At 42.6% G+C, this 251,534-nt stretch overlaps 4 protein-coding genes across 10 annotated transcripts; 2 read left to right on the plus strand and 2 right to left on the minus strand.

Moving 5' to 3' along the window:
- Positions 1-19,093: 19,093 nt before the first annotated feature.
- On the plus strand, positions 19,094-36,676 carry PPM1K (protein phosphatase, Mg2+/Mn2+ dependent 1K). Its single transcript, XM_072336823.1, has 7 exons — positions 19,094-19,242; positions 21,849-22,342; positions 22,908-23,008; positions 29,899-30,064; positions 30,563-30,707; positions 31,623-31,757; positions 32,077-36,676. The coding sequence occupies exons 2-7, from the start codon at positions 21,903-21,905 to the stop codon at positions 32,206-32,208; spliced, it is 1,119 nt and encodes a 372-aa protein (XP_072192924.1). The 5' UTR covers positions 19,094-19,242; positions 21,849-21,902; the 3' UTR covers positions 32,209-36,676.
- A 4,685-nt stretch (positions 36,677-41,361) lies between these two features.
- WDFY3 (WD repeat and FYVE domain containing 3) lies at positions 41,362-176,701 on the minus strand. Of its 7 annotated transcripts, none has more exons than XM_072336741.1 (67): positions 176,339-176,701; positions 146,721-146,815; positions 144,526-144,735; positions 138,745-138,868; positions 131,360-131,469; positions 130,170-130,331; positions 128,682-128,874; positions 125,941-126,127; positions 123,096-123,262; positions 120,198-120,665; positions 118,764-118,862; positions 114,406-114,599; positions 112,105-112,562; positions 110,463-110,546; positions 107,550-107,727; positions 106,943-107,157; positions 104,197-104,309; positions 101,432-101,663; positions 98,887-98,987; positions 97,622-97,840; positions 94,845-95,026; positions 93,519-93,750; positions 92,488-92,648; positions 91,771-91,882; positions 91,153-91,343; positions 90,025-90,177; positions 88,423-88,496; positions 88,159-88,320; positions 86,716-86,810; positions 85,131-85,251; positions 84,189-84,406; positions 81,294-81,484; positions 79,975-80,109; positions 78,569-78,760; positions 77,128-77,361; positions 74,732-74,831; positions 72,792-72,952; positions 71,930-72,159; positions 71,073-71,182; positions 70,068-70,250; positions 69,151-69,308; positions 67,857-67,934; positions 66,702-66,929; positions 65,889-65,942; positions 63,591-63,759; positions 63,230-63,393; positions 61,987-62,135; positions 61,600-61,720; positions 61,225-61,310; positions 60,758-60,838; positions 60,168-60,222; positions 59,701-59,820; positions 59,128-59,245; positions 58,156-58,262; positions 57,601-57,754; positions 55,732-55,823; positions 55,192-55,404; positions 53,999-54,146; positions 52,892-53,046; positions 52,276-52,434; positions 50,667-50,846; positions 49,096-49,278; positions 48,376-48,472; positions 47,008-47,337; positions 45,950-46,061; positions 45,542-45,739; positions 41,362-45,087 (listed from the first exon to the last, which is right to left on the minus strand). In XM_072336741.1, exons 3-67 carry the CDS (start codon positions 144,703-144,705, stop codon positions 44,967-44,969), a joined length of 10,551 nt encoding a protein of 3,516 aa, XP_072192842.1. In that variant the 5' UTR covers positions 144,706-144,735; positions 146,721-146,815; positions 176,339-176,701; the 3' UTR covers positions 41,362-44,966. The 7 variants fall into 7 exon arrangements, with proteins under 7 accessions (XP_072192842.1, XP_072192840.1, XP_072192838.1 ...); XM_072336739.1 differs by having other exon boundaries at positions 78,581-78,760; positions 81,249-81,484; XM_072336737.1 differs by having other exon boundaries at positions 81,249-81,484.
- A 10,902-nt stretch (positions 176,702-187,603) lies between these two features.
- Positions 187,604-213,181, minus strand: CDS1 (CDP-diacylglycerol synthase 1). Its single transcript, XM_072336417.1, has 13 exons — positions 212,978-213,181; positions 206,866-206,993; positions 205,476-205,572; positions 203,216-203,313; positions 201,428-201,567; positions 200,432-200,490; positions 198,395-198,477; positions 196,563-196,650; positions 196,042-196,110; positions 195,072-195,224; positions 192,501-192,620; positions 190,880-190,983; positions 187,604-190,152 (listed from the first exon to the last, which is right to left on the minus strand). Exons 1-13 carry the CDS (start codon positions 213,077-213,079, stop codon positions 190,023-190,025), a joined length of 1,371 nt encoding a protein of 456 aa, XP_072192518.1. The 5' UTR covers positions 213,080-213,181; the 3' UTR covers positions 187,604-190,022.
- Positions 213,182-220,750: 7,569 nt separating this feature from the next.
- NKX6-1 (NK6 homeobox 1) lies at positions 220,751-222,559 on the plus strand. The gene is made up of 3 exons (XM_072335570.1): positions 220,751-221,306; positions 221,392-221,564; positions 221,639-222,559. The coding sequence occupies exons 1-3, from the start codon at positions 220,775-220,777 to the stop codon at positions 221,888-221,890; spliced, it is 957 nt and encodes a 318-aa protein (XP_072191671.1). The 5' UTR covers positions 220,751-220,774; the 3' UTR covers positions 221,891-222,559.
- Positions 222,560-251,534: the final 28,975 nt, after the last annotated feature.

The raw sequence follows: 251,534 nt of genomic DNA on the forward strand, positions 1-251,534 counted from the left end.
AAGCACACTCAGCCCCAACCCCATGCCATTGGCTGGTTGTCCCCACCAGATCAGGCTGCCCCGTTCCACATCCAACCTGGTCTTGAGTGCCTCCAAGGATGGGGCATCTACAGCTTCCTTGGGCATCAGTTTCAGAGTGTCATCATTCTCAGTAAAGAATTTCCTCCTAATGTCTAACCTAAATCTCCCTTCTTTTAGTTTAAAGCCATTCCTCTTTGTCCTATCACTATCAGACTTTGTAAAAAGTTGGTCTGCATGTTTTCTATGAGCCCCCTTTAAGTACTGGAAGCCCACAGTGAGATTTCCCTGGAGGTTCTCTGTTCAAAAAAGCCTGTAGGCCTCAATTGCAGTTTTCCTGTTGTTTGATGTGCTCCAACACATTTCCATGATAAGTCAAAGTTTTCTGATTGCATCATGGTTTCCAACTCATCCTACTTATCACCCATGCTGTGTGTATTGGTGTAGAGGCACCTCAGCTGGGCTATCAGTCATGTTACCCTTCTGGAGGATACTCCCTAACTCCTCTAGGACAAATCAGAGGTTTTTCTCTGCTGCTTCCTAAAACGTCAGCACTCACTGGCTCCTTTTCTGTCACTCAGAAGTACATTCCCTTCCCCTGTCTAATTTAGTTCAAAGCCCTGCCAGTCAGTCCAGACAGCTTGCTGTTCAGCACACTCTTGCCACGCTGTCAATTGTGTCCCATCTGACATCAACATTCCCTGCAGATTCTGCAGCTTCCTGCAACCAAAGGTCTGTCTGTCCTAGTATATCACTGCATTCTTGTCTTCAAGCAACAACAAGGAATTCATGACTTTGTTGTCACCAAAAATCTTTATGTGGGAAGCACAGATGCATGACATAGGCAAAATGCAAGGGAGTAATAGCAAAACAATGAAGTCTGTAGATTCTTTCATAACATACTTTCCAGAGAAGTCATCCTTTGAGTGTGTATTAGCCACTAGTCATTAATTTTCTTATTCTAAAATGTTATTATCAAACCAGGCAGTAGATAAAACGAGTTAGGAAACACCCTATGAATAGCCCATAATCAAAGCAAACAGCTCATGAACAACCAGCTTAGTTGTAAAATCACCTCTTAATGTCTTTGAAAATAGCTAGGTGTTTTGCTGCAAAGTCTCACACAGATATTCAGCTTCCCCTGGTGAATCTCCTAGGTTTAGGATGAATTCAGGGGCAGCTCACTGGGACAGTACCTGGGCAAGGGTAGGGCTGCCAGACAATCTCTGGATGAGACAACACATCTTTCCTAATACCTGCATGAGCACAAAAGCCCCACTTTGATGGCATGTTGATGTCCCTGAAAACCATACTGATCCAATCGCTTCTATTTCCTGATAGGCAACCTTGCTGCCTAAATTCTGGGGTCTTGAACCCCAGAATTTTTGGGGTTCACTTTTGTGCTGTGTCTCAGCACAAAAGCACTATTTCAGAGCTGTTCCAGATGTGGCAGTGGATCCTATACATCAAGCTTCTCATTTCCCAAAGAACAGCCATCCTTCTCCCTCTTTGTCCCGCTGTTCCATTTGTCTCACTTTTTCTACCACAAATGTTACTGCGATTCCACTTCTGTGTTTGTTTTGCATGGCTCTTCCTATATCTTCTCTCATTTAGGCAGTGTTCTCCATCCAGCTGAGGCAGGGACAAGGACCGCTCACTGCTCTGTACACAACTGGCCTAGAAGGCCTTCCTATCTATTAGGATAGAAAGCTCACCCAGCACTGGTGGTGGAAAAAGAACTGTGGGAGACATAGCCTAGTTTCAGGGACATCAGAATGGAAGGTAATGCTCTCAAGGAGAAGGTAATGGAAGGTAATGCTCTCAAGCCCTTAAGTGTCCCCTTGACCACCCACATGCCCCCTGACACCTCTGTCTGCTCCTCCCAGCCTTTTGGCAAGTTTATTACAGTGAGTTTGTTAAGTGAGCACCTGGGGCCCATGGACTAGGGACAGCATTCTGTGACTACCCATGTAGAAAAACGACAGTCCCTGCTCCAGAGTGTCCCTTATTCCTCCTCCAGGAAAGCCATTTTTTCCCACCGTGCCACAGGGCTTGGAGGAAAGGAACAGCTGCACAACATCAGGGTGAGGAGGAAACAAGGAACGCGCTTGTCAGGCACTTTCCTGCTAGAGCAGGTGTGTGGACAGTCAAGTCCATAACATGCCCTTTCTCCCATGCTTGTTCATTCTTCCCAAAGTCAAGAGCTGACAGTAGGAATTTGCCAGGTCTTTTGCTATTGCCTTAGAGATAAAAACCCTTACAATTCTCCCAGTGGGAAACAGGTTTAGTTAGACTTCCTATGAGAGCAAAAATGGTTTGGATGCACCTTGTGCTTCAGGGTACATCCTCCCCTGATACAGACCCAACCACTGCACTCCGTCAGCAACATTTATCCTCACTGACTCCTGAATGATCAGTGAGATGGCCTTCCTGTGCATGCACACACACCTACACATCACAGACAAAAAAGCAAAGCCCTGACAGGATAAAGAATTTATTTGTGGGCTTACACATAGTCCAGGAGCTGAATGCAGGCTTGTGTGTCACAGCCACATGATCCGTTTTTATGTTCAACACATACATTTAGAAAACACACTGTGTTTTAGTGCCATCCTATGGACACTCATCTCTCCTATCTCAGAAACTGAACACTGCTATATCCCAAGGTACCTTTAGAACAGACAAAAAAGCTCATTGCATCAGGCAACTTATCTGTGGCTTGTCCTCCCTTCCTGGCATTACCTATTAATAGGACAGAGCTGGATGCAGCCAGAATGAAGGCTGGCTTAAGCACTCAGACCTGAATGGTAGGGAAACAAATAAGCAATAAAACCTCTCTATGACATACACTATCACAATTCTCCAGCTACAATACAACCTAATTCTTTCTCTGAAATATTTTGTCTACAGCACTCTCAATCTTCCAACCAACCTTACTAAACATAATAAACGTCTGGCTCCTTCTGCAGCATATGTTGAAAAGAAGGAATACTGGAATATATTGTTTCTTAGAAAGGCCAGAGAGGGTTTTGTGACCAGTGAAGTGATAAAATGACATTTGCACTTCAGTGGAAAACAGACTTTAAGTCTGCATTACTAAAGCTCCGTGCTTTTCTTGAGCAGTAAGTGAATTTAAGGTAAAGAGTGCCCTCTGGAGCAGCTCTGGAGAAAGACAGGTATGCCTGTGCAGCAAAATCAACATAATTCCTACTCGTATTACAGTCGAGGAGGCAGGCTGCTATTCTTATCGTCATTTTTACATCTGCTTTTGCCTCAGATTGATTAAATAGGCAAAGCCAAATTACCCTCTGGTGGTGACGTTGAGTACTTAGCAGTCTTCTGGCTCCCCTCTAGCCATATTTTCAGTGTAGATTTCACCCAGACCTTTCAACTGTCAAACTACAATTTCTCAGTCCTCTTCCCACTCCAGGAAGGAAAAAGTCCAGAGCCAGTAAAATAAATAAACAAATAGAATAACATTATCGGTTTGGTTAAGTTTGAAAATTCAAGTCTCAAAGACACTTAATGTCTTTATACTCTAGGAAGACTGTACTGCCATTATTCTGCTTCCAAAAGAGTGTGTACATTTCAACATAGAAGCTTTAGTGTCAGGCCTTGTAAAGTTTCACTTACAGAATTCATGAGCAATATGTATTGAGGTGTGACTGTACATTTCTGCATTATATAGTTTATTCTCAGGGCTACAGCACTTCAGCTGTCGTAAAGGGCATCAGATCAGGGAATTCATTCTACTTTAAAGAAAATATAAACTTTGCAACATTTTTAAAGACATATTGATTTCCTCACTCACATTTGAGGTTTTGGCTGTGTTAACTTATTGCATGGGTCCAAGAAAGGACAAGCAGAGAAGGGGAAGGCTACTAGTGAAGACTGCTAGCAAATCCCTATTTGGTTCACTTCTGGATACTGCCTTTATTCTGGTGCTAAACACCAACATATGTAGTCAGGTATCTCAGACATCAGAAAGGCACAGCTGCAATTGCAAAGAGGTGATGGCAGCAGGAGCCCTAATGGGCAATCTGATGTCAGGACCTGGGAGGGGGACACTGAAGGCCTTGATCAGCCTCCTGGACCACCATCCACCTCCTGCCCAAAATCCTATGAGTCTCACAGGCCTGAACTTTCACTCCTTCTTTGAGCAGTGCTGTAGGAGAGCACATTTCCAGACATGTTGCAGCTGAGCCCAGAGGAGACATGGACACCACTGATATGGCCTCTGAACAACAGGTACACTTCTGGACTTGACCCATCACTGCAGGCTTGCCTAAAGTTCACTGGACCTCTCTGACCTGAGTTACTACCACTGGCCCCAGTTCTAACTCACAAACTTGCATTTCAACCTGCTTATTATCTCAGAGTTGTATGACAGTCTAGGTGCCCAGATGATAATAGCAGGGTAGATAACAGCAGGACAAGGGGAAATGGTTGTAAGTTGAAGGAGGGAAGATGTAGGTTGGATATCAGGGGGAAGTATTTACCACAAGTGTTGAGGTCCTGGAAAAGGCTGCCCACAGAGGTCATGGATGTCCTGTTCCCGGAGGTGTTCAAGGCCAGGTTGGATGGGGCCCTGGGCAGCCTGGTCTAGTACTAAATGTGGAGGTTGGTGGCCCTGCCTGTGGCATGGGGGTTGGAGCTTTGTGATCTATGAGGTCCCTCCCAACCCAAGCCATTCTACAGTTCTATGATTCTATGATGTAGGCCTGCTCACTTTGCTTGGTCGCTGTAGGCTGATCCCTGGCTGGTGAGGTGCCTGCCCTGCCAGACATCACCTATGGCTCCTTGCTCTTTTTCCTTTACAGTGCATCAAGCATCCTCAACAGCTGAGAAGAGTTTACAACATGTTTTGTGCACCAAGATCTGGTATTTTCTTAAATGATGATAGGAAATCAGACTATGACAGCGGAGTCTGAAATTAAGTACAGTAGGCAGGAAGATCTGACATGACTGCTTTTTTAAATAAAATATCACATTTACACAGTGCTTCTGATGGTGAGTGAGGAAGACATACAGCATAGGCCACCTCATGAGGATCTAATGAAGAGAAAGGTGATGTTTCCCATCTGCTGTGCTATGTACATACAACGCTAGCAGCACTGCATCTGGCCATTTCAGTCCTGTTTCTTCACATCTTAGCACAATTCCTTGTCAGGCCAGGCTTTATTCTTTCTAGTGCACTGCTGGATTGAGGATGGTAGGCACAATGCAGGTGCTGCTTAACACTTAAAGTTTTGCAAATATCTTCAATCACTTGTCTTGTTAAATGAGTGCCTCACACACTACCAGTGTAACAGGAATGCCAAATCAGCACACCGAGTCTCTTTTGAAGTTTTCTGACTACTGTAATAGCATAAGCACGTTTACAGGAATAAGCTTCAGCCCAGCCTGCAAATGTGTCAACAATTAAAAGTATATAGACACTGGGATGAAATCTGTCTACAGATTAATAAAAGGTCCCCAGGCTTTGCAGGGCTGGTTTATATATGATGGCTGATGTTACAGGTCAGGCAAATGGGATAGGCATGCAGCAATCATCCCCTCTTTGCTAGTGTGCTCCATGAGTGTGACAAAAGAGCAAGTTAGGATAAAACATTGAGGTGCTGCCAGTAAGACATCCAGAGAGTGCCATAAAGAATCCGAGTGTTAATAGGCAAACCGCAGAGCCAAAAGTCCCTTTCAGGTGTATGTTGTGCTACAATAATAAAAATTCTGAAATTTTTGGTGCAGATTGAGAGAGACAATTAAAAATCTAGAGAGGGACGGGTGTCAATGAAGGGTGAAACTCCCAGAGATGAAAGAGAGAGATAAATTCATCCTGCCGTGTCTCTGGTATATCATGAACATTCCACCTGAAGGACAGAGCAGTAGGACTTGAGGGAAAAGTGTGGCAATCAGATATAGGACCAATTGAAATACCTAGGGGAGTTATAACAGGATATGGGACAGATTGTCTTGCAGTACCCACAGCATGTATAACTTCAGAACACTACATAATGTCTGGGAAGTCACAGGCACATAAAGCAGAACAGGAAATCCCAGACAGGTTACATTTTTCCTGCAACAGGACAGTTTAGATAAGGTCTATGCTTTGGGCTAGTGGTAGAGTCAATTTCTTCCTCCTGTTCTCTCAAGTAATCCAGAAGATACAGGGATCAACAAGAAAAAATTACCTAAACGTGTAAGGTCATTCACAATATCCAGCTCTACTAGATCAGCAGTACGTGTAACAGAAAGACATAAACACTGGGGTGGATTAGCTTGTTGATAAGTTAATTTCTCCTTCAAAACTTTTAACTTCTTTATTTTTTTCTGGGTGTCTGTTAGGCCCCAAGTTTACAAGTCAATGCATTGTTTAGAAGCCTCATTTCACCAACACAAAAAGGGTCCTGCAACTGAGTCTTTAGTACCTAGGTTTGTTTAGTTCTCTTTTTTTCATTTTTTAAATCAAAATTGGAAGCGTTAATCAATTTATTTTATTTTTATTTTATTTTTGTAGTGGGCTCATAGTGGGTTTCATAATTTTGGTTTCCCAAAAGCTTGCAAGTTTTATGGGAGTAATTTTTTTTGTAAATAATCTGGGCCAGGCTTCCCTTAAGGAGAGCCTTATTTACTTTTGGACTGTCCAGTCCCCAACTATATTCAGTTTCACAAACACAGACAAACACATACACCACAGGGTTAAGTTTCAGGGAATACTAATTTTGAGGATATGCATACCTACCAGGGTATCAGACACATCATTTACTCACACCAAGACGGTGACCTACCTGGTGGCACCAGAATCGTGTTTCAGTCAGATCCAGGTTTTACTCAGACCAAAACAGTGACCCACCCAGAGTTGCCACGCCTGCTTTTCAATAATGCCAAGGTGGCATATACCATGAGTATGGGGCAAGGAAGGAGACAGCGCACAACAGAAGTCTGCTAACAACACAATAGCCTCTACCTGACCTGGCTGTTCTGGGCAAGCTCAAACTCTTCTGGCTAGTGTGACTCATGCAAGAACTGGAGGTAAGAAGGGTAAAGAGAACCCTCCCAATTCTCTTGCTTTCTAAACTCTTTTTAGAGCCTAAGTACAGCTAGATTCAGACTTAGCCTTAGACTTGGTCAATGATTCATGCCTAATAGCATTCTCGTATTTGCACATGTACAACTAACCAGACATTTGCCAACAATTTCAGACCAAATGATATAAGCACCTCAAGTAAATTAAGACCTTATGTTACCAAAAAAGTCGTGATTTTCCACTAAATTTATCAATTAAAATTAATTTTAGCCAGCCTAAAGTTTGTGGACTGATTTGTATTTTAAGTCCAAATGTCAGCATTCAAGTACAGTAAAGAGCTTACAAACAATCCTCATTGAAGCCCCACCATAACAACAACAAGAGAAAAGGCCTCTTCCTGTTTCATTTGGCTCCTGGAGTTTAGAAGAAAGAGATAGCTTACAGTTTCTCCTGGTTGTAGCACAAAATGAATGAGCTGAGTCTCAGCGCCATAACTGTTAGGGAACATCATGGCACCAAGTGCAAAACAGTGCCAGTGCAGTTGGAGACAGAAGCTTTATGAACTACGTTTCTCATAGGGAACACTTGGGCAGCGTCTCCCCTCTGTCCCCACATTCTCTCCTCAGCGGTTGCAGGGACCCAAACCATACACAGTTTCAAAGAAAGAAAAGAAGCAGATCAGCAGCTTAAAATACAGCTCTGGAGCAGGTCTACAAATGTAAAATTAACATAGCACAGTTTTTCGTACTTAACATAATCTCTTCTGTATGCAGCATGTAACCTTACCTTTTACTATGTAAGAGATAAAACTTCTGAGTTACATTTTCCAATTATTACCTGTCTAGTATAGCTGCAGCAGGACTGTATTGAGTATTTGAGTTTCACTGGGGAAACATAATTACAGTTTGAAAAAGTGTTGAATGCATTCCTATCACATCCTGACTAGTAGTTTATATGCTAAAAAGAAAAATGCTTAGGGCTCAATTCATAAGAGCTTTATGCTTCATTTACATTTTTCCATGCAGTTTACTTGGAAAAGTGGATAAATAATGTGAGCCTTTGAAGCAAAATATGAATTTTGGTGAGCCATTCAACTTCTGGCTCCATATACAGAGAGAAGCATACCTTGATCACCTTAGTTACCAAGGTAAGTATAAAAAGGCTGTCTTCAAAGTAAAATTCACTAAGCAGAAGCAAGACTCACACCACATAAAAGTCCTACTTCCAAGCTACCTTGTTCATAGCTACCTTGATTTCAACATCTAAAGGCGGAAAGTTTCCAGCAGCTAAAAGAATTAGGAACCTAGGGATTTGAGATGTTTTCTCTACTAGGTGCCACTAAATATTTGTGAGTATCTCCTTACGAAGTGAGCCTCAGTACCATTCAAAAACAAAGTACCTCTTTAAAGACCTCAGTACCTCTTTAAAGACAAATCCGCTTTGAATGTATGCCTGCATTGTTAATAACAGAAATTAAAAAGAAATGTACCGTTCTCCTCCAAAGTAATGACCATCACTTTGCAAATCATACCTTCTGCAGTCCTAATGGTTACAGGTGTCTATATGAAAAAAGTAACTAACTCAAATCAGTAACCAAGACTTTAAGAAAAGTAGCCACCACCTCAAAGTTTCCAATCAAATTCCAAAGGTAACGATCAAAATACAAGAGCTGGCAATATGTCATTATTCTAATTGGTGGTCAACATTGTTTATCTGATGGTTGGGGTTTTTTTAGTAACTTTTATGTCTTCATCCAGCCCTCTCTCTGCACAATAACTATACTAAACAAAGTCAGTAGCACGCAGAATGGCATTCCTCAGCTTTAACAGAAGAAATCTCTAGGAAAAGAACATCTAATCTATGTTTTTAAAATGCATTCTCTAAAAAGCTGCTTTCTTTGATAAATCAGCCTGGCTAATCAAAGCTACAATGAATTAAAAAGATTTCAATGTGTGGATATTGGTTAGAGGGCTGTAGGCAAGGCACAAACAGCCTTGGTCTTCTGAAGTTAAATCACAGACTGGAAACTCACACCAAAATGCCCACAAAATTGGGAAGAAAAACAAATGTTCAGATCTGCTACTTTCCCATCTGCCAGCATTTCTTCTGCTCCTTTTGGTGTGCGAACCTTGGCTTTTCCTGATCCTGATCTCTTCTTCTCACTCCATCCAACAGGCACCATTTTTTAATCCAAGTAGGAAATGCGTTGGATGGTTAAAGAAAATCAGCCTGGCAGATGAAGTCGTGGTTCATAAAACTATGCCCCACATCTTGAGGAAAGACACTGTGCTTCATGTTCCACCAAAAGCAGTTACTGTACTCAAGCAAGATGAGACATTCCTCGTGAACAGAAAGGTAATGCATCCCTCCAAGCATCAATGCAGTCTCCTCTGTAAGGATTTGTGTGATGCTACTATTGTAAATACAGCACTTATTACAGAACAACACGTCTGAAAATTCCCACTACAAACCCATCTTAAAGTACTTACATCTTTACCAAATCTGAAGTATTTGGCAGGATATTTTTCAGGGTCTTTCTGAGACTGCTGATTCGGGGGAGGAAGGTGACTCATTTAGGCTGATGTCACTCAGCTATTTCCAAATACAAAGCCAAGAAAAACAACAGTGTTTTCTCCACATCCTTTCCTCCAAGAGGCCTTTGTGTCTCTGATGGAAAGTGCAGAGGACTTAGAACAACAGAGAAAGGGTGGCAAGTGAAGGAGCGTGTCACCCTGGGAGGGTAAATGCTGACAACTACAAGGTCATTTTCAGCACAAAACAGCTGTTCTTGTACGGACTTGTCAAAAATCCATTTTTTGCTAAGAACAGAAAGAGTTCAAGATGCCCCACAAAGACAGACTCATGATGAAGCCCCAAGCTACGCAGAACATATTGCCCTGCATTCAGCAACCACATTTTTAGAGCAGCTGAGCCAATAGCACTGAGTGGCCACTGAAACCTGTGTCAATTCAGTAAGAAATGGCAGTGCAGAGTGCTCTGCTTGCAGCTTAGTTAAACTAGGTGACTGTTCATAAATAACCATTTCTAAATAACAACTGGGAGGTGACTAGCTAATTCTCTGAATGCCAAACACCCATGCTTTTCTCATTCAGATACAAATAATCCCTCATTTCAGTACAAGCCATTGCTGAATTACGGGATTACCAAAGCAACTTTTCCCATTTTTCAGGATCCCTTTTCCACTACCTGAAAACAGTTGTGCACAAATATGCTTGCAAAACAAAATGTGCTCATTTTGCAATCTTTGCTGCTAAACTTCTCTACAGCAGTAGGAGGCAGGTGTGGGTTTATAACCAAGTCTGGCAGAATCCTAACAACATCAGTGTGAATGTCAATACTAAAATTAATAGGCTGTTTTATGCGTGCATGAGCAGTTGTGAATAGGTGGGGAGGCGGGGTGTGGAAATAGAAACCCACAATAAGCAAAGCGCCCTGTGAAGTCACAAGAAGATGCCAATCACTGTGTTGAAAAAACAAAAACTAATCCATTTTAAAATGTACTTTCCACATGTCTCACTGAAATACATGACGCTTAGCAGACTGAAGATTTTTGACTGAACAGGTGATTAGCAAAAAACACATCCTTTCTCTCCTTATTTCTCAGTGTTTCTTCAGCCAACTGCCTCATGAAAGTCAAAGAAAGGCAGCATCAGAGAGCTGATTTGTTTGAAGAGAAATAACTAGAAAGCCAGAAGGAGAGATCATTCAGAGAGCAATTTCGGCTGGGGTAGCAAAGGGCAGAGAGGTGTTAACAATAAGTACTACACAGGGTAATTGTCTCCACAGCCAAATGAAGGAAAGCTCTGCTTCATTCACTGGAGTGTCTGAAACAAAGATTTCCAACAATACTTTTAGCTACTGTGGCCTAACTTGCCCACTGAAATACAAAGGCAGGGGAAGATCTCAGAGCACTGGTGTTCCTCGTGATAGAGTCAGTGATCTGTTAGAACTGCTCACTGCCATAGGAAGTGAGTGAGACTTTGGAGAGACCCCTGACAAGTGCAGGGAAGGTGGATAACGTTCAGTGCAAAAGAAACCTGCGGAGCTACCACAGAGAACTATCAAAGCTAAAGGAGTCTGGGAACACCAGTGCCTGCCAAACAACTTACATCAGACCATTGGGAAGTCAGCCCACTGCTCCCACACAGCAGAGATCTGCTGCTGATGAGCATGAGAGAGAAGGAGAGAGAAGGGAGGGGAAGACAGAAGAATCAAAATATCAAGCCTGATTAAGTTTCCTGTCTGGAGGCTCTGAAAGTTGATAAGTATCCTTAGGAGTTGGCAAAGGGGAGGAGTGGGTTGGAGCTAAACAAAGACAACTTGTGCTTAAGAAATTAAGCCTTATGCACTCTTTATTTCAACCCACAAGCCCATTTCTATAATATTTTCTCCCCCTCTTCCTTTGAGGAGGGAGAGTGGTGGAGTTAAGATCCCCATCAGGGTGAACACACCAGCTTCTTAGCTAAAACTATTAGCTTGGTTTTGGGGATTGGAAGAGAGCAAATTGAATGGCTTCAACCAAAAAAAAAAAAAAAAAAAAAAAAAAAAAAAAAAAAAAAAAAGATTTATTTTTCCAATAGGATTTGATGTTCTCCTTGAACATTCCTTGGTTACAAACGATGAAGTTGTACTTTGCCTTCTCAGTTCCAGCTAAGACCTGCTCTAGGTGTAGGTAAGTGCCTTTTATGATCTAGCTTTTTGGCTCTTCAGCCCAGCCTTCAAGGGACACAAACTCCACCTTTACAAAGGTAACACATGAAAACCCACCAACAACATTCTGTCTGTTTGAGCAATAATGTACCTTATAATAAGGCAACACAACTGCCTCTATACCTTTAGAAGACTCCACATCAGTTCTCCTCATTTTTATTTCAAGGTAGAACATTTAAATAACTTTCTCTTGCATTGCTCTGCTAACATCAGAAGCTGAATGAGGGACTACTAATATTGAAAGCACAAACCATTCAGAAAAGCCTCTTCTACACAGACCTGGGCTTCTGATTATTCCTTTATCAGTTCTTCTAAACTCCCTACTGCCCTTGTGGACAGACATCTTATTTAGCAGATATTCTCTCTATGAAGTACAGAGCTTTTGTCCACACACTTGTGAAAACATAGCCAGGAGAAATTCTGAGAACAGACAGGGAATAACTCAAATCTTGGTGTGGCAATAAATAGTACATTATCTAGCTAGCATAATCTGTTCTCCAGATAAATAAGCATGAGCTTCACATCACCACAGAATAAGAGAGGTTTGCTTTTGGATACAGGTACACACATAGAGATTTGCTGTGTTATTGCTCTAGGTGGAAAGCAGGCATTTTTTAAAGCAGCTTCCCAGTTTCTGAGGGTATACAGCTTGCATATTGTACAAACAGGCTGATACCCGGCAGTAAAACCAAGAGCAGCAAGCCAAGCTGCCACCTAGTGGCGTTCTGGGAATGAACGGCATCCTTTACAGCTGCGTTCAACCCTCATTCCCTTGGCAATTCTGACCCGTCCTGCTCTGAATTTGATAGCGTCCCTCATTTTACTGGAGGAAGGCACCCTTGGCAGAAGAGCTCACATCACAAAGCAAAGAGAACATATGATGTTGATGGCAGCAGAGCTATGGCTCTCTATCCCTTTGCAAAGTTAAACAACTTCAAAAACCTCATTCTGTTGTGTGATATAGGGTATTGAGAAGGCATTTCCAGATCACCATATTCCACACAGGCAGAAGAGGAAGAGGAGCAAAGAAACAGAAGAGACAGAAGGATATCTATGTTGACATTGCTAAACTATGTCTTCCCTTATCTGCTTTTGGTGTACCAGATGAAAAAGCTGTCTAGAGATCAACAAACAAGGAAAGTGTGATGGATGGTGTTTCAGGGAGAAGCTTTAAGAAGGTTTAATTCATTAGGGCAATATAAAATGTAACCTATTCCCTTGAAAATGGGACAAAAGATATATCCTACAGAATTATCACCTGGCAGAAGGTTTTGCACCACCTTGTAGAATTTTATGATCTGTCGAAATCCATGAGATGAATTCAAGCCACTGAGACAGGTTACTGCATACCCTTTCATAGAGGCCCTGTACATTGATGCAGGACCAAGTGAGTCGAAAGTAGCGACAGTAATTGAAAGACATGGAACAAATATGAATTAGCTACTAATAGCTACAAAGTATCAATGAAGCTACTACAACATCAGTGTTTCCTCTCAGAGTTGAACACAACTGCATGGGGGAGGAATGGAGAAAAATGGTTGGATTGTGACATGAAGTCCAAGCATGTCTACGATGAACACTTTTTGATCTGGGAGCTTGAGAATGAGAAGTGAGCAGCAGGCATACTGCCAAGGCAATGGGAAGGCAATGATGGATTAAAGGGAGCAACTGATTGAATGTGGCCTCTCAACTTCTCCCAAAATATTTCCTGTACATAGATATATTCTCTGCTGTTAATGATAGTGGTACTTAGTAACTGCTTTACGGGTAAGCCAAAGATTCCATACACACATATGGCAACAGAAATTATAATCAAGATCTTTCATTAATTTAATCATTTGTTAACGAGTCAAGGGAAATCGCAGAAAGACAAAATATAAGAGCAACTTGAGTGACTTTAAATGTCACTTTGGTCTTTTGGAGGATATTTTAATGCAGTAATTATTTCTTGTCTGACTTTGGTGTTCCCCTAGGAATAGCGCAAAAGCCTGCAAAGATTGCCTTAGTTTTCTGACTTATCGTCCCAAATTGATAAGCTCACAACTTTGCCGTGTTGTAATGCTGAATTTAGCCTGCTTTGTTGCCTACTTCCCTCTGATTTTTTATGGAAAAGTTTTCTCAGGAGGAGTTTAGCCATCTCTAAGAATGGTTTCTGTCATACTAAGAAGACTCAGTACCACAGCACTACAGAGTGGAAAAGCACTTAAAACATAGTCTCACTCTCTCCCCTAAGTCTCCATACACTGCCATCGTCCAAGCGCAAACTCCCTACAGCATGTTTGGTACTATATAGTAGTACTGTTACTCTACTTCAGAGTACTAAAGAATATGTATTCTGTAAAGAAAACACAGAAATTCTAGTAATAACAATAAAAACAACAATGATAGCAATGCACAAATGTTCAGGAGGACAAATAGCTTATTTTGGATCTAGCTAGAAGTACACAGCAATGTTACTGTCTGTGCTGCCAGCCACGTGCCACAGACCCCTTGCCACTGCAGCACCAGGAATGAGTGTGAGTGCCCCCAACCTGCACCAGCACCAAGTCCACATGCCTGCCTCATATCGCCTGACCACAGCCCTGTGCTAGGACAGTAGCAGCAGAGTCCCCTTCAAACCAGGGCTGCTGTGGGGACTATCATTATTTTATATAATATAAAAAGCTGCTGGAGAGCTTTAAACCTCAGCAGGTGTCAGCAATCTAAATGCATCCTGGCTGTAAAGTCTGAAGTCACTAATTTAATGAAGATAAAATTGGTGCAAAATCAGGCTCCCTGACTGAGACTGGATCTGCCATGCAAAATATCATGTCATCTTATTATAGAGAATTTTCATAATATAATTAATTAAGGGGATGGAAGCACCTGCTATTTGTTTCTGGATATTTGATTTGACCCAAGGAAAGTACTACATGGGAAAAAAAAAGAAATGCAAATGTGTTTAAAAGGTAACCATTTGATCAATTAATTTAAATAGCCTCCAGCTGTTGAAATGCTCGGTGTTTTGTCCAGTAGCATAATCTCATCCACACATGTTTACTTGATGGTACTTATAGCCAAATCCTTCCTTCTTTGACAATACCTCAAAACACCCGAAGTGCCTAGTAAACCAGATATCTTCCCAAAAGGACAATCTCTGGGCACATGCTCAAACCTCTCCTGGGGATATGATGGTCTAAATGACAGCATTTACACATTTCATATTGTTCTCTTGCTCAGCATCAACATATGTACAGCAATACACACTGTTAGTGAGGATAATAGCATCTTTGCAGATTTTACTTTAGTCTTTATACTTCCTTATTAACAGATCCAAATCTAATCTTCTTTAGCTATGAGGTTCATCATATGAATATTAATACATTACCCAAAGATCTCATGAATATGAATTAGAGGGAAGACTTTAAAAAATAGAAAGCCATTTTAGGAGAACTGTTTTTCAGAGTGACACGGGTTCTAAATTAATCAGCATCTAGTGAACACAAATAACACCAGCCCTGTAGGGCAAAAGCTTGTTTAATAAAGTTATTTCAGTTGTGCCAGAAATTGAGCCAGAAAATGTCAAGTTTATACTGCTTGAAATACACAGCTGGACCCAGTAGGTAAGAAAGTAAAACACCAGAAAAACTAAGACCCCGTCATTACTATTCCTACCAAAGAGAAGGTCTGAACAAGCAACTTTTATAGACACCCAGTGGGACATCTAGAAGAACGTAGTAATTCCAGGCAATACAGTTTGGTTCTCTGCCACATTTCAAGCTCATTCATAACTCCATAGTCAAGGGTGGCCCTGAAAACTGGCTCAAAAAAACTTCAAACTGCTGACTTTTGAAAATCATGTGAACAGAACTTACAGTGAAGTCACCACCTCTTAGCTATAACCTCTCAGTAAATCCCTTGACAAAGCTGTAAACAAGACCTGAACAGAACATCTGGGTCATTTAAAAAATAAAATAAAGTAAAATAAATGATAAAAGAATTAGAAATCAATTTTCTGTCAGAGTGGCTCAAGTGTATTTCCTGTGTGGATGGAGCAAAACCGAACATCTAGAAGCAAGAGAAAGAGCTGGGGAATAAGAGAGTTTGTTTTGCCCTCTGTAAGACTGATAGTACTGGGAGTGTCCTCGGTACAGTGTAGAAGAGAAATGCTGGACTGACACAGAGCTCAAGCCCTGAAGCTCTAGAAGGAGCTGGAGAACTCTGGGAACTTTGTGAGCTTTCCATGACCTCAGGATATAACTCATCTTTCATTTTGCCCTAACACTTCTCCTTGAAGCATCCCTTCTTGTTAGCACAAGTCATTGCGAAGTCTGCTAACTTGAGACTATCCAACCATATCTCATTGGGTTTACATCCACTTTGCGTTGGCTTTACTCTGCTTTACATGGTTCCTAAATCTTCCCATCGTACAAATGAGTTTCATGATCTTTTTAGCAAAATGATCTGGTAGGCATTTTTTTTTCCCCTATACAAAACACCCATAAATAAACTTACCCAACTATTATACATTTATAAATAGGTTTTGCAATATGATCTTGCATTACTCACATTTTTCATCTCCCTCTATAGTTCTCATTTACCTGCAGGCTTCTGCAGCAGCAAGATCCACAGCTATGATGTTATGTAGAATCTCACTTTGAGCAAAGATATCTCAAAGAGCACATCTCAAAGAGCCTGTCAGGAAGAGAAAGATCTGTTTAAGGTGCCTGGGACACAAATCTGAATAGCCCTCCGATGGTGGAAAGCCTACAGCCCTTCCATGCAATTTAGCCCCGTTTCTCTCGCCTGCTGTACTGACAAAATAAGCCTTTCCAGCTGGAGCTGGTTCTGCCATGGAGTGGAAATGAAGCTCCCCAGAACCCACAGGAGCAAGCTGGAGAGCCGGCAGCCCGAGGGCTGATGTGCAGCGCACCATGCCGACGCCTGGGGGCCCCACCAGGCGTGCCTACAGCAGCTGCAGTACCGCCCTTCAGTCAGCAGGCGGCGGGAGCGAGCCCTCAGGGCTCCGACCGAACGGCCTCTCGGAGAACCGCTAAAAATAGAGATAAATCCGCTCGTTCCGGCTCTGCCACAGTATCCGAGGCTGTAGGAAAGACTGCATTTCGCCGCCTGGCCCTAAAAGTGACAGCCGTACACCAAAAAATTACACTTTCCTGCGGGCCCTGCCGCCCAACATGGCCGACGGGCACTCGGGTTACTCGAGCACTACCACTCCCAGCATCCCGCGCGCCTGCCCTGTGCGCACAGATATGACTAGCTAGATGTGTATGTGCCTGTATGTTAAGGGAGCACTGGTACAGCGTTCACCAAGGCAGTCCTAAGAGCGGGGCCAATCAGCAGCAGACAAACTAATTCCTATTCGCTCTTAAGATGAAGCAGTAGCCTTCCCATAACACCAGGCTTTGTATTAATAACAGCCAAGCAAAGGTGAAAACAGCGTCAGTAGGAAATAAAATTTGCTATTAGGCACAATACTGCCTGGGTAACATACTGATATCTGCACAGGTCTACCTTAAAAACATGAATAGGGAGGGCAAACAGTAACTACTGTCAAAAAGCGCGCCCTTATTCCATGCAAGTACTAGACAAGCTTTTATCTTGGGATTTATGGAAAGCAAAGTATGGGCTAGCAAGAAGCTGTTCCTACCAGTCCTGATAGCAGGCTTACCTGTGGACACAAAGAATGCTTTAAATTCCATAAGGATGCTTAACACAGACTACCCCACTTCACTGCTCTGTTTTCTAAGCTACACAGGACCACTGCAGCCCAGCTCTACATAAGCCATTTCAGGATCAACAGCTGGGAGAAATGGGCACTAGCATTCCCTCTTCTCTATTAAATAGCTACTCCAGTTTTAGATCAGGCCCAGAGAAGCTGCCAGGCTCTCAAAGCAACACCTTGATTTCATTTTGTTTAGTCACTTGCTGGTAGGACCTGCATTGCGCACCACATGCAGAAAGCCAGACATCTGGTGAGCCAGGGCAGAGCAAAGGACAATTCTGTGCTGAGCCTTAAATCCCAGATATCCATAGCAAACAGGAAAAGGAACACAAGGCAGAATAAGTAAATAGCTGTAAAGCTTTGGAAGAATGCTGAAGTGCTGCTTCTTTACGTTAATGAATCTGCAAATGATTTTCCAGCAATAACACTGTTGATGGCACTATATTCCTGCTGACCCTAAGCATCCAATAGGAGGTGATACCCAAAGTTACATAGAAAAGAACAAGAGAGGAATAAGTGCTGTGCTCAGTTAAGAGCTGTGCTTGATAACTCTAAAAATCAATCCCAAGGCACAATCATTTCCTCCCCCTTTGGGCTGGAGCGTGTGGGTGTACATGAAAGGGGAAACCCTGCTCCTCACAGCTGTGGAGAGCACACAGCCAACAGTGAGCGGTGCCAACTCCTCCGCCCATCGGGGCTCCTATGCTCTGCCAGGAGCAAGAGGTGTGTCAGCAAAGAACGCGTGGCAGCAGCCTGCCTGCTCCTCACTCTTGCCTGTGGGACCGCAGGGCGCCGTGCTCAACCAGAGCCTTATTTCCACTCATGTGCCTCATGCTGCACAGCTGAGCCACGCGCAGCACGACACTGAATGTTTTCAAGCATTGCCGCTTGCAGTGTGCAGTGCTTCACAATGATTCCTGTTCAAGGGCAAACTCAGATTGCATCACTCACGTTCTATAAATGGAGAGTGCTAACAGCACAGCTTGAGCCGCTGGGAACGTTTTGTCCTAACTCACTTTGTTCTGTGTTTAAGATCCTTCACTAGAAGCACAAAAAGAACAGCAAAAATCTGTTTCTGAATAAACTGCTTAAATGATCAGAAGCCATTTAAAGTTTAAGGATGAGCGAAAGATGGGGCTCTGGGCAGCCTGACCTGGCGGGGCCAAGTAGCCCACAGTGGGGTTGGGGCTGGCTGTCTTTAAGGGCCTTTCCGCCCAGCCATCCTTTGATTCTATGATTCTATGACTAAATGTTAACTAAAAGATTAAGAAGCTCCACGAATGTGCTTAAGGGGCCTTTCAATGTTCAAGAACCTGACAGCCAAAGCTGAGCAGGTGGTGTTGCACATATACTGGCTCCGTAGTGAGACTGTCGGAGGGAAATGGAAACCACGCGGCGTTCCGTGCTCCTGGGAATACCGGGATTCGACACCCGAGACAACCACGGGGAAAACCCAGCGGGAACAGCACGGCGGCACGCCCCAGCCTCTCTCCTCCACGCCCCGCGCCCCGGTCGCTCCTCTCGGGGCGGGGTGAGGGCGGCGGGGGGGGCTCGGCCTCCATCTCCGCCGCCATTGGGGCCCTCGCGGGGCTGGGCCGCGCCGGGACGGCCCCCAGCGCCGCATTGGTCCGGCGGCCCCGCGGAGAAGAGGGGCGGGTCGGGCGGGAGCAGCGGCCGGAGAGATCTGGGGAGGTTCCGCCGCTCGCCGCCGGCTTCCCGGGTACGGCAGGAGGACACGGAGGAGAAGGTAGGGCCTCTCCGCGGCGCAGCTGGAGGAGGGAGTCGGGTTCGGCCGTTGCCTCCCCTCCCCTCTTCTGGGTGCGATCCTAACGGGTGCGGCGGGCGGGCGGGGCGGCCGCGGTCTCGTCCTGCGGCCATATCGCTGCGCTGGATGCTCAGCGTGCCTTGCGCGCTGCGGGGCGGCAGCCGCGAGTCCTCCGGGGCACGGGTGGGCTTTTGCGCTTTTCTCCTCTCGGTACGTTTCCATCTGCCGTGAGGCAGCCTCGCTGCAGGGAGGGTCACCCCACCGCTTGTTGTACGGCTTTGTCAGTAACGCCAAGCGCTGCGTTTCCTCGTCTATGTACACAAACCACTCCTTTAGGTTAAATACTCGGAGGCTGACAGGATCAGGCGGAGCCCCTCGCAGCAGATTTCCCCCCGCAGCCGGCTGCGGCACCCCCGGCCTGTTTTCCCCACATCGGCTTTTCTCAGTGTCTGCAGGCGTATTGCTTAGGAAAGAACAAGCTGTCCCCAGCCGAAAGCACAACTATTTACATCACAGCAGCCACAGCATGGTTTCGTGTTCCTTACTTGCAGAGGCAGCTGAAGAGCCCAATCATCATTGGGGTCCAAGAATCATAGAGTCTTTATGGTTGGAAAAGACCATTAAGACCATCTAGTCCAATCGTCAGCCCATCCCCACCATGAGCACCAAACCTTCCTGGTGGAAAAGGGCTTTTAGGAGGTGAAATTGATGGAAACAAACCCATTAATTAGCCCTGGATGTATCTTCCGATTCACGCTGTGGATTGTGGGAGCTCTAAATATAGCTACTGTCTCTTGCTCACCTCTCCAGCTGACAGAAGTGCAGGTTTTGCGAACTGGCAAGCTTTCAGTTTAGTTGAGCTGTGCTTGGCAGGAGGAAGTGAACGTGCTGTTGCTGCGACTCAAGGGCAACAGGAAACAAAAGAAAATATCAAGGAAGAAAATCAGTTATTAACTACCTGTGAGTATAGCGCAATAAGGGTGAGATGTTGCAGACGTCCAGGAGTAAAATGGAAAATCACTCATGGTGGAAACCATGGTTCATTCACATGGTGTTTGGGCCAAATTCATCCAGTGCAACAATATTGATTCCCAGCGTGTTTGGCATTGATTGAGTTGACCATTCCTCTGTAAATGCTAAATAAACACATCTTTCCTCACCTAAGATACTACATTAAAGATAAACAAGAGCAACCAAAGCAACGTGCTTTGAGCTGTGTAAGCTTACTGCGTGCCTCCAGAATGTTCATGTCACAGCCATTTTCTAATTGAGCAACTGCTCACCACGTTACCTTTACGATTGGTTTTGCAAGCACCCAGTTTTTGTCCGTGATTTAAAGAAATCGGTATAAAACCATGTGTCAAAATGCAAGATGCAATTATGATCTGAATCTGGAAAACACGATGGCAAGGCCATCATCAGTCCACAGTTATGTATCTCAAGGGTATAGATATTGCTCACTCTTTGCTGCTGGATTACATTAGACACTTCTGCCATCTTATGTATTTTTAATCTCTTTATTACGGTATGGAATACTTTTCACTCAATAGTTTTGCTCTTGGCGACTCTCCAGTACAAGCAAACATTTAGCAATAAGAGCGATCCCTCACTTAACTCTTATCAGGGTTAGTTACAGCGATCTGAAGGTCTAGGTCAAATCTATCTGGTGCAACAACATGGGCTTAATACCAAATGCACCGCAGCTCTTTTGAGTTTCATCATTTGGGCCTGTTACTCTGCAAATAACTAAGCAAATTGCTCTGCATTTTTCAGCTTGCTAGTTGGATCATTGTCAATGAATTTTATCTGTGCTGAGCCAACTGGTGTGTTTAATACATCCAAGCCAGAAGAGACATCTGAAAAGTCAGTGGAAAATCTTGCTTCCTGTGATAGCTTGGGGATTTCAGGGTTGGGTAGTGAAGAACACCAGGCAGAACAGCTAAAAGCTGCACAGACAGTGTTTTGTGAAGTTAAAGTGAGCAACTGTGCATATCTACAGACAGACTTAGCGGCGGCTCTTTGCCTTACGAAAAAAATAAATCATAATTCCCTTTCCAGTTCTGTTTTGAGAAGTACTACTCAAGTCCTAATGAAATGGGTCAGAACTGAATATTGTGCAGGAATTCAGCTCTTTAAAATCAAAAGCATGGATATTTTTTCCCACCCCCCGCAATTCACAGCATGTATGTTCTATCAATTACTTGAGCTGTACGCATGATAAACTCATTCAACAACCTTACCTCATATTTCCTACTTTTGATGAGATGGAACAAAGTCACTACCACCCTCATTAGCTCCATCGCAACCCCTGCCACCTCTGAAAATATGGGATATGACGGTGGAGGTGGCCAGTGGAGCTGCCTTGTCTCAATTTATCTGCAGCACTCCACATCAGAACTGTAACCGTGGGCTGGTCTGTGCAGGATTGTTTCTCGATGAGTCATGCAGAGGATCTGTAGCCTCTTCTAGGCAGTGCTGTGCTATGCACGATTAGCGGGCTCTGACTGGGAAATCGTTTCCTGAATGATGTAACTGATCGTCCCCCTTCCTGCGCTGATTCTTGATCAGTTTTCTCTTTGTTCTTGAAGACATTCCAGCTGCTGCATCTCTTTTATCCCTACGAATCTCTGCGAAGACGAGTTATGTCAACAGCTGCTTTAATCCATTTGGTAAGAAACGGAGGTTATCAAGTACGAAGGAGAGCCCTGCTGACATCCCGCCTCTTGCAAGACGAGAAGCGTACGACAGCCGAGTGCTGCATTTCCACCTACGAACGCCGGGCATCCCGCTTCGATTCAGACGGAAGTGGGCGGCCCGCCACGTGGGACACCTTTGGCATCTGGGACAATCGCATTGATGAGCCGATTCTCCTCCCACCTAGCATAAAGTATGGAAAGCCGATTCCAAAAGTCAACCTGAGCAAAGTGGGCTGTGCCAGCCATATTGGGAAGCGGAAGGAAAATGAAGACCGCTTTGATTATGCTCAGCTGACTGAGGATGTCCTGTACTTTGCAGTATACGATGGACATGGCGGGGCAGCAGCAGCAGACTTCTGCGCTAAGAACATGGAAAGATGTATCAAGTAAGTGTGTATCGAGTGAACGTGCGGCTTATGACTTGCAGTAGAGCCTCCCTCCTTACAACCAAAAGGGAATCTGTGTGCCATATGTTGCTGCTAATTGTCCCAGGTTGTATAGCCATCTATCCCTACAGGGACAGCAGGAACACGAAAAAGGAGTAATTCCAGTACTTCCCATTGCAACAGATGTGGTGTGATCTACTTCTCTGTGTGTTCCCTGCCCAGGAAGTGAGCCTGGAAAGACAAGAAAAGAAAATGTGATTGTACCTACCAGGAGAGAGCAGGGAATACAGAGCATGTGAATTACCTGTTGTCAGATGGGGGTTACGTGATCACAGTGGTGATCTCTCTCTGATGTGTGCCTGAGTGTTGGAAGAGGCACTTTACCTGTTTGCAAAATTAGAGGGTTGAGCTTTCAGTGCAAGTCATTAATAAAGCAGTATTACATTTTTACTGTAATCTAGCATTATTCAATACACACGGGGAGGAAATAAGTCTATGAAAGAGACTGATGAAGGTGAACACTTCTTGGTAAGAAGTCTAATTTTTTTCCACTGTTTGTTCCCAGGGAATTTGCTGCTCAGGAGGAGAACTTAGAAAAAGTTTTGAACGATGCTTTTCTAGAAATAAACAAAGCATACGAAAGGCATGCTCAGCTGTCTGCTGATGGTAGGTAAAAAAATATTCTACTCTTATGGGCGTGGGGAAAAAGAGGCTGGTTATTTGCTTGGTAGTTTTGTACTAAGACTCAGCAGCCTGAAAACTGTTTTACTTAAGATAGGTTGTTGCTTGAATCACTTACCGTGAACTAAACAGTTGTGCTTTACTTCCCTGAAAATGAAAAAGCTATTACAAAGTCTAGGTCAAATTGACTGGGGGAGTTATTAATCTGAGCTTTAGCATAATCCACACTGAATTTATCTTAACATCATTTTGTCAAGAGCGGTGTTTGTCAAGTTATCAAGGAGTGATTTAAATTGGTAAGGAGCATAATCTTCTTGTGTGAGAAACACTGCCTTCTTTGGGCGGCTTTGTTTGTTTGTTTTCTTTCTGAAAAGTTGCTATTTCTTTGAGTGGAAAGGGACACTATCCAAAGTTCCCCTTTCTCACTTGGCTGCTGCAGCTTAGGAGGAACATAAGCCAGAAGTAACACAAACAGTACTGCTTCTGCACAGAGAGAATCACCAGAGCAGCTGAGTATGAAAGGGGAAACAACAGTCAAGGGGAAAACAAGATTCTCTGTGGTAAAGCTGGCACCAGCCCCTTTAGATTTCCTTAGTTTTGGCTGTTTACCAAGTTCTCGTATATACATATAGAGACTATGCACATCTGAAATTCCACTCACAGCAGTTGGAGCTTATAGGGAGTAATTTGGGAAGCAGATAGAGGAGTTAGTTCACCTAGTGTTTAAATAAACAAAAAGAAAACCAAACCCAAACAACCTGTCTCAGTGCTGCTGCAGATACTGGCGGTGCAACAGGACCTTTAGGGAATGAAGTTACACTGTGTCCTTGGGGCTACTTCCACTTCTTTTAAGCACTTGGTGAAAACAGTCTAGTAACAGAGTGGTTTCCTGCTCTTAAAGTGCTAACCAAAACTACCTAGGCTTAAGTATTTCCTGGCTGGACAAGTTGCCTGACTGTTGCAGCACTGTGAGGGATGTACAGCTTTCCTCTTACCTGGTAAGAGCTAACATATCAGAAAAGATAGTGTTTCTCAGGTTCTGAAATGCAGCCCTTAAAAAGGAGGTATTTAATCCGTAAAGCTCATCTTTCCATTATAACCTATTTTATTTCCAAATACTGGAAACCAGCCCTGTTGCTTAACAAGAATAATAGTGGGGTAAAAAACCCAAAGTCATTTTTGACCTGTGAACTCAGTTTTAACTGAGCTAATGATAGGGATATCAGTAGAGCAGATGAGCTTTGGATCCAAGACTCTCCCTGCAAGCCCAGATTAAAAAACAAACAAACAAACAACACCTGCAGGCTCGTGTGCTTCTCTGGATCACGACCTTTTACTTTCTGTGATTTGTTCTATCTGCACCCTACCCAGTCCATTTGTTATTAAGGCAGTTCTTTATTTTGCTCATGCTCAAGTTTCAGAGCATTTCCTTGAGGAGGATGTTTGGGAACGATACTGGGTATACTGTTGTGCTAATCTGAACTCGGTTTCCGATTATAGCATTCTGTACTTGAGACATAATGAATTGAGTGAGAAAGATATTTAACAAACAAGCTGTACAGCAAGCTGGGCATTTTGGAATTCCTCATAGGATTTTATCATACCATTTAACTGACTAATCGGGGCTGCTCACTGAAACATAATGCAAATGCCAGCATATTTATGTAACAGTCATCGAGATACTGAACAAACCTTCTGCATTAAAAAAGCTTGATGACCAACAAAATAGAAGGGAAAAGCAATTGCTTAACATCCACAGGGGCCACATCCTACAAAGTACTCAGTGTTTCTTAGAGGGGCTGAATGCCTGCATACTCTTCTCACAGGAGCCAGTGGGATCTAAAAGTGCCCAGTGCTCTTGACTGGTTGCCCAGCTGAAAATAAAGCTAAAAGGCAAGGAGTGGAGAAATGGGGCACACAGACAAGTGCAGTTTTCTGAACAAAGCAAACTTTTTGCATATCTCTTGATTTAAAAAGTTTAATGCTTGTTTGACTGTTTGGTGTGGATATTTTTGTCATTGCTGCTCATTTGAAAGTTATGTAAAATTCAGTGTTTTGCATGTATCCTTGTTAGAAGACTAATTCCAAACTGATTCAGTTTGCCAGCAAAAGTTCTGAATAATTGTGGCTGTTCTAGATGCGATGGTCAAAGTTTCTCAGAGATAGTGGTCAGTGGTGTAACACAGGCCATCTGGCATATGCTGGATGCTCAGCCCCCTTTCAGATCCCTGCCAGAGCTGATGAAGTGCTGAAAAATAGCTTACTTAGTCTTGTTCCCATAGACAGCCCTGCCAGGGCTCCTTTCACTGTATTCTGTAAAAGGCAGGGTGGATGATCAGGGTGTTCAGATCTTTACTAACACACAACCAGCTTTGAAAATGAATGCCCAGGTGTTCGAAGAGATGGAATTGCCAGGACATGACTACGGGAAAACCCTGTAACCAAAATCTGTGAAATTCTGGCTAACACAATGCTTATGATGATATCTAGAGGGGAAAAAAAGAACATATTATGGCAAAAATTTAACAGGACTAGAATATTAATTGTTGGAAAACATTGCTTTGTCTTCCAGGATGCTGCCCTTTCTAGACCAGTTTACAGTTGAAAAATATTTGAAATTAGAGTTGAAAAACAAGTAGAATAATACCTTATTTGTGTTCTCAATAAAAATAAAGGCCTATGCATGTGTTCCAGTACTGCTACCATGCTTGGTGTGTGGGCTCGCTAGTGCTGTTGGACTGCTGTACTGACCTGCAGGCTGTTCCTGTATTCCCTCTGACAGTTTCATTCAAAGGCATAAGAAACCTTCTTTTGGAAGCCATCCACCATGTAAATAACTTATAATCATTAAGAGGTCAGAGATATGCCTGAGTCTTGAAGCATGGTGTTCAATATCTCTTCCGAAACTCATTTTCATTCACTTCCACACATTCAGGTATACCGTTAAATCACTGCTAAATTAACATACAGGACACAGTAAAGGAAGTTCACAATCAACCAACACATCACTATCCAGGGAACAAACACTAATAGAGATGGACAGTTTTCTGTTACATTGGACATGCTCAAGGAAATTAGGACACTGCTCTGGAGAAATGGAAAACAAACCCTGCCTTAGCCTGGTGTGGTCCTGCAAGGTAAATGCTGCTGCTTCTGTTCACTGCAGGCACCAACCACCACTCGGGGAAAATAACAGGCAGGCAGTGTTTCCATCAACCTCCCTGCTCACTGCATCTAGCTCTGATCACATTGACCACTCGCTTCTGGAATAGCCACCTTGTTAAAACATAGCCAAGTATTACCTGATGTGTCTACATTTGAAAGGACTTCCTGGAAAATTAATGTGCTGAGCAAACAGTAAAAGTATTTTTAAAATAATCATATTTACAAAGTAGTATTTAGATTTTTTTTAAGTTATTGTTTGAATATATGATTATTTTTTCTTTGAATATGTTAACCTGCAACACTGAGGAAAAGGGAGAGCTGCAGAAATGGTTGCTTACATATTTCATAATGCCATCAACATCATAAAGACCCCTTTTTTATCCAGAGGTTTCAATAATTACCAAATCAAGTTAGACAACAGTAACTACAGTATGATGGGGGCGTTTATTTTGCATGTTTGCCTGTGGATCAGGAGTCGTTCAGTGCCTTCATTAAAATGGCCCCACTTTAGTTGACACAGTTTTGAACTCTCAGTTTATATATATATACACATATATTTACATATGTAAACTACCTTGGGAAAATGGGCCATATTTTGAATATTTTCTGTAAGGTGGCTGCTCTCTTATGAGACAGTCATATCTGGCACTGTATGTTTGGTTGGTTGACTGTTTAATTGGACACTTACCATCAGCCCCACAAAAAAAAATCTATATCTGTGGCCAAAGATGCAGTCTCCATTATGGCCAGATAGAATGTTATACAGCTCATCCAGGCCCTTCCTCTGTAGAAGACACTGTGGGCGAACCCAAAATGACTATGTGCCCTGTTTTGCAGCCCTTGTCCTTTCATCTCCAGTGTTGCAGGTTTATTTTGTTTGAACAAAGTCCCTGGGTCAATTTCCTATTTGCCTCTGTGTACGTGTTATTTGTGGCAGACACTGTACCTGGTCAGCAGCTCTAGAACTGGAGGCCCTGGACACTATATGCTGGGCTTCAGTGGAAAGAGAGATCTGCTTAATTTTGTCCCAGGTGAAGGAGTCCGGCGGTTCCTAGCCTGGACTACTGGAAGGTTCCCACATCCTCTTTGTCACATTAGTTGAGATGACTTGCAGTAAAAAGTGTCCAGTGAGTGTTAAGAACCTATTGAAAGATCTTAGTTTTATAGTGATGTTGTTAGGTAAACGAGATAAACTCTTTTAATTTTAAAAATGAGTACACGTGCTGATGCAATATATTTTTGTGTTATTAAATAACCTAGCAGCGGTCATAGTAAAGCATTAGAAATGTTATCCCATCGTCACTGCTGTGTTTTGGAACTGTGTGAGGGGTCACACGATCCCTTCAGCCTGACCAGATCCACATTCTTCCACCCCTACCTGATGGTGGTTCAGTTTCAGAGAAGAAAGCATGAGCGGCATTTGTTTTCCTCAGAGTGCAATTTAGCAAGCAGACATTTATCAGACACAAGTTGGTACAGCCGTTACCACAGCTCTGTGTTTCTGTACCTTTGAGGGATCTTCCGTACCATCCTCTGCTTCCTTATAGTGGGTCTGTTGGCTTTAAGAATTGGCACTGTAAAGATGAGCGCTCAACTGAATGACCAGAGGTGTGCGGTCAGTCATGTATTACAGACTGCAGACCAACCTATTCTGAAACCACATGTGTTTGTCAGCATAGTTCCAAAACAAGTGATGAGATGGGAAGCTAGTAGCATTAAATTTAATGTCTAAATAAAATATATTTTCTGCAAAGTAAAAAGGGCAGTTTTAAGTAGGTTCTTCATTTTACTTCTTTTAGCTCTTGGCTAAAACAGGTATTTTACTGGCTTTACTAAAATTTCTAATCACACTGCTACTTGTTATTATCATATTTTATAATATACCTCAAAATGAGCCTGCACTCGTGTAGTCCTTGCTTCAAAGTAGAAACAAGATGTCAGTGCTTACCTGAATGCTCAAGAACCTACTGGCATCTATGTGGTTTTGAATCCTGCAGTCTGTATCACAGCTGGAACATAAGTCCAAGGTGCATTCTGTGTCACCATAGTGGATATTCACTGTGCACTTGTTGGTTAAGTCAGTTAACCAAGTCACCACAGCGGTAATAATACCTGTTTTAATTAATAACACAAGCTTAGTTTATATGGCTTTGTGGGGTTTTTTGTTTCGTTTCAACAACTCACTGCTTTCATCTGACAGCAAGGCTCCATGCACCCATCAGGGTGCTGTGCTGCCCACCCCAGGCCCTTCCACCATCCCAGGTCAGTGCCACAGAGCCAAAGGCAGGAGCACGTGTAGTGCAGAGCTCTGCAGAAGTGGTGGTGGGAAGATCTTCAATCATTACTTACATGAAAATAGGAATGTAGCTAGGGATTCTCATTGCTAAATGAGCCCCAAACCTCTATCTGGAAGCTAGCTTTTAAAACCTGTTACTGGAACACCTCAGTGTACAATAGGCCTCCAGAGGGCCTTTCAGAGGCCCTTGCATGGGGTGTGAGTTCTGGGCAATTGTTGTTCCCAGCTTGGCTTTTTACTGTAAGAGCTCAAGAAAGCAGGAGCCAGTGCTTTCCGGGCAGCTCTCCCTCACCAGTGCAGCATGATTTGCAGGAGAAGATGCTATCTACAAAAGTAGGTTCTTTCTTTAAAGAAAAAGCGAGTGGAAAAATGAGGGCTGGGCAGTTCTGGCATTTCCCTCACTTGGGATAAATCTTCACACCTTTTCTGAAGCAGGCAGACAAACTTGTTTTCCCCCTTTTAAAGCACAGGTTGCTTTTTTCCCCTGAGCAAGTTTGCTTGCAGTAGTCACTGCAGCCAGGTCCCTAAAACAGTCAGCTTAGATCACTCTTCCCCCCCACCCCGCCCTGTAAGAGGAGGAAGCCAGCAGCTAGGACTCCAGCTTGTCCTCTAGGCAGTAAATGTCAAATGATCCCACCAGCGTACAAGGGCAGATTGCCCAAAGGCATGTATGGCTGCTAGGTGACTTGCACTCATTTGCATTGTAATGCAAGGCGAGGAGGAATCCAGCTCTGCTTTACTGCTGCAACCTCCAACAAATCTGCAGGGCTGTTAGAGAACAGAGTCCCCTTCTAAAGAAACGCTGCACTGGCTGGCAGAGCCTTTTGTCTCTTGACAAGCCAAGGGGAATGAGAGGGAGATTATTAATAACAACAGCAACTAGAGAACCCCGCAGACTGTGGCCAGGAAGCGATCTGGAGGTTTTCTTCTGCTGAACTACATGCAGCTCCAATTGCAATTACTCAGCCATCCACTTTGCTGCCTCACAGGAGGAGAGAACCATCAGCCTTCTGGTGGGCTACCAGTGCTGACTGTGCATAGGGATAAAGACAAGAACCTCATACCTTGAGAGGAACTAGTAGGACGGAAAAGCTATTTGCTACAAAGTGAAAAGAAGCTACTGTATCTCATCCCGCTTTAATTCCACTCGCCCTCTTGCATGGAGCCCTGCTGTGGCACAGAAGCATTGACACTCTCCACTTTTCCTCCCTGTCACCCCATCCCAAGCCCTGTATGCATGTTTGTTTGCTATTTTTTTTTAACATATCTATAGCTCTAGTTTAAACTTACAGTTACTGGTAACGCAGAGCACAAGTTGTCCTTGTTTTAACTGGTTGACACTGTTGCTCTGTTATAAATGGTCCTGTGCTTTGAGGCAGTGATAAAATCTCTCTCTCTGATATGACATTTGTAGCAACTCTGATGAACTCTGGGACCACTGCAACGGTGGCCCTGCTGCGGGATGGTATTGAGCTGGTAGTGGCAAGCGTGGGTGACAGCCGTGCCCTGTTGTGTCGAAAAGGAAAGGCCATGAAACTCACCATTGACCACACACCAGAAAGGAAGGAGGAGAAGGAAAGGTACCTGTCGGTTTGTGTTGTGGCTTTCTGGGGAATGGCCTCTGGTGTGCTGTGCTGCTGTCAGGCTGTTCCTAGGAAAAAGGCTAGGGCTGAACACAGCAGTCCAAGATGGAAAAAGTGGCACAGCCCCAGTTAAGTCATCTATTTCCATTTCAAGAACTGGGGATTTATGAAGTCCAACATGAGCATAAACTGTCATTGTAGTAAGACTAGCAGAGCTAGGACTGGGTACTGAGCTGTGACCACGTGGTTCAGAGACTCATTCAAGAGTTCCAAGGGATATCCAAGATGTAAAGAAATATGCTATAGTTCCCAGGGCAGCACTCAGCCCTCTAAATCCTATCCCTTCTATGGAGCCCTTCAAACAGGGCCTCTCAGCTCAGGTCTTTGGTACCCCATCTCACATCAGCAGATAGTGGCAGAAACTGCAGCTACAGACAGGGGGAATGGTCTCAATCTGTAACTCACCTTCTCTTTCTCTCTTGTGCCTCTGGACAGGATTAGGAAGTGCGGTGGCTTCGTTGCCTGGAACAGTTTGGGACAACCTCATGTGAATGGTAGACTTGCAATGACGCGGAGCATAGGAGATTTGGAACTTAAAAACAGTGGTGTGATAGCCCAGCCAGAAACAAAAAGGGTTCAGGTAAAAGAAAGCCTGGTTCACAGGCACAGCAATTGGACTAAGGGGCAACAAAGCTATCTGAAGCAGGTGGTGGTACCCACACAGTTTGGTCAGGTGGAACCTGACCAGGCTTTGGTTTTTACTTGTGGTGAAATAACCCATAATCAGCTCTACGTAACTTATCTCAGATTAACACTAACAAGGTAGAAGAGAATCTGGTCCTGACAGTAAAGTCAAGAAGGTCAACTTTTGAATCCCTGTTATCACAGTATAACATAGGATAACAGAAGAAAGACTGTGTGTGATATCCATTACTGAAATACAAAGGTGTCATTCTGTTTGGGTCTCGTGGTATGACACCTACTTTCAAGGTTAATGCTGGTACAGAGCTGCCACTGAGAAGTAGGTGGGATTTGGAAGAGTTACGTCACTGAGGACAGCAGAATTTGTAATGGGTTACATATCTGGGAGGAAGGGAAAAGGAAAGGGCAGTTGCATGCATCTTACCGTAGCTTGCAATTGTCCAGGAAACAGATCAACCACCCATAAGGTATTCAGCACAACCACGTTCATTGTTTTGTAAAGAGAACAAAGTCCCTCCTCTCAACTCACACTGTTTGACATTTTCCCCCAATGGATTTACCAGTCCAACAGAAAACTCTGTCCATGAGGACTGAAGGGCTCAGGAGGTGACTGCAGTGCTAACATGTCTTCACTGAAATCCTCATGGGTAATGAATGGCTCTGGTCTTCTGGCCTCACTGTATCCAGAGGGATAGAACTATCCTAGAACTATTAGTCCTCATACAGAAAGCAGGGGAACAGGCAGCACTCACAGAAAAGAGTACTTTGCAACAAAAGGTAAAGAAATCAAAGCAGCAGTTTTGCCTCACAGCACTCTCCTCACTTTTGTGCACACTTCGTACCTTTATTGCAGTTGCATCATGCAGATGACGGCTTCCTGGTCCTTACTACAGATGGTATTAACTTCATGGTGAACAGTCAGGAGATCTGTGACTTCATCAACCAATGCCATGATCCTGCTGAAGCTGCCCATGTTGTTACTGAGCAGGTAATGCTAGGGTTTCTTGAAGCATCAAAGTGCCACATCCTTGCAGGGACACAGGGCCATCATTTCAATTAATGTGCTTAGTTCTTTGTCCACAGAACTGCTGAGAATGTCATCAACATAGGCAAAAAACAGCAGTTTCCTATTGGAGGTTTTGGACAGTGATATATTCCATGGAAAGCTCTGAAGCATGCATGAGCCTGCAGTGTTGGAGCTGGGAAGAAGCAAGGAAGTCTCAGAGCATGCTGTCCTATGTGGAGTCAGACAGTTGTTCCCTTTTCTGAGCAGGATTGTGATGCTGACAATTTATTTCTTCCTCCAGGCAATACAGTACGGCACTGAAGATAACAGCACAGTTGTCATTGTGCCATTTGGAGCGTGGGGAAAGTATAAAAACGGCGAGATCAACTTCTCCTTCAGCCGCAGTTTTGCCTCCAGTGGGAGGTGGGCGTGAAGACCTGACACAGCTATAATTTCCTGCAATAACCTGGATACAACGTGCTGTAAGAGAACACATCCATCTGTTCATAGGTTGACTTGGTGTCTTGTCCATCTCTTCTGTTGCCAGCTATGGAAGATGCAACTGCTCCTTTGGTGCGTAATTGCTGCTTAGAGCTGATCGCATTTTACTGTGTTTATTTATTCAGATCAGCACTGGGTTTCTAGTCCCAGCAGCTCCGCACACCATTTCATTAGCACAGACAAGTCTCTGGGCTTGAGCTATGACACATTGGTTTCATCCCAACTCTTGTTACCCAGTACTTAGTTACCCGGCAGCTGTGAAAGTCCGAGACTGAGCCATGCGGCATTTTCTTTGTACGTTAATACACAGGGGAACAAATGCAGTGTTCTTAGCAAGACAAAAAGGGAGTTTGTTGTTTTCCTGTACCGTGCAGCCACCCGAAGCTCCCCCACGTTTCAGGAGAGGGGGAAATGCCAGAAGCAATTAGCCTGTGGTTATGTTCTGGTGCCAGGGGCATTCCATGTAGCTGAATGGCATCCCAATAGAGCACTGCTTTGCTGGGCTTCAGGCTCTCTCTGCTATTACTTGTGATCCTTCAGTTCCAAGGAGCCACATGCTGTTGGACAGATGGGAACCCATTGGGCCCAAAGCCCCTACGGTCTCGGTGGACCATGCAGCAGCCTCTGGCACCACATTGCTTTCAGTGTATTGGTGCCCAACAAGAGCACGTAGAAGGGGTGAAAAAAGCAGCCCATTTTTGAATTTCAGAGACTATAATCAATTTGAATGTCTTTTTTTTCTTCTTTTTTTTTCTTCTTAAGAAAAGGGAATTGTTTGAAAGAGCTTTCAGTTCAAGATTCTTTGGAGGTGTGAAACAGGAGAGCTCATTTCTTCATATGTGAAGATTTTCCTGCCCTTTTTTCAGTTAGTTGTAGTCTCCTGGTAGCACAAAGACAGCTGTAAAATGCCCAAAGCAAGAAAGCTAGAGAAAGAAGAGAATATTTTAGCAACGTATGGCAATTTTGGTTAAGTTTTGGGCGTTGTTTTTACCAGGCATCAGATAGTTGGCCACCAAAACGTAGCTTTATACTTCAAAGAAAAGATTTCACTTCTCTTTCTGGTGACAGTCTTTGTCCAGTGAGGCACAAAAGGCCAGAGCCCTGAGCCAGTTCGGTGTTGCTGTGATACAAGCTGCTGGTGACAGGTCAACAGCAGATCAAGCTGTTCCACATACCTCCTTCAGCCTCAGTTCTCCCTCACCCAAAATCAGTCGTGCATCTCCTGTAGCCTCCAAATTGCCCCATTGTGAGAAAATACGAGCAGAGAAAAGTGAGGCTTTTCCCATGTAGACAACGTTAGATTTTGTTCTGTGAGTGTTTCCAACAGCACAACTGTAAAAAAGCAAGGAAACCAACTGACAAGAACAAAATGTGAAAGAAATTGTCTGATACGAGATCTCCTTACAGCAAGGAAAAATATTTCTGCGATGCCTGCTCCGATTCTCATTTTCCAGCATGAAATAAGTATCTGCATCTTTTTTTAGCCCCTTCCAGGCCCATGGTTACAGCACAGTCATTCCATGTGTTCTTCTGGTGGCAGGCTTGGGAACACCCTGCAGGTCACAACATTGTACTGACAGCATTAATACTCTCCATACAGACAGTACAGTGGTTGTGTCCCATCACTTGGTGTGTTTATGTGGTGTACATAATGTGTATATTCTCTTGATGAGTATAAAGAGCTTGTGACTCAATATTTGTAAGTCTCTATCGTGTTTGGTGCTGTTGCCCAGGCAGGAGTGTTTAATGAGCTCATCATTAGTTTACAGTTACAATACCTTCTCCCTTCCCCAAACATCCCCAATTCTGTCTTCATATGAGATCAGAATGTTTGGTCCTGGTCTCTGCCTTGCTTACTTGAGGCAAAAGGGCACTTTTAATTGAGAACCTGCAATTCTTACCCTGCACAACCTGTAGCAAAAGCAGCAGAACACATCTTCTCCTGAGCACTTGTAGAGAGGCAGCACCTGACAGATGCTCAGCAAGCTGCTCCAGCAATGCAGTTATGACCCATTTGCACTGCACAGCTGACTCCTGCTGAAATAGTACGTGGTCCTAGCTAAGGGTTAACCACTCCTCAGTCTTACTCTGGGCTATAGTCAGCTTTGGTTTCAAGTGTCAGACAGGCATGAGCAGCAGAGTAAGGATTTGGACATGCCTCATCAACGCTGCTTGGTGCCAAATGCTGCTCATTCCTGTTTGGCCATCCTTCCAGCTAGCCAGATGATATCAGGGCCCCCCCGGGTGCTTATAACAAATACACATTGATTTTTTGAGCTGTGCTGGGTACTTGCCAACCTGAATACATGGAATCAAATGCAGGGTGGTAATGAATAGCACTGCAGGTGTTTTGAGGAATGGCCTGGGCTGATGGAGTAGCTTCTGAGCTCTGACCAGTATGTAAAAAGAAGTAATTTTTATACTCAAGGGAGTACGGGAGCATTTTTTGTTTGATCCCTATCTGGTTCAAGGCTAGGTTGGATGGGACCCTGGGCAACTTGATCTCACACTTGGCAACCCTGACTGTGACAGGGAGGTTAGAACTTGCTAATCCTTGAGTTCCCTTCCAACCTGAGCCATTCTATGATTCTACCCTCATTAGGTAGCCTCATTTCAGAATAAAAGCAGTTGGGTGCTTCTGTTTTACAAAATAGAAGGCGGTTAGGTAAAGATACATCATCCCATCCAGCCGACTGCTCAAAGCAGCACTCATTTCAGAATTACGTGCTGCAGCAAAGCAGTGTCTACCGACATTGCTCTATAGAGACTGAAATGGGGTGGGAAGAGTTTGGCATGACAGCAGTCTGCCTGTGGAACCACCAGAACACACTGAAGTTGAAAGCTTACCAGTATGTGAAAACTTGCAGGTACTTTGTATGGCTACTAATGAATGTCACAAATAAATTAGAACATTTATCTAAAAGCTGGTTTATCTAAAAAGCAATAAGAGATGAGATCACAAAGACACATTTCTTATTCCCTGTCTGTTTCCTGCTGTTTTCTGCATCTCACTCTGAAGTCAATGAGCTACTAGTGAAGGCAGATTGCTTTGCCAAGTGGCCCAGTAATCCACCCATTCCTCTTTCCATTGCTAACAAAGTCGCTTTCACACTGGTTTGTGTGAATGCCTGCCTTCATGCTGTGCACTGCCAGACTTGGAGTATGTCAGAAACACCATTTGGTGCAGACCCTCCGTTACCAGGATCTTTCTCTTCCCAAACAACAGCCCTGCCTTTTCTTGCAAAGACAGTCATCTCCCTTTAGATTTATCTGCACCAAGCCTTGTTTTTCTTCAAGTCATCAGGAAGAACCTGCACGGTGCTGGGTGATGGGTTTTTCTGTCATTTGATACTTAATGAAGAAGCACTAGGACAAGTCACAGGAATTGCATTTTAGTCACAGGGCTGTTTTGGCACTGATGTTGGCAGAGTGAGCCATGAGGTGGGCATATGGCACTGGGATTCCCTTGGGTCAAGTATATAGTTGAAGGAATAAAGTCACGCCAACGCAAATGGAAACAGCTTAACAAAAGAAGTATTTCCTTGCCTGGACTCTCCTCGCGGACCAGTACTTTTTCTCACGGTAAAGGTGCTGCAGGAGGAAGGGGCTGAAACACCTTTAATACAGCATGCTCTGAACAGTCAATCACTTCTGGTTCGAAAAGCGCAGGGATGGTGAAGAATTGTGGAGCACAGTTTGTGGTTGAGAATAAGGATGGGGTGAGAAATTAGCAATGTTACCACCTGTTATCAACTTGGGGAAATGCAAATTCTGAAGATCTGGGGCTCACTGCAGGATTTCTGCTGGTGGAGGAATTAGGTCCTGAATCATCATTTCTGTCTCAACACGCAATGTGCTGTTTTCAAAGGCACAGCGGTTTCTACCTAAAGCAGTAGCACAAAACAGACACAAGTTTCATTGGTTTAACATTAATTTCTGTGGAATAGAATCATGTGGGCACTTCTAGGCCCATTGGTCACTTACCCAACAAGCTGAGCATATGGTATAGCACTCCCCTGCAGTTTCCTGGTTCTGAAGCTGCCGTTCCCCTGCTCTTAATGCAGAGCTATCAATGGGGATTCCCCTTTGCCTGGCATGTGAAGTGCTTGGGCAGCGGTGTGTGCCATAACTTTTACAGGCTGAAGTGCAATTGTGTACATTCATTGCATACTTTGCCTTAGGACAGTCCATAAATCCTGATGTTTAATGTTTATTTTTGGTGTAATCAGTGACCATAATTAATCTACTACTTCATTTTACTGAAGTGGGTTTTGTTTTTTTGTTTTGTTTTGTTTTTTCTTTTTAAACATTTGTTTGTCTTCAAATTTGTGACTTAAATCTACAGTGGAACAGACAAGGCTATACTGGAATGCTTAAATAAAGACCTCTAAAAGAATCAGCTTCTCACTGTGAATGTATTTTTCTTTGCCAACCACCAGAACTTTGTTTCTCAGGCTCTGCCATGGCTGTCCTGCGAGCCCCAGGCCCTTGCCTCTGCCATAAACACATTCACCAAGGCTCTGCCTTTCAATGAGAGGGTGCTGAGGCACAAGCTGCCCAGAGCAGCTTTGGATGCCCCATCCCCGGAGACACTCAAGTCCAGGTTGGATGGGGACCTGGGCAGCCTAACCTGGTGGGGGGCAACCAACCCATGGCAGGGGGTTGGGGCTGAGTGGGTTTTAAGGTCCCTTTCCAATACAACCATTCTATAGTTCTATGATATGATACGATACAAAGGCATTCAGCAGCAACAAGTGGTGCAAAGTAGCCATCTCTGTGCTCTGCCAACCTTCACTACGGCTTCGCTTTATCAGGGCTGTATGTTCCAACTTGATATTTCAGTCTCATATATTTTGATATACTCTGATTCCAAGAAATTAAAACGCCATCTCTCTAAATTCAAGTTTGCCTTAAAATATTTCATGAACCAGGAAAGCACCTGAAGTAGCTGTCAAAGAGAGCGATTTCACTCTGTGACACAGTGAAACAAGTTGGGCCCTCCTCAATACAAGGTGTTTTCACTTCTACATCAATTTGGTCATGGTGGGGATGAGTTGATGGTTGGACTTGATGATCTTAGTAATGTTTTCCAACCTTACTCATTCTGTTAATTCATGACTTTTCAGTTACTCTAAAGAAAAATAAATGGGGGTGGGAAGCAAAGACTGGCCAGGAGTTTTAGTTGTGCTGCAGAAGCAACATTGTGGCAAACATGACAACTTCTAATATTTACCATTCTTGAGCTGAACTCAAATCTACCTTCACTTTCTTTGAAGAAGACTTGAAGAAAGTCCTCACGCTTCCCTGTGGCTGAACTCCCTTCCACTCAGGACTACTGAAAGTTCTTTTTTGTTATCCTTTGTTGCCATTCCATTTCTCATCTCATTTAGGACCTTATCCACTTTAAGATACCTGTACGTATCAACCACACAGCATAGGGGTCCTGCAACTGCTGCTTCTTTAGGTGAATTTTTGGAGCTCAGCCAGCATATGAAGAAACCTGCTGGACAGCTTTAAGCTGCCCTTTCCTTACCATTTAGCAGCAGCTGGGAAGTAGCTACTGGGTTACTCTGTAAGGGTTACTCTGTAATCAGAACATTTGTCCCGTAATGAGTGTCCTGTGACCTGCTGGTTAATTCACACCGACAGGAGGGGAGAGGCTGCATGCGGGCAGCAGCACGGCTGTTCCCTGCCTTACAAGCAGAGGAGAGCAGCCAGGCATTATAGAAAGCAATGCTTGCCCTGACATGGGGCACTTGGAGAAGCTGTAAGCCACCTGCAGCCCTCCCCTAAACCGAACATCTGACAGAGACTCCCCAGTGCTGGATGTTGTTTCTTTTTTTTAAACACTTACACCCCACAGATTATCCATAAATGCTCTTTGCAATTCAGCACCAATACAAATTTCTACTAAGACCATTTCCTCTACAAAATTACTCTCTGCTCCTAATATTTCTGTGACTCTAACCCTTTCCTGCTTATTTGAACAAACAAATGCCAGTATGAGCTACTAGTGAAGATGCAGACCTGTACTGCTTGCAGATGTCAGCCAGTTCCAGTTAGGGAAGATCAAAGACATCTCTCTGCCTTGGACATTGTGAGTAAATCACTTTAACTTAGCAGACCCCATGACTGTATCATGCAGAGAATCTGCACTAAGCCTTTGGGCTTTTCTTCGGGAAAAAAAATCTGTCAAAGTCTCCAGTTCCCAGAATCTGTAAGGCAGCAGCTGATCTAGAAGTTATTAAAAGCTGACTACATGCAGTTTCTGACAGGTCTGTGTAGCCCTGGAAAGCTGGCTTCAGGAGCAGCTGCCTGGCCACAACCTGGCTCATGCTGAAACTGGGTTTGCTTTTTCCACGTGCAGCCTTTTCTGTGCCCGTTAGCTGAAAAGAGCAGCCCCAAGATGTAGTTAGCAAAGAATACATGGAAAGCCTACTGCGTTTGCAAACTAACCTGCTAGTGAACTTCACACTACAGGAGCCAAGCGCTTCAAGGTCCTGCCCTCCAGCTATGCATTTCTGAGGTGCTGCACACGGCCTGGCACCCGCTGGGTAAAAGAAAGGAGATGCTGCAATCAGAACAGAGGGACCCCACAGCAGACTGTGAAGCAGCAGCTCTACCAAAGCTGAGGGGGAGGTGAATTTAAATGCAATCTGCACATGCTTTCCCTCTCTTCAGACTGGGTCTCAACAGAACCCTTGGTGTTTTACCACAGGAAAAGCAAAGAGTTTTCAGCTCTCAGAACAGCAAGCGTTGCCCATGGCGAGCCTCAATCCCCTTTGAACATCTTTCACTTCCTCTTCCTTGAAAAAGCTGAGAAGCATCATACAGAGCCACATGCTTTCCTTCCATTAATGCCACATCCTACGTGAAGCTGGGCAGCAATGAAGAACTCCTGCTGATGGACCAGACCAACAGTCTTCCTCTTAAAGAGGTCTACAGGCTGCCCAGCAATGCACAGCCACACACTACTATGCCTCTGCCCCTAGCAGTAACACCCATCTGCATCCCACTGGTATGGCACAACCTGGGCTAGTCCCCTACAAGGCAGCAGCCTGTTCACCACAAAGAGCTGCAGCTCCAAAGGAAATGAAACACATTCAGTGTGGAACTGAACTAGCAACACTTAAAGAAACTGCTTCCCGCTGACTGCAGGCACATCACAAGGGAGTGCTGACTGAACCAGCCATAGAGAAAGGCTTACTGCAACACCAAGAGCCTCCCAGAGTAGGCTTTAGCCCATCTGCTTTCATCCTTACGTGTTCCTCACATTTACCACTGAAATTCAAGCTATGAGGAAGATCCTTCTTAGGCAAGAAATCACTAAGTAGCTATTGAAATTTGACTGCAGGAGTTCGTTTTTTTTCAATAACTTCTTGATCTTATCAGTACCATTTTATACTAAGAAAGTTTACAAAATATATAGCACAATATTCTTCCCCACATCTAGAATGGCAACATGTAATAAAACGTTCACTATAATGCACCGAACCTTTCTCAAACGTGTGTGTGTTGTTGTTTTTTTAAAATTTATTTTAACATCCCTTTCTGTAGTTCATGCAAACGGTGGGATATTCACACAAAGGAGGCTACAACTCAGCTTTGTGGCTGTGTAGGAAATACCTCTTCAGTGTGTTGCCTGTCCACTCCATCACTGTTTGTTCCGTTGCATTACTGAGAGAAGTGGGAGGAAACACGTAGCCAGACGTCTCCAAGCCAAAGACCTTCAGCAGCAAAGCTTTACCTATGAGCAGGTTTGACCAAGTTATCTCATTGCCATTGGCAAAGTTTTGAAAGAATGAATCTCCTACAGCAAGAAACAAAATGGAGGCTGCTCCTGAAACAAGGCATGGTCACTGGCTATAGACCGAATCAGTGGGAGCACGTATCAGAGAGATGGAAAAAAGTTATGAAAATTACTCATGGCACTAAAACTAGAGGTTCTTAATATCATCCAGAACACTACATGAAATTGAGCACAGGTTTGCTAACTTAATGTGGTATGGATCTACGAAGAAGGCTAGTGCATTTTTGCCAGTAAGAAGAAAATGCTGAATTTCCCTTACAGCAAGTTGTTCTGCTGCACAGACCAGCCTGGAGCTGCAAGTACGAGGGCATTTTTCCTTGACAACCCCAGACCCAGCACCCTGACTTCAGAGTGCTCTACTGGCTCAAGGTGCTCTCCGCTGAAGCTCTTTTGTGACCTGCTCTGTGGCACATCTTAGCTGGGCTAACTACAATCACAAAGCACACTTAAATACACGTTAAACACCCCCTTCCCGCCCCACAAAGCTTTTGTGAAATCAGTTTGTGCTAAATGCAGTAAGCACAGATGGTTAATAACATCGCTTGAAGGTACTTTTATCTTACAGCTAAAGAAATCACTTACTGACAAGCACTAAAAATGCAGTGTGAGTTCTGGTGTTAATCAGCCAAAGAACATGGCAGGTCCAGCTGCAACAAAGCCTGTTTTTAACTGAGAAACACTGTTAGCAACCAGCATTGCCATGCAAGTAACCACCACAATGAAATCCCTCCTTCTTCAGCAAAACCAGATCAGAAAAAATTATACAAAGGTGTTGAAGGAGGCATGGTGGTGATGGGCTGGAGGTTGGACACAATTATCTCTTAGAGGTATTTTCCAACTGTAATCATTTTATGGTTCCAAGCACTAGTAAAATATTTCAACGTTTGGGGATCTTAAGCTGTGTCTCACCAGATAAGGTCAAATCCTGCTCTAGCAGCTGTCCTCTCTCCTTGGAAAAGATGATTTAAGTTTTCAATACTTCCTCCTCTTGAAATGTCCTTATGGAACGTGACTTAGGTTATTCTTTACTGTCTGCCTTCTCTGCATCAGTACAGCTTATTCTTCTAAACACTGTCAGCACTGCTGGCTTCCCACTCTCTACAGTGACACTCTTAAAGCAAAAAAAGAAAAAAACCATAGTAATAATTAAAGATGGACAGTTTAACATTGCATCGCTGCAGACGACTGTACCTGGGTTCAGAGAGCAAAATGATATCAAGCAACAAGTTTACTTGTCCGGAGGATAAAGAAACATGGTACTCATCTGCTACCACTCCCATTTTAAAAACATTTATTCCGCTGCAAATGTTGATTATCTCCAACAAATGCAAAACAGCTTTTTGGTGGTAAATAGCAGGTATTTATTTGAAATGAAAAAAATACTTAAGTACCTGAACTATTGCATTTAATCATGTATTGTAACTGTGTTACTCTAACTTTTTGCATTGGAGACAAATATACAATGAACATTCAGATATCACAGATTGCACACTAGATAGTAAATCGTCAGGCCTTTTACGTAACCACCAAAAAACAGATATTGGATTCTGCAATATAGTACAAAATTCCACACTCCAGTCTTAGCCAGTTATCTTCAATTTACTCCTGATGCTGTACAAATAAATGGCCATTTAACTAGGGCTTACAAGTTAATAACAGGACAAAAAAAAATATACATTGCACTGACACAAAAAGTCAGCTGTGTTAATAGTCATGCAACAAGTAACCAAACTTGCTGAAATTAAAAATACTGTCTAAAAACAGTTTCAACTGCATAAATATTTTATACACAGTTCATTTACCGAAACAAAAGGAGTCTTTAAATGATACAAAGCAAATATAAGTATCTACCAATTTTATACATAAGAAAGTGCAAAATAACTTATCTAAAGTGTTCTGCTATTGAACTGATGACTGTGGGCTGGAGGCAGCCAGCCCCCTCTCATAAGCATGACATTACAGTTGCACACTACATACGAATGTTAAGAGTACATGAATAAGTATACTACAAAGAACAAGGCAGGAGAAGACATGTGAGGTACTTGCAGAGAATACAGTCTACTGATGTTAGTGTACATGAGCATATTTTTGCGCAACCCATTTTTACATGGAAAACAAAGCAAGTCTTTGCATTAGAAGCTCGAATGAAAAAACCACTCCCAAGTGAACGAAGCAGTTGCCCACAGCACCAGCTGCCAGAGGAAATGCAAGCAGGCGGGGTTCTTCCCCTCCACCTCCTACCAGCACAAATGTAGTTTTGGAACAGTGCAACTGAGGGATTAAGTCAGAAGGCTGTGGTTATTGGTGTGCAAAATGCAAATGTGGACCTCTACGCAGGACTTGGTAAGGAATAGCGATCCTGATTTTAGTAGGCTGCCAAAGGTAAAAAGCACAGATGGACAATGGTGCCATGTGCCTGCATAGCCAAACAATGGCCAACTACATCATCACTGACGGCGCACAGTCTTCATGAGCCCACATTAGTAATACATGCCAGATCTTATTTTTAATGTTCAGGTCATACCAAAGTTACTGCCAGAAGCCCTGTTTTGATTAGGGTTTAATTGGAATCCATTCACGGAACAGAATTCTTCCCTAAATTCAGTTTCATTTTGAAAGCTGGAGGAAAGAGGGGAGAATCTCTGAGGACTTAAAAGCATTTAATGGTTGTTAAAAGAGCCTTCTCTTCAAACAGGAAACATGTAGGCTACCAGCACATCTTCAGAACTATGCTGGCTTCGCATCATTTTGGGAAGGGTCAAGGCAACGTTAGAGAACATCTGAATATAGATATTCCAGCACTCCATGCACATTTACTGAGGGCTTCCCTCCCCCCTTCTATTTTCAACAATAAATCTGCCAAGGGAGCCATGCAACGCAGCTACTTATCACAGTTTGGATCCAAAGGGATCTATTTGGGTCAGCTAACCTAAACAAACCTGCATTTACTCAACAGTGTGCAAGGGCTCTAGAAAAGCCTTTCTGCTCATTTGGGGATCTAGTATACATACCAGAACAGGAATTTCTCATTTTACAGACCAGCACATACTTAATAAACAAATGTGTCAAAATACATATTTAACCTTCAGTGCATAAACATGTGATACCAGGGTAGAGAGTAAGTGGTTAGGATTAACAAATGGATCTAGAGGGTCCAACCAAGAGAAGACGAGTGTGCCTCCAAGGTAAAGGGACCCACTGCCACAGAGGGGCCAGCATTTCCCACACTGCAATTCCAACAACAGCTTCAACCATCTTCTTCCTGGGGACAGAGTCTGCTCAAAACCAAAGCTAGTGCAGGGTAACCTCTCCGTCTGCAGTCAAACACACACTGGCGTTCTGCAGAGCAAAAGTGGGGCTGCCTATGTTCTGTTGTTTTGAAGAACCCAATGTGAACATACCTAGATCTAGACCAGTTTGTCACACATTTACAAAATATATACACACATATTTAAAACAAACAAACAAACCCACTGTCAAAACCTCCTTCGGAAAGTAGTCCACAGGCCTGTGTGGTGCGTGTGTTCCAATCCCAGCGGATGGATGTCCATGTCTCTACTTCATCCCACATGTAGTGCAAAAGAAGTGACAGAGTAGTAAAAAAATACTGCAATTCATTTTAAAACTTAAAAATGGTAATGGAAATCTAGCGCTGTCCTCAGGGTCATGCCGTTTGCTGACACAAGGAGACAGCTCTTACAAGCATCTCTGGCAGAACAAGCACTAACCCGTTCCAGAGCAACTACATTGTTCCAAGTGTTTGGTTGTTTTTTTTTTTTTATTTTTACTTTTTTTTCTTTTTTTCTTTTTTTTGTTTGTTTTTGTTTTTCTTTTCTTTTTTGTAAATAAGCTACGGGACAACAGTGGTAAAATTCTATGCACAGGAAATTCATTCTGTACCTGTATGCAAGCCAATTGCTATTGACTTAAAGAAGGTAAAAGCTGGTTCTTGCACTGCATGAATCAGCTGCTAATGAACACTAAGTAATTAACAAAACCGAAAACCGCAGCTCTGACATATGTATAAAACAGGCCTTGTTAAATATGAACAACACTGAGGCGGTAAATAGTTTTGGTATAAAATGCAACCAAAGTTTACAATTTAGTTCCTGGTTATCTTACAGCTAGAATAAAATACTCCAAGTCCTATTTTCAAAAAATTTTTTTTTGGAAAAAAATCCATGTAATTCCACGAATAGCCTTATTTAAATTAAGATACTGTGGGCAACTGAAAGAACGAACGTGCACAGACTGGATTTTTAACAGAAATACACATAATGCCTTTGAGTTTTCTGTTGGGTTTTGTTGTTGTTATTTAAACATTCATATTTAAGTTGATAGATGAGAAAGATGCCACACAAAGTATAGTCGTTAATCTGAAGTCCCATGTAACAGGCAGTTAGGTTCATATTTAGATAAAAAGGCCATTATACCTATTTACAATATACACAGTTGCTTGCGAAGAAGGCAGATTTACAACTATCTTCTAAAAAGCCTTCCCTTCCCTCCCACCCCCCACCCCAGTACAGATGACTAGCTCTACAAAAACAAGACAAGAACTGGTGTTTAGGATAAGTGAGGATTTTCTTCATAGCCATGTCAACAGAGAGTTAGGGGTTGACAGTTCTACTGTATCTGTGGTTATTAACCATGTCTTCCTGGGCCTTGCTCTTCACTTCAATGTGCCGCTCACCTCATCACACACCTTCCATCAACACAAATCAATTCAATGATCCCTTATACTTTCAGTGCTTAAAACGCAGTATAAACTTAAGTGTAAACAGACAGTATTCTACTCCCTTCTGATTGCAGCACAATGCTCACATTAGTTCTCAGGGTGACAGCAGGACTGTACAGGGTTTCCATTTACCACCACCTTGTCAATTCCTGGGCCCTTCCTCTAAGCCCCGCTCATGCTGCAAGTTGTAGAAACAGTTCTGGCAGACTCTGACCGGTGACGAAATCTTCAGACGCTTGATTTCAGACTGAAACCGACTGCACCTAAAGAAGAAAACACCACTGTGAGCACTTGTCCTTCCCCCCAGCCTCGCTATTTTCTTCCCAGGTGTGGAAATTATCATTGTGACTTCAAACACTTCAACACCATCCAAACAAATTCTGACACACTGTATTACGTTTGTAGAATGATAAGATAAACTACTTGCTGAAAAATAAATATATTTTTTCTCCGTTGCTTTGTTAATTTGTCTAGAATTCATTACTTGATTTCAACCTCAGTTGACACCTATGTTAACCTGATGGCTTCACTGTTTATATAAAGGGGCTTATCTGCTTTTTCCAACTCTCCCCTGGAAATTTTTACAGCACTGATGGTTTGATTTCTTTTTGTTTTTTGTTGTTTTTGTGGTTTTTTTAAAATCAGTTCTGTTTTGATAAGGGAGAGGAAATCTCAGTCTGTAGAGTTCAGTGGTACGCAATAACCTAAAATTCTTACTTCTGGCAGAAGAGCTGCCCACAGTTTCTGCAGTGGTGACGCCTCTCTGTGAGCGAGAATCGGACTGCACAACCTGAGCAGCTGTCTCCTCCCTCGTCCTTCACCCAGTGGTCAGCTGCCGACCGGCCCGGCTGATCACTCACAGACCAGCTGAACACTCGGCCACGGCCATCCCCAATGAGAATTCTGCTGTGATCCCTGCAGGAAAAAAGTAAAAGCATTCCCATGATAATTCTAGCCCAGTAAGGTACAGACAGCAATGGCTGATTTTAGATAGCAGAATATTTAATAATGTTATTATGACCAATATACCAGCCCGTGCTCTAAACAAAAAAAGCAAACAAAACTGTCTGCATCCTTTGACAACACTGAAAAAATGCACTGTGTGATCACCTGTGAGCTACTCACTTGGAGATGCCGAGGGCGGTGATTTCTGCTGGGTGTGCGTTATCTTTGCGATCAAATGCTGTGTGCATAGTTAGTTTGCTTCTAAACACCAACTGACGCTCCCATCGGTATCCTAGAAGAGAGCAGGAAGGAGAAAAGGGGAAAAACAAATCTGCTTGTTCTCATTTCTAAATCCTCCTCCCTCCCCAAATTACCCATGTGCATCAATTTGTTGAAAGGAAACATCTCTCCAGATGCTGATAACTCTCAGAGACTAACTACCCTTCAGAGTGGAGCTGGCACTGAATACCAGCAGGACTGGGAGTGCTTCACTAGTATTGTTAATTTTTTCTGTAGCCAAGATTCAGATTTCCAACTTTGATTAATTTTCTTCACAGCAACCCCTATGGTGCTGTGTTTTGGTTATGTGACTAGAACAGTGCTGAGGACACAGCAGTGTTTGAGGTACTGCTGAACACTACTTTCACAGCATCAAGGTTTTCTCTTTTTTCCCCACTCTTCCTCACCCACCATTATGTAGGCTGAATGTGTGCAAGAAGCTCAGAAGTAACACTAGCTGGACAGCTGACCTCAACTGACCAAAGGATATTCCATGTCATATACAGCATCATACTCAGCGACCAAACTGAAGGAAGGGCACTTTCTGATAAGGAAGCTGTTCACTCCAAAACTGGCTGCACATCAGTCTGCTGGCAGGAGGTGGTGAGAGCTTTGCATCACTTGTTTTTAGCTTTTATCTTCCTCTTTAGTTTGTTTAGTAGACTACCCTTAGCTCGACCTTTGAGTTTTTGAGCTTTTGCCCTTTTGCTCTTCCTATTCTTTCCCCCCATCCCATTGCAGCAACAGTGAGAGAGTAGATTAGCTGCCAGCCAGGGTAAACCCACCATCATTTCTCAGGAAAAACTCAAACAATGTGCAACACCTCAACACAGAAGCTTCTCACCAATGGCTTTTGAATTTATCAGCCATCAGTCCTCAAAGCTGCAGAGATACTGCCTTTTGGGTCAGTGCTAACAGCAAATTTATCCAGCCAAGGAAGCGTACTCAACTTCTTTTACCTGGTTTAAGCTTGCTGTAGTGCCGTGCTTCAGCATAGCTGGGGTGCAGGTGGTTAGCCTGAGCATGGGGATGTATTTTTGCTTGTCCTTCAGAATAATTCACAAAGATAAAGCCATCTTTCTCATCCAAGCTGAGCTGGTCTGACCAACGCCTGGAGTCGTCCGAGCCACTGTCAGCTGACCATGCCGCTGCCACTCTGTTTGAGGCTGACCTCGGTCTGTGGCTGGTGCTGCCTGGCTGACTTTGACTCTCCTGCAGTTTCGCATCCTGGCCAATGCACGGATCATCTGCATCAGAGTCGCTGCTGTCTTCTTCGTGGGCTTCCCGTCCTGGATTCATGCAACAGAAAAGAGAACATCCTAAGCAGGATGGCATATGGGCTGAGCTTTCTTCCTTTCCTGCTGCTACACTGCCTGCAACCCAACAGGTGCCACCATGGCAAGCCTAAAGGGAAATTTCATGTGGAAATCTCAGAATCTTTGCAGAGATCCAACTCCCACCACAATAAACACCAGCAGGAATCATCACATTTTTCATCTCTTCAGCAATGGAGGTAGGTCCTACAAGAGTTGTTCTGAGGTAGGATGGGAAAGACACATTGAGAACAGCTTTCAAAAACATTCAAGTTAATGAGAAATAATTAAAAACAACCTTAAGAATTCCTCCTGTCACTCAGGAAAACAGTAAACCGTCAGCAATGATGAGTCTTGGGACAACTAAAACACATGTGGCAGATGTTATCAACAGGCTTAACATGATGGGAAAATGCTACAGTTCAATACATTTATAATCTCTTACAGAAAAGCTGAGCTGTGCAATTAAAAGCATCTTATGACTATCATAGGATCCACAGCTAAATTTAGATCATATCTTCAACATGAAGATGAAAAAAGGATGATGAGATGAGTAAAGCAAATGCCCATCAACCACAGACCAAATTCTTCAGACCACAGAAAACACTATGGTCTGGCCAGCACTGCTTGTGTAAAATTCCACTGGTAGAACATTAGGTTGTTAACTCTGCTCTTAGGCTATCATGTTATTTCAAAACAGAGAAACACATAGCTTTTGGACAATGCTAGCATCATTAAGTTCACTGATAGCAGAAGCAACCACAGGAAGGAATTTACTCCTCACAGAACAAAAGCAAGGATGGCCATGACTTTCCTCACTCACAGCAGTATGAAATAACCCTAAGTGAAGTGGTAAATGAGAACTCAGGTACTTCATTATGCCAAACGGATGACTACTCTCCACTGAGAGAAAACACTTCTATCATTTTCTGCACTGCAGAACCACAGGACTTTACCTATGTAAACAGGAAATCAGATAAAAGGCAAATACCAAACTGTGGGTAGGATATGTACCTATTTGTGCTTCCTGGCAATCCTCTTGCATTTCCAGCACCTCTGCAGGCTCTGGAGCTGGTGTTTCTGGTACTTGCAAAAACTCCATCCGCCAGAACTGGAGGGACAGGGAACAAGCAAATTGGCATATATGGAACTCTTAGCTTTCTTCCTAGCTACTGCTACAGTTAAGAGGCATTATTACAGAGGCTGTACAATCACACCAGCAGCACAACAGGTAGGTCACTTTTTTTTTTCTTCCAAGGAGCATAAGAGGTCAACTACATACATGCCTGAATGACAGCTGAACAAGCCTTGTTTGTTATAGTCAAACACTTCAGCTGTTCAAATAAAAAATCCACTCCATACTGCAATCTGACCAGCAGGCTCCGGCTAAGACAGACGTATGCACGCACATGATAAAATAATGAAAGCCAGGTTGGACTGGCAGTGAACAGAGATGTTCTTTTTTCTTTTTCCTTCTTTTACCTCTTTTTCTATCCAGGCAGCAAAATGAACTGCCCGAAAATGTGCAGAACAAATGCAGAGAACATAAAGGTACAAACTCCAGGCATAGAAGCCAGTGAGCAACAAATGGTTGAAGTATAATATATATAATGAAGCACTCCAGAACAGCAGGACTGCTTTCAGTACCAGCCAGGATGCTGCATTAGACAGAATTTACTTACGCAATACAAAGGCATAAACTTATTTTTGTAAGCAGTGGTTCCAAGTACATACCCGTACAACTCCATCTGAATGTCCTGTCACGATGACATTCTGGGTATCCCACTCATTCATCTCTGACACAAAACAACACATAATTTGCTGGCTTCGACCAGTGAAAGTGTTCACGCTTGCAGTGGGGCTGCCATTAATACTCCATACATGAATGTAAGTGCCAGCACATGATACAATATCCCCCTGAAAATACAAGTAACAATGCCATATATGAAAACAAATTTCAGGTTCTGTTTCAGCAAAAACATAAGACAGGTTTATTTGCATAGGTCATTGTTATCCCAAGCACAGACTGGGTGGAGAACCACTTGAGAGCAACCCTGAGAAGATGGATTTGGGAGTGTCAATTAACGAAGGATTCGATATGAGCTGGCTATGTGTACTTGCAGTCCAGAAGGCTAACCATTTCCTGGGTTGCAGCAAGAGAAACACGACCAGCAGGTTGACAGAGGTGATTCTGCCTCTCTACTCTACTCTCAGGAGATCCCACCTGGAGTACTGCATCCAGTTCTAGGCTCCCCCACACAAGGAGGACATGGAGCTATTGGAGCAGGTTCAGAGGAGGCCCATGAAGGTGATCAGAGGGCTGAAGCACCCTCCCTATGAGGACAGGCTGAGAGAGCTGGGGCTTCTTCAGCCTAGAAAACAGAAAGCCCTAAGGGGACATTGTAGCAGCCTTCTACTACCTGAAGAAGGCCTATAGGAAAGCTGGGGAGGTACTGTTTATAAAGGCAGTAGCAAGAGGATGAAGGGAAATGTTTTTAAACTGGAAGATAGTAAATTTAGACTAGATATTCGGAAGAAATTATTTATGTGAGGGTTGTGAGACACTGGAACAGGCTGCCCACCGAGGCTGTGGATGCCCCCTCAATAGAAGCATTCAAAACCAGGCTGGATGGTGCTCTGAGCAACCTGGTCTAGAGGGAAGTATCCCTGCCTATAGCAGGAGGGCTGGAACTAGATGTTCTTAAAGGTCCCTTCCAACGCAAACCATTCTTTTGAGTGCAGCAGGGATTTTGCAGTAACTCCTGTTCAGGCTGAGTTTGAGATCCTAAATAAAACTGTAGGATGATATATGTTTTTTTAAGACTGTACACAGAAAAGCAGACTGCAACCTGTCTGCTGAATTTATAGCATTTAATAAGTAGCTCAATTCCTTCATTTTTCACCAATCCTACAGCATATTTTAAGTAATTTCTATTCCCAGACTTATTACTTAGCTCAAACCTCCAATCTTTTTCATTGACACATGCTACATTAAAGTTCATATGATTCCTTCCTTATTGGGAAAAGGGCAAGAGACAGTCCTTTCATCTAGTGCAGAGGGGAAGCTGTAGCTATGGTTTAAAACACCAGCAACATTACAACAACTGCATGAGCAGCTAATAAACCGTGTCTCTTACTACCCTCCTCTTCTCATTACATCTTATTCCCTAAACCAGGTAATAAGTTTCAGTGTGAATTACACGACTTTCCCCAAACTAATGGAAGAGCCTAATTTGTTTTTCTTCAGTTTAACAATTCCAGATTCTTGCTAACACTCCAACTACACGTGGATGTTTGCTTCTTACCGTTAATTCATTTATACAGAGTGCTGAAACTGGAGCCCTGTGACCTCGTAACTGTGTAAGAAATGAGAGCTTATTCAAATCCCAGATGATGCAGGTGCGATCCCGTGAGCCACTCACGATGATGTGATAAGCTAGTGATGCTGTTAAGCATGTGACGGTGTCAGTATGACCCAATAATGCCTGCAAAACAAAAGAAAGAAGAAACATGCTGCAGTTGAGAGTGAGCACAAAAGTTGTTGTATTAAACCTAAAGAGATTCAGGCAATATGAACATGAACAACTCATCAGAAGTCCCAGCTGGACTGAAAGTATCTAGTTGGCAACTGCTTCCATAACTGAAATTGATAGGAATCATTCTATGAAAACAAAAATTTATTGTAAATAAGAACTGGCTCCCATTTAAAAACCTGATCGTGTTTAAGAAAAGACAAAGAGAAGAGAAAATCACAACCAAAAGGACGAAGTTAACGGCAAGGAGGAGAAAATTACAAACACCTGCTCTGAGAGACCCCTTTTGTACATTTTATGCCTGAAGTAACAATTGGAATGGAAGTCTGGAAAACAGCTCAATTTCTTTTGTTTACAAAGTTACAAAGTCACCAGATATACTACAGCAACTGGCCTTGCACTTACTCTGTCCTCACTGACCAAAGCAGAGCACGTTGCCCTGAAATCCAGGATACAGTGTCTTATCTTGCAGTAACTGTTAGCAAAACACTTCTGAAATACAGCTTCAGACAGCCATTGCTGGAGACCAGAGTTGGAAAATTAATTAATAATTCTCTAAATTTGTTCAGCTACATTTTAGTTGAAGTTTTCCACTGAAAAGGAGTCCTATTATTAAGATGCTAGCAAGAAAACTGACACAATCTGGCTACTTAGAACAAGTTCGTTTGTGGTGGGTTGGTGTCATTTTGTTGGTGTGGTTTGTTGCTCTTTTTGTTTATTTGTTTGCTCGTTTTAGTTTTGTTTCTTGGCATTTCATGTTTTGAATACACACACAAGACCTCCTCTGCTCTTAGCTGCAACTGTCTTAAATAGACAAGTGCTTCTTGGTTGTATTCAAGATTGATGTTTTGAATTCAGAAAGCAAATACAAGACAAAGGTAACCCTGACGGAGTATTATTGTGTTCCACAGTCAGCACGTTACTGCCAGAAAGAACGAAGTTTGTCCAGAAACACAATTTAAATTAACTCTATAAGAAAATACAGAAGTAGTTTAAAAAGTAGAAAAAGGAAAACGAACAGTAGAGACAATCGCGTCCATCACCCTCCCTGTCAGCTTTCAGATGGGAGTATTTTATAGAGACCATGACAGTAACACAGAAAACACATCTGCATACTTTTTTTTTTTTTTTTAATAGAAAAATTATTAAAATGTATTTTAAGAACCCACTGCTATCCTATTTCCCATCTCCTTAACAAGGTCCCCATGGTCAACAATCCTCAAAATGATTTAATTTTATGATACATTTTGCCTGTTTTCAGTGTAGGTCATTACTGGGACTATTCAGATTTTCAAATCTACTCAACTCAGTTTCAAAGCTTACAAACTTTCTTTGATCTTGGAACATCATTTCCCTAGTTGACATCCTTCTTGTATTTTACCTGTTTCAATGTGAGGGCTTTAGCTTTTTCTTTGGAGATGCCCATTTCCCACACACACACCGCTGTGCTTGTTCCCCCAGTGATAACCAGTTTGGGGTTGGGACAAATGGCGCACAGTATCTGACCCCACTCCGACAAACATTCATAAACAATTACTGCCTGGAAATAAAGAAAACAGAAAAGGATTAGTTTCAGGATTAGAGTTAGGTATGAAAAAATATCAAAGCTCAAGTGTCATCCTTCAAACTGAACCAATCAGCAGATTTTGCAGCTGCCCTGTTTATTAACATGTTTTTCTCAAATATAAATAATTCCACCCTCTGCCATAAGATGCCTCTTGAGGAAACACACAAGAGATGAAATTTAATTACATGATTTAATTCATTTCTGTTTGGTTTTCTTTTTTGCTGTCTTGTTAAAAGTTACTATGAACTGGCTTATGTTATTCTGCTAACGTTCTGATGAAGAAAACTGAATAGGGAGAAGTAAGACTTACAGCACAAAAAATGTTATTAATTCATATGCAAACTACGTTTCCATCTTTAGATTACTTTCAGTATTAAATAGTTATTTCTTTTGGCACATTCAGCACTGAAATGAATTTCAGATAACAAACCTTGTCCGACTCGTAGGTACCCAATCTACAGCTGAGGTCTGCATAGCCCCAGGCAAAAGTTTTATTCCATGTAGGTGGGATGAGAACCTTATTCTGCTCAACTGCCAGAATGCCTTTATCGGTACACACAATCTGCCCCACAGGCTCCTTGAGTTCTAGAAAAGAAGATACAGTTATCTTTTACTGAAGAAAAAAGACTGATACTGTCCAATCTGATTGAATACCAGGTGCTCCACAAAAATCAAATATTTGCATTGCTTAAACAATTTCTCCGGTCCCACTTGCAGTGCTGCAGGAGAGGTCTTTCAAGCCAAACAAGGCACAGATGTAATCCCTTTGATGCTTCTGGGCATTAAAAGTGATTGTGCAATTTTCAGCATAATTAGAAGTAAATTTTTTGTATTAATGCCAACACCTTGGCCACATTTCCATAGGTTGCATTCCTGACCAGTGATTTATTTGCTGTTTTTTAATCAAGTTTTGCAGATACTGATCAATGCCTCTTTGTTTCCTATCCTAGAGCATAGCCCTGCTATGTTCTGTTGAACGGTACATCCTTTTCTCTCCATGAGATGCACCAATTCACTTAATCAATTAAGAAAGAAAATACTGTATAGCATTTACCTACTTTAGAGTGAATAAAAGTTAACTGTCAGCAGTTAATAGAGATTAACTCAGAACCTACTCCTTTGGCCTCAGCACAGCTACCAGTATCCCTTCCTGCCAACATTCTCAGCATTTTTTACATTGAGAAAATAAGTAAATGATGATAATCCTTCTTTGACAACAAATCACAAAAAGGAAGGCCTTTTTAGGCTTGGAAACAGACTTCTGAGCATCTTTCAACATTTCTGGAATTTGCTTCAAACACTTCTTGTTCAAATTTCAAGAAACGCTTGAACTCAATTCCATCTCTCTCTTTAAAAAAAATATTCTAAATTGGCACAGATTTGCCACTTTCCAAAATATACCTTAAAGAAAGTAAAAACAACCTTACGGCACCAGACTATCCTTAATTTGTCTCTCTCGGAAGTACAGACATTATGAATATCAGGCAAAAAAGCTAAATAAAAGATGGAAAAAATGCTCCAAATATTGTGGTTTTACCTTTCACTGGTGCAAGAGATGGCCGCAGGTTGTCCAAATGATGGAAAAAAATCTTGTCACTTGTGGAACCAGGGGGCACTGACGTTCCTGCAGCCTCCCCATTCAGTCGACTTCGAACGCGCTTTGGAGGGTGTGGCTTTTTGAAGAGCTGAAATTCATCAAGAAATTACATGTTTGCAGTAGCACAAGCTGAAGAAGATCAGCAGCGTTTCGTTCACATTCTAAAAATTCTATAGATCAGCAGTCAGCGAGCACTACTTAACTGTCCTCAGCATTCACAGATTCACTGCTTGGCATCCACTAACAGTTCACTGCAAACGCTTTGGTAAGACTTCAGCAAATAATACAGAATCCAACTGTGATATATAAGCAAACCATTTTTCACAGCTTCCACACAGAGGTTTGTCAGATGGTAAATTCATTAGGAACATTTTGATGGCAAGTGCTACGTATTTACAGTACCTAACTTACAAATATAAATCTTTACCTATATCTTGTAAAATTTCACCTTCTTTGACAATGAAGTTATGAAAGCACTAAAAGAGCTGCAATTCCAAGGCTGAAAGTTATTTTCTTTACCTACTAGCATATTCAAAGTACAGGGAACATACATAAATCTGTGGTAGTTGGACTGTGAGGATGCACAAATGTTTCTATTGCCCACATCACAGCAATGGGTATGAAGGGTAACAGCAGGACTGCTTGCCTTAGCCCTTCCTGCACCACACCACACCCCCACACAGCTGGTCTAATAGTGTGAGGGAGGGCACAGCATTTTATTTTACTTTGTTGTTTTTTTTTTTTTGAGTTATTATAGAAATTGATTTATCACAGGAAAATGGCACTTACACTGTTCCCCTCTGACGCATCAAGTGTTACATTTTCAGCAGCAACACACATATTTTTTCAATATTGTTGTTTGTTTTTTTTTTTTCTTTTTTAAGTTGAACAGTGATGTCATAATTCTTTCAATCATTATTTTATAAGTGCAAAACAGAAAAAAAAGACATTTCCTTCCTTGTGTGCAAAGCCCAAATTCTTCCTTGGTTGTAGAAACGGATTATTGCACATCACTGGAAGAATATAAACAAACATTCTCAAGAAGTTTAACTCCTCAAACATTTTCCTCTTCTGTTTCAATACGTTTCAGCCCACATGTCATCTGGCAAACAGAAATTCTGTAAATAGTGTACCTGCTTTGGTATCTGTCCAAAGTTGTTAATGAATCCTATAGTAGCTGTCTCTTTTAATGGATCGTTGATGTTATATATATCCACTTGCCCCTCATAGAAGAGATGGTGAAAGACATTTACAGCTTCTACTGCAGCAGGACCTTGTTGTTTATAGCCAAAGATCAAGTCAATCCACTCATGCAGATGTGCACTCACAAAGTCACATTCCAGAGCCTGAAATCCAAAGAACATGCATTGAAATCAGCCTCTTCAGTCACCAGTAGAGTCTACTACATGTGCCATAAAGAAAAAAGCAGAATACACAGATATATTCTTAATATGTTTTGATGCTTTTTCATTTAAACAACTCCTGACTCAACTTACTTCCCAGCCAAAAAGGAAGAGAAGGAAATGCCAAGTCTGCAGCTATTCGTAACAAATAGCCATCAGCTCAGAACTCATGGACCAGATAGCAGCAGTGACTACATGAATCACATCATGTTTAATTTGCAGCATAAAGACACAACTGACATTTTCTATTGCCATTAAAACTCAGATTACCTCCCGGTGAACTCTGATAAACTCACGAGGGTCTCCTTTTGCCCACGGAGGGAGTATTACATCTCCAAGTTTAGTGCCATTTTGTTTGCAACCTATAAAACAAATTAAAGAATTTGGAGATAAGCGTTGAAACCACATAGCAACAGCACTGCTTTTTAAAATCAACAACAACAAAATCCAATGTATTTCTTTTACAAGGAAACATCTTTCAGACTTTTCATTTAAATATTGCCCAATCTTTAAAGGTCAAACAATAAAACCTGAAGATTGCCAGCCTAGTTGTTCATATACGATATCTTGCAAGAACAGAAAAATAGGAATCACTCAAGCATTCCTCACTAAGGGTTTTGAAGATGACAGTACTGTTTTCAGAGTTCTGCTGATACAGCCTGCATTGAAACAGCTGATACCCAAGATGCTGTGGAGCTGGCAGCTAGAGCCATTGTTGTACTGAAGCACGTTTCTCATCTTTTATCGACTTCCGTGTTAGCACTTATTCATGACGGAAAACCAAGTGAATGCAACAGCTTGAATTTTAGAGAGGAAAAGAATTCTGTTTAACATGTATAAAGCAGCAGACATGTCAGCTGGGTGTATTTTGAAGGAAAATAAATCCTGGTACTTGATGGCTTATCAGCAAACTGCACTGACAAGCCTTGGTGAAACAGCTTTTGGGCTACAGATCTGTTTTCTTTAAAACAGAAACAGTCTGTGTGAAACAACTGTAATGTTTTATGCATGAGAATAGCTACACAACAGTACAAGCTAACTATTCATGTACTGACACTAATGAACTAACAGCTGTGTGCCAAAAGCTTCACACCCAAGGACAGTGTTCAATGTCCTGGGCACACTCTGATCACACACAGTCATCTGGGTTTCAGAGAGCTCACTTCTTATTCTGAATATTTAATGCTGACGTGTTTAGACTACTAAAAACCAATTTGTTGAGACTTCTCAGTTACATTCCTGTGTTGTCATCTGTTGCTGAGAGACAATCCACACTTTCTACTAGCTCAGAGTAACACCAGCAAGCTTCCAAGTTTACAGAAGGGTACAAGCAGTACAAGTAGTGTCCTACATTTCTTACATAATCTCAATAGGCTTTGAATGTTTTCCTCTCTATTTGGGAGCAAGGAAATAGAAAGGGAACACAGCAAGTATGAAATAACCCAAACACACAGTTATGCGCGACATACATTCCAGAGAATAGTTATCTCCTATGGTCAGTGTATGTGAAATAAGACTCTTGTTAAGTAATTACTGTCACACAAATTAAGAGCCATACTTCAACAAAACCTGTAGAAACAGTTAAAGATGAAGTCCTAAAGGTGAAAACTGTCAAAAAGATGTGCAAAGCTTGGAAACACTAAGGAAGATGATATATAACATAATGGAGTAACATATCACATAGAGAACAAAGGAAACCAGAAAACTCCAGGTAAAACTTGATTATTTGAGTGTTTCAAAGTGGTTTAACTGAAAATAATTAAAACTTAAAAATCATCAGATCAACCAACCAACCCACCCTAACACAAGCCAAAAACTTTTTGGGTAGTTAGATGTCTTCCTTAGCAATGATTATTCATCAACTTCTTAAGATGGACACTTGCTGTTTGAGAAGATAAAGTAGATAAAACTGAAAGAAAAGAAGGCATCACAAAAGTAAATAGTAACTCCTGCTATATTCTTACTGATAACCAGTGAGCTCTGTATCATGTTTGTATGTTATACAAACATGGATCCATTTATCCTTTCTTTATGCAGTCAAGTGCATCATATTCATCCTACCTGATGAGCTTTTCTTACGTCAGACTGCCTGGCAGCATGCTCACAGTGGTAGCAATGCTATCAGCTGTTTTTGCTTACCGAGATCAAAATTGTTGGAATTGAGCAAAAACTCAGGGAGGTAGAAAAATTCTGGGATGAGCTCCTTCACGTCTGCCATGTTGTGCTTTGATGCTGAATACCAGGCCTCTCGCACGCTGTGAAACATTCGGTCTGCCAGGTCAAAGTGACCGCCCTGAAGAACAAAGGGAGAACCATCAGATCAGACCACCAGAGTACCTCGGCTGTGAGAAGAACCAGAACACACAACACACATACACGAGGTATCAAAATAGAAATCTTCAGAAAGTTAAGAAACACACTCAATCCTACTTCAAATTTTAGTATGAGGAAACATCAGCCCAAAGAAAACACATTTTTCTTTGCTTGATGACTTCCATCTAGGACAATAATGGAAACGTACTATTATCACCCCAGATCCCTCTCAATCTGCAAAGTTTGGTTTATTTTAACACCCAGTAACAAACTCCTGCAATAGAAGTATAGAACACCTTTTAATTTTGTGTGAGGGTGTGAAGGAGTTGGCATACAACTCAGGAAAAGCGAATATAGGAAGTGAAATCTTATACTTTTTACCTGTAGTCGTAAGAAAATCTGTGTAAAAGGCTCCATCCGGACAAGATAGGAAGCCACTATCATGGCAGATGAATAGTGGGTCCCATAATGATAAGCTGGAGTTTCACCTGCAGAAAATTAAACATCATGAACACAGAAGAAATAAGGTGAAGCAATTACTGGTGACAGTACTAACTACTGCTGCTTTGTATTTAATCTGTGATCAAGGACACATTTAAAATTGGCACTTGTAACTTTCATTCTTGAGTCATCAAAAACTACATGTTTTCTTGTGGCCATTTCAGTTAAAGCTGCAGTGCAGTAGCTGTAATTCAATAGGTTTCTGCCCAGCAGAACCACATGGTTAATTTATTTATTTATTTAAGTTTAAAATGCTTGAAGCGTCCCAGTTCACTTAGCCTTTCTCCCTAGGGGAGATGCTCCAGGCCTTTCACCATCTTTGTGGCCCTCCGCTGGACTCTTTCCAAGAGATCCCTGTCTTTTTTGTACTGGGGAGCCCAGTATTTATTTTGGGTAGTAGAAAGAAAACTGATACTTCCTGAGCAGGAAAACATACATTAAACTCAGAAATGAAAAAGCTGAACTGATGCTAACGCAGAGGTATGCCCATTCCTCTGTACAGCTTACTGCCTTTCAGCAGCACTCAAACTGTACTAGTTAAAAGAGACATTTCTTATATTACTTGCCCATTTCTAGCCTTTAGACACTGTTGAAGTGTTCTGAAAAACAACTGTTTTGTCTTTATTTTTTATATATAAACACATGCTGGTCAGATTTAAAAATCAACAATATAACAATACTCCTTTGCTTCTAATTTAATATTTGCTCATAGGTCCCTAAAAGACCCATGGTAGGGCGCAGCACAGGTACCATCAGAAGTCTTGAGTCATGTAATTAAAATCCACAACATCCTCCTGAACTGTGGCAGGCTCGTGCCTCTCTCCTCTTCCTGCAGGATGTACCATTTCTTACCATTGGGATCTTCCCAGTCTTTGTATCGTTTCTTGTACTGGGCCAACCTGTCCTCTGTTTGAGCTCCCATGGGCTTTGCCAGGTTTCTGAATGTTTTGGGATTTGTAAGATCCAACTCCTTTAAAAATAAAACAAACATCGATTCAATTTTAAAAACACACGCTTTCCCTTTGGACACAACATCCTTTAAGATATACTTCAGAAAGCTAATGCAAAAACTTACTGCTGCACTCTTGCATGCTGCTACACAAAAGAGATGCAACTGCCTTAGAACAAACTGAACATGCAGGCCTTCACCTGCCCATTAGCACCCATAAAATCAGCACAGGTAAGGGCCTTCCTGCATGGGGCTGCTGAGCACCTCTCATATCCTACCCACTGGCTACACAGGCTGAACATTACAAAACAAATGAAAATAGGCAATAAAGGTACGCCTTGGTTTTAAGAAGGTAGTGCAAGCCAACTGTAATACTCACAAAACTCAGACACATAAAAAATTACTATTAGACTGATAGGTTATTTTATTTACTTCTGAATCAAATTACTCTTAGACTGATAGGACATTTTATTTACCTCTGAATCGTAGTCTGCAAGGACCCAGGGAAAGACAGGGTACTGCATGAGGTCATTGTAGGATCGGCCCGCCAGGGTGTTTAAGTGCATCAGGTACTGGAAGTTACTGATTTCTCCTCTCTGAAGGAAGACATAACAAAGCTCTAAAGACCTCAGCTCACAATAATTGACTGAGCTGTCAGACTTCTCAGGTGCTTACATTAGCTCTCTCCAAACACAGGAAACTTACTTCAATATTACAATGTCCAAACTCTACTTATAATATCTTTAATGAGAGAATCATTTAGTACTTGATGATGAAATATACCCAAAATGAAATATAATTGGAGCATGAAATACAACCAGTTACAGTACTGAGATACTTTTTCTGAAGCAGTATATTCTGCCTGTTCATAGGAAGCAACTCAGGTGTACTAAGTATATAACACTACAAAATATACAATTTAAAAAAACATGATGACACTTACTTCCCATCTTTGAGTAACAGATTTTTCTCCCACTAAAGTGCTAAGCAAGCCAGACCTAGTTAGAAGAAGAAAGTACATTTTCTGATTTACCAATAGAATTTGAGTTGCATCTTCACAAGATGACTCAAAATGTCAAGAGCAAAACTTACAAATTTTTACAATTAGGCAAAATGGATTTCATTCCTTTTTGCTTTAGCAGTGCACATTTTATTTCTGAGCACAGACTGTTAAAACAATGCACATTATGCATGCAACTCAGCGCACATTCAAACATACCTGACAACCCGCTACTGAGGAAAATATCTAACAACCCGGAGAAGCCAAACAGTTTTGGAACTTCAGCTCTTTCTGAATGTACCAATAACATTAATTTTGAAAATATGTATTTATTTGTAGGAATGCATACCAACGGTGTCGATGATAAAAGAACATTTAAAGAAGGTGAAGTATAAAATCAGTATTTATTTGGCGTTGCCCAGTTATAAACAGAAGTTTATGCAGGTACTACATGGTATATCTGGACCATAAGGTAAGCATCACTGATTTGAAACCAAGGAGATAAAGAGCTTATGAGAAATGGTAATGCTTACCCTTGTTCTACACTGGTGTTTGGCCTCTGTCCAGATACTGACTCCGAACTGTCAGTTAGAGATGGCACCACAGCCAAAAACCTGCACCAGCAGTTAAAAAGAGATTACCATTAATGTGCCTGATGAAGGCATCTCTTCTTTTCAGAAATGAACATATCTGGTTCAATTATTTTGTTCTGAGCAGCTGTGTAACATCTTCAACAAAACCACAACATCCCTTCTCTCCCTACACCCACACTTGCTGCCACAGCTCCCATACTGACCACATGCAGCAAGTTTAGCATACAGGCATTAGCGCTTCCTAGTGGCTCTTTGATGACACATTCTGTTTGCCCCAGAATTATGAACTGTCTCACACCAATCACTTGCAATCTTGTTAGCAGAACATTGCAGGCTCAAATACGACTCAAGACAGATACTTGCAAATAGTCACATTAAATATTCAAACTTAAGTTACTTTACAATACCTCTGATAAACTTTATTTCTGACTCCTTTTTGGAAAGCTAGAAGATAGTTTCGTCCATCTCCTGAGAAAACTTCAATTGCAATCGGCTGAAAACAAACAAAACAAACAGGTCACCACTAGCAAATCTGCTTGTCACCTACAAAGGTTTGAAGTAAACCAGTTTGACTGTGTTGAGCTATACATGACACAAAATCATTGCAACGCACACTTTGCTTAGTGTGGCCAGCTGATCTATTTTCAGAACACCAAAATGCATTAATTCACCCAATTAACTAAGTCACAGCAGACCAAACAGATCAAGATCAGATATTTAGACTTTATTTCAACACAGTGAATAGCTCTCACTTGCCAAATAACGATCTGTGCCCAATTTACCTGCAAAAGGTATCTCCTTTTATGTACTTCCTTAATATCTTCATATGCAAAAATGCTGCATGTTCTTTTGAGTTGACTTGGACCTTGCCTTGCCCCCCTTGGTATGATTGGTTCATGCATCCTGTAAATGAGCATAAACAGGAAAGTGATTAAAAGAGATGTGTTGTAAGAATCATTCTTTTCATTCATATGAGAGAGCAGGCATAGAAAGGACTTGCTTTACAATAAACCACACCACACTTAGTTTTTTGGGAACACAGAAGCAACTGCTCCTGAGATCTTCAGCAATTGTGACATTATTTTGTAGTCAACCCCTCAAAAAAATCTCATTAAATATCTGCTGTTTGCCTACTAAAGACTGATGAAACTCTTTATTCATTCACTCACTTTGGAGGCAACGTCTCAATGTCCCGTATTTCTCTGGTGGCTGTCATGGTAAATCCATCAATTACATAGAAGTGCTCTTTGCCAAAGAGGAGCAGCCCTTCACTAGTGTCAAGGCCCTGAACCCGAGCACAGCGGTACATATGCTGAATCTGAAAAGAAAACAGGAACTTAGCAAAAGTAGGTCAACAAGCTGAGACAGAGATCATTGCTCTGTTAGGAACAATCCTAGGCACTGCTTTGTTATGCATAGTGTAAAATTTTTGCTATTTTTCCTACTCATTTAAGAAAAAACATAACCTTAGCAATCTGCAATTGGGAAGGTAGTTTAAAGGAAGTTTCCACTGTATGATATGGATTGGTAAGTTTACTAACTTATACACATATTGCTTCTTGGGCATCTTCTACAAGCTGTAATCAACTTGACTGATAGCAAATTTACTGACATACTTCAGACAAGATGGAACTATGAAATAACCAGAGCAGCCTTTCAACGCTATTCTTGGGGATAAAATATACACTGTCCAGTATTTCCATTCTAATGATGAGGACAATCGATCAGTTTGTAGAGTATTTATATTTTCACTGCATCTCTCAACTCATTATGCCAATCAGGTAAGCAGAGGACAGCTTATGAGGAGCGGCTGAGGGAACAGGGACTGTTTCGTCTGAAGAAGAGGAAGCTCAGTCAAGCAGTTGAGACATTACAGCCCTCTACTACTACCTGAAAGAGGCTGTGGTGAGGTGGGAGTCTGCCTCTTCTCCCACATTACTAGCAGTAAGAATAGAGGGAATGGCCTCAAGTTGCAACAGGGGAGATTCAGGTTGGAGGTTAGGAAAAATTTCTCTCTGAAAGGGTAATCAGGTGCTGAAATGAGCTACCCAGGGAGGTGTTCAAGAAATGTTTGCATGTTGTACTGAAGGACATGGTTAAGTGGGGAGGTGTCAGTGGATGGTTGGACTGGATGATGTTGGAGATCTTTTCAAACCTTGGTGATTCTATGACTCAGTTCTAGGACAGGTTTGATTTTCCTTAGCAGGCAGAAAAAAAAAAAAAAGTTTCCAGTACAGTGTTTGAACTGAAGCACACATTTCTTATCAAAGGTGCTACAAGAAGAAGCTGATGGAATATTAAAAAGATGCAGCTGTAGATCAGGAAAGGCATTTAGGATGTTTATTTCTGCTTGCTACATGCAATGCAGAAATTCCAATACAGTAAACAGTGTTTGTTTGTAGTACACAATACCTTCTCTCCTTCTTCAAGAAGTCGAAGCAAAGTTGTATTGTCAGTTTTTTCCTCTTCATCAATCGAACTGCCCTCAACAATTTGGTCTTGTGACTGTTCCTGGTTCTCATCATCTCCTCCATCAGGAGCAGAGCGAGACCGTTTCAGGGGGGGCTTCACTAGGCCTAGAAAAGAAGAATTAAGATAAAATTTAAGAAATGAGAATTAAGAGATCATCATGAAAAAACAAGTTTAAAATTGCTGATCCAATGCTAAGGCAGAAAACAGAGTCCAACGTGTTTATCTCAGTGCAAACATAATGGAAAATATAAAGGCAAACAAATTTAAAGAAAATGGATCAGGACAGAAGAAGCGATCTAACCTTTGACTCTCGCAATTGTGTCCTCCCCATGTTCCGGCTCCTGCTGAGTGGTTTCACCCACTGTGTTTTCCTCTATGGTGTCCTGGAAGATGGTAGGGTTTCCAGATGCCAGGCGCATGTAGTACTCCTTACTGTCATAACTTATAGCCCTTCGGTAGCGAGCAGGTTTCTTAGAAATAATTGAACACAGTCACTTGGTCATTCAACTCTTCTCACACATTTCAGGGACACAGTGTGCAGCATCGAGCATGCCTACTATGTGCTCTGTGCATGTGCAGTGGTACAGCAAAACATATGAAAACAGGGACTCCACCCTGGATCCAATCTAATTTACAGGGGAGCTATTCAGCCACTGAATTAACAATGGGTTTGTGGAAATGCCTGCTGCTAAACCTACACACAGAGAGTACTGAGCATGGCTATTAAGTAAGAAACAACAGCCGTCACAAAAGACAGGTGGGATACTTTCGCTGAAGCCTGATGGATCAAATGGATATTTTCAACCCTCTCAGTGCTCCCTGCAGCATGTGCAGCTCATTCTTTAGGCAGCCAGCTGCAAAACTAGACTGTGGTGTGAATAAACTCAACAAAAGATGAAAATAAGTGAAATTGATGAGAGTGAAAGAGATAGGGACTTGAATTTAAGGCTTGAAAATTAACAACTGCAGTTTTTTCTTTCATTAATACATATTCTGAAGGTCGTCATGAAATACATAGAAGGATCCATTTATAATTCATCAAGAATCATCTGTAATCACAATGGACAACGTTGCATTTCATTATGGTGGTGGCACGGTGTTGATTTTTTGTTTAGCGTGTTAATCCTTAGTCTCTTCATTTAATTACAAAGGTAATACTAGAAATCAAAGTAGCAGCTAAATGAGGACACTGTCAGAAACATCACTGTGGAGGTAAGCAGGGATAAGAGTTATTACAGACCCTTCTCTCAAAACAAACTGTTGCACCTGGGTGGAAGAAAACATATTGAACTTATACTTCAGTTGAAAGTTTTCTTCTACAAGAACTGCTTAACCCAACACCTCTAGAAAGCTCAGTCTGTGAATACATTCAGCTCTTCATAGATAAAAGTTTTTATTTTGTAGCATAATTTCCCATTATTTTTGAAATTATATTGGGATAATTACAGTCCAGTGCTTGAAATTATGTGCTATGGCAGAATATCAACTGCCATTTCAATTATGAATGTAATTTGTTCACCTCTGTAGTAGTAACTGGAAATACATAAACTGCAATTTTCAGGGTTTTTTTGTTGTTTATCCATACAATTACACGGGGGAAAACTAAAGGGCCCTTAAAGTTAGCTCTATTACAAGTAGATGCTTGGAATGACTAGGTGATTAAGACAGGCAACATGGAGATTCATTACTTCAGGTCAAATTGGCTGCCTCAAAACTCAAAGATGTAAGGTACTGTGATTTAATTTGCAGACTTATGCTCAACTAAGCCTTTGCTCCTTTTAACACTTCAGTGGTAACAACTGATGTGTACTCTAGAGTGAAAAATCCAGACTGTCCCTGTTAATATAAGGAAAGGGAAAAAGAAACTATTTATATTTCATATTCTACATAATACTTGCTTTCATTTATTTGTGTTAGCTTATTGTTGAATGTATTTAAAAAGGAGTGAGTACGTATCGCACACTTTACTTAGTGATGGGCAAGACTGTGAATGTCATTTAATAGAGAAGCAGTGTAACACGGAAACGTCTGCAGAGCAGCTGGTTTTAAACAATTCTGTTATTTTTAAGCTAGAATTAATATTTTGAAACAAAGGATAAATATCATTAATAAAAACTAAGACTTGAAGGAAAGAAGATGGACTGCGGTGCTAACAAAAATAGATTTTTCAGCCCACAGTTAAAAAGGAGAAAGAAAAACCTTCTCGGCAGACCTTCAAAATAGACATTCATTTTCCTAGCAGGTGCTCCCACAAATCATGTTGCCCATTACTAAACACTTTCCATCGACCATTAGTTTAGACCCCAAGCCACAACTCTGTACACAGTGAGAACAGTGACAGCACAGCCCAACACAGCCTGTTAGTGAGCAGCAAAGACGGGAAGAGCTACAGAAAGTTGTATTTAGGTGAAGGCTGAGCACAGTGAAATCCTCTAATGTGAATACTGAGAACAACATCTTTAGGGCTGGAAATACACACTGAAAGAGCAAGTTGAAAGCCAAATGTAGAAGCCTTGTTAAGACTGCCCGACATGCAGGAGAAACAAAAAAAAGTTGTATTTATTTGACATTCTTTCAGTCAGTGTATTTGTTTCTTTACCTTTTGAGGAATGGTATCATCAGCTGTCTCAGGAAGTTTACTTGAGAGGTCAGACTGAAAACAGGGCATTAAGTATATGCATCAGAAAAAGAACACTTTTGAGAAGAAGGCATGATGTTCTCCATTGTGTGCACTATCCGTCGCTAAAGCTATTCTGAGTCACATTGCAAGTAGACAAATATACCTAATAGTGTAATGTTGGCTATATAATGTTTTTTGTTCACACATCTTAAGTACCTTAGCACTCATTCTTGATTAGAGAAAAAAAATATCCTGCATGTTCCATTCCTTAAAAGCAAACAGGAACTAACTGCCAAACTGTCAAAGGTTATGTGCATTTCTGCCTCAGTGGCCCATGTTCATAGTCACAGATTTTCAGTGAAAGCACACACAAATCAGTGCCCATAGGCCTGCTTGGTTTTTGCATTTTTCTTCAGACATGTTTTAAATGCTCTTTAGCACTAGGAACTGAAACAAATCTCCCAACTGTAAGTACGGCATTTTGTGGCTTCTTTTTGCTAGTGAAGATGCCTTTGCTGCTCAGCAGCAAAAGAAGCACACTACACTACATCATATCTTGCAACAGGCAGATGCCTCAATTCCCCTCCATTTTGAGGTGTGAGAGGTCTAGTCTTCCCTAAACGTACTGTGAATTACAACCAGACCTTACCGATCATTTAGGGCTTACAGCTATGCTGGTAAACCAACAGAATTAAATATGCGTCTTAAGAGCCACTTGGAAAAAAAATAGAAAAAAAGTTTATTTTACAACAGGGCATAAAATTTCTCACAACAAAATCTTGAATTACTTACCAGCAAGTTTGTTTCCTGCTCAGCTTCAGGCATGTAGGGATACTGAGTGTAAAACATGTCATTGCGCACCATTTTCTTCCTCATTCGGCAGGGCCCCTCAGTCATCTCCAGCATCCACTTGTCAAGATGGGAACCAATGGGAGGACCCCACAAACCTCGCTCTCGTAGTAACTCATATTCAATTTGAGACCACTCTTCTGTCACATATTTTAATGCATTCTGCTGACGCTGGATATAAACATGTTTATATAAAGCATTAAAAGCTATGTCTTTCAGCCCGTATCCAATATGAGCAGACATTTTCCTCACACTACAAAAAGTCTGAAATATCTAATAGCATTAAAGAAATACTCATTAGAGTAATACACACTAATGAGATTTCCAGTCTCAGCTACTGCCGAATCAAGGTTCATACTGTAATCCTCTAAGCAGAAGAGGAAAAAGAGGATAAACAAACTGCTTTTGGTTTTAATCTGTAACTGAATATATTTGTAAATGACAAATATGAGCATATGCAACGTTAATAAATTGATTTTGAAAAGGGATTTTAAGGATTTTTGATGGTTTTCTTGCTAACACTTAAATAGAAGAGAGAAATTAAAGCAAAGCCTGTCTGTTGGATTTTTGCTGGTAGCTTTCAGTAACTTATTCCTGCAGAAACACTCAGCAGCTACATTGAGCCAAAGGACTTTGAGGATGCTTGGAACAAAATGCAGGGTACAATGGTTTGCTTCTAGAAGGCACAGAACAGCTACGATCTATTACCACATGAGTAGAAAAAGGTACTACAAAATTGTTTTTGTGCTACTATAGAAGTTATCTTCACGTACAGTGTTCCTCTGTCTTCTTTTTATTTTTTCCAAGAATCTAATGTAGTATTTTGAGTAAAGGAATGGGATAGAAACAAGATGGCTTTCTAGAACAGTGTACAAAATCTTTAAGATTTAACTTAGCTAGCACTGCTACAACAAAATCAATATTAATTTTCCTCATTTATTTGACTGAATTAAGAAAGCATCCTTAAAATAGCTGTATCTGTACACTGAAGTGCGTCACCATCAACCTTCTAATACTTCATAAGCCACATACTGAGAAACAGGATCTGTACAACCTAACGTCAAAAATACCAGTTTCAGGTAATTCTCTGAACCATACCTCCTGATATTCTTTATACTGCATATCAACAAGATCTCGAACCACTGCAATGTGAGTAAACATCCACTGGGAAATTTCCTAATAGAAAGATAAGGAGACAGACAGAATCAGACTTCATAGAAGCAAGTTATGGAAAACCTACAAATGATTAACCATTACTTGGTCACAAAAACTATCTTCTTAAGAAATGATTTGGACTAATTTCAAACTATGGCATGCAACTGTATTTTCAAGGTTGTTTTATAGTTTTGCTTTATATGGGTGTTTTCCTGGTTTTGTTTTACAGCAGCAAATTCATGTACAGGGGATATTGCGTAAGAGAAGTGGGCAAACACTTGCTAAGAATTGAAAGTACAAGACTGATGGTACAAACCAATCCCAAATAGCTAAAAGAGGCAATAGCTGAGAAATATTACTACTATTCTCCACTTTCTAGTAATATTTTGTAGATGCTGACCAAATTTGATGGAAACCCTAACAGCATCCATCATACTGTATGGAAAAACACCTGCTTTCATACTTTGCTCCCTGTAATGGCTTGTCTGGCAACAGATGCTCTCTGCAGAGCTTGGGGATTCCTTCCTTTTCACTTCAGTGTGTGTTCCTGTTCACCAGGAAAAGGACTGAGAACACTGAAAATTCTTTATTAAATCAAAGCCAGTGCATAACTCCCAGATGAGCAAGTGAACTGGCGAGTTTCTTTTCCATTTACACAAAGCACATCTCCTGATGGAATCAATAAAACATATATATTTCCTTATGGCAGGAACACATCTGCCTTTCATGAGTCTCCTCACTATTTCATGTACTTATTACAATAAGAATTAAATCCTCAAAAACATCCAAATCCCTCTTTCCTTTGTTTTCTACGTCCCAAATACTTTATATGAGTTTTGGTTTGTTTTTTTTTTACAATGCCCCATCAGGTCACGTCCTACTGAGAGTACACAGTTTTTCTCCACCAGTCTTCACTTCTTAGACAAACAACTACATGGACATCTATTACGAACTGCCGTGGTAAACTGAATTTAAGACCCAGTTATCCAGAGAAGTCAAGCAGCCTTTCCAAACCCAGAGAGTTTGCACTCCTGACTTACTGTTCCAGATAGGCAGATGCACCTGCTGGATTAGACCACACAAAAGCAAGAATGGTCTATCTCATTATTCAGCAAGGGGAAAATTAAGCACAAGTTATCACCTTACACCTTGAGAGACACTTTATATTGCAGTATTTACCATATGCTCCAAACATATAATGCTGGATTTGAGACTGTATTTTATGAAGCAAAATTACCTGCGTAGAGAGATTGTGTTTGTTGAGTCCACTCTCCTTCCGGTTTCTCCTGGAACCTGTTAGTTTAGAGAGGCCAAACCCACTGCTCACTCGTGAGAGCTTGGACTGTGTGCTTGGAACCAAGGCCTCCCCTCTACTGATGCACTTCTTCTCATGGGCTGAAAAACAAGGATTTTATGTGTTGGGATTTTTTTGTTATTGTCACTGGTATTTCACTAAATAGAGTTACAATTTCTATTGCTCTCAAAAACTTCCTGTACTTGTCTGAGTTGAATGTTGGGCTTTTTTTTAAGGAAGGAGTTGATTTTTTGATGTTGTTGTTGCATTGCTGTTGTTTTTAAAAGAAGAGGTTCCCAAGGGAAATCTTGGTACTTTTTTCACTTTAAAAGGATTAATAGATTAACTTGAATAACAGATCTGTGACTCCTTTCATCAGTTATCAAAATCAAAGTCTATGAGCTCTAAGCTGTCACCTACCCTCTCTCCAAACAACAACTAGTTTCAGTTTTGCTGAACTACACCCCCTAAAGACAAAGTGGGTATTCCAAAGCAGGGAGACAGTATCTGTAGAAATCCAGTTCTGAGGAAGGCCCAAAAAGTCATCACAAGCAGTGTCCATGGAAAGGCAAATAAGTGAACCAGCTAATCACCACTGCAATCCATACGGCACTCTTTGGTGTATGCTTGCACAGAAACACAAGAAGCCATTAGGATCTGCAAAAGCACTGAATAAAGGTCCCAGGTATGGACCTTGTGTATGTTTTTCCTATACCCACAGCTGTTTCTGAATCAGAGATATTAAACTTTAACAAGTATTTACCAACACACAAAAGGTACGCCCATATCAAAACATCCAATGCATGTGGTTCACTTTTGGGGAAAGCTACCACTCAGAACAGATCTTGAGCTGCACTTACCCAAATGATTTTGCCAACACTTTAAACTTGCTTCCTCAATTAAAGGTCTTGCAACAGTTATATCCACTTGGCCACGGTCATTGACAGGCAGCGTCACTTTAAAAACTTCTTCTAAAACCTGTTTTTTACTGTGAATCAGCTCTGTCCACACTCTGTTTATGGCTTTTAAAAGAAGCTGGCGACCTGCAGAGGTACAAGACCATAAACAGCAAGTTCTCTACAATGCTTACTGAATTGCTACTTTTACAGCAGATTGAATAAACTAAACAATTACACTCCAGGTTCTTCCCTTCTTTCTTGATTTCCGAAATGCCTTTAACTAGACTCTTTTTGTCAGTCATATACTGTTAGATAGTCTCTGAAGATCGATTTTGACATTTTTCCTCTGTGAATCTGAAACATCAGCTAATTATTTGTGATTCCTCTCCCACACTCATGCAAAGATTAACTAAATGAGATTAAAAAGAAGCTTACAGATTACACAAAGTTTCATATATATACAAATTACTTTTTTTTCCCTCTGAGTGTATTAATACACACATGAATAAATACTAACATACAAAAAGATCAGAACCACAATCCTTTTCTCCACAGACAGTTCATAAATTCCCTATGAAAGATCCTAATGATATTTTACACCTTATACCAGTTATGCCTTAACTATGCTCTTGTAAGATTCAGCTGATAGAGAAGTACAGTGCACACTTAAGATGAGCCATTTACACCGCATTCAATTCAGTGCATATAAAGTGGTATTTCTGATTCCAGTGCATGTCCAGCAAAAAACAAGGACTGCCCGCTATTTTTACCAAACACTTCTCACTCCGATTATGTTTATCTTGGTGTTTGGAGTACTTCTAAAGTTTTTCTTTGTTTGTTGTTCTTGCACATACACTCCTGTTTAAAATACAATGGGAGTAAAAGACTACTGGATGACAATAAAGTTATTGTCTTTATAATAACAATATGTTTGCTTTAGCAGACATCTGTGACTCGATCGCTTACCTTCACTGACATCTTGATTGTAGACTCCATCTGGTTCTATATCAGAAGGGATCATAATGTGCCAAGTTGTCATCCTGGCTTCTGCTTCCAATCCAAACCCATCAACATTGCTACAAATACACAATGAATTAACAACCAGAAATAAATACCAACTAAAACCTTTGATTCCCAATGATTGAAGCACAAAGATGTGTGCTGCTACAGGAAGACACTGAGTCCACCTGAGTTCTGATGACATACAGTCACAAGGTGAACTGAATGCTTTTGAAAGAAGATGTGATATAAACAGTGATGTTACTAGAGGAAGCAGTAATTGTTGAAGAAGCACTATGGCCATCAATAGAGCACATTAGGGTTTATGCTGATGATATTTCCCAAAGGACTTTGGATAAAACTCAAGTCCCACAAATTTTTGGAAAGAAAAATGGAAACGCTAGTCAGGCATTTGGAGTAAAGACAAGTGGGTGTTGTCAGCTTATGACACATCCACCTAGTTTTATTCCTGACTAGACTTATTCAAACATCCAAATTTGTAAGAATAAAAATACATACTAAATGACTCTACAGCAGCAAATCTAGTGACAGGTCCCTCTGACAATTACTTAGCACCTGCATTTCTTTCTACCTTGAAAAGACATAACAGTGTCAAAGCGTAATAGCAAAATAGCTTAGATATCTATTATTTTAAAATACCTCTGTATGAAAAATTAAGACTGTTGTTTAAACCTGAGCTCTTCAAATATTCATTTAAATGAAATTATCACTTCAGTTTCCTTGCCTTTCAATGGCTTTAAGGTTACAGACTGTCATTTACCTACTTGTCACAAGGCAAATGAACTTCTATCTGAGATGCTTACCTTCCCACATGCAAATTAATCAAGCAGTGAGCAAGACAGCTGATGAACTCTTGATCATGATTTCCAGGTCCCAAAATTAAGTTTCTGTTCACAGTGAGGACCCTCAGGGAATCAAGGAGAGCCACTTGCTGAGGAACAGTTTTGTGTGCTCTTGAGAACTGATACAAGATAGTTCTGTTCAGGCAGTGATAAATAGCATCCAGTGATAGTCCCTGAGATCTTCTTTTTGACTGATGGTAAAGTAAGAAATAAAACAAAAAACACATCATCAGATGGCAGCACTTAAATCAATTTACAGGTAGGTAATCTTCCCAAATGCTGACTCATGCTGCTTCTTCTACATCAGTAGCATCAGTTCCAGTGATCTCAAGAGCCAAAATGATATCAATACAAGCTAATACAGTTAAGATTTCAACACCTACAAATATCAGTCTACTGTTATTTTCTCTGATTTCCAAAAACAGAAGTCGTCAACAGATTCCAAGAACAGAACAGGAGGAGGCTTTCAAAATATCTCCCAAAGTAAATTTAGGAAGCTTTCTGGGGATTTCAAAAACACAATTTCATCTGAAAGCAGTTTTAACTCAATTGCCCCATAATAAAGTACTGCACACTAACAAGATGTGCTAGAAAAGCTCAGTAAAAAATGAAAGAAAAGAACACACTTCTGCACTGACTGGAGACAGGCCAGTAGCATGTAAACAATTAAAACCTTTTTTGAGTCTTATTTATCCAGGCTGCACAATTACCCTGCAAGATCCATCCAAATAGTATGCAAGCAGCTCAGAATAGTCACTCTGCGGATTTTAATTTCAACTGTGAAAACGGCTTTTCAAGTAGGCTAATAAGAGAACACCGTTACCTGTGCAATTAGCTGGATTATGAATTCCACAAGAAGTTTGGATTCTTTGTTGAACATGCCCTGCCAAAGCTTATCTACCACACGCTGTGTAAAATAGAACACGTTGTTCACCAGAACTTGGTAGCTTCCTCCACTTGTTATGGGCAGAGATGCATCTTCGCCTAGATAACAGCACAATAAAGCTTTCTTCATTAAAAAAGAACAAATATGAATAGATACATGGACATTTAGTTTGTGTTTGTGCTTACTGGGCTTCTGTAAAAGAGAAGCAAAGACTAGGATATTCAAACAAAAGCCAAAAGCTAGGGGTTAACCTACACTGAATGTGCAAGTGATTGTTTGAAATCAACACTGACGTGGCCAAAATGAGAGGGGCAGGGCACACACTAAACTCCCAAAGCAATCCTGGAAAATCTATCATCCAACGTTACTCTTCCCTAGCTTACTGCAGCTATCTAAAATGAGAAGAACTGATGTGGAATTACAACCCAGAATGCTTACTGAAATGGACCAGATTGTGAAAAACAAACAAACAAACAAAAAACCAGGATGAAATACAAAAATCACTATGGGTAATGCTGGTGATCCATTCTTACCAGTGGAAGAGATATATTAACCAGTAACACTCCACTCCCTAAGTTTCCTTCCTGTATTAAATGTCTGACAGTAGACTAAAGAATCACCTGAGACTCTGTTCAAGATAGCCTGCTGCAGTTTAGTTGATTCTATCACCACCAACAGATGCTGCATAAAGTCACGATATGGAATACCGATAAAACCAGAGCAACCGCACCTCATATGTGGGTACGCTTCATTTCCAGTCTGAGAATCATCACTTGGATTGCTACTTACAGAAAATGATGCCATTTAAACTCTACTCCAGTGCATTCCAGTTCCACAGAACAAATGGTGCAATGACCCAGAGCTACCTGATACATTCCAGCAAATAAATTAAGCTCACATACCACATTGGCACAAAAAAAAGAAAGACATAACAAACTGTATCTGAACAACTAACAAGATGTGAATTCTTCTACCAAGTTGTGTACCTTACTTAAACATCAAGAGCACCACACTTATTAAAAACAAAAACCAAAAAACCTTTCAGAGAATACAGGTTTCAAAAACAAATGCTTCTGTAGGTTCTCTCTCCAGGACAGAAATAGAAATTCCTTGTGAAAGACTGCTACAGCCTGAGGTGATTCAGTGTTCTTAGCAGGGTACACTTCCACAATCTCCTGGCACGATTTCTCATAAAAACATGGTATAAACGCTCCCCAAAACCATCAGCAAATGTCAATTTTTCTTGAAGTTCCCTTACATTTATTAATTTGTTGCCCCATCTGCACACACATCAACTTATCATACCACATATGGAAGAAGTTGGTCATAACTCTGAATAAAGAACATGTGGGGAAATCAAAGTTTTGATCCTGGTCTATATAAAGCGCTTAGAAGGGCGCAGGACTTTTTGGATAACCTCACTCTGAGCATCATGTAAATGATTCTGGAATTATTTGATAAGCTGCACTCAGATAAAGAAAAACTTGCTGTAGCAAAAGAAAGGCAGAGGCTTTACAAGTATATCTAATCAGAAAAGCCTACTGTCCCATGACGTGTAGGATGAAGACAGAGCAGACCAGTAGCTCCTGGCAAGTCCAGAAGACCACCTTGAAATAGCTTCCTTGTATAACTTTTACAGCTTTGGCACAATCAAGACCAAGAGGGAACATAAAAGTTCAGCAATATAATTTACACATCAAAGGAATGAAAAGGGCAGGACAAGAATATCGAACTCAGGATTTTCTATGATTCCAATAGGGAGATGAAGGCATTCAATTTGTAAAAGATGAGGACATTAATAAAGAAAAGCAATTTTAAAAAAATCTTACGCTTTCCCTTAACTGAGACAGCTTGAGAATTAAACATAGCTATGTTACCTAATAAAACATCCGCTGCGAGTAAGTGGTCCATCACGCTATCCAAAACATAGGTCTGAAACTCCTTCTGCTGCGTTCGTGTCGATCTTTCAGGGGAAGCCTGATTCAAGAAATGCAATGAAAACATAATGAATATCTTTGAGGGAATTGAAAAGGAGAAAGGAAGTTCTAGGTGAATTTTTGATTTCCCTGTCTCACAAGTGTTATCTAAAAACTTAGTAATGGACATCGAATACACAACAGCTGTATGCAGTTTTACAGAGTGAGCAGTACTCCAATTTAAATGCATTAAGTGCATCTTCTGCCAATATGCCAATGCATCTTCTATTTCTTCAATAATAGGAAATGGAAAGGAACACACTCCTAAAACATGCACCAATTTTTAACTGAACCTATGGTTCAGCTGTGATCTCCTCAGTTCACATAATGACTCCATTCTGAAAACAAAGACAGATCAAACATCTAAATTCACCATCACTTCTATGAGGGCTTTTGTGTACCAAAACATCAGCCTTAATATTGTCACATAATAAATGGATGCACCAAATCTTTATTTCCTTTGCACTTCATGGAGCTCTTGGAGCAGGTCCAGAGGAGGGTCACTAAGATGATCAGGGGGCTGGAACACCTCTCCTATGAGGAAAGGCTGACAGAACTGGGGTTGTTTAGCTTGGAAAAGAGAAGGCTCTGGGTAGACCTCACTGTGGCCTTCCAATACTTGAAGGAAGTGTATAAACAGGAGGGGGAACAGGTGTTTACAAGGGTGGGTAGTGATAGGACAGAGGAGAATGATTTTAAACTGAGACAGGGGAGGTTTAGGTTAGATATTAGAAGGAAGTTTTTTCACACAGAGGGTGGTGACGCACTGGAACAGGTTGCCCAAGAAGGTCGTGGATGCCCCATCCTTGGAGGCATTCAAGGCCAGGCTGGATGTGGCTCTGGGCAGCCTGGTCAAGCAGTTGGAGACCCTGCACATAGCAGGGGGGGTGAAACAGATGATGACTGTGGTCCTTTTCAACCTAGGCCATTCTATGATTCTATGATTCAAAGGAAAAAATACCATCACCTCATGGTGTTCCAGAACATATTCTCATATCTACTAAATGCTCCACTCAGAATTCCAGTGTTTTTTAGGGCTATTTAATTGAGCCTGCTTTATTTTGCACTCCAGAAGCTTGGCAGTGTGAGCATTTCCAGCACTCTCCTTATGAGGGACCAGTAACAAACACCGACAAATTGTAACAGATTAAAACAGCAGTAAAGTAATCAGAACAGATTGACATGGCCTCAAACACTCTTCCTGATATTTATGTAAAGCTGCACCACTTGACAATTTATTTTTTGCTTTGCCACAGCAAAGAGATGTCCAGCTACTTCAGGAAATGTGTTAGGGGATCATATAAGCACAATCCAAAATTCCAGCAACTGCTGAAGCAATCAGGGACGCAGCTGAACAGGGATGACATAACAAGTAGTTAGGGGCTGAGAATGTGAATCAATGTGAACTGAATGTTTCAAAATACACTGTGTGAAGATGGTGTGGTTACATCAGAGCAGTTAAACTCCTCATTGCCTGCCTAACCATTAACAGCAGGCTGCTTTGCACAGCTGTCACAAACCTGAACGGAGAATTTTGCAGTAAGATAATACAGTTACTCTGAATTCTTATAGCATATGGCACCAGATGTCCTGCCACTTTTTTTTTCCTTTATCTAATATGAATAAAATATAGTACTACAATGCTTCTTTGGGGATTTGTAAGGATTTTATATCTTGAGCAATACGAATACAGTTGTCACAGGCTAATGGATGTGTAACAAATTAATCATACTCCGCAAGAAGAGAATTTAAGGAAAGCTGTGCAATTCATGCTGCACTGGCAAAGTATCTACTGCTGCAGGTCACTTCCTGCATCACCAGATAAAAGGAGTTACTGGCTCAGATGCCAAAATGATGTCAAAGGAGAGTACAAAATTGGAACAAAACCTTGACACAGTGTGCTCAGTTACACACGTGGAAGTTAACAGAGCCATTTGACTGACCAAATTAAAGCTAAGGAGCCCACAAACAAAACTGTTAGTAGTGGAAAAGCGAACATAGCACAGAACGATCCCATAAATAGCATGAGGATTTTTTGCTCAGGAATTTAAGGTTGTCACTGACAAGGAAATAAAACCCAGAAGGCATTCAAAAAGAGAGGCTGAAAAAAATTCTCTGATTTTTGCTTTCGCAGGTTTTCCAAAGCATTAAACAATTTTTGAGACAACAATATTCTTTTCCTGCATCTCTTGTTTAATGACAATTGCCAAGATTCTACTGAATGCCAGACAAAGGTAAAGGAGAAACACTGAGGAGAAAAAAACATCACAGTAAGCTCAAGTCAAAATTAACTTTACCTCTAGGAGAAGGTCCACCAGCGGAGTCTGTTTGCTGGCTGGTGTGAGACACAAGTTATCAATTATGAGCACACGCATGAAGTCAAACACAAACTTCTTGGCAGGATGATTCGTTAGGTACGTCTTGGTGCCAACATTGCAGTATTCTGACTGGCTCCTGTTCATGCCAGAATCTGCTGCAAAGGCTTTGAACTCTTCAGCTGGAGATCCAACCTCATCATCAAGATCAGTGACCTATGAAAAACAGCATGTCAAAGCTCTAGAGCTGACCAAATTAACAGCAGTCATTCCGCTCCTCTATCCTTCACTTGTCATTTCAAGACTACACACTTCATATCTAATCTCCTAACTACTCTTCCATCCAAATTCTAGTTTCTGATTGCCATGGGAAAAAAATCCAGGAAAGGCTGCCATGAATTACCCCAGTTAGAGGCCGCATTTCATATGAAAGATATCTATGAATAAGAATTCCTTGGATTATTTCTATTTTGCAAAAATGCATATTCTCATTGAAACACACACACGCAAAAAAAAAAAAAAAAAAAAAAAAAAAAGAAAGAAAAAGAAAAAAAAAAGACCCAAAAGTTTTGAAAAAATTAGTAACTAAAGAATTAAAGGTATTTGGCACTGAAAGTACTAAGAAATGACTCAGAGATACAAGGCTCTTCTATACAGGCCAGAATTCCTAGTATCTTCTTCAAGTTAGAAGAAAAAAATGATCTGTATGTCTTTATTAGACTCCGCAACACATACCTGTAAGTATTTTATCAAATCTTATCCTAGTTATAGCATTTGCCAACCTGTAACCTAATTATCCTTCCACGTTTTTAGTGTAATTACTTTTACATACCAGCTAACAATAACTTTTTGTTTCTTTTCAAGCTCTAGAAACAACATAATTTATAAATAACAATTAGGTCAAAGAATACATAAATCAACACCTTGAAATATTTTCTGCTTCAGGCAGCTATGCAATGAAAGCTGGATTCACGTACTATCCTAGCCAGAGTCCAGCAGCTCCATGTAAGGCAAGAATACTGTTTTGTGGTTAAGCCACAGAAAAAGTGGGGGGAAGAAGTGGTTTAAGATTCTATCACATCCTCCAGAATGCAAAGGAGAAAGAGAATCTGAGTCAGCCTTTCTCCTATTGTAAACCTGAGTTAACTTGATTCGTCTATGTGAGAGAATTAGCCAACTAGAAAATGAATAATTATCGTACATTACCCCAAAAATGAAGTTTCAGATGTCACTGTGCAGTACCTGCCTTTTGGTTGAGCATACGCCCCTCTCAGTTTCAAAATGTAGATACAAATTTTCCAGTCCAGTCTTTAACACCATCAATTTCTGTATGGCAAGTAGAGCTTCATCTTCGTTAAGACTCATAATTGATAAAACCTCAAAAAGTGTATTTGTGGGAAAAAGAACAGAAAATCCAACTCACTGAATTTCCTACCATCTCAGAGTAAGGTCGTATGTTGAAAGGAAATACGGTTGCTGCCAGCGCACACAGGAACTCTGGGCTCATCCACAAGGAAACAAGGTCCGGCACATTGTGATACAAATAGCGAAAGAATTGCATCAAGGTGACAGGATATTCTCGAAGCCAAGAGCCTTCCTCCTCAGACTGCCAGGGCTGGGTTGGAAAACAAACAGCATGTTAGTGTTGATGGAGCTATTTGAAGAGTACTCCCATCAGAGAAGAGCTGTGGCAGGAGGAATGGTGCGGCCAGAGATGGGGTTAAAAGCATCAAAACTGGCCAAGAACTTTTTCAAATAGAGCAGAACCGTGTGACCAAACACGACGCAGTGTCAGAAAACAGATCTAGACCACGTCAGTCAATGTGTTGGAGCACATGTCAGAACAGATGATCAAACAGGCATCAGGAGGACGTGACTAAAGACATGGTGTCCAGACACACGAACTAACATCTGATCAAAACATGTGTCTGAGAACCTCACTAACTTGTGAGGAATGAGGCACCACATGTGACAAAATGCTTGGCTGCTGAGCAGGGTATGTGATGAAGAACACCTGACCCCAACATGTGACCAAGCATATGAACACACCAGTCTGATGCACCAACTCATAATGAATGTGTACCCCAGCAGGTCTCCAAGACGTATTTTCTGAATATGTGTGTTCTGGTCAAATCTGGACAAGTCAATGCACGTAAAACATGCAGCCAACAATTCCCAGTGCATGTTACAAACATGTCACCTGCTTGTTTATTACACCTGAATATGTGCTGCTTTACATATATATTTTACAAGATAGTTTTCAGCAAGCAAATGCTTTAGGTCCCAGTTAATACAAATTTTCCCACTAAGAAACCAACTTTCACTACTATTGACATTAGATTCAAAAATGTAAAGAACAAAAATTTTTCTGGCAGTAAGTTCATTTCATCTAGTATGTGGCTATTAATAGTCAGGGGACTTCTCTGCATATGGAAGCTTCACGTACAAAATCAGCAGCTATCAGAGCCCTGAGCAGATGGACTGGAGAGTCTCAAACATAGTGCCATGATGTTAAGCAGGAAAAAAAAAATCTGTTCACTCTGCCAAGGGCATTTTATCCTTCTGCTTGCTGGTTTTGCTTTACTTGCAGCCTTTTTGTGAAAAAGCAATGCTAATTTTATGGCCACTAATATTGCTACAGGTAATAAGAAACAAAGTAAGACAGAATAACCCAATGACAACAATGGCTTTTAAGCAAGTGTTATGAACCTACAGGCTGTCTGAGTTTGTCATGGCACTAAAACTTAACCTTTTCAATTTGGCTTTTGACCATATGGTGGACTCGAGCAATTTTATATGTTCAAACAAACACAAAATACTTATGCTTACTGAATTCAGCATGCTCCTCAGCATTCCCAACAGCAAGAAGGCAGCTTCCGTGCAAACACTATGTACTGAAGAGGTAACAGTACCACAAGAGGCAGGAACTCCAAATATGAATGTCCAAATAGAATCTAAATCAAACTGTAAGAAGTAAAAGAAGAGAAAGACACAAAATAAACCCTTTCTGAGGTGCAATCTGATACGACTTTTTCTTATATCTACAACATTCACTTGACAGGATCTAAATAATAAAGGTTACAGAATGTAAAAAGATAAATCCCCCAGAAATTCATAGGGGGATCACGTGTCACAAGAATCATAGAGTATAGAATCACAAGGCACTGAAGAAAATTCCTTCCAGCTACAGAACAACATAACTGCAACTCCCTCCTCCAGGCATTTACATCTTCTGAAGTGAGATGTGCCAGTACAAGTGCTGCACAATCAACTCATTTTACTTCAGTATATCTAGCAATGAAACTCACTAAGTGTCCCACAGGAAAAAAAAAAAAGAAAAAAGAAAAGAACAAAACAAATACACCAAGCTGTATTTTCCAGTAATAAATTTAAAGAAAAACATTTAAAAATAAACAGAAGAATGACAAACTGACCAAGCTCTAGCATTAAGAGCTCTATTGCCAGGCATTTCAGATAGCTGCATTTCATTTCAGTTTAACATCACTTTATCTTGACACTGTAAGCAGAAGATGAGCTTCACAACTCCACAACAGCATTGTGCTACATGTGCCATCAAGTATTCCGCTTGAGAAAACGCGGCAGAATACCTTCTGATCTGTAATTTTTACCTTCAATTTTTCATTGAGAAGTGGATGTTGGCACCCCTGGTATCTGTTCTAAGTGGGTACGCTGTCAACCTGGAGCAAGCTTTTCTCCATAAAAGACTACACTAAGGCTTCCTATTCATTTACATGCAATTAAAGCAGGTTAAAAATCAACCTGCTGAGAATGATAAGACATTTTTCCCCTAAGAACTGTGATGTTTCCCTGAAAATACAGGTTTTTGTTAAACTAACTGCCTTACTTTGTCTGTAACCTCGTGATCTTTCCTTATCACAATAACTCACTCTTCCAAAAAGTCACACTGCATTCCATGTCAGCTCAGCCCCAGAACATCCAAGACAGAATCCTCCCACTCCCAACACAGCACAAAACAGAATGCACTGACTTTTGCGTCAGCTGCAGGGGATTGGGAGTGTTAATTCATTATTTTCTTTGACGACAGACAGAATAACACTTACATCTTACTAGGTAATCCCTACCTGTGAGCCCTGCTTACATCGGCCGCTGGCGATGGGCGCACTGACCTGAAGGTTTTCAGGCAGCTCAGTGACAGGCTGCTGCAGGAAAAGGGCCATGAGGAGGAAGTAGAGCGCAGGTACGTTTGTGTGCTTGGGGAGAAGGGACTGAAGGACAGGGAAGCCTGGGAAGTGACATGCATCACGGTTAATCTCCCGGACTGTCGATCTTCCACCAGCACTCCTGCCAACATTGAACCCTGAGAGAGAGGAAAACACAAAAGTCAACAGTGATAATAGGGAAACGCCTGTGAAGCTCACCCATACTGAAGTGTTGAACTCAGGAGGGTACCTCCCCAGAAATTTCACGCTATTAAAACAAATGCCTGAATACATACATACCCACTCAGATCCATATATATATACAAATGAGGAATCCAACTAGTTAAACCCTTGCCACAGACCTGCACAAATTCTATCAGCAAGATTAAACAAAAATCGATCTCAGCTGGTTGCAGCAGAAATCTTGGAGTCAATGTTCTGTGATGTATTTCACAAAATAGAGAGTATGAAAATTAAGACAGTCGTATTGGTCACTGTTGTTTGATGAGAAGCAATTTTTAAAATACCTCTTTGGCTACAGTGTAGCTTGGCATCAGTTCAAATGACACATACCAAATTATGAAGAAAAAAAGGACAGCTCCACATATGCTCTTCCAATATGACTGTAAATGCACATCTATTTTAGCAAGATTATGTGACTGAAGAAATTACTGGACATTTAAAGAAAACCCTGAGTAACAAACAGTCCATGGCCTAAACTGTCAATGGATTTCAAATTTTAAGGCACGTACACACAAACGTGAAGAAATTATTACACAAAGTGCAGATCTGAGTCAGCCAAACAACAGATGCTGCAGCATGTTTACAACAAATCTTTGCATATGTAATATGGTTTTTTAATGACCGATTGCCAAAGCTTTCCTAATTCATTGCTGATGCAAAGAATGATCATAATACCATGAGAGATACGTTATGGGAAGCCACTGTGAAGAGACTGAATTCCCAGACAGATGATTCTATGTGAAGAATAAGGCTGCACAAGGTACTCTGACAGAATTCGAAGAAACAAAGCACAACAACCTGGACTTCATATTTCACTGAAGTGTAGTAAAGTACACATTTTAGGAAAAGTCCTCCTTCAAAATTAACAACAGTTCAAATCTTAACATTTATTTTCATATAATAAACCAGTTTGGAAAAGTCTTTAGTGAAGAAACAGATAATTTTCTGCTTGAACACAGAGTAGTCGTTACTTGCACAATCACATTAGAAGTGACAACTAAGCCATATTAGCAGTAATTACAACTGCCCTGATCTAAATCCAGCTCCAGCTCATGGGAAGACTGACACTTAATTTTACTGTATTTGTATGAGGGTCTAAATTGACAGCAATCTGAAAACCACTGTCTTTGTATTACTAAAAAAAAAACAGATCCACTGAAAATAGGCAATATCCTGATCAGGTTTACCAAATAAAATGCCTGGAGATAACATAACAGAGGAAATAAAGTTAAAAGCTTGCACAAGCTTGCATAACGCATACATTACTTCTCTCCAAAGAGAGCCTTTGCCATGGTGGTAACGGAAGAGGGGAGAAGCTGTTCTTTCTGACAACTTACCAAGCCCCTAAAATAATACTGACTTTAATATCTGGCACCCTGTATTTTTTTCTTGAGAAACTCTATAGTGAATGCACAGCTACTTAAGATCCAGTAGTTAAGGGATGAAGAAGAAAAGGAATATTGAAGTACTCCAAAAAACAAAAACAAACAAACAAAAAAAACCCCACACACACAAAAAAACCCAAAACAACAACAACAAAAAACCAACACCAAAACCATCCCAAAACACCAACCTTGAAATATTGCTTTCTTGGTGATCCTGTACTGCTGTGGCTAATGGGCATTTATGAAGGGTTGCATTTTCTGTTAAGATTTTAACTAGAATCTCTATAATAATTAAAGTTCAGGGCAAATAACTAAATGCAAGCAGTGATGCATCCTATGCTTGTATTTTTCCCTCTTTCTAAATACTGGTGTCAAAAAAAGATGATACAAAAAAGACACATCCTCACAGACATAAACTCTGGGAGCCCTCCTGTCTCATGTTGCACCCCATTAGAACAGTCCGTACAGACTTTTGCCAGTAGAGCCGGGGCAAACTACCAGCTACAAACACTGTAATAAATTTCAGGGAATCAGAGGGTAAAAGAATAATACCTCCACTGCCCGTTTAGCAAAAAGTAACAACCCTTATTTCAAACAGCTTAGAGATAACTCAGAATATAGCACTAACACCTTATACCATCCATTCTATTTCCTGCAGGGTAATGGAAAACTCTATTAAGTCTGGATAAAAAAAGGCTTTAAGAACCCCCAGAATAACCTTTAGTAGCAGCCAGGGGGCATACGTGTGCCCAAAGAAGGTATAACAGCCAGCTAAGCAGAGGAAAAGAAGGGCTGAAATGAAGCTGTGCACACAGAAATTTCCCAGGTAGCACAAATCCAAACTGATAACTCTAATTTGCATAGAACTCACTAAACAAAGCAGCACAGGTTTAACACTGCATGATATCGTAACTAATGCAACTAGTATTTTTTTCTGAATCTTCATTTGCTTGACTGTAGCATCTTTGCATTTAGCTCAGATATGCTTGCCAATGGGACATAATTAACCATACCTCCACAGTGATAAAAAGCTGATTGTGGTTCAAGCTTCATGCAGAAGAAAATGCAACACTGAACTATAACAACATCTGTGCAATGTCAACTGTGTAGAACTGTTCCCTTTTGCTTAGGAAATCTATTGTATCTCAGAACAATGAAGGGCAACAGCATCTGACCAAAGCAGAGACAACAGTAACAGAAAGGACGCACCCATAAGTCAGTTTTCATACCATACCTAGCACAGTACCAATCTTATTGGTCAAGACAGAATCCGTTTGATCAAGCCAGCCTCCTCCACTGAGACCTTCCTTGAATTTAATAAGGATGGACTGATTACTCAGCAGTACCACAAGAATTCGCATGGCAGCCGTGACCGTCGTAGAATGCAGATGTTCTTCCATGAACATCATAATCCAATCAAACCCCAGGGTCTTGACTAGTTCTTCACAAGCCCTAACAAAAGAGAAAAAGGTCACACATCAAAACATTTATTGTTCTACTAGATAGCATAAGTCAGTGTCCTCCACTACAGAGCAAAATTCAAGACTGAAGAAAATTCAGATCTACCCAAGCATTTTCTGCATGCTTAAGTTAGCCTATCTCTGAACAAGGATTGTTACTCTGCAACTCTCACCCAGAGAGCAACGTCAGTTTTTGTTTAAGTAAAGGGCATGACAATATAGCTAACACAGACTATTCCCATTGGGATAACATCTCTCCAACTGATGTTTCTGGTATGAAACATGGAATGCTGACCTGAAAACATTTGTCAGCGAACTGTTCTTTCTAATTACAACTTGCTGCGCCATACACGGATATGAAGTTTTCACAGATATATCTTTTAATAAACTGTTTTGGTTTTAAAAAATAATATTTTATCTACTTGTTTTGCTAAGAAAAGAATTGCTTGGGAATATTTTAAGAAAATACTGTCATCTAAGTTCTATCTGCTTACTACTATTATTACTGCAGCACAACAGAACATAAAACTCAAGAATCATGAACTCTATTTCTTCCAGCACACCCAATGCTTACTCAGGAACAGCTGTGTAAATCATTCAACAGTCCCTATAAAATTATACAATTTAAGCAATGAATGGAGTGGAGGTCTGCATAATTCTCTCCCTTCAAATCAGAAAATATTATCCTTGCTCAATCTCAAGTTCTTGGTACTTACTGCAAATTAACAGCTGTCTTTTCTTTGGAAGTATATAGAAGTTTCAGGAGGATATCTAAAAGCCTGTTCCGCAGCAGGATAAGATTAGCTGAAACAAGTCCTCCAAAATCATCCTCAGTTCCTAGACAGTAAGTACAAACAGAATTAAGCAAAATTAGACTTCTGGAACACGGATATTTTAAAGACTACTCATAATCTCCATACACAAGTAAACTCAATCTGTTCCTACTGAGATCAAGAGAAAGCTGTACTAAAGCACAGACAGCCTGCTATGTTTGATCTGGTACACACTGCTGAGAAACACTTGGTGCTTCCATTATCTTTTCACAAAGCATTTCTTGAGCATTAAAGGATGGATAGAAGGATACTGCATCTACTCTGACAATTATCTAAACTATGGTGTTGTGCATTAGCTAAGCCAATTGGTACCTGACATGCAAAAATTAAAAAAATAAAAATAAAAAAACAGAAATTAGTAAAAACTCACAATGGTTGGATAAACATTATGCCTCCTATGGGACAAACCAAAAAATAATACAAATTTAAGAAGAATAGTTTTCAATTCCCTGAAATACAAGACTTGGGAAGAATGATTGATTTCCTCATATCTCTGAACTGCTCCTCAGTAGAAAGACAAGCTTACTGTAAAATGTACACAATACTCAAGAGCAACTTTACTGCTATTTGTTGAGTCCTCCTTATTGCACCTTACTATGCCAAAGGAGGAACGCATTTCCACTGTATTACAAAAAGGAACGTGTGAGGAGAGACGCGCAAAAAAACAAAACATTCTGGACACATTCTGTGCCCTAGCTTTGTGCATAACCACAGACAAGAAATCAAAGCATGTTTGAGAGCCACAATTACAGCTTAACTGATGAAGACCAGTAACCTAAAAATAAGAAATTCAATGCCCTCCACCTCACACTTCCTTCTCTACTCCTGCCCCAGAGCCATTCTACCCTACGGCTCTCCACTGCCCTAAGCAAGGAAAAAGCAGTAAAAGCTCTGGATAACCTGGGCCAGCCCACAGTGCAAATACAAATAGAGATCTCTCTCCTATACCCATGTCATTGTTTTTTACTGATACAAGATGAAACATCTTCCTCTTTGAGACTGCGAAGAGAGAAAACATTCAGAAAGGAGAGACAAGACATACAGTGACAAATGTGCAGACTGCCTAACCTTGATCTTTAGGAAAAACAAATAAAGCTCACTGGGAAGTAGAAATTCATCTCTGTTACTTGCTCCTGCCTACCACTATATTCCCAAGGGATACAGAAACAGCATCTTTGGGCTTCCAGATGCACATTGCACTTCCCTATCTCATTCACATAATAAAGCAGAGATACACAACTTAAGAAGCATTTTGGAGAAACAGAAGGACAAAGTGCAGTGTTAAGTGAAGAAAAGCAAAACAAGAGTTTGTGGTTTTTGCAGTGCTTCACATGCAATACTAAGAAGTGAAGTTTCACAGCTGTCAGCCATACTATAACAAAATGATACTGCTGTACATTTTAAGCATTTAAGTGGAAAAGAGAAACTTTTACTCTTCTAATGTTTCCAAAGTCATGCAATAACTTACCAGTCTCAAGCTTTTCCTCATTATTTATTTCCATGACTACAAACTTCTCACAGACTGCAAATGTAGGTAAAGTGGAAGAGATGAACTGTCCAAACCTTGATATACACAAAAAGAACATGATGCATTGATATGACAGATGAATCCTCACCTATCAATAATCTACACCTACTGTAATATCAGAACACCAGTAAAAGGGCAATGTAGAAAAACTTTCTCGTATTTAGAGGTTGATAAAGACAGCCTAAATCTAAAGTTGCTAACTAAAAAACAAAGTAATGTACATTAATATCTGGAATCTAGGCAGACAATTTTGCAGCTATGGGCCTTAGAGATATCTTAACACTTTTTCTTGAGTTTTCTAAGTCCTGGTAAAAGGAATTTTGCAAGTTAAAGGAAATAGAACAAAACATTCACCAACTATTACAGCTGAGCTAGTATTACATTAACAAAACTGTTCATATAGTATAACATTTATGTCTACAGCTTGAGGTGATACAACACAAGGTCACAGTTTTCAAGACTAAGATGACAATGAGCTGCTCTAAAAAGGAGATAGAGCACATTCCGCTTTCACCTGGAATTAAACTGAAAAGGTCCGCAGCTACTTATTCTAAGATGTCCAATACATTTATCTTTATTTCCAGGAAACAGAAAAGGTCACATTGGAATGCTCAAATTTGCACTGGAATTCCACAGGAATTTAAGCATTACACCTATGCTGTCTGTTCTTGAATTGCTTTCTGACGTTTCTGATACCTTTGACTGTACTTACATAAGAAGCTGAAAATAAAATTACTCAGAAGAGAAAACACATCCAAGTCTGGTGATATTTTATCAGTTTCCATAAGAACCAAACAGGAGATGAAAAAAACAGTTAAGGAGTTCAACTCATTTAAAAACATTTCACGTAGTCTTGAATGGATGGGTTGCAGCCATTAATGCAACTTTCACCAATCTTAATTATGCAGAATAATACAATTATACATAATTACTATCATTATATCTAACAATCTTAAATATTTCTCTGCAGTGACGAATTAGAAAAAAATCTTGAAATTAACCTTTCGTGAGAGAGTCATCAAAGCTGGATTTTAACCAGAAGCATCCTCATGCTTAACCTTGAGTAACAGTCAATTGAATTTAAAAGTGCTCAGCATTTCACATGAAAAATGAAGTAAGAATAGGGCACCACTGTTACTTCCCTGCAAAATGCTGGGCAAGTTCTATTGTTCAGTCACCCCTCTTTAGATACAGACTGAATTTAATATTTAAATCAAGTTTAAAAAAATGGTTATGCTTATGCCCCCACTCACTTCTTGTAAGACAAAATTCAGTGCAGGAACTTTCTACATTTGTTACTCCACAATGGTTTAACTGTATTTTGATCAATGTCAGCAACATAATGAAAACACCTAAGCCAGATTGAACATGGGCATGGGCTACCTGAGTAAGTCGTAACTGCTGGGGAAGCCTTGAAGCAAGAAGCTCAGCACATTGCTAATTGCAGCAATAGTAGGCTGGGAGAGAGACATATCTCGAAGAGTCAAGAGCAGCCTTGGGATAAGTTGGAACTCCCTCATTAACTTCGCATTCTTTGCAGCTTCACTGAAAGAAGGAAGGAAAAGAGGCGTTAATTTAAAACTGGAGCATCTTCTACATATTATCTAATTTTGCAAGCCTCATTAGTAGGCTAGCACCAGCTCATACCTGGACTCTGTGAGAAGTTCAATGAAGTGCTCAAATAATGACAGATGAAGTTCATAAGGTGCATGAAGCCAGACCTGAAATACAGAATAAACAGTGGTTAAGGTTTGTACTTGCAACCAGTTGAAGACTCTAAGCTGGCAATCAAGACAGTCAAGGTGACACTGAACTTTAATGTATGAAATGGGATAATTCCAATAGTAGTTTCTAAATGACCATAGGACTATCAAACTGATGAAATCTCTCAGCTTGTTCTTTTAAACATAAAAAAAAATTAAAAAATAAAAAATAAAAAAATAAAAAATCAAAATCAAAACAAAATAAGCCAAGAATATTCAGCAGAATTCACAACTATACACAGATCTTACTCTGTGTAAAAGGAGTTGGGCTGTGATTAACAGCCTTCTCTCTGCTAGCCAGTCCATCCAGCTTAGGAGTCTATTATTTACAAGTATTATCAGAGGTAGACACAGTAAACTCTATTAGGCTTATATTTAATTTTGTGAGCACAAAGGGAACATCATTGTAATTCAAATGGTTTGTTAAAAAAAAAAATACAAAAAGAATTATTGTTTAAACAGCATAAACTTATTTCCAAAAGAAGGAAAAAAAAAAAAAAAAAAAAGAAAGAAAAAAAAGGAATTTTCAGGGATTTTCACTACTTGTTTTCATTCTGGAATTACAGTGTATTACTGATCTTGGAAAGAAAGAGTATTCTTTACTTGCATTGAAGTCCAGTTCTGTTAACATGAAGGCAACAGGAGTTTTTCCTAGACAGGACCCTTAAATAAAGATTCCAGGACTGCATTTAAATGCTGAAATGCATATCTAAACCAGTAAAATGAGTAATTCCATGGGTTTTATTTTATTTATTTATTTATTTATTTTTTAAGTGGGTGAGAATCAAAACAGCTTCCCTCAGTCTGCATCGGATACAGATAATACAAAAGGAACAAATGGCAAACAAAGAGTTCTATGCAATGCCTAACACTGTCAATCAGCCTCTATCACAAATCACGTCTATTGCATTAGCATTTCATTCTGAGTTTGTCTACTATCCTCACTTTAAAACAAGAAAACTTGAATACTTCATAGGTTGCGCAAGCAGAATTTTAAATACTTTACTATTAACTTTGTAGAAGACATATGACGAAGTGATTCCAATGCACTGTGTCGAAAATTTACCTCCTACTGTTACTTTCACTGCATCTTTCATGCCTGAATATATTTACTGAAGTAGAGTACAGATTAAAATAAAATTACTGTGGAACAAAAAACTACAAAACATCCAGGAGTTGGACTCAATAATCCTTATGGGTCCCTTCCAAGCTTGGGATATTCTGTGATTCTGTAACTGCGACCTTCTAGAACAACAAAAAGCATAAACACTCTCAGTGCCTATGACTTGTTTCAAGAGCAATTTGAGCACAAAAATTTGCCAATAATTTTACACCTGACCTACTTTACCACACAATATATTAAACAGTATGTTTTTTGGAGGAGACTAACCTAATCTGCTGTTGTTCAATATTAGAAGTGCACTACTGATTTGCCAGACTACTCATTAACCAGTAACATCATCACTTTTCATGTAGCTTCACATACCTCAAAATCACAGAGCAGATCCTGGAAGGCAGTGGAATTTGGAATAATGGAGGTCTCATGCCCGCTGTCAACAGTTCCCACCAAGGAAAAAGTCAGATGGAGTATGTGACTGTTCAGAAGAGATCGTTTCTTCTTTAACAGCATCGCCAGCAACTAAAATGAGTAAACAGATAAGGAACCCTATGACAACGCACGCATATTTTCTAAGAATAACAAAGCATGGGTGAAATGGCTGTATCCCTTTTAAGAAGGTGCATAAAGTATCTCTAGTACTTGATAGTTCTGATGAAAAAGATTGAAAATGGCATTAGTGCTGATTAAAAACAAAAACAGAAAGAAAAAAACAAAAACCAAACAAGAATGCACCCAGCATACCCTCCAGCTTGTGAAACAGCTTCTGTTCTCCATGGTAAAAGGTAGTAAGTAAGACACAGCCTACATCAGGCTAAATGGAATCAAATGTTTCAACATAACTACTGATCTCTAGCATTAAAAGGGTTGTAAATTTGCAACCCAAACTGCAGGCGCATTTTCAGTTTCAATAAAATCATCTACATCAGAATCAGAAAATTCATTGGTCACATGAAGATGCACATATATATGTGTGTGTATATATACGTATTTAAAGTCAAATCATTCTTTTGCATAAGTGATTCTGCTCAGTGGAGAATTAAGAAGCTTGAAAATGGCAAATATCACTAATAATATTGTGGTCTACGCAATCATATCAAAATAATAAGGAGCCGACTCCTTATTTTTGTTTTTTTGTTTGGTTCCCCTCATGCGTTCAAGTCCTCTCGTGCTGGTAGACCACTGATAGAGAAGCTCCTATGTTTGTAGCAATGGGTTCATGTTAACAGTATTAAGTGCCATTTATGTTCGTAGCAACAGGCTCACATTATGACAGAGTTAAGTGACGTAAGTTGTGGTCTTCCTTGCTGTACCTAAGCAAGAGTGCTCTTTAGAAGCTATCCAACTAACTAGTCTCTGTTACACAGCCAAGAGCTTGGTAAACCCAAGAGCACAAATTAAGGTCATTGCAACATAACAAGGAATTTCCATGGGAATTGCTAGCAGAGACACTGAAATTCAACAAATCCAGTCTGTTTTAATGTAGTTCTTACATACCTGATAACCTCTGATTCTTTCCATTTCCTTGCTGGCTAGTGGATTGCTCTTTACCACACAGACTAAAGCCTTCACAGCTGCATACAGTCCCTCTACATCTGATGCCATGGCCACAAGTCCCAGAATAGCAGCAGCTCCACCAATGTACTGCAGAGTAGTGGCAACAGGCTTGGGGACAAATGTTCTTACTCCTGAGCAAAGGTGGTAAAAATACAGTAATTAAAATCAAGTCTTATAGGAAATCACTGGGAAATCATGTAAATAATTTGCACTTTAACACTGCTTGATTTATTAAAAGAATATCACTAGGTGAATTTTGACACCTCAGAAGAGGAGGTGATGGAAATTTTGCACTGAAAAATAGTTAATGAACTAAAAGCAAGAAAGTATTTCCATGTGAACGTACTCATATGAAGTGGGGAAAAAAAAAACATTCCATACCACTCAAACAAAAAAAAGATGTCATTACAATATAAAAGTGTAAAATAAATTTAATGATGCACCATAAACACCACATTGATTAATACGTGGTCCATCCTCAGATCTTCTGGCACTAAGTTCTTATCAACAACCCATTAACAATGTTTAAACTTCATAATTCTCAATTACTCAACTCACCCAAATATCCTATCAAAGCTGCACCAATAGACCGTGCGGGTCCATTCAAGTGCCCCGCTGAGTTATGTAGCAGCTTCACAGGTGTGGCATTTTCATGAGAAGAAATTGCAAGCTTTAGAAAATGAGGGAAGAAAACAATAAAAAGAGGATCAGAAGGGTTTAAACTTTTCTACAAGATTCTGAACATAATCGGTGTATTTTTCTCCTGTGATAGAGTAATACAAAACAAAATTAAACTACACCATCGTCATTAGGACATCCATTACTGTAGTACCCAGAGCTCAGGGAGGATTAATCTAAGAGCAAAATCCCAGTATATGGTCCTCTGTATAAATAATTTACTTAATGTAAAAATGTAAACCAATATTCAGCTGTCCAAATGCTCAGTCACATAACTATGTTACCAGATTTCTTCATCTGCAACAGCATAAGTATCTCTCAACTATATCATCTTAACTGTTTTTCTACAGGATTACAACTACTATCCACATTAAAAGGCAAAAATACCCCCATAAAGAAGCCAAGCTACATAGCTATTGGTAATTTCAAGAACAGGAATAAAATCTACAGTCTTCCCTTCCCCCCTCCTTTTCTATTTTTTTTTTAATGTTGAAATAAGTACAGGCTACTCTTCTGATACCTATTATTAACTGTTCCTAGTTCCTGTGAACAAACTGTCTTGAAAAGTCATACAAATAAACTCATCTTCCAATGTACCTGCTTGGCAATTGCTTTACTATCCAATTTGTTGTAAACCTTTCTTATTTTTGCCACTGTAAAAGAAGAAACTGAGAGTGCATAGAGACCGAAGGAGACCTTCTCTTCTGGTACTAATGATACTGGACACGGGTTGTTCCCTTCACACTTGGAATCTTTGCCTAAAAACACAATGAGAAAAGAAAAAAGCATTGGTTTTCCACACTTGTTTTGTTGTGGTTTTTCTTTTTCCCTCTTGCCACTCCACTGAAAACATTTACCATGAAAGCCAAAACTATGCATTTTCTGTATATCCTTTAATTCCATATCACTCTCTTCATGCTGCGCCCTTCCTTGAAGATGGTGACAGTTTCTCATTGGAAGAGCTGGAAAGTATTGTGGTGCCCATGGAGAAACCCAACACAAGGATAAGATAATTTGATGTTTCCTGGTTTTAGTTAAGCCATTTTAAATCCATATGATAGCCACATAAAGGAATGAACATCTTCTGACAGTATACTAACATGAGTGAATAGGGGACTTAACTGCACAGAAAGATAGGGAGCCCTATGGAATAGAAAGATCTCACTGGTGACAGCTCATCTTACCAGAGCTACTGTCAAATCCACTGCCCAAATTACTAAAGACAGGGCTATGGAAACACATTTCTAAAAAGGTTATTTTTACCTTTTTACGGTCCATCTCCTTCCAGTCTCAAACAAGAATACTTTAAAATTGTAATAAAATTTCTCAGATTTTTTTCCCAATACATGCTTTCAGACTATCTGCTGCATCACAATCCCTCCCGTCTGACTTCCCCCTGCTGCCCCTTGGTTGACCTATTAATGTTTATAACAATTCCATTTCAAAATAGCTATGTTTAAAGCACTGTAAACAGCTGCCACCTGTTGTGTTTACAGTGCCTTTCAAGAAGGATGTTCCTATGAACAGCTTTTCCTCTCTGCTACTGCCTATTCTGTTTTTCACACCTTTTCTGCCACTAGATTCAACTAACTCAGACCATCCTACTGACTACCATTTGAATTACTTACATGGTACATATACTGCTTGAAAGCTTCCAACATAATTTGGTCCCAGCTCATAAATGGTGCTAACCCCTGGGGCAGGAAGAACTTCCTCCAGGAAATGTGTAGGGCCCAAGCGCCACACCAAGGATGAGAGCTGGCGCTGCGCAGGTGGTGTGCCAATGTAGGCATAGACAGTGCTGACTACAGGAGGATTCGCAGAACCAGAGCCACTGGGACTGCTATGAATATAGTGAAGCTGTAAGGGAGAGAAGTACAGCAAAGTTACTGAGAACATCCGGGTACCATGAAAAGAAAGTAGATACCTTAGAAATTTAGGGAAGCATTCTGCAAACCAAGGGACATAGCAATAGATTGATATGTAACACACAGTATTCTGACACTATATGGTAAAGATGAAAAGCATTATCTAGAAGGTAAACACAAAGATCAGAAGTCTAGCATTTTTCAAATGACCAGGGTGTGCAGAGAAACACAGGATGAAAAGACATTGAGTTCTGTAGTTAAAAATGCAGGAGAGAGGTTGTATCTTGCTTCTAAAAATGTGGTGCTTCATGACTGTCATTGTTTTGGTGGGTTTTTTTTTTTTCAGAATCAGTAAGACTACCTCATAACCTTGTGTCCTTTCCCTCTCCTTCTTTAATTTATGAAAATAAGCCTCTGATAATTACACCATTTTATGCTGAAGTGGATGCATAATAAACTCAAATTGGTAAGTTTGTCAGACAACAGTAAACAAATGTATGGCTAACATGCTGACACATATATAACAGTAGTAACAATCTTGCAGGCATTTTCTTCCTACAGTGTAAAAATTCTATGACCAGCTATTGAATGCAGTCACGTATGGTCAAATATAATTAGCACATCAAGGCAAACAGCATAATAAGAAAAGTTAATGTAATGCTCTTTGCAGAAGCAGTAATAAACACTAAATTTAAAAGCTAAAATATCCTTCTACCTATAGCAATACTGATTTGCACCCCACAGTACTATTAGCTTACTCTCTCTTTAACACCCATGCCTGCCAGTCACCAAACACTCTTTCATTATCAGTTACAGGTGAGGACAGGGTCCCAAGTGTTATTCCATGGTCTCTGAACTTGGCCTTCTAGTTTGTTCCAGCTGTTAAGAAAACATGCACCATGCCTGCCTCCCTTCAGAACTGCTATTGCTCATCCATAAGAAAACACTCATTATCTACTACTTAACAGATTTCAGGCTGGAAGATGAGCAAAGATCTCTATTTGAAAGGCTCCTCTTATTTTGCACACACACAGAGAAAGAGAGCACTCCAACCAATAAAAGTGATTATTTCAAGATTTATTTTACCTTAACAGTGTTAACAAGCTGTCCATCAAGGTACAGTGCTGCTGTACTATTCTTCAGCATGCCTTTACTCATGACCAGAACCAGGTGATGCCATTGGCCTTCTGCAATGAGCTCTCCGCAGCGAAAACGGGCACAACAAGGAAGAATTTCATAAAATGATGACTCTTCACTGAAATCATCAACTAAAAGGAAAGCACCAGTTAGAGGGCAACAGGAAAAAATGTTATTAGTTTGGTCTTTCAGTCATCAGAAGATGCAAAAATCTACAGTGATACATTAAAGCCAGAATGTCAGAAAACACAGATAAAGTAACCAAAAAAACCAACTAACATTATATGAGTAAAGTAACACAACTAACAAGATCTGAATGTTTTTAGTATTTCTTTTAAAAACCCAAGCACAAGAACTGAAAGATTTAATTTGTGAAGAATTACTCAAAATACGTTATCACAATTGAAAGGACTGAACTTCTTTGAGTACTTGCATAGTTTTGTTGCTTTCAATAATGTCTATCTGTTCTTCTGGCCCTAAAAATTCCTTAAGAAAATTCTCAGGATAATTTTAAGCTGTTAAAAATTACATTTTACTTCTCTCTTCTCATTACTAACTTTCTCAGGTTTCTCTCTAAAACTTTTTAGTCTAACATACTTCTTAAAAAGGCTTCCTCCTGACATATTTCCCTTCTCTATGGGCTACACCGTGACTATGCTGCAGCATGGTCCTCCAAAGAGGACATAGGGGAACCTGTACTCTGATGCCTGGAGCACCTCTCTCCTCCTGCTCCAATCTTTGGCTCTAAGGGGCTGTATCTCACAACCATTTTTCCTTCCTCTTCACTCCATGCAAGCTTTTCTCCTTTCTTATATCTGTATATTGCTGCCTTCAATTCTCAATAAATAGTTTATTATTATTATTACTTTCTCCTAAAATACATCCTTTGATTTCACACCAGAAAGCATGATCAATTTGCAGCACTCAGGTCCATTATTTTCTCCATCAGAATCACCAAAATCTCCCACTTTCTACTTGAAAGCCCAGAAAGGAAAAAAAGGCAAAGTCTGAAAATTCTACACTGGAGAACATTTCAACAGAAAGCAGGAGTTCTTCAGATCTCTCTTCATTCTTTCATGTTGCAGGAAGAGAAACTAATCCTCTTACTTCAATAACAATGTAAACAGAGCAAACACTACTGTCTTAAAAACAGCACAAGGAAAAGGAGAAAAGCAGAGTTCTTAGAACTAACTTTGAGATACAAAAATAATCATTCCTCAGCTTCTTTCACTCCAGCCAAACACCTCCAAGTGCAGCTCTCAATCACAAAAAGAATCCCTACTAAAGCACTCAGTTTATTCTCATAACAGATTGTCAGCACTATCAATCCCACACACTGGCAGGCCAGCTATCTCTGTTCTTCAGGTAACGACCTGCTCAGGACTTGACTACACACCATCAACTACTGTAAGCCATCATAAGGCAGCAGTCCACCAAAGCACAGTATCCCGTTCACTTAAAAAGGAATCTTGGTAGGCAGAGACATTCAAATCCTCTCTGCCAAAGCCTCTTCAAACCCGGTAACTTTTGAAGAGTTAGATATGAACTTACAAACTAAAAATACATAATTTACTGCTCCAATGCAGGCTAAAGCAACTACTATGAACATGAACTTGGGCTTATTCACTCTAGAAAAGGCTCCAGGCCTTCCAGTAATTAAAAGGGAGACTAAAAACAAGAGGGAGATAGACTTTTTACATGGGCAGATAGTGACAGGACAACAGGGAACTGTTTTAAGCTCAAAGGAGGGAGATTTAGATCAAATAATTAGGTGGTAGTTCTTTACTCCGAGGTGCCAGAAGAGGTTGCCCACAGAAGCTGTGGATGCCTTAACCCTGGAGGTGTACAAGGCCAGACTGGATGGGCCCTGAGCAGCCTGATCTGGTGGGTGGCAGCTCTGCCAGCAGTAGGGGGTTGGAAACAGATGGGCTTTAAGGTCCTTTCCAACCTGAGCCATTCTTTGACTATAAGAATTCAGCTTTACAAGAAAGAAAAGGCTGTTGCTATCTTTCTAATTCCAGAGTTTTAGTTCTACCCTTGTACAATGAGTCTCCAGCTCTCAACTTTCAGGTTCTGAAAAACTTTTTCTTTGAGTTTGTACTTAGAGAAAATAATATGAAATGATGTGAATGTCTATTTACCATGAAGGTAAAGAATATTCTATAACAGTCCGCTTTGGTTTTTGGAAATAATTACAATTGTGAAGAAAAAAATTTATTAGTGCTTATTACTCAAAATGAAAGATCAGAAGACTAAGATTGTGCTGGTTTGGTAAAGTACTAAGACTGAAATGCATAGAAGGCTGCTCCTCTACCCTCTACTCATCTTCAGTCATTGGCGTGCCTGAACTGAACATTAGGCTTGGAAGCTCTAAAGAAGGATAAAGCAGGAGACAGGAAATGGCTGAACCTGAGGCCTCTAGCCACACTGACAGCTCTCACAAGCAAATTCAGCAACCTCATCAGCTTCACTTTGCTTTTTATAACACTTAATGTAATTCCTCTCTTGATCTCAGATGCCAAATGCACTTACAAACTCTTTCTGCAAACTGATCACATCATTAAAACACAAAGGAACTGACAGGCTGCCTTCAACTAGCCAGCCAGCAAAGCTGATGAAGCTCCAAGTTCAGTCATGCACAATTCCGAAGTACAAAACATTTGTCTAGACTAGATCTAGACAACCATAACCTTGTCAGGATTATCAAACAACATAACAACTCTTACCATAATTTTGAAGTAATTCTTCTTTAGTTGAAACAATTAGTGACCGGTCTTTTGCTGAGAGGACAATGGCAAGGCACACATAGTGCTGCTCCGAGGAGTTTGCACGCCGCACTACGGTAAGAAGTCTGACAGGATGGTTATTAGGAGGAGTACTAAAATGTTCAATGCAAAACCAAGTTGAGTAGCTTAAACCAGATGGTGGTGGGAAAAATCGTTCACCTAAGAACAAAAAGAAAAACTCATTAAATAGTTGAAATAACCACTACTTAGTACACACCTACATGTTCCTATCCCATTTCTTTCCCAACTGCTCCGTTCCTCAACTGATATTAGTTCACACCTTCTCACGTTTTTCCTTTGTGAACTTTGGTGCTGCTATTTTCACTTCTGACATAAGCCTGCAGAAAAGTCTCACCAAGCTAACTCAGAGGGATTCCTTTCAAAACCAGGCAAAGCAACAGTTGCCCACTATTCTTACCCTAAAGACAAAAGTTAACTTCAAAGATTCGCTTGTTTAGAACTACCCAAGCTTCAGTTCCCTAGACAAATGAGGGGATTCAAGACAGGGTTATTATCACTACAGTATACATTTTCCATAGGTGTGACTGAGTCAGATCCATCCAGTCATCCTTGCCAAAGATCTCTCTGCCAGATACACTCAGCCCTTTTTAGTTTCCACAGGTTCTCCCAAAGAACAAAGAGTTCACAGAGTTCAATTGCTGTCTAACCTATCATACTGCAGCAAAACGTGCTTTTTTTTTTTTAAATTATTATTATTTTTTTAAATAATACTTAAGACTTATTTTGATCAACAGATCACATTCAGTTAGCCCCACAACATACCAGGTCACTGTAAGCTGAATAGCCTGCAGTGAACACATATACGGGATGGGAAGCAATTTAGATGGGACTTTTATGATTATATTTGTAACTACATCAGTAACACATCCAGGGAACAATTTAGCAGAGGTAAGCAACAAGAATGACCTTACAATCCAGTTCCTATGCTCTGCCCATTTAACACCGGTACCTACATTTGTTCTCAACTTTATGTTCTCCTGAGAGCCTCGTACTTTGAAGCAATTGCACATTTGCATTTTGTATGGCTTTTTATTGTCTTAGGAGCAAAAAGTAACAGCAACATAAAAATCAAGACATGCAAAGCTCTCAACTGTGAGTGTGCAATATCCAACACCATAACATCACATCATACCTGAACATCATCAGGTAAAAAATACTGCAAAACGTAATACCCAGGTACTTACCAGTTCCAATTCCACTGACAACTGCACCATCAATAAGTCCTGTTGTGACAGCATTATTGGTGGGTGCATTGTGGGGAGCCAAACTTGGCAAGAACAGACAGCTGTTAAACAGAAAAACAGCATCACACTAGAGTATATGAAAGCCAGGATAATCAAAGCTCAATACACAGTACTTATAAGCTAGAAAAATACACCAAGTACATCATTGCTCTCTATTAATGCATGTATTTCTGAAAGGTAGAAATTAATTCTTAAGATTTCTCCTTGTGAGGTTAAGCTATCTTCGGCACAGAGACCTTTGGTACTCTACATCTTTGGTGCAAAGGAACAGAGGCTTATGCTCATGTTGTTCCATAGCACAGTCTGTTCCCTTGTGGATGACCATAACTCTCTTCACACCCTTTTAGATGCTCTGGACTCTACGAGAGACTGGATTAGCTAAATATTCCAAGGATCTGGTAAACACCTGGTATGCACACCCACTTCACTGCAGTGAAGCTATATTTCACAGAACTAGATACAGATGGTCTTTACAAGAGACACTGATGCTATGGACACAATGGGAACAGAAATCGGGAGTACAGCTCCGGGCACCAGAATATTTTATGAGCTCAGATAATTTCACTGCTCAGCCTACCTGTGGTAAAGGGAATTCCCACAGGAGTTCAGCTGCCAGAGCACACTGATGGGCAAGACACTTTGCCACTATTATTAAGACAAAAATTCATCACTTTCTTGATATTTACCCTCAATTTGTGGGGTCACAGCCACCTTGTTTACAGTTCTCATTATGTACTTCTTCCTTCATCTTGAAAATGTTATTTGCAGCGAAATCCCCTACAATTAATGGCATTAGAAGCGTTGCAGGTGTCCATCAACTGATTATTAAATCCACTGTGTTCTTGAACCACCATAGGCATTTTGAAACAGACCAAAATACATTTACATCTTCTAAATGTATGGCAGTCTTATAGGTGACCCAGTGAAACTACAAGGGTTTGTTACATGGGTTACTTCTGTCTGTGTTAGCAGCACCTACAAATCTCCTGGGCCAAACACAGTGGCAACTCATTTTGCTAGCCTATTTTCATTTGTTCTTAGCAGAAAATGTTCTCCTCTTCTGGGGGACACAGAACAGAACTTTGAGCAACATTTGTTTCTCAAGTCAAATCAGTCCCTAACTACACTAGATATAAAGGTTAGATGTCATACAGATGCATCTCTGCTGCATAAAGCTCTAAGAGGAGCATGGAGCAATGGAGATCTGAAACACAGGCTGGGCCGTGCTCTCCCACCAGTCATCCCAAACAAACTAGAACTTCAACACTCAGGTGAAAATGTCTCTTTCCGATGCAGTGTCAAGAAAAAGACTTGAACACAGTAAATGTAAATATTACATTTGGAAAGAAAATGACAAATGAAACAATTCTGCCAGATTGTACCGCTTCTACCTTCCTAAAACTGTGGAAAAGTCTGTGCACACAGGTCATATCTATCTTTTCTCAAAATTCCAAGTTTTTTACTTTGAAAACAGACTTAACTAAGGAAATTGAAGAGCTATGCATCTTATTTGAATATCTCACATTTTTCAGCTTCACAGCAGGTGTCAACGTTACTTGTTTGTGTCACTGAAAATCTTCCAAATAAAATCTTCTAATCAATATATTTAAGCTTCTAACCAAGCTTCCAGGCAATTCTGAACAACCACTTATCAGTTAAGGCTTCCCTTAAAATCAGTTGATTTAAGTGTACCTCCCAACACTGTGCTCTTTGAGCATCTCAGCCCATTTTCAGTCTGCCTAAAGAATGGTCTTACAACAGCAATTTTAGATATTTAACCCTTAATACAGGACAAAACAAGTATTTTCATTTTTTTTCTATTCCATTGTGGCAAACATTGGTATTAAATACATGCTGAGAAGGGTGTCACGTTTTAGTCCTGTAAACAGACACACTAAATCACAGTAGATGATCTTTACTTAACAGGTGTTAAAGTTAATTAAGAAAAAAGGCAAGAGATGATGGCATTAGGTTCTAAAATACTGAAGGAGTTAATTTCTATATTCAAGCTCCATCTCCTGTTATCATCTTTTTTCCAGTTACTTGGACTCTGCATAGTTTCCTGTTTTACTTATGTTTCTGCTTTGCCTATTTCCTCATTTTCAAGTTCTTCAGCAACTTTAAGAAGGTTTTGGAGCATTTGGGTGGTGCAAAAGTCACATGGAAATTCTAGAAACAGTTGTTTTTCTGCAGGGGCATGACAGCATCCCTTTGTTATAGAAGGCCCAAGAAATCCAAATCCAACAGAGTACTATTAATACTGTAATACACGTGGACTTGCACTTTTTTACACGGCAAGCATTAGCTTCAACAACAATAGAATGGATGTCTGTGGCATGAAGCATTACTTTCTTTTCTTTAAAGGATTCATTTGTTGCCAGACTGCAAATAGTCCATTAAAAATTTCAGTCATTCCTCTGAAAGAAGAAAGTAACAGAACACTGCATTGTGTTCTGTGCTTTTTGAGAGCACTATGGTACCTTACCCGAACCCTTCAAGAGACGTGTCAAATTCAATGAAGGCAGGAGTGACTGATGAGCCATGAAGCCTGATATCATGGGGTGTTGTCATGGACACCAAGCACTTCACTCGAGTCAGGGGGACTGTGCTTCCTTCAGCTGGTTTGAGCAGGCTCCTACTGATCCGGTAGTGGCTATCTTCATGCAAACTGAAGACGCTGTCTGAACCCAGACCTTCCATTGAGGTAACCATGCTATCTGCAGGAAGAAATCAATACACAATACGGTATTGCAAAAAGAAGGCATTTTCAGGCTTTTTATTGGGTCTTTCCAGAGCAACAGCTGAATGATCAAGGACTGCTCACAAATTCAGCCTCTCCACTAGAAGATGAAGAGTTGGAAAGCATTGTTCTCAATAGAATCATAGAATCATTAGGGTTGGAAAAGACCCCTAAGATCATCCACAGCCCAATTCCAAACCCATCCCCACTAACCATGTCCCTCAGTGACACATCTCCATGGTTCTTGAACACCTCCAGAAACAGTGACTCCAGCACATCCCTGGGCTGACTGTTCCAATGCCTCACTGCTGTTTCCTAACATCCAACCAAAGTATTCAGCTGAGGCAAATCAATTAACATCTTTGCAAGACAGCACACGGGTTTGGCAGTGCTATCAGAAACTGAGTGAACAACCCATCTCATTATCTCACACCAGAAAGTGCTCCTTTCACATAACTCAGGCACATTCCCATTATACAGATTAGTAGAAAGGAAAGAAACGGCTTCATCTTATTCAGATGCAGTAGCTCTAAACTAAAAGCTTCAATGCTCAAAATAAGCAGAGAAGCTCAGAACATAGTTTTGCCTTCTCTTTCTTATTTAGTAATTTTTCAAATTCATATTTTCAATTTTCACTGTTTATTTCCCCCCATCCTTTAGTAACACCCTATTAAATATAAATAAATAAAAGAATTCAGTGCCAGCCAAGAGAAAAGTTCACTCTTTCCCTTCTCTCTTTTTCAGTGCACATAACCTGATGACATAACACAATTAGAATAAAATGCAATTACTTAATCTTGTGTCTCTGAAATTAAAATGATACCTGAGAGTTTTGTAGACATTGGAGAGAAGGTACTTAATGCTTGTAACTTAACACCATCCAGGATACTTTTAAGTTCTTTTCAAATAACTCAAGCATTAAGATGTGAACAATGCTTTACAACGCACTGTTTGATGACCCAATCAACATCCAGAAATAAAAATCACATGCTTTGGAAACTCACCAACAACATATTTGTACTACCACCCACTGAGACTTCCCTATAATAAGTGAATGGTTATTCCCAGGCTCTACAACTGATGAATAATAGGAGGGGCATGTGTGGAAGAGAGGTTCAGGTCAGCTAGAGAAATCTGCTGATATTAAATTCAAACAACCCGTTACAGACATTCAGCACAGTTCACCAGGCTGACTTATTAAATAGCTGGAAAATACATGCAAGTGTTTTAGAGTGAGAATTGCAGCTGATGAGACATTGCTGTGTGAAGTATTCTATCAGGCAGATAGAACACAAAGAAATAATGAATGTTTTCACAGAACACATATCTAATAATATCAAGTAAGTACTCTGACTTATGTACAGCAATTTCATCTGCCACCTTCCTGAATCCACGGGAGAGACTACACAGATGTAACTGCACGATATGAATCTTGAAGTATGTAGGTTGCTCTGATAGTAGCACCTCTTATTTATTTCCACGGAAAATACTGCAGATACAAGGAACACAATAACACTACTTGATAGAGCAAATTCTCAGACACAGAACACTATTTTTCAACATCATCATTACCACTAGCTACATACTTTTGCTAGTGACAAACAAGAACCTGCATGCTGGTCTGCGCTCATTAAATTTGCACCAGTAAGTTGGCCCACCATTTCACAGCTGCTATGGCGGCATTATTGCTAGTAAAACAATGCCCACACAGTCCAAGTTCCACTGTCTTAATATCCACAAATGTTCCACTAGCATAGATATGTCAATAGATATAATTTCTTCCATACAGAGGAATTCAGTTCCACTCCTTTGCTTTATACATCCTTCCATGCCAGATGCCATTTGATCAGACTACCCCTCTGCTGCTGCCATCTATGCCATGGCAACAAAATGTAACAATATTGGCAGGAAGGTTCAACCTCTACTGCCATTCCACCAGCATCTGCATCTGACATTATGGGCTAACATCATAAAATAGGAGACATTACTTTCAGAGCAGCCCTCATATCTGAAAATATTTTTCCTTTTACTTTTAATCAGCTACAACCTTAGCATCCACTAAAAACATGAAAGTGAACGAGTCTCAAAGAATTGCAGAATGGTTAAGGTTGGAATAGTCCTTTGAAGGTCACCTGCTCTAGCAAGGGACACTCATAGCAGCGTACACAGGCTGATGTCCATGTGGATTTTCAAAACCTTCAAGAGACTCCACAACCACTCTGAGCAACCCCTGCCAGTGCTCCACCACCCACACAATAAAGATGTTTTGCATTCAGTTGCTACTATTTGTAATTTTAAAAATGCTTATTTCATACACATTTAGTGATGTAATTAACTACCATGTTCCCTCTTTTTTTCCAATTATTTTGTCCTGATGATTCCACATTCACACAATGTTGGGGCAATGTTATACCTTTCTGCATGTTTATGTACAAATATTTACATAAATGTGCAGTTGAAGGATATCAGTAAATGATTTTTACACAAACTTCTGGTACCTCAGCACTTACTTCTCATTTCTGGTTCAAAACTAAGTGAGCTGGGTTTGTGCACACGGTACTGCTTCAACAGCTTTTTGTCCCAAGCTCCACAATTCAGAGGATTTCCCAAGCGTAAAAATTCCCTAGGAAAGAGGACAAAAAAGGATTTGAGGAACATATTCACAGGTTTCTATCCCAGAATGGCAAAAAATACAATACCATTTTAAAAACAGCTAATTACTTCATATAATCATAGAATGGCTTGGGTTGAAAAGGACCACAATGATAATCTGTTTCAACTGGATTGATGGGTCAAGGTTAATGGCATGAGTTTCAGCAGGGCCAAGCGTCGGGTCCTGCATTTTGGTCACAACAAGCACAGGCAACCCTACAGGCTTGAGGAGGTGTGGCTGGAAAGCTGCCTGATGGAAAGGGACCTTAGTGTGCTGATGGACAGTCGGCTGAATATGAGCCAGCAGTGTGCCCAGGTGGCCAAGAAGGCCAATGGCATCCTGCCTTACATCAAGAATGGTGTGGTGAGCAGGACCAAGGAAGTCATCCTGCCCCTGTACTCGGCATTGGTGAGGCCTCACCTCGAGTACTGTGTTCAATTTTGGGCACCTCAGCACAAGAAGGACATGGAGCAGGTCCAGAGAAGGGCAACGAGGCTTATGAAGGGCTTGGAAAATCAGCCCTATGAGGTGAGGCTGAGGGAACTGGGGCTGTTTAGTCTGGGGAAAAGGAGGCTGAGGGAAGACCTTATTACTCTCTTCCAGTATCTGAAAGGTGCTTACAGTGAGAGTGGGGCAGGTCTCTTCTCACTGGTGACAAGTGACAGGACGAGGGGAATTGGCATCAAGTTGCACCAAGGTAAGTTTAGGTTTGATGTTAGGAAACACTTCTTTTACAGAAAGGATAGATAGACACTGGAATAGACTCCCCAGGGAGGTGGTTGAGTCACCGTCCCTGGATGTGTTTAAGAGTCTTTTGGATGTGGTGCTCAGAGATATGATTTAGCAGAGCGTTGTTAAAGTTAGGGTAATATGGTTAGGCTGCAGTTGGACTTGATGATCTTTGAGGTCTTTTCCAACCTGAGTAATTCTATGATTCTATGAACCCCCTGCTACGTACAGGATTGCCAACCACCAGATCAGGCTGCCCAGAGCCACATTCAGCCTGGCCTTGAATGCCTCCAGGGATGTGGCATCCACAGCCTCCTTGGGCAACCTGTTCCAGTGTGCCACCACCGTCTCAGTTTAAAACCATTCTCCTTTGCCCTATCACTATCCACCCATGCAAACAGTCATCTTCCCTCCTGTTTGTATGTTCCCTTCAAGTACTGGAAGATCACAGTGAGGTCTTCCAGAGCCTTCTCTTCTCCAAGCAACTTAAGTATATTTTTAACTAAGAAACTAAACAAAATACAGAATAATTACAAGAAACCCACATGATTGATTTGAAGCTTCAAACTTTGAAGACATGCTTTCCAAAGTTGATGTCATTTCAACTAATCAAAAAGGCTTTAATAAAGCAGACAAGTTCTTGGCAATAAGGCTACTACATTCTTCAGGGAGAGAATCGGTATCCCTGCTGCATACTCAAAAAGCTGAGCTCACCTAGAAACCATAAGCTCACATGAGAAAGCCATCTCTGCATTGGTTCATCCATCTGTTCAGTTACAGTACGAGGACAGCTTCAGAGTTACCAACTTCTGTGCTTATATGTGCTTGTAGATATCTACTGTATCTGTAACTACAGCTATGTTATCAACATCTATGGCTTGGGGATGCTCAAGTCCTTCTGATGACAAGTGTGCACACTGCAGTGTTTTCCAGTAATTCCAGATGCTACCAAAGGGGAGCAACTGTCCTGGTTGTATCTCAGCTACTTACCTAACCACAGAGGATTATAACATCAACTTCCTCACGCTACATGAGATCCAGCAAGAAACTCAAAAGCATTACATAGCTGTGTGGGTATCAACAAACAGTTCCAAATATGCACACAATAAACTTTTCAACCTCCTTTTCTAGCATCAGCGCAGAAATATACGGAAACATTCATGCACTAACAAACAGGAAGCTCAACCTTCTGAAGTTAGGCATCACAACAATTTAAGTAAATTCTCAACATAAAGCCACTTCCTTTATTTATCCTTTCTATCTGCTCTCAGAATGTGTTGCAGCAGAACTGGACTAGAACAAGGCCAGGCAGTGCTACTAAAGTTGAAGAGGGCAATCAGCCCCATTCTTGCTATAAAGGCTTGATTTCTCCAGACATTTGTTCCAACACATCCCAGTGTTTCCTTCACATGCACTGAAGGGACAAATCAAACAGCTACCCTGAAACTTTTCCAGTTTGGGGTATTTAAAGCTACACAGAAACATCTAGCAATTGACTCCCTTCTGTAGCACCATCATTTTCACAATCTTTGCATTTCCTCTTGCTGACAGCCTAGCCAGGGACCGCACTATGGATAGCCTCTCAGTATTTACAGGAAGAGAGGAAGTATGCAACTTCAGAGCAATCTCTGTGGAAAAAAAACACATTTCCTTCCATCATACTCCTTCCCCCTGATTCCCCACATCTCCAGTGCTACATGCTGATTAGCAGAAGCAAGACAGGCTATTTAAGGAGAAATAAAGCAGGATTCTGTGCCATCCACTGCCACACAAGGCTGTTTATGCTCTCTAACAATCCAGGCTATTTACAGTCAGCCAGCCTCAGCACAAGCAGAAGGGCCTGGCTCTGCAAGACTCAATGGTGTCATTCTGACCTGAGCACCATGGGCTGTAGTGCCTGGGAGGCCAGCCTTTCAAACATCCTCTGAAGCGGGGGATGCAGCGAATGGTCCTCATCAGCCAGAGCAGCGCTGCATCTCTGGAGAAGGCGTGCGTGGAGTCCAGCTTCACACATGACTTGCTGGTTCCTCTCCGTATGCACAAGGGACTGCAGGATGTTGGCCACTGCCAGCTGAAGGTCCAGCGCATGCTGAAGTGAAAGAAAAACAACATGCAACTTCAGAAGAGACAAACTGAGAAAATCCTCACGCATAATAAACAAAGGGAAACCACACTTGGCAATCAGTACCCAAAATGTCCTGCACTAAGTTGTTTGTGCCTCTTGGAAGGGACAATGAACACCTGCACCACATTCTTTTTTGAAAATATAAGATAGGAGTTTGAAAGAAACAAATGAAGTCAAGCTAACACAAAATGATTTCAGTCAGGCCTTTCCTACATAACTATTTAACTTGATAGTTCTGTGAAGCATATGAGTTTCCTGGCAGGAAGTAACAGTACACCGTCTCTTTCTTACATCCTGTAGCCATCCTTCTATCCAGTCACTCCCAAAGCAGTAGACAGCAGGGATGTTCTGCCTACCTCTGGGTGTGTAGATGATCCAACAGAGGCCAGAAGATCCAGCATCGCAAGCATAGCACCAGGGTGAATAACAACCGCGTCAGAACTTTGCATGGATGTAGATCCCATTTGCAGTTTCCCATCAGGTATGTTTTTCTGAGGGCAAACAGGAGGTGTTGAAACAGAATGATATGCATGCCTGCAGGGAAAAAAATAAACAACACACCATTACAACCCCCAGCTGTTACAATCTTTGTTAAGTTTTGGAGAGGTTTCTTGTTTGTTTGGGTTTTTTTGTGACAGTTTGTTTTTGTTTTGTTGGTTTTTCTTAACAGCTGCTGTGAAGTCTAACCAGTACATGGATGTTAGCAGTACTCCTTTCCCTCCCCTCAGGTCAAACCAAGCACTTTTATCTTCTCAAACCAATTGATGCATATCCGACAACCCAGAAGGGTATAAATTTCTTGAGGGCACTTTAACACTGTAGGAATCTGTTCCCTAGATGCACAACTTAAAGAACACAAAAGTTGCCCCTGTTCTCATCCTAGTTACAGCAACAGCATGCACAGGCAGCCAATATTCCTGTTGAATGCTGTATTCTTTCCAGCGAACTCACTTCTCCCCTATTTATTTAACAAATACTCATGCAATTTGCTATCAAACAACTGTGGGCAATTTCTAACCACCCAGCAGGAACAATGTTTGTCTTGGTGCACACCCCTGCCAGCAGCCCATATGCTCTCAATCTTACAGTGACTGTTGAAGCAATCTCATTTTACATGAACCTTCTTTAGTGTACATATGTACATACGTACTAAGTATTTAAGGTATACACCTACTCGTGAAAAGAAGGAAACATTCTCTTAGATAAGAGTTTTATTGAGAATCAAGTACTGCTTGCCATTCTACAAAAAGTGACAGCTAAAAAAAAGGGTCTCCCCTTCTGCCCCATCAGTCAAGACAATCATTTTGTCCCTCCTGCCCCCAGTGAGGAAGATTTGCCTTCAACAGAAATAACGCTCACAAACTCTCTCTGTCTCAGCAGTTTGGCACTTTTCAGCAGGAAACCTTTTCCCTGCTGAAACAGGACATGAGGGAGGTGACAATGGCTGCAAGTACAGTTCTGTCCTAAATATTTCAGCAGTTGCAACTTGAACACACAAACCGGCAACAAAAGGCAAGATCATTTGTGGTGAAAGCTGGAGGCACTACTTATTTTAGTCAAAGACAGGACACTATAAAATCCAGCACAATCTTCCTGTACAGAACAGAAAATAGGCTGTATAAAGAGAGTTTCAACAAAAGCATGCCCATCAGAAAGACGAGAGACAGCTCAGTGGAAATTCGGCATCTGAAAGAACCCGGGAGCACTTTTTACAAACAACATCCTTTCCAAAAAGTTGAAATTCCTGATGCTTAATTCCAGTAGCTAAATACATCGACCACATACAGAATAGTGCCATGAATCTAAGACAAAAATAATCCGTCCAAGTCTATTTTCCCAAAGATTTTCACCAACTCTTTAACCACCAAATTTCCAAACACACTCCTCCAGCAGACTTAATGCTTGAAATGCTTGGTAGATAGAAACAGTCTTGTTTGTTTCTCTGAAAATTAAATATAATTAAGGATAGCAGAACAACTTGAAATATGTCGTACAGAGAAAGTCTCTTAACCTTTTCTTAACCTTTTCTCTTTCTTAAGGCAGAAATTCAAATATAGGCATTTTTTTTCTTGGAAAAGTCTTCCTCCCAACACCCGAAGAGGAGGACTGCCATCTCTTTGCAACATAACCCTGATAACCTCCACAGAAGTTTTAGAGGACACAATTTAGAAATCTGATTGTATTTAGCAACTCCGTTCAGTCTAATGAAATTCCTCTCTTCAAAGCACTCTAAGAGAAAATTTCTATCCAATTTTAAGCACAAATTTTACTTCTAAGTGATCTAATCAGTAATATCACGTCCACCTTATTAAGTCAACTTTAAAGCTGCAACACAGTAGTACAGGAAAAGCCTAATTAAACTCCCAGTCAATACTCAGAATGATGAACAAACAAAGCAGATGGCTCTCGCCTCAATCTGCCTGCCCTTTGACACTGCATGCAACAAACTGATCAGGGGAAACGGTGGAGAGCAGGCAGTTGGCTTTTCTGAAAACCACATAGCAAAAAGTTATAACCTAAAAGCAAACATCAGTAAGCGGTGCTCTGCACTCCACTTGAAAACACCCTAACTTCCCTACGCAGTTTCCCATACGGAAGTACTTACATAAAAGCAACAAAGAGTCAGTTCAAAAACACTTTCCTTAGGCAGGAAAAAGACCACAGGTCTCACAAAATCCTGCCAAAGTATCGATCAAATGTTATCCATCAGCAAGTGAGTGCACACTCTGCAAAAAATTAATTTACTCATGCTTATACATTATTCACATTATTCCCCTAAGGAGGGAAAGGAAGAAGCAGGCAATGTAATAAGCCACTCCGACCAAGTCTAACTATTACGAATGAGCACTCTAACAAGTTATTGACCTTCTGACTAAAAGTACCTCTTCCTGAAAAATTAATTGGGTAAAACAATTGGGGAAAAACAATTCTTGCTACATGACATCACAGGCTAGCAGAGTCTGAATTTCTCTGAACTGGTCCTGATTGTTTTTACATTTCTTAGATCACATTCTACTCTAGACCTTTTGATTTTCAACCATTAACATAACTCAAAGTAATTTGAGACCCTGGATAAATTTTACTCTCATATATTAGCAGAACTGCGTACCGCTCATTATGAAATACACCCTGATAGTTATTTCATCCAGTAAGCATACAAACAAAAACAGACACCTCACAAATAAGAGCAACTTGAGAGAAAAATGAGAATGAAGAAACAACAGTGAGAAACCAGAAGCAAGATGAACTTCTCTTAAAAGGATCGGTACCTTTTCCTCGACAAAGCTGGCGTACCCCAGGGAGAGGGGAGAGAGGTCTCATTTGTCAGGCAAGGAGGGATCTGTTCTGCACGACTACAGACAAAACAGACAGGGGTAGGATAGAAAGGTTAGAGAAGAAACCAGAGGTCAAAAGCTTGTTAGTTTTACACAGCCACCACCAATGAAGTCTTTACTTGGACTCATTCTTCAGAATCAACACAGATGACAACGCTGCTGAGCGGCACTCATGAGGTAGGTGCATGAACAAGCACAACATGTCCCTGTCTTATGGCACAGCTCTGCAGTGCTTATTCATTACCTGGTAGAGTTTATCGATATGATCACACTGGCAAAACAGAGCATCTTTCAATATTAGCAGAAATTGAGAAGGGAAAGTTAAGCCTGAGCATGTTAAATATGATCAACGTAGTTAAGACAAACTCAACATAAACTTCACAAGGACTGATGATCAGAAAACTCAAGAAAGGAAAAAGCTGTCACTGAAAATGACAACAAAAAAAGAAATTTGAGGTAGCTTATGCTGCAGCATTAGGGAATTTACTTACCCCACTGATTCCTCATGCTCTACTGCTAGTTAGTGTTGTAACTTTCTACACCACGCACCGCACTTTCTCAACACAAGTTAATCTCATTTTAAAAGATTAAGAAATTAATATCTGTACTTGGTTTGTAAGATTTTTGTCTGATGTTTTAAAAACTCAGAAGAGATTATTAGCTGCTTTGAAGGAAAATCTTTCACAAACCACGAAGTCTGGTCCCTCATCAGTCACCTACTTCAAAAACCTGACCAACCTCCAACCCTATTAATATCTCAACATATATGATCACGCCGGCAAGACTTGGAAAAATCAGACCCTTACTCTCACTGTAAATCAGATGTCCCATCTTTGAATAACATGCATTAAATACCTAGGGTACAGAAGCTTCAAGACCCCATCTGCAAAGCAGAGAGTCTGTATCTTTTTTTCTTGGACCTTACATGAGAATGACCTTCTCATAAAGCAAATCTTAAATACATACCTCAAAATGTTTTACTGTCATTATGAACAATCTCAAAAGACACACGTTACTTTTCATTCCTCATATCAGGTGTCACTTAAATTCTACCTGTTTAGCTCTGAGAATGTCTTCCCGTTAATTATTATCACTGACAGGTTAGGCATGTTCTTCAAATTCTATCTGTCTAAAACAAAATACGTTTGTCATATTCTCCACTGACTTATTTTAAAATCCCATGTTTCAATGGAAAGAAGAAGGTATAATGTTGAAAAGCTAATTTCTCATTTAACTTAATAAATGCATAAAGTTCTGGTCATTCTGTATGATAAAGCTATCAGGTGGTCTGTCTATCAACCAACAGTCTGTTTAAACTCATCAAAAAAATCACAAGCAATATCTCAGTTTTAATTAGTACTGTGACAAGAACATTCAACATCAGAGAGAGTGTCTCATACTCTTGAGAATACCAGCAAGCTAAGTCAATATTTGGTGAGAAAGAGACATCTTACTTCTCTCACTGGAGTAAAGGAACAAAGAAATTGATTTCAATGGATATACAAAAGCTTGCCATGAATACATTTGAAGGAAATCACTTTGAGGAACACCAGGGGAAAAAGAACGGAGTTCATACCTGTCAAAAGAATCTGTTGCTACCTTGTAGAGGTAAATAAAAAGTTTGCTGCAATGTCTTAGCGTAGGTGACACAGAATCCAGAGCGATTAGGTCATCCTCAAACAGTCTTTGAAATAATTGTGTATTTGAAGGAAAGACATTCAATGGACTTATTTTTCTTGAGTCTGAGAAGCAGCCAAGCAATCGAACAGCATCTGCCAGTTTTTCATACTGGATCTCTGTTTTGAAGAAATGAGAGTTGGCTGGCTCATAGCGCATTGCCGCAGTCAGTGTGCAGAACACCGTGTGAAGCAGTTCAAACACTTGATTCTGGTTTACTTTCTCCCAGCCATTCTTCGGCGGTGAGCACAAAGATCTTTCCATAGCAACGAGCAAAGATGTGACATACACAAATCCACCAACTTTTCTAAAAACAGTTCTGGTGCGATGGCTTTCTCTTAGCACTGACAGGAGGGCCTACCGACAAAACAAATAATCCAAATGAAGAAGAAAATAGAACAGCAGTACTAATTCCTTGGAAAAAAAGATAGCATTTCTGTTTGATATTCAAGCAAAACTATTGTCTTTTGTCAGAACTGGGTAACGCATCAAGTCTCCAAAGACTTCTGTATTTTAAAAGTCCACATAGAATCATAGAATTACTCAGGTTGGAAAAGACCTTGAAGATCATCAAGTCCAACCGCAGCCTAACCAGTAGCCTATCTCTTAAAAAACAACATACTTATTAGGTTTAATCTTTCTCTATATAGAAACCCATAAATATTTGAGCTGACTGAAAGAGTTGCCCAAAAACAAAACTAAGTAAGAAACAGTTATGCAGAAAACACTACTGGTCAAAGGAAACACAGTGGAAACAACGTGGATGTCAGTATCACAGAATAACATCCAAACTTCTGTGAAATGGGCGACTCAGTGATGATGGTGGAGGAAAACACTCCCACACTACCTAAAAAAAGCAGCTGTCACAGGAAGTTTGACCCACTTGTGAATAAACAAAATAGAAGGGAAAAAAAAAATATCTCCATATCTAATGTCATAGGAAGCAGAAAACTGTCACTGTTCCAGAAAAAAAATAGAGCACAAAAATAAAGTAAATCTTCCATCACTGAGCGCTCTTTTCTTCAGAATCACACCATTTTGATGCACTCAGAGGATGGACAGTGAAACAAACTGTTTTACTCTTTCAAGGGCAATATCTCATCTCCTGCCAAACCTGGATCGAACTCATGGGATGTACCACTGCAACAGTCTCCATTGTCAATTCCACCACCAAAACAGCACAAATGGAAGCAAATACAACAGGTCAGATAAAGAGGACAGAAACCTTGACTTACTGCCTTAAATCCATTGGGAACTGTTCTAACTTTTCCCTGCCTCTGAGTATCATAAATTAGATATACTTAAAAATTAGAAGATGCTGACAGACAAAATACATTAAATGAATCATTTTGTTATTAGCTTTCCTCTTTCTCTTTTAGAATAGCATATGGCTGCTCATCTGCCAGAGGAACACTACAGCTCCTTCTGACAAGGATGAACCTAAATGTCTGCCAATTCTCTCGAGTAATACTCATGTTTACCCAATAATCCTTGCCTAGCTTTTCTAGCCTAACATAACAGTATTATGTCTATTTTCAGAATAACATTAGCTATTCCGAAAAGAAATTGTGGGTTTAGATTAGCAGCCAAAAAGCTTGTAAGAAATAACAGTTGACAGTCGTCTTCTTCCACTGCCAGGCTTCTTTTGCAATATTTCCAGTTTTGCTTAAGAAAGCAAATTTTATTTTGTAGGGTTTGTTGTTGGTTTTTTTTGTTTGTTTGTTTGGGTTTGTTTGTTTCCTTTTTACCCCTCATATAGACTTATATTCTGTGGATACTAACATTTACATTTACAGTGACACATTCAACCTTTAGAACTAACACACTGTATTATATTAAAGCAAGCATGTCCCAAGACAACACAAGCCAGTGCTAAAAATAAACTTGTGTGTTACACGCTTGATTTTTTTCCCTGTGTATTCTCAAAACATTTAACTGAATAATACACTGCAGGGAAGATTATCATAGCTGTATAATCTCATTTCCTAAGGTTGATGGTTCTAAAAACAAACTCACTTACTAGTTTTCACCTCTGTGATTCTGAAAGCTGTTGTGGATGGACAGAAGAAAAAAAGGAAAGCATCAAATACACAAATTTCAACTCCATAGACAACATACATGAAATCCCTTTCTCAGAATATTCTTTAAAAAACTATAGATAAATGTCTTAGGAGGGAGTCATAAGCAGTCTTTCATTTACCCTTAAGATGTCCGTTTTCAGCTGCAGTTCTGTAGGCGGAGCAGAGTGCATCAGTCCCAGTAAAGTGCCCATGTCATCTTCCCCGCTAGGCGACAACACCAACTGCTGGATGATCATCAGCGCGTGCTGTCGGCACTGTGGATACTTCACAATGTTGTGCACACATCTTGCGCCACCAAACTCCCTGAAAATACCTATGCAGATTGGGGGGGAGGGTTTTAAGGGTAGCAAGTAATAAAAAATATACATCTAAATCAGTAGAAAATAACAAAGAAAACACAAAAGACATTTCGATTCACTTCTAAAGGTTGAATGACAGGGTTTTAGCTGGATGCTTAATGACTTTTACTAGCATTTGCCTCTCACAACAAAACAGAACTTCTCTTCAAATATTTTCTACCAAAGGTGTTGAAAGTAAGGGTTCAGTTCTAAAAGTCCCCTCAATAATTCTGCTACTTCAACAAATGTTATTCTTTCTGTGATACAGCTTAAGGAGTCAACTGAAATAAACTAAAGATGTAACAAAAGCTGCATCTTTAGTGAGGACTACCAGCTATTTTCATTAAGAATTGCGTTTATTAGTCTGGAGTAATTTGGTTTGTTGCCAAAAACATAACTGAGCTGCTGGACAAGAGCAGCCAGCTACGAGCACTGATCTGCTCTCTCCACAAGAACTGCAAGGTAGTATACAAGGTTTCTTTCACCAAGATTCATCTCTGCAGCACAAATAACTGTTCTCAAGCTTATTGGATATACAGAACACGTGCAATAATTATTGAAAATTGTCCTAAAACCTCCAATCTCTGGAAACAAGGCCACTGTGCTCACATCCCTGTCCTGGTGCACAAACAGGGACTACAACTTCTCTGGGAGTTGGTTTCTTCCCTCCTCCTGTACAGCTGTCACACATCTGAGCTTGGAGCTACCGACCAAAACACAGCCTTCAACTTCTCTCTGATACCTTCTTATTTCAGCCTACTTGGTCCATCTTTCAATCACTATTCAAAAGATTCCAACAATGTTTTTTTTTGACTCTCCCTTGACAGGATAACTAGCTCAATTGGTACAAGGGCAACAGCACATGTTATGTACCTCAACTTCAGTAAAGTTTCTGGCAGTGTTATCCACAGCATGCTCACAAGCAGCCTGACACAACAGCCTAAATGCAATCATGGAAGACTAACTACAGAATTAACTGAAGCTCCAATTTTCAGTAACATCTGCTTCTTGACTGTGCCCTTCTGATTTGACAAAGGACACGCCACTCAGCTTGAGTGCTGTGAATAATGCCTGTACTGATATAAGAATGAGTATATTTAGCAAGTATGTGGATAAAGTTGAGTTGGCAGATGTAAAAATCCAGTGTTGTGGACAAATAAAGAGTCAGCTCTTAAAAAAAAAAAAAAAAAAAAAAAAAAAAAAAAAAAAAAAAAAACTGGCTTAGGCAACAGTGGAGGTTTTAGAGGATTAGAAATAGCATATGGGAAAAAAAACAAACACAAATTAATATGGGGAAGGAATATGAACAAGGATGCACATAGCACCTGAGACACAAGACAAAGATAGAAGTCATCCAGCACACATACAGTTGTTTTAAACACAATATCTAGCTGCTGTTGACTTCCAAGAGTGCTTGGCAATGGGACAGATGGCAAAAAGACTTCAGCTTAACTTGCAACAGAGAACACACTGTATATGAGGAACTACAGAAGTAAGACATTAAGACCATAGAGAGAAGAAAGCTATACAGAAACCTGGCAGATTTTTCAGTAGCTATGCAAAACATCTACTCTGAATGATGTACATATATGTTCAGCACACGTAGGCAGACTATATAACCTCATACCTCATTCTAAAGAAGTATCACTATGTTTGTTCAACTTTGACTCATTCAGAAAATACCTAGGTAGTATCTTTCTTTCCTCTAGAGTTCACTAAGATGCAGTTACTTCCCTACCCTGAATCTCAGTTGTTACTCCCAACTACAACTTTTGGTAGAGTCCTTCAGAATCAGCAGTGCTATAATTCCTTGCTGCTAGTGAAATGAGGCATGTTGGTGCCCAGTTCTTGGCCTCCAGCAGAAAGAGGAGTTGTCTTCCACTTGCTTTCACTGATAACAGGCATTCTTGCTCTACTCAAGCAAGATTTACAGATCCTCCTTTGAAGGATTTGAATGACAACACAGAATTAATGTGTTAAAGCATTTTTACACATAAGGCAAAAAAAAACATTATTTACCAGAATTGCATTAGTCAAAAGCTCAAGGAAAGAGCTTTTCAATGAACATGTACACTCCCACAAAACAGGAAAACATAAAAGATAGGAAAGGAAAAAAATGGAACTTCTTTTTTCCTGTAAGTCACAAATAACAGCCTCTATGTTCTGATTCAGTCTTCAGCATAGCTTGCAAGCGATGCAAAGAAATCTGTTTTCCAAGTAAAGCTGTGATTTGTTTTGCATGCTATAAGCACGCGAACTTGTTTTTTTGTTTTATTGCCAGAAAAGACCATGGGCTCCAAATAAGAACAAGTACCTTCTCCAGACTTCTGTAGGAAAGGAGAAGAGATAAGAGTCAATTTTCCCTTATTTTTTTTCTTAAAAGAGGACACATCTCCCCAGTACATCCCTTCTTAACCTGGAGGAAAGCTCTAAACTCCTAACCAGAGCTGCAGAATCCTTTAGCGACCTCATACCTACTGGCAATAGGCTCATCTATCCAACAGCTCTTGTCAGTCCCTTAAAATTACTCCCATCTGTGGGTTACAGGCAGAAAGCTATCATTTTACACCAGCTCTGATGCACTTAAGAGCACCTTTCTGGTCCAATATTCCCTCCAGTTAATAAAGAGACAGCTATCAAAAATCAATGGAAATTTTTTCAGCAAGCCACTCAGCTTTCCATGCCCATCTTGTTGAATCTAAGAAATAAAGCAGAGGGGCAGACTGAAAGCAAATTAATTGCCAAAGGCAGAAGGACAGAACTGTTTTAGAAAGCTTGAGGTAGTACAATCTCATAAAATGTGAATAAACTTGAAGATGTACTCCACAGTCAGACTCACTCCCTGTTGATTCCCACTTCCTTTTTTCATTTATATTTTGTTTAGAAGCAAGTCACTTCTATAAATATCACTTCACCCCTGAAACAGATACACACACATCAGTTCTCTTTTAGGGCCTACTGTACTGCTTTCCAATTTGCTTATATCCAGAAAGACTACACAGAAGAATGAATGAGCTCATCTATATAATGAAGACCACTCCAGGAAAAGAGTTTAAAAACAGCAAAATTATTATTATTATTATTATTTTAACAGTAGTTTGCTCAGCATAGTACTCCAATTTGTCCAAAAGTTACTGAACACTGAATCTGCATTTGGAGAAAACATTTTGCTTAATCAACAACAGAAATTAGAACATTAGAAGCTTTCTGCCATTCAGCCAAGAGCTATGTTTAAACAATGAGCAGTCAGCTGAACTGGACAGTTGTAGGATTCCATTCTTAGACATCTATCATGGATTCTAACCTCTCATATTGAACTGAAAACAGGAACAAAACCTGAAGGGAGTAAGCAGCAGACAGAATAGAGAAAAATAAAGTGGAAATAGGAGAAAAAGGACTCTGTGGCCAGAAGCTGTTTCTCCAAGGTGGTGCCCATTTCCTCCCCTCATCTTCTTTCACCCATAAAGCAAAGCAAAAGGTTTGAAGAACAACTATTGCTTTTTCCATTGCTTTATTTTAAGTTCTCAGAGACAATCTGTACTAACGTGAAACAAATATTTTCTTTTTTGATGTTGCTCTGCATCAGGTAATGAAATAATGCACAGCGTAATCTGCCTCATTCAGAAAAAGAGGCTCATAACTGAGACCTACTTGCAGGTACTGAGGTACTGAGTAGGAATGTACCTTCAAAGAAAGGAAACCTACCTAACACTACAGATGGCACACATTTCTAAATCAAATTTCAGTAGACATAAAATTGTCAACAGAAAATTACATGTCTAATTATGCACTTAAATTTGTCATAAGAAAACCAGCGCTACAAGCCCTATTACAGATGACTGCAGTAATGTTTAAGGAGAAATGGATGTGTGTGGTTCTTTTTAAGAAAAAAATGGTCAAGAATATCAAGTTAAAAAAAATAAAAATAAGAAGAGAAAGAAAAGCTATCTTGAATTCCTTTGTTTTATGTACTCCAAGTTATGCTGATTCTCTCTTATGGCAGAAAACTTGGCAAGAAAGAAAAAGGACATTTCACTGTGATTAATTGTCTGAAGATAGAAAATCAGGACTACTTTGTCTTTAGGCAAACTTCTCAATTGCATTTTTATAAGTGCTTTGCCAATGGGCTTTCTACTTACCTGCGTTTGTGTTTGAGCCTTGTAGTAGAACCGTCAGGGTCTCCATAACCAACAAAGCCAACTGCTTTTGGTCCTCAAATGAACTGTTTCTTGAATCCCCTAAAAATAATTGCAGAAGAAGAGACATAGTTTAAAAAAAAAATAATAATAATCTTAAAAAATCACTCTGCTAAGATGCTTCTTGATTTTTTCCACCGATGCTTTCAATTCCTTTATTTCCCCAGAGAAAACAAACTAATCAAATATCAAAGCAAGTACGATTTAGTCTGCATGAACATCCACAGGAAAACTTAATTATGAAATGCGTGAAAACACCATTTATAAAACCAGGAAACAGAAGCTTTAGAGTTCTGTGAGCACAGTGGCTGACAGTGCAGCTGTATGTGTTGTTTCATATCTCCAAATATTGTTTCTTCAAGTCACAACCCCACATCATTGATGAAGACCAACAGGATCTGCTTTGTTCTCTAAGTACTTGCTAAGAGAAATTTCCCACAAAAGCACAAAACTACATCTACACCTAAGTAATTTAAATGTGTTGATGATTTGACAGGTGTAACAGATGAACCTACACTGCATATGGCACTTTAAGCACAGCATAACAACCCAGAGAATGATTAATGAGCTGCAAGGTGGAACATGAGGACAACATCCAAGCAGGCAGCACTCTAACCAGATGTCATATTCATCCATTTAGTGAGAAGCACTTGAGAAATTACATAATTTCCAGCAACAGTTACTGGCAATGTAGGTTTTTACATATAATCAACTGACTCATCAGCAAAGCTTCATACTACAAATCCAGGTAAATCAGCCAACAATAATATATAGAAGTGTCACTGACACATGCTAATTCTACTGCTGTTTGAGTAAAAAATACATTAAAAAGCATGCAAATACAGTTTGTACTTGCCAAGTAACTAGTGGCTTAACTCTGAGATTTTCAATTTTGAACACAAAAGCACTTAGATATATACATATATGTATTTGTAATGTTCTTACTAGAATATAGACCTAATGTCTTTAAAAAACAAAAGCAAAAAAGTCAGTAAACTTAAATATATAACCCCATGAGAAGCTTTACAGCACTCCCAGGGGGCCAGGCAAGACAACTAGGGTGAAGCGGGCGAGAAATAGGCAAGCTATGTACTACTGCTTCTTCACTCTTTCTTTTGATGTACAAGAACTTTAACATCAAAAATATATTGAAAGTCTTTGAAAACAAGTAAATTATGGACTCTTACTTTGATTTTCTGAAATTGCCTTGTAAAGGACAGAAAGGAAGAGGGAACCCCAGTGTGTTTACAGGATGGCACAGGAGTACCTGCCCTTAAGATACACATTCCAGCTGTCTTCATTTTCCTCATATCCATTATCCTCCAACATTCCCAGCCAAAAAAACATGCATTAGTAAAATGGAAGACCACACGCTACCTTGATCATTCAAAGCCTGAGTGGGATCTTTCAGAAGGGCTGCATATTTATGAAGAAGATTTACCATCACCTCCAAAAGCCCCACCTCCCTGAAGACATCCTTAAAGATGTAGTCGTGACGGGTGAATTTCAGGAGCGTCTTCATGGCAATGATGCTACAGTGATAAGAAGTGCTGGATTTTAAAAGGATGCTCACACTGATCAGTTCTTTACAGGGTATGTAATTCAAGCTGAAGACAACAAATTCCAGCATCTCAAAGTATTTGGTCTGCACTTCTGGAAGTTTAGAAATTTTCTCTGCAAACTGAGACAATGTGTGCTGTGATTCCAAAATGAAGTAATTGGCATTGTCCGCCATATAAATATTCGTGATGGCATCAAGGATAATTTGTGCTAGATAGCTAGTTTTTGCTTTCAAAAATGCGTTCTGAAGGACGGAAAATGCTTGAATATTCCTCACGCTGTGACCTAAATTAGGAAACAAAGTGGGATGGGAAGAAAAAAAGTGAAAGTTCTTGATTGTCTCAATGAGCACACTTACTAATAACATTCCATGCATTCTAGTAAGAGTGATTAAAATAACAGTAATGTTACTTTTTTTTTTTTTTTTTAATTAAAATGGGCTCTTCAAAAAAGCCTTTGCATAACCAATTATGTTGCAAATCCTATGACTTACTATTCTTTCAGGTGACGCCTTTGCCTTTGAAAACAAGTGTTCACACATGCAGCTAAATGAATGATAGCTTCTTTCAAATAGGGAAGTAAGGTGACCATACTTAAAATTTGCAAGGGGATACAGTTCTGGAGAAAAAATAAAGCCTGCATGTCACCTATCTGGTGTGTAAGAAAACACACGGCAAAAATAGTAAAATGTTCTGCATTCCGTAGTACAGAAGACCACTACTTCCTTCACAAGTTTTAGGCAGGCTAAGTTCAGAAGAACATGCATCTGACCACTTTCACTTAATAGAGCAATAAGCAATGACAAAGCTTTATCAGTTGAGTTCAAAGTTAAACAGCATGCATGGCTTCTGAGTTATCATGTTCCATTCAGTCTTTGGAAGTTCTGTGCGATAAAAGAGAGCTAAGTGCAGAGAAACTCCAAAGGGCTGCAGAAGGTCTGCCTTCAACAGAGAGCATGCTCTTGCTCAGTTCTGCTTTAGAATTTTACATGAATAATCATACCATACAAATCTGATGATGGCACTGGGGTGGATTTTGGGAATCAGCCTGGGAATAAGAAAGCTTTGGCAAGGTCCAGTACTATCAATAATTAGGAGATTTAAAAAAAAAAAAAAAAAAAAAAAAAAAAAGGAAGAACTTGTGCTAATATTACTGCTACAGCATGCTTTACACAAACACTTCCCACCTCTAAAAGCTAGGTCAAACTTCTTTTAAGTGCCATACATTTCAATCAGATCTCATTCATTTAGCCAAACACTGCCTTGCTTATGCGTGTTCCTGTGGCCCCCACAATTTTCAGTGGGCAGTGCAGATATTACCCTACTAGAAAGTCACCTCAAGCTGAATGTTGTAACTTTTACAAGGCTAGTACAACTCATAGTGGTCCATTCCCACTGTGAAAGAATCACCTCATGATAAATCTCCTTTGGAAAAAAAAAATTATATATATATATATATGTATAAAAGAATATCAGGGTGCTCTAACAATAAAACCTTACCTTCAAACAAGCTAAAAGTAAACCATTAACATGATTTCCAAACCTTTTGTAAAAGAAGCATCTTGACTTGTTGTGTATGCTCTGTGAAATACTACTGTCTCCATCTTTTACAAACTCAGCTGTCCGATTTAAAAGAAAATTAAATTATCTCAGTGTCTAGCCTCACTACTTTCCCTGCTGGATTCCTCCAGAGAGGAAGCAGAAACTTCCTTGAAAAGTAACATGCAACAGTTTTACTGACTGGAAGAATATTCACAGTAAATTGCAAGTTATATTCATTCATTTCTAAAAGAAGGTGTTTTGCATGCTTTCTTTGAAATGAAAAATGCTGGAAAGTGAATGGAGTTCAATAAACATGAAAGGAACATAGGCAGTGACAGACACAACTGGTTACGGTCTAATTAAGTATAAACAGTTGTTTCAGGCAATCAAGCAGATTAATGCATTATCTTTGATTGTTACAAGGACCCCTGAAGAAACCAAATCTTCACCAGCTCTACAGAGTTCAAAACCTAAAAAGATTTAAATAAAAGCAATTAAGGAAATGTGTTAATACATTCTCCACAGATAACTCATCATCAGAACTGAGAAATAAAAGGAACAGAGAGATGTCACGGCAAACACGATAAAATGAAATATGAGGTGTAAGCGACAGTGGTTCTTATGTTACTCTCTCACCAACGTTGCTTAGCTTAGGCAAAGATCAGTGTTATTACCAGAACATGAACAAACTAAACTCTGCTTATATCATCTTTCCCTGTTTAGTGCAAAGGGAAAACAGATTCCATAAATAATGAACTTTCTCAACACCAGAAAAATGGTTGTCCAAAGTGCTTAGACATACAAGAGAGATGGTCAAAGTAAATCCATTAGCATACCAATCTACAAAGGTAACCCTGTCACAAAACTTTTGCAAATATCTCCAGTGCTACGAAAACCAGAGAGAAGCCCAAGAAACAAGATAGTTCCACAGTGACCTGCTAAGATCCACAGTCCTTTCCTCACATACCAAACAAAACTGCATTTTAAGTGTATAGAATCAAAGTTCTGTTTTTATCAAAATCTTTCCCCTGCAAACTTTTTCAACCTTAGATCCATATCATAATTCACTGTGGCTGCAAGCACACCACAGGTTTCACCACTCTGAATGCTCACCGGTGATGAATCACCAACAATATTTTAGAACATGCAGTGAAGGAGGAAAAAATCCACTCACCTTTGCCTGCAGGCTGCGGCACTGCAAATCCAGGTAATAGGAAAGGTACCCCGGTGGTAACACCAGCTGGTTTCAATTCATTTACACCATATGTTGTTAAGGAAGTAATCAAATTAACCAAGTCCTTCAAAGCATCCTTTGATTCAGCCTCCTTTGCCTGTTCTAATCTAAAGGATGTAAAATCCAACAGAAGACTATGTTAGCACAAGTCTATTTCAACTCAGATCACTGTCATCAATGATTTCTTTCATTTTTCTCTGTTAACTTAGAGACTACACCTCAAGTACTCTGTACACTATTTCACACATTCCCCATTCACATTTCTAACCATTCAGTCTGTCAAATATTAATGGATTTATGAAAGAATACATTTATTTCCTATAGAAATTCACTTTATAAATCTCACCATGAACTCAACAGCCTACTAGAAAGCTTCACAGATATTAAAAATTAATTTCAAATTACCCAGAAGGCCAGTTGTATCCTGCATCAAAAGAGGAGTGGCAGCAGGGCACGGGAGGTGATTTTCTCTCCCTGCTCTGGTCTAGTGAGGCTCCGTCTGGAGAATCATATTCCAGCCTAGAGACCCCAGCACGGGAAGGATGCAGAGCTGTTACAGAGGGTCCAGAGGAGGGTCACAAAACTGATCAGAGGGATGGACACCTCTCCTACAGAGACAGATTGAGGGAGCTGGACTTGTTCAGCCTGGAGAAGAAAAGGCTCTGGAGAGACACCTCATTGTGGACTTCCAGTACTTGAAGGGAGCTTGTGGATGGCAACCAGCCTACAGCAAGGACACTGGAACTGGAGAGGGTTTAAGGTCCCTTCTAACCTTCTAACCAAAACCATTCTGTGACAAATGCTCTTATGAATAGGAAGCTGATAGGTGAATACCTAGATAGTCTGTCAGTAAATAAACCTGCATTTAATCCACTGTGGCACATTCATAGCTGATAATTTCTGTTAATGAAATAGTCTTACTAGAAACAGAAAACCTAGAAGTGCACAGCCAAGTATCGTTTTTAGAACTGCAGACTCTTATATAGAAATCCTAGAGGGTAGAAATTGGTCACATCTAAACCCAGATTATTCTCCTCAGTTCCAATCAACTACTTACACATTCATATCTTTTTATTTGTGTATTACTGTTTCAGGAGGACAAGGCTAAGGAAGACAGCATGAGCAAACAGCTTTCTCTTAGTCCCATGCAAAGTGCTCAGCCAGGGACCATAGGTCACATCCTGGGGCTGTGGTGACAGGGCAGAGAAAGGCAGCAAAGAGGTAGCTGGAACCAGCAGCACATCTGTCTGCACAGCTTAGGAGGAAACCAACTGAACAAAATACTCAATTGTTATCCAATTGTCTCCTGCCTAGGAAGGCACTTGAAAGTCACCAAAAGTTTCATTGCATACTAAGTGTCTACAGACCTGGGAAGAAAGCCAGGGACCACAATCCCTTATTTGCTTATGCAGTGTAAGCAGTATTTTTCTTCATACTAATGAACTCATTCTGCATCCTGCATCTTCTTCACAGTGAGACCCATGGTTGCACCTCATTCACACCACCATTACAGAAGGACTCAGCCCATACATTACTATCATATGAACCCTCCACACACCCTGCCCTTTCATATCATTGAGGTGAAAGTATACATTCTCTCCCTTGTTCATCACAGGTCTCCAGCAATGTCTTCTTAAGTCACCATCTTCATATGTCAGCTCCAAAGCCTTCCCCTTCTTTGTGACTGTGCCCACATTTCATACTGCTACATGATAGTCATCCTCCTAGCATACTGGAAGACCTTCTTCCAAGCATTTTTTGCAAAGCTTTTAGCAATTTTTCTGGAGACAGCTCACATAAGAAGTAAGGATAACACATTTCTGTGCTTTAACTCATGTCAATGTCAAATGACAAACTGGTGTGCTGTGTGACTGTGCTCTCCTTTTTCAGACACACAGACACATTCCTCTACGCCTTCTCCTACACCTGCCAGGGAATCTCCACTCTTTGGCTGAAAAAAATGAGCAAGCTCAGAAGAAAATCAGTTTAAAACATGTGATGTACAGAGGATTGCTTCTGTGCTTGGAAATGAAATTGCAAATGACAGCACATTCCTAAAATTTTGCTTAACCTCCGGCTGACAGTCTTGAGAAAACAACTAGTTTTTGATATACAACAAAGCATCCATTCAAATAATTTAATTCATACTCAGAACCACAATTTATACCAAAAGAACAATAACATAACATGTATTGTAGTGATTTTGGCACAGATGGTAATTTATGCATGATTCTAACTGTCACTGAGGATTTCATATGCCACAATAAAGCCTGGTATTCTTCACGTACCAACAAACAAACATAAAAACGCAGCACATAATAGAAAATTAAGTCCTAATATTTGGGTACAAAAACCTAACAACCTAGAATCCAAAACAAAAAACAGAGTTAGCTCTTAACGTTAACACTTCTCATTAATGGCTATTACAGCACTGTTTCTAACCATCTTTGACTCCCATGTACATGATAAGGTGTACATACAGATTCCATTTCTACATTAGTATCTTGTGTTTAAAGCTAATAAATGCCAACACCAACAGTAGAGTACCTGCTTTCTTCTATCATGCAAAATGATTTAGTGAAAAAACAGCACCAAGGAATAATAACCTAAAAAGTGTCGCTTCATAGCAGGAGAGAAGCATGTAACTTGATGTTTTGGTCCTAATGTCTTCATTTCATAGCATTCCACAGCTGTTATTTTCCATTTACATCCACTGAACTATTCTTTAATAGGAAATCTTTTTTAAAAGAGCTCACAGCCATCTTTCTGCATTCTTTTTACATACCTGAGGAGGAGATCGCAGAGGAAGTTGTATCCTTGCCATATCCTAAAATCATCCAGTAGTGTTTGTGATACATCACTGGAATCTTTGAGAAAACAAGAAAGCCCAGCAAACATCTCAACTATTTCAAGGGGAGAAAGGTCATCAGACTGCTGCATGTTCTGAACACACGTGGACAAACATTCTTTTTCTGGAAAGAATTGTAAGAAATTTATGATTTTACTGGCTTTAATCAACTAAATGAGAATGGTTTCTAAATGAAATGTAGCAAAAATGTAATGGTTACTTAATTATCTCTTATCATGCAACATGTAACATGACAGAACGCCTAGAGATAAGTAAGATTCTCCAGTAGCTTCAGATCCGATTCCTAACCTTTTTCTGCCAGCCCTGTCCTCCCTTGGATAATCTTTACTGCTTGAAGAAGATGACTGAGAAGACAAATATCAACTTATTGTTAAGGCTGGTATTAGGAACAACTCTACACAGAACATTCACTGCATGGTTCGCCTAGTCAGTAATAACTTGGCTGGCATTACATGCAGGCTCAAAGAATCCTGATGCAAAGCAGACAGTTTGTCTCATCCTCCATGTCTGTCGTGTTCCATTGGCACATTCTAAAAACCTTTCCCAAATCTGTACTCAGACTTCAGGTTTCAAAATATATTCCTGTTCAGTGACGTCCTATTCAAACTTTTCAGAACACAGAGGAGTGCAAGTATTTCTAGCTAGACTGATTAGAAAACTTCCCAGAAGTTCATATCAAAATACAACGCAGTGAGCAGATGTTTCTCTGCATGTGAAGAAAAGCCTTAACTTTAACATGAGTGTCCTGACACGTTATTATCTTTTAAGTCAGGTTCAGTTTAATGTCCCATCATAAATCCAGCAGAAGTTTGCTATAGTTTTATGTAAAATAATTATCAGCTTTAAAATCCAATTTGAAAACACTTAACCGATGTCTAATTTGTGCTTCTGAGAGATGCTGTACATTCACTTCTTTCTCACTGGAATTGAAAAGCTGCTGCTAGTGCAAGAAAAAACAGAGATTAACATTTACTGTGAAGTATGCAGAGTCAGGGTCAAACTGTCAAAAAGGTTTTACAGCACCTTGTAAAAATTTGCTTGCCAGGGTGTGGAGAAACAGTGACTTTTTCCCCAGTAATCACAGACCACTATAATTTGTGGCAAGAATGTCAGCTCATTGAAACAAGTTTTCCAATTGAAAAAAATATATATGCATTTAGAGGGTGCTACTGTTTGAAAGACCTAAATACAATGCAAGAAATATGTTTTACCAAATTTCATATTCCAAAACCTAAATATCTCAACACTTATACAACTTCAAAGTAATGCAACACTACTATTTTCATTCATGTATTTCTTCTCAAAGCTCTTCCCATGTATACTGTCCTCTCTTGACACCAGCTGTCATTTCACTTTGCTCTCACAAGTCCTTTGCCACTAACCAGTGTGACAGCAGCCCTTCTGAGGCAAACACTGAGCAATTCCTTGTAAAGATGCATCAGGGGTAAAGTATTTGGTAGGTTGGTTTTCAAAATTTCTCACCATCTCTCCCTGTATGCTGGTTTCCATAGCAAAAACAGGACACTATTTCCCTCAAATAAGACCAGGAGGTAAAACTGAATGATTCTGCCTGCTCCTCTATTGGTGGCTGTCGCACTAGCGGGACAGGAACTGAGAACAGTGCCCCTGTGAGAGGTGTGGGTGACAGCCAAGCAAAGGTGGGAGAGCCCTGGGCTAGGTGCTAGGGACAATGTTTTTGGGCTTGGGAAACAGGCCCAACCTGCCTGCAGGTTGGATTCAAGTTAGCTTTTCCAACACACCATCTGTAAGTACTTGGGGGTTCCACATTCACACCAAGCTCCCTCAAGCATTTCCTAGTGTCTCTCTATTATCCAGGTTTCACTGAGTACAGGGAATAATAGCCCCTTCATGTCCTGGATAACAGTGTAAACAGCAAATTACTGGTGGCTATATCAGGCTGCTCCAGTACTTCCTGCAGAAGTGAAATGTTAGACAAAGAACATACTCTCAGCATATCCAAATTAACCCCCCCTGATTTTCATAACGCACCAGTATTTACTACAGGGCAGATGCTTTTCTGGGCTTCTAATAGCTCAAAATGCGTCAGCAGAACACTCTGATCTGGTTCCTTTTCCTGCCGCTTCCTCAGATATCCCTACACTTGAGTTGCCAGCTAGAGCAGTACCTAGGCAAAGCGGCTGTACATGAGGCACTGCTAGCTTGCCTTGCCTCTGCAAGGGACTGCTGCTGCTAATTCAAACATCAGGCAGAAAGGAACAAAACTCCTTTAAGAATTAATGCTAGCAGAAAAAACAACAAACCTATTCATCTGCACAATGACCATTTTTCAGTAGGAGCAGTTACTGAAGTTGCTCAAACAGTAGCAACAAGGAGACAGCATCTGTCTTCCTGGTTATCAGAAACTTTGCAGCAAAGCAATAGGAAAACACTGCTGTTTATCTTTAGATTGACATGCATGAAGAAAAACGAACTGAAAATAAAAATGCTCTTAAATGTTACACATACTTCAAGCCTTATATCATAAAAAAAAAAAGAAAAAAGAAAAAAAAAGAAAAAAAAAAAAAGAAAAAAAAAAGCCTGTGAGTTTTCCTTGATCAACAGTTTTCATGCCTGTTTCACTATTAGTAAAGCAATCAAAGATAAATAAATAACTGACATTGGAGAAAGACACATACCGTGAATGTATTTCACTACATTGACACTAAGGCCGTGACGCGATATGGTCATCAGTACTTCCCCTGCACTCTTCCTCCAAGGCAGATTATAGGGAGGGCACCATGACGTTATTGCACTGAATAAAAGCTGCAGATCATCCTTTTGAGCCAGTTCTTCCGCAGGGGACACAAAACTGCACAGTTTTACTAAGATCTGAAACAGTAAGTCAGTAAACACCTGGCATTATTATCTTGCTACTGGTATTGCCATTTCTTTCTAGACTTAGGAAAAGTTGAAACTTCCTTCCACTTAATGTGCACATTAAAGAAGCAATGTGCTGCTCTACCTTCGCTTATTAATTTAGAATAGGAAAACAGGTCCTCAGGTTATTCAACACATGGCTACTTTAGGTCTCAATTCAGATGAAGATTATTAGCAAAACACTAGCAGCAGAACCTAAATAACTCTCTCAGGTGAAACACCATGTTTGTTTTGGGAACCACCTTATTCCTTCCTTCTATAATCCAGTCATTCACTGATTCACAGGTTTAAATCCTGTGGGCTAAAGGCTCTGAGAGGCAAACCATTACATCCCTTTTTGCTACTGGCAAAGCAGCATCTGTACCTTCTCAATCAACAAAAACATCCCAGAAAACTTGATAGGGCTCTAGCGCTGCAGTAGCCTTTCCTGAAAACCTGTAGCCTGGATCTGAATTGTCAGATTACCTTAAACAAGACAGCATGCAGCAGTGCAGCCTGTCAGTACACTACGTGCTCTCTTCTTTTCTAAGGACATTTTCTAAGGACATCTGTCATCCACTTTCTGTCTTCTGCAGGAAGCCGAGGTTCTCTCTCAGATAACATAAGATTTTGTAAAGGTACCCGCACCCCGAGGAGACACAGAAGTTAAAACAAAAGGAGAGCATGGGGGCTACCTGAAGCCTCACCCACTTCAGCTAACTCATTTCAGAATACTACTTGATGGCCCTTGATGAGGGACAGAAAAGAGCAGAGAAGTAACATATAAGGGGAAAAGCATTTAGGTAACTTCCTCCATGTTTTTAACTGAAATACAACAATGCAATGAGGTTTACCCTCATATTTAAATTACTTACTTCCTAACACATGGTTTACTTCTTTAAGCAAAAGGAAATCAGGATATGTTAAATTAACCCACAGATTATTAACAATACTAATATTTCCTCCTATGTCTACTTCAATCAACAATGGCCAAAGATACCAAACATCAGATTAAAGCTGAGCAATAGCAAATGCTTTGTTCCCTTAAGGCAGCTGTGTGGAAGAGGCACAATAATTTCTTTTGAAGAAACACTTGCTGAGGACAAAAATCACAGGACAAACAGGACAGGACTTTAACCACATCTGTGCTTCCAGAAACTCTAAGACAGCAGTTTGCAAAGCACCAAGTGAAAACAGTTTCTGGAGATTTCTCATGAAGCATTTCCCCTCTTTTTGGTAAGATTTATGACCTATTTTACCTTTCTTACCTGCACAAAGACTTTCTGTAGTAGCGCTCGGCGCTCTGCGAGAGGTAGCTCATTCTGTGCTCCTCCAACTACCTCAGGCACATGTGGAAGGTCAAAAAACAGATACAGACATTTAACGAGTGTGGAAGGCACTGACATTGTAGTCATGCAGTCCACGGTTTTCTGGAGAGAAAGAAAATAGAGCAAAACCACAGCTGAGCGGATTATTATATCCTAAATGCTACGCTCCTGTAATACAGTTGACTCAAACACTGTTTTTTCCTTCTAAAACTTCTGAGCTGTCCAGGTGGCAGTACAGACTGACCAACTATTTGCAAATGCCTGCCTAAATAGTAACTTTAAAAATAGGATCCTAATTTTTATTTATTTATTTTTACACAACAATAGCACCGAACAGCCACAGTCAGAAGCAGTCCCTGCACTACAGAAACTAAAACCAACAGCCTCTGCCAATAGGAGCTTGCAAGCTGATTACAACAGGTTCAGCCAAGCCCTCATGAACTGGCTATTTAACAGTAGAAATGGGGCCGGGGACACAATTAGTAATTCATGCATCCGGATGGCAAGAAGATAGAAGTAGGAATAAGGAGCAAAGCAGAAGAAAATTAGGAAGCATCATCAAAAAGGAAAGCCAAATTGGGCAGAGGCTGGTGACATACTAAATGTATGGCAGATGACATGCTGAGTTATAATGGCAAATTAGAGCAGAAAGGACAAACCACACAGCAGCTTGCATGTTGCCACAGACTGGTTCTCTAATGTGGGCAAGGACTGGAACCAAAGGCAGAATTGGTAACGTTTGTGATACCATTTGCTCGTAATGGCTTTGGCTTTCCCTTCTAGTAATTCATGCTACATAAATTATGGGGCAGGCACGTATTGTGACTTAGGTAGTGCATGTGACACAGATCTCTTTGGAAGCTAAGCAGGAGCACGTTCAAGAAGCCATTGGGGAACAATAACAATTGCTTGCAATAATTCCAACTTCAAGTTCCAAAAGAATGATGTTTAGGCAATTGAAACCACAAGGAACTGAAGCAGAAATTCTGTGGCACCACAGCAGTAAAAAGACCTTAACGCAGAAAGCAGTCTAGAACATCATTTAGTGTGAGTTCTCACAGTTCATTATTGTGTTCCTTGTGCGTCTCCAAGCCCACAACTTTCATTAAGCACTACTGATTAAGACTAACCTGTCCTGATGAAGCTAGTAAATTAATTGTAGTAAGCAGCATCCAACCTCTACTTGCTTCTTCACTTTGATTGATCTCCAGAAACTGGACGATGGCACGACTTGCAGCCTCTGTAATGGGGACAAGGTTAAAAGAAAGGAAAAGAAACAAAAATTCAGTTTGGAAGTCTGCAGCATGGAAAACTTTCAACAGTCTGTACACTAAGCATCAATTCAGCTCTGCAGCAATGTTCGCAGGAAAAGAACATAATCATAATCAAAAAAAGGAAAGAAAAGGACCAGGTTCAGGCCTATTCTCTCCCAACACACATTCTTGTCTTCCACATGCACTTGGCTTTGACGCTAATCTAGGCTGTAAAAAGTACATTTTAAGTATCATGTTTTCAACCGGTAGTCAGGTTATGCAGTTGCATGCAGCAACTTTTCGTGAAGTATTTTGGCTTTACCAAATACAACTTACTCTTTTTCAGGTGTATTAATTTACTATCACTCAGGAGCTTCAATGGGAAAAGCTGATATTCATGGTCTGGGGTGGGGAAGAACTGCACTGAAACAACAGTATGGAGAACAACTGGACAGGACTGAAGGGAAAGTGAGATGCTAGAAGACGAAAGGAATAAGAAGAGGAAAATAAAAAAGGTAAAAAAGAACAACAACTACCTCAGCACCATCCTACTGGATTTCTGCAAGATGAAAATGCTAAGAACTTATGGTTACTCAGCATGAAGAAGGGACCACTTTTGGAATGAGAAGTGGTTCTATACCAATGAGAGCATAAATTAAATATTCAGCCTGGGAAATAAGTTAACACCCTCAGTAAATATGTGGAAAATACAATATGAACAAGAATATAAATGAACTGAAAATGAAGTCCTAATTCATAGCTGTCTACATACATGTGTGTTAAAACTAATGCCAGGAACAGGGAGTGTCCATAATACTTAAGGAAAATCTAAAACCATTTTACATTAATACTGCACATCAATCAACTTCAATGCTTTCAGTGTCAGCCAAAACAGAAAAAGAAGTAATATTGCTGAAAAGAGGAATTACAATGAAATTACAAAACAAGAAAGAAGTCTGCAGCTGAATCCAACTTTAATCTTGTTTTGTCTGTTCCGTCTTCTGTCAGATTCCCCACAGTATATCTGTGCATGAGCTTCTTCTAAAGTATATGCATCCCCCTACTTGAAACTTGTTGGAGAACATCTTGAGCATTATGTCCAGTTTTGTTCCCACCCCAGTACAGGAAAGATGATGATGAAAAGGAACTCAACAGAAGACCACCAAGACACCAGAGCACTGTCCTATGAGGAGAGAATGAAGAACCACAATCCACTCAGCACAAGGAGGGATGGCTCTCATGCCCACAGAGAGCAGCCGCAGTGCTGACAGCAAGGATGCTATGAAGAGCTGGAGCCTAGCTTTTCACAGAGACCCATGGTAGGAGAACTTCCCCCCCTGTGGGCAGCCAGACACTGGGACAGACCCTGTGAGATTGTGCTGGCTCCAGCCTTGGAGGTTTTCAAGGCCTAAGAGGCCTCACAAAGAAAATGTGGTTTTCACTTACATCCAGGAAAAATAAAACAAAACTTTCAAAGTCATAATCTGAGAGAAAAGTACACAGACAGATTGTAGGTAAAAATTAATGCTTGTTTCGGTTATGTAAAGGCTGTGTTTCAAAGATTTTGTTTTAGCAGCCTTATTTTGTCCCACAGTTTTTCTGTACAAACCACCATTTTTCCATGTCTGGGACTAAAGTAAGGGGAGGCGTACACCAAATCCCCAAATGGGACTGACCAAATTAAATCAGACAGGACTTTCCTTCACTTTGGTATTACAGGTTCTAAACTGTGGACATGCAGCAAACAACCACCAATCCAACCTACCATGCCAGGCAGGCAGTTTGTTTTCTCAAATGGTCCTAAAAATTGGCCATAAACAGAAAAGACTGGCACAGAACAAACATGGTACCGTACCAATAGCCTCCTCAGGCATGGCTTTCAGAAGCCACCTGAGGAACTCAGGCTCTCTTGGTATCTTCGAAAGGGAGAGACTGAGAGGTTAGGTATGCGCTTCTGAAAATCTGCCACGCTGCTGGCATTCTAAACAGCAGAGCAGTCAAGCACTATAAATAGTCACTTCAAAACTGTCAGTCTTAATTGAGCAGTACCTAAAACACAGACAGCATTTTAAGTGCAGGAATACATTCTTTTGTCATCTGCTCTGAGCAAATGTGACAGCACTACTATTCAGGATTCGCTTCTGTCGTCAGCACTACCCTTACTTTATTTTGTAATTTTTCCTTGTTTTGCAGTGTTCAGAAATCCTTCTGGTACAGCATTCTTTGTGCCTGACTCAATGTCCTTAGTCCTTTAACTTCTGCACAAGAAACCACAGAAGCTAGGATTTGGATGTGATAACTAATAACAACAGCAAGGAAGCAAAGAGATAAAAAAACTAGAAGGTAATACCTACACATAAATATCTTGACAGTTCTACAGGCATAGTGGATAACTATGACCACAGTTACGACCATAGTGAGTACAGTAGTCAGATTTTTCAACACTGAGCTGGTAAATACAGGAAAGAGGCTTGGTGGGATACAGTGATCAAAGAAATTTCATACAGAAGAGGCAGCAGGGATGCTTTGTGTCTCGGACTTCACAAAAGCAGCAGATACAGGATAAACTCTATTCAAATTGCTAACAAAAGCAGTGCTGCATTAAAGAAAAAACGTTCCTGCCTATAGCAACAGCAGTAAGGATTATTTCAGCATTTACATTGATATTCTAGCAAACAGAACAATATCACTGTAGTATTTCTTATTTTACTGTTATTTTTAGTATAGTATTAGTGGCAAAAGCCTAGGTGGGTAGGTAAGGAAAACATTTATATGCACACAAGAGTGTGTGTTGGCAGTGAGGCTTTCCATGGACCCCACTGCTCTACAAGGAGAATACCTGGAAATACACTCAGATGCCCAAGGAAGCATATAGTTTCAGTGGGCCAATAAATAAGAGAAGCATCAACTTAAACTAGAGGCAAGAAACCTTTGTTCCGTCAGGAACAGCACAGTGCTATCACAAACAGGAGATATAAAGGGGCTGATCCTTTTGCTGTGTAAAAGAATGGGAGGGCTGCTCAGCAAAAGATAAACAACGGTGCCAGCTTTTAGCTTCACTAACCCAACTGATAAAAAAATGAGCTTTCCAGGATGTCCTAGAAAGGCACTCTATCACACTTCATGTAAGATTAGATAAATAGCATCTAAGATTAATTAAAAGGTTAACAGAAAGAGATATGATGCAGCAGTCATCATATCCAGGACTGATTCCTCCTGGCTAATAGAAAGGGCTCTGCATCCCCTTTGGATACACTTCTGTAAATTCAAAATACAATCACCATGTAAAGCTAAGTCACCTACAGGTCAAGGGGAAAAGTACAAGGAAGAAAAAGTGATGATGTAGTCACAGCAGGTCAGATCACCTTCAGCCTACTACTCTCTGCTCAACAGACAAACAGCCAACTAGCATGTCTCTGTGAAGCCCCCTAGCTCCTCTGTTAGCAAGAAACAGTCCCAGTGCTTCCAAGAGATGCAGACGCTACAAATAACACTATCAAAAAACTTCAGACCTCAACACAGAAGGAGCCTGAAAGGCCACTGGTAGAAGATATATATTTGTAAACTGCCACCAACAACATCTAACAAAAACAAGATGCACTTGGACAAAACAAAAAATCATTTAACTCTTACCGATTTAAAATAAACACTCAGTTCTGCTGATAGCGACAGACGCCAACTGCAGCAAAAAATGCAAAACACAGGCAGGGTTTGCAGATCAATAGAATTCAAACGGGACAAATAAAGGCAGACCCTGTCAGAGGCTGAGTAGAAGCCACTCATGTGGTTTTCTGCTATGTCTAAGCATTACAATAAGGAATGTTACCAATTTGGTCTCCTGACATGGTTTTAAAGTAAGATAATGGTTGTCTTTAACCTTGTACATTAGAGAAATGCAAAAGTGAAAATATTTTTTTTTTACTGGTCAAACAGTTTGATTAAAAAAAGGGGGAAAGGAGAAAAAAAAACAACAAAAGGTGTAAATAATAAAGAAGCTGTTTCTGAAGGGAAGATGGGATTAGTTTAACAGTCTTGAGCCATGGTAAAATAGGTGAATTTAGTATGAACTTGTAAACACTGTGACATATTCACAGAGAGAGTTGCAAATATGGAATGATATGCTGTTTAAAATTAACAAGGTGAGACAAAACAAAAGTGAATCTAAAAGCTGTCTAAAACAGCAATGTAAACAGAGCAGCACCTCCACTGAATAATTAAAAACAAAACAACAACAACAAAAAAAAAAGAAAACACTTGAAATTCACCTTAAAAGGAGCTAAAATATTCCAACCCTATGACAAACCTTTTTGTTTTCTCACTCTGGCATCTCTTAGGCAGAAGGTATGGTACTCAGTTGTTAAACGATGACCCAAAAGGTCTTTGGCTCATGGCAGCTGTGCCACAAGGAGCAGCTCTCCTATCCCATTGCACAGCAGCCAGCTCTGCATAGAGGGCCTGGGGGGACCACCCCACTCTGCACCAACACAGCTGCATGCCTTCAACATACATGCAAGTCCTGACGCCTGAACTCATTTTTGCAGCCATTTTTGCCCCGGGCACAAATTACAACAATAGACCAAAGCTACAAGAGCATGTTGTTGAAATACCCAGGCTATATATTCATTTTATCTTGCAGCAGCAGTAATAAAACAGGAAGAGCTTGCCTCCAAGGCATGTGTTTTGCAAAATGCAGAAGATGAAGTGCTGCTTGCTCCCCGTCATCTGTAGCCAAAGTGGCTGTTAGCAACCACATTCATCCTACCAACATTCCAGCAGTCTCTGCACCCTGTTTCAGCAATCTATCTTTTCCAGCTCAGAGCCAGATGCTCCCAAAAGGTTTATTTCAAAACAAACTATGCAAGAAACAGAGGAGATTAGACATCCATTTTAGCATAGTACCACCGTGATCTTTCATTGGCAATTCAGGTATGAAATGGGATGCATTTGTTGAAAATCTGACAGCTATCTCTGTATTCTTGAGGGTTTTAGCTGTCTTAACTGTAACCCCACCACCTTCCCAAACAAAGTAAGCTGAGGTGACAGACACCATGCATCAGTCCTCATAGAGATGGTGACTGCAGTCACCTGCAAACCACTTCTCCACAGGACAGAGTTCAGTGTGGAAGACAATCTAACAGTTCTGATGTCCTCATCTTCATTACTCGTTGGTTACATTCATACTGGAGAAGCAGCACAGCTGAAACTGTAGTTCAACACTCCAATGGCAGTGCTAAGAGACTACATAAGATAGAACGCTGGCACAGTTACTACTGCATCATGAAATGCTGTTCCGACAAAACAACTGCAGTTTGCCAAGAATAACTGAGATGTGTCTGCGATGGCAGGCATTATTCACATAGCTACTACTTTTAATATTTAAAGATCTGATGGAAAAACTGCACTGTGCTCCATCACAAGGAAGAAGAAAAACAGGTGACATTTATCATACCACATTCCTAACTAGAAAATGCTGCCAACTGCATTTACATCTTTAAAGAGAAAAAGCAAGTTCTTTGAGAATTCCTTCCCTACTGTTAACTAAAAGGGAAGTTCACTTTTAATAACATTTGTGGGGAAATCTTGCTTCTAAAAACAAGCTCAGCATTTTTGTTCATTTAAAACTGAGCACTTCATGCCATGAAGAATTTACATTTGGATACTCTCAGAGAGATTCCCCACATAGAACTGTTACTCTAAAAGCATGCAGGAAGATTACCTACTAATAGCTATTAGGATACACTGTATTGTTTTGTTCCATAGACCAAAGGACATTTACAATATTTAAGTGTAATTATTTTGTCACTGAAAGAAAGCCTCAAAGTTCCTCTTTTCAGTGTTGCAGGGAACATTCACCCATCTCTAAACAGTTCAGCACAGCAGCACAAAAGCCGTGAATTTTAACAGTTTGTTAACTGGACATTGACAGCAAAATGCAACTCTGTGGCCTGACCAAGGGCCACAAAGCAACTGCAGTGCATGGGGCTACATACAAGGGCTTCCCACACTCAATCTAAAAATGTGGTATCAACAGAAGTGATGGCAGTCTTAACTAGATAAAAAAAATACATTATTGGTTTCCTCCTAATAAAACTATTGCTACTCATCATATTAAAGCTTACAAGTGTACTAACCTGTGTTTTTGAATCACGGTGGTTAAGTTTCCTAACAAAGAAAAGAACAAAAGAAGAAAAGGCCCAAATCTCAACAAAAAAATCTAGTCTAACTTCTGGGGGCTGCAAGGATGAACACTGGGCCAGCAGCTGGGCAGAGATAATGGATGAAGAACTAAAGAAATAAATGGCTATTCTTAGCAAGATCCAGCAGAGATGTGTGACAGGTGTTCCCCAAGAAAAAGAACGTTCAAGCCAATACTACCCTTCTGCTGGCTGGACATTCACATCTCTTACATACATATGGACACTGTGCTCCTGTTTTCCCCACAGAGTACAGGTTCTATCTACTGTAGCTGTTTGTCCATCTGGAATACTTTCCTGTTATTCACTCAAAATGGAAACAAATTGCAAACTGTGCTAATTGTAACTCCTGACATCACGTGCAATACTTTGCAGAGCCTTTTCTAGCTTGCTATTTCCTCATTTGCCACCAAATCCAAACTGGGAAGACAGAAGAGAACTTAAAATTATCTGGAAGGCAAAAAGGTTCATATTGCTCAGAAAAACCCTTGCCAGGAAATGATGCTCAGCTAAGGAAGTCAAAAGGGAAGGTTACAGCAACACGCTTTCCCAGCACATAATCCTCCAATATGCAAGTTCCAGTGAAGCAGTCAGGGTTTGATGTACCAATGGTTCAGTGTAGAACTAAGTCTCCCTCTGGCATTCAAGAGACAGACCTTTATGAGGGGTCAAGACGCATCTTTCCAGTGCTGGGGATGCTGATCCTAATGTGCTGCTCACCATAATTCCACATCTTCCTATTAGCTACTAGACCAACAGCTAATTTAAAGGTATGATTTAAACACAGACATATCCGAGGGACAACACAACACCAACAGACACATAGAGCAAGTTCCAGTAGCCATCTCCATGATCTTTTGTGTCCTACCAGTTGAGGCAACTCACTGCACTCCTATCTTCAACACGTTACCAAGTTTGTGGAACTTAATTGTCTTATACCCTATGCAGGAGGACTCAACTTCCCTCATTCTCTCCACCCAAAGAAACAGAACACATTTTCTCTGTTAAGACTTCAATGTCCACACTTCATCACGGACAAAAGCTCAACTTTTGTCCCCCATGCAGTACCTGTGGATTTATTCGATGCTCTCCGCCGAATCTCAGTCACCATCAATCGTGACACTTGAGTAGTGAATTGCAGGAGATCAGAAAATTTTTCTGTCATTGTACTTGGAGGAGCATTTCCAAACACCTAAAACAAGAGAAAAATAGATAAATTTTAAAATTCGCCCTACTTACATGGATCATTACATGCTACCACTTCCTCCGTGCAAACAATTTCAACCATTGAAATCACTTGTTTTCTACTGCATTATTCCTCCTTGTACTGTTTTTTCCACAGTGCGCGTTATAAGATATACATGAAATATGCCATCATATGGAGAGGAAAGACCCGACCAATACAAGGGGAAAAGAGAACTGTGAATTTTCTTGCACAATGAAAAACTCCCAGAGTGGGAAAGACCACACTGCACAGTAAGCAGTCCCATGGGACTTCTGTTTTAAAAGCAACTGTTTACTGGACCAACATATCCCATGGGGTGAACTCCAAGTACAGAATGACAAGCATGAAATATTCCAGAAGACGCTATCCAAAAGCAACTACCCCAGGAAGCCCCACAGGTGCCACACTTCTCAAGGCCTCATTCTCCTTTCTTGAGATCCTCCTTAACATAACAGCAGTAGTCATTAACATTTTTTTTAATTAATTTTTGCTTAATGCCAGTAACTTACTCTTCATGATTAAGTACTGATTTGATGATAAAATCATCCGTTGAATCACAGTTAACAGGGAGATACTTGTTAACTCTATAGAACCGCACAGTTATAGAACATTAAATTATCTTGGAAAAGATTCAAAGTTGCTTAGGTAATTCACTTATCATAAAAGACTACACACAAGGAGTCCCTGTCTGCTTATCTGAGGTACTCCTCTCACAAAAAAAGGCCCCAGGAAAGGCCAGAGGTCAGATATTAATTACTGAAAGAAACATGCCATCCATATTCTGGTACCATCGCTTGTGTCAGCGCTGAAAAAATACAATAGTCTCCCGAATATTTGAGTATCTCAATACTTCTCTGACTTGACTTTTTTTTTCCCCCCCTCTCATGGTTAATTGCGTATCCTGTAAGAGCACTGCCAACAAGCCAGGGTACTTGGATAACGCTTTTTTTTATTATTATTCTTTTTTATTTTTATATTTTTTCAAGTAACATTTTAGACCAACACATCATATTCGCTTCTCAGCAAAGGAATGAGATCTTCAACAGCAGATTTGGACTCAAATGCTACTTCAGCCTTTTCTCCTTTTTGCCTTTATCAGTGCTACTGTTGCAGGTGAGATGTTGACATGCCTTCTGTGGTCACTCAGAAGTCTGGGCACCCCCAGTGACACCCACAACATCACAGTGAACAGGGATGCAAGGCAATTGTGGCACTGAGTAGCTTCGCAAATGACAATTTACTAAAAAAACAACCAAACCTTTCAGCAGGGGGTTGGGCTCCATGATCTCTCTCTTTCTACTCCTGCAATTCTGTGGTTCAATTGTGTGTAAGGTTTTACTTCTTACTCCTTCACTCAGCGTCAATAGCTCTGGCATGTTAGAGAACAGCCAAAAATATTTCTCCTGCCTACTTGCATTTCAAAGACATGCTGAAACAGAGCCAGAAATACAAAATTAAACACTCTATTTCTGCACTATAAAAATAGTTTTCACCAGAAACTTAGGTGTTTCTCGCATAGAGAATTTCAGCTGCCATTACCAATGAAAAAAGCAGCCAGAAGCCCAGACGCTGGAGGCAGATGACTGTTTGAGGTCAACTAACACCTGCAAACTGGGATTGCAAAGAAGGGAACATTCCTGAATCATTCACAAAACTGATAGGCTACAAAAGGTGAGGAGGGCCCCAATGCGTGCATGTTCCCTGCTATGATCTACTCAAGACCAGTCAGACTAGAACATATATTGGCAGAGTACCTCACTATTGCTTACTGCTTAAAGCTCAGACCAAGGAAAGAGGAAAACGGATTGGCACACTGTCTGTTTTAAGATGGCTAATTGTTAGCACATCATAGCAAAGGCAGAGCGTTCACAGCTGCAATGAAAGGCTGACTGAGGAAATCTGGTTTTGAACGTTTTGCCCCATAACCAAGGTTGCACTAAAATAAGTATGCTGGCATACTCCTTGACTAAAGGCAGCAACGCAAATGAAATAGGATACGAGGCATTTTAACAGCGAGTTGTCTTTTTAATAGCAAAAGGCATGGTTCTTCCAAGAAAATATAAGAAATTTACCATATTCAAACATTGCTTATTCAAAATAGCCTTTCCATCCATCCATCCATTCACTTCTTTCATATGCCTCAGGAGCCTTGGTACAGCACCAGTTGCACTAGGCAGGGCACTGCAACAGCGCTTCTGAGAACAGAGCTCATATGGATGCAGATCTGTGAAAGGAGGCTTTTGAAAACTTTTCCAGAGGACAGATATGTACTGATGTAGCTTTTTACTACTTCATGATTCGATATTTCACAAGCCTCCCTGAACAATCAGAAAACAAATGTTCCAAACACCCATTCATTAGCAAAATAGTAACATGGTTCAGGCTGCAGCAAGCTTCAGACATCCCACATCTGTAAACAGAAGGCTGCTCTAGCTCCTCTGGATCTACTGATTAATAATCCTCAAAATAATCAGACAGAATCTCATTCCACACAACACTTCAGCTATCTGCCAAATCAATCAGTCTTAGGTGGTTAAGCAAAAAAGAACCTGATTCATGAGCTGCTCAATTCTGACCACGTGGATGTCCATGGGAAGCAGGTTATTGCCTCACCCCAGGTCTCTGCATCCAGTAAAAACCACCATTGTGTGCTCAGCTTAAGGCAGCAGTACCAGAAGTACACAGTCTACCTTACGCAAAGTAACCGAATGATTCAGGATCCAATTCAAACCAAGTTATTAACTGACACCATGAAATGTTTGCAGCTATTATCTTTGAGAAACAAGATTTTTTTTTTTTTTTAAAAAGGAATGTCTGGCAATGTTTTGATGTTTCCTTTGAACAGAAATAGGTCCCACAGGAAAACCACCTCCAAACTTAGTGTGCATCAAGCCATCTCAGAATCAGCATCTACCAGTTCTTCCACTGAACATGCTATGTAAGACCTGTAATGAAAAGAAACATTTCACCCCTTCTATGTTCTTTTATTCCAATCAATTTCTGACTTTGCCTTAGTCTGCCTTGCTAAGCTAGTGGGATTTTCCCAACATAGACAGCTGACACTCCAAAAAACACATGGCTAGATAAGCCAAGAAAGCCACCTGCAGGCTTTAGGCATAATACTCAAAAGAAGGTGGAAGCATTAACCAGCAACCTAAAAAGAGAAACTACAGAAGTCAAAATAAAGAGATGACATTGCAACTTTTCAACTTCTTGCACACAAGAAGGCAAGAATGAATTTGTGCAAAAGGCAAAGGGAAAAAAACCTGCAATAGATTAGAGTGAAGTCAGTTTTGTTTGTGCTACACTTAAAGTTTGTTGACAACTCATAATGGTTATCAGCGACTGAGCAACAAGGAAGTAAAAGAGCACAAATAATATGTGCTTTCACCATTGCACCAAACAAAGGCTCTGAATTTACAGAGGTTGGAAAACAAAGGGATCTCAACTGACAAAGTCCCACATTTGAGGAAAGAAGGACAACTTCAGTATAAAGCTCACCAAGGAAAGGAACCAAAAGGTTCATCAGGGTTTAGAAAACTAAGAGCCTATCAACAAAGTTCGGTGACACGCAGTGGAGGAGAGACATGCATAATTTAGGGAAGGAAAACCTGAAAAAACAGGGAAAAAGTGGAACTATGAGAAAAGATTAGCCTACAAACAGAAACAGCATGCCATTTTGAAATCTTTCTATTTGGTGTCTGAGAACAGGTAGACAAGAGCTGACTGTGAGTAGAAAGAAACAGTTAATGGATTTGGGTTTGTTTCTCTTTCAGAATGTAAGTTGAACAAGAAATGGTGAGTGAGAATAAATGATGCAATGACACGGGACAACGAAAATTAAGATTTAACAGGATTAAGAAGGGACAAAGAATTATGAGGTGTAAAGACAGAGGAGGTGGAAGAAAGTGGAATAATAAAGAAAGTTAAAACTTCCTTTTTATCTTAAGTCTAATCAAGGTCTAAGGAAACACTGCCCTACACAAGTAGGACACTGACTGCTGCACCATATTCCTGCAGACTCAGCTGTATCACCAACTGGGGTTCCATACCTACAGTGCTATAAGTAAGCATTACCATGGCCCAGGAACAAACAGTTTCTCTGCCCACAGATTACAACGCAGAGCTGAAGTGAATACAGTGAGTATCCTCCCCCCTCAGAAGCATCAGCCACCTGAAACCACCAGAGGGAGAATTCCAGGTGTAATTGCAACAAAATATTATTCACAGGCTCAAGCCAAGATTAAGACTCCACTGTGCATGTTTGTAAAAAATAAAAAAATAAAATAAAAAAATAAAAAAACAATTAAGAAAGTTCATGGCTAGAGGCCATAAAATCCAGGCAGATAAATTAAGGAGGAAGTGGGTGAGCTGAGCTTTTTTTTCTCCCAGACTCACACAACAGGTTACCTGCAGCAATAGGAATAAGACCCTGCAACAGCATTACATTTATAGGGGTTTATCTACTGTAGCATGCTCTTGAGTAGCCTGAAAATCCTATTAGCCCTATATCTAGACTAGGATTGCTTTTACTACACAACATGCAAGCAGTCCAATGTGTAACACCATCAAAAGTTGTACGTTCAACAAAATATCAATCTAGAAAAAGAAGTGGCTTTCCAATCAAGTTTTTCCCTTTTGTAGCTTAATCAATGATTCCACTTCTCCACAGTAGCACACACAACCAGAAATCCATCATTCAAAAGGAGATTCAGTAATAAGAGCTTGGGTCACAGCAGGAAAAAGATACATGCAGATCTCTGTATATACTGCACAATCCTAAAGCCTAAAGCCACCACTGAAGCTATTAGGCTCAATGAAGCAGCAAAGGAAGTAAAAGTGATATAAGGCATAGAAAGGATTTAGCTCCTATCAATGCCAGTGGCAGCAGTCACAGCCCTGCTCCAAGCCATCTCAGTGCCTGAGCACAGGGGGCAGTAAAATAGGAATGTCACTGCACATGCAGCTTCTGGATCCTTGCTGAAAATCCCCCTTGCCCAAGAGTAAAATAGATTCACACAGGGAAAAGGCTGCGAGAGCAATAGGAATAGAGAATTTATCACACAAGAGAAGATAAAAAAATGTTCAGCCTGCACAGCCTTGCAAAACCAAATCTGACAAGAGAGAGCATGATGGTTATCTCTAAATATGCATCAATACAGTAAATGTCAAGAAGGGAGAAGTGTGATTTAGGCTCAAGAACAGTGCTGGCACACGAACAAATGGGTACAAACTTGCACACAACTAAGCTTAAGCTAGAAATCACCTCTAAAAGAGGAGAATAGGGACTGCAGCAGCTGGCATCTTCACCTTGGAAAACATCTTATAGGGTACTCAGTTTCCCAGAAGATGAAGGTGCCTATAAAAACAGTAAGCTGCACAGGAAAGCTGTCTGAAGCTACATCCCGCCACGGGTTGCATCTCAGAAACAGTCCTGACAGAAGAAAATCTCCAGTGATGGGTTCATCCACTTACACCACACACAAGGAAAAGATGGAAAAAAAATACAGGATGCCAACAAAGAGCAAGTTCAGTTCTGCTGGAACCAGAGATCCTGGGAAAACGCAATAAGAGCAGTTGGTTTCAATAAAGTGAAAGGCTCTCTCACAGACTCTCTGGCTTACCCTGTTAAATACCGGCAGCATCATGTATAGTTTTTCCTCCTGTTCTTTCTGGGTCATGTGCCGGGGCGGGTGGCAGAGCTCTGTGAAGAGGCGCCGCAGGTGCATCAGCCCCAGCGCATTGTCCTGAGGGCTGCACTCCTCCTGCCGGGGCCGGCCCATGATCCTCTTCACCATATTCATCCTGACTGGCTTCCGGAGCTCCCCTGTGTCCTGTGCCAAGACAAACACAAACCGCTGAGTGCAAGAAAGCCAGGCACCATCCCATCACAACTTGTAAATGCACAGCAGCCCCTCCTGCAGCAAAGTTCCATGCCACAGTTATCACCGTTAAGTAATTTTATGTGCTAGGAATTGACTAGCACATGCCCAAAGGGTTTGAGACAGACAGCTTGCAACCAGGCAACGCCCAACACCCTCTGGCACCAATCATGGCTGCACAGGCAAAGAGCATAGCAAAACACTTCGGTGCAGTTTCTGAGATGTTTTTATGATTCTTCAATGCTCATCTCAGAGCATGTACAGAAACACTACTGACATGCTGGAAAGTACTCTCAAAATAATTCTAAAATACAATTAGTACCAGATCTATACATTACACTGTAACCTAAGAAGTTCTTCACACCTTCTCAGATATCGGCTATATCAATACAAAGGCACACATGGCTTTTTCCCCGATTTCCCTAGGGCAAGCAGACACTGCCTCCCTACAGACTTATTGCTGACCTCACACCACAGCTGTCCAATCCACAAGAAAGCTCCTCCCCACCACCATCACCCTCCTGGATCACAAGCAGCTCACAGTAACACTTCGCACTGATACCACATAGTGCCTGTACGCAGCCCTGCACCATCCTGCAATGTGAGCTACTCCTCTGTATCTGAGACTGAAGTCTGTGAACAAGGATCTTAGAAGAGAATTGAGTGGCTCAGAGTAGATCAGTCACTCAGAAGTAGCCTGTTGGACACTACTGCAAAAGGGATAATTGTCATGTTTACCTTCAGGTTTGGGAAGGAGTGAAGGGGAACAGAAAATGATTTCTATACATGAATTTATGGAGAACAAAAATGAAAGAGTCGATGGAATTACAGTGTCCACTTCTCACTGCTTAAAGACTGTTGAAAAACTGAAGAAGGTCAGTAAGAGCGATAAAAATTATTCAAGGATAGAAAATGTCTTACAGCAAGAAATGTCAAGAAGTTGATCTATTTAAATTATCAAAAAAAGAGGCTATCGTGAAGGGTCAATTATGAAAAGGAGAAGCAATTATCCTAAAGGTACTGCAACTGGAATAATAGAGGGAAATACCAGTTACTGAGGAACCATTAAACCCAGAGACAAAGTCATGGAGATGTGGCACTGAGGGACAGGGTCAGCGGGCATAGTGGGGATGGGTTGGGGTTGGGTTTGACCATCTTAGTGGTCTTTTCCAGTGTGCATGATTCTATGTAAAAGCAGTTCTTTGAGGAATCCCAAACCTTTACCCAAACTGTTCAGACTGTGAGTAGTTCTCCCGCTATGACAGCAGGATAATTGATCTGAATAAAATATGGAATGCTGCACCTGAGCCAAAACCTTGCTGCGTGAGAAGTGGGGGAGGAGGGGAAGCTGTATTTTAGTGTTATTAAACTCTTTCATAGATGATACTTGAAATTTCTTATAGTGACTCACAGAATGCTGGCAACTCCATTTATAATATACAAAACACTCTGTCATCTCACCCACCGCTGCTGTTGACTTTTGCTAGTTCTGCCAGTTCTTCTATTAAATCAGCAATATCCCGAGACTTCATTTAGCCTAAGCACACACTGAGAACAGCAGTTTGCAGTGCTTCAGCCACACAGCTGTACTTCAAGAACTGGCCATTCCAACATTGTCCAAGAAGTCCAACTTAAAGGTGTGTGCTGTACGTACCACTCTTGGAATTATGCCTTAAATGAGTCCCACTGTATTTCTGTCAGAAATGTGTACACGCATGTAATTTTGTGGATGCATTTCCATGTGCCAATACCATACCAATACATAAAAACCTAAATTTAGTTTGAGTAGAACAGTTTTAAATTGACAGCGTTCTAGTGGTGCCCATGCTAACCCTGTTTCTAAGACTGCACACAAAGTGCCTCACACAGGGAGGAATATGGTATTACAAGCCAAAAGGTTGTTTCTGCAGATGCTCTCTGGTACTCGCAGCACTGACCTCTATAGCATTTCTGGGATCGGGGCCAACAGCCTCAGGAAAACAGAGCCCATTCCTTTCTGAGGTTCCTCGTCAAGAGCAATGCTGTCCATTCACTGGAGAAGGTAAGAAAAGAACAGAGGTTAGAACACAAACATGCCAATAAAAGCAGAGCTTTGCTATGCTGCAAAGAGCAATTTCTCCTAGGATATCTGTAAAAGCACTGAATTCAGCTCTGATTCTTAACCCGCTATGTTCAGCACCATCAGTGTAGGTACCTATGCTATAGTACAGACATACTCCACATCAACAAGGAACACCTTGTAGCAACACAAATATACACTTTGTGAATTTTATTTTCCACAGTAAAAATAACAACAAAAAAACAGGAGTGAAAAGCAGCAGCATATGATCGGTGTGCCTTCAGGAGGCTTTGCCAGAGAGGTGGCATTCACACAACTCCTGGCTTAGAGGGATGTGGTGCTTAATGACTATACAGTGTTTTGATCCAACCTCTCTGCAAGCACTGAAAATAGAAATCAACATGTTGGCAGGTCCGCGAGCTCGGCAGTAACAGCCACACCTTTGTATATCATGAACAAGTTCTTTGGTTAGGAACTATTTGTTTGTTTGTTTTTAATACAGACAATGGAAATCTTACGTATGGGCCGCAAATCAGATCAAACTGCATTTAGGCCAGACTTAATTAGCACTGCCTACATTGTCAAAGCTCAACTGACCAGTTGTTGTGCTGCAAGTACCCCAACACTGCGAGCTTGCTTGAGCAGAAATCAGAGTGCAGCATCAGCAGTTCCTGTGGCTTCCATCGGAAGGAAAAGAAAACAAGAAATCATCACTATTAGGAAGTGAAACCACAGAGACCGCTTCTGACGCCCCTTCCACAGGCATTGCTTACTCATTTCAAAATAAGAAATAGGGAGAAATCACGTGGGAGCACTGATCAGGGTCTGCACGCATTAAGCTACCTGTACTGTGAACACTTTTCACAGCACGGAGCACCCTGTCTCCTTAAGTCTTGATTTCCTACATTGCCCTGCTTCCATATTAGAAGTGCATCAGGGCCACACTGACTTAAGAAATACCTGGTCACAGAATGGGACAGCTCTGATCCACAGTCCCAAAACCAAAAGGCACAGGGGAAAGGAGGGGCTGTGTGAACACAGCCCACAGGAGCTGAAAAGCTCTCTCAGTGCCAAAAATAAACCACTCCCACTTTAATTATGTCAACTAATCTTTAGGACCAGCCAAACTCAAATTCTCTCTGTTGTCATCAGCAGAATCACCAACAGTGACTGCAAAGCCAATGGCACGCCCTATTTATTCCACAACAACAAGCAAAGAAAGGGAAGACGGTGGCTCAGAAAAATGTGAATTTTGAGTATGCCAGAAGTCTGACATCATCAGAAGTGTAACTAAATCAAGCAACAATACAGCTCAGTTCTCAGCATCCTGGCCACAACAGCAATGCTCTGTGAGCTGCCAGCACAGCACAGGTTCTATCGATCTCTCCACGTCCCCCCTCCAGGGAAGCGAGGTGGCAGGCCCACACAGACCCAGGCACACAGAGAGCAGGGACAGACAGCAGCACTGTCTTCCCACCATGCCAGACAGGGACAAAAACATTTCCACATATTCCAAGAGCAGAACCATTTCTGGCCAATCTCCACAGCATGGCCTGGCCTGATTCCTTGGTTCCTCCCAAAAAATCAACACCTCTGGGAAAAGCAGTGGTGCAGAAAACAAAACCCTTCCACTTCATTGTTGAGGTGAGGACCTGTGCTCTCCCAGCAATCCAGACTCTCATTCATCTACCTGAAAGAATCACTTGGGCACACAGCGAACAGCCCTATCCATCTACTCCTGCCCCTTGTGAGCACAACAGAGCTTCCCTGGTCTCACAGAGGGCACCCATGGGACTCTGCAGCCATTCTACACATGGACCTTCTGTGGCTGCCTCAGCCACAGTGTACCAGGCAGAGACATGGCACTTCACTTGCTGCTGATAGCTCTCTTCTTGGCAACCTCAGATGTCCCACAGGGCTCTGACACCCAATACTGAAGAGGAGCATACAAAGACTCAAACTGACCATTCAGCAGTAAAAGCCTTCTCATAGCCATTTTGGATACGCATAAGTAGGAATTACCTCTTGAAAAAGGAAATGACATGTAACACTACTACAGGATGTCACCAAGTTTCTGCCTGCTGAGCACAGCACTACCTTGGTGATCCCTTACCCACCAGAGCACATCCTCACCTATGCGTGCTCATACAGGGAATGCTCAGCAGATGCCAGCACCACAGAGAATCCACATCATATCTCCTGACTTTGCCTTCACAGCCCACCACTGACCTCTGGCAGTGAGCACACCTACTGTTTTCCAGAGATCAGGTGTCGTTTAAGGAAAAAAAACCTTCAGTGTCCAAAACACCTCAGCTTCCATGCAAGCCCTGCATAAAGCTCGTGCTGCACTGAAGTGTGACCTCTGAGTTGAAGGGGTTACAAAATATCATTTCCAGTCACCTTCCCAAAGCATAGTATTGGGGTGGTCAGCTTGAACTGGATGGATAAAACCCTAACTGACACTTTGCAGTGATTTTCAGAAGAGTTTGGGTTGACAGGTACTCCTTGAAGAGCTTAATCACGTAGTTTGAATAATTATGTAGTTATTCCTTCTCTTATCAAAAACGATTTTCCAGCAGATGAATAAAGTTTTTCTTCTGGCGTTATTTGAACCACAGAGTGCATTGGTCAGCGCATATTAAACTCCAAGCACCTTCTGTTACTTCAAAAACAAATTAAAAATAACAGAGGCCAATTGAACTTTGACTATGGCATTTCCAAACATTTTTTTCTTCAGAACCGGTAGCGATGAGTATAAATTCACTTCCAATGATGCAGAAGTGATTTCTGGCTTGGATGATGCCTTTGAGCTGTCACTACTTCTTCCTCCCTGTCCATTTCAGTACTTCGCTTGCTCTGCCACATAGCACTGGCAGCACTGCAGTGACCTCCCAGGCACAGGTTTCAGTTCTGTCCCTAATTTCACAGAGGATAAATATCTCTGTACTTTCTAGACACTCATTTATGAAACTCCAAAAAACAACACAACTTGCTGCTTCCCTCAGCAGGCATCTCACAAAAAACGCTGGATCTCAAATCACTCTATTCTTGGAAAGAAACAAACAGAGCGAGAACCACCATAAAGTCCACTCATTTTCCCCCTTTCGCTTCTGAAATCCATAAGAGAAACACAAGCACTATCCAGTTCACCTCTATTCCCCTGACTTCACCACTCGGCAGACAAAGGAGGTTTATCAAGTTATGACACACTGTACTGTTGACGTCACCTTACAAAAAATGAGAGCCCTAAAAAATACTATAAAAAATATTTTGTTACATACCACAGGCACCAACAGAAACCTATTCAGACCTCAGGAGCCTTTTTACGTTGTTACATACATGTAACTAATTGGAAGGAGCTGACAGGAAGTGCAGGAGAGGAGATCTCCCTGTCCTTACATCCTCACACAGTGAATTCCCAGGGCTGGCGCCCAGAATGCAATGTTTGCTGACCTTGTGCCCACTGCAAACCTTGCACCCCTACAGGTTATCTTCACCTCTGCAAATTGAGTTCAAGTGTTTTGTGTACGTGTGGCATCCATCATCTCTGCTGCTCTGAGCAGCATCTGTGAATGGAGCTGCACAGGAAAGTATGGGCTGGATGGGATCAGTTTGTTCTCCTGATCAAACCTCCATGAAGCACTGCTTACAGAGCCCCAGTGCATGGATGGATTTGGCTTCCAGATGCTTCCCATTGATGGCCCGTGGGTATCAGCACCATGACAGTGTGGGATGATGTGGGAGGTATAGGGTGATGTAAACTTTGGCTGTGCGGTTTTTACTGATTCCTTTGTGTAAGCAGGTATGAAAAGGTGGCTCTGGGTGTTACTGCAAATCCTAGAATAGTTTGATTTTGACATGAAGGAGAGCATCAGCCTTAGAGCTGAATCCAAGTCATGTGTGGTGCTGGCAGGAAGAAGATGGTGCAGATGTTTTCAGGTGGTACAATAGGGAGTGAACATGAATTTTCATGTAATTGTTGCCATGCTCTGCCAAGTTACAAAAATCCATATACGTGTTATGCTGGAGAAAAGTCTTACTACAGAAAACCAAAACATGTCAGTGCAAGAAAAGCAAAGCACTGTTCAAAGAATCATAGAATCACCAAGACTAGAAAAGACCTCCAAGACCATCCAGTCCAACTGTCCACCTATCACTGGTATTTCCCACTAAACCATGGTCGGTGACTCCACCACCTCCCTGAACAGCCCATTGCAGCACCTGAACACTCTCTCAGAGAAGAAATATTTCCTGACATCCAACCTGAATCTCCCCTGATGCAACTTTCATCCTGATACTGAAGCCTGAGCTGCTGGAAAATAAATACAGCACTTGAGTGCTGGTAGCTCATGTCCAAGAGATTAAAATACTGCTTCTAACTGAAAGCAAAGGCACTGTGGCATTACATGCAAAGCAGGTCCAACTTCTGTGTGTTCCAGCAGTGACACACACTCAGCACCCATGTTTCAGGCCCCGGGTAGTACGAGGGACATGAATGTACTGCACACGATTTGGACAGACCAGGCTCAGGAGGTCAGGACCATGCATTGCCAGTAGGAGCCAGTGTCTGAATTCTCATGGTCTGCATTCCAGTCATACTGCCAAGCAAAGGCTCCACTGGCCTTATGCACTCAAAGACCAAGGAGGAAAATGCATCACAGCACACAGTTCACCTTCTCATAGACAGAGCCTAGAGGTTTACAGCAGAAAACACCAAAAATGATGCAGAGAAGTCTACTGACATTTGTCATCACTTCTTAAACACTTCTTATCAGATATTACTTCATCCATCTCCAACTTAGCACAGAACACAGCAGTCCATAACTCTTCCCAAGAGCAGGAGTAACACAGCGCAGAAAGCAGGGAATACAAGGAGGATTGTACCAGCTGAAGCAGGGAACATCCCACACACCCCACAGCCAAACACCACCACCACCTGAAATACATTACCAGCATAGAGGAGGGGATCTTGCATGCTGTGGTCTCAAAGATGTCTTTGCCATATGACTGTGTGACAAAGCATGATCGGGGCACAACATTCTGCTCTAATGCACAATTCTGTGCTCTCTCCGAGCTCCAAACATATACGTAAGCACTGATCAGCACTGTAACCATGTCAAGCCTCTGCTTTTCACACACAATGGCAGATATACTGCCTGATGCCAGTTACAACTGGACTAAAGATAATGCAGATGCCTCAGCCAGTATTCCCTACAACTAACAGTATTTGGGGAAGGGGAGTATGGAGGTGACAAGCAAGTTATTCCAAATCCAGCAGCAATCCTCAAAATAGACACTTCCAAATGTGACTGCAGAAGGGAGGATGACAACAAAAGGGGTCATAATGACCAAGTATTACAGCCAACTTCACAGATACAGCTGGTAAGCGCTGCTCCCTGCCACTGAATTCACACAAGTGACAAAAAAAAAAGGTCCCACAAAACAGCCAAACTCTCCACAAACGATGCCGCATTCACCAGACAGACCCTGTGTCCTCCCATGCCTTTCAAGCAATTCTCATGTATTCCAGAAAAACCCCAATCCTGCATGGGTTTTACTTCAGCAAGATTCATCTCAACACCGCAAAGCACAGAGAAGATAAACGCAAGGTGTTTACGAGGTAAAACAGAAGGAGCCATAACCTTATAGAGCTGCATTAACATATCCTCCAGAAGCAGCCCATATGCTCAGGCAGAACAACACAAAACTTCCATGCTTTGGCTACACAATGAAAGTTAAACGCTATCAACTCAGACTTTTAGAAAGGAACACGGAAGTCAAGGAAACAAAGCAGGTCTCATTCAGTTTAGGCAAGTTCCATGGGACTGACTAGGTCTTGCCTCAGTGTTGATGCAGTCACTGAAAGAGTCACAAAGATGTAATGAGACCCCTGATCTCTGTCCTTCCACTGGAAGCAAGAAGAAATGCTCCATCAGTTGAGCATTAAGCCAAGGCCAAAATTACACTGGGAAGAGGAATAAGAAAATTCTAGCATACGCTCGATTATTTTGCTCTTTAATTACTTCCTAATTAAATTTGCAAGCTTTGATAATATCTACACTTCCATAAGCTAATGTTCCAAATGGAAATAAATGCTAATTCCTTCTCAAAATGAACCGTCAGAAACTTGTACATTTAAATAAATTAGGAGAACTCATTTCAAGTTGTCTTCAGAGTATTCTCATGTACTGCATTCAATCCCTAATTTACAAAACTCCCTGCCAAGGAGACACAAATCCACTATCACTCAGACCATCTTCTGCTCTTAGGAGCAAAACGTGCTTCTTGAAGAGAGAAATCAGAATCTGTTAGGATTAAGAAATTCACCTCAAGATGCTCTCTATATAGATACATTAAACTGACTCGCACATCACTTGCAGCATTAAACTTAAATTAATCACACTGCTTGAAATGGAGCATTATGCTTTTAAGTGGTGGGTTTCAAATTCAGACATTAGGTCTTATTTCAGCACTGACTCCTATCATGGAAATGCTGGCCATTCTTTGTATTTAAGTACAGAACAACACAAGCTGGAAGACATCCATGAAGATGCAGGGTCAGCTTAGAGCAGGTTGCTTGGAGCCACATTGAACTCCAAGCATCCCGAAGGATGGAAACTGCACTTCCTCTCTGAGAGATGGGCTCTGCTGCTTGGCTGCTTAACACAGTGTAGATGGAAATTTTTGTTGTAGGTGTTATTTACCTTGTCATGTGCCTCTCATCCCTGCGCAAGAGGTACACCCAAGAAGTCAGACAGGCAAGCTTTCTACAGCGGTCATCCCTTCTGAAATCAAGGTTAACACTGATGTACATACTTGAAGTTGATCAAATACCCACAGAGAAGACAAATTAGATCAACCAAATACACATTCAAACAACAACTCTGTATGACTTAAACAACCTTTAATTTTGTGTATGAAAGAATAAAATTAAAAAAGATCTTCCTGAATGAACATAACATTCTGCTTCATCAAATCATAATCCAGTAAAATAGAGAGGGATTCTATTCATTTCAGAAAGTTAATGCCTTGCTAATCCTTTAGCTCTCCACGGGAATAAATACATATCTAAACCCTTTGGATACAGAGACAAATCCTGATTACCTAAATTTCTGAAGCCCGGAGGTCAGCTATCTCCCTGAGGATAGAAGCTCTGGCAGCCATGACGGTATTTTGAAGAGTTGCAGCACAATTTTAGGTGCTATTTTACAACGCCTCGGGGGCATAGCAGGATGCTCTTTGTTTCAGTAAGAAGTGGTTAAATTGTTCCAAATAATACACACCAAAGTAAGTAAAGATTTTTCTCTCTTAATTAGTGTCAACGTGCCAGTTTGCTCAATACGGCCCAACTCAGTGGCGCTATATTACATAACATAGTCGATATTTCACTGTGCTAATTTGAAGCTCATACTAGTTGTTATTTACTCTTTAATTAATCACAAAATTACAAGCTCCTAACAGGGACTGAAGGTTGACCTGTATTAAAAAGCCACAGGCTATTGGCAGAGCAAAGTTGAAGCCAGGCTCTTCACAACAACCAATGCACAGTAGGAAAATGAGACAACAGGTAAAACCTGAAACAACAGAGGCTAAAACTTCTTGTAAAGGAATAACGTTCTTCCTGAGGACAGTCATCCAAGGAATTAGTGCTGAGGAAGGAGCAGTGAGGATGAGGAGCCAGCCAGTCTGTGCACTGTTCCCACCAGTGCTCCTGCTCTGGGCTCTGCACACTGCTCACACCACTTCTGGGTTGGACAGCTCTTATCCACGTGTTCTCTGGGGCTAGGAAGGAATTGCTTGCAGGACAGCTTTGATTTCTGGGCTGCCAGCTCACTGCTTCTGGTCTGCACAACAGCCTTCCTGGTCAGCAGGCCTAGGCTTTAAGGGCACATATTGCAAGAAATGGCTTCCCCTCTAAATAAAATGTCACTGTTCAGGGAAGGTTGTAAATCTTTTTGCTGTATACCAGTCAACACTGCTTCACAACTCAGTGTGGAAATGGCAGCAACTAAGCAACTTGAGGGTGATGTATAAATCCTAAAAATAAAGCCTCACTTCTTTGTTTCATCATAGGCTACATCAGAAATCTCCAACGGTGCAGCTACTAGAGGTTTCAGTTTCCCAGCAACCACCTACGAACTAAATATCCCAATAATAACCACACGGGCCTGCAGCGCAAAATCAGAGAGGAGCATTTAAAGTCAAAGACCATTGTCCCATTCAGAGACCTCAAACCTGAAAAGAGGAATCCCACAGCCCACACTGCTCAGCATTGACACTCGGACTGAGGAAATTTATTTCTCTTTTAACCAAAGAGAACATAAAGGAGCACAGATCCAGCTCTAAAAACAAATAAAAGAAGGGTCTGCACGTAGTTGCTCCAAAAGTTATGCACAGCACTTCTGCTGTTGTGCTCCTTCCTCATTTTTCTCAAAGTAGCGCTCAGCAGTTTTAACTCAGCAGCCCAAGCTTCTGAGAAAGGCTTCACTTTGCAACAGGATCAGTTCAAAGGAACGTTCAGATGATGGGCTTTCATTTGCTCACGCACTGTAACTAAATTTCAACTTTGTGCTTCTCTAAAAGAGCCTCCACACAGCAGACCTCATGCTGTTAAATTCACATTCAAAATTCAACCCAACTTTCCTCCATGTCTCCCCTGACAACTCCTCTGTTCGTCATTTCATTCACTGCTTCCTCCTCTCCTCTGAGATAGATGAGAGAGGATCCTGGCCAAAGTCATCTCACTATGCACATTTCTGACCATAAATAGTGTGGATCACATTCAGATCAGAAAATAACACACATTTTTATTGCCGACTTCACTGTGTAGCCTACTACATTGCCTAGAAGTCCTAAAAAGCACAAAGGAGAAGGATGCAGTTAACATTTAGTTCCCAAAGTTCCATTTCTGTCAAAGCATGTATCCCGCACCAAGGAAACCCATTCTGCCAAGAGCTCAGACATACACTGCGTAAAGAATATGGGTGAATGAGAACCTTGGCCTCAAAGTGCAAGGCCGCAACCAAGATTCAACAGGAAGTAAGCTCCAGACCCAAATCATAACAGAAAGGATACAGACATGGGGGAAAAAAAAGACGGAATGATCTAAAGCAAGGAAACGTCATTTTCCAGCGTGGAGTTGTGATGTCTCTTCACACATGCAGCAGCATCACTCCTAGAGTGGTCCATACGCTCAGTCACAAAGAGAAATGTTGAGAGAGAAACACAAACAGATCAAAAGTTTAACTTACTTTCCACAGTCCTCCAGTTCTCCCTGTCACCACAGGCACAAGATCACACCTCAATCAGTAATCATTTCCAAGAGTCGGGAGTTAATGGGTTGGCAAACATGCAAATACCAAGTGTGGATCTGCAGCTGTGCTGTGGTTGCTGTGGGGAGTCAATGGGGAATCCCTTCTGCCTTTTTTACTTATTTATTTATTTATTCCATTTGCTGATGGAAGGTGGGGGGGTGACTCACAGGGAGGGGGATGCAGCAGCTGACCCACGGTACAGCCTGAACCCTCCTTCCTCTCAGCGTGCTCTTGCTCAACTTCCTCAAAATGTATTTTGAAGGATCTGTTCCTCCTTTACGAGAACCAAGTCACTGCTCTTCTACAATTTCATTCTCTGCTGCTCCTCTGAAACATAACAATACAACAGCCCTACAAGTCCGCTAAATGGGATCCAAGTTGCTCACAGTCATTTCTCCTATTGTAAAGTTAAAACTCAAAAATAAGGATTTTTAAAATTCCTATTTCTGGGTGAAGTGATTTTTGGCAAAACCAAACCAATACAATAAATATATCCATAAAGAGAAAAGTGAGACCTAATATCTTAACATTTCATTACAACTGTACTGCCTAAACAATAACCGAACATGGAAAAAAAAAAGATAAAAACTGTCAAGACATAAATCCTGTCTGTTAAAGCTATTTAAACTCTTGCTTGTTTGAGGTCTGATTTGTTCTTAAGGGGAAAAACAACTAAAACAGAAACAGAATGTCACTGCACAAACGCCAGCAGCAGGAGCACTGGGTTTGGTTGGAAGGATTACTGTCATTCAGACACAGGCTAATCACAGTGTGATGACTGCAGCCTCCAACAGATGCTACATAGAAATGGCACACTTGGCCTGCTGCCCGCACCATTAAAATCAGCGTTCATAAAGCCAACCCTGGGTGGTGTTATTCTGAAGGAATTGGGCTTTTCAGAGCACCGTCACAACTCTCAGCTCACGATACGGAAACAAACTGCTGAACACCACAAATTAACAGAAGAACCACATTTGCAAAATGAGATGGATTTCATCAGAACTCAAGAAACACCACAGAAGTAATTGAGCTCATATATAAAAGGAAGTTTTCCACCCAGAGTGAACAGGTTGCCCAAGGAGGCTGTGGATGCCCTATCCCCAAAGGCATTCAAGGCCAGGCTGGATGCGGCTCTGGGCAGCCTGGTCTGGTGGATGGCAACCCTGTACATGGCAGGGGGTTGAAACTGGATGAGCACTGTGGTCCTTTTTAATCCAGGCCATTCTATGATTCCGTGATTATTGAAGTCAGCGCTGTCCCAGTTTGCCCTGGTATTAGACTACCACTAGATCTTGTACTGCTTTTAAGCCTGACTTGACATTGGGCCTGTGTACTTTTCAGCAGCTTTCAGACACACATCTTGCAACACAAGCCTCAGTCAAGGTGAAATTTCTTCCTCTGAAGATATCAATTTCAACAATAAGATTTTGCTGCTTTTGCAATGAAACGTGGCCGCTTCGGTTTTGTTCCTGATCAAATATGAAATGGAAAGCAGTTTTAAACAGTGTGAACAAATACCACTCTGACAGAAATTTTTCATGTCTACTTAACTGGCAATGCAGGTTAGATTTATTCCTACAGAGTGAAGGTGCAATGGACAGAATGGACAGGAGATTGAAATAGTTTTAAGAAAATGGGCATTTTATGGGTATGTTCTTTGTAGTCAGTTATATATGAAATTCCAGCAGCAATTCACAGAGGAGAATTTACAGCTCAGTCTGTGATACCTCCAAGAGCTATACTGACTATAAAGTCACCTGCTCCTCATATCCAGCATCACCCTCACACCACCACACACTGTTGCTGTCATCTATCTGCTACTTGAAACTCACATAGAAATGCCCCTTCCCATCATCTATGACAGAAAATAAAACCTCCAATAACCAACTCAATGGTGCACTGAGTCAAGAAGGGAAACTGAAATGTAGACAGCAGCAGCTTGGAAAAGAAACCACCAGATTTAAAGAAAGAAAAAAACAACAACCACTCTCTAAAGCAGCCAAGAAACCACTTCCTCCTAAATTGCTCAATTCCTGAGATTTCTAGCTCAGCTGCTGACTACTTCAGAACCTACTAAAGAAAAAAAGCCTTCCAAGTTATTATTCTTTATTAGATCCCAATTAATGTGTTATCACAACCGAAGAGTTGCACTCCAGGAGGAGTGGGTACTTTGTAGATAGATAGATAAATAGACAGACACTACTTATACTTTGCTTTAATTATCAAAACTGCTAGAAAGTAATTAAAACCTTCTTGGGGGGATGGGGGAGGGGAGAAGGAGGGGGATATGAGGGGGGTGGGGAAGGGGGCACTACTTCCCTCCACCAAATAAACCAACCCTAAGGACCACACGTCAAGGCAGGCATCAGGAGGCAAAACAAAAACCCCTGCAATGAAGAAGGCAAAGAGAAACTCCTAGCAAGACACTTAACTTCAGGTTCTTAAAGAATAGCCATCAGCTTGGATTTTGGCAAAGCTCTGAGGCAAGTTCCTGAACTAAGCAAATTTTGAGATAAAAGTAGATCTGACACACATCTGAAAACAGTCAGAGATTGATTCCCAAATCCCTTCCATCGCTGCATTAATTAAATAAATAATGCAACTGCACTCGTGGTGCCAGAACTGTAGGGCCGAGGTCTGAGCTCCAATGGCCTTCCTCAGCTACAGAAGCAAAGCAATAACCCAGTGACAAGTGTGACTACCAGAAATGGATTGAATATGCACAGCAGAGCGAGGCTGTACTTGAGAAACATAATATAGAAACTGGAAAGAAATGTTCCTCCCATGAAAAATCTGGGAGTAGAGGTACAAACAGGAGAGACTGGAATATATGTGACACATCACTCTTCCTACTGCAAAAGAGAACACCTCCTGTATGTACGGTATCTGTGAAGCAGACTGACTGAAGCACACTTCCACAAAAGCAATTCCAACAAAACCAGCTCACACCAAGAGGACAGTTTGCTATGATAGACTGTACTTGTACAGCTCTCTACCCAAACATTTAGTCCCCAGTGCAGACACTAAGCAAGAAAATGCATCTTTTGCACTGCTTCTTTAGCATAACACTTACCGACTCAATACAGATTTTAAATGTTTGATGCCCAAATTGCTTCCTGGCATTTATGACTGGCATAGACCACATTTGCTATGGAAACCCAAGAAATTCAGCAACCAACATACTATCACAGACCAACCATCTTTTCTCATGTATTGGGACCACACAGAGTATACTCAGTTTATCTGTAAGGAAAAACCTGCAGGACAGGTTTCCAAGGGCTCCCATCCCATAGTCCTGTGCGGCACCACAGATATCTGAAGGCTTAAACAGATCAGAATGACTTACCTGGGGCCACTGAAACTACACACAACCTCAGACAGAGAGAGCATGACAAAGTGCCACCTGAAAATGAAATGCAAATCAAGCAAGATTTACAGTAGTTTTACAAAGCACTCATTGTATGATTACATGTAATTATTCTGTTGCTTTTATTATTGCAGTGGGATCACTCGTCTGGAAAAGACTTACAACTGACTTGCCTTCTACACAGGAGAACTGTATATTATTTGGGGATCCAAAGCGTATGTGTGCATGGAGGGGAGGGGCCGGAGGAGGAATGGAAAGAAATGTATCCCAGGCCCATCCTCTGAAGGATGAAAAAACACCAGATATTTCCTTTATTCTAATATTGTGAGAACAGGAAATCATAACTTTTGACCTTAGCATAGGCAAAAGCCATTTATAGCAAAATTTCACTTGGATCTAAGCAAGTGTTTGTTTTTTGTTTTCTAATGACATCCATAAAGCGTGAAGCAATTCCCATTACAAACTAACCTTTCTCTATCCATTTCTCACTTCAAATGATACACAAGGGCTGCTTTATTTTGCAGCACACTGAACTGAAGAGAAAAAAGCAAAACAAACGAGATGCCGACTGACAGACATTGGGGAGAGTAGGAAACAACGGCATGGGAAAGAAAATAAGTTTGCAAAAGAAACAGGCTGCAGGGGCTGGGAGAAAGAGAGAGAAGAAGATGATTTAAAAAACAAGCAAGTAGCAAACAGCACAGCAGCAGCTGGTGCCCAGGGACTGGGAAGGACTTGGGCTCCACAACAACAGCGGCAGTTGCATAATCACTGCTGCCTGACAGCTTATACAATGTCCGCCCCTATCCTCATCAGGGAAACAAATCAGCAACAAAAAAACATCCTTTCAGCCCACAGGGTAAGTAAGCGAACTGCCACATGTTAAATGTTACTACAGACAAGAGCCTCTAGTTTCAAATGCTACTTTTTAGCTTACTTGAACATAAAACATTCATTCCTACATTACTCCTCACTAAAAACCATCTTATTTTCCCTAAAAACATGTCCTGTTACCACTGCCAAGCCACAAGAATCCACCACCTGGCCTTTCCAGCCCTGCTCTTGCAAGACACATCCGTGCTGTTGGAAGCTGCACGTAAGGCCAAGCTGCAGGAATCAAGAGCACTGCTGTCACTGTGGAACTTTATGAATTTTGTGGCTTTTGGAACACTGGAGACCAAGAGGCCTCAAGTACTAACACCTGTGGTTGGATATTTTGCAGATACCTACTGCAGAAGTGGCAACATATTTCTAACAGAAATGGAGATGAAAGAACCACAGAAGTTCACATTGCTTAAGATGGGCAAAGGAGGTTTTCCCCGGGTGGCTGTGCCCTACACGGACCTGTGTGCTGTGCTGTGCCACAGAGAAGGAAAGGGAGGTTTGACTGAGGTGTGACAGACCTCAAACACACTGCATGCTGATTAAAGGGCAGCTGATTTGCAGCTTGTCGGCACCGAATCAATACAAATAACCCTAATCTAACTACAGTCCTCTCATTCAGGTCTTGGACCACAAGAACAGAAGCTTTACCTCCTCTTCCAAAAATCTACATTTCCCCAGTTATACCTCCTCTGATCTCAGTCTCATCTCTTTGGTTCTTCCTACCTCTAGGTCAGGAGGTTTCAATCTTCCTACTGTGATTTGGGCTCATGGCCCAACGCTGCTGCATTGCAGAGTCAGCAAAGACATGATGCAGCAATACTCTTGAATTTCTTTGGATATGAAAATAGATGTCATTGCTGCCAAACACTGAAAGCCATCCAGAGACCCCAAGGCACTTCAGAAAAAATGAAAACCCACAGCAGAGAAGCCAAGATGGTTGTCCTGGCTATTTTAAGTCCTGTTAGTGCTCTGAATATTGCAGACATCTCTGACTATGCAAATACAGCACAACCATTTGCTTGCCTGCTCATTGCTGCAACCTCAAGAAGCAGCCTTTGCTCAGCAAGGATGACTACCAGCAGCAGAGGCAGAAATTGGTGGTTTCCCTTGGGGTGGGAATACCACCATCTGTGTTCCAGTGGCAGCACAGATGAACTGCAGAACAAAGTGAGATGCTCAACACGTTGCCCACAAGCCACTTCGGACTGTCAGTTTCTGAATAAGTAAACTGATGAGAACAGACCCATCTCTAGCAAAGAGAGACAGAGAAGTTTCTAACCCCAGTGCCTTTGTACACGCGAGATATTCAGAGAAGGGAAACTACATGAAGACCTGCTCTTCTCCACTCAACTCCTGAATTCCAAAGGGGTCTCAGGCAAATGGCACAGATGCTACTTGAGATCATCTTACAAGAGGAATCATGAACACAGTACAACTGATATGAAAGAAAAAAGGACTGCTGAAATACCCACTGCACTGAGACCACACCGAGAACAGCCCACTTCCAGCCACACTATCTCCACCTCCCCACTACTTCCACCTCATCATTTCAGCAAGTGCAAATGGAAGCTAAGCTGCAGTCTCTTAAATATACAGCTGCCTCCTACAAGTCATGCCTGTAAATCTTCCTCTCCCGCAGTTCCAAACACGTGTCAACTTAAAATTGTTCACTTGAGGTGAGTCACAGTGCTCTACTATGACAGTATGTTTGGCTCAGCTGCCCTCATTTTGCTTCAGCTCAGTGCTCAGGGAAGGGCTCCCTTCCCTCTCCCATCAGCCCACGCAGTGCTCACAGCAGAAAGGGCTCCTTCCCAGCCACACGAGTTCTCTGCAAAGCTCTCACGCCTCACAACTGACTTTCTGCAGCACCCCAAAACATGAACTGGAAAAGATGGTCACCGCCCCTTCCAGGAGGTAGCTCAGCAGCTCCTTCTGAAACCCAACAGCTTGCAAGTCAAAGACAAGTGTGACTACCTAAATCATTCCATTTCTTCAAACTCTGATTCCAGAACATCTCCTGCCTGCGTACAATGGACATCACAGCAAAACATACCATCTCTATGCCACAATAGTCTATCGCGGTCACTACAGCCATGTCTTAGCCAGCTACAACTCCAGAGGCAGTGACCATGTCAGCAGCAATTCATCAGCAACCACCACAACCAGCTGCAGCTCATTTAAAGCACAGCTTTCCTTGGTATAAGGGATTGCTGCAGAGAGCAGTAACCCAGCCCTTAAAATCCCTTATTGCGAACATGCTACAAAGCAGCACAGCTTTGTAACTAATGTCTCAGCTCAGAATTAAATAAGCCACTTACCTTTCCTAATGCTTCCACAGCAACTCAGCCTCTCGGATAAAGACCTGCACTGAGTGCCCCCTGCACCAACTGATTAGCAGTCCCCTTACTCCCTTCACAGCTCTTTGGCAAACAACAATAACATTTCACACTTTCAAGGACTCCTGCTTCACTCATTCAAAGAGAAAAGCAACTCCAACCCACACCTATAACAGTGGAATGCTATCCCTAGTAAGCCAGGAGCAGCCGTGCTCCAGGACTCCAGCATTCCAAAGCTGGCACTGTATGTAAATATAGTTAAAGGACAGATATCCAAACATTAAAGAACAAGCAAGTCAGAAATCTCACCACTAAGCCTCTGATGCTGCCACGATACCCACTTCCTAACCCACAGGAAAGTGGTTTACATAAGAAGATGCAATGTGCTGATAAGCATACACATCTGAAAGATCATCAGTTTTAATGGATCACTATTTAGGTGCCAAGGGTTGCTCCGTAGCTGATATTTTCCAATTAAACAGCTCTCTGGAAGTATGACCATAAAACCAGAGTCTAAGGTAATGGGAATCAAGGATGTCTGGAAGGCAATTACTTCTTTTCAAGGCTGTATGGGTATCCTAAACATATCTTCCAAATACAGTCAGCCAAGTGCTCCAAGTCAGAAGAGTCTGTGTCCCAAGAAATCTTCCCAGGTAAATTAAAAGTATCTCCTTCTGCAAAGGGAGATGGAAAGAAAGGAGCAGACCAGAAGAGAAGAGAAGGAACTGAGAAAACAGATGAACTGTGAGCAAAGTAGCTACAAATGACACAGAAAGAAAAGAGACACGGCAAGTTTGGCATCCAGAAGGATAAATGGAGCTCCATCATCAGACAAGAAAGAGAAGTCAGACTACACACCTGCAGACACAAAGGTCCAAAAAATCCATTCTCTTCATTTACTAAAAGCTCAAATGCACATGTTCAATCCTGACTATTTCTGTGTTATAAACCTAAAATTCACTTTAGGAATACCACCCTCTCAAACAAACGAGGAAAAAAAAAAAAAAGCAGCAATAGCACAGATCAGTAAGAATTACAACAAAAATTGTTGGCTTTCCAACTTAAACCACTGATAGGCTTTTGTCAGTAGCATGCTCTAGGAAATCCCAACTCGCTGTGTTGATCTAATAAGAACACAAATATGAGCATTCTATTACCTAAACATGTCAACTTCCAACTACCACTCCTCTGCACAGCAAAATAAACATACAACTTTCATCCTCACCTCATCCCCATATCTGGATGATTTGGGGAAGTAACACACCAAAATAAAAGCAAGTCTTCTGCATCCTGTATAAAACAGAACTTAAACTTAGCAATTGCCAGTTGTATGGGAGTTTGGTAATCACAGCCTGAACCTCTGATTAATCAGCTGAGGCAAGTATGGGGTCAGCTGTGGGAGCACAGGTGAGAGTGATGTAGCTGTGCTCCCGGAAGGGATGGAGCTCGACTCCATCCCCTCTGAGACCTTATTTAAGGGCTGACTCCCACTGAGGCAGCATCTCTTAGAGATTGCTCACCAGTGTGGACTGCCCCAGCTTCTTCAACCAAGGCACCACCACTGGTGAGTTTTCCTTTGCTTATTCCTTCTGTACATTTGTTACCATCTGTATATTACAACCAATACACCAGTCCTGTGGGCCAAAGGAAATGGCTCCAGATTCCCTGCTTCTGCCACTGCTGCACTGATAACAATTCACCTGTCCTTGTATAGCCAGAAATAAAGGTAATGGCAAAAGATTTCAGTCTTAGGAAAAAATACACATAAACAATTTGAGATGTCAATGCAATCCCAGAGTTAAATAAGCTCAAATCATCTGAAGCAATTCAGAAAACAAACAAACAACACCTAATTGCTTGCTGCATTTTCCCTTTGATGTTTAGGAATAACGAATAAGATTTCCATACTTAAACATTAAAATAAAGGGTGAAGGGCAGGAGGGAAAGAAGAGTGTTTGGCAGGGCCTCAGCCCACCTTCCCTGTGCTGTGGAGCAGGCAAGGAGCTCTGGAGAGCAGCATTAATAGGAAGGCACTGAAGGAATTCTCTATAGCAATCTTTCTCTAGGCAGTATTTTGGCCTTGGTCCAGAGTGTGTGTTTTAAAACCAAAGACCAATAGATTGTATCATAAACTGATCTGCTGAAAGCCCACTGAAGTTTTTAAAAAGAGTTTTCTTTGAAGGGCAGAGAATTGAGATTATGGCAAAAACAACAGCATAAAGGACAAATGAACACTCTGGTAGAACAGCATCCCAGCACACTAACTCTCTCCTTAGCCTGTTTGCTTGGTCACAAGCAAAGCTGTTTGCAAGAGCAGAACAGAAGACTAAAACAAAACAAAACGCAAGGCAAAATAATACATTTATTCCATTTAAAATGTTCCCAGGAGCACATGGCAGATGTAAGGAGCAGGCACTACAAGAGAAACACCAACTGTGGAGCAGAGATGGGATTCTCTTACTAGTGGCAAGCTGGCAGAACCCTTTACCCTGCCTGTCCAGACACATCCACACACCACATGGAAGCAGCTGAAAAGCTTCTAATCATGTTGCTGTAAGTAGGGTGCATGTTCAAACAGCACCTCCTCCTCTGTTGAGCGCAATTACTCAACAGTGTGGCCAGATGTGCCCAAGAGGGGCTGCAAACAAGGGGCAGGACATCAGTGACCTCTGAGATGAAGGAAATGGGAGTAGGAATAACAGCTCCAGATGGCAGAAGACCAAACAGCATCAAAGACAGAAAGCAAATATTCCTTTCCCAAATTCTAAAACATTTTCCTCTGATGAGAGAGGAGGGGCCAAAAGCTCAGTGCAAGCCCAAACAGGCCAGCTACAGCTATTTTTCTGGCTGAAAGATGGTGAGAGAAAATGAATCTCACAGAACCGCAGCACCATTTTCCTCAGCTTGCAAGTCTGCCAGCACAGGTTCTGTCAGAGGGTCAGAAGGGAATCAGCCTTCCAAAAGCTGCTTCAGCACACAGTGCTTCCTCCAGCACTCTCTGCCCCACTGACAATACAACCAGCAGAGTGGAAACCAAAAAGAAATTCAAGACCAAGCTCTGCGACATTACTGCTCTGTAGTTCAGATTTTACAGACTCCTTTCTAAAAGACATTTCTATTTACTATCTCATCCACTTCATTAAATTGTTTGGCTTGAGATGAACACAGCCTCCTAACACAGGTACAGCCATTGCCTACCCAAGCAAGCACATCCTGCTCAGCATCATTACACTGATATCATCAGCTCAGCAACTTTCCTTTAATCATATTAAAAGCACACTAGGTCAGTGAGCCAATACAAACAATAACCAACAGAAGCCATTCACACACTCCACTAGCCTACCTGGTTAAATATACCGGATAGATAACAACACCTGGCTGCTAATGGAGCAAGCTCTTTGGATCTCTTCAGGAACAAGGCACCTTCTAACATCATCCACTGCAGTACAGCCAAACGTACAGCTGCATGCATGGGAAGAAGGCAGTCAGGCTGCAAAGGGCACAGACCCAAGCAGCCAAAGGGGGAGGGCTAGAGCAGACAAGAAATGTTACTCTGCATGCAACACTGACATTCTTGCAGGATGTAAAGCTGAAGAAGGCACTTTGAATACAAATAACGACTATCAATCACTTTAATGAGTGGTCTTGGTTTCTTTTCATTGTTTTTTGTTTTGTTTTGTTTTTAACACTGAGAGGTAAGACTATTACTGAAGGGCAAGAAAAAGTTCAAAAGTAACTGGGTTAGGTTACCTTCTCCGTATGCAAATGGTTATCTGTACAGCACAGGGCTCTGGAAATGAGCACACAACAGTATCACGCCGTGCCCAGGAAGGGAAGCAAACTCTCTTTCACTCTGGCAATTAGACTCAGGAGAGCGACAATGAGCCAATGGGACAGATAACCAACCACGGGGGGTTCTCCCAGCACAGACGCACTCACACAGCAGAAGACATTTCCACTCCACTAAAAGCTGCCAGGAGCAGTGCAGTGATAATGTTGTGTTTATGTGGAAAAATAGCCACTCATCTTTCTGTAGGAACTATTACAATCATCCAAGTGCCAGATCCTTCATAAGGCAGTTGCTTTCAGCTAGGAAGGGACACTGCAGAGAGTGACAAGGTGTCACATATTTGCAGATCCATTCCTGAAACTTAGATGCTTTTGGTCCTTTGTTTCACCCCTCTCCCTTTTCCACACCTTTTATTGAAAAGGCTGTAACTTACACCGGGCTACTTATTGATCAAGATGTACAGCAAACACTTCAAGATACAGACTGAGACCCTGCACAACAAATAGCAGAAAGTAAGGGTAAACTACCAAGAGGAACATGTTTGGAGATGGCATTTCATTTTCAGCACAAGCATCCAGCCCACTGTGCGGCTGTAGCAGTTCTTCCCAACCCTGTTCAAAACATGCTTACGTTCTTGGAATCCCATCACAGCAACACTCATTATAAAGCAGGATAGAAGAGAGTGAGAAGCTCACTGATGTCAAAATACTTAAGCATAAAAATAAAAAGAAGGAAGGGAAGAGGAGACAACCAGGATATCTCTGAAGAAGAAAGAAATGGCATTAAGACAGTGCACAAAAATCAGGCACAGATCTATCTTGCTTCTGACCATCAGTTTATAAATAGCAGAGGGAGACAGTGAAAATGGAAAGTGGGAAAGATAAATCAGAAGAAACACGTAACAAAACTCACTACTGCTCTCACAGAGTTTGCCATAATTAAGGAAAAGCATTATTCTTTCACCGAATGCAATGAACGCTGCCATACCTCCAATCAACAGCTTTAAAAGCTCGGCTATAAATCCTCATGCGCTGGGGAGATGGGTTGCTTAGGCAGCAGCCTTCCCTATGGACAAACAATTGCATACACCAGCCACAAAAGCTCTTCTTCCTCCACCCTTCAAACCTCTCGCTGGTGGCCACAGTTAGATCACTGGTAGCCAACGCCGTATTTTTCCTTGATTCCCAAAGCCTGGAAATGAGTATTTCTAAGCACTAAAGAAAGCAAATGCCATTCTTCGTTCTGGACACAGTTCAATGTGTGTAAGCTTTATTCTAACAGCAGCTGATGAGAGAGCTGGAGGGGAACAGTACACTTACTTTTTGACCCAGTACTCCGTGTTACAGTCAACTGACAGACTTCAAAAGAATAAAGTCCTATAACATGTTTGCCAGACTGCTTTTTCTGCTTGGCTCCTACAAAAATACCTAATTGTCATTACCAAAGAAACTGGAGGAGGGAAGAGATTTATTCTGCTAGTTTTACTTTTTATTGCTGGATTTTACTTGTTAACTGGCCACGGCCATGTAAACAGCCACTGACACAAGAGCGAAAGGAAAAAGGCCAAGAACTCTTGGCAAAACACTTTTACAAGATTCTTCAAGGTATCTGCAGACAAATCCCTTTAGTCCAATGTATGTAAATGGCAGCAATACTTGTAGTACTGAGAAGATAACAGAAAGAATTAAGGTTTTTAATCAAGCCTCTATTTTTCATTCATGTGCACAAAGCTATTTGTCTGCAGAAACTGCTGAAGTATTTCCATACATTAACATGAAAACATCACCGTGAGCATACCGTGCTTTTCATTTTCCCTTCTGAACCACCAAAACCATCCATAAATCCCGAGCAAGACAGTTCTGCTACAAGCCCGGATTATTCAGAGATTTCTTAAAATCCAGACACTACGGAATGCCTTGCAAAGCCAATGTTCTTGGTTCTATTTTTCAAGTTAATTCCCAACTTCCAGTCAAGTTGGAGTATTTCCAACAGAACTCCTTTCCCCTTCGCCCCTTACTGATTAACTATGAGCTTGTCCCCTTGAACATATACTGCAAGCAAAGTAGAAAGGTCAAAGGACATATACTGTTTATAGCCAATTTGCTTAAGTTCACAAAAGCAATCGACCATCCCCTGGACAAAGGAGGAGCCCTTCAAATGTGCTGACTTTTAGGGAGCTTCTATTAGCATCTGCTGGGAAGGAACAGAGGCAGCCCAAAACTGCTTATTCCCAACACACAAAAGAGAGCTTCAGATCAGGTACAGATCCCACTGTGACACACAGTGACTTTATAGTATCCACTATTTCCATCATCCAGCACATAACAAAGGATCTTACTGTCCTCATTATCGTTACTGTGGAGCTACTGGAAAGTGAACCAAAACCAAAAGATGTATTCCAGTGGCCACTGACTCTGAAGTGCCTGAGGCATAGAAACCTCCCCACTTTCCCACTCCAAAGTAGAGTTCAGAGAAGGAACATGACCAGAACACAAGCACAGCTCATCAGGGTCTCTGCTGCTTCACCACAACCCTCAGTGTAATGCTAAAGCACAGGCCTGAACCAAACTCTGCACAAGGGGAACAGCTACTAACAATATTATCACTTCATTCTTAAAAGCAATTGAGATAAGCTCAGTCTTGCACATTGTGCTCCTCATATCTTTCCAGTTAAAGTTTCTGCAGACAGCCTCTACAAACAGGCTGTGAGAACAGCCCCACTCCTCCTCTTTTCTAAACAATGATGTCAAAGAGCACAAGCAGGAAGGACGGGGGAAGTCTGTCTTCCAAACGTATTCTGCCTGTGCCAAAGGAAGCTCAGGCCTCACCTTGCTATATTCTGTGTTTCAGAGGAACAGCAACTATATGGGAGGAATGCATTCCATATCTCACTAATTTATATATATAAGTATATATCTATACATATAATTATATATTTAAAGACAAGCATAGTTTGGTGGAAAACATTCTTCCAAGGACACAATTTGTAAATAAACACTTCCTTTATTTAAATAAGCATCAATTGCTCAGAACTGTGTGTGCATCTGAAGCACATATGTACGCGTTGTACTGAAATAAAACCAGATCATAGCTTTATTATGTAACAGTAGCTTTATGTATGTAACTGGTTGCTGGGCTATGCCAACCAGAGGAATGGCAAAGAACTTCTAGCCGGCAGCAAGGAATCCACTTTTTCCCCCTGAATATATGGTCATGTTGCCAGCAAGAATCAAAGTGAAGTACTGCTGGCTCCAAAAACTGCTATGGTCAACCAGAGGTAGTGCTGCTGCACCTTCCAACTCCAGAACACTGAGAAGTTGAAGGAGGAACCTCCTCTCTATCTCAGGACCCGCTCAAAATCTGAATCCAACTTTCCGTGCTATCCTAACTGCTTATCCTAAATGTTCAGAACAGTGAAACTTTTGCAAACCTAATTAACAAGACAATGGGTATCCTTTTCAGTTGTATCCATGGAGATTTTGTTTTTACGTTTCTGTTGTACCTCACTGCCACATGGCCCCAAACTCGAGCATCAGCGTCTCGATGGTGGTATGGAACCTACCTACCTACCTATTTCATAACCTGTTTATAAGGACTGCTTACTTCAGGCGGGTCAGAGATGCTTCGTTTCTTCTGCAAACCTAACAAAACTCACAAATACAATGAACTTACTTTGTCAGAGAGGAAATCAACAACAAGGCTATTGCCAGCTCTGATCATATCCTTCTCCATCTCCTAACAGTTGTGACACCCAACTCCTAGCATTCTGCCACATGAATATTTCAAACCTGTTTCAACTCTCAGTTGAAAACACAGTTTGCATGTATTACCAAGCACAAACTGCACGCTCAAGGCTCAGAAGCCTAAAAGCAAATTAATTTATTCCACACCTGTATAATATATTTATGCAATAGCTTTCAAAGCACCACAGCTGCAGGTCGGCTTGCTGACATTAGAACTCTTAGGCTAGCAACCCCAAGAACACCCAGGTTTTACATTAAGAAACACATTCCAATCGCTCTGTCATTCTTCCATGTGGTACATTCTGTTCTGCGAGCACTCATGCAAATAGAAAGCGAGGCCTCCATCTCAGCCCTGGCTCTCAAGTGAAGATATGAGGACCTCCATAAAATGCCATTAGTAGTTAGTCGATCTGGGCAAGAGAGCAATTGCAGAGAGGAGGCCGAGGACCACAAATGGCATTCTGAATGGTATGGAGGTGAGGCTTGGCACAAGAGCAGCAGACAGCTGTTATATTGTCAGCCTGCAATGAAAGTGTTCTTTCCTGTTCCCGGATCAGACCACTAAAGCTCGCCCTCTGCCACCCCACAAAGCTTCAAAAGCTTCTGGCATTAAAACAAACCGACATGGTGGGGGAAGGCAGATCATTTCTGAGCACGACACAGTAATTCCACACAACATCTGCCCTTCCAATCTCCCTGCACACTGGGTCCAGGAACAGCAAACACTCCCATTGCCTCAGAAGCCTCTGTAACATGAAGTCAAATGTCAATGGAGAACCCACCAGCAACAGGCCCACTGCAAACCACTCAAAGCACACAGCAGCACACAGCGGGATGCATCTCAGACAGGGGCTGGCACTGACCATGACAAGCACACTTCCATCTGATTCACCTTCTTGACTACCTTTATTCTCCCTCAGGTATCCATTCCTCTTCCTTTTGGGATTTTCCATCATCTGAGCACTAGAAATCACTCGTTTAAAAGTTCTCTTTGCAAGCAAAGGTGATATTTTGTCATCTTTTTCACTGAAAAGCGCAAGCAGTCTCCTGGTATGCATTTTTTCCCTTTTAAATATACTACATACTTTCTGGGCACCCCAGGGGTTTTCCTAGCCCTGCAATTTCTCTCTCTCTATTCCCACAGTATCAAATGATACAAGTAAGGGATATACTCACAGTGCCAAATAGCCAAAATCAAACTTCAGAAGGCCCACAGTGCATGCACTGCCTCCCTTTCTATTGTAGTTTAGTTTAAGTTTGGGTTTTCAGACAGAGCTGGGAGCAGCAGGTGACACCTGCTCAAAACAGCACCCAAGCTCAGTCTGCTTGCTGAAGAAACACACCGTCAGCTGCTGCTTCATAAAGAACAAGTCACTTTGCTTCCAACCACTGTGAGATTTTAATATATCTTCATTTAAAAGGAACAAACACACCTGGAAACGTAAGAACATAAAGCACACTCCACCTGGCGCAGTGACACCAAAGAAAAGTAACAGCGAGACAATTCAAGTTGAGCTACTCAGGAATAAGAAACAAACTGCACTCCATAATGCCCAGTGCACCCAATGCAAAGTCCAGCACTGAAAGCCAAAGTTGGGAGCACACTTTGCTCAAGAGCTTCCATCCACCTTCTGACTGCAGTCACGCTGTTTCAGAAAACAGGAGACCCCAGAGAACACCAAAGTAAAACATGGGGCTGTATTTCACTGCTAGACAGTATGGAACTTCTGGCTACTGGCAGTGCTGTGAGTTCTATGCTTATGTATTTCCTAATTTGCTCCTTTGAGGTAAACACTGAAATTCAGCCCCTACTCTGAAGCAGCTCACCACAGAGCCTCAGACAGACATGCATGGTCACTAGGAAGGAAATGGATGGTTCAAGAAAGGGAATAACTTCTTTCACCAGCTACCAAGATATTAGAACAATGTGTCAGGAAGATACAGGGGGCAAAACTAAGCTGTAAAGCATCTGACTGGGTGTGCAACTGCCATATACCCACCCAGCCTGAAAATGTCTGATTTAACCCTTACATAATTCAGAGTAATATGCAATTCCTCTAGAGTACATGAGAAAGAGACAAAATGAGAATATCTGGAAAATCCACTTCTTTGAGTTCTTTTCAGATTTATTATGGCCTACACAGCAAGTTGACCAACCTGCTCAATGCTCCTTCCTTGTAATAAACGCATTGTAACACAATGCATCACATGCAAATAATAACAGCGTTTGCAGAAGTCAGAGATTAAGCATTCTCTTAATGCACGTCTCATTGTTATAATTAAGATGCATCCACATCATCACTCTCTTTTATTCCTTAATGGCCACCCAAAAATGTAAAGCCACGTGCTTTCATAGCACTCAGTATGACCTTGCTGTTCACTTTATGCAGCTCACTCTTCCCTGGCACAATAGCGCTCTATCGCTTTTGCAAGTTTGGAAGATACTTATTAGACGTGGTACAGCCAATCCTGCAAATCTGTTACTACTCTGTGATACAACAAGGGCATTAGCAGTTACATGCTTAAGAGAGGCTGAATCCTGTTAGGGAAGTTGACAAAACACCAGAAAGAACAAAGCAACCAATACCATTTTCCCTTAAAAGAAAAGGACCCAAGGTGGTGTCCGGTTCTCACTGGAACAATCTAATTCCACCTAAATAGCAAACAGTATTTCTCCCAGTTCCAACACGGTCAGTCCTACTGCCGCAGCCTCAATTTTGCTCAATGAGAAGGGTGAAAAAACATATATCCGTATACAAGACGAAAGAGCCCCCTGCCATTATTCAAGACTCCCAAAACACCAGCATCACTTCAGGAGTCACATCAATCACGTGTTCCTGCTCAGAAGAGAAATGAGAAAACGTGGGAGGGAGACAGGAATAGAGAAAGCGGCAGCACTGCCCGTGGGACAGCCAACCAACCCCAGTGTGCACAGGAGCCTCATAACAACGCCCTGCCTCTGCTACCCAGCCTGGGCAAGGTGTGAGAGGTCCAGCATCAGGAGGTGGAGCTTTCAGTGGAAGACACCAGCAGATCCATGAGTGAGACTGCTTATTCCGAGATGAGCACAAAACACTGAGTTAAAGAGACATCCTGTTGCAGTTCCTTCAGGGTCCCTATGTAACAAAGCAAGTCTTTTCTGAAAATAAAACAGCATTGCCAACAATTCAAAGAAAGAAACAACGCAAGCATTTGTCATGAGCTGGACATTTCAACTACCACCTACCAACGACAACGACAACAAAAGAAAACCACGGTGAACTAAAAGCTTCAAGACAAAACCATGCAAAAATCAACTGTTTTATTTCCCCATGTGCATACATGTATTATGGCCCGATGGCATTCAGTTTACCATTTCAAAATGCAGGTTTTATTACATTCTCACTTTGCAAAAAGAGACTTCCACAATTCTATCAGAAAGGTGAGCACTGGGGGGTAAATCAGAAGCAAGATATGTGGTTTCTCACATTAAATTGTATAGTAGTCCAGCTCCTCCTCCCCAAAATCTGTTTATTTTGGGCAGATGATATAAGACTTCCTTAGAGCAGGAAGTCCTGCAAGTCAGAGGCCGCTGCTGAGCCAATATTTCCAGTATTTTGCAATAGGAACTTTAAATCCCTCACAAACACGAACAGAACGGCCAGTCGGCATCCGCAGAATTACCCTGCAGCACTTTAGCAATGAGGGACCGACCATTTGCGTTCCTTCACACAGTTCTGCTCAGCAGACTTTCAGAAACTGAGGTGAACCCCCACGACCCGACGGTACAAAACATCTGACAGCAGCATCTGGGAGGCACAACACTGTGCTCAAACTCTGCTTCTAAACAGCCTCATGACAGCCTTGAGTATTTCCAACAGGAAACCAACATCCATCCACACTCACCATCATCTCCACACAGTACTCAGCCCAGCAGTCTTCCACACGCTAAGAAATACAACTGAGCACTGGAAGAAAACTATGAAATAGATGAAGTAAGGCTTGCAGGTATGAAATACGTTGCTTAAGTCTTCCAACAGCAACAAGCATCTACACATCCCAAAGAGCTGGGTGCCATGTACACTGCTGCTGGCAGTCATGCTCCAGTGACCCAGAGCTATGTAGGGAGACCGCTGAGGTACCTTCTCAGCTGACCCAGGTAGCAAGATGAAACAATGCAGCTTTCTGAATTACAGCTGTTATTTCCAGGTTGAAAATAACAAGAAATATTTTTCTTTTTTTACTTAGCATCTTTCCATTACTGTTCTGAAGGCAAGTTTGCCCTTGCAGTGATGCAACGCATCACTATGAGGCAGCTGATCTCAGGGCACAGAACTGCAAATGAGGAAACAATTTACCAGAAGGGCTAACTCATATAAGCCTTGAGATAGAAACGCTGCAATGCATTTCTATAAGAGTGTTGAAGCTATTAAGTATCACAGCAGCACTGTGACTAACTAGCTTCACTCAGCTGAATAGATGATCAGCTCGCTAAGAAGTGCCATATAACCCCAGCCATACTACAGTGTTACTCCCAGCTCAGCAGCCTAAAACTGTTGGGCAAATTGGAAACACAAACAGGTCCACTTCCCAGCAAATACACACCGAACTGAAGAACACCACTCACTGCGAGTCTGTTCTAGCACCACAGATATTTCAGGCATTCTTCTACTCAAAATATTTTGCTGTCCCCAGCATTCAGTATTGCAGAGCTGGCTCCAGCTGAACTATACGGATTCACAGCAAACAGCACAGAAATACCCTTCGTGATCCAAACTTGTACCTGGAGCTGGACTGCCAGCACTTCGTTACCAGGATCACTGTGCAGATGCAATATTAACGGGGCTTCATGTTTCTAGCACCAAGGCTGGGATCTCTACAAAGTATTCTGCTTTATAAACATGCCTGTCTATAGCCTAACAGCATAGGGAAGGAGGCGCTTGTCTTATTGAGATTGACCAACTCATGAAGTGATGAACACACTCCATGTTTGTGAATGCTACAAGCGTATCCACACGCTGTAGGACACGTGAGATACCGCACAAACGCCAGTTCATGCACACTGTGCACACAGCCACCCCCACAGTGCTGCTGCTTGAGATACACCTGCCTTGGCACCAAAACATGCCACAGATGCACAAAACATGTCACGATGCCATCAGGACAGCTCCCTGCAGAACCAGCCCAGGTTGGGGGGATGTGATGCTGAAACCCAACACGACAGGAGCCCTCTGAGGCCACCTCTGAGTGGAATGGTCCCTGGGGAGGTGTCACACAACTGTACCCAAGGCACGCATGGGCACAGAGCAGCCACATGGCTCACAGGCTGAGCTGATGTACTAGCCAATTGTGCCTACTAATGCAACATGTAACATCTACCTTTCCTAACAGGAAACCTAGCATATTCCACGGTGAAATATAATGACCTAGTATACACAGAACTACACTGCCAACTAACCAAAACCCAGCCAGAAAAATAAGCCCAGGGCTCACTGGTTCACAGAGGAATCCTTCTGGGAGTTACTCTTGTTAAACACACAAAAAGGCAGGTAGGCCACTCACGAAACCACAGCTGAAAATAAGCACATTTATCCTTCTGCACTGCCGCCTGCCTCCATCTCTCTCTTCACGCCGACATCCCCAGCCCCAGCTGGGAGGGCCATCCCCAGCCCCAGCTGGGAGCCACGGCCCTCATCCCTCAAGGTGAGAACCGCCGCTGGGTCGGAGACCACGGACAAAATAAATAAACTACGCTGTGACGAAGACGACGATGAATCCCGGCCGCCCACAGCAGGTGCCTGCGGGAAGGCCGCCCGGCCCGGCCCTCGCCTGCCCGGGAACAACAAAGGCCGCCGGGCTCCCTCAGAGCTCCGCCAGGCCGGGCTCCGGCGGGGCCCGCGCGTTGAGAAGGGCCGCTGGAAATAAATCCATACAAAATAGAGAACGCGACGGCCGTGATGGACTACCATAAGGCACCTGCCGGGCCACCCCCCCTAAGCCCGCACGGCACCCCCGCAGCACGACAGGGCCTGCGGCGGAGCGACAAAGCGGCGGGGCCCGGTCGAGGGCGGTGGGCACTCACCGGGAGGCGATGAGCTCTCGCGGGGCCGCTACGGCCGGCCCGGCCCGCCGGGGCGGGGGAGAGGGCGGCGGGCGGGCGGCCCCTCTCCGCTCTTCGCTTCTTTCGCTCCGCGGGCGCGGCGCCGGGGGTCAGGCGAGCGGGTGGCCGCGGCGGGGCGGTGCGGGCCGGGCCGGGAGGGCGGCTCCCCCGCTGAGGCCCGGGAGGGCTCCGGCGGGAGGCGCCGCCGCCGCTGCAGCGTCCTGGCCGCGGGGTCGTTCCGGTCCCATCAAGGCCGGGCCGAACCGGGAGGGCCGCGCGAGGCGGGGCGGGGGGAGCGGGGCCGCTCCCCGCGGCGGCTGGTGGCCATCTTAGTCCTCCTCCTCCTCCGCGGCGCAGAATGCCCCCTCCCCGCCCGGCTGCCTCCTCCCTCCGCTCCTCCTCCTCCTCCTCCCGGCTGGCTCTCGCGGCCCCGGCCCGGCGCGGCCACCTGAGGAGACCGGGTGGGGAATGGCGGGAGGAGGGAGCGACCCCTCAGGGAGCGCAGGCACAGCGCGCTCACCTCTGCTCCGTCGGTGGTGGTTTATTAAAAAATAATAATTATCACTATTATTATTATTAACAATTATGCTGGGTTTTAGTAGTTTGGCTTTCCCTTGGAGTCCCGCGGAAGGCTCTGCGCCTTCCCTTTCCTCAGACAAAGATCCGCCCGGCAGGCACCCACCGCCGCTCAATGCGCCGTGCCCTGAGGAGAACGGAGCGCTGCCAACACGGGACAGGAGGAAGGGACCTTCCTTTCGTGGAGCCCGAGGCTCTCCCGTTGCCTTTGGTCACTGAGTGGAAGCCCAACGGGTGACCCCGCTGCGGTGCACAAAAGGGACGGTGCATCAGGGAATGGCATCAAGTTGCAGCAGAGAAGGTTCGGGTCGGGTATTAGGAAACATTTCTACTCTGATACACTGGTGATACATTGGCACAGGCTGGAAGCATTCAGGAAACTTGGAGATGTGGCACTGAGGGCTACCGTTGGATTTGATGATCTCAGAGGTCTTTTCCAGCCTTAATGATCCCATGATTTATGCTGTCATCCCTACGGTTCTGATGCTGGAATGCAGAGATAGTCACTTTTTTCCTAATACATTCCCTACAGCTAAAGGACTCCTTCATGCCAGCTAGACACATAACCCATGCAAACATTGGCTAGACACAGCAAGTACAGGGTCACTGCCACCATGGGGCAACCTTCACCCACCCACACCTCATGGGAAGGGTACAAAGGTACATCCACGCCTGTGTCCATTAGCCCTTCTGCCTTCTTCCATCAACTGCAAACTCGCTTCCTTCAAGACATCAGCTATTCACAACAGTTTGCCTTCCAGCAGTTGGCTTTTTCATTTACAAAATCTCTTTCCAAAGCCCTCACTGAAGGGACTGAGCAGTTTGGAGAATGGCTGCAGGGGTAAATGCAACGAGAACTAACATGCAGAGCACGAAGGGCCTGTGTGTTTCACGGGTAAATGAACACAATAAAATTGCCTCTTGCCTATGGTATCACATCTTATTAAGTGAAGCTGGGCACCTGAGGACAAAGGGAGTCTATGCCTTTTACCCCATCTTCCAATGCTGGACATTAATATCAAAAATGCCATTCTATCTAGTATTTTAACAATGTCATGGGTCAACGGATGGACAAGATGACCTCAGAGCTCTGTTCCAACTTTACCGATGCTATGAATCTATGATTTGTACTCACTGCTATACAACTTTTCACCTCATTCTTATTTATGTAGAAGAGATCTCTGTTTAGGACTTATGGATGTCTGAGACAAGCCCTCAGCTCCTGAAGGCAGTGAGGTCCTGGCTCAGGCTGCCCAGAGAAGCTGTGGATGCCCCGTCCATCCCTGGAGATGGAGGTCAGGTTGGATGGGGCTCTGGGCAGCCTGATGTGAGAGGCAGCCAGACCACGGCAGGGGGTTGAGGCAGGTGGGCTTTAAGGTCTCCTCCAACCTAAGCCATTCTATGGTTTTATGATTCTACTCTGTGATTCCTAAGGAGACAAAATATGTGCTCACTGAAGATGAAAATATTACCCAAACAATGAAATAAAAAGAAAACCACCCCACGTGACTAAAAAGTAAAAGGAAGGACAAGGACAAGCTAATAACATTCTTGTCTACACAACGTAACCCCACCTTTACTCATTAGAAGTATATCCCTACACTCACTGCATCAACAGGAGCAAAATTTAGACCAATTCAGGAGACCTGCCTGAGCTAATGACTTGTGTTGGAATGCAGCCCGCGGGTCTGTTACAGTGCCTGCATTGTTTGTGTGCAGGATAACCAATGAACAATAAGCACCATGAGAGAAATTATGCCTGGTATACCAGTTACAGCCCTCGTACAACAACTGTAGTACAATCAGTACCAGCTCTTAAACACTCAGCACTCTGTACCTGCAAAAAAAGGGGACTTTATGTCGCATGTATAACATCGTGTCTACTTTTGCCTACTTTCACCCACTTTGGGGGCTTTTTAACCTCTTCCTCAACCAGTTTCTCTCAGCACACCCATTTTTCTCAGCCTCCTCATCCCAAGTTGTACGCAAAAGGTAATAACAGCCACTGCTTTCTGTGTGAAATAGGGATGGCCGAGGCCATGTGAGAAATGCTACTGAATAGAAAATGCAGAGGATCAGAATATGACACCACCAATTTGTTTGCAACATCTTCCTTTTGACAGCACTCCCCGATATGTCGCATACACCATGGAATAATGGATACACACAAGGAAAAGCAGCCCTGTGTCTGTACCAGGCTGAACCAATCCTCCCCCCTTGAGGGAAGGCCAAGATGAAAGTTGGTAGAGCGGCTGTTGGTGCTACAAAACCACCGAGAACCGCATCTCATTCCATAGGAAGTGTATATGCATGTTTCCCGGCAAGCCAGGTGTTTATAAGAGTACCTTCTCCTTTATCAGTATGTCATGGCAGTCTAGAAGCCAAAAAGCTCTATGTACTACCAGGCAGAATTTGTCCCCTTTGGGTATATTTTCATTCTGGACTGCAGCAAGGGGAATCTCAGATTTAATCAGCTTGTTTCTACAGTAATTTCACTTACTATGCAAGATAGAGACAGCGAACAGTACACAGCAGTTACCCATCATAAAACAAACAAATCTTCTCTCTGTAATGTATGTGTAGGAGGAAACTTGCATCTTTCATATGTAAAGGATTAACACATCTATCTTACCAGCTGTACTAAGAATCAAAGCTTACAGAGATGGAGCTGTTCCTAAGTCTCTATCAGCAGAGATACCTTAGTGGGAAATCACAGAAATCCTCTGAGAGAGCAGTGGGAATTGCACAGACAGCTGTACACCACATCTAACATTTGCTGCATGCCAAATTATATTGCTTTAGTTCTTTCCTTTACCCTTCTCTCTTGTGTGCTTAATCCCTCCTTGCATTCCTATTCATAGACCCTATGTTTTGGTCAGTTATCACAGCTCCAAAATAAACAATGCCAAGCTGTAATAATCCATACTGATAGATATCAGATGCTTTTTTAATTAAACCATCTCAACATCTCTCTTGTTGCAAAGCTCATCACAGGCAACTGTTTCTCAGAGAAGGTGTTAGTTAGTCACTACAGAGCTATAATTAGACCAACAAAATGGGGTTTGTTTTCCACTTTGTAAAGCAACCGCACATAAGGAATCGCGCTGATCTTTATAAGCCATGGAGATACACTGAAAAACATTTATCTTCTTTATTTAAAAGGAAGGTGATACCTGTATGACTGACTTGAAGTGATGAAATTCTACTCAGCCTTCAGGTGAATTTCCAGTATATTTCTATTGCACATATTTTGCCTATCTTGGGCAGTAAAGCTGAGTCCGCCCTGTTTGCATGAATGAGCTGAAACCAATGGGCAGTGCTTTCATTGTACAGGATTCTTATGGCTCGCTTTGAGGAACACTCTGCCCTCCCTCTCGCCTGTTTATAGATGAAATTATGGTACTCAGTAAGAAGGGTGGGGTTGAGAAGGGTCCACCGCTGCCTCTCCATCCTAGGGCACACCCACTGGATTGGGCTGAAAGCTGAACAATTAGAAAATCCCTTGTCACAAGTTCTTTAGCAAAACAACTGGCTGCTGGTCAGAAGTTAAAGAGCCCACAGATTGTCCACCGGTGAGCTCATAGCATCTGTAAAGCAGTGACAGAACAAGTAACCGCAGCAGATACAGCCACAGCCCACAGAGGAACATGGACAGGAAAAAAAAGAAAGCAAGCCAGAGCTGCTCCACCCTCAGCCCTTGGGGCCAACCCATCCCTTTTGTGGATAAACAGCCTTTCTTCTGCTGTCCACCGAAACTGTAAGTCATACAACAAAAACACATTTGTCCCACAGTGCTGCAGGCCAAAGGTGAGTGACTTAGAAACAGAGCTCGCTGCAGCTGACATGGATGACTTTTTTTTGTTTCTGTGACAAAAAGCAATGGTAAAGCAGCACTGCTTTTACGAGTAAGGACACGAGAGTGAGGGGGAAAAGTAGGGCTTAGGGCTGTGTGACCGAAGGGTTCCCACAAAGCAGGTGATGACAGAGAGGGTTCTGTTCAGCTGAGGCCTTTGTGGCTTCCTCAGCCACGCAGCCATGTGCGGTGGTCCCAGAAAGTGAATCTGAGAGGAGGAGATCACACTTTGAGAGAGGAAAAATGCTGCCATCTGGTGCCTCAGGGAAAGAAACGTTTGTCGTGGTGGTGTGCATCACTTACAGCCATCTAAACGCTGCTGGTTCCGCCCCACAGAGCTCGGGATGTCTTTGTGTTGGTTAAAGGCATCGTTCCTCCGCACAGCTTATGGAAGGCTCTTATGAAGGCAAACACTACATACCAAAGCACACAGCCTGAAAGGTGTGCCGTGTGCTGGTCTGCTCAGAAGAGAAACTGTTGTAACTTCTGAGCCCCTGGAATATACCTCAGAAAAGAGCAGGTTTGCGGCTGAGGGATGCAGTTTGTGGTCATGGTGGGGATGGGTTGGTTATTGGACTCAGTGATCTTAGTGGTCTCTTCCAACCTTAGCGATTCTATGATTCATGTCAGAAGACACCACGGGCTATTTCTCCTTCTGATTCGCTCTTTACAGCAGCTTGTTTCTGCTTGTTGTTGATTCAGCCTGAGGATGTGCCAAATACGCACTGAGACACTCCATACTTAGAACGTTATTTTTGTCTGTGATATTTTTATTTTCACAGGCTTTCACAGAAAGCCATGATGGCAGCTTAGGGAGGATGAAGCGACTGATCCAATAAAATATATATACACACATATATATATACACACACTTCCCAATTCTAGACACAGCAGAAATAAAGACGCTCTTTCTGTGAACTTACATTTGTTTCCCCCTTGACTAGGAACAGGAAAATCCCAAGGTCCACAGGGCAGCTTCCCGCTGGAAGAAAACCATGTGAAACAGGTTCTGTTATTTATTTATAGAAGCACCATTTTGGGAACACAGCAGTTACAAAACCACAGGCCTGCCACCCTCTCCTCCCAAAAAACAAGCTCCACACCACCCTCTATTTCCCAGGAAGATGCTCTACTTGTAGAATGCCTTCAAGTTCACCAAGTAACCCACAGCACTCCAAACTCTTCCAAACCATTTCTTGCACACTTCTGCATAGCACCCAGGCAAAGGAACATATTCATGACCCAAGAAAAGGTATTTCTGAAGCTGTAACTAAAGGGCCTCTCTTACAACGCCTGCCATAATATGTACTCTCCCACTTCACCTATAGCACCTGATCAATCAGGGCACAAACTCAGAACTCACCTTCTCCTCACAGGAGCTATTGGTACAAGAAGATATTTTGCCGTCACAGATTTTGTTATGCGTAGCCGCAGACCATGACTGAAGCCCACTGGCCAGGCATGTACACACTCCTGTCAAGCATTTGGGGCAGATTAATTATCTGAATTCTTCATAAATATTAAAAAAAAATAATAATAATAACTAATTCTAATAATGCTAAGACCCTCCCTCCACTTAATTCCTAGCCTTAGTTTTTTTTTACTGCCACGCTACGTACATTTGATCTTACAAAACTAATTTCTTGTGGAACTCAATCCTTGTATTACTGGTGTTGTGCTGCAAGAACTTGGAGTTGCTTTCTCTTCAACATCACCAGAATTGCTTGTGGATACACAGCGCAAGTCTGGAGCTTTTAGATGCATGCATAGCTTCCCGTGGAGAAGTTGTAATTTCTTTGACAGTCCCTGCTCATGAACAAATGACATAACTTGAAGCTTTTCTAATATTATTAGCCATGTCATATAAGGGTAGTTTTCAGAAACAGTGACAAATCTTGTCAGTGCCTGTGGCAGCCTTGTTAACCGCAAGCCATGTTGTCAATCTCCCTTCAAGTTGCAGTGTTGAAGGAGCACTTCCTTTCAAACAGAACATGGTTTTCTACAAACCCTCAGCCTCCAAGTAGAAAAAAAAAAGACAGCACTTTGGGTGAGTAGGCCGGAGTATTCAAATTACCTGGGCCTTTTATATTGTATTAATATCAATTAATACAGAAAACCTTTCATCTGTTCTGTCCCTCGTACTCCCTCCCTAAAATTCCCACAAACAGCTGTTTTTTGGCTCAATGAAGGTGAGAAACAGAAGTAGCCAGCTCAGAAAGGTCATGCCCAAAGCTGAAGGAGACATTAACACACCATCATTAAAAGCATGTGAGCCCAGAATAGCCAACTTGAATTTCAGGTTGGTGAACCGAGGCAAGTCCTGTGCCTGATGTGTACTTGGTGTGGCAATGGCTAATTCTGGCAACGTATCATCTGTCCCTCACATTTCCTTTGTTTTGGTCTGTGAACGCACACTGATCTCTTGGATAGAGCATCAGGTGGCTTCCTTAGAAGGCGCTGGTTGGTTCAACACCAAATAGTCAGGCATTTTTCTGCCAACAGACTCTGTGGACCTCATGCCCTACCATAGCATTGCCTCAAAGTCCAGGCTGAATCTCATCTCTACCTTGTCTCTCAGAAGTCTCGCTGCAGGGATTTTTCCACTGATATTAGTTTTTAAATTCAATGCAAAAAAAAGAAGCACGATCTTTATAATCTCTCTGAAAAAAGTACTAAAGAATAAAAACTGCCTCTAGTTGTTAGATCCAGAACAAAAGTCACTGTTGCTAAGTTTGATTAGGCATTAGGGGACAAAAAGAAATAAACAAGCAATAGAAAAGTTGCACAGCGTTTATAAATATAAGCTGCCATGTCAGCCCCCAGTGAAACAGCGGTTGAGGAGTCCCCTCTCTAAGAGCGTATCAGAGCCACAGTGTAAGTGAACACAGTGTTAATAACTGTACAGTCACCTAGGTCACGTTTAATGAAGAACACAGTGCCACCCAGGTCACATTTAATTAAGAAGTCTTAATTCAAACACAGTGCTATCATATTCCTGATGAAAAGCAAGTTAAAAATCTCTGAACAGTTAACACCACGCTGCTCCCAGGAGTTTCAGTGTTAGCTCAGGTTAATTATGTTTAAGTTCTTTCCTTTGGTGTACTGATGTGAAGATCATTGTCTGACACCAAAGAAGAGAAAATTAAGAACTTTCTGCAGCTTCCAGCAAGGCTCACCTATCATGGCACTCACATGGAGCCAGCCTGCCCTTGTGTTAGTGAGGAAGGAGCAGATGGTTGAAGAAATATCACTCAGTTACAGTGCTTCTACTCCCCAGGGCTTTCTCCAGGAAGGCCTCAGGTGTTCTCACACTCCAGACACACCTTTTTCCTGGCAAGGGAAGAAAAAACAAATCACTGCAGCTGTCTCTGTGGTTTCTTACACTCACATCCTCAGTGACCACAAGTCTTCAAACATGGTGCAACATCAGCAAGAGGGGGCAGCCTGTTTTCTTCAGTCTCAATAGAAACCAACACAGAGTAGGTCTGCAGCAAGCAGCCGTAGCAGGGCATTAAACCACAGCAGAGCATCATCTCCAGCCTGGGGAAGTTTTCAGACACAGGAGTAAGTGTACAGATGGGAAGTAACTTCTGGCTACATCATTACAGACAGATTACTTGCCTTTAGCAAGGCAAGTAGGGAAAACCCTTGCATTTCTAAGCTGTTATCCTTACTGTTAGCTTGTAAGTGAGCCTTTCAGATATGGAGAGGACAGAGGTGGTAAAGAACAGGCAAAATCGTTCTCAGTTAAATCCCTGTTACATGCAAGTTTTCAAAGTTTGTAGCCAAGGAGCATTCAAATTATCAGCAGCTGGGACTTTTTCCACATGCCAGGAATGCACGGGTGCTCCAGCTCCAAAACCAAGTCAGCATGGACCACAAGCATTCATCTCCAGCCAGCATCATTGTGAGCACATCACACCTGTGTTAAAGATGTGCCATTTCTCTATACTAATCCAAAAGCAGCTGTGAGGTTCACAAATGCTCTGCTGTGAACTTCTGTGTCACGAGAGTTTCTACAGACTGTCAATACAAAAGCATTTGCAGCTTTATCCTGGAGATTTACTGTTTTCAATCCAGCTGCTGGAGGCAATTCTATCAGCATCAGCTCTGCAGGGCAGCTGTACTTAGTCTCAGCAGAACAACGCCCACAGGCAGCACAGCACTACACACACTTTTTTTTGTCTGTCTCTGCTTGAAAGCCATTACATCCATTCTAATCAGGTGATTGGACACACACCAGTTATTTAAAAGAACATAAAAGCCCAATAACACGTTCATTCCTAGCCAAATGTCCCCAGCGTAAAGTGGAGTCAAATATGCTAGTACAAACGGCACAACACTACCTGTGCCACTCCAACAGAGGCAGAGATATCTGCCATGACCTATGAGACTAGATATGGTATGAGAGTAGCAGAGACACACATTCCAATCAGCTCCATCCTGAGGCTCAAGAGCTCACACTTCAGATTCCCAGCTTCTCTTAAAGGAAAGAGTTCTGTTTGTATTGGGATAGAAAGTGTTCAGAAGGAGGTGTTTTCGTAACTTCAAGTTGCATCAGCTGCATAATGACTGTCATTTGTTAGTTTACAGCAGAGCAGGGGAAGGTCAGACTTACTACCTGTCTTTTAGGGTCCACTTGGCTTTAGAAGAGGTCAGGATGGGTGCAGGCTGAAGGAAAGCTTCCTCCTCCTCCATCCTCTTCCCTGAGCTGCCTCCCAGCTGTAGTTTGTTGCCAAAGTGAGCTTGCTTAGAACTGCTTCAGAGATGCATCTCTGCTGGAGAGAGAAGGGCTGGTCACCCTTGGGAAGAGCTGTAAAACCATCAGCCATTAGAGCAATAGAAGCCCTCTGAAGAAGAGCAATCAAGATGCATCAGAGGCTTGGAGAGCTACACAATATTTTTGGTTAAACCTATTCCAGCTCACGTGAAAACTTGAGCGAGCAGCTTCTGCTGCAAGTTAGCAAAGTCATAGCCTTAATGTGCCTTCCAAATTGCTTTTGCTTACATAAGCAGATAGGTGGAAGATGGTGGCCTAAGGATACCAATGAGACCAAGAGCTGCACCTTTGGAGGGGAAAGCATGTGGGTCAATTGTGAGGTTTCCCTCTTATCAACAGGGGTACCACACTGCAAATCAGAGCAACAGATGCCATTGTGTTCTGTCCTCAAGGAAGGAGTTCACAAATACAGGCACCTCTGTGGTGAAAGAACCTTTCCATTTCCAACCCTGCTTTTCCAGGCACCCAGTTCTCCCCTATATTTCCAAAAATACCTGATGGCGAGGTGATCTCAGGGTCCTTGAAGACACCTGAATATTCAGCACTTCTGCAAGGAAGGGACTTTCCTTGATGAAACTAAAAGCCCACTGAGGAGGGGCACTTAGATCATGCAGAAGCTTCTCTCTGCCTATCACTACATCCATGCTGAGAGCAGGCCCCACTACCTGCACAGCTGCTGAGGGAGGTAACCCTGAGCAGACCCTTCTTATCTGCTCTGATTTCCTGAGTGTGATTGCTGTGCATCAGCTGCCAGGTGCTCCTGAGTGAGGGGAGGGAAAAAAAAAGAAGTTAGGGGAAAACTGCACACAGTGTTTCACAGGAGAGAAGACACAATGACAAAAAAGCACATACCCCACTCCATGGATTTGGACTTCTTTTCCATCTACTGATGCTCAGCCATCTGGGTTCAAGACTTGGGACGTTAAAAAAGGAATCTGTCTTGGGCTCATTTTGCTGTGTTGCAAATGTTCTGTATCAGTTCTGGGAATGAAAGTAACAGCATCAGCTGAACCAGCAGCAAGGTGATAACACACTGCTTCGGAAGGGGGAATGCTAAATACACACTGGGAAGCACAACGAAGTGGGTTTTTTAGAGTTTCCTTCTGACTTTATGACATGGCCTTGAAACATGTTTATGTGAGGCTGGACAGCACAGTATATGACAGCCATTGCTTCTCAGGATGCTGTGCTCTCATCCATTTTAAAGATCCTCACAGTTCCCTTCCAACTCAGGCTGTTCTGTATCTGCTGGGCAAGAGAGTTTGTTACAGCAGAAACAAGGTAGAAGTGCACAGTGTCACACACACCCTTCAAGTGCACACAACCCCTAAAGACTGGCAGGCAGGGAGTCAATAACGGCCATGATTGAACAACTGGACCTCTCACTGTGTTTTCTTTGAAGGTGTGCGCAACTCTTGCCAGATATCCCAAGTGTTTAATTTCCTGTGATCAAAGAGCAGAGTCCTAACAGTAGTTTTATAGCTATACCTCCCTGTGAGAATATGTTGCCTTGTCATGCATCCTTGTGAGGGGTGTGTTGGTGCTTGTCAAAGTCCTAAATTCTTCTGTTCACACACACACACAAAGGACAACTTGTGCTATCTGGCTGCTTTACTGCCATGTCACAATCCCTGCAAGCACTTCTCTCAGCCTTAGCAAAGTACAACCTTGAGTGCCCACCCAGCAACATGGCCTTCGTACCAGAGGTTCAGAACACACTGCAAAGTGCTTTGGTAGAACATACACAGCGCCTCAGGCAAGAGATGCGAATTCAGTCCCTCTATTCCAGCAGCTGGACAAGCGATCCTCACGGTATACTCAGGGTATTCCAAATCCTGCACTGAGCAGCTCAGCCATCACCGTGAGCCTGTGGTTACCATCTTGAACGGTCCGGAGTCATGAAGGCAGAAAGACTGGAAATTAATTGCTGCTGTCTCTCTTGAGAACACAACTTTAAGGAAAAAGAATCTGTTTTCATTAAGCAATGTTCATCCATTGGTCGTAATAAAATGAAGATAAACATAAAACACGAGAGGATTTACGTCCCATTTTTATTTTTACAATGCCTGCTTCAAAGATTGAACAAACTATAACAGACATTATATGCTCAAAACATTTACAGTATTTACAGATAACTTTGTTTTTTGCTCAATAAGTAATTACAGCAACTTTTAACAAAAGTGCGAGTGAAAAGAATCACTGGTGCAAAAGTTCCCCTGTCCTGTTGATCACGCTGTAGTGCTTGAACGAGCTGAAGTAACAACTGGGATAAACGCATTTCATAGTGAGCAAACGTCATTGTCACTTGACAGTGACAGGCCCTGCCAAGCTGTATTTACAAAGCCTAAGCCAGCAGAATGCCTTTATTCTTTCTAGAAAGAGCGAATAATGAGTTCAGAAGCGATCCCTTCTTCATTTTAACTTTGAACAGCAGAATTGCAGCGTCATAGCTTCTACTGTGCAAACAGATTACAACAGATTGCAAATGCTCTGTTGTATTAAGTGCTAAAATAAGCTTAACTTCCTTATTATACATACTGTAAAATTACACTACAAAGTTCAAGTTTCAGAAGCAACAATTACCTTTTCATATGTATTCCATATATATATTTTAATTTTTAAACACAGGATGAAGATACGCCAGCTCCAGGAAAGCTGCATTTTTCCATAAGCAAACCCAAAAGCCCTGAACACGACCCAAGCCTCACTGACAAGTTCATTTTTGAGGTCTGCTACTGGGGTCATCCTCTCTGATGCACACACCTCTATTTCACTTTCCTTCTCAATCAAGCTCCTTTCCCTAAGTCATACGTTCCCAGGCCGTGACACCTTTCAACCTCCAGCTACGCCACGAAGTCCTGCAGCCTCCACTTGTAGGGAGTGCCATAAAGAATTTAGTTCTGCCAGCTACCTGACATCAACAGGGATTACTTTAGGGCCACACTTTCATCTCACAGCCACACATAGCGACGCTTCTCCAGTCTCACAGCGCACAAGTTAAGGTGGCCTGAGTGTAAAACAAAGCAAAAACAGCTGCACCATATCCAAAAGAACCTGCCTCAATGCTTTGGACATAGCCCATCATCCACCCTAGAGTCTTGGCTGTGTTTTGGTTCTCAGCTAGCACCCTTTAAAAACTTTTACCTTACATACACACATGTGCATTGATGTGTTCACTGTAGGAGAAACTTATTCACAATTGGTTGGAAAAACTACATCAAATCGAGTTAGAACTGGCATTTGCATTAAGTTGTTAGAAAATGGCCAGGATGAGAAACACAGAGCATCAGCTTTTCTTGCGACTCCTACTAATCCTACACAGTAGCTGTTTCCTCCAGAAATTCATTTGAATCCCTATGTTGTTGCCCAGGATTGCTTGAAGATCCTCTTAGTAAATAGTACCATGCAACAGCAGAGCCATGCATCGTCTTGCACGGTGCACATTCATGAGATAAAAGTTTCTGCCTTCACTCAGTAAGACACGAATAAAACATCACCTCAAAGTGCATTTAAAAGGGAGAAAAAATCCCCTTCTACACAGTAGTAAATAGGCACAAGGAATAAGGCTTGTAATAATGTCTTCAGACACTGATCATCCTGTGGAAACCAAGATCTTCAGCTCCAAATTCTTTTCCATCCGATTACAGGGTTGGAGAATCCCACCTTCCGGCAATTACTGCTCCTGGACGTATGTGCTTCCTTACAGACCATAACATTGATTTGAAAAACCAGCAGCTCCACAGCCCGATCAGCTCAGTATGCTCCAGTACGGATATCTCCCTCTTGAAAGGATGAAGTAGTTTCATAAGAAAGCTGATTACTTAAAAGCAGGGCAAGTTTCACCTTCCCAGTGACTCAGTAAATACAGGAGGTCTGACAGAGCAGTCTATCGGCACTGCTTTGACCAGGCAAACGTTTTCTGGCCAACTTTGTCTTCAACACCCAGCTGGTTAAACGAGCAACCATCTGCCTCTGCTGGAGTTTTACTTCAGTAACCACTTTACACCAAAAAAGTATTGCTATGACGTACAGTAATGGAGAACTCATTGAAAGCCACCAGCGAGGTGAGAAATGTCACTGCCGTTGGCTGGATGTACAGCTCACGGTGAGTTCAGTCCTGCTGTTCTAATCCAGGACATCTTACAAAGGACTTGTTAAAACACAAACGTTGTCAGGCCGGGTGCTGAAGAAGGCCTGCTACCATTCAGTGCGGGAAATAAAGTACGTAGCACGTGTACTGTTACTCTGTAAGCATTTTAATTATTTTAAGAATAACTGTTCTCCTGTATCCTACTGGAAAGTCACAGCATCCGCATTCCCTTAAAGGAAAGAAACGTTCACCTCCTCCAGATCATGATGTATTCTTCCTTCAGCCATTACCTCTGTGCACACTTACAGTGCTTTTCCACAGACAACGTCTGAATGTCTTTTTCTCACCATCCCTCTGTTTGCACAAACTATCCTCGCAGAGATGGCTGCAGGATCCCTTTTTCAACAAGATGAGATTTTAGGGTTCTGTACACATTGAGTTGTTGCTCGGGCTGAAGGACCAACAGCTGCTTCAGTACTTTGCTGGGATTTGGGCCCCTGTCAATGAAATAAGGTTTGCTGATGAACAGCAGCTCTGAAGGAACTTTCAGACAGCCTTCCATTCCCACCCTGCTCTGCTGCACAAACTGTGCCTTCCCCTTTTCTGGCAACACTGAACTATGGGCTTCTCCCAGTCTCACTGCTGCCATGGGGTGCATGGGCAAGCATCACTGGGCAAAAACTCATTTACAAAACAAAGAGCATGTATCCGTTTGGCCACCACCAGTCCTTTATCTCGATTCCCCCCACCCCAGGAACTAAAATGATTGACTGTAATAGCACCATCATTCCCAGGATTTCACTTTGAAAGTTGGTGGGAAAGTGGGATGGCAAGCAGTATTTTTAAGAAGTCCTCTACTCCCTTTAATGGTGGTGTTTTACTCTCCAACAGAAAGCCTCAGGTCCTGCCATTGAGAATACTTAAACTCACGGGAAGAACTGCAGTCTCAACATGAAGGCTCTTTGTGAAGCCTTCTATGAGGCTGCAACAGAAAAACTTGTATTTGAGGTTACAAGGGTTACTGCTGATATCCTGGGCATAGCTTCAACGTTGCACAAACCTTATGCAGTCTATGCACTCTTAATGACTCTGTATTTGAAGTCACTGCATACAACAAGTATAGAAACAACCCTCCACTGCGCTAATGGTGCAGAGTGCAGCTCAGACAACAAGACTGCAGTACGGCTCCTCCTCGGGTGTAGCTTGAATTTCAAAATCTCATACCTTATGAAACTGGTGATGTAGACATGAACAAAAGTAGCCATCAAGTACTGACAATCGAAGCGATCCATTATGCCACCGTGCCCGGGGATTGTGTCTGCAAAATCCTTCAGGGTGTGAAGGACAGAAGGAAAAAGCATCACAGTAAGTGATTCAGATGAAACACACCGACCAAGGGTTACCCAACAGCAACGTTTTATGCTATTAAGCTATGGCTTCAATGCACTGAGACAAAAGCTAGCAACAGCCTTTTTGCTACAGGAGTTTCTAATGACAAAGATGAGACAAGAGGTAAGGGGAAAAAAAAGAAGAAAGATGTAGCAACTTCCCCACACTCACATACTAGAAGACAGCTGCAGGTTGAGCACATATCTGCCACTACCAAGTACATCTTTGTGTATGCATGTAATTCATTGCATTCTGTCGAAAGCTTCTGGAACCAATGGCTGCAGTTTCTTGTCCCCGAAGGATCTCATCCTCCTCTTCAACGCTTTTCTTGCCTTAGCATCTACTGCTAGCTGCCACTGATGCACTTACACCCAGGGAACAGTGAGAACTGAAATCCCTTTCCGCTGTCTCCCAGTGACTTAGCAAGTCATATGGCTCATTCACCTACCAGTTCTATCACTGGCTTGTGAGCAGAATAACTAAAAGCCACAGCATGTGCATGCAACATAAATACATTTAGCAGCATCACAAAGCCCTGTCATTAAACAACCCCTTTAAAAAAGAAAATAATAACAAAAGAATGGGAAAGAAAAAAAAAAAAAAAGAAAAAAAGATTTGGATGCAAACAAATATGCCACCTTCTGTGTTACCCATGTTTGCCTGCAGAGCAGATGCAGGCATAACAGTGCACAAGGCTGCAGGTAGCCAACCATCAGGTAAATGGTTGGCCCAGTGTGAGGAATGGGAATAAGCACAAGCACGGGATGGGAGTTCAGAACAGAGAGGTTTACTTATATGCTTTGGAGCAAAGCATGTGCCAAAACCAGTGGGCTGAGGGAACAACAGGTTAAGAATTACAGTAGTCCTGACAAGACATAAAGGAAGACAGAAAAAAAAAAGTGTGGCTACTCTTCTCCCACACTCCAGAGTCACTGAATTCCAGCCAGGGACTGCCACATGTGTGATAAAGAGGCCAACACGTCACATCTTGTGTCAGCACACACTCTTGCTACAAGGCAGTGCTGCACTGCCACAGACAGTCAAACTCTTGTGCCTTGCTGAACAGAAGTGTCAGCATCTGCATGAGGCACAAGCTGGGTCTGTAAAGTGTAGCTTTAATGCATGGGGCAAACCGCTGTCAGCAGTAGGTAGGTACCTGCAGATTGTTAGGTATCTACTGAGTGGTGTGGAATCTAATTATCTTGCATCTTGCTCGGCTTAGGAGCATGGCTAGGAATAGCATCAACCAAAACGTGAAAAGATAGTAGTCATAATTTAGGAACAATGTGCATGTATACCCAGTAAAACAAAGCACTGCTACTAAAGCACACCTTGAGCATCGTCTGAGAAAGATTAGGGAGCTGAATCCACACATAGAAAAGAAAAACCTGAAAGCAACCAAACTCATACAAAGAGACAATCAGAACAAAGACGGCATGTGGGAACAATGACACACCTTGATTTTGAAAGCTCTTTTAAACCCACTGGCAAAGAATCCTCCAAATGGCCCGATTAGTGAGGCAAATGTTGACAGTGCAATGCTGTGCATCTGGAACGGGTACATATTCACTGTTTCCTACAAGAAAATTATCAGGATATTTCAGTACCTTTGATTCTAAGCATGTTTCACCTTAAATACTTTTAAATCAGACAAATTTCCACAAAGCTTCAGTTTTCCCAACAAGAGGTAACACTTTTCAGCCAAACAAAGGAAATAAAGTCTCCCTAGCCCTGCTTTTCCAGCTCTGTATCCTGTAGAGAATGCAGCTTTCCACACAGCCAAAGGGATTTCTGAAGGTAAGGTGACTCGGCGTCCCCAGGAACTGCGTGCTGTCATGCAGTTCACTGTCATGGTTGCTCCTCTGAGGTGCTCTTCTCATGAGACAAACAGAAATGTCTGCACAAGTCTGCCATATTGTCCCCTATACATGCACAGTGCAGTAACAGGATATGGAAGGTTTACTCCATTAATATTTTACTTACACTTGACCATATAACACCACCTCCCTCCCACCACCACCCCATCTTGTTCAAAGACTTAACATTTCTGTTAGCCTATTACTGTTCTCAAGGGATAACAGTGACTTCATTGTCAGGAAGGAGAACACGTACCTATTGCCAAATAATACGTTAATGATGGTAAGTTTTATTTTATTTTGCAATTTATCTTTGAGCTCATCCAAGTCAATGGCACAAGCTCCAACCTGGCAATGCGGCTGCATGCAGAGCACACCTCCCCTGCCAATTCTCAGTATACTCCATCTGCAGTTGAAAACTCCAGCACCTTACATTCCTGATCCATATCGTGGCCAGCACCAACCGTTTCTTAAAATAATGGTGATTTCCTATAAATACTGCTCTAAGTAATTATCTCCTCGAAGGACTCACAGTGTGTGTTGATAGTACTCCTGAGGTGTGCAACCGCTGCCTCTTTTTGGGGTGAGCAGATGTATCTCAACTGGGCCATGACAGAGCTGGCTGTTCCCACCTCCTTGTCCTTTACCAGAAGGTCGTAACGCAGCAGGACAACACGAGGCTCAGCTCAGCCTACACGCTACTTGGCTACACCAAAATACATTTTACATCAGCTGTCAACTCCACAGCCTCTGAAGCAATGGTGTGTTCATTCAGGATGAAAACACTGTAGCTGCTCCTAGATGCAGTCTTCTTTTTGTTTTGTTTTTAAGTACCAGCTGCAGCTATTATTTGCAATCTCCTCAGTTTTTGCGAGCATCAGCAATGATTTCCAGCTTATGCCTACTTGTTGCGATCACGTGAGCTTTTCCTCATTAAATTCTATACTCATGTGAAAACACTTAAAACACACCATTTTTATTCACACTGTCTGCTTGCTCTCAATGTTGAGGCAATGAATAGGGCAGAGGGTGATGCAGAACCAACTCATGCCCTATGTTTGTCACAAGCACCTCCTCTGTGTCTTAGAGGGAAAATTAGGGGGTGTGCGTGTGCATGTATCTATATGCGCCTAAGTGCATATACACATAAGTCTGTGTGTGTATATGTGCCTGTAGGTATGTGCCTGTATGTATGTGCATGCACACATATACACGTGTTAAAGTGCATCTGTGTGTAAATGTATACATACAGGTGTGTGTGAATGCATGTGCATAAGCATGCATGTCTGCACATGAGTATGCATGCATATGAATGTTGGTATCCATGTGTATACATATACATGCAAGTACGCATATTTATGTCTGTGAGCATGTCTACATAGTATGTGTCTGCATGCATACAAGTATGTCTGCATGTTTGTATATGTATGTATAAGTGAAGATATGTACACATTAAAGAGTGCACACAAGCACATATAAATGTATGCATGTACACACGTACGTACATGGACATGCACAGTGTATGTATGTGTATACATACATCCCTGTGTGAGGAGTGGCTGTGTAATGTATATGTGCACATCTACAAGTGTGCAAATGTAGCTGTGCAAGTGTGCGATTGTATGTGTACATATAAAGAAGTAGAGATGTGTTAGGGTTAGGTCTCTCTCAGCACATATTTTGTGCCCACGCATGCATGTCTACAAATGTATATAAATAAGGGGACACACATAAACATGTGCAAGGGTGTATGTGTATATACACGTGTGGTGTGGATCTGCATATGTATGTGATGTGGGCGGATACAGATGTTTGGGGGGTGCGGATGTACTCATGTGCACACACACATGCATGTGGGTATGCATCTGATCTGTATACACAGGCGCACACACACCTCTGTCCATGCAGGGATGGCCGTAGGGGTGTGTGTGCACATGCAGTTATTCATGTATTTACACAGAATTTATACATACATATACATATATATACATATATATACATACATACATATATATATATATATAAAAATAAAAATGTGTGTGTGTGTATATATATATCTCTATATACACACACACATATATACACACACACCCCTTTCTAAAAGGTTTAGGACAATTTTAAAGCTGAGGTTTATGATTCCTATTCTAATTAAAGCCTTGTTTTTTCCTTACCCATCCCAACACAGCCTGAAGCAAGAGTGGCACAGAGTATTTCTTCAGCTGGAAGAGCTCTGAAGGTTCGCATTCTGTCACAAATCTGTTGGTTTCACTGTTATATTCCACTGGGCAGACAAAGTATTGATATTGAGCCAAGAAATAGGAAAACTGGAAAGCAGAACAAGAACTCTTGAAATATGCATTAGTTGTTACAGTCAAATACCATACTCTAATGGACGGCTTTGTTATCCCAAGCTCAGGATATGAAAATTTTTGCTAATAAAGAGACCACAATGGAGCCCTCGTTTTAGGGTGGAGAATGCCTCATCAAGGCAGGCAGATGTGGAATTTCAATGCCCTTCATGATAATTCCCCAGTCAGTTTTTCTGTCTCTCAGGTTTCTATCTGCAGCGTATTTCTGCATCATAATATCCCCCAAACATTAACAACTCACTATTTCTTTTCAGTTTACTTCTCTATTAAAACTTGAAATACTACTTCTACAAGGTCTGGCACCTACAAGTTCTAACCTTGGTGATAAATCACATGTAAAATCAGTTATAGTATGTTGCTCTTTTATCCTGGACGTACCATAAGAGTAAAGTATCCACCTAAACCCAGAGGCATCTCAGTCAGGAAAAAAGACAACATGAAGTACACAATGCAAAGCTACTCCTTCACAAAGCAAAAGCAATGCTTTCAATAGACTCAGACGTTAAAATAGAGATGCAACTTAATAGAGATAAAAGAACCCCAGATACAGTCTCTAACAGTAATGGCAACACAGTCAACTAAGTATTTCAGACGAAGTACAAACCTTGTGCTTAACTTTTAAAACCAGTTATGATTAAACAACGAACCAACAATCCCCAACTCTTAGACTTCCTGCAGTTTGCTATGACCTAATTTGTCAGTAATTTTATTTCCACTGAAAACAGAACATTAAAGACTGAATCTATAGAAGGAAAGCCCTGTGGTTACTTACAACAAATCCAAATAGAACTGTGGAGACGCCACCTCCAATGAACCCTTCCCAGGTCTTCTTGGGAGACAGCTAGGTACAAGACAGAGTTAGCTGCAATGATTGCATTGCTGAACTTCTTTTTTGCCCCCACCTCCATTTTTGTACCTCATTTGCAAACAAGAGCTCCTACTTGTGAACATACATACACATGAAATACTGAATGCCACCAGCTAAGTCGGTCACTAAACACTGTGAACAAAGCATGCAGTTTAACCTGCATGGGAAAGTCAAGAAAAGAGGAAGAAATAGCCTAATGATGAAACAGGCTGCTACTTTATTATACTATGACATTAATACTACGTTCACCATAATTCCAGTTTCCACTTACACTTATCTCCAGAAATCAGATAAACAATGTGGCTTTCAGCAAATAGCTAACCTGCAGTACAGGTGAAAACTGCTTAACAATAATGTTTGTAGAATAAACAAGTACCCCCAAAGGCTGTAAACTGTAAAAACTCAAGGAATACTTACATACATACCTTAATTAATGGAGTTCTGCCAAAAAAGAATCCAAAAATGTAAGCAGCAATGTCATTGCAGATAACACTCGAAATTGGCACCAGAAACCTACAGAAGGAAGCACCAAAAGATTCACACAGGGAAAGGGGAAAATTGCCTGAACTTCAGTACAAGTAATTTATAATTCACACAGCAGCATTTGGCTGGGAAATGTTCTGTAATAGTTAGAAACTGTTATGCTTCAAAACGTCTTCATCTTGTTCCCCCCCTAAGCAACACAGTTAGCCATACTGATGTTAATGCTCAGCTAATCAAGACTGTTAGAGATCCATGCTAATTCAAGTTCAAACTTAATTTTAGCACATGTGAGTTTAAAATGACAACAGGCTGTGGTTTGCTGTCAGACCTGCTGACTGGTACCACTGTTAAGAAATCAACAGAAGGAAACATGTTAATATTACTGTTAACATCAAAGCAAGTGAATTCCTTAGAAGTTCAATGATATTTTAATTTTTTAAAAAGAAAGCCACCTTTTCTTTTCCTTCCACTCATCAGTTTGCAGCAGCCTGTGTTCTCTTTTTGAAGTGCTCTCTGCATGCAGACAGCATCTGAATTTGCTACTCAATCCTGTAACCTGCATTTTCCCCCATTTCAAGGCAGAGATGTATTAATAAACTAGAAGCTGGACGTTGTCATTATTTGCCAAATTCTCCAGTGCAATAGTAGCACCAATGGAATTAAGCAGTAGGCAGCTAGCAAGGAAACTTGGTTCAGCTTTTCACAAGAACTAAATCACTATGAAAAGAATTCAATTAAACAAACTCTGTCAAAGGCTTTGTTTTTTCTTTCTGTGAACACGCCCTCCCTGTAACAGTCTCCTGTTGTCCCTCTATCAGGAAAGGAAAATGGGAACATGCAGTATTAAGTTGTTGGAAGAACACACTGTTTTCCACGTGCTGCTTCTTTCTTTCTCAACTTGTAATTTACACTCACCCTGCAGAGGTGTGGGGTGGGAAAGCATTACTTCTCTTTGAGAGAGAAGTTTTGAAGTTTAACTGCATCATCAGAATTGAACATGCAGCTGGAAGTGAGGGACAACAGCCGAGATTTAAACTCTTAGAGAATTTCAAATTAAATTGACTTGAACCCTAAGATACAAACTGAACACAGAAAGAGAGAAGCGTTTTTCTTCTAACAGACACCTTGCTCTCGGAGACTGCCATCAGCAAGAAAAGGGAATCTTTGCTGTTGCTTCACCTGAATGTCCACACAGATAAGACGTGGTTTAAGACTACTGATCAGTGCTACATCACTTGCCAGAACTATTACGTTTTGCTTGCTAAAAATAGGTGGGAACATTTTTAGTGACCTTGTAAAAATTCTCAGTGTTGTTTCTGATCTCTGAGGATTTTATGTCCTTGAAACCTTTTGGAAAGCTCTCAAGTGAGACTCCTAAGGCCAGGTTTGGTCTTCCAAATTAAGCGGCCCAACTTCAGTAGCACTGAGGTACTGAAAGCCCCCAAGCAGCTGAAACAGATCTGCCGTGTTCTCCTGCACTCAGCAAAATGCCATATTCACAACATTTGCAATTAATCCTGAAGCTGGCAGGCAAATGAAGTGGTTACTTGAAACCAGCATCCCTGTGGCTGCCACCTGGTTGGAGAGGTAACTGTCCTGTACCTTCATCTCATTGCTCCCTCTTCCTCCAACTCCCCATCCAACTAAGCAAGGGTGCTCTTATTTTGTGCTGCTTCCGCTGTTCCGTAGTTATTCCCTAACCACATCCGCTACATATCAGAGTCAACCTTTCAACGCAATAGAGTTACAAATTAGTTTATTACTGTCCCCTTACCAGATCATGCCTTCAAAGAGATTTTGGATGACTAGATGAGATTGAGTTACAGTGATCAGCAAAGTGACATGAGTCCATGCGAACTGTTAACAATGCAACAACACAACAGTTAGTGAGAACACGGATCAGTACATATCCATCAATACTGCCATATCAGCTAGAAGAGCCCTTAGGGGCTCTCACGTACACCAGCTCTAGCGATAATGCAGAGGTGCATGCATACAGTATATCACAAGTTAGCTGGCTTTCTGAAGAAAGGACTAAAACTTTAAAAGCTCTCCTCATCCTCTTCCATCACCTGGAATTTTTAATATGCAGCCAAACATCCAATTTAGTGAGACATACGTATACTTTCAGCACGAAAGCAGCAAAGAAAGGTAAGCAATGTGATATTCTGTGTATATACATGTAACAGACAAGTTAGAACTGTAACAATAAAATGGCAATGGAGAACTCATGAAAGAGTCATGTCACACAGATGTGGATATCATGACATAACACCAATCCCCCTCAGGAAACATGAGATTTCTCAGGATGATAGAAAACAACATGTTAATTTTTATGGGTATGGACATTTAGACTGTGAAGTTCACCAATACTACTCTACCTATCAAGTGGATTCCAAGCAGTCTACAAGTACTGCTTCTACCTCTCACTTTTCAAAAACTCTTAGATCAAGACCTGGCCATTTTTCTATGGAACTCTGGGCTTAAGCACTCCACATCTGGACTATTCGACATTTACAGCGTGGTGTTTCCTGAACGCATGTATTCTCCTACAGCAATCCACACCTATTTATAGTTAAGAAAACGGAAGAAGGTTGAAAGGGGAAGGAAGAACTGACCCCAACTTTCTGAAAATATTATTTTCTGATTAATGAAAGCACCTCTGCAGTAAGCCTTCAGTTATTCATACAGAGGTGTCGTAATGTCAACTCAAACCAAACAGCTGCTCTTGTCTATCCAGTGTTCCCCCATCCAGAGGACACACTGCTCCTTCTGTTCTACCACACCTTAGTACTTCTGGATAATCACAATGTCAAATGACTGACCACATTCCTTTGCCCTTCCTTTTTCCAGAAGGAAAAGCAACATATTTACCTTGTGCCAAATCAAAGACTCATGCTTTGCTAATTACCACCTCTCCCAGAAAAGCTGTATTTCCCCCTCAACCAAGCAACTTATCCCACAAACAGGGTAAACCTTTTATTTATCCATTTTAAATACCTTACAGCACTCAGCCAAGTCCTTATCCAAAATGAGCCGTCTGCAATACTAAAGTGCCATCTAAGGCACCTGCAGGAACAGAAATTAACAGCAGAAAGGCCTTAAGAAATCTTCATGTTGCACAGTACACTCAAAAACTGCTTTGTTTCATTAATAAAAAGGCTGTGCTGCCTTATTGCTTTACTGCTTTCTGGCCATTTCTACTTTTTTTCTTTCTTTCTTTTTTCATACATGTGACATTACACCTTCAGTTTAGATATGAAAAAGGCACATTACAAAAATTGCATGAGAAAACTGTATGTTAACACTCTTGACTATCCACCACATGCTTTACCAGAAGACCAAATACAAGAGATACAAACACACGTTTCATACAACAGAAGAAGTGCTGCTAAGTGGGCACAAAACCAATTCCCCACACATGTGTTCAGGTCAGGCTCCCTCCTAGCACTTCAGTGAAGCCTGTGGTCAGCAGAGCCATGTCCAGCCTCGTGCTGTATGTGTCTGGTTTTCAGTCTGCATGAAAGGCAGGCGCCACTCACCAGGAGCCTCTCCTTTACCCATCTGTCACTATGAGATGCATCGCACTGGGTATGCACAGGGCCTTATTAATCACAGCTTGGATTCACTGAGAGAGACTGCTTCCTGACAGAAGCAGCCCCACGGTGTAGACACTCAACACACTGACATTACTCTGTATCACATAGCTGCCAGCTGAAGCACTCCCAAGCTATTTGATGAACATAATGACATGACTCTTTCTTGTGGCATTCCTACCATGACTGACCACAGCAAAGTGGGTAATACACACCATGTAAAACTGCAGGCGATAATGTTTCTTCACTAAACTCAGAACAAACATGCAGAAGCCTGTAAAAAAAATATATATATACATATAGTAAGTGTAGTTTGTACCACTGTATATGCGATGACACTGAACCATGATATGCCAGTAATTCTCTTTCCTTGAGGCACCTCCCAGTTCCTCTGGTCAGAATATTTGCTTCTACTCAGTAACTACAGGCACAGAATTGCTCTCATTAGAGCAGAAGATTTAGTTAACCTTAGTAAGAAGCATCTGTTTTGTTTCTTCCAGGGTCCCATCGTGGACATCTAAGCATGGAGCAGAACTTTTATCTGGCTTAAAAAACAGTAACAGTAGACAAAGCTCTTTCTTAACATCAGGTTTCTTCGTCTGTATTATGAATACTTCAGCATGGCAGTCTCCTGCTCCTTAGAACAAGCTGAGTCTTCAATTGATTACTTTCTAAGCTAAAGTAATATCAGTGTTGTGTTCCTGAAAGCAGAGAGGACTGTATTTAGTTGTTTACGAAGCTATAATCCGCAAGGCTGGACCGGGAGGAAAATTTATCCATGAGGCAAGCTGAAGTGTATCTTGCAGATAAAACAAACTCTCAGGTCTTTGGAAGAATAGCTTGAAAATATAATACCAAGCTCCTGGCTGCTGACTTGGCAGAACACTTGCACAATAAAGCATTAACCCATCACAGTAACGGCGAATATAATCTATTTCACAGACTGCATACTTTCAGGTTCATCAATCATCAAAAAAATCAGTCCACGTTGATCCGTAATGAGCACCATTAGCTCAGCTTTCCTAAGGTTTTTTCTTCGGTTACCCTGTGTTTCTCAGTGAATGGAGAAAGTTACACTCATTTTCACAATGAGAACAGAACTGGGAATTTCCTCAAACAGCACCACAAAAATTAATAGAAAACATTCACAAATAGGCACAAGAACAAATGCAGCACAATGACCTTTAATTTCTATCATTCCTCACACTTACCTGCCAAGTAGAGTGCAAAAGAGATGAACCTGTGGTAACGAATTAAGAACTGAAGCTGTTCTCTTCTCTGAACAAACGTACCGAAGTAATCAGCCACAGTCTCCCCATAAAAAAAGTAATTGACACACAGCAAGAAATACCTAAAACATATAAAAGGTTGCTATTACTTTAACACAGCAATACAGAGTTGTGTCATTCGGTTAACACCACTCACAAACATACACAAAAAAGAAAACCAAATAAGTGGGAAGAGCTCGCGATGGAATACAAATGCAAGAATAAATTCAGCTTTTCACTACACCTCTGGTTTGAAGCCTTCTCCTACAAGCACATTTTGTAATTCATTTCTTATAATGAAACTAGACTAGAAAAATAAATGGCACACAAAGTATTCCACGTACCGTACTGAATACTTCATACCTATGAAAGCCCTTTTTAGATATTATCAGAGTACAGAATAAGTATCAGACACCTTCTATACTCACTAATGCAACTGGGTACATTCTTGTCCTGAATTCTATTAGGAACAATTTATGATATCTGCAGAACAAAACCTCTGAGTTTAAGTGACAGTTTCCATCTGTGAATGTGTTTGAGGATCTGATCAAAACTCTACTTTTGCCATCTGGACTGAAGATTCTTGTATGAAAGAGTCACAGCTGCATCTTCTCCTCTATGCCCTTCACTTTTAGCTTCCTTCACCAAGCAATAATCTTATGGGGTTAAAGTCAATCAACAAATCAGTGACACAGCTCCTACCACAACTGCTTCCAAAATAAATTGGAAGTACATCCAAACACAAAGTCTGAGTGAAGCATGATGTCACCTCCACATATCTCTGTTTGAAAGATTTTTCAGAAGAAAGAAAGGAAAAAAGCTTAATGTCAGGAAACCAGCTAACGTGCCAATAAATAAAACAAAGACAAAAAAATACTAAATTTAAAACCAGTAAGAGATGCACCTCTCTTGAGCAGCATGTTCTACAGCCTTTTACTGAAGTCAGAAAAGCTAGAAAACTCATAATTCAAGACGGGCTGGATCTCTGGATGCTTATGGAGATCAGCACTTGTCTTCTCCTCCAATCTAATCTTAATGTTCACTTTGCAAGGCTTTGCTTCTCAAACTATGCCTCACAGCTCACATTCCAATCAATAGCAGCACTGTCCCACCCAGCTGAAATATCTCAATATGTAGTCTCAGCAGCAAGATTTTGGGTGGAACTGAAATGTTGATTTTGAGCTTAGCATACATAGTTATCATAGTTAACTGCCAAAGTAGACCACACGGTACATTGTACATCCTCTAGGAAGTCTAGCAGGATCACAGATCTATCTACATAGTCCTGTGTTTAAACTCAAAAAGGGAAAGGATTTAGAACTTGTACATTACGATTTCAGCTACTTGCTTGTGAAAAGAACGTTAAGACAACACAGAATTACCTGCAAAAGTTGAAGCCGTTCAGATAATACAGGTCAGGCGATTATTTGGCTGTGCACATTTTCAGATAGCTTTCAGATGTTTAATTCTGACTTCAAACATACATGCATACACACAAACATATACACGTATACATATTTATAACAGGAAAAAAAGAAGTAGTAAAAAGCCAACATATTTGTTCAAGTTCACAAATGGAAGGCAATTACAGACTCGTGTAGTAGAGATGGATGTCAGCTTTTACATCTGCACATGAGTTACTAAGCTACTCTTCCATCACAACAGGATACAAACAATGCTAAGACTTAAGTTTCCCATCTCTACTTACTGACCATCTTGCTTGCTACTTACCAGCTGAGGGATCTGAACCATGGTAAATCATACGAGTGATACACTCTGTAACCAATAGTAATGATTTCGTGGAAACATTTCACTTGGATGCCCAAGACCTAAAATTAAGAAAATGAAGGAACAATGTACATAGACAGCAGCTTGTTTCTTACAGGTTGTGTGTAGTACTGCAGCCTGCATTAAGGGGGGGGGGGGGGGGGGTAAATTACTCTCAACTCAAATTCCATGCAGAAAGGAAACAGCCTCCAAACAAAACCAGGGAGAAAGTCAAGCTCTGCTTAACCACCCCTGCCCCCCTAACTCACAGCCATTGGGTTTGTCAAAAAAGGACACACTGAGTTTGTCAAAAAAAGGCACTCTGGGCTAGCTGCAAGAATCCCCTCAAGAAATAAGAGAGAATTCCTGACTATTCCCCATTTAAATACTTGGATGGCAGCAAGTCAAAAGCATTTCCATAAAGAGAAAGCTCTTTTGGTTACGTTTTATTTAAATTTAAGAGATACACTCAAAGTCCAAAGGAAAAAAAAAAGGAAAAAAAAAGAAAAAAGAAGAGTCATGCAACACAACTGAACCAAGTCTTCCATTTGCAAGTACTTCATTACAGGTAAGTCTACACTGATAGTTATCAGTGCTGATTAGAAGCACAGGTTACCTAGTGCAGGTATAAGTATCACACCCTGCATAGCCTTGGTGCTGTTTCACGATCTCACCACGGCTGTGCTTGCCCATGCATGTCTAGCAGTGCACCCTGTGGGCCACAGGCCCTGAGGTACTTAGACAGTTTTGCTTAACTTCTAGCCACTAAGCTAGGATATCTTGCCCCGATATCCAGTGCTTCCAAACACTGCTAAGAAGTAATCTTGTGCAGAGGCTGGAGGAGGAACCTACCCACACTGACTGTGCATGTCATCACAGCAGGCTTTGCAGGATTTCTCCCAGCACCTGTACTCATGAATACATTTCATCTCATTCAACCCAGTTCGAACAGTATTTATGTCACCTCAGCAAGCTAATTCTGACATCTGCCTACCTCATGCTCTCAGTTCTGCTTTGCCTTCATTATAAACTCTAATGTCGATATTACCTGTAGTATTTCAGGGCTGTTCCTTACAGAGGAAAAGGACATTTAGGGGTGAAGGTGCGGAAGTTTCTGCCTCAATAGCCAACAAATGTAAAATATGTCCCCCAATTTCTGGGAGCAGTTTGCAGACCTGTCCTCCAAACTCATCTGCATTAGCCTTCCTCCAGCTCTCCAGGCATCCTCCATCCCAGCACAAAGATTTGGTTCATCATGACAACTCTTGAGAAAATTTAAGCTATGTGACTCCACTGAAACCAAATCATCCACAACCAAAACTTTCTATTGCTTCACTTCTTGTACACTGTAATAAATATCAAATGTAGACACAGTTGGCTGTATTAGGCAACTGTCCTTTTGCTTTATAGTACAGAGGAAGAATTCTATTAATCCTATACTATCTTCAACTGCTTTTTAGTTCATATGCTGTTAGCTTTGCCATGACTGAAACCTTGTAGCATATCATGAATATAGCAAATAACACTGCAAACTGAGCAGTTTCTTTTTGCTCCAGTTATTCTGAAAGTGTTATAGACTACTGACATAGTAAGAAATGACTCTCCAGCAAGCTACAACTTCACAGAGCTTTTTTGTTGTTTCTTCATACACTCAATAAAATCACCAGCATGCAGTATATACTAATCCACCATGTTTGTTCGCTTGGTGACCTAAAAACACATTTTGTTTCTGTATCATGGACAAGCACCGAGCTCCTTTCAGTGGATGAACCCGGGGTGCCAATGCAGCCCTGAAGAGAAGCAGGGAATTAATGGAGTGTGACTGAGGAAAGTCCTCCAGTGCCAGGCATTGCCAGCTGACAAGAACTGCCTGCTTTTCTCAGCCTGAAAAATGAAACTCTCCCTTTATATATTTCAAACAAAACCAAAGGAGGGTATGAGAAGGTAATGGGAATCAGACAAGCAAATAGATTACAGCAAATTCATGAGCTTCAAGGCAAAAAATCTGTTTTACTTGTTTAATTTCTTCCCAATAAAGTTATTGAGGACATCTTCATCCAAAAGTATCCAATTGAGAATCTTTTCATTAGTTCAAAGATATCTACATTTACAGAAGAGACAAACTGCTTTCTGTAATGTCTGCACTTTGCTTCCAGCTATTTCTTATGCATGACGAAGAGATTAAGAAACTCTTGCACAATACAGAATATTTAAACAAACTCACCAGAAGCATCAGCATGAAAGATCCCATGTATATGATCAGAAAGAACATGGAAATCATTGCTAGTGATAGAATTCCACGAATCCACCAGTTTTTCCATCTGCAAAGAAAAACAGCATAGAAAGCAACCAGCTTCTAACGAAAATAAAGGCCACTCCTTCACTACACAAAGCCCAGATACATCTTGCCTAATAGAATATACAGCAAGAAACAGAATCTAGTTTACTACCCAGATCAACAGAATATATGATAAAAGAAAGCAAAGGGAGTCATCTTCCCTCTTCCCCCATAGTCTTTCCTCCCTCTTATTTCAGACATTATGGATCAGCGTCTCATTGAAGGGGCTGTGAAAATACATCAGGACCCTCCCGGAGCATTTCACAGAAGGAGGCATAGGGAAATCAGCCTTACAAAGGCTTACATGTAAAAGAAAGGCTGCCAGGAAAGCAGCATACATGTCTCTGAAGACTGACACAGAAAGAAATAAATAAATGGGAACAGAGTTTCTGCATGCTCCTCTCTGCCATGAAAATGTTTTCAATTATTAATAGTGTGTACTGTACTTTCTTTTCAGTTGGTTCTTCTCCTCTGCTTTGCTCCCTTCAAAAATCTTGCCCATAAATGTACAATCAACCAAGAGATCTCAATTTGCTGATAAGCACAAAAGAAAGCCTACCAGATCTTAGAAAAGAAGATCTTCACAGTGTTTTCCTTTAATACCAGCTTTATGTGTCACTGTTGCCCCAGTAGACACACTTGCTTCAAGAGACACTCAGTTTTGTTTCATGTTTTGCATTTGATGGAGAGCTGAACTACATTCATTTAATATTCATCTGCCAGCTAAGGCAGCTAAAGCCACTAAGTGGAAGTGCCATAACTGTCAGAACAAAGCTGGAGTGGACTTCATTACAATAAGGCTTTAAGTTCCCCTTCAATACAAGCTACAGAGAGGCAGCTTGTCCCTAATGGCCGACTTATCTCAAGTGGAAATGCTGCCCAAAAAACTTACAAAAGTTCACCCAGAGAATCAACACTTTCACTTAAACAGGAACTGCTCCCTCATTAAGCTTGGATGTAGGAAATGAGTGTCTATAAGCCCTAGAAATTCTGACTCCGGAGACGAAACCCCAATATCGCTCTCCCACATATTTTACTGCAAAGCTAAGACAGAACATCTGCAAAAGTTACAGTGAACTGTGGGCAATCTTCAGGTCCTGTGAAAAAAAACAACATGACACTAAGTGGGCTTCTGAGGCATAAATACATCAATTGTGACAACAAAAAAAATTACCCTTGAATTTTCATATTGTATCAAATGAAAATTAAAACTACAAGACTACAATAGTTTTAGTCAGCAGCTCTCCAATTAGAGAGCTCGTTTGTTTTACAGTACCTGGCAGACAAGCCCGACAAAGCTCTTTTGAGGATTTCTGGAGTGCTGTCTGTTGGCGGTGGAACATCAGGGGTGTCCGAATCATTTCTGAGATCCAAATCAACGAGTCCTTCATCCAAATCCACTTCCTATGACCAGAGGTAAAATATATATATATCAATCACCTCAACTCAACATATAAGAATATGAATTATGCCACAACACAGTATTCAGTCACATACACACCTTAGAAAGTGACATAGGAATTATCAGTTCCTTACATCAAGACAGCAATGATGTGCTAGTCAAGTAGTAGATGCTGAAGAAAGCAAGTGTGCATCAATAAATGTTTATGAGAAGGGCAGTACTCCGGTGTTGTGACGTGACCTGCTACACTCAGGGAGCTCCATATTCTGGGTACACTCTACCCCCCCACATAAGCACACTTCCTCACCTTAACTTCAAGCTAATCTAAGGCAGCAAAGGGTCCTCTGGAGGCATCACACAAAGAAGAAAGGAATGGAGCACTTGAGCTAACAGTCCAGCTCCACAGTGAGAGGTTACTTTCACAATCTCACACATAGCTATGAGGGGACTTGAACCCTCTTGCTTGGAAACAAATGTCCTAAGAACAAATTATGAAGGGACCAGTGACAGTATTGTTCAGAATAACCTCTTGGTACAACCCCAGCAACGCACCTGGATCTTCATCATTCACCATCAACCACACAGAAGATACTAGTTAGACTAATCTTTTGTCTTACCCAAATGCAATATATGCATTCTAATGTGCAAATTGTCACCAACAGTGAGAGCAGATCGTTGGGATTTCTCTTTCCTCACTAGCAGTCAGCACCCAAGGTGCTGATTTACATCATTCTTCTGTTACAAACCCCTAACTCTGGGCAGGTGGAAGGATGCACCTGACCCTGGTGCAGCTGCTTCCTTCTTCTGAATATTTTTGGTATTTTGGAAGACAGCAGAAGTATGTTTCCCCTTGCCTCCAAAATAACACTGCAGAGCTCAGAAGGTCTACAATCCCAGCCATTGCACGGTTCCTCTACAGTCTATAGCCTTTTCCTTGTAAGCTGTTCGCCTATGGGAAGCTGTGCTTGAACATAATCAAAGCCTCAATAATCGTAATCTCAGCCTCAGTAACCAACAACCTGTGTCAACAACACAAGTGGAAAAGGTAAGGTGTGCCAAAACTCACTGCCTGAAGCTGCTGATGGAGCCCACATTCAGAAGCCCAAACCAAACTGGGCTGAAATGGGGGAGCTTGGGGGTCTGGTTTGGGGCTGTTTAGGGTCACAGTGCTGACCTGTAGGAGGTGGGCAGGGAGGCTGGGCTGAGTAATTATCAGGCAGACACTGACTATAATTAATAGGCATTAGAAGAGTAAATATTTGAAGTGTGATCTAGATCTCAGGAAATTTGCTGAAGGTCTGAAAAGCAAGCAAGCAAACAGAAATTAATGGGCACGCAGTCTCGTTATTCAGAGATGTTTTTTTTTTTCCAGTTTTGCAGTACTACAGGTTAAGAAATTGACCATAAGCATTATAATGCACGAGAAAAAAGATAAATTAAAAAAAATAATTATCACAAGCCTTTCTTCAAACCAATGTTCCACCTATTACAGCCTGCATCCAAGTACAAAAGGCTGTTTGAACAGTCCTAGAAGATACCACTGCTCTGCAGACGAAAGGCAGTAATCCTGGCCCTAAGACCATGACTTAGAGTATTTAATATTAATCCTTATTTGTGCACAGTAGAGATGTTCTCTACGTACTGAGAACTAAAAATATCTCCAAGACTTTTGTTGCAGTTCTGGGCTTTCAGCACTGCCCTAAGTGGTTCCACACTCAATTAATTGCTGTTTAAACAGTAAGAAATAAAATCATGCTTAGTTTTACACCTCTGATATTTTAATGCAATTTTCACTCATGCACCGAACTTGAAGCAGTGTTTTCAATCTGATATTTCCAGCATCTGAAACCTATGGCATTTTTCAGAGCACCTGAACACTGTGAAGGAGGAGTCCTGTGCATATCCAATGCATCTCCAGCAGTTTGATGCTGCTGCTGCTATCAGAAGCTAGGCTGGTGCAGACTTCAAGCTGCACACCTAACACACAACACACACCTTCTGCCATTTTTTAGCTTTAAATTGCCAGAACAACTTGTGGGGAATAAACCATGAACTATCTTCTATTTCCCTTCGAGCCTTGCCTCAACAATGACCTTGAGCACTTACTTCATCTTCCATTTCATGCTGTAGTGGCCACAAAACATTTCCGGAGTAAAGTATTTAATTTGCCAAGTCCGAAGCCAAAGAGGAAGTTGTTCACTAACAGCCAGTTAATTGTCATCTACAGCATGAAATGCTTTAAGAACATAATCACTCGGGGACAAGCTTTTCTTGTTAATTTTTTTCTTAGTTATACAATTGACTATAATCATTCCAGTTATTAGCTAGGAACAGTAACAGTCATCGCTGCAGTAACCAATCATGTGATCAGTACAGAAGCCCTCAAAAAAAGATGTAATCAGGAGTCTTGCTATTTCAGCTTGGCTTCGCAGACCAGTTTCGGAGCAAACATAAAACCCAGCAGCCCTTCCTTCTCCAGTTCTCCTGGTTTGGAATCTAACCGAGCTGAACACACAGTAACAAAGAGGATGTGCAGGGGGCGACACGTGGAAAGCTACAGTCTGACATTGCGGGCACTGATTGACAAGTTTTTTCAAAGGTAAAGTGACAACACCAGAAGTCGTAGTGTCTAAAATGACTAAGACATCTTTTAACCCCAGCACCAAGTTAAATGTAGTTATTCAGTTGCTACTATGAGCTCAGCACCCAACAGATGTCTCTATCTGAAACTACAATGCTCATCAGTTTTCCACAGTTGTCAGCTAACCCAAGAGAAAGGTGTACGTAGTTGTGGAGGTTTGGCTTGTTCTAATGTTGGCTTTCCTAAAAAGTGACCAGACTTCCATCCTTAAGCTGAGTTGTCTGAGCAGTATTACAAACAGCGCTCCATAGGAGGAACTGAAGGAAGGGCACTGTGCTTGCCTAGCAGGAGTATTGCAACATCTGAACAAAAAAAACCAAGCCTCCATGTGGAATTCTGCTTGCTTTCTGCTTTCCAGTAGCCACCAAATCACACCCATGTGTCATGCATAGAAATAAAAACAGACCTGTCAACCCCTCATCCTCTAAAAGGCCATACGCATCTTAATTGCCATCCCATATAATACGTTCTGTGCTACAATTAACACGTGCCGAGTGAACTATGCACAGGAATTACTCTTGTTACTAAGGCACTTGCAATGTTCTGTTAGCACTGGACTATTTCCAGAACACGGTAACAAACTCTCAGGTAGACAGTAAACATGTTTTCCTCAGAGAACACAGCATCACCCATGTTAAGAGAAAACGAAGACAGACAATTTCCAACAACTTACATGTATATATATATATATGCACTTCTGTTTTCACGTACATATACACACATACAAAGCAATCTATTGCCATTTTACCAGTCTAAGTGTTCAGTTTTCTTCTCCAGCATTGATCTTTCTGCAGTCTCCCCCACAAGTGTTACGCTGAAGTTAATAGTTCAGTGAGAACACCTTGTGGCATATTTAAATTAACGTACTTTGATACCTTCCTCTGAAGCCAATCTATCAAAGCATCAGAGGATCTTGAATAGTAAAAGCTTTTTTTTCCAAGTCGTTAAAGCTCAACGTAAGCAAAACCACAATCCCATGAGAGCTGCACACGACCAAATCATCGACTGAAACCTCCAAGTCCCAACTCACACCACTTCCAAGATAGGAGTTCGGGAAATAGTTAGCCCTCTTGTCACCTGTCAAACTAACCAGGTCTACTTACTGGTTATTCCAACATTACAGTGCAAACTGAAAGAAGTGATTTGTGACAGAGTCTGAAGTTCCACTCTGACCAATACCACCATCAGGATTTCATTTAACTCCAAGTGAGCTTAGAACATTTAAAGAATCATAGAATCGTTTGAGTTGGAAAGAGGCCTTTCGAGGTCATCTAGTCCAAGTTCCCTGCAATGAACAAGGACACCTACAGCTACACCAAGTTGCTCTGAGCCCCATCCAGCCTGACCTCGAATGTCTCTGGGGACAGGGCACACACCACGACTGGGCCAAATTTGGAGCCAGCCTCACAAGTAAGAGTCTGCATCCAAGTCATTTCTCCAACAGAAGGGCAGTTTCACTGAACAGAAACACCTTTTGTGCTGTTACTGAAGAAACACCAGTCAGTGATTCCAGGTTTGTTTTGCTTACAAATAATTAACACTTAGCCTGGGCACACAGTCACTCGTTTGGTGGCTAGCACGGCAACACAACACCACTTCCTGAACTCTGTGTGACACCATGAGAAGTAACCGTCTCATTACCTTCAGGACACACCGATGTCTTCCAAGCATTCGAAAGCAGCAGCATCACAACCTCCATGGTAATGAATGCAGCAGTTGGAATGTTGAGGGTAGCGTGAACACACTCAACAGCAACCTGCAAAGCTGTAACTGACTTTTTCATCCTGAGTATTTTAACACTAAATCATTCCCCTTGCTCTGGAGGGCAGAAGAGTATTCATGGAAACATACAAGACATTTATAGGAAAAGCTCACAAGGCGCACAGCAACAAACGGGACCTAAAGGTCACTCCTGTGCATCACAGGACAACACAAGGAAAGAAAAAGCTCATGAAATCGCAGAGGGGCCCATGGGACAAAGGCACGCCGACAGGAATTTTGCAGTCATCAGCTTGATGAGGTTGCAGGCAGCTGGGGACGCTAAGCCGTGCAGTGCTCAGGAACGAGCTACACAAGGGGCGTACTGCGTTTGTACTAAACCGAAGTTACCTTCTATTTGAAAACAAGGAAGTAGAAGCAGATACTGATTGTTTCTGCTTACTACTAAGAAGAGGAGCAGAAAAGGGAGGGAAAAAAACAACCCAAACCAACCAACCAACTAAACAGCTTTACTTAAATTCATTTGGAAACGAGAATACCTGGACTTAGCAAGCAGTTAAGAAGAGTATCGGCAAACATACTGAAAATGCTACTGAATGTCTAATAGATAAAATCCTTCAGATAAACTCAAGAGTTCTTGCAGGTCTTGAGCAAACAGAGCATTCCCCTACATGGACAAGCATGGTGCTTTAAAGCATGTCCTTTTTACCCATCTGGAAACTGAAAGAATTGGGTCAGCAGCAGTTGCAGCAGCACCCAGCAGTTTCCGTACAGAAGGAGGCATCCACATTCTCATTTTAAGTGTGGAAGAGGGTGATGTTTCCCAGCTGTGCAGCGGGGAGCAGCAGAAACCCATTGCTTCATAGCCAACTAGAGCAGTCACGGAGGAGGGAACAAGTTTCCAAACGTTCAGCCCCCACGCAGAGCAGGCAATGTGCAAACATCTGAAGGAGAATGTGCCATTCGCATATTGCAAAGGCGAGTCAAGAGGCAGAGCACACCTCTGTGAATCCCAATGGCCTGATACTCCCCATCAAATCCGCCCCTACGGCTCACATAACCACTGCGCCCATCACCAAACCAGGGCCCAACTGTGGCTGATATAAAGTTCATCACTAGATCCTTAGCTTGCCTTGCCGACAGCCTGACAAACCCTTCTGTGGCGGGGCGAGCTGAGGTGGGACAGGGGGATTGGGGGCAGGTCGCCATCTCCAGAACTGAGCAAAACCGAACACTTCTGTAGGAAACTAGTACTTTGAGCAGACTGCTATGAGAAGTCACCGTTAAAACAAGTTCTCGTGTAGGGAGAAACGCAGCTGTGGCCTAAACGCTGCCGTACCGAACGGGGCCCTGAACGCAGCCCGCTACAGCTCACTCCCGAGCTCGGTGGCTCCGTGCCCTCCCAACCAAAGTGCAGGACGCGGACTGCCGGCCGACTTTCACTTTCCCACTCCGCACAGCTCTGCGGCTCCGGCAGCGCTAGGCTCCCGGCGGCCCTCCGCCCACAGCCCTCCGCGGCCGTCCTCCTTTCCCCGCCGTGACCGGAGCCGGCTCACCGCCCCCCGCTGCCTCCCGGCGCCCGCCTGCCCGCGGCCTGCCCAGCCCCACGGCCCCGCCGCTCCTCACTCTGTCGCTGCCGTCCTCCTCCTCCTCCTCCTTCTTCTTCTTTTCCTCCTCCTCCTCCTCATCATCATCATCGGCCGCTCGTCGCCGCCGCCGGGCCGACATGGCGGCGGGAGCGCGCTGTGGCCGGGCGCGGCGCTGGCAGCCCCGTCAGGGGGCGCGGAACCGGCCGCGTCCCCGCCGCCGCGGTGTCCAGGTGCGCCCGCCGCCGGGCCGGCCCTCCCCTCTGTCGCTGGGCGGAGCGGGGCCGGCGCTGCCCGCCCCCGCGGCACCTGCGCTGCCCGTAGAGCCGCGCTCCCGGCCTTCAGGTCGGGCCGACGCGAGGGCGTCGCTCGCTAATGGCTCTGTTGCCTCAGAGAAGGGCCGCTCCTGCGGGAGGCCAGCCCCGAGCACAGGGCAGGCAGCGCGCTGAGGTGTGGCCCCCGCCCTCGGACAAAGGTTGCCTGGTTGCCGGCGCCTCATAAACACGGCTGTAAAAGTGTTTCTCCATCAGTGCTCCTGTCTCCAGCGTGTGGACCCCGCCGTGGTGCGACTCGCTGTCTCGAGGAGCACACGGAAGCACGGAGCAGCCTGCCCGCTGCCCTGCCGGCACAGCCCTGCTGCACACCGCATCGGCAAAGCTGGCCTAGCAGTAAGGCCACAAAAAAGGATCTTCCCACGTTAGGCAGACACGAGTGATGCTTTGCTGCCTGCACAAGATCACAGAATCACAGGGGCTGGAAGGGAACTCAGGAGATCCCCCAGCCCAGCCCCCTGCCAGAGCAGCTCCCTGCAGCAGGTCACACGGGAAAGTGTCCGGGTGGGTCCTGAGTACCTCCAGAAGAGACTCCATGACCACACTGGGCAGCTGTTCTGTGCCTTGTCACCCTCATAGGAAAGTTCTTCCTCATGCTTGTATGGAATTCCTGTGTTGCAGTCTGTGCCCGCTGCCCCCATCGCTGCACACCACAGAAAAGAGCCTGGCCCCACATGCTAGATTCTCACCCTTTAGATAGTGATAAGAACTGATCAGATCCGCTCTCAGCCTTTCCCCATGCAGGTGCTCCAGGCCCCCATCATGCTTGTCACCCTCCGCCGGACACTAGAAGTTCCCCGTCCTTCTTGAGCTGGGGAGCCCAGAGCTGGGCACGGTGCTCCAGATATGGCCTCACCAGGGCAGAGTAGAGGCAAAGGATCACCTCCCTCACCCTGCTGGCTGCGCTCTCTACAACGCACCCCAGGATCCCTCTGCCTGTCTTGGCCTCAAGGGCACAGTGCTGTCCCCCAGAACACTCAGGTCCTTCTCCACACAGCTCCTCTCCAGCAGCTCAGCCCCCAGCCTGTACTGATGTGTGCAGTTACTGCTCCCCGGGTGCAGTTACTGCTCCCCGGGTGCAGGACATGCCTCTGTTGAACCTCATCAGGTTCCTCTCTGCCCAACTCTCAGCCTGTCCAGGTCTCTGAATGGCAACACATCCTTCTGGCGTTTCAGCCACTCCTTCCAGCTTTGCATCATTAGCAAACTTGCTGAGGGTGCACTCTATCCCTCCATCCAGGTCATTGATGAAGATGTTGAACAAGACCAGACCCATAAAGCAAATGCTTACATCCCATCCAGGGATGAACAGACACCTCCTAAACTGTGAAAGGGAAAAGATTCACCTAGAAAAACTCAGAGAAGAAAATATTTCTTTAGCAAATGGACTAATGTAATGATAACAGCAAAGGCTAACCAGCAGAGACCGAAAGGCAAAGTTATTAATGAATGGAGAGCAGATGTGCAAGAGCATGAGTCACTGCATTTGGGGATAAGGAAGAGTGGGAGCACCTGAGCAACTGGTGACAGTGGGGTGACAGCGTGAACAATCCTATGGGCAGGGCCACGAGGAGAGAGAATTAAAAACAAGAACCAGGTGCCAAAGGGACAGGCTGGGCACACGAGCCTGGTCTCCCTTTTTCCTTGTCTCTGAGCTGTGACAGCAAGGCACAGAGATGACACAAGATGAGCAAGGGCCAGGGCTGCAGACAGAGCAGTGGGCTGGCAGTAGAATGGTCGGGACTGGCAGCAGAACAGTCTGGCTGCTCCTGGAAGCCCCGTATGCACCCACAGCTTGCAGTGCCCTGAGTCACAGCTGGTTGAACTGGTCGGGTAGGAATCCTCCTCCCTGCTGCTCAGGATCTTGTGGGGCAATGAGCTGCTTTGCTTGGAATGTAACATTACTTCTCTGGAGTGTTTTTGTGTTTTCACAGCGTGTGGTAGGAACCTCCACATTCTCCATGCATGGAGACATCGGCATGCCTGCAAACAGCCCTTCTGATGTGCCACTATTATCGTGGATCTCGCGTACAAGTGAAGTATCCTCAACTGAGAGGCCTCAGAGGTTCCTACTGCTGGGCCTCTGCCTCGCACATCCATTCAGTGGCCAAAAGCAGCTGGCGAGCAAACCGAAGCCGGGCGCTCGGGCCCAGTGCTTTCCGCAACAGCGGCACTCTGGCTCGTCCCCACGCTCAGCCTTTGTATCGAGTAAGGTGCAGAGCACACCACGGCCAAGCTGCCTCGAGCAGCAAGCGGCTCCGCTCTGTCACTACGCTGTGCGTACAGAAGGGGGAGCGCTTTGCAGGCAGATGCGCAATGAAGTCCCTACACTGCGAGAGTTACATAATCCCTGTGTGAAAATCCGTGCATGAGCTGCGTGCAGAGCCCTGCTGGGAAGGCAGTCTGTGAGGAGCTGCTGCAGCCTCCGCTATCACCGAGACCCTTCCGCAGACCGCAGTGGAGCAGATCAGCCCCCTTCCCACTTCAGCAGAGCGGCCTGAAGGAACCAGCCTGTGGCAGCTGTAAGGCCAAAGAACGCTGCTTTAATGGCCCAGAACGCTGCTTTAAGATTTACACCTCCTTCACAGAGGGGAGCCCAAATGCCGGCACTCTTGGAACCAGCAATTGTCTGTAGCTTTTGTCTTGTTGAAATTGATTCTTAATTGTGCATAGAACAGTGGAGACGTGGAAAATGTCGATACCCACTGCTCAGCATCAATGGCAATGTCACATGTCAGCAACAGCACGCTGTCCCACAGGTTATAGGAATTATGAACAGCGCTGTAAGATGTCGCATGTAATCAACTTGCAATCTTTTCCTATTCCCGAATCATTATAGAGAGGAAAGCAGAGAACAGCCACACAACAGCCCCAGAGTTTGAGCTGCATAGTGTATGGCGAGCCCTTAGCACAGGTGCTCTCACACCACAGGGACTGCACCACACAGCACAGGGACTGTGTGGGGAAGTGCAGCACTGCACCTGGTGCTGCTTGGGGAGGGCATACAGCTGGATTCCAGGCCAGGAGCTCACTGTTGCACAACCTGAGTGCTCCCAGGTGGGTCCTCCTCTGAAACAACACCAAACAAAACAGAACGGAGTCTCTTTTCTCCTTCTGAATGAATAGAATATGAACTCTGACGCTTGCCTTGTTACTGTTAACATGTGCTGACAGACAATGGTGCTTTGCCAAGGCATCCTGAATGGAATATAAGCATCCATATTTTACTAATTTAAATCCACTGACAGCACTGAATTGTCCTGTGCTGAGCTAACGTGCCAAGTAAGCTGTTTGCATGCGCTAGTCTGGCAGGGAAACGTCACAGGCCAATGGTGTTTGTGCCTGAGAATGATGTGCTTGGAGCTTGCATGCTCAAACTTTATGAAGCAGGGACAGCTGTATGTCAAACCACACAAAAAACAACAATCAGAAACCCGGGGAAGCAAAGTGGTCGTGCCGCCTCCAAACAAGGCACCAAAGAGTGAGGAACATCTCCGGGTGACCACCAGTAAGATGTGGCTGCAGGAAGCTGTGTCCCACCTGCTGCCCCTTGGTCCAGGTGGTGGAACAGCACACACATCTTCCTTCCATGCCATCATTCCCAGGATGCCATTTCTTTTTCCCATAAGGTGCTTCAGACGTGGTGGCTGCTTGGCAAACCACTGCTGTTTGCCTCCAAAATTCATTCTGGAACTTGTTGCAGCTGCCTGAACACGCCACTCATCTGCAACACACCCTTCCTGCATACACTCCCAGGCACGGCAGGCTGTATAACCAAGCAGAGCCAGTGTTTTACTGCAAACGTCTGCATGGAACAGTGGGTGACAGGCTATGCCTTTCCATCCAGGCTATGCGCAGCCTGTTTTTTGGCCGTTTCTGAAATATCACTCAGTTCTGTCATCCCGCAATCATCTCACGGGACAGACAGAACGCTGTAAGCGGCGGGCAGCCGGCAGGAAGTACAGAAAGCAAAAGCTACAGCCGCGCTCCGGAGGGCTGCCCCGTGGGCTCCTGGGACCGGACGGTGTCCCCGGTGCGGGGACGAGGGCCGTGGCTGCCCCCCAGAGCCGCGTGGGGAACGGTACCCGCGGAGCGCTGCGCCCTTCCCGGCGGCACAGCAGCCCCTGGCGGCACCGGGCGCGCTCGGCGTCGGGGACGAGCAGGGAGCGGAAAGCTCCGTGCTGCGTTCCGCGCCGCAGCGACGGGAGCGAGATGTCTTTAAAAAGCGTGGCGTTACGGACTGTGCTGCTCCGAGTGAATTTTCTTTCTGACCTAAATCGCGTGTCCTAATCAATGCAGCCCTGTCAGCCTCGGATCCGATAGAAAATGCTGAAATGTGGTTTTCTAAAAGCCATAAAAACACGCGCATAACGATCTCCGGTTCCCCGACACGGGACCACCGGGTGCCATCGGCTACTAAGCAAAGCTCTGCGGCCCCGTTTTTATGGGACTCGATGCCCCGAGGTGCCCCTACTGCGAGTACGATTTTTCCATCGAACCAAAGGGAGTACAGAAGCGCTCCAGCACTGCCGGTCACATTTCTATACATTTTTGCTGTTCGTGTGGAGCCACGCTGCTTTGTCTGTTTGTTTGTTTGCTTGTTTCCGATGTTATGCTTTTATTGCTGTTGTTGTTGCTGCTGTTAGTCCGTAACAGTTTCTCACAATAAACGTACAAAACCTATAGAAAGTCTTTGCTCCCCCCTCAGCGTGGGGCCGCCCCGCTCTGCTCCGCGGCTCTCCCCCAGTAGGGGTCAGTCCGGACCAACAGAAGGGAAAGGATTTCTTCTGCAGCACCCGAGCGCCGTCCGGGCCGGAGGTGGGGAAGAGAGACTCTAAGGAAGGGGTTCCCCAAAGCCCCGCGTAGGGCACTGTCCCGGCGGAGCCCCCCAGAGCCCGGGGATGGGGACACAGAGCGGGGGGACCGCAGCCGAAGTCCCGGCTCCAGGCATTCGTTGGGGCTTTGCCTCCATTTGAGCCTAGCGAGAGAGGGGACACGTTGGTACTTCGTGTGCGGAATTTTAATGCTAACTTTATTATATTTTAGTGTATTGCTGGCTCTCATTTTTGTAGCCCTAGCAGAGATTTCCGCTTCCACATCTCCATTAAATGTCTGATTCATTCTCTTGGCTCCCTGTAACGCCTCACAGCCACATCACTGAAGCGGCGGCATTCTGCATTAGAGAAATATAAGACCGCGTACGATTAACCTATTAACTATTTTTAATGAGCTCGCTCTGCTCCTCGGCCGCTCCGCGTTTCGGAGGAAGCAGAAGGAGAGGGAGAGGGCCGCAGTGCCACGCACGATCCCTCAGCGTTGGCCCCGCTGCGAGCAGCCCTGCGGGATCATCACCATTTAGTCATAAAGGGCACATTTGCAACGTGAATTATGGGCGAGAGTGAAAAAGAAATTAAAATGTTGACGGCATTTGTATGCTCTGTGTTCCTTTTCGGTAATCAGACCTTGAAGACGAGTTGGAATTAGCACACAACAGAGCGCCGGCAGTTCCCGGCTCGCTCCTTTTCCCAGCACAGGGAAGACCACGAACCATTCGGTGCCCGCACGGTGCCCGAACGCCGCCCGGCACCCTCAGGGGGAGGCTGGCGAAGAGCACAAGGTGACGGCGGAGCGCTGTATGCGCCGAACAAAGCGGCCACGCCGCTGAGGTCCCCTCGGGCCCCGCGCTCTCCGCTCCCGGCTGTCGCGGCGGTTCCCGAAGAGCTGCGCTCGGTGTGCGCTCATAAGCCAACCACAAAACGAACCGAACCGCGGGCGGCACCCGGGGGCCCCGTTCCAACGGCCCGTGACACGGGGGTGCCGCTCTGTTCCTTTTCTTCCCACGTCCCCGCGTTGAGTGCCAAACGCAGCAGAAAAGCGGGTCGCTCCCAGCCGCGCCGCTCTCGCACGCCTTTCCCTTCGCCTCCCGGCCCCGCGGCCCCGCAGACCCGAACGGGTCGGGCCGGGCCGAGGCTTTTCCCTTCGAGCCGGGGCTGACCGGGGACGGCGGCAGCGGGAAGGGCCGGGCCCGGGGCAGCGCAGCGGCTCCGCTCTGAAGGTCGGAGTGGGGTCGGAGAAACGAGAGCGGGGATGGACGGGGAACGTAATAGGGAGAAAGGAAAGAGAGAAAAAAAGGAAACAAATAAAAAAGAAAAAGAAAAATCGGAAAAAGCAAAATGGGAAAATGAAAAACAAAAACAGAAATTGAAAGAAAAAAGAAGAGGGGGAAATAAAGAAAAAAAATAAATGAAAATAGGAAAAACGGGGGGAAAGAGAAAGCGGGAAAGAGAAATAGTGAAAAAAAAGAATGAAAAAAAGAAGGAGGAAAAGGGGAAAGGGAAGAAAAAGAGGAAAAGAAAAAGAACGTAAAGAACAAAGAAAGGGAAAGGGGTGAGAAGGAAAAGGGGGGGGGAAGAGAGAAAGAGAAAAAAAAAAAAACAAAAACAGAAGAAGCCTGAGAGAAAGGGAGAGAACAGAGCCAAAAAAGGGAGAGGAAAAAAGAGAGGAAAGGAGAGGGGGAGAGAGAAGTAAAAGAATAGAAACAAAAGGAAAAGAAGAGAAAGAGAAAAGAAAAAAGAGAAGAGAAGAGAAGAGAAGAGAAGAGAAGAGAAGAGAAGAGAAGAGAAGAGAAGAGAAGAGAAGAGAAGAGAAGAGAAGAGAAGAGAAGAGAAGAGAAGAGAAAAAGAAAGGAAAGAAAGGAAAGAAAGAAAAAGAAAGGAAAAGAAAAGGAAAGGAAAGGAAAGAAAAGAAAAGAAAAGAAAAGAAAAGAAAAGAAAAGAAAAGAAAAGAAAAGAAAAGAAAAGAAAAGAAAAGAAAAGAAAAGAAAAGAAAAGAAAAGAAAAGAAAAGAAAAGAAAAGAAAAGAAAAGAAAAGAAAAGAAAGGGCCAGCGGCGGCGGGCCGAAGACAGAAGTTGGCTGCCGGGGCGGAGCGCGGCCCCCCCGACCCATCTCATCTCATCTCATCTCATCTCGGCCCGGCCCGGCCCGGCCCGTGCGCTCAGCCCCGCCCGCCGCCCCGCCCCCGCCCGCCGCCGCCGCCGCCGCGCCCGCTGCCGGCCGAGCCCCGCTAAAGGAGGCAGGAGCGGGGCGGCGCGGCAGTGCGCCCGGAGCTGCGCCCCGAGCTGAGCCCCGAGCCCGCAGCCGGCGGCGGGAGGCGGAGCGGGAGGCGGAGGCGGCGGGCCGCGGCCGGGATGCGGAGCCCCGAGGAGGACGAAGGGGCGGCTCGCGGGGCCCCCGCGCCGCTGTGATCCCGGAACCGGCCCGAGCGTTCCCTCCCGCGGGGCCGTCCGCGCGTCGCAGCCCTCCCCTTCGGCCGCGCACAGCGCTCGCGGGGCGGCCGCCGCGGCGCAGCCCCGATGCCCGGCGGGGCGGCGGGGCCGCCGCTCGGGCGCGCAGCTCCCCGCTGAGAGCCGCGCTGGATGCGGGGGACGGGCGGCGGGGCCCCGCGGCGCTAGGGCCCGCCCGGGGCGGCTCGGCGGCGGCGGCGTCGGCCGGCGGGCGGCGGGGCGATGCTGGCGCTGGGGCAGACGGACGGCGCGCCCCGGCAGGGCGCCTTCCTGCTGGGCAGCCCGCCGCTGGCCGCCCTGCACAGCATGGCCGAGATGAAGGCGCCGCCGTACCCCGCGTACCCCGCCGGGCCCTCCTCCGCCTCCTCTTCGCCCGCCTCCGCCTCGCCCTCGCCGCCGCTCGGCTCCCCCGGCCCCAAGGCCGCCTCCGGGCTCTCGGCGCCGCTCTCGGCAGCCACCCCGCACGGCATCAACGACATCCTGGGGCGGCCCTCCGCTCCGCCGCCCGCCGCCGCTCCGCCGCCGCCCGCCGGCCCGGCCGCGCTGCTGGCCGCGCTGCCGCGCTTCGGCAGTCTCAGCCCCCCGCCGCCGCCGCCGCCGCCGCCCGCGCTCTACTTCGGCGCCGCCGCCGCCGTGGCCGCCGCCGGGCGCTACGCGAAGCCGCTGGCCGAGCTGCCGGGACGGGCGCCCATCTTCTGGCCCGGCGTGGTGCAGGGTCCGCCCTGGAGGGACGCCCGCATCGGCTGCGCGCCGCGTGAGTACCGCGGGGCCTCCCCGGGGCCGCGCGTCCCGAGCGGAGCGGAGCGTAACGCGCGCGTGTGTTTCCCCCCCTCCGGCAGATCAAGGCTCGATCCTGCTGGACAAGGACGGCAAGAGGAAGCACACGCGGCCCACCTTCTCCGGGCAGCAGATTTTCGCTCTGGAGAAGACTTTCGAGCAGACCAAGTACCTGGCGGGCCCAGAGCGGGCGCGGCTCGCCTACTCGCTGGGCATGACCGAGAGCCAGGTCAAGGTGAGCGGGGCGGCCCGGGGGGGGCGGCCCGGGGGCGGCGGCGGGGCCGCGCGGTGACGGCGCGGGGCCGGCAGGTGTGGTTCCAGAACCGGCGGACCAAGTGGCGGAAGAAACACGCGGCCGAGATGGCGACGGCCAAGAAGAAGCAGGACTCGGAGACGGAGCGGCTGAAGGGCGCCTCGGACAACGAGGACGACGACGACGACTACAACAAACCCCTCGACCCCAACTCGGACGACGAGAAGATCGCGCAGCTGCTCAAGAAACACAAACCGGGCGCAGGGGGGCTGCTGCCGCACCCCGCCGAGGGCGAGGCCTCCGCGTAGCCCCGCGCACATGTACAGATCTATTTTTCTACGCTCCGAGCGGCCGGAGCCGGACTGCGGGCTCGCGTTCTCGTAAGGTCGCCGGATGCGGCCGAGCCGGGCCGGACCGCGGCGTCGTTACGGTAGGGCCGCCGGCCGCGGGGCCACCTGTTGAAGGCTCTTTGTAAATACCCCGCGGGTCCCCGGCTGTGAATAGCGCCCGTGTACGATACCTTCGTTGTTTTTTTGTACGGCCGCCGGGCCCCGCGGACTGGGGGGGGAGACCGCCCGCATGGCGTTGGGGCGGAGGTGCCCGAGGCCGTGCCGATAAAGAGAGGAGACGGAAAGGAAGGTCAACGGAGCGGAACTCACGCTGGTGGGAATTGGCGCAGCCACTTTCGGGCGGAATATAAAAATCCATTTAGTTGCTGTCATTGAATTTAAGGTGTGTTTTCCTTTTGTATCATACAGAATACTAGAGAATGTAAATTGTTTTCTTCTTCTTTCTTTTCTTTTTTTTTTTTAAGCTAATAACGATGATCTATCGTGACATAGCGTCTTAACCTTTATTAATTTATATTAAAACCAATTCGGTTTGTAAAGAGAAGGAAAAGCCCTTTGCAAGCCCCGTTCGATGTAATGCACTTTCTGTTCGCAAACAAAACAACGATAAAACCAATTAAACCCTTCTCCCGCCGTCTGCTGCCTTCATCGGGGGTACGGAGCACATAGGAACAGTGCGGGGAGGGGGGGAGGGCGAAGGGGAGCACAAAAGCACAAATGCGGGGCCGAGCGCGGAGAGCTGCGGGGGAGGAAAAGCCGCCCAGCCGGCGCTGTGTTCGCGGCCCCGGGAGTGAAACGGGATGGAGAGCGGCCACGGCCCCGGGGCAACGTCCCGGCGGCCCATCGCGTCGGGCTGTAATCCATCCTATTTGGATATCGCTCGGGGATTCGTTTATTTATTTCTTTAAATCATGGTGAAAGTGCATTCTTTTTAATTCGCCGCGGTAAAATACGAGCCCCGTTGCTCAAGAATTACAGCGACTGTTAGACTAACGTTTGGGCGCCGCGCGCTCACCGAATAAAAACTTAGGGAGAAAGCGGTGGGGTCACGGCGGGGAGCCAACGCTCGGCCAAATGGGCATCGCCCGTCCCGCACCCCACACCCCAAATCCCGCACGTAATGAGGGCCATCCCAACCTCCCCCCCCCCTCCCCTCCCCCCTTCGCCGCCGCCCGGTAATTGAGCAGATCTATTAACTTGTTACACTAGATTTGTTTAAAGAGACTATTACACAGTCATTTAATCAATTTGTTCCACTGGAGGTCCTGACTTATGAGACACTCGCCGTATGATTCCTTAATGACTGAATTAATTTGTTTTAATAAAACCAACATTGTGTACGGGAGCGTTTCGAGAAATGCCATTTCGGAGGCGCTTCCCCCGATTCGCTCTTCCTTTCGGTTTGTCAAAGTCCGGGGCCGCCGTCATAAGCCGCACGGACGGGGTATTTTTCTTTTTTATAGCGTCATTAATTTAATATGGATCATTAGTTCTTTATACACACGCATGTTCTGACAAATGTACCCAATGAATAATGCACCTAATGCGTTCGGGCTCAAATGCATCACGCCGTAAACAGAAACCGACGCGCGGCGGCGGCGCTCGTATTGCGGAGGATCCGGCACCGGTGCGGGACGGGGCGGCGGAACCGCCTGGACCTCCGCGGCTGCGGGGACGGGAACGGAAGGGAGCGGGGAATGGGGTGGGAGCACCGAGCTGCGGCTGCCGCTCCCTCCCTCCCCGAAATGCTCGCGTAAAGTTAACGGCAGTACGCGGCGGGGTCACAAGGCCAGTCTAAGGTCGTTTTAATTCCGCCCGGGGGTTAATTAGATCACTGCATTAAAGCAAAAATAGACTATCCCCTACTATCCCCTAACCACGACAGGCAGTTGTTTTTTTTCTATATACGTATACAGATATACCTCCTCGTTGCTCCCTTCATGAGAAGGACATAGGATGCGTATCAGCAACGAAATCCTGCCGTCAGTTCCTCAAATCACGACAGAGCGCTGCTCCGGCCCAACGCGGCCTTCGGGCCGTGTCTCCTCCTCCCCACTTTTGGGGCCGCGCACCCCACGTTCCCCCGCTCCATCCCCGCCCCACGCACACGGCCGCCGTTTCCCAGGCCGGTGAGCGGCGGCCACCGCGTCCCCCACGGGCACGGAGTTCTACAGTTCAACGGGTGCGAGCCCTCGGAGCCCACGATTGCAAATTATCCCGGCCGGGAAAGGAGCTCCCGGGCCGGTAAATATCACCGAGCTCTGCTCACAGAGGGGCAGCTTTAGTGAGGAAAACGAGGGGAGAGGAAAGAGGAGCAGAGCCGCCGGCTCAGAGCGCTGAAGCCCGGAGCCGCCTTCCCCTGCTCTGGGGCCGACTTCTCTCTGGATGGAGCTGTTCCGCTGCGCGTCGGGGAGGCGGCAGCCTCAGTGCCTTCAGCTCCGGGCAATCTGAACCCGGCCGCAGCCTCTTAGCCCGCATCGCGAGTGTAATCCCTCCCGAGCAACTTCCCTAGGCGAGACCTTCAGCCTCTTTGCCTATGGGGCAAAGCTTCTCTCTGACAGAGACACGGTCCCGGCAAACGTTTCTTTTGAAAGGAAAATTCCCAATCGGTTTCACATCTGCACTTCACAGCGTGCCGTACAGCCGGGCTGCGAATCGGGGCTCGTATCGATTGTCACACTGAGGGCACTGGGGGCATCACCCACAAGCAGGAATAACGCTCTGAGTTATATTTCCAACAACGCCAGCCCTCCACAACGATTGCCAAAGAGTTTTAAATCTATCCGTTCCCCCCCTCTGCTTTTCCACAAGAGCACAACCGGATCTCTTAGGATAGGAAGCGGGGTGATGTACCGGCACAGCCAGGGATCGGCGGGCAGAAAAGCACAGAACAGGAGCTCTGGAGCCCATGTGCTGAGCAGAACTGCAGAAACCTCCCCGGTCACTAACGAGATATCTGTAGTAACAGCAGGAAGCAACAACAGCACCGCGGTACACAGCGAGAGAACGACAGCAGGAACTCCCTGAGAGCAGCCCCTTCCTTGGGTCCGTCCCGATACCCAGCACTGCTGCTGCGAGTTGGACTCGGTGATCCTCACGAGTCCCTTCCAACTCGGGCTGTTCTGTGGTTCTATGGAAGCAGGATCAGGTCTGTCAGCTTTTTACAACTGGGAAATGCTGCGTTTGTTGCACGGTTTACTTCTATAATTCCGCCAGCTTTGTGTGGAGGGTTTCATTCGTTAGGGAGCCAAGGAGGCTGCCTCGCCCCCATTTTTAGCAGGATTCAGTTCACGAGCAACGGGGAAGAAGAGCTCACCGGACCCTCTTCCTGCCCAGGCCACACAGAAGTACTTCTGGAACGCATTTCCCAGAATCTCACTGAATCCCACATGTCTGAAACACGGGACGGGCTGTGTGTAATAGCCAACAACTGACCGAGCAACACAAAGCCCTGTTAGCAGATCCCCTCCTTGCCCCACGGTGTCACCCCCTGAGCATCCGGGCAGCGTCTCCTTTCCATGACAACATAACATCTTTCTCATTCCGGCAGCTGTGCCTTCCACGGTAAGAAAAATCCTCCAGTCTAAGACCCAAGTACATAGGATAACCGTATACCTAAAACATATCTAAAACCAACCCTTCCATGTCTGAGCGCATCCCTGCACACGTCTTTATTAGAACAGCTGTTAATTGCCTGAGGTCCCCAAGGAGGCCACCAGAAAGACTGCCAGGGCCCCACTGGGACCCAACAGAATACCTGGGCTGGTTAAGGTGCTCTGGAGCTGCGTGAATCAGAAGGAAAACAGCTCCCCCTACCCATTTTATTAGAAGGCAATAAAATCTGGTGGTGTCTCATTAAATTTAATGAGCTTTCATAAAATAACCATTACGCCGTGGAGGTAATGAAAAGAATAACTATGGTGGTTAGTAAATAAACCAGCAAGGGGGATGCTGTTAGATGTCCCAGATACCCACATGGTGCCACACCAGTAAATAACTCTCAGAGTGAACTGCGCTCCTTTGCACCCTTCTGCATTGTCCTCTATCCCAGTGCTGGGCACTTCTTTCCTCCCGTATGACATAAATACACTCAGTGCAGCAGCATTTGTTTTTATGGTGCTACAGGCTGTGCTGTAGGTGCTATAGGTAACTGCCAGCACTAAATGCACTGCTCTGAAGTTTCTTTTAAATCCACGCTCACTTCTGAATGTCACTGCAGAGGTTTTGGGGACAAACTCCTCATTTGGAATAAATACAGGCGCACGTTCCTATCACGGTGACAGATGAACGAGGATCTAAAATCACAGCCCAACTTCCCCAGCACAAAATACCCAAGTGCTGGAGCCCTATTTCTCCCACGGTTTTTGTATGAACGCATCACCCAGTTGTGCTCTTCCACACAGACCGCCGACAGAGGTGGTTATCTTCCTTACACTCACACTGCCCACCTGCCCTGCTGCTGCTTCTCTCTCAGCCCGAGGGATGAGCCCTTTGCCTGATTCACCAACTGCTTCCAAGCAGAGTGGGCAATAGTCCTATTTTATGGGAGAGGCAATGCAATTTTTGTCCAATTATAAATATTGCAGCCCTATTCCTTCCTCCCCCCACCCCTCCCTGCCACAGCAGTTCCCGAAGACATGTAAACCTATAGTGTTATTGCTCCCTAATCTAGCCGAGGTGATGAAATGGTGCCAAAACTCGCACTGCAATTTCATCAGCATATTCATGAGTCGCACTTTTGCAGTGTTGCAGAAACAACACAAATTGGTTTGTGAATTGTGAACTCCCCCTTCTTCCTCGTCGTCTTTTTCTTCGGAATGGCAAATTGAGGATTAGCAAGGCGAGCGTGCCGGGGTGACTTTGGGACCAGAGCACCGAAGTTTGTTTATGTACCTCTCTGCCTTCCATCATGCTTTCTCCCCTCGGCCAGCACTGCTTAACAGAAGCAGGGATCGGGGCTGCAGACCCGCTCCGAAGGCTGGATATGAAGCGCAACCCGCACGGCAGGCTTTCATGTGAAGCCTGATTTAATTTTTCTGCAGAAAGATCGCTTTAGACTTGCATTGTTCCCGTGAAATAATGAAACGTTACTGATTTAATTAGAGCTCAGTTTTTCAGCCTGTGCTTTCTATATTGTTGAAATTGTGTTTAGCGTGAGACAAACCTATCAATAGATAAAGCAATTTAAAAGACACAGCCACGGAATATATTCTCTTCTCCTTTCCCTTTGCCAGTTTCAATTCATTGCTCAATTTAAGGATGGAAATAATGTTTGTCACAGAGTACCTGACACATGAATTCCACAAAATAAAGAAAAAAAAGGCAGAGAAAAAAAGAAAGATAAAGTAAAAAAACAAAACAAAAAAAAAAAACCAACAAAAACAAAAACGAAAAAAAACCACCAACAAAAAAAGAACCGTGCATCTCCTGCTTGTGTGCTTAACCCATTTATGTTACAATAATACAGACAATCCAATCTGCTCCCCAAAACAAGGTTTGTAAAGTTGCACTATTTCACAACAGTTCCTTTAAATTCAATAGCTTTCTTGTATTTCCTTTCTCCTTACCGAGATACCTCTCTAAGGTGTTACGTCGGGGTCCTCAATGAAACTTCAGAAAACCCCCGAGGATGCCCCAGGACAGAGCAGCACGGGGCAGTGCTGTGCCCGAGAGCAGGGCAGGACCAGTGCCTTGCTCCAGGCTAAACTCCCACTGAAGAACAAAACCCGAATGGGGTTTTCTGCATTTCACTCATCCTGGAAATAAAACCCCTGAAACATTCGTTTTGCCATTCAATTACTTGCTGATTACCTGCAAGGCAGGTGAGAAATGACCGGGGAGCACCAGTTGAACTCACAAGCCCTACCAGACAACCAACACAAATGTCTCAATTTCCTAACACATACTTGAACACGAACAAAGTGTGTTTTTATCTCAGTTTGAGGTACGCTGATTGAAAACTACCTTCACTCGGGTTACGTACACAGTAAAGTCCAAATGAAGAACAAAATCCAGAAGGGAAAATCCTCGAGAATTCACAACCTTGATATTGTATATATATATACACACTATCTATCTATCTATCTATCTATCTATCTATCTATCTATCTATCTATCTATCTATATTGTAGACATATAGCACATCACCTCTAAATTCCCAGTAGCAGACTGGGCAGATTTGGAAAACAACTTATCTTGTGCAAGAACAACTGCACCAGTTCTGTGTTGCTGCTGGAGCTGTAAGATTTTCCTACTGAATCCCAAAGGGACTAAGGAGGGCTTCTATAGGTTGAGGCTTTTTTTTTTTTTCCCCCTCTCTTGTTTTCTGTAAAGGAAAGAAGACTTCCCAAGTGATCTGACATCCACCCTTAAATTACCTCCCAGTGCAGAGTATCTGTATCTGCACTGGATAGTAGGAGACTGCTCATTTCTCATATTGATTTACACAAGGCAGGGTAGTGAACGTACAATTAATAGCTGACTTCATTGCAAGCCAGCTGTTAGCCCCATAATTTACAATGGTAACAGTTTAAGAATAAGAAGAATTATACTAGTAGAAACTATATTTCTGTATTTTAAAGGTCAAACTCAACTTCCATTAGGTTGGATTCTGATTGACTGAAAACAATGCTGCATCCTGACATGCAGCTGTGAGTTTCACCTTTTATGGCAAGAGTAACTTGCATGGAACTTTGCATAAAAACAGGGAGTTTCCCCAAGCAAAACCTGGGAAAGATGAGCAAGAGCAGCAGAAGCATCAGGCAGAAACGCACTGTGCTGACCCCAAGGCAGGTCTGCATGCCTGATTTCAGCAATACAAGGTCCAACTCAGGCTCTGAGGTGCTTTGCAAATGTCAACTATGAATTGCCAAAATGCCAGTGGAGATACTGCCATTATGTTTTGCTCTAGAGAAACACTTTAGATGAAAGGAGAGGGAAAACAGCACTTCCAGAGATGTGTAGTTGGACATTTGCTCTGCAGAGCCCACCCTCAAATCCAGTTTTGAGGAGATGGCAGCTCTGAGGCCTTGCTGGAAGCACTGGCTATTCCTCTGCTGTCTGCACAAGGCAAACAAGCTCTCATTTTCCAGTTATTAAACCAAGCTGTGCTGAGTTGTCCTTTTTTGGACTACTAAGACAATGCATACTTTGTATTGATCCTGGTTATATATTGTCTTTGTGTATGTGACGAAATAAATCCCTGCAACACAGCCTAGCACTGCAGCTGACAGATGAATTTATTGACAGAGCCTTCCTCGATACACCAGGTCAAATTTTAAACAGCATTTCATTTGTTGATGCCCTTGAAGCTAAGGTATGATTTTCCTGTGTCACCCTATTGGGAACTAATACTAGAGGCTCACACATGAGGACTTTGTGTGTTTTCAACACACTGTTCTCAACTTCTGTAAATAGGACTGGGAAGTTAAATGCTACACGCAGTAAATAAAGATGGTCTGATAACCTAAAGGTGGCCATTACTTCACATATTCTTTGCTCTGCTGTCACCGGCGCTACAGGAAATATTTAGGAGATAAGAGAGGAATGCACCTTTCGTGGGATTGAAGGCCAGTGCCCCACTCTGGCAACCACACCTGGGAAAAGAGACCTGGCATGGCTTTGGTGGCTACAGGAACGCGGCGAAGAAAATCTAAACATCAAGTTCCATAAAACACAAACCTGTGCCTGCCTAGCTCCTCATTCCAGGAGCTTAATGTGGAAGACAAAATGCCCTTATCCAGACCGAGCTCCAGGGCCTTCTGAAGCCGTCAGTTATTTAAACAAGTTCTGCCGTTGCGTGGCTATTTCTGGATGTGGATGGGAAGGAAGATGAAATCCTGCCAAGGAACATTGCAGAGCACCTGAGAGCCGAACATTTCTGGCCTTATGAGGTAGACTCAAAGGCATGGGACATCTTGTAGGAGCTCTGAAGGAGCATCTGCACTTGGTGGCTCACCAAGCAAGGCATTTCCAAGCAGTTCAGTTGGCTCTGGCCAGATTGCAGTGATATGATGAGGGCATTCATCAGTGCCATTGGTTTGCAAATCAGGATTAGCCTGCAGTACATCTTGGACTAAAACAGAACAAACCCTGCAAAGACTGCCTGAAGCTGGAGAGCAGGCGCCTGTGTGTTTGCACGGGTGCTCTCCATAGCTTACTGCTAGTATCCTGCCATGGCGCGCTGCGGGGAACAGAGCCAAACACAACAGCCAGAATAATAAACAGAAATTCCACACGATTACAAGAAAAGTTTCTCAGAGTTAATATTAGGATGAGCAGCACACTGGGTCACAGGCTGAATTAACCCAGAAAGAATGGGGTATGATTTTAAATAACTTTTCCAGTGCCTGACTACTGCTGAGTGCTCCTATAATCCAAGGGAAAGTATGTACATTCTTGCTGTACGCGTCGTTATTTTTGCATGCTTTACAGTGTTGCTCATTTAAGAGTTTAAACCTCAATTATTTTCCTCACTGACCTTAAAGAAGTGATTGGTCTCCCTTCCTTGGGCAGTGGGGATGAAAGGAATTTGAATTCAGCAGACAAGGGAATCAAGTCTCAGTGGGTACTTCCAAGGTGAGGAACTGAAGATCACAAACAGAGGCTGCAGGTAGGTACCCTATAAGGAGGGCTCCGCTCATCACACAGTCAGAACTCAATATTCCACCTCTGTAAAAGGTCTCTGGTAAGATGCTTACATCGTATTTCATTACAGCCAACTTAAGAAAAGGATAACAGAAGAGGAAGCTGGGCAAAGGAAAAACAAGCATAGAAGGACACACTTTTTAAGCTTTCTGTGCCTCAGAAGGTAGAGAAGCTTGATTTGGGGCACAAGGAAGAGACAGCAGAGGTGCTGTGCCAACAGGAAATGTTCCTACTGCATCTTCAAAATCTGAACTGAGCTCTGTTTGCAGGTTCATGTCAGAGAATCATGAAATCATTAAGGTTGGAAAAGACCATTCAGTTCAAAGTCAACCCACCCCCACCATACCACAAACCACGTCCCTCAGTGCAACATCTCCAGGTTTCCTGAACATCCCCAGGGACGGTGACTCCACCACCTCCCTGGGCAGCCCGTGACAGTGCCTCACCACTCTTTCTGAGAAGAAACGTTTCCCAGTATTCAACCTAAACCTCCACTAGAACAACATAAGGCTATTACCTCTGTTACTGGCAGAGGAGGCTAACCCCCACTGAGCTAGAGCCTCCTCTCAGGCAGCTGTAGAGAGCCATGAGGTCTCACCTGAGCCTCCCCTTCTCAGACTGAACAATCCCAGAGAAGCATCCCTTTGAGCAAGAAAACGAGATGCTGCATTTTTCCTCTTTCCAAGTGGGCTGAGGCCTTTTATCATGGGTTTTATTACCATAATGATGATTTTAGAATTAAAAAGAAGAATGGGGGGATTAGCAAAGGAGATGAAGTTCCTTGCCACTGAGATTAATAGCATCAACTCAGAACGGGATCCCACGTTACAGCTTGTGACTGATTCTTTGGATGTATTCATCCAGTTAATGGTCATTTGTTTAGAAATGTACGAGCCCAAAGCCAAAGTTTTGCTGCTTATCTTGTTATCCTGTATTTGGGGATTAGGTATCTGTTCATTTTTTTTAGCTGGAATCACGCTACTTTCTCTTTTGCTGATTGTTCTAGGTTCTTCACTGGTCCTATTCCAGGCCTAAATTAGGGGCCTTAGGGCTTCTGAATGATTAAGAAAAACAAACACCATGTGACTTAAGACTGCTTCTTCTCAGAGTCCACCCTTGGGTAAACTGTGTGCCCACAATGGGTACGTACTGACATGGTTTCAACATCACTGTTCTGTGGAGAAGCAATGACAATTTTGATGATGGTGTGCTCACCACTGGACACTGCACACCACCTGGTGTGAAAGATCAAGGTATAAGGCAGGAGAGCTCTACTTGCCCCTCACCTGTACCAAGGAGAGCTCGTACACCCTGCTCCCTCAGGTTACTCATTCCCAATAGATAAACTGCACCCACAGAAACTGAATTACAATTTCCATGGCTGTTGCTCAGGCAGATGTCTGATCCCCTCCTAGCACTCCCTGATCCTGGCAGCTCTGCAAGGATCATACTTCCAGCAGACAAACTGTTCTTAAATAGCTTTCCTGACTGCATTAGGCACAAGCAGCACTTGCTTCTATTTTGGGCTTGCCAACCCTCATGGAAAGCCCTACATGATTTCATCTGGATGCAGCCAACAGAGTCACACAAGGACTTTAAAGGATTCCACAGAAGGCACTCAACTGAGTATCTGACTTTTAAAGCTGTTTCTGCCTAACCCCAAATGTAATTTTAATACTCTACGGGGCAAGGTGGAGGCACATGTGGTTTACCTACACTTCCTGCTGGGAGGGAAGCTGAGATGAGAAAGGTTTTGCCCAAAGCTTTCTGTTACATGTTGTCACACTTTTTCCTGACACTCTCCTCCTTTTCGAGATCGATTCCCTCCCAATGGCTGTTCCTATTCCAGCACAATGTCTCCACACTTACATTGGATCGATCAGGGCCCACGCGATCCCTAACAGGATGCTCTCCTTCTCTTCACTGTCCGACGTTTATCTCCGTGTAACAGAATGGAAATGCCCAGAAAATTTACACGGGGTTTTGTTAATATTGTTTGCTTGTTTTGCTCTCCCCACCGGCAACAAAAGAGTTGTCAGAAGTAATGTTTATAATAATTTAACGGATTATTTGCTTATTAGATATTAATCATTCCGCCGCGGCTGGGGCTCGTGGTGGTGCTCCTCTCCTAGAACAGCGATTCTGATCTCAATTAGATTATGTCTCTCTCCTTTACCTCCCCATAAATCATTCCGGCAAACTGAAATTAACAGCTACTGGAGCGCATTAATAATCTGCCTCACACATTGGAAAATGCATTAGCCGGAACCCTCCCATCACTCTGACTGTTAAGCACATCATTTTGTTTATGAAATATAAACATTTCATGGAAGAGCTCTCACACATTTCTCTGGGCCTTGTGACAGCTAAAATGATTGCCCGCAATTGCCAGTCAGTCAAGCGCCCAAATAAAGTTTGTTTAAAGCCATGGCTCTGTGACCGCCCTATTTTCTCAGGCATTTAAAAGCCCAGATTTAAAATAAAATTCCTCTTTATCTGGGGAGAATAGAAAAAAGAATATCTATAGGAGCTGCCTGGTGACAGATGTACGGTTTGCAGAGGCTCTAGGTTTCAATATCTGGTTTTGCTTCACGTAGGAAGAAGCAATGCCAAACTCTCTGCAAAATAAAGCTCTGGAATAATTTAAGGATGATCTAATCAAAATGTTTCGTCTCTGACAAACTGACGTTCGGCCCTGCATGCTGAGTAACGTTACGCTTTAAACACTCTGTGCCCTGTTACAAAGGGAGATTCAAAGAAGAAACGTACGCAGTTCCATTTCAAAATGAAATAGGAAAAGGCACCACATCAAGAGCATCACCGTGGCATATTACTGCGACGCTGGACTTTCGGGGTGATGTTCTTGCAAAGCAAGTCAGTTGGTAATTAAATGAAGCACCAGAGACCTCACCACTCAGCTCAGGAGCTTCACCTGACACCAGTTCTCAGACTGCCACCAGCTGGGGGAAGCTCTCCCACAGTATAGGCTGTATTTCATCCTGGACAACTCTGTGCACAAACAATACAGCACCCTGCATGTAGTGATGGCAGAACTATCCTAACCCAATAAATTCAGTGGTCAGTGACTGCTAGGAAGAAGATTTTACGGGATCAATTAAGCAAAAAAAGCAGCAAAAATCAGAGAACGTGCCATTGAAACGTAAGATCAAGTCATATAAATGGTATATGTCGCATCCAAAGAATTTATGCCCACATAGTTGTAACAACAAAACTGAGTTAGTATCAATAGTACAGAGGAGAGCCCCACATGTTCTACAACAGCCTAAAAGGAGATTGTAGTGAGGAGGAGGTCAGCCTCTTCTCCCAGGTAACAGCAACAGGATGAGAGGGAATGGCCTCAAGCTGTGCCAGGGAAAGTTCAGGTTGGGTATTAGGAAACAAGGTGGGCAGATCCACCTTGGAGGTGCTGAAGAGCTGTGGAGATGCAGCACTGAGGGACGTGGTGAGAGGACAAAGTTGGGGGTGGGCTGACAGTTGGACTTGATGATCTTAAAGGTCTTTTCCCACCAAACAGTGGTTCAAAGAAACTGCCCAACAGCCAGGTGTATTACCTGAACACAGCATAGTAATGGTACAGGGACCTCAATAGCCGTTCTCATATCTTAATCTCAAAAAGAACAGTAGCACTTGAACCAAAGCTCTAAGCATGTTACAGTAGGTATGCACCTTTGACTATCTGAACTGGGCAGGAGTTCTCCTGTTCACCAGCCTCCAGTGAATCTGAAGCAGTACCCCATGCTTTGATGAACAAACTTTTAAAATGCATGTCTGCTATAAGCCCTGGTCCCACAGCCCTCTGAAAGCCAGGCACATGCTTACATCCCCTGCTGAAAGGGAGCTCGCATGAGCACAGCTGCTCAGATATTGTACCGGAACGGAGCCGAGACAGTAAATTCCTGGGGGTACAGGCTGGGTAGTTCTCATTGAGCTGTGGTCATCTGCACACTGATAAACAATAAATAATTGTAATGAATGGCAGTATTTTTTAAATACAGGAATTAGCTCGTTTAAGATTTAGCTGAGTTTTGTTTATTATTCTCAAAATGCATTCACAGCATATAGAGTAATGTCTCCAGAGGGCTGTTCTGCCGTGGAATATTATGCGACTCTCTATCAATAAATGACACAGCTTTTTACATGTTTTAAAGTAAAAAAAATAATTGCTGCTCCTTGTGGAGTTAGGCAATTAATTGCCTAATTATTTTGTTAAGTGTCACTACTAAAAGAAAAACATCGCTGGAGCTTTACGGGCAAACTTTAATCTGAAATAAGGGTGAAATTCTGGGAAACAGCAAATATGCTGTATATCTGCACCATGGTGAAGTATTAAACTCCTAATAAAAATGTCTTTGACTTGGGGAAAACAGAACTTGTTTATCAGTAGCTCAGGGTGATTTTTCCAGACTTTTTGCTGGCTCATCACGTATGACCTCTCTCAGTTTCCCCCGTGGTGCTCATGTGCAACTCAGCAGAGCTGGCTAGGAGAAAGGGAGAGGGGAATTTTTCTAGGGGCAACAGGCTCTGAGGAATGGTAGCACCTGCACAGTGCTTCCATTGTGGCTCTACTCTTTCAGAAAGCTCACATACTCTCTGTTTGCTCGACAAAAAGGCTGGGGTGAAGACTTGAAGAAATGGACCTTTGCTGTCTGCAGGCTTGGGTTGGGAGAGGCCAGTGGGCCTGTGAATCCAGCTTGTGGCTTTTGAGAGTGCTACAGAGGACTGTGCCATATAATGCCTTCATAAACCGATCAAGCTTCATCTTAAAGCTGCCCAGGGCTACAGTTCCTTCTTTTCATATTAGAAGGCTCTTCCAGTCTCTCATTCCTCTGCTGGTTAGAAATAATGTCATTGCTCAAATTTATTCACAGTCAGTTCAAAGCCATTTGTTTCTGTGCCAATATTGTCCTTTAGATAAAATAGCTCTCATCTGTTGTGCAATGGGCAGAAAATTTCAGTTTCTCTGAAACCGACAATATTTCGGACACATAAGAATTAGTCAGGGGTGACCTGCAACAGACCCAGAGGTTACACAAACACAGACAGACCTGGTGCACAGCACTGTTCTGACTGCTGGCACATGTTAGCAGATGCTGCCTCACAACTAGACTAAATCTGTCTTAAAAAATCCTCCAAGGAAACCTGAAATTCTGAGGGAATTTTTTAAATCCAATGTTAGCGGAATAATAAACTGCTCTAAAAAGTCCCCTGCTTACGCTCAGTAGGAGTCCTTGGGAAAGGTCACCACCACTTGTAGAATTCCACTGGAGGCCCCGCACTTTAAACAACACAGCACATTTAGATGTGTCACTTTGCTCCATCTCCACCTGAACTGAGGGTCAAATGGCTTTCCTCACAGCCTTCTACATGCTGGACAGAAAAGGGCAGAGGCAGGATTTGCTGCAGCCTGCTCCTCTAACCTCGAGTCCCACTCACTCCTTCACAGAGTCAGCATCTACCTCAACAAGCAGCGGTTGCTTCATATTTATTTTCCTTTTCCTTTCCTGAGATCTGTTGGAAGCTTTTGAGAAATGGTTGCCATATGATGTTTATCAATGTTTTTCTCTCCCTGGGTAAGAGAAAGTATGAGGAACATATTTCACGATGAAGTGGGTTTCTACTTAACAGGACAAAATGAAGGCCAACTCATAGATCAGCATAATATGTCAGAGGAGAAAACAGTTCAACGTATTGTAAACGATATCCAGGTTAAAAAAACACTATGTTGGAAATTGAGATCCTGATTTAGGAAAGTACTCAACGATGTGCTTGAAACTAAGCACACACTTAAGTGCTGGTGGAGCTAAAGGATTTAATTGCTTTCTTCCATTAAAAAGATTACAAAAAAAGTATTTTAGTTAGCCGCTTCTTTGGTGTTGCAATGACTGCTATGCACACAATGTGAACACAGACAGTGTGCGAGGTTCTCCCACTGTAAATATGGAAATATCTGGGAAATATCTACGGAAATTTCCTAGAAATAACTAGGAAAGAAAGCAACTTAGCAAACATTCCCTGTGATGCATTAACATCAGGATAATAACAAACAGGTCTGTAGGCCTGCGATACACAAAAGATACAGGGCTGAAAGCACAACATCCAGTTTGATTTTTGCTGGCTGATGTGGCCCTGAGAGATTGAGAAGAACTTTGTGACTTCTGAAGTGAGCAAACACCAGCGTAACAGAAGAACTGCAGTCACTGTGCTATGCCTTACAAGGTAAGGGTGGTTTTCACACAGGAAAAAATTGCCAGGAAGTTTCACACTGTGCATCGTATCTCTGTCCACCCATGCATTTGTTGGTTTGAGAGCAGAGCAGACTCTGTACTCCCAAGGAGCCTTCACAGAATCATTAAGGTTAGAAAAGACCTCTGAGATCGTCTAGTCCAAGCATCCACCAACTGCCAATCTGCCCGCTGACCATGTCCCTCAGTGCCACATCCCTGTGGTTCTTAAACACCTTCAGGGACGGTGACTGCACCACCTCCCTGGGCAGCCTGTGCCACTGCAGTCCTGCTCCTTCTGAGAAGGAGTTTTTCCTAATATCCAGCCTTTGCTACTGAATTCCATCTCCATTCTTCCTTTGAGACTTTAAAACACCTCCAAATTAACTTTGAACTCTTGAATAAAAAAAAAATAGAAACCAAAAGCAAGAACAAAGCCCCATACCTGCCACCCCCAGGGCATGGGGCTTTATTTAACCACCTTCTAAATAAACAACCTAGCTGCTGGAGCTGAAGGCTAGTGGTGACACGTGCCAGCGCAGGAGCTGGTTGAAGGCAAGGCAGGAGATGCACATTCCTACAGGCACAGCTATACCAGCTCTGCATGCCCTCCTGCACTTGTGGCTCACGAATTACATACCACACATTTCCGTAAGGACAGGGAAGTGGATGCATCCCATCTAAATATAGGCATTAGCTGTGCAATTGCACAAGCAGATGGCTCCTGTGCTGGTCCAGCTACGCTCATTTCCACTCCCATAAATAAAAACATGAGCAGAACAGCCCCGCAGAAGTATTTACGGAATAATTTTCAATTGTTGACACCGCCGGGATAAGCACTGAATGCTAAAGTTTATGATGTATAATGCCTCCAGCTACCACGGCCCCAATTTGGACAAACCTGCCATTAACACCCGCGTGGCAGTTATTTTACTGGGGGTGACAGATTGTGAGGTAGGGAGAGTAATTCAGACTATTACCCAGGTGAAGGCATGAAAGCTCAGTGATATATGAAGACCACTTAAATTCATTGTATCTTGTACATCACATCTTTGATAGATTATAGCTGTGGCATTAAAATGGAAATGGTTTCTCTGAGGCCTGACAGGGGCTGGGGTGACCCGTGACCTCCCTCTGAGGAATGTGACTGACCGAATTATCAGTTAAGAGAAAAATCTATGGGGAATAGACTCACAGTGATGGAGAATCCACCATGCATATATATATTTTTTAACTTTTGCTCTGATTGAAAGCTGTGCCGCTCAAAGCTCCCCCACCTCCTCCTTACCCCCCGCTCCCCCCCAGCCAATCCCAGGCTCCTCCGCTCTGATTTCAGATCGGCAGGGCCTCCGATATTGATTGAAAAATTGTTATTAGAGATAGTAGGTCTTCCTGCATGCTGCCTACTGATTTAATTTGGAAAACATTTAATTTTATGAAGCGGTAAATGATAGTGGCACGCTCTCTCGTGTTAGGGAGCAGCTGGCTCTTTAGCTGCTCGCCGTCACTACTCCCAGGTGTCCTCTTTGCAATCATGTGTTCCCTTCCCCTTTGCTTAACAAGTTATTTCAATTTCTAAACGAATGCTGAACAAGAGAAAGACAACATGCAAATTGAGATCCCAGCCGCCATTCACACATGAAAAAGTTCCCCTGGAATTCCCTCAACTCTGCCCGTCCCTCCCGCCCTCCCTCCGCATCTGTCAGGAAAAAACAGGGGCCTTGTTCTCATCAGATTGTTTTTACCAATGACCTGACACCACCATCTATAATTAATTACATCATTTACATTAGACTATTGACTAAACAAATACATAAATCATAGGCAGAGTCAATAGACGCAGACATATTTAATCATGTTCTAAATAATGATTACTGCTCCCATAATGCAATAATTATTTTCAGCAGCTGACTTGAATTAATCTTCTGTCAAAGTGCCATCTGAAAAAAGAAAGTACACCACGACAAAGATGAAGAAGGCAGCCCCGGTGAAGGAGAGACCGTCTCATGCTGTGCTCGGTCTCTTCCCTTCTCCCCCTCACTCCTCACAGGGTCTGGAGGATGGCCAGCCCCACGCCACACCTAGACCCAGATGGGGTTCGGGACACAGCCTCCACCCAGGCCAAAGGGGCCCAGTTTACATGCGCCGAACGCGTCCGAAAACCAGGCTGAAGTGACCCTGAACAGACACCGCTCTCCGTGGAGGCTAATGCAATTAGGGTGAATTTAACTCTCATTTACTTAAAAGCATTTCAAAAGGCATTTCATTAATTTGCAAAGCACACATCTGGTCTATAGTGCCGGTCCGGCTGGCACGCTTTGACCGTGGCAGGATTTCAAAGGGCCTGCAAAGCAGGGCCGCGCTCCTCCCACAAAGCCAGCTTGGGGTGATGGCTCTTTATGAGAGCAGCAGAGGATTTCTGGTCGGGATACATGATGTTTCAGCAGACACGGGAGCACTTTCAGAGTGGGAAAAGAGATCTTTTAGCAACTTTCCTTGACACAAAAGAAAATTGTGTGTCAATTATTGACTAGGCTAATAAGTGAGCCATTTTGATAACATACAGCTTGATAAAACCCCACTGCAGCTGAATGCCTACTTTAACTGCAACCCACTACAGCTGTCTCATAGTTCTAGCATACAACAACAGGAATTACCCTACACCAATGCTGGGCAATGGTTGTGTAATTCTGGAAGTGAGAAAACCTATCTCAGGCAATACCTTGCTTCTAAGAGAAAGGAGGCAGCAAGCCTCTAAGCTGATCACAGCATTGTTTTTCTTCTGTCCTCTTGCATCATCAAGATACTACACACAGCAAATTCAGCCCAACAAACCGTTCTTCATCTTCAGGAAAAGAAGCTGTAGTGAACACCAGATTATTTGAGAAAAGGATGGGATTTCTGAAGCACTTCTCTAAATCAAAGCCTCCATCCTACTAACAAATAAACAAGCCAACCAAAAATTGGGCAAACTTAGACCCTCAGATGCTAATGTCTCAAGTAGGAGTTAATTAAATCATAGGCTACCCAATAACGATGAGGCTATACGTGTACAGCTGATTCTTTCCGTCAGCACACATCTACATGTAACGTGTTTGCAGTAACACCCCTAAATAAGCCTGAGGAGAGGTAATGAATGGCATTTGGATGGGTAGCTTAGTATTCATAGGACTTCACAACACTGCACTTCTGAATGCTTTTCTAAAATAGAAGAATCGGGCGGACTGCACTGAAATATTCATGAAGGATAATGAAAAACAGCCATCAATGACAGCGTTATAGGTTGGTTAATATTGTATGATGAGTGTGTTATAACCATAAATAAACAAGAAGTATAAATGATAGTGAATATAAATAATCACTACAAATAATAAATAATAAAAATAGGCTTGAGAGGGAGAAGCGATCGAATCAGGGCAAGCATCAACTACTGAATGGCTTTCCCCTCTACTCCCCAGTCTCAGAAAGCATTCAGAGCTGACAGAATTATTCTCCTCTCAAAAGCAGAACAATGCAATGCACTGTGCTTCTTTCTCTTTCAACATGCATTAATAGCATTTGCACAATATGCTATTGTAATAAAAAATAACTATCTTGACCTTTTAGAGGGTACAAAACTTAAATGGGCAATGGACACAAAGAGAAGAAATCAGAAGGCTGTATTACCAATAATGTTATTTTCTTCGCTGGAAATAAAATGAAGGCATCTCAGTGAGCCATCTGTAATTGCAGTTTGCTTCAATGCAATCTTCAATCTCAGACTTTAATCGTTGGAAGAAAAAAAAAGCTAATTTTACTGGTTTTAGAGAAAAAACAGCAAATGCCAAGAGAGGTGAGAGATCTTCAAAAAAGGAAACAAATTAATAAAACGAAAGTTAAAGATGCTCCTGCAGCCAAGAGCCTGCACTAGATGGAGACATGAGAGGTGCTGATGCCCCTCTGGGTCTGCTACTCATCTTATATGAGAGAAGGAGCAAGTTACTGAAATCCTCATGTTTCTTTTACAAGCAGTAGAACAGCAGTAAAAAATTCCCGATGCCTTCTTTTCTCTTTGCAAGTGTTAATGAGAAACGATTTAGCATCACCGAAGACAGTCAAACCTAGCAGAGGTGTTAGATATAGCAGAAATGCTGGACCACAATACTGAAATTGAGCTCCACAGCTGCATCTTTACAGGACTGATTTAACAACCTTCTCAGAAATATGGCTCAGAAACAAATGCAATCCTTCAAAACTTTTTGGAGGCGCCCCTTTTTTAAGCCAATGCCCACTACTGGCTGGATGCACTGAAAAGCTACCCAAAGGATATCCTGGAAAGTGGGAAAGCTAGAGTGATTGATGTGAAACCCTGTGCAGGTGCACACCACTAGGAAAACACAGAGTACATCAAGGATGTCACTTTCGCTTGCTGTTTCCACGATGCCCTCTGGATTTATCTTATCTAGGTGACCTTCTGTGTCACACCCAGTGGCATACCTTACACCGTGACATCTGAGCCTTTGAGCCATTTGCTATCTTGGTCATTCTTCTGCCCCCATCCTGCTCCCACACACATTCACTGACTGTAGAGGGTTGCTGAGAGGCTGCAGTGCAGGTGGAGACTTTCTCAGGGAGATGCCTGGCCTGAAGCAGACAATCAAAGGCAATCCATCAGGGCACAACTGACCCTCCATGAGAACCACCCTGCCTGGGAGCCAGGACTTCAACCAGCTGCCTCAAACCGAGTGCAGTATGATCGTTATTAGTCACCTTTGGAAACACAGTTATTAGACATGTAGTTAAAAGGATTGCTCACAGCATCTGCAATTTTTTTTTTCTTTTTCCTTTTTTTTCCCATAAACAAATTCTTAGTCATTTCTTTACAACCTTGCACTGAGATGATGTTTTTAGGGCCTGCTTTCTGTTATTTGTTTGGCTTTAGAATAAAACACGTTACATGTAAATGACTCCTCTGTTGATCTTTGTGTTTTCCAAGCTGGAAGAGAAGCCCTGACCAAGTTCTCACTTCTTAAGATAACAGCCAAGAAGTGGAGAAGCATTCCAGCCTTCCTGGCACTTGAATGGGATGCTGGGGCAATGCTGTCCCACTGATGGAAACGACATATGGATATGAGCTCACAGCCTGCCCCAAAATCCTTAATAAAGAAATAAGGCTCATGTATCACAGGCAGAGGTAAGTAGCCAAGTGATACAGCTATTTATAAGCTTTTGTTAAGTCTGTCACTTTCAGCTAGGTCTAAAAGCAACCTTTTAAAGTGATGTTTCAGGAACACAGTCAACAGCAAGGCGAGCTGGTCTTGGGCTTGATTAGATTTTGCTCCCTTTACCTTGATGAAACGATGCCTTATTAGCATTCCAAAATGAGTGCATGCTCTAAATGTAAGTGGATTTTAATACAATCTTTTTGAGGAAATGTCAAACTTCATTGGGTACATCTCCTCCCCGCCCTCCTTCTCCTCTGTAACGGCAGAGTTCAGCAAGGAACTGTGCCAAAATAATGAGCAAGGGACAGAGGGAATTTCGGAGTCAAGGTAAAAGATGAGAAATACATTCTCCCAGCAGCGATATTGCTGCAGGTCTGCTGCCATCTGCTTCACTCAGAGCCTTCCCTTTGGTTTTGCTTGGGTGCAGCCGACAAGGCTTTGGCTTCATGTAGTTTTCCTGACTACACCATTGTACATAAAACCACACACTGAATGCTACAGGCTTTGCTGGCACAAAGCAGTACCAACAGTCCCAGCTGCTAATGCTGGCTGGAAACATGAGCCTAAGCATTACTTTTTGTTTGCACACCAGTTTATTTGGGATAGAAGAGGCCTGAGGAGGTTAAAACTGCCCTCAAAACTGCCACTGGAAGTTGAGGAAGCCTGGAGTGAGAAAAAAAAAAAAACAACAAAACCCAAACAGGCAAAATGTATCTGCTTAAATTAAATTAAATATTAACATCCCGTGCTTTAGAGTTGCACCGTGAACGTAATATGTGCACTGTTAATGAACCGCAATTTATTTACACCTCAAACAAAGAGTATCCTCACTGCCCTAAAGTAGTTAAATTGCCCTCTTCCTAGTGAAATTTATTGCCATTTAAACATGCCAAAAGGCCATTCTGCCGGTCATTACAATAATCTATCATTTCTGCAACTGCTGGTATCCTGTTCTGTGGTCAAATTCAATCTGAGAAGGGTCAACAGAATTTTTCCACCAAATGCTTCCCTCCTGCCTGTCATCAATTTACTTTTGTCAACAAAAAGGGCATTACTACCGAATGAAATAGAAGATCCCCTTAAGACCTCTGGCAAACAGCGAGAGCTTCTCTGACGTATCACATCTTTTCTGCCCGCAGATGTGTGTGCGCTCTGACCAGAACTGCACTGAATGCATGAGCAGGAGTTTTGTAGCATGTCAAAGCTCCTTGCACCCCAAAATGCAGTCACATTCACAAGTACCACAGAGTTGCACAATATTTACAACTTATCTGTAGGAAAATACCTTTAAGAAAGGGAGGCAACACAAAGTACTTGCTGCAATTAAACTTGTGGTGATTAAATAGCAACAAACACACACACACACACCAGGTTCAGGATACCAGTTTACCAGGGGAAGTCCAGCTTTGACCTACCACTGAGGCTTTCCCACTTCAAATGCCTCACGTCCCTCCCACAAGTGACTCACTGAAACATGACTTTGCTGTAAGTGCTGGGCAACTCTTGATTAAATTGAGAGCACGGCTCTATTTTGGCTACGTATCTGTAACTCCAAGGGACTGGCCCAGTGCTGTATAATGAAAATAATAACACTATTAAAAAAAAACACCATCATGTCCTTCAATGATTTTTCATCTGCTAGCATCAGGAACCACAAACCCAAGTCACTGAAGTAACTGCTATCCATCAACATTCCTGCTGTGTAGCTGAGGGATGCCAGCACTGTATGCTGCTCCTCAGTACAACTATTACATAATTATTAGGTATTGTTTTTTGTATAACAAAAAAGTTGTACCTGTTCTGCATCCTCTGTTTTTCAAATTGTTTCTCTGGCCAAACAATAATGGATCTTGCTTCAAAAAGCTCTGACTGATGCAGAGTGTGGTACTTCCCAAAGCCAAACAGTTTCTACATGGAATTTGTGAAAGGATTCACACACTCAGCCTAACATCCAGACAAACCAACATGTGAGGGTTGGTAAGGGCAGGAACCAGGAAAAATACTACTAATGCATTTTTGCTAGTGAAGAACCATCTGAGCTTTGTCTACTTACTTTTCTTCTTCAGACTATTTTCCTCCCTGTAAAAGTGTGCTGATCAGATGCTACATTTTAGGAGCACTGGTTTGGATGGCTACGAGGGTACCGCAATTTTGGAGAGATAGGCTGTCTCATTATTTTGTTTTTGTATAGGAAGCCAGAGGTCTCGACAGGCACATTCAATGAAAACAACATCCATGTTTGGAGCCAAAAATTCACTCAAAGACTGTTGTTTGAGCTGTGAAGCAAAACCTCCTTTAAAAAGCCTCCAAAATAATCGTGTCAAAGTTGTATAAATGCTAACAATTTATTCTGAGAAAATGAAATCTGCTGAGGTGAGACTGAGAGGTGTTAAAACTTAATGAATATAAAAATATATAGCCTGGCTCACACAGAGCTGAGATTTCTTGAGTTGGCTATCATCCTCAGCATTCCCTCCTATCTCATTTTTTAATCATTTGGAAACATCCTCATTTTTCCTTTGCTGGAAAAATGATGAAAGCTGTACCCCAGTTTGAATACAGTGCAGGTGATGAGGACATCTGTGTTAGCTTATAGCAATTACTTGTCTTGACTTATAGGGAAGATTTGGCTAGCAAAAAAAACCCAACAAAAACGGACTTAAGGGATGTGAGGTGCCCCTCAGTTTCTTTGAATGACTGACAGATACCCGTTGTCTTTGCACTCAAACAACCTGCAGGTGGGCAGAGAAGGCATGGCGAGCAGAACTCAATCTCCAGCAAGCCCACCATGTTATTTTCCACTCAGAGATGACAGAAACCAGGTAAAGCACAAATTCTCAAAGCTTCTCTGCCCAGGTGCTACCCTTCAAAGCATCAGACAAAGCACATGTTTGGGCTTTCAGCAGAAAATGCCATGACCACCAGCATTTCACTGAACAATCTGTTGACCGAACATGCTGCCTGCTAGAACTGGGCCGGCATGAGATTTCTCTGTCCATGTTGACAAAAAGACCGTGCCTAAGTGACTTTCAGCTCATGCACTTAGACTGGAGACCCTGGAGCTGCACTAATGCACTATTATTGGCCATTGGAAATTTTGATGCAGGTCAGGTGGACAGAAGCTCTTATTACTTCCAGAAGTCCTACTGCAAAAGGGTGCTATAAGACCATCAAGACATTCTTTATCATGTTCAAAACTTGCTGCAGCTTTCCGTATCTATGTGGTGAATTCATCCCATATCACCTGCTTCCCCCAGCCAACACCACAGTGCTCTCTGCCCTTCCCTAATGTCCCTCACTCTGCCCACTCACTGTCACATAGCCCTCAGTGGTAGCAACAAGCTGCCTTTTCATGTCAGTGGTTTATGTTGCAATAATAGGATAAATTTTGACAGCTGGAGAAACATGAAAGGCAGGAAATTAAATGATAAAAACCGAAGGTGAGCATCAAGAATTGTCTCGGTCATGCAGAAAGACCTCTTCTATGCTCATCCTTGCATCAGACATCAGGCACAAGATGAATTTGGAGGACTCGTGAACCAGGAAAAATTCTCAATAAGAGTACTTCATCCAAGAAGCAATTTGCCTCATCAGTAATTTTTCAGTATTTCCTTTTGTCATTGTCGAAGGTGCTTGTGATTGAATATGAGTTTTGTTTTTCACACAGACCAGTTGTTATTTTGTGACTTACAAGTTGAGTGAGACTTAAATGCGTGCATCTGGCATCGCTAACTATAAAATGAATGGGAACCTCAGAAGTCAATACTGAAACAGTAAAGCATCATAGAGCAGATTGGTAAGAGGTTGTGTGGGGGGGAAAAAGTTTACAACAACACCATAATCATGTTTGTTGGCAACACTGCCCATAAAATCAGCCAATGATGGCATTCTTCGTAACTCGCTGGAATCAGTTGAAAACGTGCCTGTAACATTCAATGGATCGGGATCCTGACTTGTGCAAATGACTTATTTTTATAAACTCTGTGGTTAAACAGATCTTACATAATGTTTCATCCCCCTCCTCTTTCCTCCCTGCTCTTTTCTTTTGTGAGGAAGGAGAGTGCCAAACAGCATCTGCCAAACCAAGCACTTCAGGATTGCTGTTTTGGACAGCTGGAACAAGAGAGCCAGCAGTAGGACTGGAGCTTCTTGCATATCAAGGGCAGCTAAGACAAGGATGGGAGACCTTGTCACAGTCACATGGATGGTGACAGCCTTTCAGTTTTAATCCATTGAGCATGTTCACTGTTGCCAGATGATATTGCCAATTGACAGCAGTTATTTTATGAATGGCTGATTGTTTGCCATAGTTATAAAAGAAAAATAAGGAAACAAACAATGGCTTTGTCGTAATAAAATTTAAAGAGGCAATAATTCCAGCTTTTTGCCAATGGGCAAAAACCATGACTTAAGCTTCTCAGGTTAGTATCAAGTTTCCTGACTTGAAAAACTAGGTCACACAAACCTACCATATTTTGCAGTAATATAATTGCAATTATTCATCTATGTTTAATAGTTTAAAAGCATCTAAAGAACCTGCTCTGACACAACAACTGGGCAAGGCTGAGCCCATTAAAAATCTCCTGGATTCAAGAGAATGACAAATAGTGTTACTCTTCACAAAAAGCGCATGGCTCATGTTTGTTGTCACTGCTGTCTAGGCTGTGACAAACATCGAGCCTCAAGCAAGAAGGCACAAAACACTTTGTGTCATCAAAACATGAATCTGAGCTTTGCCTGACACTTCTCCAGCAAAGGACTGGGGCTGACAGCTTATGGGCATGCAGAATTATTGCTTGCCTAATGTTGAATAACATAAGCCCTCACAAATCAAGTCTCACTTTTCAGGTACCCTAATAACTCACTGTGTAGCGACGTCTCTTCCAATGACTGTACACTGAGCTAAAGAAGCCAGCACCAGCGCTGGGAAGTGCTTGGCATAACAACACATCTGATAGCAATCATATTAAATGTTTATCTTCTCTCCTAGGCAGATAGTAGTTGCAGAGAACATGACTTGCAGCAGTCCTTGCAAGCAAGCAGAAAACAGTTTGAAATGGTGTTTGGACAGCTGATCACTGACAAACTCTACTTACTATTTTCCTACTCATAGGCCAGTATCTCAGATCTTCAGTACAGCTCTGCATGGCATGGTGTGTTGTTATGATGCAGAAGATACACCTCAGGGCTCTGAGGTCCTCTGATGCTGAAGACACTCAGGAAACAGGTTGCAAGCAGAAAGTTAGTGACAGCTGCCCTCCAGCCTAGTGATATTTGCTGTGCTTAGCTTTTTGCTGGTTTATTGTGAAAGCATGCAGATCACATGAACTCATGCATCTTACTACAAACTCATTTATATACATGTATATATATGTATATATATAACTATATATATAGTTATCCTCCTACTCTGTGTCTTCCTCAGTGGTGAAGTTAGCTATGGAAACATTTGTTCTGGTTTCAGTTCTCCAAGCTTCTCTCTGCCCCCTGTACAGTCGTGTTGGCAACCTCTGTGTAGCAGCCTTGCTCGCTGATGGGATTTCCATCTCGTCACAGACTGATGGATGGCCTCGTTTACAGAGTGTATTAACACAATGCCAACAAAGAACAGAAACACTGTACCATGTACATAGGGTAAGAGAAAAATGGGAGTCTTCTTCACCTCCAAATGGATGGGCAAGTGCAAGGTAGCTGGTGGGTCAGAGGTGGTGGCAGATTATATTCCATCTTATCTATACACTACCCACGCAGAAACGATTTGAGGCTGATCACTGTACAAGATATAAAGCACCGACTGTAAAAGCTTTTTTGCCTTCTCTCCCTCAAACTCTATTTGTTTTCAATTTTTTCTTGAGAGCTTTTCTGTGAGAGCTTACTTGGCAAGCCATCTACTCCTGGATTCCTCACTTAGCTTTTACCATCTGAAGTTAGTTTTGAAGCCAGGTTTTGAGACTCGGCTCCCATCCTTAAATAGGTATCCAAGCAGCCAGGGAAGAGCTGCTTTTCTGGAGACACAACAAGGCACGGAGTGCCTAGCTCTCTGGGAAAGCTGTTTTCCAGGCTTAGAAGCCCCATTAGAGATGGCTGTGATGCCTGTTCTCACCAGTGCCTGTCCTGCCTCATGCAATTACATATCCTTGCAGTCACTCTTTCACCCTGGCTGAGCACATTTCTGTACTCCAATATCTTAATTCCCCTGTGCAAAGTTCTTCAAAATATAAATTAATGTAACAAGTGGTATCTGTGGAGTCTAAGACACCAAGATCTAGCTGAGAGGTATTGGTAGAAAGGGACTGCTGGCAAAAACTGAAGATGTTTCAAGATTAGTTCTGAACACAGCGTCCTAGAAAGACAGGGTAGTATTGGACTAACTCTTGAGGAAAACAATTTTGAAAGACTTTATTCTGCAACCCTGCGATCTTCCAGGAGAAGGTGAACAGTAGGGCTCTGAAGGGGAACAGTGGTGAATGGGTCTGATTCTCTGCTGGCTGAAGTCTGGACGGACCTACGCAACAGCACGGAGCCGAGTGTTTTTCCCAAGACAGGGTGGACCCAGAGGCTCTTGGCCAGCTTCCTGCTTGCAGTTTGTGTAGTGCCGCTGCTACCCTGTTTCTGTCTGCTGGCACTACCTGTAGCTATCTGAAAGCTCACTTTAGACCATGAGGTATTTGGCATTGCATCCGTGCAGCCGCCACTGCTTCCATCCTGTAGCAAGTTCTGCTGCAGAGACTCACAGCACAAGGAAAGAGAGACCTGTTGTATTCTGCAGTCCATTAAGTGTCCAGAAATCCTAAACATTTGCATACACAAATACTATTTTTCAGTGTGCTTCTAAGTACTGCTACTAGCTACAACTTGTACATAAAAACTAATTGAAATAAACCTCCCTGCTGGTACCAAGGTAAAGCAGAAATATCTTTATGGCCAATACATGACTTTAACAACACATTTTCACCGTTACAAATAAATGATGAGAAAAATAGACACACCCTTCCACCTGCCCTACTGCTGACTGACACGGGTGCTGTGCCATCCCTCTGATGGGAAGCATCGCCATGTACAACATCAGCTCCTGAACGCTCGGAGAAATTGATTCTTCCCAGGAAAGCACCAACTCATCAGCCCCTGCGCAAGGCTTTTCTCTTCTATCTGTATCTGATCTAGGCAAAGAATATCCATTGTATCTCTTCAGAAAGTAACAGGCACATTATACATCTTGGCAGCAAATAACTGCGTCTTTCTGCCAAAGCTGTTCTGGATTTTATTACTCTTCCCGTTACAGTGCAGACTTTCACTATAAAGAAGACTTTTTACACGGAAACCAATAAATATTTGCCTTGAAGTCTAATTTGCACAATATAATCTCTTTTAAAAACAGAAGGGAATCCTGGAGGCAATGTTGCAAATTTATATTCAAACCACAAGAATTTTTCTGTTTTTCGGTAGCCCTGGTGCAGCTCCAGCTGTAGTCAGCAAGCCTGTCCCAAGTCCCCCACACCCACTCCATAGGGCCGGAGCACAGAGCAACAGCAGAGATCCCAAACACTGGCAGATGGGAAGTCTGCTTGCCCAAGTGGCTGCGTGTCAATGCTAAGCTCTTGTACACCTATAGAAACTGGCAAACTATTATCAGCTAAGGAAACCCTTACTCAAAACAAAACAAAACAAAACATTTTCTTTCCTTTGGTTGACTTGTCTGCCCTGTCTTTAGGGCTTCCTCTATTGTCCTTTTCCTCCTGAACCTGTGTTGGGCTGGCTGAAAAGATCATACCACCACCCATCATTTAAGGAATATGTACATAAGTTAGTATGATACTTCAGTTTTCTCTTATGTTGATTTGGCTTTGCAGATCAATCTCCCAACACTGACATTATTTCCTACATAGTACTCATTCCCTCTGAGATACCTCTTTTTAAAACTGTTACAGCAGTACTCATCAGAGTCTATGCAGAAGAACAAGAAATAGCCTGCGTAATGCAATGAGGCTGCCAGTCAAGCAAAGCTGCTCCTCCCTGAGGAAGGAAGCAGCTTTATTGCTCCTAATCCACAGCTCCTGCAAAACTATAAAGTGACTCCCAACATTTAACGTCCTTGGCAATGACCAATGCGGTTGACTCCATTGTGTTCAGGCACTTCTATAAACCAAAGTGAAGATAGTTGGCCAAATGAAAGCTGGAATTGGATTGCATCATATATGATTGCTTCAAGCTCCGTTTCCAATTGTGTTTGATACGGCCGTCCCCGAGGTCTGAACTTGCCTCTCTTGCACAGAAGCACATAGGAGATGACAGTCCCATTGCGTTTTAACAATGTCACTGCTTAGCACAGTGCCACAAGTGCGTGACAGAAGAGAAGTGACAGGGGGAGCACATCACCCTGTCTGTCACGTGGCTTTTGGATAAATGTCACTTGGGATGAGCAGGATGGGAAGACAAAGTGAAAGAAAGGTGGGGTGGTGGGGGTTCTAAATACTGGCATAGAGCTGCACCCCCGTTTTTTGAATACTACCCACAGTTCTCAAAGGTGGGTGCAAAGCTGTGGTCATATTGCTAATAAATGGCATCTGAAACGCAGCAGTCATATCAGCATTTTGCAATGCAGATAGGGTTGTGTCTTCTGAGCAAAGCAGCGTGCTGCCCTCAACAGAAAACCCTGTTTATCACTTGGAGATGCAATAAAAATAACAAATGTCCAGGGTAAACCTAATTCACTGTGCTACTTAGTATTTGAAATACATAAATATGTCAGGCAAAAGACCTCTAATAGACCCTTTTATCCTGGTAATAGTGTACATATAATTTTCCTCTCATTAGTACAAAAACTACCCAGGGAACTATCGGCCCATCCTTCATCCATTTAATCTGCATTAGTTTACTTTTACCTTGTGTTTAATCTGCTTTCCCTCAAGGTATTTTGAATAAATCAATAGGAATACATGATTGTTTAATGATTTTTAGGAGAGCTCCCTTCGACCACAGCTGCATGATTTAGAATGACTAATTCCACTTTTTACAATTGATCCCCCTGTGTGCGGCTCATCCATTCCTGCCGGTGCGGGCGGAGGGCTGGGAGCCTCCCAGGGAGGGCAAGAAGCAGGGTTTGTCCTGTGATGCCCTGCCCTAAGGTTGGCTGCTGCACCAGGAGGCCTAAAGGGAGCTAAGGGACAGTGCTCTCTCCTTCCCTTCACAGCCCTGGTGAGATCTGCATTAGGCCCTACGTAAAATTAATCTGTTTTCTTCCCACTAAGTCCACCTTATTTCAATGCTAGCAAGCCAAATGATGTATGAACACATTGGCAAGCGGAGCAGTATTGTATCAACTCTCAAGGCTGACAGTGCTATACTACTGAAGGAAAAAATATTGGCAGTTAGCTCCAATAAGTCAGAAATCTTCTCCGATCAGGAGGCTGACAGTGATTGAGATGGGCTCTGTAAGACTCCTTACCAAGTGTCATGGTGCAGAGACGTTACAGTTTATGGTGAATAATCTATTTCTCAAGGGTTTTTTAG

The sequence above is a fragment of the Excalfactoria chinensis genome, chromosome 4 (genome assembly GCF_039878825.1).
Source record: "Excalfactoria chinensis isolate bCotChi1 chromosome 4, bCotChi1.hap2, whole genome shotgun sequence".
NCBI classification, from domain to species: domain Eukaryota; kingdom Metazoa; phylum Chordata; class Aves; order Galliformes; family Phasianidae; genus Excalfactoria; species Excalfactoria chinensis.

Coding starts and splice junctions, on each gene's coding strand:
- PPM1K (XM_072336823.1), top strand. CDS start 21,903: ATGTCAACAGCTGCTTTAATCCATTTGGTAAGAAACGGAGGTTATCAA. Junction 22,343..22,907: donor AACATGGAAAGATGTATCAA/GTAAGTGTGTAT, acceptor GTTTGTTCCCAG/GGAATTTGCTGCTCAGGAGG. Junction 23,009..29,898: donor TGCTCAGCTGTCTGCTGATG/GTAGGTAAAAAA, acceptor TGACATTTGTAG/CAACTCTGATGAACTCTGGG.
- WDFY3 (XM_072336737.1), bottom strand. CDS start 144,705: ATGAATATGGTGAAGAGGATCATGGGCCGGCCCCGGCAGGAGGAGTGC. Junction 55,405..55,731: donor TTATCAGAGTTCACCGGGAG/GTAATCTGAGTT, acceptor TTTGGATTTCAG/GCTCTGGAATGTGACTTTGT. Junction 45,088..45,541: donor GGGCAGCTCTTCTGCCAGAA/GTAAGAATTTTA, acceptor TTTCTTCTTTAG/GTGCAGTCGGTTTCAGTCTG.
- NKX6-1 (XM_072335570.1), top strand. CDS start 220,775: ATGCTGGCGCTGGGGCAGACGGACGGCGCGCCCCGGCAGGGCGCCTTC. Junction 221,307..221,391: donor CCGCATCGGCTGCGCGCCGC/GTGAGTACCGCG, acceptor CCCCTCCGGCAG/ATCAAGGCTCGATCCTGCTG. Junction 221,565..221,638: donor TGACCGAGAGCCAGGTCAAG/GTGAGCGGGGCG, acceptor CGGGGCCGGCAG/GTGTGGTTCCAGAACCGGCG.
- CDS1 (XM_072336417.1), bottom strand. CDS start 213,079: ATGTCGGCCCGGCGGCGGCGACGAGCGGCCGATGATGATGATGAGGAG. Junction 206,994..212,977: donor AGGAGGACGGCAGCGACAGA/GTGAGGAGCGGC, acceptor CTCTGGTCATAG/GAAGTGGATTTGGATGAAGG. Junction 196,111..196,562: donor GCAGAACTCCATTAATTAAG/GTATGTATGTAA, acceptor TCTTGTACCTAG/CTGTCTCCCAAGAAGACCTG.